Source organism: Chiloscyllium plagiosum, unplaced genomic scaffold (assembly GCF_037043375.1).
Source record: "Chiloscyllium plagiosum isolate Xiang-an unplaced genomic scaffold, Cpla_swu_hap1 HiC_scaffold_12, whole genome shotgun sequence".
Lineage (NCBI taxonomy): Eukaryota > Metazoa > Chordata > Chondrichthyes > Orectolobiformes > Hemiscylliidae > Chiloscyllium > Chiloscyllium plagiosum.
This window is the reverse complement of record NW_028270150.1, coordinates 82194249-82443784: the sequence shown is the minus strand read 5'-3', so window position 1 is coordinate 82443784 and position 249536 is coordinate 82194249. Positions and strand designations below refer to the sequence as shown.

The 249536-nt window shown below is 41.5% G+C and overlaps 2 protein-coding genes and 1 long non-coding RNA gene across 7 annotated transcripts; 1 reads left to right on the top strand and 2 right to left on the bottom strand.

Annotated features, from left to right (window-relative positions):
* Window positions 1-23580: 23580 nt before the first annotated feature.
* Window positions 23581-106642, bottom strand: rai2 (retinoic acid induced 2). 4 transcript variants are annotated; one of them, XM_043700491.2, is made up of 2 exons: window positions 106462-106642; window positions 23581-30734 (listed from the first exon to the last, which is right to left on the bottom strand). In XM_043700491.2, exons 1-2 carry the CDS (start codon window positions 106477-106479, stop codon window positions 28965-28967), a joined length of 1788 nt encoding a protein of 595 aa, XP_043556426.1. In that variant the 5' UTR covers window positions 106480-106642; the 3' UTR covers window positions 23581-28964. The 4 variants fall into 4 exon arrangements, with proteins under 4 accessions (XP_043556426.1, XP_043556428.1, XP_087849116.1 ...); XM_043700493.2 differs by lacking the exon at window positions 106462-106642 and adding an exon at window positions 105429-105759; XM_087992990.1 differs by lacking the exon at window positions 106462-106642 and adding an exon at window positions 102138-102176.
* Window positions 106643-114901: 8259 nt separating this feature from the next.
* Window positions 114902-230334, top strand: LOC122554988 (uncharacterized). Its single transcript, XR_006313127.2, has 3 exons — window positions 114902-114982; window positions 214747-214842; window positions 230102-230334. It is a non-coding gene; the product is annotated as an uncharacterized LOC122554988 (long non-coding RNA).
* LOC122554986 (uncharacterized) lies at window positions 136263-249078 on the bottom strand. Of its 2 annotated transcripts, XM_043700488.2 has the most exons (12): window positions 248951-249074; window positions 220345-220506; window positions 213483-213733; window positions 201997-202083; window positions 199357-199431; window positions 189300-189401; window positions 181600-182152; window positions 173612-173815; window positions 168788-168897; window positions 164252-164402; window positions 142029-142232; window positions 136263-136591 (listed from the first exon to the last, which is right to left on the bottom strand). In XM_043700488.2, exons 1-12 carry the CDS (start codon window positions 248985-248987, stop codon window positions 136407-136409), a joined length of 2121 nt encoding a protein of 706 aa, XP_043556423.2. In that variant the 5' UTR covers window positions 248988-249074; the 3' UTR covers window positions 136263-136406. The 2 variants fall into 2 exon arrangements, with proteins under 2 accessions (XP_043556423.2, XP_087848538.1); XM_087992412.1 differs by lacking the exon at window positions 173612-173815 and having other exon boundaries at window positions 248951-249078.
* Window positions 249079-249536: the final 458 nt, after the last annotated feature.

Below are 249536 nucleotides of genomic sequence, written 5' to 3'. Positions count from 1 at the left end.
TGATCTGAGGCAGGTCTGTGACATCTAGATTGGAGGACGAGAAGAAATAAAGAACGATAAAACAAAAAGCAACAGATAGAGCAGACAAGCTCCAACTGAATCATCTTACTCCACTGTTTAGTAATAGAACAATGTAACACATTATGATTGTACCGATGAAAAGAAAAATGTTGACTTGTCCCTAGCCAAATCATTCTTGTTCAACCTGGACAGTCCCAAAAAATAGACGTATAAGCTATACTCACTGCAAAGGGAAAATGCAACCAATTATGAACCTAAAAAAACTTTTGCTAATCAAACTAATAAAGCCAGCCAGTGGTGCTTACTTATCAATTGTTAGTTCGGTTTCCACCAGAGCTACTTGATTTCAGGTCTCATAACAGCCCTTATTAGCCAATGATGGAAAGGTGAGAAATATTGCCTTCCGCATTTATACATGTTAATTGAAGTAAGAAACTTAAAAGCCTTGGCAAAACATGGATCAAGGAGGTTACCTGCATCTCTGCCCAACCATACCTGGGTCCAAGTCATTGGCTGATCCACACATGTCAAATAGGAAATGGGTCATCACTGCTTCATGGCATTGATGCAGAGTTCTTCAATAAAGCAACCTTACCACATGCATCTTCAGCTGCTTCAACAATGACCATCCATTGTTTTAATTGCTGATCCTAGTATTTCAATTCTTCAAAACTTTTTTTTGAAAGTTGGATATGCTTGTCCATAGCAAGACATGCACTTGTCTGACAAGTGGCAAGTATAATTGTAACATAAGTTTTAGGCAATGCCATTTATAACAGGAGAAAAGCCAGATTCCTTCTCTGAGCTGTAGTGACCTGCAAAATCCCTCAATCCAGGTGATAGCACAAAAGTAAATAATTTGCCCACTAGTCTTTTAACAGTGTTCATATTCCTTATTAGGCTCATCATCTTATATTCACCTCTACCAAACCAACTCAGAACCTGAACTAAGTATCTCAACACTGGCTACAAAAGCAGAGGTTGAATACTGAGCTTCAATTTCTACCAATCCCTCCCCAAAAAGAAACTCTCTGCTATCTGCAAGGTACAAGTCAGTATTGTGGTAGGATATCTATCACTCATCTGGTTGTAACTGCAATAATAAACAAGAAGCTAGAAGACTCCGAGAAGCAACATGCTTAATCCCTTCCATCCAAGTTTTGTTTCTGCACTATGTAGAATTCACAAGCTGTGTAACAGCAACCTACCAACTTTTACATATATCCCATGCCTGCAACTTAATTGCAAAAACAGATTTTGAAATTGTCACTGCAAAGTTTCTTAAATCATCAGCTGAACAAGCCTATGATCTTTGTGTTCTTAGCTCAATTTCAATTGCAAATACTATTCCAATTCTGTGGCAATACTTTTCTCAGACCATTGTCACAGAATGACTTATTCCTGTCAATCTCCCTGTCTCTCAAAACGTGATTGCCTTTCCTAATCATGTGCTGGCTAGGCTGTTTTCTCTGCCCCCTATCCAAAAAGTGGTTTAGGATGTTTTTCTTTCACATTAGCAGTGCTAAATAAATGCAAGCAATAGTAGCTGTAATTTGCTATTTATTTGTTTTAAGGTTGCTAAATCTTTATTATGCCAAAGTTTTTGAATTGTATGGATGTTGGTTTTCACTTCAGCCACCCAGAATCTGGTAAATGGAAGTTTCTCAGGATGGCCGAAAGTGAGAAGTGGTGTCCCATAGGGACCACTCACGTACAAATCAAATTGGGGAGGTGGGTTGAATGTTACAGTCAAAGGAGAACAGCGTATGGTTAATAATGAAAAGGATTATACGAAAATATAGGAAGACATTCAGACTCGATAAGTGTGAAGTAATTTATTTCGTGGGTATTGAAGTAAGATTTACCCCAAGGAAAGTAAGAAACTAAGTTGGATAGATGAGCAAAGAAAACATACAAACATATATTGGAAGTAGTAATTGTGCCAACTGCTAAACTTATAAAGAATGTAAGAAAGTTCTGGTGCTTGTTTCTAAAGGAATAGATAAAAGCAGTAATTTTCAATCCATGGAGGAAATGCAGTTGAAATCATGTATGGAATTATGTTCTTGAGATAACAAAAGTATAAAGCAGTGGAGAAAGCGCAGAAAAGATTTACAAAGATATAGCTAAAATTGAGAATATGCAGCTAACAGGAGTGATTGGAAAGAAGAGTAGGCAAATGTGTCATTAAAAAAATCTTAAAGTAGGGCAGGGTGAGTGGAAAAAATGTGGAATCCTGTGCTACATAGTGATGCATTTATGGGTAAACTTGAAATTGAGGGAGAAACAAATTGTGTCACAAGGCAGGAAAGAAGAAACTTAAATAGCAAACATGATCAATTGGGCCAAAGGTTATTTTTCGGTGCTGTAAATTTTTATTTGTTCATAGTGGTAGATATTGCGTATTTGGAAGGTGCTCAACTCCTAAGTACCACTCCCACCGAATTGTTTAGTTTTTAAAATGTATCAGTCCTGACAAGTTTGCCTTCTGAGACCGTTAAGATTGTTTTATGATTTCTTTCTGGTTCTCCTTGGACTGTTGACCTAAGTCTCTTTTCAATTCTGACAACTTCCATACAAATTCTTTAAACTTGGAGACTTCACAAACTAAAACTTTTCTGCATTTGAACCGAAAACTGGATTCTCCTACGAAGTGGAAATGGTTCTTGCAAACTGATGATCTAATTCTTCTGAAGTTAAAAGATAAACTAATGGCAGCTGGTACATTTTCCAAGCAATATGAGCATTCCAGCAAATCACACTACAATTATCCTGCCAGGCAGTTGACATAATCACATGGCTTTTTGGAAACAATGGACTAATCTTCCCAGATAGCAGTTGTGTCAATTTCAGGATGTTTCACAAAGGATTTCTGACCATGACTTAGAGTCATAGAGATGTACAGCATGGAAATAGACCCTTCGGTTCAACTTGTCCATGCTGATCAGATATCCCAAGCTAATCTAGTGCCATTTGCCAGCACTTGGCCCATATCCCTCTAAACCCTTCCTATTCATATACCCATCTGGATGCCTTTTAAATAGTGTAGTTGTACCAGCCTCCACCACTTCCTTTGACAGGTCACTCCATACACCCACCAACCTCTGCATGTAAGGTTGTCCCTTAGGTTTCTTTTACATCTTTCACCTCTCACCTTAAACCTACGTTCTAGACTCCCCCATCCCAGGGAAAAGACCGTGTCTATTTATCCTATCCATGCCCCTCGTGATTTTATAATCCTCGATAAGGTCCCTCAGCCTCTGACGCTCCAGGGAAAACAGCCCTAGCCTATTCAACTCTTCCTATAGCTCATATCCTCCAACTCTGGCAACATCCTTGTAAATCTTTTCTGAACCCTTTCAGGTTTCATAACATCCTTCCAATAGCAAAGAGACCAGAATTGCATGCAATATTCCAAAAGCGGCCTAACCAACGTCCTGTACAGCAGCAACATGGCCTCTCAATTCCTACACTCTTATGGTGTGATCAATAAAGGAAAGCATACTAAATGCTGTCTTCACTATCCTATCTACCTGCGACTCTACTTTCAAGGAGTTATGAACCTGCAGTCCAAGCTCTCTTTGTTCAGCAACACTCCTTAGGACCTTACCATTAAGTGTATAAATCCTTTTGTGTATAAATGCTTTCCCAGAATGCTGCACCACACAGTTATATAAATTAAACTCCATTTGCCACTCCTCAGCCCATTGGCCCATCTAATCAAGATCCCGTTGTAATCTGAGGTAAACTTCTTGCTGTCCACCACATCTCCAATTTTGGTGTCATCTGCATACTGACTAACTATACCTGTGTTCACATCCAAATCATTTATATAAATGAAGAAAAGTAGTGGACCCTCAGCACTGAGCCTTGTGGCACTCCACTGGTCACAGGCCTCCAGTCTGAAAAACAACCTTTCACCATCACCCTCTGTCTTCTACATGCGAGCCAGTTCTATATCAAAATGGCTAGTTCTCCCTGTATTCCATGAGATCTAACCTTGCTAACAGGTCTCCCATGGGAACCTTGTTGAACGCCTTACCGAAGTCCATATAGATCACGTCCACCACTCTGACCTCATCAATCCTCTTTGTTACATCTTCAAAAAACTCAACCAAGTTTGTGAGACATAATTTCCCATGCACAAAGCCATGTTGACTATCCCTAATCAAGCCTTGCCTTTAAATATGTATAAATCCTGTCCCTCACGATTCCCTCCACCAACTTTCCCACCACCGACGTCAAGCTCACCGGTCTATAGTTCCCTGTCTTATCCTTACTACCTTTCTTAAATAGTGGTACCATGTTAACCAACCTCCAGTCTCCTGTACTATTGGTGATACAAATACCTCAGCAATCTCTTCCCTAGCTTCCCACAGAGTTCTAGGGTACACCTGACCAGGTCCTGGCAATTTATCCATCTTTGTGTTTCAAGACATCCAGCACCACCTCCTCTGTAATATGGACATATTTCAAGATGTCACCATCTATTTACCTACATTCTCTATATCTTCCATGTCCTTCTCCACAGTAAACACTGATACAAAATACTCTTACTTTTTCCCCATCTCCTGCAGCTCCACACAAAGGTTGCCTTGCTGATCTTTGAGGGGCCCTATTCTCTCCTTCATTACCCAGTATTCATTCAGTATTCCCTACACCCACCAGTCTTTCCTTTCACCCTAACAAGAATATACTGTCTCTGGACTCTTGTTAACTCATTTCTGAAGACTTTCCATTTACCTGCCATCCATTTACCTGTGAACATCAGCTCCCAATCAGCTTTTGAAAGTTCTTGCCTAATACTGTCGAAATTAATCTTCCTCCAATTTAGAACTTCAGCTTTTAGATCTGGTCTATCCTTTTCCATCACTATTTTAAAACTAATAGAATTATGGTCGCTGGCCCCCAAGTGCTCCCCCATTGAAACCTCCGTCACCTGCCCTGCCTTATTTCCTAAGAATAGGTCAAGTTTTGCATCTTCCCTAGTAGGTACATACACATACTGAATCAGAAAATTTTCTTGTACACACTTAACAAGTTCCTCTCCATCTAAACCCTTTACACATTGGCAGTCCCAGTCTATATTTGGAAAGTTAAAATCCCCTACCATATCCATCCTATTATTCTTACAGATATCTGAGATCTCCTTACAAATTTGTTTCTCAATTTCCCGCTGACTGTTAGAGGGTCTTTCATACAATCCCAACAAGGTGGTCATCTCTTTCTTATTTCTCATTTCCACCCAAATAACTTCCCCGGATGTATTTCCAGGAATATCCTCCCTAAGTACAGCTGTAATGCTATCCCTTATCAAAAATGCCACTTCCCCTCCTCTTTTGCCTCCTTTTCTATCCTTCCTGCAGCATTTGTATCCTGGAACATTAAGCTGCCAGTCCTGCCCATCCCTGAACCATGTTTCTGTAATTGCCATGATATCCCAGTCCCATGTCCCTAACCATGCCTCGAGTTCACCTGCCTTCCCTGCTAGGCCTCTTAAACTGTGTTTATTTCAATGTAATATATCAGTCCTACCTTGTTCTCTGCTTTGTCCCTGCCTGCCCTGACTGACTTTCCTTTGTTCTCAACTGTACCAGTCTCAGATTGATCTCTTCCTTCACTATCTCTTGGGTCCCACCCCCTCACCTTACTAATTTAAATCCTCCCAAGCAGCTCGAGCAAATCTCCCTGCCAGTATACTAGTCCCCTTCCAATTTAGTGCAATCGATCCTTCTTGTACAGGTCACTTCTACCCCAGAAGAGATTTCAATGATCCCAAAATGTGACTCCTTCTCCCATACACCAGCTCCTCAGCCATGCATTCATATTCTCTATCCTCCTATTCATACCCTCACTAGCTCATAGCACCAGGAGTAATCCAGATATTACTACTCTCAAGGATCTCCTTTTTAAATTCCTGCCTAACTTTCTATATTCTCCCTTCAGAATCTCATTCTTTTCCCTTCCTATGTTATTGGTTTCAATGTGTACAATGAACTCCTGCTCGTCCCTCTCCCCTTTGAGAACATTCTGCATCCTCTCTTGAGACATCCTTGATCCTGGCACCAGGGACGTAACACACCATTCTGATTTTTCACTGCTGGCTGCAGAAACGAGTTTCTGTGCCCCTGACTAGAGAGTCCCCTAACACAATCGATCACTTGGAACCTGACATACCCCTCATTACATTAGTGCCAGTCTCAATACCAGAAACTTGGCTGTCTGTGCTACATTCCCCTGAGAATCCATCACCCGCTACATTTTCCAAAGCAGCATATTTGTTTGAAATTGGGATAGCCACAGAAGACTCCTGCACTACCTGCCTACCTTTTTTGCAGTTGGCCTATATCCCTATTCATGTACTCATCCAGATGCCTTTTAAATGTTGTAATTGTACTATTCTCCAACACTTCCACTGGCAGCTCATTTCATACATGCACCAACATCTGCAAGAAGGTGTTGCCCCCAGGTCCATTTTATATCTTTCCCCTGTCATTTTAAACGTATGTCCTCTCATTTTGGACTTCCTTAAGCTAGGAAAAAGACCTTGGCTGTTGACCTTATTCATGCCCCTCGTGATTTTATAAACTTCTAAGGTCAACACTTTGCCTCCAACATTCCAGGGAAAATAGCTCCAGCCTCTCCCTATAACTCAAGCCCTACAAACCTGGCAACATTCTTCTAAATCTTTCCTGTACCATTTAAAATTTAACAACATTTTTCCTTTAGCAGAGAGACCAGAAATTAACGTAGTATTTCAAAAGTGGCCTCACCAAAGTCCTGCACAGTGACAACATGACACCCCAACTCCTATACTCAATGCACTGAACAATAAAGGCAAGTGTACCAAATACCTTCTTCATTACCCTGTTACTTGTGACTCCACCTTCAAGGAACTATAAGCCTGCACTCCATGGTCTCTTTGTATGGCAACACTCCCCAAGACCCTACCACTAAGTCCTGCCCTGATTTGCCTTACCAAAATGAAACATCTCATTTATCGAAATTAAACTCCATGTGCCACACCTCGGCCCATCTGATCAAGGGTCCCGTTATACTCTGAGATAAACTTCTTTACTGTCCACTATATCACCAATTTTGGTGTCAACTGCAAACTTACTAACTATTCCTCCTACATTGACATTCAAATCATGTATATAAATGACAAAAAGCAGTGGTCGTAGTCCTGGAGTCTGAACAACAATCCTTTACTACCAACTTCTGTCTTCTACCTTCAAGCCAATTTTGCATCCAAATGGTTAGCCCTCCCTGGACTCTACGCGATTGAACTCTGTTAACCAGTATACTATGTGGAACCTTATTGAACGCCTTGCTGAAGCTTGTATAGACAGCATCCACTACTCTGATTTCATCAACCTTGTCACTTCTTCAAAAAAACTCAATCAAGTTAGTGAGACACAATTTCTCACAGACAACATACAGAACTTATCCCTCAGAATCCCTTCCAACAATAACACTGACATCAGGCTCACCAATCTACACAGCACTGGCTTTTAGTGATCCAAAACACCAACTAAACAATCACAGTCCAAGGTTAAAACTCAATTTACAACTCAAGGGCACACTAAGGACTTAAAACTCAATATTAATTTCATGTTCCTCTAGTACTGCACACAATCCTTTTTTAACTTTGCACGTCTGTATTCCAATACTTAATATTGCATCTTTGTTTATTTTTCTTCGGGTTAGTTTATAACAAAATTGCTCTTTCATTCAGGAAAAATTTGCAATTGACTCTTCAGTGCTACAATAGAAATTAATCAATTACATTTTGTGCACAGTTAGTGACTAGATTAAATGTCACAACTGAAGATATGGATGTACAACTGGAGAAACTGCTCCTTTCCAGAGGCTGGCTGATGATGTGGTGTCATCAAATGCACAAGGAGTCAAATGAACATCAATCTCAGAAATCAACCATTCCCCAACGAATGCAATGGATCAGGAACAATTATTGCTGCAGTAATCCTGACTATGAGAGCAAGAACAAACAGAGTTGTTATCTCTGGTTTCTTACCCGTGCCACGTGATAGCGAGGCAAGGAATAGGGAGAGATATCAGCTGAACACGTGGCTGCAAGGATGGTGCAGGAGGGAGGATTTCAGGTACTTGGATAATTGGGGCTCATTCTGGGGAATGTGGGACTCGTACAAACAGGACGGTCTTCACTTGAACCAGAGGGGTACTAATATCCTGGGTGGGAAATTTGCTGGCGTTATTCAGGTGGGTTTAAACTAGCTCAGCAAGGGGATGGGAACCAGAGGTGTAGTTGCAGTGCACAGGAGGATGAGAGTAGGAAGGACAGGGACAGGATTTCAGGGTCACAGGAATGTGCTTGCAGACAGCAAACTGGCTTGAAGTGTATCTACTTCAATGCCGGAAGTATCCAAAATAAGGTAGGTGAGCTTGCAGCATGGATAGGTACCTGGGACTTCGATGTTGTGGCCATTTCGGAGACATGGATAGAGCAGGGTAAGGAATGGATGTTGCAGATTCCAGGGTTTAGATCTTTCATTAAGAACAGGCAAGGCAGTAAAAGAGGGGGAGGCTTGGCCTTGTTAGTCAAGGATAATATAACGGTGGCTGAGAGAACTTTTGACGAGGACTTGTCTACTGAGGTAGTGTGGGCTGAGGTTAGCAACAGGAGAGGAGAGGTCACATTACTTGGGGTTTTTCATAGGCCTCCGCAGAGTTCCAGGAGGAAAATTATTCTGGGTAAGAGTTAAAAGAACAGGGTGGTCATTATGAGGGACTTTAACTTCCCCAACATTGACTGGCAATGCTATAACTCTAGTACGTCGGATGGATCAGTTGTTGTCCAATGTGTACAGGAGGGTTTCCTGACACAGTATGTTGAAGGGCCAACAAGAGGGGAGGCCACACAGGATCTGGTGCTTGGTAATGAACCAGCCAGGTGTTTGATTTAGTTGTAGGTGAGCACTTTGGAGAGAGTGACCATAATTCAGTTACGTTTAGTTTAGCAATGGAAAAGGATAGGTACATGCCACAGGTCAAGAGTTATCGATGGGGTAAGGGCAATTATAATGCGATTAGGCAAGAATTTGGATGCATAGAACGGGGTAGCAAAATGCAGGGGATGAAGACAATGGAAATGTGGAGCTGATTTTAGATTTAGATTTAGATTAGATTTAGATTACTTACAGTGTGGAAACAGGCCCTTCAGCCCAACAAGTCCACACCGACCCGCCGAAGCGTAACCCACCCATACCCCTACATTTACCCCTTACCTAACACTGGGGGCAATTTAGCATGGCCAATTCACCTGACCTGCACATCTTTGGACTGTGGGAGGAAACCGGAGCACCCGGAGGAAACCCACACAGACACGGGGAGAACGTGCAAACTCCACACAGTCAGTCGCCTGAGGCGGGAATTGAACCCGGGTCTCTGGCGCTGCGAGGCAGCAGTGCTAACCACTGTACCACTGTGCCGCCCACTGTGCCGCCCACATTTAAGGAACAGATACTGCATGTCCTTGATAGGTATGTCCCTGTCAGGCAGGGAGGAAGTGATAAGGTGAGGGAACCATGGCATATTACAGAAATTGCATCTCTTGTTAAGGAGAAGAAGGAGGCTTATGTGCTGATGAGGTAAGATTGTTCAGATGAGGCGATGGAGAGTTACAGATCAGCTAGGAAGGATTAAAAGAGAGAGATAAGAAGAGCAAAGAGAGGACACAAGCAGTCTTTAGCAAATAGAATAAAAGAGAACCCTAAAGCTTTCTATAGGTATGTGAGGAATAAAAGGATGATTATGGTAGAAATAGGGCCAGTCAAAGACAGAAGTGGGAAGTTGAGTGTGGACCCTGTGGAGATCGGAGAGGTGCTAAATGAACATTTCTCATCGGCTGTTAGAGAAAATGCAGAGGCATGGAATTGAGGATGATTTAGCAGTTTGGACTAGAAACTGGCTTTCTGAAAGAAGGCAGTGAGTGGTGGTTGATAGAAAATATTCAGCCTGGGGTCCGGTTACTAGTGGTGTGCCATAAGGATCTGTTTTGGGACCACTGCTGTTTGTCATTTTTATAAATGACTTAGACGCAGACATGGGTAGATGGATTAGTACATTTGCAGACAACACTAAAGTCGGTGGCATAGTGGACAGTTTGGAAGAATGGGGGACTTGGATAAACTGTAGAATTGGGCTGAGAGGTGGCAAATGGAGTTCAATGCCTCTAAATGTGAGACGATGCACTTTGGTAAGAATAACAGGAAGGCAGAGTACTGGGTCAATGGAAAGATTCTTGGTAGTGTGGATGTGCAGAGAGATTTGGAGTCCATGTACATAGATCCCTGAAAGTTGCCACCCAGATGGATAGTGCTGTTAAGAAGGCAGACGGTGCGTTAGGTTTCATTCATAGAGGGATTGAGTTCCGGAGCTGCAATATCATGCTGCAACCATACAAAACGCTAATGCAGCCACACTTGGAATATTGTGTACAGTTCTGGTCCCCATATTTCGGGAAGGATGTGGAAGCATTGGAAAAGGTGCAGAGGAAATTTACCAGGATGGTGCCTGGTCTGGAGGGATGGTCTTATGAGGAAAGGCTGAGAGACTTGGGTCTGTTCTCATTGGAAAGAAGAAGGCTAAGAGGGGATTTGATAGAGACATACAAGATGATCAGAGAATTAGATAGAGTAGACATGAAAGTCTTTTTCCTAGGATGATGACATCAGCTTGTACGAGATGGCATAACTACAAATTGAGGGGTGATAGATTTAAGACAGATGTTAGAGGCAGGTTCTTTATGCAGAGAGTGGTAAGGGCGTGGAATGCCCTGCTCAGTGTAGTTAACTCAGCCACATTAGGGAGATTTAAACAATCCTTAGATAAGCACATGCATGATGATGGGATAGTGTAGGGGGACAAGCTGAGAATAGTTCACAGGTCGGTGCAACATTGAGGGCCGAAGGGCCTGTTCTGCGCTGTGTTGTTCTATGTTCTACAACATATTTGTTGGAGAATGGGGAAGGGACAGAGGATGAGGAACCAACAACTTTCACCATTATAACACATGAAGCCGTTGAAGATTGTATGCAGCGTGCATTTAGGAACAGAAGACAACAGGACAGATCACAGAATCACAGAGGGGTTACAAAACAGGAGGCCATTTGACCAATGGTTTCAATACTGGCTGTCAAATGACCATCACTACGTAATGCCAATCTCCTATTTTTCTCCCCCCATATGCTTGCATTTCATTTCTATCGATACAGACATCCAATATCCTCTTGAATATTTCAATTAAGCCTGCCTTCTAACAAGTTCTAACACTCTTCTCCACAGCTCAATAATAGCTGTGCACCACATCTCCGTGGTGACCCACTTGTGCTATTGTGCACCCGGCAGTGTCACAAGTATTCCTAGGATTTGCAGTACTGTCGCCATGCACCAGGTCTGGTGTTGTGAGATAGCTACTACCCTTCACAATGCAGTCAGTGGGAGGTGAACAAAAAAGCTTCTGAATGCACGTAGGGAACATGGGTGACATTTCATTGCAAGTACAAGTTTATATTAGTAAATATATTGCCATTTTTCATCATTGCCTGTCTGGTCCACTGACATTGTAACTGCAGTTCCAAAAATCAAGTGACCCAGGTTACCCATTTTTGGTGTCATCCCATTTTAGAAATTAAGAGAGTGCTACTTCTTTGTATAATGCCCAGCATAGCTTAAAGTCTACTCATTGTTCAATGTGAATTGAGAAAATACATAAAAGGACTAGACTGTACTTTTGCAATGAATAGTCTTTCAAGAACTATTATATGGTTTGTAGCAATTATATATTCTCCCAAGTTACAAAAACACTAACAAGGTCAGTCAGGCATGGCTGACAAAGGAAGTTCATGACTATACAAGATTAAAAAGATTATAAAGCAACTAGAAACTAATAAATCTAAGGGTTGGGAAATTTTGAGAATACAACAAAGTTCGATCAAGAAACTGATAAGGAAAGGAAATATTAAGTACAAATGCAATCTAGCAAAATATATTTTAGAAACTGTGAGATTCCAAAGGAAGCAAAGTTGAATGTTGGCTCAGTAAAGCAAAGTCGGGAGAAATTGTAATCATAGAGAAATGGACAAAAAAAAACCTAAATGATCACTTTGTGCCTGCTTTCATTGAGGAAGATACAATAAATCTCCCAGACTTAGAGATCCAAGTGACCAGGGAGAATGAGAAGTTGAAGTAATTTGGTAATCAGGAAGAAGGTTGTATGAAAAAATTACTAGGACTGAAAGATGATACACTCCTGAAATCTGCTCGTCTACCAGAGAGTTGAAAGAGCTGGCAATAGTGATAGTCATTGCATTGGTAATCATACAAAATTCCACAGAATCTGGAATGATTCCTCAGGATTGAAAAGTAGCAAATGTCACCCCACTGTTTAAGAAAGGAGCAAAAGGAAACAACAGGCCAATCAGCCTCATAAAAGTAGAAGGGAAATGCTAGAATCTAGTATAAAGTACATGATAAATGGACAGTTGGATAAACGTGATCAAATTGGACATATTCAGCATGGATTTGCAAATATAAAATTGTGTTTGACAAACAAAGTTTATTACTAACAAAGTTGGTAAATGGGAGTTGACGGATGTAGTATATTTGAATTTTCAGAAGGTCCCTCACAAGAGGTTGGTTAGTGAAATTAAACGAGGTAATGTACTGGCATGAATTAAATATTGGTTAACAGTAAACAGGAATACCTGGATCATTCTCACATTATTAGGCTGTGATTAGTGGGGTATGACAAGGATCAGTACTTCAGCCACAGCTGTTCACATGTATCAATAATTTTGATGTGGGGTTCAAATGTAATATTTCCAAGTTTCCAAGTGATACAAAACTAACAGGAATTGCATTGTGAGGAAGAGGTACAATATTTTCAGGAGAATATGGATAGGCTGAGAAGTTGGGCAAGAGCTGGAATATAATGTGGAAAATTGAGAGATTATCGACTTTGTTAGGAAGAACAGATATGCAGAATATTTCTTAAATGTGCAAGTTTGGAAAGTATAGATGCGCAGAGGGACACTTGGTGTCGGTGTTCGATATAGACATATTAATTGACAAAATTGAACTAAGCAGGTTATTCTTTTATTAGTGCTGCTTGATAAAACTGTCACCAATCTCTTCTGTCATTAGTAGACTAATAGGGCAGTAGCCTGAGGGATCTGGTCAACTTGTCCTGCATTTTGCAGACAGGATATAATTCAGCAATTTTCTACATTGTCAGGTAGATGTTAGTGTTGCAATTGAACTGTGTTAGCTTAACAAGAAGCACAAGTATTCAGTTCTATAGGCAGAATCAGGGTCAAGGTGCATTGTCTTTGCAATATCCAGTGTTATCAGTTGATTCTGGATGGCGAATGATTGAATCAAATCTGCTAAAATCTGATATGCTGTGGGTCTCAGGAGGAAGCAGGGATGGATCATTAACTTGGTTCTCTGACTGAAGATGGATACTTCAGCCTTATCTAATGCAATGGTCGCCCATTTGGGGGATATTTGTGCAGCATGTTAGATGTTTAATTGTCCACCACCATTCAATGTTGGATGAGAGTGAACTGCAGAGATTAGATCTGACTTATTGGTTGTCAGAATGCTAAGCTCTGCTTATTGCATGCTGCTTCTGCTGTTAGCTGCAGGGATCCTGTGTTGTAGCTTCACAGTTTGACACCTCATGTTTAGGTATGCCTGATGCTGTTCCTGGCATACCCTCCTGCACTCTTCATTGAACCAGGGTTGATTCCTTGCCTTCATCATGATGGTGGAGTGGGGGTATGCCAGGCCATGAGGTTACAAATTGTGGTTGATCATAACTCTGCGGCTGATAGCCCACAGCGTCATGGATGCCCGGTTTGGTCTTGCTAGATTTGTTCAAAGTCTAAAAGAGTGGCGCTAGAAAAGCACAGCAGGTCAGGCAGCATCCGAGGAGCAGGAGAACCGACATTTCGGGCATAAGCCCTTCATCAGGAATGTTCCAAGCCTATCTCATTTAGTACAGTCATACTGAACACAACATGTTGGAGCATATTCTCTACGTGAAGACAGATCCTGTTATCCACAAGGATTGCGATGGTCACTCCTACTGATACAGTCATGGAGATGTGGCAGGCAGATTGGTAAGGATGAGGTCAAGTATGTATTTTCCTCTTTCTGGTTCTCTCACGACCTGCCAGAGATCCAGTCTAGCAGCTAAGACCTGAACAGCTTGATCAGAAATGGATCTACTAAGCCATTCTTGGAGATGGACTTCCAAATTCCCCACCCAAAGTATATTTTGTGTCCTTGCCACCCTCATGAAGGATAATTAATTCACCAGTCAAGGGTGAGGAGAGTTGGAGTAGGTGGTAACTGGCAGGAAGTTTCCTTGCTTATGTTTGACCCAATGCCATGAGACTTCATGGGGTCCAGAGTCGATATTGAGGACTCTAAAGGCAACTTCCTCCAAAATGTGTCATTGTATTGTGCATCACCAGGGATGGTGATGGTGGCGCCTGTAAGGTATGATGTCATGGGAATGACTATGTCAGGCTATTGTTTGACTGGGTCTGTGGGACAGCTCTCACAATTTTGGCACAAAACCCCAGATGTTAGAAAGGAAAAGTTTGTGGAATCAACAGAGTTATGCTTGCCATTGTCATTTCTAGTGCCTATACCAATGCTAGGTGATCTGTCTGATTTCATTTCTTTCTTTAGAGTTTGTAGTGGTTTGATACAACTGAGTGGCTTGCTGGGCCATTTCAGAGGGCAGTTAAGAGTCAATCACACAAGTAGCAGCACAGGTAGACATGGTGGGAAGAAGGCTTATGGAATGTTTGCCTTCATTAACTAAGGCATAGAATATAGGAGCAAGGAAGTCTTCTTTCAACTTTATAAAGCATTGCTTAGACCACAGATGGAATACTATGTGCAGATCTGGTCACATTATCGGAAGGATGTGATTGCACTGGAGAGGGTGAGGAGATGACTCAATGGGATATTGCCTGAGATGAAAAATCTCAGTTATAAGGAGAGATTGGATAAGCTGAGTTTGTTTTCCTTGGACCAGAGGAGGCTTGTCATCTGAAAACTTACTTCAGACTGTTCTGATATATCGCGATAGTTCCGTTCCCATGCAATCTTGCATTATAAGAAAATCACGTAATAGCAGCAGCATTTAAACAACTGGAACCAGAATCACATTATAGCCAATAAGGAGAATTCACATTCTACAAATAATTGTGTCAATTCTTCAATTGCATTAAAGCCAATTCACATTGAAGAAATGTGTGTTATAGCAGAACAGTCTGTAATTATACTTAGAAGACTTAGAGGTGACTTGATTGAAACATGTGCAATGGCATAGCTGGGGAGAAGATACTTTCTCTTGAAGGAATACTTAAAACTGGGGGTGGGGTCACTGATTAAAAATCAGCAGTCACCCCTTAAAAGAGAGATCAGATGTTTTTTGCTGTCATATACTTAAGAGTCTTTGGAGCTCTCTTCTTTAAAAGGTGGTGGGAAGAGGATTTGAATACTTTTAAGGCAGAGGTGACTAGATGTGTGTTAAGCAAGAGGGTGAAAGGTTATCATGGGTAAATGGGATTTGAGGTGACAGTCAGGAATGCCATTGTCTTATTGAATGGCAGAAAAGGGAGTGAATGATTTACTCCTGCTCCTTGTTAAGATATTTGGCACAGATTTATTTTTGTCACCATTCTTTCATAGGCAATTGTGTACTTTTGAAATATACAAAATTATAGATAGAGTAGACAGTGAGAAATGTTTCCTCTTATATCTAAGACCAGAAGTACAAATTTAAGGTGAGGGGTAAGTGGTTCAGAGGAGATCTGTGAAAAACCAGAGGGTGGTAGAAATATGGAATGTGCTTCCTGAGAGGATGGTGGAGGCAGGAACAAACATTTAGGAAACATCTGGATAAGTACTTTAAATGCCAGGGCATAGTAGGCTATGGGCCATATGCAGGTAAATGGAATTAATGTAGTTTGGTGTTTGTTGGTCGCCATAGATATTGTAGGCTGAAGGGCCTTTTTTTTTAAATGCTGTATGACTCTGTAACATTACAGTGGGTCTGGAGTCATATGTAGGACAGACTGAGTAAGCAGATTTCATTCCCTAAAGGATGTCAGTGAACCAGAGAAACAAAGGATATGTGAAGTAGGTGGGAAAGTGTAGCTGAAGCTGAAGGTCAGGTATTAAGGTCCACTCCTGCTCGAATGTCTTGTTTTAATAATGGTTGATGTGGTGAAACTGATCAGAGTCATACACTAACGAGCACTGACAACTTATATTGATTTAAAAAACATTTTAAATGTGGCAAGATGCTCAAGGGGCTTCACAGGAGTGATTATTAAATGTAATTTGACACTGGGCCTTGTGAAATTTTGGGACCAGTGACCCAAAGAAAGATGCATTTTAGGGATTTTCAATGAAAGTCACAACAAGTATAAAACCTTTTTAATAATCACTTTAATAGAAGAAAATTCATAATATTTTCTTTAGCGAACAAAACCAATCCCTGATGACGCTGTATCCTCTGAGTAAAAATTCAGTTCTCTGATATTCTATTAAATACCCATGCCAAGCTTGTACTGCATCAATATACTGTACAGCATCATGAAAACAATCAGTATACAGAATGGTGTGCTTGCAATAAATTGAACACAAGCAGCATAGAACATGCTGTTCATAACATAAAACTGAAAGTGGCAATCTGTAATTATTAAACTGGCTCAGAATACAGTGTAAGGCATGACATTTATGCACGTGTTAATTGGCATTACAGAGCATTAAAATTTCTGTAATATCTGGTGTTTATATAGTTTTTGATGTATAAATAAAGTCTTTAAAAATATTCTTCAGCATAATTATATCCAGAAGTCTTGTCAGATTCAAAATGTTTCTTATAAAAGGTACAATTGCAGATTTGATAGAACACTGGATATTACAGTACAGTCCTGATATAACTGAACAATGTGATGAAAGGAACAATAATCCAGTTGACACAGTCACTTCTTATGACACCAGCACTCTATTCCTTGGTTTAATCTGAATTATTAAACTTGCCATGGTTCCATGGTCTAAAGCTGACTTCAACTATGAAATTTGTGTGTAAGATACCTTCAGCTATAAGTGCTTTGAACAGTGACACACATGATCCACTTACAGCAAGCTTTTTGTATGGGTTAAATATCTAAATTATTCAGAGCACACCCAATAGATTTACAAAATACATAAATCTATGGTACTATATAGTGCAAACAACATTTTTCCCTTTTTAACAAAACTTGTTACATTCTACTCAGATACAATATGAAAAGGAACATTGACAGTGAAATAAATACAGGGTTGAACACACAGTCACACTACACAACAACATGTAATCATCTGAAATCTTAATGATTGGTTTTTCAACAATCAAGAATTGATGACGCTTTGTTTTAATAAAAAGCACAAAAGAATTAATATGACTAAGTGGTTTATTTCACTGAATCTATAGATTTATGCTATAGTTTTATGCATTATTAAAATAAAAGATTTTCAATAATTGTATTTATCATTCACATTCTTCACCCATGTCATTAGTGCAGCATTCATAATACACAATTGGGTCATACAATGATATTCCTCTGTGTTGTTTCAATGCCTGTAAGGTTTTCTATACAGAAGGATGACGAAGAACATCTGCTGCTCTGAAAATCCCATCTGCAGCTTTGCTATAATATATATAAAATGGCAATTTCCACTTTAACAGAATGCATCTCCTTTTCTGTCTTATTGATTTTCTTCAACATATTATTGCCTTATCGCCTTGTCACAAAAATACAATACCTTCACAATGAAGTAAAATCACACAATTTAAAAACAATGAAATACATAAACTCACTGTCAGTTTCAGCATCGCACATATATTTCAATGCATTGGCAGGATCAATTATCTCCAATTTATTAATTAGTGTTAGTTAGCATTACTTAATACAGTTCCATAATCAACTGGAGGCTAAAACTTTAACCACATCCACTAGAGGAAGGAAACCAAGGAACAAACACTAGTGATAATAAACTGAAAAGAAAAATTTAATCCATTATTTGAAACTTATCTGTTGGCAAATATATATTTTTAAATAATACTGAAAATAAACTTGGTGAAGCGTCAATCCCTAAATTGTAACTTGAAAAGTCAATCGCGTCATTGAAACAAATAATAATTGAACTCTTTAAAAATTCTAGGAAGGTACCTGAATATAGGCACACAATTTCATTTCTAAAACATATCCCATCGCAATGAATTTGTCTGCTTTTCCTGCAATTATTTAATAATTCATACATTCATGGTGAAAGTACAGAACTTTTGAGACAACATATAATAAATGGAGTGTAATGAAGAGTGATTAGGATGAAAACTATGAAAGCATTGTGTCCATGATGTGTAAATAAAGCTTCATTAAAGTTTATCAACAAAGTAACTCACACCTTCATACTGTTTTGAATTTAACTGTAGTAATTAAAGATTAGATTTTAACTTTTTAGAAACTCTTGATATATCTGCATCGTATCCTTCAAGTAGCAAAAAAAGGATGTTTTAAACTGCAGGTTGCTGTCAAAGCTAATAGCTGTACGAAGTTTGTTCTTACTGCGGCTAATAAACCAGAGTGTTTATGAAAATTAAGCATCCTGTCTCTAAATTTAAGATATCCTATATTTTCAATCTGGAAAACCTATGCACCCCATATTACAAATTAAGCTTTGAGTCACAAGACCAGTCGTTCCGTAACACTATTGTAATATGCTCCTTCCATGGATCACTACTGTAACGTGAAGGGACAGCTTGTGTAATCCGATAATGTCATCTTTGGTCAGGGAAAGATCAGGGTGAGATGCCAGACAAAATGCAGCCTGAAGGACCTCAACAGCAGAACAAGTGAAGGAAGATTGTGAATCTACGGCTGTAGGATGTTCCAGCAGCAAGGTGGTCCCAGTCATCATGGTTTTCCAAGTCTCCAAAATCTGATAACTAACCTGTAAAGATCGTGGAGGCAGTGATGATGTTTGAAAATCCCCCATGTTAAATGAACTTGCAGATTTCTAACAGGGTTTATTTCCCACGTCCTGGTGGCAACAGAGAATTGATGGGGTCAGGTCTGTGAATCTGGGAGGGTCTAATCAGGAATCTGCACACAGACAACACACAGATGAAGGTTGTTGGACATCTGTTGTTGGGGTAGAAGTCTCTTCAAGGAGCAGAGTCTATGACTGGGCTGAACTCTTCAGGGTGACCTCTGCTTAGCCCAAGTGAGGAGAGGGTGAGAAAATGTTCCCTGAAAATAAGCGGTCTTACTTTCTGCTGTCTGGGGAGTCACACCCTGTGGGACCTGTACCTGAATGTCACTTTAATGCAATACTGGAAAAGAGTTGGTACGTATCAAAGCGCCAACAATTTTAGTGAATGCAAATGCTCATTTCAGTGACTTGCCTTTCATTTCAAAGCAACTACACCCAATTGAAATGGAAGTATAATTTAAAAATATACAGCAAATTCACCTCGATCATGGTTGAAGAAAGGAAACTCATCTTCGAAGGACAGCATTAACTAGAAAGGAAATGCTGATACTGACCCTCAATCCCATGGAGTTGATTTTGCCACATAGAAGGTGATGTTGAATGACTGCCAGAAATCTCCTATTTTATAAATGACAAACTCATGACACTTCACATGCAGTTGAGCTTTAACCAACATGCCACCCCTTCACTCCAATGAAGAAGTTAAAGGAAAGTTCAATTCTGATGTGGACCATTGTACTGACTGTCATGCAAGCAAAGCAGTTTTGAAACCTCAAGGGTCATATATAGACCAAGGTCAAAATCCCTTTCACTCACAGAATGGTGCTTCTCTTCTTAAGGATGACAATGACATCTGTAAAGGTTAGAAAAAATTGTTTCAACAGTTCCTCAACTATGATTCCACAATGGGAGCTGGTACAATCAAGGTTATTCATCATTATTCTACAGAATAGCCAGGACTATTAGTCAACATTAACACGATAGCTACAACAAATAATCAAACAGACAAAACACCACAAAGTCTGTGGCTAGCATTGCTATTCCACATGATATCTTCAAAGCTGATGGGCTTTTTGTTAAGAGCAAGCCTCCATGCACTCATCCTGTGGTTATGTTTCAGAAAAAGATTCCAAGCATCCACTTCAGACAGCAGCAAAAAAATGACTATTTAGTAATGAGAGAACAGAATAGGAAATGGAGAGGATCAAAGTTAACTTCATATGAATGGAATAAGTAGCAGAAGAGTGGAAGACTGACACTTCAGGAATAGATGCGGTGCAAAAATGATTACAGTCCAAGTTGACAGCCCAGAGCCAAAGTGGAGGTCTGCTAAAACCAAGGAGCCAACAGAGAATAGGGGAAGTCACTTCCAGATCCTAACATAGTATTAGAATTAGAGCATTTTAACAATCAGTGTTTTCAAAGGTGACTTGAAGATTTATGATGGAGAAGCATGTATTTTGTTTTGCACGTCACATCATGCAACCATTCATCTGGAATGTTTCACAGTTATAGGGAATTTAGTGACCAATTAAGTGTAGCAATACTAACAAAATAGAAAATGAAAAATCTGCTTGACAATTTCTCCAAGATAGGCAAAAGTGAGGACTGCAGGTGCTGGAAATCAGAGCCTAGATTAGAGTGGTGCTGGAAAAGCACAGCAGGTCTGGTAGCATCCGAGGATTGCTACTGGGAGGGTTTCTACGAAGGATCAATTTCTACTTTGGACAATTAAGTCATTAAAGACGGCAGGTTGGCATTGTTCATAAAGGATACAGTATTCTAATTTATTAATAAGCGCATGGAGTACAGGAGCAAAGAAGTTCGGCCGATCCTGTCTCAGACAGTAGTTATTGTGTACAGTTCTGGGGCACCTCACTTCAGGAAGGATAACAATGCATTAAGACAGTGCTGAAGAGATTTGCCAAAATGATTCCACGAATGAGGGATTTTAGTTATGAGATTAGATTGGTGAGGTCGGGCATGTTTTCCTTGGAGAGGAGTAAGCTAAGACGAGATTTGACTGAAGTTTTGAAAATCATGCAAGGCCCAGACGTTGTAGGTAGGGAGAAATTGTTCCCGTTGGTAAATACCAAGAATGGACTGGCACAGATTTGAAGTGATTTGACAAAGAAAGTATGATATAAGAAAAAAACTTTATTACACAGTGAATGGTTTGGGTCACTGTATGGTGGAAGTATGTTTAATCAAAGCATTTAATGGGGCTTTAGAAAATTAACAAAATAAAAAAAATGTGCAGAGTTATTGGGAAAGAATGGGAGAATGACAGAGCATTCTGTTCTTTCAGAGAGATGCTGCAGACACAATGGACTGAATTGTCTACTTATACATGGTAACAATTCTATGATTCTGTGATGAAACCAGTTTTGAAATATGTTTGTATAAAAGGATCGGGAAACCTCATTAACACAATCTAACAAATCACATTGTCACATTGAAAGGACAAGCTACACAGAGAACTGACCGAAACTCCAAAACTGAAGCCATGATTCCAATATGTGCAAATTTTAGGAGAGATATAACAAGTTTGAAATGGTTAATGCCTGCTCAATACTCATGCTGACTTCTTCTTTAAAGTTGGTGAGACTAGAATTTCAGCCTCTCCATTCCTGGACAGTGTAGACTATTTGCATTAACAAGTACAAAATGTGCAATAATCAGATATCTGTTTCTCAAGCTATGCTTCATCCTTGCCATGATAGTACAAAAAAAGACTCACTCATAAAGGATAATTTATTCATGGTTATTATTGTTGAGGAGAATGTTTGTATTGCATTTGTTGCACTTTAATACAATAGCATAAAACAGTTGGTACGTATCAAAGATCCAACAATTTTAATCAAGGAAAGTGGTCATTTCAGTAACACACTTTTCATTTAAAGACCAATACACCCAATGGAAATTGAACTATAACTTCAAAGTCTAGAGCAAATTCTAATTCTAATCTAATTCCATATGATTGATAAATAGTATATTTAGACTTTTGTAGGCCAGTGGAGGTGTAATAACTTTTTAAAGCTTGAGTTCTGAAGCTTAGCATAAGAGATTCTGGCCTAGATGGTAAATTATTAATAAGTTATTTTAACACTTTGATCTTATAAACTTTATATTTAACTGGGCTTCCTGTGGATCAGATTTCGATTTTGAAGGGGATACTGACAATAATAGTGAATGATTTGGAGATGCCGGTGTTGGACTGGGGTGTACAAAGTTAAAAATCACACAACACGAGGATATAGTCCAACAGGTTTATTTGGAAGCACTAGCTTTCGGAGCTCTGCTCCTTCATCAGTTGGTTGTAGACAATAAGATTGTAGGACACAGAATTTATAGCAAAAGTTTACAGTGTGATGTAACTGAAATTATATATTGAAAAAAACCTGGATTGTTTGTGAAGTCCCTCAAGTTTTAGAATGAGCATGTTGGTTTCAGTTCTTTCATATGTAAATTCCAGAACTTCCTTAAAGTTACATTCTCAAGTTAACTTTAACAATAGGTGCCATGTTGACCCAGATAACTCATTGAAGGTGTGAGGTGCCCTGTGTGAGGCTGTCTGTGCCCCAATGTTCAGACTGATTCTAATCTAAAAAAGGGATTTTATAGCATAGCAATGCTACACTTCTCCAGCTTCCACCTGAAACATATTTAACAGCCATCCCCTCTGGACAAGCCCTACGCATGCACAGGGTCTATTCAGATGAGGAGGAATGTGATGGGCACTTGGAAGTACTCAAGGATACCCTCATAAGAACAGGATCTGATGCTCCACTCATTGACCGCCAGTTCCGACGTGCCATAGCAAGAAACTGTAATGACCTCCTCAGGAGATAGTAGGAGCTGCAACCAGCCCCTTCGTTGTCCAGTATTTCCCAGGAGCCTAAAAACTATGCCATGTTCTTCGCAGCCTGCAATACATTATCAGTGAGGATGAGCACCTCACCAAGACCGCCTCCACTTCTAGCTTTTAAACAACCACCAAACCTCTAACAGATCATTGTTTGCAGCAAACTGCCCGGCTCTCAGGGCAACACCATACAACCTTCTCACAGTAAACGCTGCAAAATGTGTCAGAGTGTTGACACGGATACCACCATTACACGTGGGGACACCTCCCAACATGTACATGGTAGATACTCATGTGACTCAGCCAACGTTGTCTACCTCATATGCTGCAGGCAAGGATGCCCTGAGGCATGGTACATTAGTGAGACTGAGCAGAGGCTACGACAATGGATGAATGGACACCATTTCAAGTTTACTTGAGAATGTAACTTTAAGAAAATTCTGAGATTTACATATGAAAGAACTGAAACCAACATGCCCATTCTAAAAGATCAGAGACTTCACAAACAATCCAGGTATTTTCAATTCATAATTTTAGTTACATCACACTACACTTTTGCTATAAATTCTATGTCTTATGATATTATATTCCACAACCACCTGATGAAGGAGCGGCGCTCCGAAAGCTAGCGTGCTTCCAAATAAACCTGTTGGACTATAACCTGGTGGTGCTTGACAGTGAAAGTCCACTGATCTCATTAGCATGTGTGAAATTCAAATTTGAGGATGTGGACCGAATTCTCATTTTATGCAAATCAAAGCAAAATATTACAGATGCTAGATATCTGAAAGAAAAACAGAAATTGGTGGAGAACCTGAGCAGGTCTGGCAGCATCTGTGGACAGAAAGCAGAGTTAATGTTTCAAATCTGGTATGACCCTTCTTCGAAGCTCCTCAGACTTTTCCAAAGTACTCAAAATATTATCTCTTTCTCTCTGCCTAAGTGTTGCCAGATCTACAAAGTTCTCTACCACTGTTCTTATCTCATTTTATGCAAATTTTTTTTAATGCATTCTACTATCAAACCTTTAACTGAAATATCCTGAATCAGTAATAAAATCATGCCTTTAGATTACTTCCAATTTAAATTTAAATTTAAATGTAACTGCAACAAAGGCATTTAACCAGGCATAGCAGATTCATATTTGTGCTGCTTTGTTATGTTTGGTGACTAGAGAAAACTGAATATTCAGAAATTGTAATGTATTGTCGATTTAGTTGATGTTATAAAGTTCGGTAATGGTTTAAAACTGACATCACTGAGACATAACACTGTCACCTTGATAGAATTCTAGGAAATAAATACACAATGTATTTTTGTCCAGAGAAACAGTCTCACATTATCTCTCACACTCACATACAGTCTCTCACAAACATTTTCACTCTCTCATGCAGTCACATGCAGATATATTGGGCTGAATTTTCACAACTTTGTACCTCAGCCAAATTGGTGCCAGAACTTCAATGCTGGAAGTCCCATCCCTGTTCATGAGAGGAAAGGTCTAAAGTTCCCAGGGTCCATTGGAAGAGTCAGGTCCTCCTGTGAGATTGTTAGCAGTAGACTGAATGCGCATTAAAGGTGGATGAGGTTTCTGAGTTTGGAAACGTTTTAAATAATTTAAATCTCTTATCCTATAAATTTTAAAAATAAACAACTTACTGTAAGTCTCAGTTAAAAAAGTGCGGTTGGCAATTTCAATCGATGTTTGATATCATAAACTCAGGGTTAGTGATATGAGATTAGTACTTATTGGCTGCTTCTACAATTTATCCTTATCACAGTCAAAAGCTTGCATGTTGACAGTTTGATTGACTGTTCCAAGTAATTCTAAAGGTACTTGCTTTTTCCGATCTGGGGCCATGAATACAAATGTTTGTTTTTAAAAGGGATTATGTACCTGAAGGGATTTAAATGTATTGAATGGACTTTTGTTAATATGTGTGTTTTTTTCAATGTCGTGAAATCTATAAGCAATATTTAGGAACTTTAATCTATTTTAACTCAGCATGGCTCCAGAGGTCTGCCCACGGTGGATACTGGGTGAGTTGTTATGCAGATAAAAGAACAAAGGGTGGTGGTTGGGGCCATGTGTTGGCAGTAAGTTGGCATGAGGAATTGGTAGAGGGGCATGCTGGATACAACATGTGAAGTGTATGGAGGACTGTGTGATGAATGAGAGTTAGAAGCCCAATCCGGTTAACACTGACCTCCACCCTGAGTGAAAATCTGACCTCTCAGGGAAGCTTCTCCCGAGTCAGGTTTAGGGAGTTGGGATTCCCTCTGACTCTACGCACCAAATTTAGGAGAGAAAATTCAGCCTAATTCTCTCCCACTCAGAATCTCTCTCTCATATACACACACACACACTTTTATGGATCAAATGGAAAAGACTCATCTGTTCTCTGAAATAAGTCCGCATGGTGGACGGTAATGGTTATTGTGACTCAAATCCACATTTAAGACTTATTACCTATTGGATTAGTGCAATTTACACTGACAGTGAATAGTTAAAAGTTCCTTAGGATGCTTATTAGTTATTCAAATTATTAAACATTCAACCGAAGACCAAGCTCGTGTGAGTAGTGCAGAAGCTGGTGTATATGAATGCATTAGTGTGTGATTTTCATCCAACCCTGGTCTAACCTTGCCAAAATAAAGTGGTTCGCCTCAAGAGTGCGGCACCCCCACGAGATCTAGGATACACTTCTGACATTATACTGCCTCAATGTTAGATGGAATGAAAGAGGACTTTAATAGAATGTCACCGTTCTTGGTGGAATCTGCAAAACCTCAGGAAGGCTTCACAGGAAGCCATTCCAGTGATTAATGGCAGTGTCATCAGCTTGCAATTCACAGTTCCATTTTTGGAACTGATGGAAATCCGTCAACGCTGGACAGCGATCATATGAGAAATAAGGCCGATACCAGGCAGACATTATGACACTTAGAGAAGCATGCAAAATCATGGAGACAAGCGTGTGTTTACACTTGAGTAGCGTGGTATCTTCTTGTCTATTTTACTTCTGTGGCAGCTTTACATCCATCCTAAACTTATTATTCTCCAGCTTTACTTTAAACCATTATGGATTCAGATTTAAAAACAATCTAAAAGTTAGTAATATGTTAGAGTTTGGATTGTAAAAGCACAGTTAAAGACTCCGATAGCCAGGCTGTAGCCACAAGAATGTACAAATAATGAATTGCTTTTAAAACAATTTCGACAATAAATAATTGAAAACAAAGCATAATTGAAAATTTTTTCATATCAAATTGAATGTACATCGCTGTATTAATTGTAATGAGGGTCAGCCAAGTTGACCTCATAGAATATGAGTTCCCTGATTGGAGCTGTTAATCTGGTCCAATCAGGGAGCCCTGGCTGACAGATATAAACAGGAGATTCAGAGTCTCCTCAGTTTAGGGAACTGACTCTGTGTTGGTTGGTGTTACAGTCAGTATGTTACTGTTAGTTTCTGCTTCCCTTTTTTTGGTGAGGGAAAACCTGATTCCTGAACTGGCTGAATTATTTATCCAGTTTGTTAACTGGCATTCCTTTTAGTGAGGACTGATTGTTAAACTCCTGATGCACATAATGTCTTTCAGGTGTAACTCAGTTCTCATTAGGGGGTTGTTGTTTCACTGACTGGTTACAGCCTGTGTGTTACTCTTTTCTCTTTTTGCTTTTTGAGAAAAGGATAATGTTAATTTTGTGGTAGGGCTTAGCCCTTGGACTCTAGTTTCCTTTTTTTTGTATGTGTCTTCACTGTTTTTGGTGTTTGGACTGAGCCTTTGTGGAAGACATACATTTTACCAGAGGAGCTGTTCCTGTGGGGAGGCCTAGCCCTGGGACTGGGCCTCTGAAGATTGAACACCTGTGTGTGTGTTGGGAGGTGAGCACTTGCTGTATCCTGGAGTTTGGGTGTGGACCAAACCCCTGTGAGTTAACTGCACTTGTACAATGTACTGTTCCTGTGAGTGGGCCTGGTTTTCCAGGACTCCATGGAGACTGAACACCTGTGTGCTATTGCATTTGCTGCCTTTGGGAGTGGACTCTACAATTTAGAGTGGACTCCACTTCTGACGATGCATGCTGTAAACTGGAGTGGACTCTGTTCCTGAGAATGGACTATATTTTTGAAGACTCTATATCTGGACTCTGTGTGTACCAGAAAGGACTCTGTGTGTTTTTTGATAATTAACTGTATTATGACGTTTGTTGGGTTATCACCTGCACTGTCTTGCGTATCCCTGGGTCTGGCAGGCCTTGCTGTGAGCTGGGAGGCTCATGGGTCATCCTGAAAGCTGTCACCCCGAGAGCCGGAGGGTGGGTAGGCCATCCTGTGAACCTGAAGGTTGGTAGGCTGTCCCGAAAGCCAGAGGGTGGGTAGGCCATCCTGATGCCAGTCGCCCCGAAAGCCAGATGGTGGGTAGGCCGTTCTGAGCACTGTCGTCCTAAGAAGGGGTAATCGGGACGGGCTGTCCTAGAGATGGTCAAAAGGTGTCAGAGCAGCCAAGAGCCAGAAGGTGTTTAGGGGCAGGCTGAGATCCGGAAAGCTTGTGGGCTACCCTGCATGCTGTCGTCCCAGGGAAGGGGACGGGCTGTCCTAGACGTGGCCAGAAAGTGTGCCAGGATAGCCCACTGGCCGGACGGTGCATCTCGGTGGGTGAGAGCCCAATGGTACGTAGGGGCAGACCGAGAGCCAGAAGACGGGTAGCCGTCCTCAGCGCTGTCACCCCGGGCGGGCTGTCCCAGAGGTGGTCGAAAGGTGCTGAGGGTGGTTAGTGAAGCCGGAAGGTGGGTAGGCTGTCCTGACCGCTGTCACCCCGGGCAGGTACCGGGGTGGGCTGTCCTAGAGGTGGTCGAAAGGTGTGTCAGGGCGGACCGAGAACTGGAAGGGGCATGGGGTGGACCGAGAGGTGGGTAGGGGCGGGCTGCCTTAGAGTGGTCGGAAGGTGGGGCTTGCTGAGTCTATATTGTATGCACTGCTTTTTTTTATGTAACTAGATTGGCTTTTTATGTACAAATGTCATTGTCGCTGTCTTGTCATATGTGAAACTGGGATTTGAGGTTTGTCCTCATCTCCCTGTAAGCTGGTTGAACCATAGGGTTTGGGGCCTGGCTTTGCTGCTCCTCTCCCTTGTAAAATTGCTGCTGTAGACAGCTGTAAATGTTAACTGTTTTTTTTGTAAACTGTGTTTTGTAATTTGTTTAATAAAATTAAAAAAAACAGGAATGTCAGAGGACCTGGCTCTGAGGGAGCAGTGTCATGGATTCTCCATGTCTGTATAAAGGGTGACTTGGTGAAGAAATACTGACCTCTGTGGAGTTATTTCAGTAACATGGTGTCATATAACTAAATGCCATAGTTATAGTGGACTGAATGGATTCAGATAGGTAGTTGGACAGATATAAAGTGATTCCAAGAAATGCCATACCATAAAAAAAATTGACAAGTGAAAACCAAGGATACAACTGTTTACCGATTTCTGAGTGGCCTGAAATGGGCTTATTGCTAAACGTGTCAAGCACGTGGTCACAGGTTGTGATGTTAAATAGGTTTCCAATGAAGTGACCTAGATTGTTTCTCATAAGCATTTAAACCAAAGCAAGGGAGAGACTTAGCACCTGAAGAGTCAGGGATTCAACGCAAACCATTTCAGGACAAGAAGTGATACATCTTGTAACTTGTATTCATACTGTGTCAAAAAGGTACCTTGTCAATAAGGGTGTTTTATGAGTGCTTCTGCTCCCCTTGAGTTGGAAAGAAAGTATGCAGAGGGGTAACTAATTCAGAATTGTCCCAATGCAAACTATCAGCATGACTCCAAAAAACTCTGAAAATAAATATTCCATTAAGTGTCATTGCTGCAGGATTTAACTTTGTGACAGCAATCTTGTCTGTGTTTCAGTTTTTTCTATGGGTTTGCTTTCGCTGTACATCAGAAGTATTTAAAACAATTGAAAACATTATTTCCTTGCGAAAAAGGCAGCTAGGCGCTGTTTTTTTATTGGAAGGACATGGAAATCCTGTGAGCTCATTTTCTTTAATTTTATGCCTCTATTTTTATTACTTTTTTTGCTGTCTCTGAGCTCGAGTTGTGATTTGACATCATAACATTGTAAAACAGATTCCTGTGATAGATCTGTCTTGTAAGAAAAGTTTTTCGTGGACACCCCAACAACAGTTTTGATCTTGCCACAGAGAATGGCTGGCCCAGCGTCCTTTACAGACACAATTACTTTTGCAGTGTCTGTGCTGTTGAGGGTTTCAGGATTACTGGCAGCTCGTGTGTCATTCCTCAGTCTGCTGTAGTTTTGATCCATCACCCACTTCGGCTGGCCAGAAAACTCGCAGCTATTAGATGTGCCATGTAAAACCGTCTCTAATTTCTGTGTACCTAACAGTGGCACAGTGTTAGACCAGGCTTCACTAGAATGGGTCAGGGGCTCATTCAACAAATTAGCTGACAGATTAGAAGATGCATTACCTGGAAAGTTCTGACTTTCCTTCATTTTCTTGGGGGCTGCAACTGATAGATCCAGCACACCATCCTGTTCAATCTGTTGACAAAAGAACTCAGTTTTCTTTACAACAGATGTTCTCTTCATGGATAGATCCAGTGCCTCAGTTTCAGTGCTGAACTTACAGTTGACATGTTGATAGTCTTGAACTCCTTGGTGTTGGATGCATTCTGAGACTTTTTGTTCTTCTTTCCCATTTGAAGTCTGGGTACTCCTGCTTGTGGTGCCAGAGCTGGTGGCTTTTCTGGGCACGTCCGCGAATCTGGTAGGCTCTGGATCCTTGGCCACGGGAATGGGGATGGGAATAGGAATGGGGATTGGGACTGGAAGGGGAACTATCACTGGATAAGGGACGAGAAGAGTAGCAGGAGGAACTAACGGGGAGAAAAGCCCACCACAGTTCTGGTGCGGAGAAGAGGAGAAGCTAGAAGCCATGTTCTCAGGGCCTGGTGGGACATTTGGTACTGGGGGTACAGTGCTATGCGAAGGGAAAAAGTCCTGGAGGACAGTAGCAAATCCAGGGATCGGAAGAGGAGGGGGTATGTCATAATCTTGCGTTTGACTTAAAGGTTTCTGGCCCAGTGGTTGGGACTGAATGCAAGGCCCAGTCGTCCCCTGAATAATGTGGTTCTGCACAGAGTTCACAGGGCTTGCGGTAGGCGAAGCCAGCAGCAGTGGTGAATTTAAATGCTGAATCAAATGTTGCTCCAGCAACACAGACAATGGCACTGCACCTTGATTAGTCATTACCCATGGTGCATTACCACCAGGAGGTATCTGCGGTGCTGAGCTCCCAGCCACTTGTAAGTGGATGGGTAGGACCATTGGACTATCTCCTAAGCAAATTGGTTGCAGTACAGTAGCAGCTACTTTAAGCGATACTCCATTTGGTGGGTCAGTTTGTGGTGTCATAATAGAAGATGCTGGAACAGCTACTAAGGGGGAAAGTGCTTTTTTCATGAGTCCTGTTGGATTGATATTCCATGCTTCTGCAGTGATGAGCTGGGTCACTCCATTCTCCAGTTTATTGTTTGCAATTGTAGGGGAAGGAGAGTCTGTCACATCCATGGGCAGGTTAGACTGAGCCTCTTTATAAAATCGATCCATTTTATGCTGGTTCAGGCATTTCATACTGCAGAACTGAAGCTTGCTTTCATTGTCACTAGTGTCTACATAGTCTTTGGTGTGGTGGCTGTGTCTGCACCAATCACAGACCTGCAAATTAAGCAAAAAAAAAGTCTTTATTAGTGGCCAAACCTTTTAAAACTCCCTCACCCAATATGGCAAGCTATAGAAGTTGTGCAACTGTTTGATACAACACAATAAATCCTCAACAGCTTAGAATATTATAAACAAGCCATGTTGGAAGGTTTTTTTTTCCTGAACTGATTTCTTTTTTTCCTGTCTATTTTTGGTCTACCCAGAAAATGCATCAACCCAGACAAAAGACAGGGCAGAGTAACCACTTACATCTTCCCACCAATGTCTCATTGAACACGTTCAGTCTGATAATGAGACACATTTATTGCAAAATTCAGAAGAAATCAATTGAACGGAAGTGGTTAGATTGTGAAAGAGGTAATTACAGAAAATACCACACATCAGGGAGCAAGGAATTGAAAGTGATGTTGATATTGATGAAGTGAGGTAAACTGGAGTGGGAGGAAAATCATTCAGAATAGGATCTCCAGCTGTGGCCAAAAGAGAACATGCTGGAGAAACACAATAAGTCAGACAGCATCTACGGAGAGAGAAAAACAGAGTTAATGTTTCAAGTCTGACATGACTTCTTCAGAACGGAAGGGGGCTGGAATAACTCCTTTGTCAACTGGTAGGGTCAAGCACTGATTGGTATGCATCTGGCAGATGCAGAAAAGAAAGTTTCCATTCACCATATGCCCAGTTAATTCTGCTGGGTCAACAGCACAGGTTTTAGAATTAGCCTTGCTCGTCTTGGGTTATGAAAAGGAAGAACGGACTAGGGTTCTGTTCCCTACTTTCTGACATCTCCTGCATTGCAATGGCCCCAACTTCAATGTATGAATATATGAATGGGGCAGGAAAGTCAATAATCACAGTTTCCTATGTTTGTCCAACCTCTGAACACTCATTGCCTGCATGGACTATTTGATAAGGTGTTGATGGACTGCAAGTATCAGTGGACCTATAACCCAGTATCTCAACAAGAGCAGTACAGAAAACTTTAGTTCAAAACAAACTGAAGATTCGCTTTGGCAGGAACTGGATGATATAATAGCTTAATACTTAGCACACATTATCATAATGATTGACAGGTGAATGATATAATCAGCTAGATTTGCAGATGACAAAACACTTGCAGTTCAGAACAGAAGAACTAATAGACTGGTAACAGCAGACAGGAACCTTGGAATGAAAGTGAACAGCACAAAACCAAACTGACATATAACTCAAAAAAATTCATATATTCAAAGAAGGAAGAGAACTAGATTAAGTGCAAGAATTCAAGCATTTAGGAAACATGATATCAGCTGATGAAGGTGAAACAAAATCAATAACACGACCACATTTAGTAAAAACAGAGTCACGAACAGGAAGCTGAATAAGAAATTCACCAAGCGACTTGAATGGAGTTTGCTGTGGAATATGATTTTGTATGGATGGACCCTATGGTAGGGGAGACCAACTTGCTAAAAATGTGGGTTTGGAGGAGAATGGAAAGGCTCTGCTGTGCAGAACAAATAACAATTGATGAAATTCTGCAGAGAGTAAATGATCAAAGAAAGAACACAATTAGGAGAAGACAGACAAATGCACAGGACACAGTTTGAGAGGAAGCTGGCTTGTCAGAGGCAATATGGAAGAAAGACTACAAGGAGTAAGACAGCTTAAAAACCAAAGGAAGTTATCGGCAAAAGAAGGGAATGGCACAGCATTGAGAAACATCAATCGAGTTTGATCAGGCAAAAACCTGAGTTTGGGCAGGGCACACATGATGATGATGATGACCATGTTAAAGCCCAAATCATTTAATGTTTCAGCAAGTCCTTTCAAGTTAGGTTATACTCATCTTCTTTAATTTCCTTGTTGGATGGTTGGGCATTCCAAATGTCCCCATTCAGTTATACCTTCCCCCTGTCCTATTAAAATGCTTCAAATACTGTTCCAGAAAAACACATAATTAACTGACGGCAAATGGCTCCAGGGAAAAGCACTTGATGAATCAACTTGTGTTGGAAATAAGGAAGTGTCATACACTTTGCATCATCATGACTGCATGCATCAGTGATGTTATATTTTTCAAGAGGATTTACATTTACTAATACACAGAAAGGCATGACAAGCACTTTCTTTAAAAAAAAAGATGTGCTGTGTCAGTGGTGAGGTAGAACACTGCACAAATTTTATTTTTCTAGCTTAGTCTGTGGCATGTTCTCCAGAAGCTCTTCATTTCCAGCATTTTATTTGGTGTGTTGTGTAAAGTTTTGGAAAACATGTATATATAATGTCCACAAATATACACAGCACTCAGAGACACACAGCTGTGTAGACATAATTTTGACCATGGCCGTGCGCACTGTAAATTGATGATTTTTTTTAAAAAATGAACTTATTTTTTCTAATCAAACTATTCAAAGATGTTATTACACACTGGAGCAGATAGGACTTGAACACGTTTTGACAATAATACAATGGCAGCATTCAGGAGACACAACACCCGAACGTGTGCCACATTGCCATCCAGTGGTCACCTCAAACAGTACATGACGGACGGTACTGCAAAATTAAATCAGGAATGTTGATATAGCAAGGAATAAGGCCAATTCTGATCGAAAAACACAACTGAAAAATGATAATTTGCATGTAATGTTTGTGGATAATTTGTGTATACCCCTACATAAAACAGTTGTCACTAATTAGATATGTTTTCTGACTCAGATACAGTTGTAGAATGTGTATAGGGCAAAATACTAATAGAAATTGATGAAGTCTGTATTCACATATTCTTGATATTTCCCTCTTGCTATATCATCATATTTTCTTCTACCGATCATATAGATGGGCTTTATTACATTTAATGACTCAGTTAAAAATGAGAATATAGAAATATAATATGAGGCTTGAGATTTACGATCATCCTGGCCAATATTTAGGTATATTTTAATAGGATATTATTTTTAAAATGTTTCTCATTGCAATATATGTAACTTATGGAAACTATCGTCACCAGAGTTTGGCCTTAACTTTATGTGCTTTTGGAATTTAGATCTGGTCCCTCTCATTAATAAACATGGATGTATAACCCTGAGAAAAAATTAATAAATTTTAAAAACTGCATCTTCACCTTGTCAGATCTGACTTTAATGTCCTACTTCCTCCCTCTGCACTATTCACAGCTGCCATGACTTGGAACAGCGAGCAGTTAGAAAGAAACCATATGTCACTTTGCCCTGCAGCACAGGCAGTTTCTCAACAATGTGGATAATTGCTCAGGTATGTCCTCTCCACAAGGTTCGGGGCAAATCCAATTATCACCCAATCTGTCTATGTCCCATCATCATTAAAGTGATGCCTACAAGCAGCCAGTCATCATAAGTGGGAAGTAATATTCACGCCACTCTCCTGCGACTCGTGTCCCAGGGATATGCAGAGAGAACACTCACCAGGTCCTATTGTGAACTGAATTACAAATGCTTCTAAAATGTGTGCTGCTGCAAGCTTCCAGCTAGTTTCTCTTTCTCTAAACCCCACTCACGGGCTGACAGACAGCACACAGCACAGCCAGCAGTCAGTCAATATGACACACACAATCAGAAACCCAAACAGCTCAGCAATATGCCCACAAGTTCTGGGAAATGACCAGCTCCAACAAGAGTGAGAATGTAACTACCTCCAGTGCAATTTGAAGTTTGATTTCTCACTTAAAACTGGGCTCACCATTCACCAGAAATCTAATAGCCAGATACATAGTACACGTAGCTACAGCAGCAAGTCAGACACTGGGCACTGTACAGTGAATGAGTTGCTTCCTGACTCTCCTAAGCCTTTTCACCATTTGTGATTGGCAGGTCAGGAATGTGAGGGAATACTCTCCAATTGTTTGAATACGTTATGTGTTAATTTATGTTACAATATAACAATGATGTTAAGAAGCACTATCTCACCCAGGAAAAAGCTGTCCTCTACTCACCACCTTAAATATTCACACCTTCCACCAACACAGCTATAAGTGGAAGCCTATAGGAAGCGCTGCTGTATCTTATGGCATTTCAACAGTAATTTCCAAACCTGTGCCGGACAAGGGCAGCAGACACACTATTGATTGATTGATTAATTGATTGATTGATTCATTCATTTTTGTCACCTATACTGAGATTCAGTGACAAGTGTTGTTTTGCTTGCTATACAAGCAAATCATACCTTACAAAGAACATCAGGGTAGCAGAACAGAGTGCAGAATACAGTGTTATAATCACAGAGAAGGTGCAGAGAGAGAAATCAAAATTAACATTTGAGGGGTCTGTTCAAAAGTCTGATGACAGCATGGGCGAAGCTGTTCTTGAATCTGTATTCAAACTTTTGCCCGAGTGGAAGAGAGTATAACCGGGGTGGGAGGGGTCTTTGATCATGTTGGCTGCTTTCCCGAGGCAACAGGAAGTGTAGATGCCATCAATGGATGGAAGGCTGGCTTGCGTGACGGTCTGGGCTGTGTTCACGATTCTCTGTAATTTTTCTGTGGTTTTGGGAAGAGCAGTTGTCATCATTCACGTTCTTTCCCATGATATGCCATTCATTAACTGTCACTGGGTCAAAGTTATGGACTTCTCTCCTTAAGACATAGGGAAAAGGACTTGGTACAACTTAGGCTGCAGACAGCAAGCTTGGGTTTGTAGAAAGTCATTAATGGGAGACTGGCTGGGAAAGATTTGAAGGTAAAATCATCTGTTAACAACTGGCCAGCTGCAGCCATTGGTTATCAGATTGTCTTTGGCTTCTTGAAGTCTAACACTATCCTCCAATTACACTACACTTCCAAGTTGTCTGAAAATGCACCAATTCTGGGTCATTGATAGATACCAAAAAGGAGATTAGGAAAAATGAGAAGAAACTTGCTGAGAAAGGGTGGCTGGAAAGAGGGTTTTAAAAATGGTTTAGAGATAGTATTTCAAAGAGTGAGATCTACACCAAATTATTCATGGGACAGCAATCAGTGACAGAGCAAATCCACCAGAGAATTGTCAGTTCCCATCCACTCACAGCAACAGGTGACAGGTATGTGGTTCACTTCCAAAAGAAGCACAGTGAATGTGAACAGTTAAAAAGGCCGAAATTCCATCAATTTGTTGTGTGAAAAGGTGTTGATAAAATCAAAGTCCATTGTACAACTTTACTTTGAAATGAAATGGTTGGCAGTCAGTCAACAGTAATAAGAACACAGTAATAATGAAAACGAATGAATATTTATATTCCCCTAACCGTTTTGAGCCTGGCTAAACTACCTCAAAGTGCTAAAATTACTTATATTCATATTTTATTATATTTATAAAGCTGCTTTGTAGTCCAAGCATGAACATACATAATGACCCCTTTGAGCTACATTGTAATCATTAAATTGTTCTCTTGAATTCATGCACAATAGATTTTATTTTGCAAGAATGTCACGTTAGTTCAGTTGCTTCCAGACCTCCATTAATCTTATTTTTGTTCAGAGACCAATTTAAGGCCGGCTATACAATATTCCTCTCTCCCACCAACCTCCTGAACCCAGAGATACCCTTGGTAGCTACTGAAGTGGGAATCATTAACAAGAACCACTTTCCCATTCTCCAGCCACTGCACAATCTTTGTGGAGACAAAGCTCCACCTTCACATTAGAGGAACACCCTCCTTCCGATAGTCAGAAACAACACAAGTTATAATGGGGAAGACCAATTAAAAACATATTTTGGTTCTGCCTTCACAAAGGGGAACACAAATAACATCCCCAAAATGTTAGTGAATACAGCACCTAGTGAGAAGAAGGAACTGAAGGAAAGTATTAGTAGGGAAATGGGGTTGAGGAAATTGATGGGATTAAAGGCCAATAAATCCCCAAGGCTTGATAATTTATCTCCCAAAGGTACATAAGGAAGTGGGATATATTGGTGGCCACCTTGCTAATGTAGCCCCCTCCTATATCAAAAAGGAGATAGAGAGAAAATCAGGAGTCATAGACTGGTTAGCCTGGCATTGGTGGTAGGAAAAATGCTAGAGTCTATGAGAAAAAAAATTTAATAGTCAAGCACTTGAAAAACTGTAGAAGGCTTGGATGGAGTCAGTATGGATTTATGAAAGGGAAAACATGCTTGCCAGATCTACTGGGCATTTTGTGAGGCTGTAACTTGTAGAGTTGATGAGACGGAGCCAATGAATTTGGTTTACTTGGACTCTCGGAAGGCTTTTGGTAAGATCCCACAGAAGAGATGAGCATGTAAAATTAAAGCACATGGGATTGGGGGGTGGTATGCTGACATGGATAAATAATTGGTTGGACATCAGCAAGCAAAGAATGAAAGGGTCTTTTCTACGTGGAAGACAATGACAAATGGAGTACCAAAGTAATCAGGGCTTGGACCTTGGTATTTATAATCTTAATAGTATAGATGATAGAACTAAATGTAATATGTCCAAGTTTGTGGATGACCCAAAGCTGGATGGGAGAGTAAACTATAAAGGTAGTGCAGAGATGCTTCAGTGTGATTTGGACAAGGAGAGTGAGTGGGAAAATGCATAGTAGATCAAGTATACTGCCGATAAGTGTGAGGTTATCCACTTTGGCAGCAAAGGTCGGAAGGCAGATTGTTATCTGAATAGCGATAAATTGGGATAGAGGGATGTCCATGCCTCCTGGATGTCCTTGTACACCAGATGCTGACAGTGAGCATGCTGGAGCAGGAGGCGATGAAAAAGGAAAATGGTATGTTCGCCTTCATAATGAGAAGGTTAATGTACAGGAGCAGGGATTTCTTGCTGCAGTTGTACAAGGACTTGAGACTATAGCTGGAATATTGTGTGCAGCTTTGGTTTCCTTATCTGAAGTGGGATGTTCTGACTATGGAATGAGTGCAACAAAGATCTTCCAGTCTGATTCCTGGGATGGCAGAACTGATGTATAACGAGTGACTTGATCATTTAGGATGACATTCATTGGTGTTTAAAAGAATGAGAGGGGTGTCTCTTAGAAACCTATAAAATTCTAGTAGGATTACACAGGGTAAAAGAAGGATTTTCCCAATGACTGGGGAGTCCAGAATCAGGGGTCACAGTCTAAGAATATGGAATATGCCACTTAGGATTGAGATGAAGAGAAATGTCTTCATACAGAGCGGTGAGCCTGTGTAATTCTCTGCTACAGGAAGCAGTTGAAGTGAAAACATTTAATATTTTCAAGTAGGAGTTAAATATAGTTCTAATGGTTTAAGGGATCAAAGGGTATGGGGAAAAGGACGAACAGTGTACTGAATTAATGATCAGACATGGTCATATCGAATGGAGGAACAGGCTCGAAGGGCCAAATGGCCTACACCTGCTTTTATTTTCTATGTTTCAAATTATGTGGCATAACCACTGTATAAAATGGTGTCATTTCAGAGTGGAGCTAGCTGGTCAAAACCAGACATCCAGGAAGTGAGTGCTGTGTGCTATCAGCAGCAGCAGAATTGTACACCACCCACGGTCTGTAACCTGGCATTTCCGTCTCTCTACCCTTGCTCTACAGCCAGGGAAACAGCACTGCTTCAATGCGGACTGTGGATGAGCGTGCCAAGAGCACACTTGAGATCTCACTTTGGTGAAACAAGAACTCTGGACGGCATGAAGATTAAACAGCAAAAGGACCATTTAAATGGGCAAAGCCAAGAAGTTCCACAACCAAGAGATCAGATCAAAGCTCTGCAGTCCACTTCTGGACAATTAAACAATTTAATCCGAGGAAGAGGTTCTGTTAATAGCCGCATCCTTGAGGAAGTAAGGAACTTTAGAAATGAAGCATTTGGGTTTAGGATACTCCCTTGCGAATCTCCTGAAGCCATTCCCTGGGACTGAGATGATTGACAACCAACAAACACAACAATTCATACTTGGCATGACTCTAACTATTTTCACTCTTGAGCCCACCATTACAATTTTTGAAATATAGTCATTCCTTCATTGACTCTGGGTCAAAATCCTGGAACTCCCTCCCCCACAGCACTGTTGCTATTACTACAGCAGGTGGACTGCAATGTTCCAAGGGCACCTTTGCCACCAGCTCCTCCAGAGATATTAAGGATGGACGCTAAGTATTGATCTTAGCAGCAATGCCCATTTCCACTGAATAAATAGACCCCATTTGTATGGATAATGTTATGAAGTCAAGCAAAGATGATCTTGAATATTAACTACAAAAACAGAAATTACTGGAAAAGCTCAGCAGGTCTGGCAGTATTGTGGAGAGAAACCAGAGTTAATGTTTCCGGTCGAGTGACCCTTCCTCAGAACATTGAATACAAAGCACCTCTGCTTCAATCTTGCAATGAAGCAATTGAATGGAACAACAGGGTAGGGTATGGGCTTGAACAGTAGCAAAACATGATGGATTCGGGAAGGCTTAAGTCAAAGTAGAATATGCTGAAAATACTCAGCTGGTCAGACAGTATCTGCGGAAGAAGAATTAGAGTTAATGGGTAAGGATTCCAAACACCACCAAGCTGTGCAATGAAGATGGATGGGGCTTAGAGTCATTACAACCAACATTAGCCATTTTGACCAAGGTAACTTTAGGCCAATAGGGCCAGCTGCCTCCAGGAAATAGGCTGCCAGTTCAGCTCATTGAAGAATTTCCCAGTCAGACTTAAACTTCCAGAAGTAACAGGGTGGGGTGAAGCTGGGGGTGGGGGTGGAAGTGGGGTTTGGGGAGTTGGGGGCATTGGTTGAACTGATTGGAGATGGGGGAGCCAAGGTGCCAGGGTTTGGGCAGCAGAGGCTGACTGGAGAGAATCACTTGCCCTGACTCGCTGGCACTCCTGCCACCATAATGGCGCGTGGATGTCTTATCTGATTCCTACTTGGAATGTTTTTCTGAGACCATAGCAACAATCCAGCCCCCATTCCAGGTTGATGACCTCCGTTTCCATGGATACTGCCTGGCGGGTGGGGTTGGGAGCTGTAAGGCTGTGCGACGTACAATACCAGCTTTCAATACTAAGAATTCCATCTCGCCTAACTCACAACCGCAAGAGTAAAATCAGACAGAGGATGACTCTAATATTCTGACTTCAGGTGACTGTTGTCACTGGGTAAAGAGCCCTAATAGGGAACTCCTTCCCTAACGGAATTGATGGTCTACCTACATCAAATAAACTGCAGCTCACCACCACCCTCGTTACGGGAATTCAGAATGAGCATATATGCTGGCCCACCAGCAATGTCCATCTCCCCTGAATGAATAAGACAAGTATGTTTCCATGCAGTCAAGAGTGCAGTGCTGGAAACAAACAGCAGGTCAGGCAGCATTCGAGGAGCAGCAGAAACGTCGATTCCCCTGCTCCTCGGATGCTGCCTGACCTGTTGTGCTTTTCCAGCACCACAACACTCCACTCTGATCTCCAACATCTGCAGTCCTCACTTTCCCCAAATATGTTTACATGGCAGTTTTATTAAATGATGATGTATTTTGTGAGCCTCTTGAACAATGAGAATCTAATTAAGAGGCAGATATTACGCAAATAAGAGGGCTCCTTATAATGGAGCTGCAGCACTTGAGGGCTCCACTTCATATCTTTTACATCCTAGGCCTCCTTGGAGTAACTCCCTGCTTATTCAAGCCACACTTTGTTCTTTTCACCTGCCTTTGAGGGGCTAGTTCTTTAATAGTGACCTTGGGCAAGCTTGAGTGCCCAACAATGAGGCCCCCAATTTGCTGCAGGATTTCATTAACAAACCAAATCAAAAGATTGTGAAACTAGCAGTGAAAGGATTAAGAAGGAAATGTAAGTTCAATGGCCGAATTCAATGTCAGATCCGGTTCAGAAAGAGAAGTCCAGGTGGGAGAGAAAGGTTGGATTTGCAGAGAATAAACATCAAAATGAAAAAGTTAAGAAAAAAAAGACTTCACATTTCCAGCAACTAAAGCCAAGAGAAATGAAACTTGAAGTATTTATTTTTTACTGTCAGGGAGGTTGAGTGGCATGAATGAACACATTTTGTATTGCGAGAAACCACAAGTAGAGACAGTTCTTACTGTTCAGTACACTTTAATGATGGATGAACCAATGAAATGCTATTTCCTGAAGATGCTGTAACATATTACTGTAAACATTGGCTAAGGGAGATATTGTGGCACAGTGGTAGTATACCTATCTCTGGAACAGGAATTCTAGGTTCAACACCTATCTGAAGTATGTAATAACATCTCTGAACAGGTTGATTAGGGAAATGTCTAAATAGCGGTGAATGCCTTTTTTCATTATTTCAACAACTAATTACAGGCACTACTTTAAGGATAGCTCTTCATTAGTGTCTGACTCTATATTTCAACCTAGTCTTCCCCTGAACATACATTCATCCACTAAGCACTAGAGATACCACAACACAATACCAACGAGCTTATTTAGGTGCAGACACATGCAACAGTTGAGGAGTGGTGAAACAGGCACTGTGAATGCACAACCAGCCCCAGGCATCTCCACTGGACCTTATCCCATGGCTCTGTACTGCTAACTGAATAGCACTAACCATCATGGAACATGGCAAAAGGAGAATGCAGGAAGCAAAAAAAAAGGAGTGTTTCACATCATCATGAGAAATGTATACATTTGAGTTTAAAATACTTCTTTCTGCTTGGAGTTTAGCAACAGTTATATTTATACAGAAGAAAGTGCCACAGTAGCAAAAATACATACCACCCACTTTGTTCCATTATAAGTATATCTTGTGGCAGGTAGTACAGCACTTTTCAATACAGAAGGACTCAAATTTACAAAATTCAGGTTCAGCTACCAGGCATGGGGTACGTAGATGGACTTTCACTGACTCTGTCACTATACTAGATGCAGAAAAGGGCAAAACTCATCAATTAAAGGAGAGTTGTTGAAATTAAAATATTTGTACTTTTGCTCTATGTTTAAAAAAATGCCAATATTGAAAATTCTCAAAACGAAAAGCTCTAATAGTGCTCTGCTTCTTTTCAAATTCTTTTGGGAATAGGCCAAGAATCGTAAATGTTAATCGGATTTACTTGTCATGTGAATCATCCACAATTTATGTTGTGCAAGACAATTAAAATCTGGCCAGTCACAATTACTGGAGAATCGAACATTATCAACATACTTGTGAGTAAGACAAAATTGCTAGCAACAAAATTAAGTCAAAAATTAAATATGCTGTTGGGATTCTAAAAGTTACTTTGGTGAAACCATAATTACTGGAAATTAATCAGCATTTAGGAGAAACAATTGTGACCATTAACTTGAGTGCTAATTAAGAGAAATTTCAAATATTCTCTGCCTTTATATGAGAAATTAAAGTTATTTGTGTCTACCTGTGTTTATTTGGCACTATCTGATTACTGTCAATCTGCATAATCACACAATCTCCAATTGTCAGAGATTTCTTCCTCACTCCGTGTATATAACCATCATGTGAGATGCTGGTCTCAGCTGGTTGCTGTTCCTTCACAATGTAACAATATGATCAGTAAGGAGTTCATATGATCTGGGCTAGTTGAATATTTTTGATGCTGCAAAAGGGAACAGAGGTACTTTTCCTGCAAGAAGTAAGCTCGCCAGAATAAAAGACGTGGATTGAGACACCAACCCACAGTGACACCAGCAATGGAATAACATCGCGAATCACAGCACAATGTGAGTGTAGGGAAACAAGGTGATTGGTGAATAGGACTGGTGAATATTTCTAGTCTTACAGTCCACATTGTTGGTGGGCCTGGATAGAGGATTGGTTAACTGATAAAAAGGCAGAGGTTTGGGATAAGGGGAGCATTTTCAGTATAGCAATGTCGTAACCAATGGATTGCCACAGGGATCAGTGTGGAGGTTACAATCATTTACAATATATATGAATGACTTGGGTGAGGAAAGAGAATACACTATAGCCACATTTGCAGATAACAGAAAACGGCTGGGAAGGTAACTAGTGAGGATGACAAGAAGGAGTCTCTACAGGAGTACAAACAGATTAAGCGAGTGGGCAAAAACTTTGCAGAGAGCAAATAATGTGGGGAAATTTGAGGTTACAGCAGAAAAAGAGGAGCTGAACATTACTTAAATGGAGAATGACTGTAGATCCTCCTGCATGAATCACAAAAAGCTAGCAACCGGTTCATCAGGTAATAGGGAAGGCAGTTGTAATGTTGGCCTTTACTTCGAAGGGAATGCAGTATAAAAATGGGGAGATCTTACTAAAACTATACAGGGCATTAGTCAAACCCCAGTTGGAATTCTGTAAACAGAATTGGGCCCTGAATCTAAGGAAAGATATACTGGCATTGAAGGCAATCAGACTATATTCATGAGGCTATTACTAGTTATGGACGGGCTGTCTTATGAGGAGGGGTGAGTAGGTTGGGCTTGTGCTCATTAGAGTTTAGAAGAATGTTGACCTGCCTTTGGGCACATTCAATGTTCATGATTACAAAATCTTCTGATGGTCTTATATCATTGAGATGGTGCATGAGGTTGACAACATGAAAACTCTGGTCATTTTCCAAAGGCTGCTTTTCAGTTAGTTGGCTGTTCACTTTGTTGACATGTTTGTGTATATTTGAATGGTTTTCTGTGGTGTCAGGGTTGTGTTGTGCCACCTTATTGATCTCCTGGGTCTTGTTTCAGGGTTTGGTTTGATTTTTGAAGCCAACCATCTTGCACTTGCATTCCAATGTCCTCAGGTCCTATCTGCATTGCAGAAACAAGGAAATGGTAGACAACTTCAGGGGTGAGGTGACAAATCACATCTATGACACATCTTTTTGGTTTGCTGCATATCACTGACTGAGGCAATAGTGTTGACAGCACCTAAAACATATAATTGATGTTGGCCTGCTAATGCAGCCTTATCTTGATGTTTATCTTTAAACAAGGCATCAATGGCCTGGCCTTTTATCTTAACCAGATCATCCTGAGAGTTTTGGTTGCAGTAGAGGCGATTACTAACTCAGTTAGTCTCCCAGTGAGTTCCTCTTCAATGAAATCACACTCATCTGGTGGCAAGGTCATCAATGCACTCTTGATGTTTCTGTCTGTGTGACACAAGGCAAAGTCTATTAACCTGGAAGTTAATTTGTACCTTCAGCTGGTCCTCAAATGCTTTCCAGATCTTCTCTGGATCCTTTTTTACAATTCACGGAAAAGAGCAAATGTATTTATTTTGTGAAGCTCCTCCTTGCCAAAAGCAAGAAACATTTTCATTGATATCCCTTCAGGATTATTTATGGTTTGACTTGTGAAATAAAACTGCATATGTTGGTTAAACAGGCGTAATTCAGTGAAGATGTCACTTGCTGTCCAATCCACAATGAAATGCTGGCCTTCTGTTTTATTCATTCATGGGATGAGGGCATTTCTGGCTAGGCCAGCATTTATTGCCAATCCTTAATTGCCCAGAGGGCAGTTAAGAGTCAACCACATGGCTCTGGGTCTGGTGTCACATGTAAGGATAGCAGTTCCCTTCTCTCAAGGACATTAGTGAACCAGATGGGTTTTTCCAAAAATCGAAAATGGATTTGTAGTCATCATTAGACCCTTAATTCCAGATTTTTGTTGAATTCAAATTCCACCATCTACTGTGGTGGGAATCGAACCCAGGTCCCCAGCACTCTCCCTGGGTCTCTGGGTTAACAGTCCAATGATCCATAGCCTTTTTTTGATTGAAGTAAAGTGCAAGGCTTCTTTGTTCCTTTCTGTTATTTAGTTTGCCTGTATTACCTTCGATTTTTTTTCTTCTCTTGCTTCTATTTTGCTTTATTTTTCACAGTTATAGCTTCTTTAAGAAGTCTTCTCGGTCTTTAAGAAATAAAGGTCATTAGTAGCAGATTTCAGTCACTAGAGGGAGAAGTGATGGTATCATACAAGCTTTACCAACAAACCACAGCACAAAGGTAAGCTTTTCTGGGTTAGAAAGTCAATTTTTAGTCCTTAAACCTCATTTTATTTTCAAACAGAAAGGCACAGCAGTTAAACTGATAATATCGTTTGACGGTCAAGATTAGTTTTCAGCCTGTACGAAAGGTTTTAACTGCTGTCATTATTTTTAAAACTATAAGAAGCCTTTTGACTGCTCCATATTTATTTTGTTAAGAAATGGGATTAAAGGGCTCCTAGCTTAATAGGTCTTGAATATCAAGTAAAAATCTATCTCCTGGGTATTTAAGTTGGAGATCTTTATTCAAGTAAACATGTTGTGGTTGGTCCTCTGACTGCTCTAAAATCCAGGGCTGACTAATTTTCAGTAAGAATTTTTTAAATGCAGTTACTAGTGTGTATTACCGTGCTGCCACCGTGCAGTGATGTGGGTTGATATACTACTGATTTGCCACACTCACAGTGTGCTACTTTTGTTAGCTCTTGTAGCGTAAGGTCAAGATGTGGGTCGTGTAGTTCTGAAGAATTCAATGAACATTTATTACAGCTCTTCGTATTTACACATGTAAGCTACAATCACAGGTACATCAGTGTCTAGGTTCAAGCAAACCAATTCAGGTATAGTGTCGCACATTTACCTCAGTGTGTCAAGCTGCAAGAGGATAGAAGAAGATGGAAGCATGATGGTACAACATCACAATGGGATGGTGATGACATCATAAGCACTTCCCATAAAGGTATATCATATATCTGCAGTGAGACATGGTCCTACAATGGCTGCCTTGTATTAAAAGAACTCATTGACGGGTAGCTTCCAAACCACCAAAATGAATTTGAAACCTGTGACATCAGGCCTCTCATGGACAACCCCAACAGTGATAGACCTGAACGCTGTGCTGCTATCATGGCTCACAAACACTGGCACTAGGACATTGTCATTGCTGATCTGAGTGAGAGACACTGGGAAGGAGAAGACCAGTTAAAAGCACAAGGGCTGAGTAACCCAGAAGAGGAATGTCAACTCCATGTGTTTGTCTTGCCATAAAAACACAAACGTCGACTATCTCAGCTATGCCCTTGTTGGATAAATGGCACTTTGGCTCACCCTAAAAGTACATCGTACCCTCATGCACACCAATCCTAGAAGCACCCTTGAGGCCTAAAAGGAATTCTACTCCAACCTCAACCCAAAACTCAGAATAGGGAGGGTCAGAAATCTTTGAAAAGAGATAATTGACAGGAAAGGCAGAGGGAAAGCAAAGCCAAATGCCAAGACTGTGGCCTGGTCAGAACAAACATGCCATCTCTCAGTCCCCTTGGGCTATGCCCTCATTCTGATGAAGGGCTCATGCTTGAAATGACGATTCTCCTGCTCCTCGGATGCTGCCTGACCTGCTGTGCTTTTCCAGCACCATACTTTTTGACTCTGATCTGCAGCATCAGCAGTCCTCAATTTCTCCTCCATTCCATCAGAGAGGCAGATACAATACCTCATGGCAACAACCTCTCTCCAGGCATTAACACCAACTTGATCATATCATCCAAGCAAGGGATCACAAAGAGCTGAACCTGCTCACTGACCATCACTTAATCTGATCAACTATCTCTATCAACCTGTCCCAAAAAGTGGCAATGCCAGTAGAAGCACTGCCAGAGGAATTTCAATGTCAATGGACACAAATTGTGACAGTATAGAGGGAATTACCATGCTGATTTAAGATTCAAAAACCTGCAATATAAAGGGCTGGGTCTCAGCACAAAATTTGACGAGATTGTCGTTTCAGTGGAAGCAAAAATCCCAGGGGAACAGAAAACGAAAAGGCCCCCCCACCCCCAGATTCTTGGGCAGCTGTTGAAGTGTGGTTTGTGCTCAGAACCTCTGCTATAAACTGGACGCAGACTAATCCAAAATTCTGTCAAAATTGGTATTATTAAAGTTTTGAATCATGGCAAGAAAACTGTACTTAGAGGGAGATGTAAGGTGCATTGATCTCACCAACCACATCTGCCAACTCATATCCAAGTGCACAATTCCATTTACCAGCCTTGTGAATTCATGAAATCTATCCAGGGATGTTTGCTGTGGCAAAACAAATTAGTGTCGGTTGTCAAACTGTTGGCATTCCCACAGGAACTTGTACCTTGTCATGAGCTTTTCTCAAAATAAGCCTTTATAGTATTAAATATTTGATGTGGTGCAGAAATTATTAATTAAAATGAATGAACAATGTAGTAAGTGTATCATATGTTTGTGAATTTCAGTATGAACTGACTGGAAGGATTTCTTAGTGTCTGGGAACAATCGGCCAATGAGGTGGTCTGTTTTTCACTTATCTTTTCAATGACCTCCAACTTCCACTTGGCAGAAACCAATGTAACGCTAGATTTGATGTCACTGAGAACGTTGTATTTTCCCTCTTCCAGTCATGGGTGAAAATGGATAAATGATACTGCTGCACTCCACCTCTTCTCTCATCCAACAGGTCTTTGCCAAGATTACGGTGGGAAAAAAGTCTTATTTTCTGGCTGTAATATCTGCGCAGCCTGTATTTAAAATGGCTTTTTAGCCCTCAAGAATTGGATTCCTTTGTCATTCAATCAGGGAGGGGTTGTACACATTTTAGAAGAGGAAGAAGCTGAGATTATTGTGTTCATCTTGACTTGGATGTGCAAAATAGCCATATAAAATCAAAGTTTAAACATCATTTTTATGTTTACTTTTCTGTGTTGGGTTGCTGGCAAAAACTGCATCATAGCATAACTCCCACCTGTTAGTGTCATGGAAACTGTACTGGTGCCAATGAAAGCCAAAGCCCAAAGCCATTATGTGTATTCAGAATGCTAGTTCTACAGAAACATAGTGAGAAGAATAATGTTTAATATGCTACCCCTTGTTTATTAAGTTATTTATGGAAGAAGCATTGCTCCAAGGCTTGGTAAATTTAATATAGACAAATTAACTAGTCTCTTAACAATGCACAGAGTTCAAAATGAGTTCAAAATGCTTCTGTGTCTTATTTGATACATGGTATGACTACATTCTGTTCTGGATCAGTGGTGCTGGAAGAGCACAGCAATTCAGGCAGCATCCGACGAGCAGCAAAATTGACGTTTCGGGCAAAAGTCCTTCATTACATTCTGTTCAAAACAAAGTCCACATGTTTCTATCCTTCTAAAGGATCACATTTTTGGAAATCTAATTCATCTTGTTTTGATTTTAATTTTGTGTTTTTCTTCCTAGGTTAGTAGCTGATAAGGTCACTGCTGAGATCCCTGCACTTGAAAAATCTAATATGTTCTTTTTGGAATACAGCGATTTATTACCCCTAATATCTTATTACACCATTTCTATAGCTTACCTATGTTGTTAATGTTTGACTATGTCAGCCAGGTAAAAACTAACCAAAAAGAAAGACTAAATACTGTAAAACTTTTCATCTGCGTGACAGATGGGATGAGATGCACTCATGAAAGCAGTACAGACTGTAAAAGTGTATCCATTTAACCAAGTCATCCTCCTGACAGAGTGAGGATAACAAAATGTACTTATTGTTCTCCCATATGTGAGCCCCCGAGGAACTAAAATGACTGTTGAATCAATTCAGGACCAATTTATAGAACTACATTTAAGTATCTATTGTAGAAATATATAAGGGTTACATAATCGCTATTTACTTTTTGTGTATTTTCACAGAGACAGGATGACTGATGACATCAGAATGCATAGGTTAGAAGGAAGATGGACAGGTAGGGTCTGGTTAATGGGGTGGGGTGGGGTGGAGAGGGAAGGCTGGGCCTTGGATGAGGTGGGAGGGGTGGTGGGGAGATTTGGAAGCTGGTGATTTCTATGTTAAGGCCTGGTTGTAAGCTCCTGAGGTGGAAGATGAGGTGTTCACCCTCCAGTTTGCAGACAGCCTTGTGTTGACGGTGGAGGAGGCCCAGGATGGACATGTCATTGGGGGAGTGGGAGGGGAAGTTGAAATGGCTGCAAGTTGAAATGGAAGGTGGTGTGTGATTGGAGGGTAAATGTTCCCTGACCATAAGTGTTCCCCAAACCAGCTTTTGAGTTTGCCCTCAGTCTCTCTGATGTAGAGGAGACCACATCGGAAGCAACGAATGCAATAAACCAGGTTAGAGGAAATTCCCCTGAGTCTCTGCTGGACTTGGAATGCTTCTTTGGGGCCTTGGATGGAGATGAGGAGGGAGGTGAAGGCGCAGACTTTGCACCTCCTGTGGCTGCAGGGCAAGGCGCCAGGGGTGGAGGAGGAGTTGATGGGAAGTGTGAACCTAACATGGGAATCACGGAGGGAATGGTCCCTGTGAAAAGTGGATAAGAGTGGGGAGAGAAATATCATTTTGGTAGTGGGGTTAGACTGCAGTCCGGCAGCGATTCACGTGCATTTCATCCAACCTGAGTTATTGCATCCATTGCTCCCGATGTGGTCTCCTTTTCTTAATGATCTCTTTGGCGACACGGAGGGATATGGGCCGGGTGCTGGCAGGTGGGACTAGATTGGGTTGGGATATCTGGTCGGCATGGACAGGTTGGACCGAAGGGCCTGTTTCCATGCTGTACATCTCTATGACTCTATGACACTGCCACCTTCAGCCTTTTCACTTGTCTAGGGATAGCGTGGAAGTGATATATGGGATTGAATTTCCTAATCCTTTATAAAGGGACTGAATTCTTCATGAAGGAACTGAGGGTCATTGACATTAATCACAATATCTAGAATGTCATAACAATTAAAGAATGCTTTCAGGTGTTCCATAGCCTCACCAGTCATCACTGAGGTCAACTGACCTACATCCCAGTAGTCAGAGTAGCAATCTATGTGACAAGGTAATTAATTTCTGTCAGAGTGAAGCTTTGCCTATGGTCTGTCTGGAATATTGAGGGTTGTCAGTAGCACTCTATCTTGCTTAGCTTGGTACTCATTACAAGCACTGCACTGATGTGGTCCTTGATTTCATTACTCTTTTGTGGCCACAGGAGCACTTCTCCTCAGACTGCCTTGGTGGCTTGCATGGATGCATTTTGTATCTCACCCAGCAACCCTCTGTGGATAATGATTCAATTGCCTTTGTACAATACACTGTCTTGGGCTCGCAATATGATCCTATGATCACAGGAGCATCCTTGAACTTTCTACGCCATCTTTTCATTGCTGTTTCTTGCAACACTTAGAGAGATGTAGGAATTTATCTGGATTTGAGCATGTCTGTCAAGTTCAGTATCTTTGCTGGGTTGATGTTGAGCCTCATGTTGGATCTGGGACATTTCCCTCTCTGCTATAGACTCTCTCTACTTCTCTCAGAAAGTACTGGTCTCAACAGCATGTCAGTGATGTACAACTACTTTTCTTGCTTGGACATCAAATCTAGACAAAACTAGATAAATCTAGATTGGGGCGGCACAGTAGCTCAGTGGTTAGCACTGCTGCCTCACAGCACCAGGACCAGGGTTCAATCCCAGCCTCGGGCGACTGTCTGTGTGGAGTTTGCACATTCTCCCTGTGCCTGTGTGGGTTTGCTCCAGTTTCCTCCCACAGTCCAACGATGTGCAGGTCAGGTGAATTGACCATGCTAAATTGTCCATAGTGTTAGGTGCATTAGTCAGAGGGAAATGGGTTTGGGTGGGTTACTCTTCAGAGGGTTGGTGTGGACTGGTTGAGCCAAAAGGCCTGTTTCCACACTGTAGGGAACCTAATCAAAACCTTTGTGACCCAAGTAACTTTGTCCACAGATGCAGGAAGCAGATACTCGCTGCTTTAAGAAAATGCTTTGAAGTTCCTTAGGTTGGATACAACTGTCACTCTGTTTCTTTCAAGCAGATGTTAATGAAAGCCTTCACAATTAAAGACAATGGCCAGATGCTCTTTCTTGATCTGAAGAGTAGCGTCATTTTGTTTGTATTAGCACAATGGATGCAAATGCAACCGATTGTCCTTGCTGCATTGGGATTGCCCCAAGTTCTGTCTCAACAGCATCATATTGGTGAGGTGGCTTCATTTATATCATAGTATTTCAACACTAGCATTTTCATTACCCATTGCTTGAATTCCAGCATGGAATTATATTGGTTTTATATTGGCGGTCTAAAGATTCTAGTTCAACATTTGGGTGTATGCCTCAACAGGCCTTTCCAGCATCATATGCAAAAATGGGAGGATGGTTGGTGGGGAACGGACATAGGCACTCTGCCCTTTTGATGTTCCAGCTGGTTTTCTTTATCCACTAAATTCCGGGATGCTATTAGTGCACTAAGTGTCAGCAAATTGTCCGAAAAAATGTAGCATATCCGATTCAAAGGATGGAGAGGAAGACGATATATTATAGAAAGAGGATTCTGGAATCTACAGTCCCACCTCTGATCAAGAGTAGCGACCTTATGATGGTGTCAGTGCCTAGGTTATTCAGAATTAACATGATGAATTCTTTGCATGGATGCTAAAAACAATGAGCTTGATGGGTTCTAAAACTTTATGTACAAGATTACCATTACACTTTCTCAAAACAAACTGTGCTACAGCCATTGCGTATGAATTGCTGATAAATATTTGCCCAATTTAAATTGGTAATCATCCACAACGGTTAGCATGGTGGCTCAGTGGTTAGCACAGTTGCCTCACAGTGCCTGGGATCCAGGTTTAATTCCAGCCTTGGGCAACTGTCTGTGTGGAGTTTGCACATTCTCCTCATGTCTCTGCGGGTTTCCTGCCACAGTCCAAAGACATGCAGGTTAGGTGGATTGGCTGTGCTAAGTTGCCCAATGTATCCAGGAGTGTGCAGGCTAGGTAGATTAGCCATATAGAGTAGTGGAGCTTTATCTGGGTGGGAGGGCTGAATGGCCTTCTTCCACATTACAGAGATTTTATAATGACAGTTCACAGTTTATGCTGGGCGTAAAAGTCAAACTTTCTTTTTGGAATGATTTTGGACATATCAAATGTGTACACCAGGTAGGATCTTCCTCCTATTCTCATACCCATTCTTGCTGGTCTGCCACCTACTGTTTGGCACAACAGTAATGCCCTCATACCAGCTTCCTTCAAGGCGTATTGTATCCACACCTAGACTCTTAGCTGCTGTTAAAATGTTAGGCATGAAGTCATGCACAGGAATCTGCATCTTTGAAATAACATGAAGACATTAACATGCAAATTACAGTTTCTCGCAGGCTAAATAAAACTTAGCATTAATCATGAGGAATTATCCATGTGAAATTCCTGTTCACAATACCTAAACTGAACTCCTCCAGGCTCCCTCCTGGGACTTCGATCTGACCTTGTAGTTGCCTTCATCACACAAGCATTGCCTGGACTTCTTCAATGGGTGGTCTCACAGCCTATGTATAACACTGACGAAATAATGATCCAGTTATACTTTTCATCCTGAATTGGCCAATTTTCAGTAATGCATCCCAATGAATCCAATATTAGAGAAACTCAGTAATCTTAAACAAATATTAAATATTAGTCTTGGTGGAGTTCTGAATTTGGTCAGTATTAATAAAAGAAGTTGGACACTCTTTGATATTGTTTTATTCATCTTTTATTAAGCACTCCCTGGTCCTTACTATGAAGTGGTGTTATTTTGTTGTAGTTTGATCAAATTAATTTTTCTTTGTAAATATGCAACCCACTGCACAACAAAGGAATAAAAAAGCTGAAGAAAAATATCAAACTGATTTTTCAAAAATTTCCAAAACAGTGTAAAACTAAATGAAAGAATTTGCCACCTAAAAAGACAAATGTGAAGTTTGTTTAGGTATTGAGCTAACATCTTTAATTTTCTTCTTACATATGGCATTACCCCCGTAACAAGTTAGCAGCTAAAATAAGTGAACTATACACTCTCTGAACTACAATAAAATGGACATTTCCACTTATCAGCTAATTCAGTCTGAGTTCAAAAGAAACCCACTGGTTTCCAATATTATTTTTACAGCAAGTCCAAACAACCACATGTATACAAATCTCTGGGGGTAATTTTGATCTTGTGAAACAATATAAAGCAAGTGACAGTGATTAGTCTGTCCATTTTACATATTTCTCATTGTCTTCCATGGGAATAAAATTTGGAGAAATATTAAGCAGCAGTTGACTCACTGTCACCCCTTTTACGATATTTTGCAAAAACAAAATGAACCCTTTGTTACTTATTTGAGATTGTTATTATGGCAGATTTTCCCATTTGTATCTAACATATTGCTTTGCATGGGCACAGTGTGTATAAAAGTGGCAGATTCAATTCTATGCCATACTAGAGCCTCTAGGTTATTCCTGATGAAGGGCTAATGCCCAAAACGTTGACTCTCCTGCTCCTCAGATGCTGCCTAACCTACTTGACCATCTTCCATCTTGACCCTTTTCAACTCTGATTCTCCAACATCTGCAGTCCTCACTTTGTCCCACTTCGCCCTTGATTATCACTCTATTTAAATTACAGGCAAGTTAAATAGAACTATTTATTTCAACACATTAGCTTTTGTCCTATTTATTATGGAAAATGGTTCATGCCACCAGTACTTATTGAGTTAAAAGAGCCAAAATACTCAACCTCCATTATCAAATGCAGGCTATAACTCCAAAATTCAAGGAACTCCATGTGACATTATTTGACATTGACACGGTCACCAGTGGCACTTGTCATCTCTGACTTTCTTTATGATCCTTCAGTGTTGAAAGGATTGTCTCTATTACTAATAATACAATAAATTTCCTAAGAGGTATCATTCCTTTTAATCGTCTTTCAGGGTCAATGTCTTTTTGTTCAACAAACATTAATTAATTTTGCAAAACCAAACGTTAATATGATTACTTTCTTTCACACAGAGGAGCTCAGCACTGTCAATGATACACTGCATATATTCCTTATCAGGGTTTGAAAGGTAGGGAAGTTTAATTTGATTTTAGAATATTGAATGCTCTTTAAATGAGAGCTTTTATTTCACTTTTATGAAAACACATACGTAAGACCGCACAAATTTACAAATACTGCATTCTTGGAACTTGAACATGTTGCAACTAATGCACAATTAAGATGTCAATCAGAATAAAACCGACAATAATGATGCTATAACACAGATGGCCTTGTGACAGGCACACGAGAGCCGTAAGCAATGCTCTATAACCCAAGTCCGCTGTGCACTGTGTAAATTGGTGCCCTGATGGAGAGAGCATGTTGTAGAAAAACCCACTTTACTAATTATGGGTCCGTCACATTTTTTAGATTGCATAAGGGAACAGAGAAATGCTATTCATGAGTCATAAGGGAAATGTAGTCTAAATAGAGACTTCACTGAACGTGTGGTATACAGTAACATGAGAGGCTAACGTGGCTTCCAAAAGTTACCGCAATTGGAGGAATGTACAGAAGAAGTTGCTAATGTAAGCAAAGGGGATTATAATCAATGATGTCATGCTCCTCTATATATCTATATGACAGTCCATGATTTTAACTTTACTATATATGGAAGTGAGTGTCAGTTATTTCATATTGATAGAAACTATTCCTCCCCTTTATTTTGGGCAATTTATTCTGCACACAAAGAATATGCAAATGTACCAAGTACTTTACTCAGCAAAAGAGAGAGAGAGAGAGAGAGAGATGATGGGATAATTTTGGCCTTTACAACAAATTATAAAATGTACACCTACTAAAGCAGCTGAGAAACCCTGTGTATGTTACCGTTCAGATGCCCCAGCCAGTAGTAATGCCTTGAAAATGAGGTGGAAGTCTATAATCAGCACACGGGCCCGCATTCTACTGGACCCAGAGCATCAGAATCACATTCCGATGACTTTGGGGTCATAAATGCTGCAGTTGGAAAATCATCCTCGATTGCTTTTGCTGGAATTCTGCTGAAATGACTCTGTCTCCTAGGTGGACCCTCAGTGGAAATTGTTTCAGAAGCAGTTCCCATGGCACTATGAAGCTGACAAATTTTGCTGTCAATGGCATTAAGTTGTCTCGTATTCCAGCTCAAATTTGTGCTGTGTATTTTCTTTAAATCACAAGAAGTCATGAACAAACGACCAACATTTATTGGTCATCCATAATCGTCCTTCAGAAATGGAATAACTCCACAGAGGCCCGTACCCCATCAGCACTTCACCCTTTATACACACATGCCTAGTATTTGACGCTGGTCCAGCTTCCTCAGAGCAAGCTCTCAGAGTGAGCAGAACCTCTGACACTCCTGTTTATATCTGTCAGCCAGGGCTCCCTGATGGAACTAGACTAACAGCCCCAGTTAGGGGACTCATATTTTATGAGGTCTACCTGGCTAAGCTCAGTGTAATCACTACAAGAAGGTGTGTTGTCATCTTGAATACAACTGGGTGGCAGCTGAATGTGGGCCTCTGGTTTTAATCAGTTTAATCCATTGAATTTAAATTCCGCAGCTGCTGTGGTGGGATTTAAGTACAAGTCTCTGCATCATTACTGGCAGCACTACCAAGGTACTCATGTACCCCGTGTGCATTTTAATTGCGCACAAATGACTCAAATTGCATCAAACTGCAATCTGCAGCCTTGCAATACTGGACACCCAGAGTATCTCAGTACACCTGGAATCCTCAGTTGCTATAGGCTGAGCAGATGGTGTGCCCAGGATACAACACATCCACAAAATAATATCCGCTGTTTCGAGCAGCAGATGCTAAGCAGCAGCAGTTGTGTCAACTGCAGCCAAGACTCTGAGTGCCTCCAAAGCGGAGGCCACACTATGGAAGAATTTGGTCGATCTCAGGGAAAGTGGCTGGAAATCAGGGCGCATCCTTGTGCTGGGAACCTACCATCAGTGCCAAAGATGTATGAGGGATGAAATGTACCTCAGGCAGCCAGTTGGAGATCCCTACTGCTTTGGCCACGGAAGGCCAACTCAGCCACACTACTGGCAGATAATGTCGAAGCCACGATGTGAGCCTTCAGGGAGGGTTAAAGCCTCAGAGGCTGGACAGAGCTTCAGCTAGTCAGAGCTACTGCACTGAGTAGCACCAGGGAGGAAGCTGTGGGTGCTGCCGTGGGAGCAATTCTGGAGCCCCAGGCTCACAGAAGACACAGGACCAAATATCCGGGAGTGGGGATGCAGGGAGGTGTTCTTATTTGGGACTTTGCGGACAGAGGGAGGACGAGGGTAGGGTTTGGAAGCAGAAGCTGGAGGGGACTCCTGCCAAGCAACCCCGTGTGCCAAGTATGGTGCTTCGACTGGGCACTGACATCCTTTGAATGAGGTCTCCTACCCCACCACTCCAAAAAAAAAACAAGTGACCAGCTTTTTACAGGAGCAACTTGCAGTTGGGTTAGTGTCAGAGGCTGCGGCTGAGTCTGATGACTAGTCTTTCATCAGTCAATTACAGACCTCAGTCCGTAGAATCCCTACAGTATGGAAGCAGGCCATTCAGCCCATCGAGTCCACACAGGTCCTCTGATTAGCATTCCACCCCTACCCTATAACCCTGCGTTTCCCATAGCTCACCTACCTAGCCTGCATACCACTGGACACTATGGGCAATTTCCCATGTCCAACTCACTTAACCTGCATTTCTTTGGACTGTGGGAAGAAACCTGCACAGACACAGGGAGAATGCGCAATCTCCACACAGGCAGTCACTTGAGGCTGGAATCGAACCTGTGTCCCTGGCACTGTGAGGCAGTAGTGCTAACCATTGAGCCACCAGTTGGGTGTTTCCAGCTGGGACTGAATCCTCTGGCAGAGGTGAGAATATTGATGTGCCTGATGAAGTTCCCTTCCAGATTCCAATCTCGCCAGCTCCAGCAGCAAAGCATTTCACATGAACAGAAATTTGCACTGTTGTGTCTCAGTGCCTTAGAGGTATATAGTGGAAATTTATGAGCAGTAATGTGAGATCCAACTGGGATGTTCAAAGTGTTAAAGGAAAATATGTTCCCCATTGACCAGCGTGCCTCTAATTAAATACCACTTCCTGAATCAGAGGAGTTCTTACTTTCTTATCATTGCCAAAGTTTGAACAGTTCTCATAAAAAATGCATATTATTTATAACTAATGTTTAAATTCATCATCATTAAAAGCCACATATTGGGCACTGCATGTTACAGAAATAGACTGGCTACTTTCCTAATCATTCCATCCATGTCTGAAATACCATTCCACTTGAATATCATTCAGCAGAAAATAGCTAACGATAGCTGAAATCAAAATCACCGAATGTGTAAAAATACACATGCAGTAAACCAGGATGAAGCCAAGGGTTTTCCTCAGAGACTGTATTTTGTGGTGCTTGATAGCTAAATCTCAGGCTAAATAATTACTCATCAAAATATGGACAAATATATCAAACCCCTGGGATTAAAGAGGTGGTGATAGTTGAGTTGCAAAACTAGCAGAAAAAATAAAAAGCAAAGTATAGACACTGTTTGCTTATTGGGCTGGAGGCAGGTATATAGTGGTGAATGCCCAGTGTCAATATATTAATGACCTGGACCTAGATATATGGAGCATCATTTCAAACTTTGCAAATGGCTCAAAGTTTTAAAATATAGGAAACTGTGAGGAAATAGTAACAGTCTTCAGATTATAGAAGCTGATAAAATGAAGAGGCATGTGCCAGATGAAAATGCACAGACATGCCGTACTTTGGAAGGAAAAAAGGTAGTATGAAGTAAAAGATAAAATAGGGAGATCGTTGGGCTCCCATCAAAAATCTTTCAAGTCACCAGGGCCACCTGGTAAGGCACTTAAAAAAAGTAATGGAGCTCCTTTGCTTTCTGAAGAAAAGCCATAAAGCTGATACAAAGCCATCCACCCTCCACACTTCATTTCTCTGACGGAAACATGTTCAAGTCAAAGGGTTGATATTTCCCAGATACCAAACAGCATGGACACTAATGAGAACAGCAATAAGGAGATTTGCAACACCACGAGTAAAACATTCCAATTTCCAACCAAGTGTTGAACGGTGAGATGAGCCTATTTACATGAATTAGCGTGTATTAACATCTCATCATTAATGTCACCTCGTTGATATGCGGCTTCCTGTTCTCTCACTCAGCGGATTGAAACTGGATGGTGACAATTTCTGACATGAGAGTCAGAGCAGTTACCTGGTGACTCCGACTTCCCCCTCAATCCTGTAGACCTCCATCTTGGACAGCCAGCACCAGCATCTCAGGGCACACTCTTTGAACAGTGACCACAACCACTTCCATCCACCAGGGCCTCCAGGACCCTGTTGGCAAAGTGGATTGTCAATTTCTCTCTGTCTGGCATGTTTGTGGCAAATGACAAAAATCGTATGGTCTAGCTTCAGACGGCCAGCACTTGACTAGCTGCGCTTCTGGGCTTCAAAGATGGGGCTGGTGCTAGGAATTCTGGGAGATTTTGGCACTGGTGAGTACTTTCACCTGCCATGAGAGGATGAATATGACAAGTGGGGTGCCATAGGGACGGGTTGCACATAAAATGAGGCAATATAATGTGAGACATCTCACCAATGCTCATGGAGAAATCCTCCATGAAACTAATCAGATTGAGACCGTCAGTTTCTGGTACAATTTGGCCCTAAGTTTCTCTGCCTATGTAAAGTTCAACATCCTAAAATTGTCATTCTGTTTTGAACCCTTTCCAAAGCACCAACTTCATTTGGTATACCCAAATATATTTCAAGATGGCCTAATTGGTGATCCATGACCATGCCCAAATTCAACTTTCTTCATTGCAATTCCTGCTGATGCACTTCCACAATGGGCATGTTGAATGCTTCCTGTAACTGTAAGCATCAGTTACATTATTGTATCCATATCCATAAAACTGATTGTTATTCTTAGTGTCAGCTTTGTTGATCCAGATGATTAGGGTTTTGATTATTTCTGTATGCTATGTAGTCAGATATTTGGCACAGTCATCAGGTTTTGGAATACTTTATGCTGCGCTCTCTTCAGGATCTTTTATGAATATAGATGGCTTCGGCTGTGAGACTCCATTAGTCACCCCCTCCCATCCTTCATCACCCACTTGATGAAAATCAGATTGCCAAACATGAAGTCAACTTTGCAAAAATAAATATCGAAGCATTCTGAGTTGAGAGCTGTGTCCAGTTTCTTTTGGGAACTGTCCAACCACAAACAACAGAAAAAGTATATTGCAGGAACAAAACTAGGATAATTAGTGAAGAAGGTGAAAAAATTAAGGTTAGTTACTTAACTGGTATTTTCAAAAGCCATTAAAAGTTTAGAAGATGCTACTGTGAAAGTTTGCTTTCAATGTTTGGTGAATTATACACAAAGGGAGCATATACTTATTGTTATGAAATGAAAGAATAAAAGCAGAAGTTAGCAGAATTGTTTCCTCAAGGCTATGGCACAAGGAATATTTTCGCACAAAATAAGTATGCCCCTAGGAAAACTGTTCACAGTGACTATAACACTGCCATCTACCTGACAATGTGGCAAATTGCTCAGGTATGTGTTATCCATAACAACCAAGATAAATTGAAACCAGCCAATTACCACCCTATCAGTCCACCCTGTATCATCAGCAAAGCCATGGAATGAGTCACGGACAGTCCTATCAAGCATTACATGCTAAGCAGTAACCTTCTCACAGATGGACAGGTTGGGTTCTGCCAGGGCTACTCAACTCCTGAATTCATTATAGCCTTGATTCAAACGTGGACAAAAGAGCTGAGATCTAGAGGTGAAGTGAGATTGACAGCTCTTGACATTTAGGCTGTGTTTGACAGAGTGTGGCATCAAAGAGCCCTGGCAAAACTGGAATCAATAGGAATATGGGGTAAACTCTCCACTGGTTGGAGTCATACCTGATACATAGGAGAAGTCATCGCAGCTCTGTGACATCTCTGCAGGAGTTCCTCAGGGGAGTGTCTTAGACCCAACCTCCTTCAGCCACTTCATCAATGACCTTTCCTACATCATTAGGTCAAAAGTGGGGGTAACTGCCAACGATTGCATAATGTTCAGCACATTCACGACTCCTCAGATACTAAAGCTGTCCATATTCAAATGCAACAAGATCTGGACAATATCAAGGCTTGTGCCGATAAGTAGCAAGTAACATACATGCCACTCAAACACCAGGCAATGATCATCTTTAATTAGAGAATCTAATCATTGCCTCTTGAGGTTGAATAACATCATCATCACTGAATCTCCCACTATCAATATCTTGGGGTTTACTATTGATCAGAAACTGACCTGAACCAGCTACATAGTTACCAAAGCAGGTCAGAGGCTAGGAATTCTGAGGTGAGTAACTCACCTCCTGTCTCCACAAGACCTGTCCACCATCTACAAGACAAAAGTCAGCAGAATGCTGGAATAGTCCTCATTTGCCTGCATGAGTACAGCACTTAAAAATCTTGACCCAATCCAGGACAAAGCAGCCAGCCTCCCATTCAACACCCTCCACAATCTCTCTTTTCACCATTTAAGCACAGTGGCAGCAGTGTGCACCAACTTAAAAAGATGGATTGCAGTAACTCAGCAAGCCTTCTTTGACAGCATCTTCAAACCCACAACCTCGGTGAACCAGAGCAGCAGGTACAGGGATGCATCTCACCCTTAAGTTCCCCTCTGAGTCACACACTAGCCAGGTATGGAGACTTATGAACATTCCTTCATTGTCCCTGGGAAATAATGCTAGTAAAAGTTGACAAAGCATCAAAACCTGATGGTTTCTAGCTCAGCCTTTCAAAGGTAGGAGGTGAAGAGTTTTCAAATGCTCTAGCTAACTTTCCAACGCTCTTTTCATTCAGTTATTGTCCCTTTAGATTATGAAAATTAAAAATGGTGAAAAATAACAGGTAATTATACATTTGTTAGTCTAACATCTGTTGTGGGCAAGTGAGTTGAATCTATAATTAAGGATAGTGTGGAAATTGATTTGAGCTGATTAATGAGAGCAGCGTGAATTTGTAAAGGATTGACAAGTCCAATCCAAATTTCTGAAGAAGTAACTGGAGTCGACAAAGGAGTGCTTATATGTGGAGCTTATATGAAAGGCATTTAATAATGTTGTAGAAAAGCAACTGTTCACTAAAATTAAAACTCACTGCGTGGAAGTTGAATTAATGATCTGAACATGGACTGCTTCAGTATCTGAGGAGGCGTGAATGGTGCTGAACATATTGCAATCGTTGGCAATGATTTGATTAGAAGATTGGTTTGGCTGTAACATTCAGACTAGTGATATTGGGCGTGTACCTTCAAACAGATGCTGCTGCATTGTGCTGGGCTTCAACTTTTGGCCTCAGTTATTAGTGACTTAGATCCTAACACAATAAAGAGCTCCACATCTAAGTTCGTTGATGATACAAAGACATGTGGTACACCAGGTAGTGGTGTAGATGGTAGTGAGATAAATGCATGATTGATTGAAAGACCAGGAGAAACTGGGAGCAAGCTGATTTGTATTCACATCAAATGGGAGATTATTTATTTAGGATCAAGAATAGATAGCTCCAACTATATTTTTTAAATGGCTAAAAATGAGAAATAGTGTATGTGCAAAGAGATTTCGAGGTTTATGTACTTGTATTAAAATGCAGTCGTCAAATAAAGAAACATCAAGAAGACTATACGAATGTTCATTGTTATATTTAGAGGGGAAGAACATAAAGAAGAGGACATTTTGATGCAGCCATACAAAGCCCTGATTAGATTATGTTTGGAGAACCATGTCCAGTTGTGACACCCCACCTTACAAAGTATATTTTGGCTAAAGAAGGAATGTAGTGCAGGTTCACACAAATGTAACCAGTTCTCCAAGATTATAGATTATGAGGAGCAATTATATGAACTGGGCCTGCACTCTCAAAATATAGCAGGTCACGGGCTTATTTGGTTGAGGTTTAAAAACCTTTGAATGGACTCGAAAGGATAGACAGAGAGAAATTGCTGGTGGGGGAGTCTAGAACAAGAGAACACAGCTGACAACACTGGGCCATTCAGGACAGGAATTAGAAAACACATCCTCACACAAGCTGTGGTAGAAATGTGGAATTCTCCCCTGCAAAAGGCAGTGGTTATTAGCTCAATTAAATATTTTTACATTGAAGATCAATAGAGTTTTGGTAGACAATTTGTGTGAGGTGGGAAAAATAAATATTTGATTTTGATTTGATTTGATTTAATATTGTCATGAACTCAGATATAGTGAAAAGTATTGTTTTGTGTGCTCTACAGGCATTGTACCATACAAAGTACATCTAAGGCACTTTGTATATATATCACTTTATTTATTTAGGTTCTATTACTTATATTTTTATTATATTACTTTGTTAACATCATCTGTAATTAATTTTTATCCTTCTGTAAACGTCTTTCTCTCAGCAATTAAACAATGTGTCAAAAATATTATGGAGCTGGATTTGAAAAGCCACTACAGTGAACGTTAAGATACAGCTGAACTAATATATACACCTTTATTTATTGATGCTAATATATATCCTTGAATAACATCAAATGGCATATCTAGTCCAAAGCAATTTCTCTGATGGAGTTATATATAATCGGAGAAAGTAAGATGCTAAGAAACGGGGGGGTCAAGAATAGACTATTTGGCCCATTGCATCTGCTTTGTCATTCAACATGACCATGGCTGATCCAATTATCATAAGGGTGCCACTTTCCTCCTGTCAGCCAAATCCATGACTCCTTTCTAGATCAACAAACAATCTGTCTAACTCAGACTTGAACTTATTCATTGAGCCAACCTCTACTGCTCTCTGTGAAAGGCAATTCCTAAGACTAACGATCCTCTGACAGAAGAAATTCTAAGAGACCCTTATTTTAAAACTATGTCCCCAATTCTAGATTCCCCTATGACGGGATACATTAACTCCACATCTACTCTGTCAAATCCCCTCATTATCTTGTATGTCTAATTGAGATAATATTTGATTCTTCTCAACCCCAATGAATATGGGCCCAACTGCTCAAGCTTTCCTCATAAATCAACTCCTTCATCCCACAAATCTTCTCTGAATTGCTTCCTGGGGAACTATTCCTTCCTTAAGGAAAAAAACCAAAACTGAACAACGTACTCCTGGTGCACTCTCACCAATGCCCTGTATGGCAGTCACATCACTTCCCTACTTTATTCTCCATCCTCCTTGTAATAAGGGTCAACATTCTTTGTCCTATCCTAATGACTGACCAGACCCAAATACTAACTTGCTTTAATTCATGTACTTGGACATCTGGACGCCTCAGCATTCTATAATCGCCCTCCATTTAAATAGCACATTTCATTATAATCTTCCTGCCAAAGTGGACAACCTCACATTTTCCCATATCATTTTCCATCTGCTAATTTTTTTTGCCTACTCACTGAATACATCTTCATCCCTTTGCAGATGCTGTATCCTTCTCACAACTTGTTGCCTAACTTATCTTCATGCCATGCATAAATCTGACTACAATTCAGTCAGTCCCTCAATCCAAGTTACTAATATCATTCGTAAATAGTTGAGCACTCAAGCACTTACAGTTATCCAACTGGAAGCTGAACCATTTCGCCTGGTCCTTTGTTTCCAATTAGCTAATCCTCTGTCTAAGAAGGTCTGTTACCCTCAATGCCATGATTTCTTAACTTGTACAGTAACCTTTCACGTGACATCTTAGTGAATATCTTTTGCAAATTTAACTATTTTATGTCTCATGGTATCCCTTATTCCACTGTGACTGAAAGCACTCCAATAGATTTGTGAAATATGATTTCCTTTTCACAAAGTCATGTTGACTCTACCCGATTATATTACGTTTTTCGAAATCACTTGCTAAAAGATGCCAATTTTTCCCAATGCCAGATGTTAAATTAACTGGACAATGCTTTTCTGTTCTCTAACTCCCTTGTTTTGTGCAGAATGCTGTAACATTTATGATTTTTCAATCCACAGGGGCCTTTTAAGAAATTTAGGGTATTGTGTAAAGTTACAATCAATATACCCATCATCTCTGCAGTCATTCTCTTGCTTTTGCCTCTTCATTTCTACTAACATCCTCTCTAAAGATAAGATACAAAATACTTGTTCAAAATCTCTGCCATTCCTTTGTTTCCCATTATTAATTTCCCAGTCTTGACTCCTAAGGGACTAATACTCACTTTAGCTATTATATTCCTATTTTAATACAGACAGGTGCTTTTACTGTCAGTTTCTGTGTTTTTTGCTTGAGTTCTCTCGTGCACTAAATTCTTCCTGTGTGTTAGTTTTAGTCACCCTTTGATGATTTCTAAACTTTTCTGAATATCAGTGTTACCACTAATCTTTGCAATATTATACAACTTTTCTTTTGATTTGATACCATCCTACAGCCATGGATGGAAGGATGAGGCATTTTTCTTGTAGAATCTTTTATTTATTATGGAATATATCCTTGAAATATTGTTTTATTGGGAGTGGTCAGCATCAGGTGACTTACTGTAAATGGCCAAGATAGCTAAGTGGCTACTCTTTCCTACAACTGGCTTCATTTGGGACAGGGTAAAAACAATGACTGCAGATGCTGGAAACCAGATTCTGGATTAGTGGTGCTGGAAGAGCACAGCAGTTCAGGCAGCATCCGAGGAGCAGTAAAATCGACATTTCGGGCAAAAGCCCTTCATCAGGAATAAAGGCAGAGAGCCTGAAGTGTGGAGAGATAAGCTAGAGGAGGGTGGGGGTGGGGAGAAAGTAGCATAGAGTACAAAAGGTGAGTGGGGGAGGGGATGAAGGTGATAGGTCAGGGAGGAGGGTGGAGTGGATAGGTGGAAAAGAAGATAGGCAGGTAGGACAAGTCATGGGGACAGTACTGAGCTGGAAGTTTGGAACTAGGGTGAGGCGGGGGAAGGGGAAATGAGGAAACATTGATGCCCTGGGGTTGAAGTGTTCTGAGGCGGAAGGTGAGGCGTTCTTCCTCCAGGCATCTAGTGGTGAGGGAGCGGCAATGAAGGAGGCTCAAGACCTCCATGTGCTCGGCAGACTGGGAGGGGGAGTTGAAATGTTCGGCCACGGTGCGGTGTGGTTGATTGGTGCGGGTGTCCCGGAGATGTTCCCTAAAGCGCTCTGCTAGGAGGTGTCCAGTCTCCCCAATGTAGAGGAGACCGCATCGGGAGCAACGGATACAATAAATGATATTAGTGGATGTACAGGTAAAACTTTGATGGATGTGGAAGGCTCCTTTAGAGCCTTGGATGGAGGTGAGGGAGGAAGTGTGGGCGCAGGTTTTGCAGTTCCTGCGGTGGCAGGGGAAGGTGCCAGGATGGGAGGGTGGGTTGTAGGGGGGCGTGGACCTGACCAGGTAGTCACGGAGGGAACGGTCTTTGTGGAAGGCGGAAAGGGGTGGGGAGGGAAATATATCCCTGGTGGTGGGGTCTTTTTGGAGGTGGCGGAAATGTCGGCGGATGATTTGGTTTATGCGAAGGTTGGTAGGGTGGAAGGTGAGCACCAGGGGCATTCTGTCCTTGTTACAGTTGGAGGGGTGGGGTCTGAGGGTGGAGGTGCGGGATGTGGACGAGATACGTTGGAGGGCATCTTTAACCAAGTGGAAAGAGAAGTTGCAGTCTCTAAAGAAGGAGGCCATCTGGTGTGCTCTATGGTGGAACTGGCGGAGGTGGAGGAATTGGGAATATGGGATGGCATTTTTGCAAGAGATAGGGTGGGAAGAGGTGTAATCCAGGTTGCTGTGGGAGTCGGTGGGTTTGTAAAAAATGTCAGTGTCAAGTCGGTCGTCATTAATGAAGATGGAGAGGTCCAGGAAGGGGAGGGAGGTGTCAGAGATGGTCCAGGTAAATTTAAAGTCAGGGTGGAATGTGTTGGTGAAGTTGATGAATTGCTCAACCTCCTCGCGGGAGCACGAGGTGGCACCAATGCAGTCATCAATGTAACGGAGGAAGAGGTGGGGCGTGGTGCCGGTGTAATTACGAAAGATCGACGTAGTCAATAAAGAGACAGGCATTGCTGGGGCCCATATGTGTGCCCATGGCTACCCCTTTGGTCTGGAGGAAGTGGGAGGATTCGAAGGAGAAATTGTTCAGGGTGAGGACCAGTTCGGCCAAACGAATGAGACTGTCGGTGGAAGGGTATTGTTGTGGACGTAATCTCTAATGCCAATCACTAAATTCTGGGTCCATATTTCTCACCCCAAAACAAAATGTAAAATTCTCTGATGTTTTTATCAATCTTATCATATATTATGAGGCCATTAATTAATCCTATTTCATTACAATTAATAGATCTAAAATAGTCTGTATTCTATCCTATAGGGTAGCTATTGTCAAGAAGCGTCTACAATACTCACACCAGTGACTTCTTTCCTTTGCTATTCCTTATCTCCATCCGCCCAATTCCACAATTCACAATTAACCCAAAACCAAAATCATTCCCGAGACCATACAGATACATCCTCTATTCACAGAGCGACGCCACCTTCTTTCCCTTTTATCCTGCCTTTTGAAACTATCAAATACCCTTGAATATTCGGTTGCCACTCATGGGCACTTTGCAATTATGTCTCTGTAATGGCTATCATTTCATAATCATTTATTTTTGTTTGTGCCATTAATTCATCTATCTTATTATCAATGCCGTGTAGATAAAGAATCTTTAATTTTATGTTTTACTATGATCTTATATTCTGGGTGCATGCTTTGGTGTGGCATGGTGGCTTAGTGGTTAGCACTACTGCCTCACAGTGCCAGGGACTGGGGTTCAATTCCAGTCCTTGGGCCACTGTCTACATGGAGTTTGCACATTCTCCCTGTGTCTGCGTGGGGTTCCTCCCACAGTCCAAAGATGTGTAGGTGAGGTCAATTGGCCATGCTAAATTGCCCATAGGGATGTGTAGGATAGGGGAATGGGTCTGGGTGGGTTACTCTTCAGAGGGCCAGTGTGGATTTGTTGGGCCAAAAGGCCTGTTTCCACACTGTAGGGATTCTAATTCTTATGGTTGCATGATATGTTTATCCCTTCCTGTGACACTCTGGTTATAATTACCCATATCAATAGCCACACAATTGCCATTTTCTTTAACTTTCAAATTAGATAAATGTGGTGCTGCATTTTGGAAAGGCAAATCAAGGCAGGACTTATACACTTAATGGGAAGGTTCTGACGAGTATTGCCGAACTCAGACCTTGGAATGCAGGTTCATAGTTTTTTTGAAAGTGGAGTCACAGGTAGACAGAGCAGTGAAGAACACATTTGGTATGCTTGCCTTTATTGGTCAGTGTAGGAGCTGGGACATTTGTGTTGCAGCTGTACAGGACATTGGTTATGCCACTTTTGGAATATTGCATTCAATTCTGGTCTCCCTACTAAAAGAAGGATTTTGTGAAACTTGAAAGGATTCAGAAAAGATTTACAAGGAATTTGCCAGGGTTGGAGGATTTGAGCTAGAGGGAGAGGCTGTATAGGCTGGGACTGTTTTCCCTGGCGCGTCAGAGGCTGAGGGGTGACCTCATAGAGGTTTATAAAATCATGAGGGGCATGGATAGGGTAAATAGACAAGATCTTTTCTCTGGGGTGGGGAGTCCAGAACTAGAGGGCATATGTTTATGGTGAGAGGGGAAAGATTTAAATTATATAATTTAAATTAAACTTTTCATGATGAGAGCGGTGTGTGTATGGAATGAGCTGCGAGAGGAAGTGGCGGAGGCTAGTACAATTACTACATTTAAAAGGCATCTGGATGGGTATATGAATAGAAAGGGTTTAGAAGGATATGAGTCAAATGCTGGCAAATGAGAATAGATTAATTGAGGATATCTGATTGGCATGGCCAAATTGGACCAAAGGGTCTGTTTCCATGCTGTACATCTCTACGATTCTATCTCCTATCCATTCCACTTTCCAGCCCACAATTTAGTTTAAAGCCTTTTTTAACCACCCTAGCTATATTGTAAGATCCAATGGGACACTGGGAGTCCAGGAGAAGGCTATGCTAGTAGTCCAGCTCCTTCTTTTCCCACTCAAAGTACCAATGCCACATGAATTGAAACCCTCACCAAGTCAACATATTCAACTCTTTGATCTGAAACCCTCTATGCTGATTTGCTTATGTTTCAGGTGCTAACCCACAGATTAGTACAATTGCTGTCGGTTTTAATTTATCCACTAATTGCTTATACTCCCTCATCAGAACTTCCTTCTTCGTCAAACCTAGGTTATTGGTATCCACGTGGACCACAATGAATGGATGCGTCCTACAGCCCTGAGAGAATGCCTTTGATCCCCGTGCACGTAGTAGTAATAATAATAAAATAGTGATTATTCATCTTATTTTTGCAAGGCTCCTAAAAGTGCTGTTATTGTCAGATTAAGTTCCATTGAGCTGTAGTTCACATCTGCAGAATTTTCCACAAGCCATAGTAATTTCATGATATCATATCTCTTTATATTCTTTTGTTTTCAAGTGATCTTTTAAACAAGAGACACAATGAACCAGATAGTATAGCTGTGTTGCTCCTGTGTTTGGTTACACCAGCACAATACTGAGTGTAATATGGACTGACACCAAACTGAATTCTCTGTCTTAATAAAGGATAAGCAGAATCTACACATTGGCTAAGTAAAGGCACAGGATGTTGATTCATAGAATCCTAATATTAGTGAAGAGCTTTTGTGTTATTACCATTAATACTTTAAAGGCAGTTTAGTGGATTATCTGGGTGCATTTTTTAACATTAATATTAAAATATTGTTCTGTCGAGATTTTTACATCGCTTTGTAGTGATTCGAAATATGAGTATAACCCTTATATGAAATCATCAGGGCAGCAAATTTTTTGACAGCCAGTCAAGAGAGTCAACAAGCAGAGGTCAAGCCAGGATGAGATGAAGCACAAACTGGAGAAAGGAAATTATCTTATCAACATTATTGAGACAAAAATCAGATGCAAGTAGAACATACAGAAGGATCACACTTATACAGGTCTGTCATTGTTAGTTCTCTTCTCTGAATGTACAGTGTTTAAGTGGAAAGCTGAATATGTAGATAATATTGTGCATAATTACCTGCTTCAACTTCGAGATTAAACCCATCTCAATCAAAATGTATAATTACTGCTTGGAAGTATATATTACACAGCATAAAATCATAAATGGCACCATTGTTAATGTCTTTTAAATATAAAGCTGGGATTAATCTAGGAATTTGTATGGTCTTCTACATCTCACTCAATTTCTTTTTTTTAAATAATTGAAACTAAGGTGTTAGGTACTAGCAGTTTCCTTAGGTAGTCACCAATATTCCACAAGCTAATCATGAATCACTGCATTTATCAAATCATAGCATCCTTAAGGCAACTATTCATAATAAGATATGTGCAGTGATGACAAAAATACAAATAAATGGGGATGAAAACATATTGGTTGCGAGGTGACCAAGGTTGGAAACTCAAGGGCACTTGACAATCAAAAAAGGTAAGAGAGAAGGAAAATGAGGTAGAGTAGCTGAACTAGTAAAGATGAGGTCATGGTGGTAGTGAGAAGTAATCCCGTCTTAGAACAGTATGGATGAAAGTAAAAAATAGCAAGGTAAAGGTGTCACTTGGGTGTAGATTATAGGCCCTCTAATTGTAGCTACACAATAACACAGAGTATAAATAAAGAATTAATGAGGGTCTAGTTAAAAAAAAGTTTGCCAATTATCGCAGGTAACTTCAACGTTTATTTAAATTGAACAAATCAAATTGATAAAAGTAGCCTTGAAAATGAATTCATAGAAAGTATTCAGCACTGTAAATGATATATTGTCAAAACAACCAGGAATGAAGATGTTTTACACCTGTTAATGTGAAATAAGACACGATTAATTCATAATTTTATAGTAAAGATTCCTCAAGGGAAGAGCAGTCATAAAATTGTAGAATCTCGTATTCAGCGTGAGAGTGATAAACAGTCTTCTTAAGCTTATATTCGAGCTATATCTAATATTTACTCAGAAACAGTGTCCTTTGTTGAGCACTCTTAAACTGTGTGCTATTGCATTATGGAAATAGCCAGTTCATAATGCTGCATTTTGCATCAAATAGCAGTGGAACCTTATCTCTTCCTCCATGCCTCCTCATTTTTATGATAATTCTAAGTATAAGAGAGTCCCATTTTAGTTCAATTGTCCAAAGCACTGGGTTTCCAACTATTGTCGCTGTTATTTGGAATAATACTGCCAACAATGTCCCCTGAATTATGCATTCATTCAGACTCATAGGGATGCACAGCTTGCGATTGGAACGCTCAGATCAGCATTTAGATTTTGTTCTCATTCAGAAGGTTATTTTTATTCTCTAAAAAAAAAGCACCTTTATTCTACACCAATCCCAAAAGCTATCCTATTACTAGTGTGAGTGTTCCATTTTTACACTAAATTGGTGAGTAGAATGCTAAACTATTGTGAAATAGTGAACATTTTTTTTGCTGCAGTCATGATGGTCATGCACTGTATTGTTTTTTTTTCATTTGTTCACAGGATGTGAACATCTCTAGGCCAACATTTATTACCCATCACCTGATTGCCCAGAGGGCATTAAGGAGGCAATCCCATTGTTCTCTGGGCCAAACCAGATACTGGTGACAGATTTGCTTCTCTCCATGTTAAATATGACACCAGAAAATCCCAACCATAACAAGTGCTTCCACCTGCAGTGGGTGGGGTGCCATAGGGATGCAGTGCATTATGGTAATGAGTTGAGAGTGAGGAGATAGTGTGAGAAATCTCGCTGGGCCACATGGAGCAAAACCATCCATGGAAACTTCACAAAACTGACATAGCCAAATTGTGGTCAAATTCAGCTTAAGGTCTAATTGGTAGGTTATGTGATATAAGAAGCTGCATTCACTGATGTTGACCACAAAGAATAAGCCATTGCATTTATGGCCTTGGGTTAATTCCTATCATTGACTGTCATCAGCTATCCAGTCACAATATCTTCTGAGTGCTTCTCCTGCCAAGATTGTAAAATCTTTGAGCTGACACACGTCCTAGATCATAGAATCCCTACAGTGTGGAAACAGCCATTTGGCCCAACAAGTCCACATAGACCCTCTGAAGAGTAACCCATCCAGACCCATCCCCCTACCGTATTACTCTACATTTACCCCTGACTAATGTACCCAAACTACACACCCCTGAACACTCAGAGCAATTTAGCATGGCCAATTCACCTAACCTGCACATCTTTGGATTGTGGGAGGAAATCGGAGGACCCGGAGGAAACCCACACAGACACAGGGAGAATGTGGAAACTCCACATAGACAGTCGTTCGCGGCTGGAATCAAACCAGGGTCCCTGGCGCTGTAGGGCAGCAGTGCTAACCACTGAGCCACCATGCTCATGCAAAACATAACATGTCGTTGTTAATATGCCATTTATGAGTGTGTCCCGGATCACAGTCAATTCTTGGATGGCCTCTATCATTCACTACTGTCCTTTAGGGAAGGAAACTGCCATTCTTACCTGGTCTGCCCTACATGTGCCTTCCAGACCCACAGCAATGTGGTTGATACTTAACTGCCGTCTGGGCAATTAGAGATGGGCAATAAATGCTGCCTGAGTGTGGTGCTGGAAAAGCACAGCAGGTCAGGCAGCATCTGAGGAGCAGGAGAATTGATGTTTCAGGCATAAGCCCTTCATCAGGAAGCTCCTCAGATACTGCCTAACCTGTTGTGCTTTTCCAGCACCACACTCTAATCTCCAGCATATGCAGTCCTCACTTTTGCCTAATAAACACTGCTTGGCCAGTGATGCCCTCATCCTGTGAATGGATACGTAAATCATCTGCACTGGTTAAAATGAAGCAACCCTTCTGGAATGGCAGCCTTGCTGTAAGTAGTGCAGGCTAGCTTTATCTAGTGTCAGCCTCAGTAATTTGGGGCCCTGCTGAGGTGAGCAGCCAATCAGCAATGTAGCTCATGCTGACTGAACGCTGCAATCATGTTAATTACCTGGCAGTACAAAATTGGTGTCAGCGACAATTAGCACCGGTTAATCATTCTCTGCAATCCCATGTTTGAGGGTTATTGAGTATTACCCCATTGAATTATAAACTGACACAATATAGAACACATTCTGCACTGTCTCTTCTAAGAAGCAACCTAACTGGTCCCATGCCCCTGTTCTTTTTCCACAGTCATGCAAATTATTCCACTTCCAAGTATTTATCTAATTTGCTTTTGAACGTTACTAATAGATCTGCTTCCACCACACGTTCCAGCACCGCATTTCCGATCATAACACTTTACCTGATCTTTCAATGAAAAGATTCACAGAAAATTTCTACAAGTCATGATTAATAGAACCTTGATTTCTTTTCTTCCCTGAAAGGAAAACATTTATTCATAAAATGTTTGTAACAGCAGCAATGTTCAAGCACTGTGTTCAAATCCCACTCCTTAGCCTGCTGTTAGCTAGTATGTAATTAACTGATTTAGATGCGTTTCAGCATACCAACAGCTAAAAGGGGCTAAGAATTATATAAAAAACAAGACATGGGCATAGTGAAATTGTGTGTGCAAAACTCTTTATCCAGTGGGTCCATCTCTGTCTCAACATCACAAACCATAGCTGCATGAGTAAATATTACCTTCTAAATTTGACCAGATGCAAATTATGCCATAGATCTTTTCATGTGTCAATAATTAACAGATTGTGAATAACAAAACTTTGAATGAAAAAGAATCTCAGAATGGAGAAAATGGAAAGCTGAACTACACAATCTGTTTATCAATTCCTGTCCCATTTCCTCTAGCTTTTCTTCTTCCTTACTGTTTCCCCTGCCAGTGTGCCACTCTGCAGGTTAAACAGGCAGGCTGGCCCACACACGGAGTTTTCAAAAAGCAACAATTTTCCAAAAAAGAAAGGTATCACCTTTCCTCAGTGGCACCTTCTGACTGCTGGCGAAGAACAGGAGGCCAATTATATCTTGTACACCACTTATATCATCTAGGCACAGCAATAACCACATCATAAAATAACATATTTTAACAGAATTCACAAGTCTGCTATGTAGCATTTTTAACCTATCAATATTATATCAAAAAAGCCAGTTATGGCTAGGAAAATGTAAGTGTGGGAACTATAATACCAAGCCAGCAACTAGTCCAGGTTGAGAAGCATGTTGTGAAACTGAATTCAATACATCTGGTAATTTGGCTTCAGAAAACAATGACTATAAAAGCTTCCAGATTGTTGTAAAACTTCAACTGTTCACTAATGTCTCTCAGGGAAGAGAACCAACCACCTGCACTCAGTCTGACTTGCGTGTGAATCCAATCCTACATTATGGATTTTTAATTCCCTCAAAGTAACCAGGGGATAGGTAATAAATGCTGCCTGACAGGGAGAGCCCACATCTCAACATTAAATAACTGAAATCATCAACAAAATGGCTCTGAAACTGTGCAAGTACAGTACTAGAAAATTATTTCATTTCTGACACATTACCTAAACATATTGAAGCACGTATTTTTATGCTGTGATAAGTTTTAATACTGTATTACATTTTAAATTGCATTGGGGCTATTAAATCTTTACAAGCACCATATGGAGCAGCAACATTTTATGTACGACATTAGACATCTGTAAAGAATGTAATTATCAGTGAACACATCATTACATATTCCAGAAACCGATCTACCACTTTAACGTGTTCAAGTTGCGTGTATTTAAAAATACCATAGTCAAATTGTGTTCTCTTCAATAGAAAAAAATATTATTCATAATTAACACTTTCATTTAATAGACTCAATGTAAAACATATTAAGTCAGAAACAGTAGTATACCAGTAGTGATGATGTTAAAAATATAACAGGAATTCATTTAGGCAAGCCTTTATAAACAGAATTGACCGGGTTTTCAAGGCACTTTCTGAATACCTACATGAAAACATATTTAATCTTACATGTTCTATCCATTTACCAGATAACATGCATGCCCCTCAAGTACAAATCAGCTAAACTCTGCTAACTTCAACCTAACCCATAACTAAATCCTACATTGTAAATCTGAAGTGCAATTAAATCAGTGAACCTTAGTTTTTAATCACCTAAATATAATCATTGCTTATTTTAAACTATGTAAAAACACAGGAGAAAGTGAGGACTGCAGATGCTGGAGATCAGAGCTGAAAATGTGTTGCTGGAAAAGCGCAGCAGGTCAGGCAGCATCCAAGGAGCAGGAAAATCGACGTTTCGGGCATGAGCCCTTCTTCAGGAATGAGCCCTTCTTTCCTCATTCCTGAAGAAGGGCTCATGCCCGAAACGTCGATTCTCCTGCTCCTTGGATGCTGCCTGACCTGCTGCGCTTTTCCAGCAACACGTTTTCAGCTATGTAAAAACACAAACAAGTTAATAACCTGTCAATCCATTTAATTCAATAAAGGTTAACATTATTACAATAACATAGGGTTTCTTACAAATGATTGACAAAATCGGATAATTCCCATGAAATCAAATCTGACACAATAATAATTTAACAGGTAACATATAGGGTGGAATTGCAAGATGCATTTATTTGTAATGTAAAATCTGTATAATGTTGGTGTTCAACCATTTTGCATTTAAATATTTTATCTTATTCATGGACTGTTGAGCAAATTTCAGAAAGATGAAGCATTAGAAATTTAATTAAAATAGCAAAAACTGTACATTTTTAAGAACAAGCTTTAAATGAGAAGACTCACTTCTGAGTTTACTTTCTCATCTCTAGTTTGAACACCGAGCTAGTGTATGTTTAACACTGGTCTGCATCGAGATAAAAGCTAATTGTAGTGGCCCACAAGCCGTATGTTGTAAACACTGCTCTACAACACAATCAGGAAGGTACTCATTATTACTTTGTTAAATAATTTAATAGGTTCCTTAAGTGAGTTGCTGAAATTGGTTGATGCCATTTTGTCATAGATATCCACTTTAAATAAAAATAGAAAGTGCTGGAGAGATTCAACAGGTTCCAAATAATTCCTACAGAAATCATATCATTGGGCTGTATCTTATGTTTTTGAGCTGTGTCAGTTTCACAGAGGGATTCTCTCCACGAGGTATCGTGAGATCTTCCACTGCATCTTATCAAACCCATCTCATTAACCACCTACCCTGTCCCTCTCACCCGATTCTAAATCCATTCACCATATCAGAAACAACTCACTATCCCCATTATTTACCCTCCCACCTTAACTGATTACTGGTGACTACGGGACAAGGTTTTGTATCTGAGCTGAAAGTCAAGGCGAGACAGCATACTGTTAACCTGTCAGCTGTGGCTGAGATGGTAAAGCACAAATAGGCAAGGCAAGGAGATGCAAAACAGAGATACTGTGAGCATAGAAGTTGGCACAAAGTGAGTGAGTGCTATGAAAGCAAATGAGCAGACCTGAGGTGCTCACTGGGCTAATCCATGAGTTTGATGCCTGTTATTGAGCACCAAGTGTCCTTACATTAGCATTCCAATGGAAAGTGCTCCAAAGTGCTGCATTGGATGTCCAGAGGATCATGCAGAGAGAGATGGACTCACCAGGTACCCTCTCCGACTTTCATGTCAGGAATTCTCGTTGTGTAATTTTTATCCAGCGGTTGGGAGAATGGGAAACTATATGTTCGTGAGGTGAGATTAACTCATACTGAAGATGATAATGAGTGAGAATGCATGCAAAAAGGCCTCTTGCCTCTCACTAGCAATAATCCTGTCTCACTGTCTGACACTTGGTTGGAAATGGGACTTTTTGGTCTTGATGTTGAGTAGGTCCTCCCTGGATAACTCATTCAATTTTCTCACCCCGCTGTTCAGGAGCTGGGAAGACCCCACCCATCCTTTTGACATGAGCTTGGTGAGTATTTGAGGAGGAAGCATACAGAAGGATATGGGGATGAGCAGGGAAATGGGATTGGCATAATCAAAGAGTTCAATTAGCTCAGGCAGCAGGGGTGAACTGGCTCCCTCCTGCTGTAAGTTCCAAGATATCAATGGTTTAGGTAATGGGTTTGACTTCCAAACAGCTTTCACTAATGCTCAGACAGTGTGTACATTCTTTACAGATAAATCAAAACAGTGGGCACTTGGAGCAATTGAATGGCATGCTGACAGTCCATGTTTATCTTAGTGTGCAGTATTTCACAAACCTTTCTGTTTGAAAGTTCCCTTTTCCCTAATCCTAAGTCTAACCTTTTCAAAAGGCGTATAGGCATCATGGACTCCGATTCAAGTTATAATCTCCAACTACATACTTATAATACAAAATTGTTGTGTGCAATGTGTATTTAAATAACAATTTTAAGACGATGTAATCATTTTAAGAGTTGTAAGTCAAGGGCAATTTCATTGTTGTTGACTGTGTTGAGAAAGACGATACAGGTCAGAGATAAAAGGCGAGTGTGACTCCACGAACATTCTCATGCTTCGCAAAGATACTGCTATTAATGTGGTTAAAGATTGCCTGTTATTGGGTCCATACCCAGTCAGTTCACAGGTCAAATCCATACCAAGAATGTATTGGCCAAATCAGCATTTAATGCAGCTTCATCTTATTTAGATGTATAAAAAGTTTCAAAGCTGGTAATTATAGTTTTCTTAAAAAAAACTTCTATAAACAAACGTGTTTCCTTCCATCCAAATGCTCACACGAATATTACAATCTTGGAAGTGTTTCGCAGACCCGTTTAACCATTCATGGAATTCACACTATTGTAACATGGTGCAAGATTTAAGTAAGTCAAATTGGCAGTTTTTCCAAGATTAAAACTGTCAAATCAACAAATGCTAAAAACATGTGGCAGGAAGGCAACATGAGCCCAAATTAAATATCACAGCAACAAGTGGTCTCGCACACAACACCCACGCACTAAAATTAAATGTTGTAGTCATAGGATTATAAAGCTCCCATCCATTCAATGCATTAGCTGAACCAATGGAGAGGGAGGCAACAAAGAATGGAAGATACCTAAACTGAATTCTTATACATTGAGGATCTTGTGGATATATTGCATCTAATATATTTATTGCAGCCATTGTCCTCGAATATTGTGTTCTTCATTTACTGAAATTCATCAGCTATATTTGTCAGGTGGCTAACGAACAGCTTGACATTATTAATAATAATAATTTGGCTTGGTCTGTTATGTAGCAATGACTTGACAGAAAAAGCAGATATCTTAAAAACAATTGTGATAAATGACTTCACATATAGACCCTATGACAGTTACTCTGCAGACTTCTGATGCTTGAATCGTAACAACTGGTGACAAAGATGGGGAAAAGTTTTAACTTACGAGCTCCAGCATCTTTTCTTTCCTCATCAGGAGATCCACACATCCTATGGATTTCAGAGTTCAAGGTCAACTTGGTCATGATGGGTCTGGATACCCGCAGATGAAGCAAAACCACAGAAGGGCAATATCCATCAGTTGCTTCAGGTTCAGCAGGCCAACAAATATTTAAGCTAGAAACAGAAGAATTTAGAAGCAAGTGGGCAAACTGAGGGACATGAGACCAGCAGTCAGTGTCACTGAGAGTAGTGGGTGAGATGACGACCATGAGGCAGGGAGTCAGTGTCACTGTGTGGAGAGGATGAGATGAGGACATGAGACAGGGAGTCAGTGTCACTGTGAGGAGAGGGTGAGACGAGGACATGAGACAGGGAGTCAGTGTCACTGTGAGGAGAGGGTGAGATGAAGACCATAAGACAGGGAGTCAGTGTCACTGTGTGGAGAGGGTGAGATGAGGACATGAGACAGGGAGTCAGTGTCACTGTGAGGAGAGGGTGAGAAGAAGACCATGAGACAGGCAGTCAGTGAGGAGTGGGTAGGATGAAGACAATGAGACAGGCAGTCAGTGTCACTGTGAGGAGTGAGAGAGATGAGGACCATGTGACAGGGAGGCAGTGTCACTGTGAGGAGTGGGAAAGATGAGGACCATGAGACAGGGAGTCAGTGTCACTGTGAGGAGTGGGTAGGATGAAGACAATGAGACAGGCAGTCAGTGTCACTGTGAGGAGTGGGTGAGATGAGGACCATGTGACAGGGAAGCAGTGTCACTGTGAGGAGTGGGAAAGATGAGGACCATGAGACAGGCAGTCAGTGTCAATATGAGGTGTGGGTGAAATTAAGACCATGAGACAGGCAGTCAGTCTCACTGTGAGGAGAGGGTGAGATGAGGACCATGAGACGGAGTCAGTGTCACTGTGAGGAGTGGGTCAGATGAGGACCATGAGACTGGGAGTCAGTGTCACTGTGCGGAGAGGGTAAGATGAAGACCATGAGACAGGCAGTCAGTGTCACTTTGAGGAGAGGGTGAGATGAGGACCATGAGACAGGGAGTCAGTGTCACTGTGAGGAGAGGGTAAGATGAAACCATGAGACAGGCAGTCAGTGTCACTGTGAGGAGAGGTGAGATGAGGACCATGAGACAGGGAGGCAGTGTCACTGTGAGGCGAGGGTGAGATGAGGACCATGAGACAGGGAGTCAGTGTCACTGTGAGGAGTGGGTAAGATGAAGACCATGAGACAAGCAGTCGGTGTCACTGTGAGGAGTGGGAAAGATGAGGTCATGAGACATGGAGTCAGTGTCACTGTGAGGAGAGGGTGAGATGAGGACCATGAGACAGGCAGTCAGTGTCACTGTGAGGAGTGGGAAAGATGAGGACATGAGACAGGGAGTCAGTGTCACTGTGAGGAGAGAGTGAGATGAGGACCATGAGACAGGCAGTCAGTGTCACTGTGCGGAGAGGGTGAGATGAAGACCATGAGACAGGGAGTCAGTGTCACTGTGAGGAGTGGATAAGATGAGGACCATGAGACAGGCAGTCAGTGTCACTGTGCGGAGAGGGTAAGATGAGGACCATGAGACAGGCAGTCAGTGTCACTGTGAGGAGAGGGTGAGATGAGGACCATGAGACAGGCGGTCAGTGTCACTGTGAGGAGAGGGTAAGATGAGGACCATGAGACAGGGAGTCAGTGTCACTGTGAGGAGAGGGTAAGATGAGGACCATGAGACAGGCAGTCAGTGTCACTGTGAGGAGAGGGTGAGATGAGGACCATGAGACAGGCAGTCAGTGTCACTGTGAGGAGAGGGTGAGATGAGGACCATGAGACAGGCAGTCAGTGTCACTGTGAGGAGTGGGTAAGATGAGAACATGAGACAGGCAGTCGGTGTCACTGTGAGGAGAGGGTGAGATGAGGACCATGAGACAGGCAGTCAGTGTCACTGTGAGGAGTGAGTGAGATGAAGACCATGAGACAGGGAGGCAGAGTTACTGTGAAAAGAGGGTGAGCTGAGGACCATGAGACAGGCAGTCAGTGTCACTGTGAGGAGAGGGTGAGATGAGGACCATGAGACTGGGAGTCAGTGTCACTGTGAGGAGAGGGTGAGATGAGGACCATGAGACTGGGAGTCAGTGTCACTGTGAGGAGGGTGAGATGAGGACCATGAGACAGGGAGTCAGTGTCACTGTGAGGAGAGGGTGAGATGAGGACCATGAGACTGGGAGTCAGTGTCACTGTGAGGAGAGGGTGAGATGAGGACCATGAGACAGGGAGTCAGTATCATTGTAAGGAGAGGGTGAGATGAGGACCATGAGACAGGGAGTCAGTGTCACAGTGAGGAGAGGGTGAGATGAGGACCATGAGACAGGCAGTCAGTGTCCCTGTGATTTGAGGGTGAGATGAGGACCATGAGACAGGGAGTCAATGTCACTGTGAAAAGAGAGTGAGATGTGGACCATGAGACAGGCAGTCAATGTCACTGTGAGGAGTGGGTGAGATGAAGACCATGAGACAGGCTGTCAGTGTCACTGTGAGGAGAGAGTAAGATGAGGTCCATGAGACAGGGAGTCAGTGTCACTGTGAGGAGAGGGTGAGATGAGGACCATGAGACAGGCAGCCATTGTCATTGAGAGGAGTGGGTGAGATGAAGACCATGAGACACGCAGCCAGTGTCACTGTGAGAAGCAGTTGTGATGACGACCCTGAGGCTGGCAGTCAGCATCACTGGGAGAAATGGGTCAGATGGCAGGCCCTGTGACATATGGTGAGGATCTCACTCAGTTACAGACTTTTGGTGTTGAAAAAGGGTAAGGATGGTGGTTCCTCTGAGGAGTGTAGCTAAGGCCCAGCTGCACAAGGGGGAAAGAGAGGAGGAGCAATAGTGGGTGGTGAAAAGATACAGACAGAGATGACTGAGGCTGTAGACGTTGCTCCAGACTGCTGTGTTACTTCCCTAGGGCCAGGGTCAAGGATGCCACTGAATGGCTGCAGGGCATTCTGAAGGGTGAGGGCAACCAACCAGAGATCATGGTTCACATTCAGACAAATGATAAACGGAAGAAAGAGTGGTGAGGTTCAAGTACAAGAATTTAAGGAGTTCGGTAGCAGATTGAAAAAAACAGGACTCCAAAGTTTGTAATCTCTGGATTAATCCTGGGCTCACGTGCTATTGAAGAAAGGAATAATCGGATAGACCAGATTACTGTGTATCTGAAGAGTTGATTTTGGACTGTAAACTAATTTGGCAGGTGGGACATGGGGTGGAGTGGAGGAACATATTGGAGGGGCATACGGAGAGGTGTAGAGAAAAAGCCATGTCCGCAAGGAATGCAGAGCATATGCATCCAAGTTAGAGCAGGTGGTAAGGCTGGGAGGCATTAATTTTAATGCAAGGAGTCTTGTGAGTAAGGCAGATGAGTTGAGGGAGTTCACATATGGGAATATGATATCATTCCCATCATAGAGACATAGTTGAGGGAGGGACAGGACTGGCAACTCAATATACTGGGGCATAGAGTCTTCAGGCACAATGTAAGGGGAGGAGTAAATCATGGTCAAGGCATCAATTAATGTAACAAGGTGGATTAATATTATTTTTTATTTATTCTTTCACAGGATGTGGACATCACCGGCTGGGCCTGCATTCATTGTCCATTCCTAATTACCCAGAGGGCAGTTGAAAGTCAACCACATTGCTTTGGAGTCACATGTAGGCCAGATCGCATAGTCCCCTTCCCTGAAGGATATTAGTGAATCAGATGGGTTTTTCCTGACAAATGGTTTCATGGTCATCAGTCGACTTTTAAATAAAATTTTTTTGAAAATTGAATTCAAATTCCACCATCTTGGGAAGTTCCTCAAATGAGGCTATATTGGTAAAACTTATAAACAAATAAAGAAGATAATCACTTTGCTGGAAACGTGGCATAGAGGACAGTGCTAGACCTAATTTTAGGAACAATGTCAGAGAAAGGTCACTGAGGGAACATTTTAGTGATAGTGGCCACAACTCCACAAGATTAAAGATAGTTGTGGAAAAGGGCAAAGACGGACTGAAAGTAAAGATTCTGAATTGGGCAAAGTACGTTTTCATATCCAAGACAGGATCTGACTGAAATGCATTGGGTCAGCTACTTGTAGGAGAATCTATATCAGAGCACTGGAAGTCATTTAAAAAAGACGTGGTGAGAGTACAGGGCAACCACATTCCCATAAAGGTGATGGGTGGAAATGATAAGTGTAGTGAACCCTGGATGTCAAGATGTGTACAGGATTAGATAAGAAAAATAAATGGGATAGATGCAAAGAGCTCCAGATAGTAGAAGCCTCAGTGATACATAGAAAGTGCAAGGGGTAAGTCAGAAAAAGAATTAGAAGAGCTAAGAGAGAGCATGTAAAACACAACTGAATAAAATAAAGGAAAATCTAAAGTCACTTTATGAATATTTATGAGGGGCACGAGGATAACCAAGGAAACAATCACCTTGTGTCTCTCACTGTGTCTCACACCTGCACACACACACCATGGGTGCTGGGGAAAAATAAGCACTACCGCAGTTAGATGGTAGTGTGGGGGTTAAAAAAAAGACCAAGGAAACAATAGGGACCAAAGTGGCAATCTATGTGTGGAGATGAAAGATGTAGTTGAGTACTTTACATGAGTATAGTGTGTATTCAGTATAGAGACGACAATGTAGGTCCAGAAATCAAGAAGGGGGACCGTCATATATTTGAATGAATTAGCATTGAGTGGGAGGAGGTAGTAGTGGTTTTATTGGGCCTGCAATCGGATAGGTCCACGGTCTCAGGTGAGACGTGTCCAACGTTTGCTTGGGAGGCAAGGGAGGAGATTGCAGGGGCTCTGACATTAATTTTCAAAATCGCCTCTGGCCATAAGGGAGCTCCCAGCTAGTGTAGAACCTTTATTCAAGAAAGGTGCTCAGGGTAAACCTGGAAACTATAGGCTAATGTGTCTAATGTCTGTGGCATAGAAACTATTGGAAAAGTTCGGAGGGACGGAATTAATCTCCACTCAGAAAGGCAAGGATTGATCAGGGTAAATCAACATGGTTTTTTCAGGAGGAGACCATGCCTGGCAAGTTTGATTACATTTTTAAAGGAGGTAACTAGTATATAGATCAGACTATTGCAGTTGACATAGTCTATATAGACTTCAGTAAGACTTCTTACATAGGAAACTGGTCAAAAAATTAAGAATCTGTGAGAATGAGAATTTATTGCAAAATTGGCTTAGTGACAGGAAGCAGAGTATGATGGTTGAAGGATATTTTTATGACTGGAGGTCTGTGCCCAGTGGTCTACTACAGGGTTAGTGTTAGGTCTCTTGCTTCTTTTTGTGTGTGTGTGTGTTAATGATCTAGACTTAACAGAGTAGGGCATGAAAATTGATGGTGTGGGAAATAGTAAGGAGGAAGACCTTAGATTACAGGACCATTTAGATGGGCTGGTCAGAGGGGCTGGTCAGAGGGACTGAACAGTGGCAAATGGACCTTAATCCTGAAAAGCATGAAGTGATGCATTGTGGGAGGAACTAACAAGGCAAAGGAATACATAATGAATGGTATGATGTTAGGCCGTCCAGAGACCAGAGGGACCTTGGTGTGCATGTGCATACATCCCTGATGGCAGCAGGACAGATAGGTAAGGGGGTTAAAAAGGCATATGGGATACCTATTTGTATTAGTTAAGTCACTGAAGACAAGAGCAGGGAGATTATGTTGGAGCTGTACATAATGTTAATTTGGAGGAGTTTGTGCAGTTCTGTTTGCCACACTGATATAATTGCACTAGAAACAGTGCAGAAGAAATTCACCAGAATGTTGCATGGGCTGGAGTGATGAGAAAGACAGATGAGTGAGACTTTTCTTATAGCAGAGAATGCTGAGAGGGGGCCTGATTGAGGTGTTCAACATTATGAGTGGCATAGATAGGAAGAAATGTTTACCCCGGTACTGGGGCCGGTGGGGGTAGGAGGTGTCAGTAACCAGGCGCATGGAGTGAAATTGAGGGGCAGAAATTTCAAAGGGGTTTCAATGAAACCTTTTTTTGATTCAGAGGGTACTACTAGCTGGAACTCACTGCCTGAAAAGATGGTAAAGGAGGAACCCTAGCAAGATGGAGGAAATATTTACACGTAAACGTGAAACTCCAGAGCATTCAAGGCTTGAAAACAGAATTAGAATAGATAGGTGTTTGATGACCAGAATGGATGTGATGGATCGAAGGCCCCCCTTTTTCCATGTTGTAAAAGCTCTCTGACTCTAAAACATGTCTACAATGGATACAGTAGTCAGTGTTTTTGAACGGTACTTTCAGGCCAAGGAAGAGTGTATGATTAAAAGATAGACATAGAGCCGGGGTCATGGTGAAACCGTTAAAAAATATGTGGCAACACGTGCAAATTTGACATAACAATCAAAACACTACTTGAAAAACCTCAGTTCCAAACTTTTTCAGGAATGGTTCTCATGGAGAGTGATGATTTAATCTTGGAAGGATCCACAGCTTTGACAGTCCAAAATCAAGAGGGTGCACTGAAATGCATCTTCAGACTCAGGGTGCACAAACCAGCTCAAGTACAAGGGTCACATGCAAAGAGATCTCAGCAAGTTCATCAACACTTGTCTCATCATGGCCAAACTACCTGCAATAATGTGCCCTCAAATGTTTGAGGTACTCTTTGTTTCATAATGCCGCATCTAATTTGGGTAAATCACTTTGTACAAATTTGCTGATTGTTGAATACTTCACCAGGGAAGTATCCATTCCTGAGGATTAAACATAGTATTGCACAGCATCATGGACAGTAAAGCACCAGGTTGTTTTGAGGATTGCTCATGAAAGGTCTTGGATGTCTCAGTGTCATTCCTCCTTGGTTTTAGTGCAGAAATATCTGTATTCAGCAACAAACTCTCCCAGTGTTATGTTTCACAACACCTTTTCACTTCTGAAACAGGAATGCTTCAAGCTCAAGAACACTTATTTCAGTTTTAGGAACAATCATGGTTCCAGAGCTGTGAAACCATCAACCTAGACAAGCTCCTGTTCTACACGAGCCACCGGCCTTATGGAAGTAAATCTATTCAACAGTGTTGGCTTCAAACTGCAAAACTCCACAGGAGCGCACATTGATTGACTGATAATACTGACTATCCATGACATATACATCCTCTTTTACTAGATTTGAGGAGATTAAGGGTTACCGTCATGGTCCTCTCATCAACATATCAATTTTGCCTGCTTAGCAACATTTTGAGGTGGTTGCCATTTGTAATCTGCATCAGTGTCACAGGAGCTGAAGCAATTTGAAGCAGACAGTATCACTGAGTGAATCAATTCATCCCCGTGGATGTTGTTGTGCAACGCAAAAATGGTAAACTTAGAGCTCATGTCAACCTCATGGCAGTCAATAAAACAATCATTCCGGACAGATACCTTCTCCATATGATTCAAGAACTTACAGAATCATGTGATTACTCCACGTTCTTCACAAAGCCTGACATGTGACGGAACTATTCTCAGGTAGTTTTAACAATGTAAAGCCAATGTTTTACAGTTTTTGTTCGCAGCAGTACTACTGAATTCCCTAAGGATTGAGTTCAACACTGAGCACACAGAATCATAGAATCCCCATAGTGTGTAAACAGGCCATTTGGCCTAACAAGTCCATACCGAACCTCCAAAGAGTATCCCACCCAGACATATTCCCCTACCCTATTACTCTGCATTTCCCCTGACTAATGCACCTAACGTAACATTCCAGAAGAATGTCGCAGGAGCTGAAGCAACTTGAAGCATGATTTGGAGATGCCGGTGTTGGACTTGGGTGTACAAAGTTAAAAATCACACAACACCAGGTTGTAGTCCAACAATCACCTGATGAAGGAGCGTCAATCCGAAAGCTAGTGTGCTTCCAATTAAACCTGTTGGACTATAACCTGGTGTTGTGCGATTTTCAACTTGAAGCAGACAGTGTCACTGAGCAAATCAACTCATCCACTAAATAACAAACCTCTTGCCAGACATTCGGCAGAAAACCTATTCAAAACAACATTGTTTCCAACTAAAGAGACAAAGCAGAGCATAATCAGCAGTGCTTATTCAACTCACACTGTACAATGTGACACTCAACAAGGACAAATGTACACTTGTGGCACCAAGTTTGACTTTGTCGAGTACAGAGAGACAGCAGCTGCAGTAAAGCTTAGAAACAACAATGTCACCGCTATTCAAGCGCTTCCGATCCCAACGAACATGAAAGAGTTGGCATCAGCCCTCTGTACTACCAGCTTCTGTCAGAAATTCATTCCAAAGTATGCAGAGATTACAATGCCTCTTTGGAAACTATTGTGCAAAGGTGTACAATGGGAATGGACGACTGTATACCAAATATCATTTGACACATTAAAGGAAAATGTAACATCTTAGTCATTCCTCTAGCAATTCAATCCACAGACAGAAAGCACATAATTACTGTTGCATCAGAAAATGTGATATTTGAGGAAATGAATGACCAGTTGCTTATGTATCCTGCCTGTTATTGGAAGCTGAATACAAATACTATACAGGAAACACTAACCTGCATGTACACTTGTGGACATTATTGAGTGTATTCCTGTGACACAACGTTCACTCTCTAAACTGATCACCAAACACAAACTATGTTAAATATTTATACAAACATATGAATTACGAAATAGATAGTAGGTCACTCAGCTACTGCGCCAGTCAATAATATTATAGTCTTACAGTCATAGAGATCTACAGCTCAGAAAAAAAGGCCCAACTGTCCCTTGAATCTGCTCTGGTCAAAAACAATCACCTAACCATTCTAATGCCATTTTCAAGCTCTTATCTCATAACCAGCTCATGTGCTGGTACTGCAATATGCACTTAAATACTTCTTAAATCTTATGAACGCTTCTGCCTCCATCACCCTTAAAGGTAATAAGTTCCAGATTGCCCCCCCCACCTTCTGGATGAAAAACATTTTCCTCCCAACCCGTCTAAACCACCTGCCCTTTACTTTAAATCCATGTACCTTGGTCAATGACAACTCTATCAAGGGGAAACATTTATTCCTGTAAACCCTATCTATGCCCCTCATAATTTTATACATCACAATCATGCCCCCCTCAGTCTCCTCTGCTCTAAGGAAAACAATCCCAGTCTGTCCAATCTCTCTTTTATAACTGAAACTTTCAGGCCAGGCAACATTCTGGTAAATCTCCTCTGCATCGTCTCTCGTGCAATCACATCCCTCTTATATTGTCAATTCTAGAACTGCACACAATACCCTAGTAGTGGCCTAACCAAAATTTCAGACAGTTCCAATATAACGTTCTTGTTCTTAAATTCCTCGACTAATAAAAGCAAATATCCCAAATGCCTTCTAGCTACTTTATTCAGCTGTACTGGCAACTTAAAGGGCTAGTGGACATGTTCAAGGTCCCTCTGATCCTCAGTGCTCTCCAGGGGCCTACTGTTCATCATATTTTCCCTTGCCTTGTTCCTCCTGCCCAAGTGCATCACTTCATCTGGATTGAGTTCCATTTGCCATTGATCAGCCTCTCTGACCTGCCTGTATATATCCTCCTGTAATTTAAGGCTTTCTTCCCCACTTTTTATCAACTCACTAACTTTTGTATTATCTGCAAACTTACTGCTCAACCCTCTTACATTCAAGGCTAAATAATTTATCACAAACTGCAAGGGTTTCAACACTGACCTTAGACTTCCAGTTAGAAAAACACCCCTCAACCACCACCCTCTACTTCCTGCCACTCTACCAATTCTGGAACCAATTCACCAAATTTCCTTAGATCCCATGGACTCCCACCTTCGCTACCAGTCTCATATTTGGGATCTTATCAGAAGTCTTGCTGACATTCAAGTAAACTGTATCCATATCATGGTTCATGTGATTACTTCACACTCCCATCCAATCACCTCTGTCTTAAAAATATTCAAAGACTCTGCATTCACCACCTTTTGAGGAAGAGAGCTCCAAAGACTCGCAACCCTCTGTGAGACAAAAAAAATCTGCTCATCTGTTTTAAACGTCATATTTTTAAACGGTGACCTGTCAGTTCTACATTTCTCCACAAACTGTCAAGATCCCTTGGGATTGTACATTTTTCCATCAAGTCATCTCTTACTCTTCTAAACTCCAAGAGATACAAGCCCGTGAAACTGCTCCAATGCATTTACTTTGTTCCTTAAACAATGAGAGCAATACAGTACACAGTACTCCAGAAATGGTCTCAGTAATGTCCTACATATTTGAAGTAAAGCCTCCTTCCTTTTATATTCAATTTCCCTTATAATAAAATATAAGACTCAGTTATCATTCCTAATTACTTGCTGTACCTGCATGCCAACCTTTTGTGATTCACGAGAACACTCAGATCTCTCTGCATCTCAGAGTTCTGCAACGTCTGCAGCAATCTCGCACTATTTAGAAAATAGGCTTCACTTTATGCTTCTGGCCAAAATGGATAATTTCACTTTTTCACACATTATACTCCATTTACTAGAGCTTCGCCCACTCACTAACTCACTTATTTGCCCTTTGGAATCTCCTTATGCCTACTGACAATTTACTTTTCCATCTATCTTTGCGTTGTCAGACAATTTTGCAGCCATTCCTTTGATTCTCTTCATGCAATTCATTTATATAAAGTATGAAAAACATTGAGGCCCCAGTGTGTTCCCTGTGCCACACCATGTGACATTTGTTACATCCTACTAAAGCCAAAATTTTCTATTTATGCCTAATCTCTGCTTCCTGTTAGCGAGCCAACCTTCCATCTGTAAATATGTTACTCTTTACCCCATAAGCTTTTATTTTCCGCAGTAAACTTTGATGTGGCAGCTTATCAAATGCCCTCTGCAAATCGTAGTACAATGCATCTACCAGTTCCCCTTTACCCACCATGCATGTCACATCCCTGAAGAAATCCAATAAATTGGTTAAGAATGATTTCCTTGTCACAAAAGCATGTTAGCTCTGTCTGTAGCTGACATGTTTGGTCCTGCCACCATGATAGCATTAGTGTTGTGATGACTGACATTGTAGACTACGTGATTGCTGTCATATAATGTGTGTCACCATGAATCTTATTACAAAAGAGGAAATTAAGGCAGAATTGGCAACAGACAGCACACTGCAGAAACTAGGCCATTACCTAAAGACTGAGTGGCCTAGTGAAATAGAGGATAAACTGGTTCTGCATTGCAGAGTACAAAATGGGTTTGCATTGTTTGATGACAATTATTTCATATTTGGAACTCAAGGAATCATCTGAAAAGAAGAACAGCACCTTGTCCATGAAGGGCATCTGAAAATTATTAAGGTGGAACAGTCATTCCATGAAGAGTCAAGATTAGAGTGGTGCTGGAAAAGCACAGCAGGTCAACAGCATCCGAGGAGCAGGAAAATTGATGTTTCGGGCAAAAGCCCTTCAACAGGAATTCCTGATGAAGGGCTTTTGCCCGAAACATCGATTTTCCAATCCTTGGATGCTGCCTGACCTGCTGTGCTTTTCCAGTACCACTCTAATCTTGACTCTGATCTCCAGCATCTGCAGTACTCACTTTCGCCTAGTGATTCCATGAAGCCATCTGAGGGGCAAAAATGGATCAGCACAAACTGTGTAGTTTATACCCACAGTGAAAATATTTTTAACTATTTGCCTCAGTCCTACAACGAGTCCCATGACCAACAAAACCATGGTAACCAGTCCAAGTCGAGATTTTTGGAGGACTGCAAGCAGGCTATAGCAATCTATACTTTTTGCTTGTTGTTTATGATCTATATAGCAAATGGCTGGAAATCACGAGAATAAATTCCATTAACACCATCTCAGTTGTTGACATATTAAACAAGTTATAAAAAGATCTAACAGAGACTTTCATTACAATAGACCACAGTTTGTTTCTAGTCAATTCACAGAGTTCATGTAAGCAACAAATTCTGCATCATTTGATATTGTGATACAAGCTGCCAGAGGAAGTAGTGGAGGCTAGTACACTTGTAACATTTAAAAGGCATCTGGATGGGTACATGAATAGGATGAGTTTGAAGGGATATGGGCCAGGTGCTGGCAGGTGGGACTAGATTGGTTTGGGATATCTGATCGGCATGGACAAGTTGAACCGAAGGGTCTGTTTCCGTACTGTACATCTCTATGTCTCTTTGACTCTGACCCACAATTAAATGGTGGGGTTGAACAACTCAGCAGGGTGATCAAGGGCAGTCTGAGCATCAGCAGTTCGGAGGAGAAAATGTTTGAACAATCTATTCATTCCATACTTTGCACATTCCGCAGTCTCTGACCAGAAAGGAATGGCTGACCTCATGACTGGTCGTAACTTTCACATATGCTGGCCATTCTCACTCCATCACTTCTATCCAAAAAAGAATTTCTGAGGGAAAGCAGAAAAAATTGCAAAGCGATAATGTAAGATAAAAATGTATGTTGACAAGAGACAATATGATTGGGTTTGTATAAAAAGGACAAAGCATCTCCACCAGCTCACATTGTCTCTATCAAGTACAGTGCAGATCCAGCAGGAGTTCAGAACCAATGTTTATCTGTTGGATGACTATACCAAATGAAATGAAATATGCTTGGTCATGAGCAGACAGGATATTTCAAGGACAGTGATCATGCAGATACATTTCCTTTTCAAAAGAGCAACTCAACATTGACTGCCCTCCTCACTGTGAAATTACAACCTTAAATTTGTTGAATTTAGTGCTGCCATCAGTGAATCCTACACCGAAGATTATTTTTGTACTTAGATAAAACACCAGGAAATGACTCAATGTACATTTTTTTGTTGTTTAGGGATGACTTAATTTAAAATAAGGTCCTTTAGTTTTACCAAATGTTCAATTTTTAACTGTGTGTGTTTGATAACTGTTCACTTTGCTGTGGGCTGTGAGTCAAGGCTCTGGGTATGATACCCTGGAAAAAGCAGTGAGCCTGAGAAAGCAGCAAATTTCAAAATATTCCTGTTTACACATAGAACCTCATGTGTAATCTCTACCTTTACTAATTATTGTTAAATTCTAGCATAATACTATTCTTTTTCAGAAGCTATAAAAATATAGATGCAAAATGCACTGTGTGCTGAGTGAGATATTGATGTTTGTGTCCATCTGCTGTACATAGATTTCCAATGGATTCTGCTGCTGTCAGCATAGCAAAGCTAAAGTACCAACAAAACCACAAAATATTCTACCTCTAATCCCATAAAAATCTGTTTAACCTGAAGCTGATTGTTAATCCTACTTTAAATGCTGTATGTTTAGTTGGGATATTATCTCTTCACTGTTCCAAAAGCAACTATGGTACATCCAAGTGGCTATTGCATTTGATTATTCATCAGAAGTTAAGACTGTATTCAATACAATATTTCCCTCTGCAGTTTACAGTCCTTAGCCAATGCAAAGAATCACTCCATCATTTTCCTTGTGTTTGATTTAAAGTTTCTATTTTTGACATTTTAACAATTTATTTTTCAATGAACATTGTTCAAGGTTAGTAACCTTTATGGAGTATTACCAGACATTTTTGGTATGAGGTTTTACACACACACTCACAATATATATCAATACAAAATGTAAACACACCTGAGAAGAAAAATCCAACCAACTGAAATATTATTATCAAATATCCATTTGTAATTCTGTATGGCACATAACCGATTATCAAAGTTAAAAATATGGAATTGCACATTCTTGAGAAACCATGTGCTCAAAATAAAACAACCATTTCAACCTGCTAAGTAACTCGATCATCTTTATTTAATGCATGTATGTGGAGCACTGAGGTGATTATGCTGCAACTCATTTTGGAAAAGAACAATTCAAAGTTGCTAGCATGCTACTTCTTTCTGAAGATTATCAGATCCTTAATTAAGTAAGGATATATTGCTTTGCAGATTGAAATGATTTGTACAAGTAATCCGATGACATTAAATTAACCTTTAGCACAGCAAACAAACAGGAATTCAACAGATTCTTGTAAAAATGTAATTAACTGAAACATTCCTTTTACAGTTTCCACTCTCAGCTCTATTTTTTAAATAGGACTCACACCAAATTGCAGCTGAACTCATTATAATTACATTGTATTCTGTATAGGATCAGGGTCACATTATATTTTGGCAGAAGAACAGACACATGACAGGGATACATTCTACTATTTTAATCAATATTTCACTGGGTTTAAATAATTGCCTTCTTGCCCACAGAAAGGCGCAGTGTTCAGAATTGGATGCCAACATAAAGTTTATTGTTTTCCTGCTATCATTGTTGGGAAACTACAGTCATCCCACAACTGTCAGAAAATCATTCAATACAATTTGGAAGAATATAATTGATATTCTTATTTGTCCTTCACATCACCTTGTAGCATTGTTGTGGAATTTAAATGTCAAGTTCCATATCAGCAAAACATGAGCACAAGGCACTAAAACCAGAAATCCATGCCAGGGGGTGATCAACACCAAAATGTGTAGCCATGATGTCAATCTTCAACGATTGTTCCCTAGGCATTAAGGCATTAAGTTATACAGAGGACAGATGGGTGTAGCTGGGTGCTGCTCCCTTTAATTTCAGATCTGAGCTGGGATGAACAAAAGGAAACAAAGAGGTGAATATATAGCAATTCCGCATGGTGAGGGGAAGTCACGTCTGAACAGTATGGGATTTGTCTTGATGACCAGATATGAGGGGCATTTGCAATACTGTGAGAACAAGCTGTTGGCCCACTTAATTGTAAATGTTGGTTCAGATCGATGATGAACAGGGGTGAAAATGAATAGCTTCCCAAGGACTGCAGTAAAAGTACTGAAGCCTACACATTCAAATGTGTCAACTGTATACCACACTTGCCTGCACACTTTATGCCAATAGTTGTTCTTGAAATGGCAAAATCCACTAGTATATCTTTCTGTTTAATTTATTAATTGACAAAATTTCTATTGACGAATGTTTGTAAAAATCTAATTAATTTGAAGTATAAAGCCTTGAAAAATTCACAAGGTTATGCTGCTTACATGAACATAAATGTGCATGTGAAAACAGAAAATTGTGTTAAAACTGAATGGGTAGCATCAGTGGAAAGACAAACAGATTATAGAGTAAAGTCATTGACTTGAAATGTTAACTCTGTTTCTAGTTCCACAGATGCTGCAAGAGCTGCTGAGAGTTTCTAATTCTATTACAGATTTTCAGCATCTGCAGCATTTTATTTCTGAAGGAACATACTTGTTTATCTGTGATTCAAAAAAGCCCCATTCAAGTCCCCTGTAATTTTTAGTGCACAAATCATGTTCTTTTAATTTTGTTTCTATCACTTTGGATGCTTATTACATCATGCAATCAATATTTGCCATGGTCTGGTTTGTGCTTTCACCTTACCCTAAGAGGAAACCAGACATTTTTTAAACAGTAAATGAAGCAAATCAAAAAGTATTAAATAAATGGATGACACGAGGAGGAATTACAATTTCTCAAAATAGACATGATAAATGGTTGAAGGAAAGGTGAATAAAGAGTGTGGGAACTGACAGAAACATGTGATTAGGATTAATGCTCACACAGAGGACTAACATCAACATACAGTAGGTGTAGCAGATTACCTGTGACAAAGTAACGACTAGGTTACTCCATGTACATAGAATTTCTTTGTGGATTGTCTGTATATGAAAGTCAACCAAATCTATGAAAATCACCAGTGATCATTTACAATTCTATACATCATTTTATTTTCATTTCAAAATAGTACACAGTTAGATTTTAAAAATATATAATTAGTTTAGTGTCCAGTCATATGGTAATAATAAAGAATATGACTCAATTCACTAATTCAGATCATGCTTTATGCATGAGTTGAACTGCAATAACGAAAATACAGTTATGTATTTTGTGTCCAAAATCTACGAAGAATATTAATGTATGCACCTTGGATATAAAATTCATGTAAGGAAATGCTCACTCAGCTGATCTGTATGTGCAGTACAGTATCTTATCCTTCCTAACATTAATTTAGATATTATGCTTGATTATAACTTGTTTATAAATCTGACTTCTTTTCATTAAAAATATTGTTATCACTGCATGACTCCATGTATATATATTTTTAGTACATATTTTTGCAGCTAATCTCAATATTCTAAAGTCGTCACAGTGTGCCAATAATTACCAACGGATTAAAATGTTTACTTGCATCAGTTCAAGTCAGTTTACAGGTTTATTAAAACATGGATATTTGCTATCAAACAATAAATGTCTCAGATAGAAAATGTAATTTATTTTTTCCAAAGCTCTCACATAATTGCTTTCTGACTAACTGGGCCCAGTTTCCCTGATGTCACATGCAACAAACGCCAACTCTGTGCACTCACTTAACCTTGTTAATAAAAATACTGAATCGGTCAGAGAGTTCTTTGAAAAACTCAAAAGATGAGAATATGATCTGTATCAAGCACTGCAATGTGAAGTAACTAAGCCAATTTCACAATGGGATTCATACAATGATTATAAAATTGCTAATCTGAACCACTGAAGTTCCAGCATGGAGTTTACCCAAAATACAACATTAATGTGAATCTATTTCATTAGAAAATAACTGCAGGGTGATAAATTACAGAACAAAGTCACAAGGTCATGCCTAATCATCACGTATTTATGCATCAGCTTCCTGACATTTGATAGAATAGTGGAAATCAAGGGCAGTTATTGACTTATTTTTCTTTCTCAGAAGTTTCATTGGTTGATTAATATCAGGAAACTGAGATGCAGTTAGGGAGGAATTTATCTCAATCCCCTACAAAATGCACACTTGCAATATTGTTTGACATTCAGGAATGCACTCCAATGTTTTTCCATTTCCATTTTTTGTGTTGTTGCCGTGGCATAATGATCCCTGAAGTTACTGCAAGAATGTTTAGAGTCACACATAATTGGTAATGGCTACAATTGTTTTATTTCTATTGCCATAAAGTTCTGCATCAGTTTCCAATGAATTAAATATATAAGCAGGTCAATTTAACTGGTCAACTATTGGTCTGAGCAATCATTCACCAAGGAGACATTCTTCATTAACTTTACGCAACTGGGGACATTCAGTATTTAAATAGCAGAAATGGGCAAAGGTACAAGGCTTTGGATATTTTTAAATTATTTTTGGATTAGTGGTGCTGGAAGAGCAGAGCAGTTCAGGCAGCATCCGAGGAGTTCAAACATGTTCTGGCACATGTCTAGTGCAGGTGCAACTTGAATTTGGGTCTTTTAGCCCGAGGTAGGGAACACTGCCACTGTACCACAAGGCTACAAACTTTTATTTTTGCATACATAGAAATTTACATTACAGCAGGAGGTCATTAGGCCCAGTGAATCCGTACCAGTTCCCAAAAGGGCTACCCACCTATCTCCATAACCAACTGAATTCATCACTTTCAAATATATATCCGGCTCTCTTTTGAAACCTCCTATGGAATTTCCTTCCACCACCCTCCCAGGGAGTGCATTCCAAATGCTACCAATGCTCTGAGTAAATAAGTTGCTCCTCATTTCACTCCTAGCTCTGACAATGTTGAAATTGTGGCCCCGAGTTACTAACATATCAACCAGTGGAAACAGAATATCTTTCATTACCTTCTCAAAATTATCTTTAACTCTGAACACCTCAATAAGGTAACATCTTAATCTTCTCTATTCCAAGAAAAATAAGCCCAATTTCTCTAATCTTCCCTCATATCTAAAATCCCTCATTCCTGATATCATTCTCTGAAATCTCATTTGCACACGCTCCAGAGTTTTCAATTCCTTCCTTAAATAAGGTGCCAAGACTTGAAGGCAATACTCCAAATGCGGTCTGACCAATAATTTATAGCTGTGTAGCATCACTTCCTTGCTTTTATACTCTATGCCTCTATTTATCAAAGGATCCTATCCTTTCCTAACTCTTTCAACGTGTCTGGCCACCTTCAGAGAATTACGCATTTGCTCCTGTACTCCTCTCAAATTTGTATCATTGAGCCAATATTGTCTCTCCACGTTTCTTCTACCAAACTGCATTACCTCACATTTCTCCGCATTGAAATTCATCTGCCAGCTATTTGGTCAACTTGTCAATGTCTCCTTGAAAATCCAGAAGTATTATCGCAAACAACGGTTTATTTCTCGCCACCAAACCACCCTTGGTGCTTGTCATCTACTATCACTAAAGTCACCCATATTTCCAATTACTCAAATGATGTCAAAGTGTGGTAAGCACAATGCAGAGCACCAAAGGATAGACTTAGTCAGCTTGAGAAACCTGAGCACCAATGGCAACAAAATATTATGATGGACCATGAAAACTTAAAGAGTATACCAGTGCTAAAAAATGCTGTTTTAGGCTAAGGTTTTAAAATTTCAGGGCCTGTGCTTCCCAATTGAAATTGATGCTGATGAACCAAATTTTAATGGTTAGGTATGTTTAATTGTACAGCTACATTTTTAGTATCACAGCAAAACAAATTCAACCCAAAATTACAACAAATCTATTGAACGAAACTTTCCCAAACTAACGTGAACATTTCAAGTAAAGTCATATTTAGGATATCTGTTGCTTTGTGAGGCCCTGTGCTCTGAGTTCTGAATTTTGGACAGAAGTTTTCTCTAAAATATTATGCCACTGCTGCCACCCAGCATAAGGTTTAGATTAGATTCCCTACAGTGTGGAAACAGGCCCTTCGGCCCAACAAGTCCACACCAACCCTCCGAAGAGTAACCCACCCAGTCCCATTTCCCTCTGACTAACACTACGGGCAATTTAGCATGGCCAATTCACCTGACCTGCATATATTTGGACTGTGGGAGGAAACCCATGCAGACACGGGGAGAATGTGCAAACTCCACAAAGACAGTCGCGCAAGGCCAGAATCAAACCTGGGACCCTGGTGCTGAGAGGCAGCAATGCTAACCACTGAGCCACCATTACTTAGGCTTAATGCTATGACTTAGGAAAAGTTTCTTACAGCTTTGACATAAAATAGACACGTAACTTTCTGAACTGGCCTGCCTCTTGAAGCTTATTCCTTAAAAGGTGCATCGCATTTTTTAGCACTGGTGTACTCTTTAAGTTTTCATGGTCCATCATAATGCTTTCTTGCCACTGGTGCTCAGATTTCTCAAGCTGACAAAGTCTATCCTCCAGAATGCAAGTGGAGTGTATTATTGCTCGCAAAGTTTGAAGGAGGGTCATAGCACAAGAGCAGTGGAGGGTTCCTAAAGGCCTGTATCAGTGATCATAATATGATTTACCTGTATATTCAGTTTGAGGGAATAATTCAGTTTGTGGATTGAATACTAATGTTTTAAAATTAAAAGGGCAACTACGAGATCATGAAGACAGAGTTGGCTAAAGCATACTGGGAAACTAGGTTAAGGTTTAGGATAGTTGAGAAACAGTTGCAGATATTTAAGGGAAGATTTCAGAGCACTCAGAAAGTATACATTTCATTGAGAACAAAAGATTCTACTGTCTCTGTGGAGTTTGCAAGTTCTCCCAATGTCTGTGTGCATTTCCTCTAGGTTTCCTCCCCCAATCCAAAGATGTGCTGGTTAGGTGGATTAGCCAGGCTAAATTGCCATTGGTGTCCAAGGATATGCAGGCTAGGTGGATTACCTATGGGAAATGCAGGGGGATGGGCCTCTTTGGAGAGTCGATGAAGACTCAAAGGGCCGAAAAGCCTGCTTCCACACTGTAGGAATTCTCTGATTCTAGGGAAAGGGCATATCTTTCAATAGCGAACTAAGCAAGTTAAATATAGTATGAAACTGAAAGAAAATGTGCACAATTCTGCAAAGATGATTGATAAGTCAGAAGATTGGCCAGTAGATAATGGACAGTAAAGAATGACTAAAAGATGAATAACGGGAATGAAAGCTAGCTACAAATTTCCAACAGAGAGAAGGTAAATATTGCCCCTTGACATTCAATGGGATTATCATCACTGAATCCTTTACTATCAACATCCTGGGGCTACTATCAACCAGAAATGGGAACAGACCAGCTGTACAAATACAAGAGTAGGCCAGAGGCTAGAAATTCTGAAGCTAGTAAATAAGCTGACTTCCCAAAGCCTGTCCACCAGTTACAAGGCTGAAGTCAGGAATGTGATGGAATAGTCCCCACCTGCCTGGATGAGTGCAGCTCCAACAACATTCAAAACGTTTGACACCATCAGGGTAAAGCAGCCCACTTGATTGGTTTCTCATTTACCACCTTCATTATTCATTCCCTTCATAACCTGAATGCACAGTGTCAGCAATGCGTACCACCTACAAGATTCACTGCCATAACTCAGCAAGACTCCTCAAACACCACCATCAAAATCCAACAACTCTACTAACTAGAATGTCAAGGTCAATGGATTCATGGGAACACCACCACTTGAGAGTTCCCCTCCAAGCCATTCACCACCCTGAATTGGTACCATTACACCAATCATTCACCTTCGTTGGGTCAAACTCCTAAAATGCCCTTCCTAACAGCATTGAGGGTGTACCTATACTACATGGACTGCAGCAGTTCAGGATGACCCTGTGGCACCAACACCTCCTACAGAGCATTTAGGAATGGTCCATTAATGCTTGCCTAGCCAATGATCCCCACATTCTCTTGAGCTAATGTTAAAAAAAAAATCAAGGGTTGGCTACAGGTACTTAAAAAGGAACAGTAAAGAAAGTCATTGGTCCTCTTGATTGAGAAGCTTAGAAACTAATAATGGAAAATAAATTGATGGACATTTTGCACCTGCTTTCACCTTAGAAAACACAAATAACAGCACAGAAATAATTGTGAATTAGAATGTGAACAGGAGCAAGGAACTTAAAGCAATTGCAATTCCCAGGGAAAGAGTACAGAGAAAATGATTGACTAAAATCTGACAAATTCCCTGGCACTGATGGACTTTATCCTCAGATGTTAAGAAAAACTGGCTGCTGAGAAAGTAGATGCATTGTTTTTAATTTTCCAACATTCTCTCAATTCTGGAAATGTCCCTACAGTTTGGAAGATAGAGAATGTAACCCCTCTATTCAAGAAGTAGAGAAGCAGAAAGCAGGAAGCTATAGGCCTTTTAGCACAGGGAAAGTTCTGGAATCTATTTTAAAGGAAGTTCTCGTAGGACACTTAGAAAATCATAATGTGATCAGACTGAGTTGACATGCTTTTCTAAAAGGGAAATCATATTTGCCAATTCTATAGAACTCTTTGCAGAAGTAACAGATAATTTAGATAAAGTGGAACTGGTGGATATAACATACTTAGATTTCCAGCAGGGATTTGACAAGATGCCACATCAAAGTCAGAGTGTAAGGGTGTAACATATTAATGACGAATCCTCTTTCCATGCTAATTGGAAGCCATAGGTAGGCGAAGTAGGTTTTTTCCAGGTTGACAGGCTATGACACGTGGTGTTGTCATTATTTATAATGCACAGAAATGACTTGGATGAAGGGACTGAATGTATGGTAGCTAAGTTTGATGATAGGTAGGAATGTAGGTTGTGACATAATTCTGCAAAGGGATATAGATGAGTTGCATGAGAGGTCAAAAGATTGACAGATGGAGTATAAGGTGGGAAAATATGAATTTATTCACTTTGGCAGGAAGAATAGAAAATCTGTATACGATTTTAATGGAGAGAGACAGCAAACCTCTGTGATGCAGAGGGATTGAGATATCCTGGTATGTGAACCATAAAAACCAATGCAGCAAATGATTAGGAAGACAAATGGAACATTGTTACTTATTTCAAGGTGAATAAGACCATAAGAAATAGGAATAGGAGTAGACTATTTGGCCTCTCAAGCCTACCTCACCATTTAGTCAGGTCATGGCTGATCCTCACATCCACTGTCCTGCCCTTCCCCCTTAACCCTTAACCCTTGATTCCCCAACTGATCAAGAATCTATCTATCTCAACCTTAAATATACACAAGGACTCTGCCCACAGCTCTTTGGGGCAAGGAGTTCCAAATAATCACAACTTTCTGAGAGAAGAAATTCCTCCTCATCTCAGTCTTAAATTGGAGACCCTTAATCTGAGAGTACACCTCTGGTCTTAGACTCTCCCATGAGGTGAAATATTCTCTCAGCATTTACCCTGTCAAGCCCCTTAAGAACCATATGTTTCAATGAGATCACCTCTCATTCTTCTAAACTCCAGTGAGTAGAGTCCCAACGAGTTTAATCCTTGCTCATAACAGTCCCTCTATTCCAGGGATCATCCTAGCGAACCTGCTCTGGTCTGCCTCCAATGAAATAATAGATTTCATTAAAACAGAGGAAGAAACCTGCTAGCAGTACTCCAGATGTGGTCTCACCATCACCAAAAATGGTTTGTAGAAGTCTGTGTGTTGTGCAGCAGGTGGACACAGCATTGGTGAGGCCACTTTTGATTCTGTCTATTGTTTTGGTCTAATATTTAAGAAAGGATGTCAGAAGCTGTCTGAAAAAGTTCCAATTTGCCTGATTCCTGGGATGTCTTATAAGGATAGGCTGGACAAGTCGGGTCTGTATATTAAAGTTTAGAAGGCTAAGAGGTGATCTTACTAAAACATACAAGATCCTGAGAGGACGTCACAGAGTGGAATGCTGAAAGGATGTTTCCCTCGGTGGGAGAGACCAGAACCAGTAGACTCCATTTAAAATTAAAGGTTTGTCCCTTTAAGGTAGTAGTGAGGAGAAATCCTTTTCCCTCACAGAATCATGTGTTTTCGATACTCTCTTCCCCAGAAAGCAGTAGAAGCAGTAGAGACAGGATCATTGAAAACCATTACAGCAGAGGCTACTATTTTCTTTACTAACAAGAGAGTCTACGATTCTTCAGGGTAGAATAGAGTGTGGAGTTGAGGCCATAATCAAATCAACCATAATCATACTGAATGGTGCAGCACCACGTGGTCTACTCCAGTTCTTAATTCATATCTGTGCATTTCATAGAATGCTATGTGTACTGCCTTGCTCAGCCAACTTACAATGAAGGGGCAAAAGTCAAAAATGCTGGCACAACTTCACGCAGATCTTGCTTTGCAATTTATTGGCATGCTTGTGTGTATGAATGTGTGAGAAAAAGGACAAGAAATAAGAGGAGGATCATAAACCTGACGAAGTTTTCTGTACTCTCCAGATTCTAAGATGTAAGAATGGGAGTGAAGTGTCAGTGGTCTTTGAGTATGTAGTTAAGAATTTTGTTCCTTTTATTCTAGCTTTTCTTGCAAGTAGAAAACGTATGCTGAATTATAATTTGAAGAAGCATCAATTTCTATTGAGGCAGACATCTGTGTGCCTGCAGGTCAATATGTGACACAATTTGGTTTTGTAACAATTATTTCTCTAGAGAGCTTATAGAAGATACAGTGCAGCAAGCTCTTCAATTGTGAGTTGCATTTTAACTGTGCCTGATTGAAATATAGATATCCATGGGGTGCAATGACTGATTTGGCATGAATTACAGTTGCGAGTTGAAGGGATGCATAAAATACAATGAACAAGCCTCATGTATTGCTTACATGAGATCTAAATACCAAACCTGTTGCAGTGGTGCCTTGGAATGTTATGGGTGCACACAAGATGCAATGTAACAGCTGCATGACTAGTCATGTGTAAGCAGTAAATATGGAACAAGCTGACAAGCAACACTTTGTACGCATTCTTGGGCCCTTGACCTAGTAAAATATGCTGTTTAATGGCCTTACTGTGCCTCATTCCTTTCACTGTACCATGTTGTCTCATTTCTGTTCACAGATCCTGCAGATACACAAACCATTAAACCTGGCTGCTGTTTTCCAATATTGTCCCTGCAGATGGTGGCATGGAGTGCTGAACAAGGGCAATCTTTTTCATCTGTATCTCACACAACAGCAGGTCTGTTTTGCCTGTCATTCAACTTTGGAGTGGAAGGAGGGGCGAGGGGAGGGTGGGAGAGATGTGGTAGTGAGGGCTATATCATTTCACCACAGACCCAGTGATTCTCTTTCATATCTCACAATTAATTTCCTCTCACTTTTTTTTCTGGATTTATCTCCTGTTCACCTTTCACTTACAGCCATCGCAAAGCTTGAACTTTACCTGCCAAATGTTTCAGCTCCAATGTAAGCCTCAAAAATGGCTGAAAAATCATTGCTTTCATACAGAGCTTCTCATCTTTAAATATAACATCGCTTTAAATTTGAGCTATGGATGAGATCTTTAATGGTCAAGCTCTTCTCCCACAACACCAGCTAACCCAGCTGCCTTCCTTGTGCACTCCCAAACCCACACCCATCTCATTAAAAAGGTTCCTTTTCACCATAAGACCAATGCTACGTTAGGACCTCATGCTAACTACTCAAAGGAACACTTTTTCTTATTCACTCACAGGACATGGGTGTCACTGGCTCGGCTAGCATTCATTGCTCATACCAAATTAGCCAGAGAGCAGTTGAGAGCCGACCACATTGTTGTGGGTCTGGAGTCACATGTAGGCCAGACTGGATAAGGATGGCAGTTTCTTTAGGTTTTTCCCAATAATAAACAATACTTTCTCAGCCATCGTTAGTTTACTAATTCCAGATTTTTATTGAATTCACATTCCACCATCTGCCATGTAGGGATTCAAGTCCAGGGTCCCTAAATATTACCTAGGTCTCCAGATTATTAATCAAGCAATAATGCTACTAGGCCATCACCTAGAGTACATGCAATCAAAACATGGTTCAGGGCAGTCTTCTGTTGGAAAACCAATACATGCATACATCATATCTGAGCAAAGTCAACAGAAAGCAGAGAAGGCAGTCTGCTGCAACTGATAGGTTTACGGCACACATTACACCTAATAAGTCTTCAGTTTACTCTCTGGAACAACTTTTTGTTTTCAACTGTCATTATGTTTCAGCAAGAAAGTAAAGGTGGGAAAAAATTCTGATCACAGTTTCTCATTGTTACTTACATTATAACCCATTGATGCTATTATGCTCTCCACTAAAGTTGATCACAACCAAGAATAAGATAATTGAAAACATGGCATTTAATAATCTATAATCTTGCATCGAGTATTACTCTGGCATTTTCCCGTCAATGGAATCAGTTACACTTAATAAATGTAAATCAAATCTCTCACACTTTTCAATTACATTATTATTTATTGTCAATGTTATGGACCAGACCAGACCCTCTGAAAATATTTTAAGAAGGTAGTCAAGACCCTAACATTTTCTTACTTTAAAGGAAAATGTGAAGTGCCTGCTCCAGATGCAATGCGACTGGTCAAACTACTTGATGCTTAAAAACACAAGTTATTTAAACACTATAATTAAAATACAACCAAAGAAAAAGGAATTTAGAATAATAACTCTATTGGAAACTTAACAGAATAACAGATACAGCAACTATTATTAATTAACTGTTCCAATATATAGTAACATCCTGTAAACACATCCTTTGGCAAAAAAGGAAATTTCAGACACAGATTCTCACATGCAGTTCTCCAATCCAGGAGGAAAAAGATTAAGAGAAAATTCAAAGAGAGTAGCAGACAGGAAACCGTCACTGAAGCTTCCAGCTCTGTTAAGAATCCAATAGCTTCTGATGCTACTGAAAAAAACTGAAACCTGGAAATCCTAATCTGAGAGCTGGCCACACCCATTCAGGCTGTTAAAAATAACCAAGGCCTCCCATACTGTTTCCTCGCATAGTCTTGACAAGCACCTCTCCTTCATCTCTCTCTTAAAAGAAACCAGGATAAAATAACTTCTTAAAGTTAAAGCATCAGCAGTCAATTATTTTATTCTGTGGTGATCTGATGATATTTAAAATGCATACTTTATAATTCAGACAATGCGCAATCAAGTTCGACCGTTGCCAGCTGACCAAAGGAATCAACTGCAAATATGACAAACTTCATCATTCTTGCTGATCCAGCGAGGTGAGTAGCTTAATCGCAGCAGTTTCCTTCACTTTTGGGAAAGGAAATCCCAGCAAGTGTCTCTCATTCTGCTGTATGCGATTTTGATTTGCAAGATTATAACGGAGCTGCACTGGCAGCTGGCATGCCGAAGGCTGCAGTATGTATTAACCTGGGTCCTGGCTAAAAAACAAAAAGCGATAAAAGGAAGACAGCAACATGCACAAAACAAAAACAAAATACACCCCAATGCAATTATGGACTTAAGTCAATTATTTATGGTAGAATATTTTATCATAATTATTCAAAAATAATTAATTAAATGTCACTCTCTGTGATTAACTGCTGCGTAAATAACACAAAAGGGATTTATAATTAGACAATCATAAAAGGAGCAAAAACATTTAAATCCATGCACACATCAGGACTTGGGTGTTTAAATCACCCTCTGCCATCAATGCTGACTAATTTTTAATTACTGTAAATGTTAATGTATTTTAATTAAAGATACTTTTTGAAAATTTTCACAAGTAATGAAATTCTAACTGAATAATTTGCGTCTGAAATACATGACTGCAAGCAGGTACCTTTAATTATTTCTGTGTGGATATTAGGTTCATTGACCTTCCCACATAGCTGTATTGTTCCTGCTTTCTTAAAATTAAGAAAAGGGCAATGTTTTAGATCTTTCCAAGCTGCCTCAACATGAAGTGAATGTATTTACCATATGACTTTGGTGCACGGATAAAAACACACTGGATATCTTCTGTAATAGTGTATGTTTCAACAAATTACAACGGCAACTGTTTATGTTGCTGTTCACTTGGAGGTCATCATTAAAATCATCTCACAAATTAAAAAAAAAGGAATTCTTAACACATACATGTACATGTACTTTCTTGTGTTCTGGCGGTCAGCTTTGCTGTTGAATGTGGTGGAGGGCAGCCTATTGTTTATCAATATAATTCATTAGATGGGCATTTTGTTAAACTTGCCCCTCTGCTGCGCTGGAGATAGCCAGTCAGAAAAAGCAGACATATTTTGCTAGAAGTAAGAAGGAAAAGGAAATTTCTATCAAATTATGATATGTTTTTAATGATAAACTCATGACATGCAAATTGCTCCGGTAATGTCAATTCTATATTTGACTTGTGATTACAGTAGAAACAAGATATAACCCAACCCACCATTTCATGTTGATGTTGGGTTAGTCATATTGTATTCTGGAAACTGATATACATTTTCCAGCTAACATTTTAATGTGTCAGGGTTTTTTTCTTTCATTTAGGAGGGAGTGTAATATATCACTGTAGTTTAGCGTCTTGTTATACCGCCCTCTTTTATAGACAAGGGCAGGAAGAGGCATGGGGAACAGTGTGGCCTGCAAGTTTTTCTCCAAGCCACTCACCATCCTGACTTGGAAATGTACTGCATCCTTTACTGTCAGTGGGCCCATCTCCTACCTCCCCCCACCCCACCCACCTCAGCAGCAGTGTGAGTGAACCTGCACTAATCCGACAGCAGTTCGAGCTTGGAATATCGTCTAAATTAATTTTTAAACAAAATCGGTGTAGATAACGTTATTCAATAATGGCTGCCTGCAGTTGAGAATATATTAGTCTTACTGCAATGTCAGCATGGTCAAGATGAAATCCCTTACCCGCTTTCGAATATTGTCAGTGATGTTTCTTTTCGACTTCAAAGGCTGACTGAGAAAACACAGCGATCGCCACCAGGACACCCAGACACTAGCTATCATACTCGGATGCAATGCACGCTTCATTTCAAACAACTCAGCTAGAAATCTTCACGTTGACAGTCAGCGGGCGACTGTCCTTAGCCGGGCTAAATGAAATGCGGTCCGCCCAAGCCAATAACATCTCTGCAGAATGATCACATTAGGCATTCCCAAGTTTCTATCCTTGCTAAGCGTGTTATCAAAACACGGAATTTGGCGGCGCCGATTCGCGAGGCGTGCAAAACAGGTTTCCTTACTAACTGATCAGCCAGCCAACGTTACCCAATTCAACTTCTAAACTGCTGCCAATTTACAGAATGCCGTAAAATTAATACTTGACTTCAGCCCTTTGCTCCGACTGGCCAGTTTACCAGCAAAAACAATTCAGGAAATGAAGTGCAGGTACATTTCCATCGGAACTGAAGCCATTCGGCCCCTCGGTTAGCCCTATCCCCACAAAAGGTCCCCGTCCTTCTGAAGCTGAGTCTGGCTTTGTTCAGCGCTGCATTTTGATAACGTGCGTTTTAATAATAAACCTCTGAATATTCCTACGCTTTTATAAAACGACACTGCGGTTTCCTCGCTCGGCTCAAAACACAACATTGTCGCCACATTTCAATAAACAGTGCGTTGCGTCCAGGGCAAAGCAGAGCGCCGGCTTTACAAACAGCAGTTATAGTCAAAGGTTCCACTTTATACAATCAGACCTTTTTATACAATTTGCTTTACATAAATTAAAACAGTAAAAGGAACTCGCTATATTTAAAAATTAAATAAACACTGCCTGTCATGTCCATTCATCATCAGAAGGAACAAAAGCATAATAATTTTCATCTCTTTTTGGTGGGAGACAGGCAATATCTCACTCACCTGGAACGCGGCACTTTACATGGGAGACGTGTCAATCCAAACTAAAAATGGGGGAACAAGTAAAAATGAACCAAAAAGCAACGTGCCTGATCTGCTTTCAGAGCGATAGCAAATTAAGGCTTCGGCAAATTTTTTTGAAAAATTGGCGTCTTTTTTTTCCCCCTCTCTGGCTGTGTAAATCCATCTGAACAGCACCTTCCGCCGCCAGCAATGATGGAAGATAATGTTTGTTTTTGCAGGTGTTTGGAAATTCGCTGATTTCAGAGGGTGATACAGTTACAGTGAATACAAATGTATCCCCTTGTTTGTCAACACCAGTGTAACAGCAGTAGCCAGGCACTGTCAGGGTCTTCCCCGTCTTCAATCTAACAGGAAACAGCTCTAACCGCCTGTACGTGAGGCATTTACAGTCGGTATTAATCTTGTTTCATATAAAGCTGTGACTGGGGTGGGAAGCGTTCGATAAATCCCCCTTTATTGTCACGATCGGGGTTTCAAATTATCTTTTGCTCTCTTCCCTCCCACACCCCCATGCCTAACTCACTTCCCTCGATTCATTTTGCACGGGGAGCAAGGTGAATGGTGGGGGGGGGGGGGGGCAACTGGATGGCCAGTGTTAAAGAAAATGCATGTTGGTATCCAGTCAAGGCCCGATCATGGGGATCATCAGGACACGTCGATTCACGCAAAACGGCAGAGCTGGATCTCCACAAGGGTCCGAGGTACCCCTCCCCTCCACCCCCCCACAACCCCCAATAAAAAGACAGCAAGACTGAAAATGATAACAGCAGGAGGAAAAATAAACCGAGGAATAGAGAGAGAAAGGCAGAGTATCGGCAGCATTAGCTGGGAACATGGGTCTTTGAAATAAATACAATGCGTTCACGGACACAGGGATGAGGAGTTCAATTCCTTATTCGCAGACTGGGTTACAATGGGTCTCTGCTTGCTACACTGTGGATATTTGTTAATAAATGACTCTTTTGTTTCAACAAATGAAGGATTCTCGCCCATGTTTTGTCCTGACACTTACCTTTCTGTCTTCATTCATTCCCGTATTTTTTCCCCAAGCAGAGAGAGAGAGAGAGAGAGAATTCAGACAGCAGCAGCCTCGGCTCGTACAGTACACAGCAGCTTCCTCTGGTTACATCCCCTTCTCTCTGCCTGGCTTGGCGATCGTTGTTGTTAACTGCTGGTGTTGTGGGTGGGTGAGAGTGTTGGGGGGGGGGGGGGGGGGGGGGTGGGGGAGCGGGGAGGAGGGGGTTATTTCAGAGATAATCCGTATTGTTTGGAAGCGCTCCTGTCAGGATGTGGACTCTGATCCCAGGGACTCCTTCCCTGCTGGAGAGGTGACAGGCTGCGCACGCAGTGCCATCAATATCCCAGCCACTGGGATTCAGTGCCTCCTGTGCCTTCAGACTCATTTTCACGAGTCGGGGCTCACCTTATCCAGCTGTGTAATGCTGCAAATACAACAGCTCTCCCTCCCCCCCCCCCCCCTCCCCTTCCCCCTATCCCTTTCGGCTGGGGTCATCATAGATTTGTAAATTTAGACGGAGTTCTCTCATTTTCAAATCAACTTAATGTGGGGGGGGGGGGTCATGAAAATATTTTATTTTGAAACACCAGTCATCTTGCCTTCCTCCCCCATTCGCACGCACGCCCACTACAGTTAATAATCTGCACATTCTACCTCATTATAGTATCAAAGAGGTATTGAGTCTCAAAACAGGTTACAGGCCTCAGGGCCTTATCATGGTGCTGGGGAATATTGGCGTGAAATAGGGACGTTTGATGAAAACTTTCAATAACCATTGTAGTTTCCTAAGTCTACACCCCTAAACTTGGCAATGATTTCGTATGTGCGATCTCCTTCTTTAAGAAATACTTTTCTGACATAATCGTGTATTCCGCCCTCATAATGCCAACTCGCTTTTACCTTATTTGCTGAAGCAATTGTTCAGCCACTGAGTTCGAGCAAAATGTCTCTGCCAGATTAATAATTTCTCCAGCTGCCAACTGACCTTTTATTTATTTCACTGTCACGATGTTATGGCCCAGGAGGAGGCCACTCAGCCCTATTGTGCCTGGTTCTGCCTCTTCAAACGAGCATTACAACTCACTGCCAATCTCTTACCTTTTTCTTATACCTTTGCACATTTTTAAAAATCCAAATAATTGCCCAATGCCCTCTTTCATGCTTCTATTCCCAGAATTTGCTTTTTAACCTCATTTCATAGCATCATAGGGCACAGAAGAGGCTCTGCAGCCCATCCATTCCCTGGCCCAGAGCCTTGAATATTATGACATTGCAAGGGTTCATCAAAATACATTTTAAAGGTTATGAAGTTTCCTATCTCTACTACCCCACTAGGCAGTGGGTTGCAGATTCCACTGGATGATTTTTTTCCCCCTCAAATCCCCTTTTGCCCTTCGCCTTTAGATTATGCCCCTGTGTTTTGATCCTTTAACACATGGGAACAACTATTTCCTATCGATTCTGTCCATGTCCCTCAATCTTATACACCTTAATCAGGTCCCTCTCAACTGTCTCTGCTCTAAGCCTTTCCAGCCTCTCTTCATAGCCAAACTGCTCCAAACCAGGCAGCATCCTGCTTAATCTCCTCTGCACCCACTCAGTGTAAGCTGTAACCAGTGCCAACATAACCTCCTTGCTCATATAATCTGTGCCAAATAAATATATAACCTGATAATGACAAGTATCCCATATACCACCTTAAGCACCCTATTAACCTCGCAGGAAGTGAGGACTGCAGATGCTGGAGATCAGAGTCAAAAAGTATGGTGCTGGAAAAGCACAGCTGGTCAGGCAGCATCTAAGGAGCAGGAGAGTCGACGTTTTGAGCATAAGCTCTCCACTCTATTAATCTCTCCTGCGGCCTTCTGTGGACAAGCACTCCAAGATCCCTTTGTTCCTCTGATCTTCCTAGTGTCTTGAATACTCCGTTATCTTGTTACCTCTTCCAAGTACATCACCTCACACTTTTCATGTATTCCTCATTAAATTATTCCAGAAAATTAGTTAACTTTTTTTTGCTTTGTTGGAGCATTGTGAATTAAACTGTCCCTATTGCTGACTGAGTAGGAAGGAGCACCATATCCCAATGCCAACAATACCTAATGTTGTGAGCAATAAATTTGTTTCTATCACCAGATACAAGCAATATGGATTCTTTCCACTATAAAGGTGGTATTACAATATATTTCACTGACTATGTACAAATCCTTTGAGCAGAACCCTCTTCAGTTGCCTTTCATCAGCAAATACATTCCTGTTAGACACAGTGACTTGGCTCAGTGGTGATATTCTTATGTCCAAGACATTTGAATTGCATGTGAAGTGCTGTGGGATGCCCTAACGTCATGGAAGGCAATAAGCAAATTGCAGTGCTTTTATTCTCATCTGGTTAATGTAGCAGCACCCAGTGCTGTATCATGCCATGCATATACTGAACTGTATTTCCTTATGTGTAAGGAAGAACCTTAAGAATGCAGACTACAGATATTCCATGGCTCATTGTCTTCATCGCTACTTGCCAATCACATTGCAATGTGAGCTGCAATTTAGTATCTCTTTGGCTCAGTGAAACTACTTGATTTTGAAGTTGTACCTTTCTCTGACCTCTCCTCTATCTATTGTCATACTCTGATTGAGTCCTCTATGTTCATAAGACCTGCCTCTTCATCACATTACCATTTGCCACCAAACCACTGATCACATAATTTCAATTCCCAGCCCAATTAGCTAGCTGCAACCCTCATATATTCTTTTGTTACCTCCAAATTCAACTATTTCCATGCTCCCTACTTCAACTCTGTAAACTTCACCTAATAAAAAAATTGTACTGCCTGAGTCCTAATTTGCAACATGCCATTCACCCACTCAAGGTATGCTTTCTGAACTGCATTGGCCATTAGTTTCACAATGTTTCAAATTTAAAATTCCCAGCCTTGAGTGCAAATCCTTACATAAACACACTCCTCCCAATGTCTGTTACTCCTACAAATCTCCATACTTCTCCAGTTCTGCATCCTGTGCATTCACAATCTCCTTTGCTTTATCATAAGTGCTGTACTTTCAATTGCACTGGCTCAAAGTTCTGTAATTTACCTCCCAATCTTTTTTAGCTGTTCAATGCCCTGTCCTCTTTTAAGTTATTCCTCAAAATGTATTTCTTTGATGGTGCTTATTATTCTTTTTGTGGTCATGCTACCTGGGATGTTTGACTATAATAAGTGCTTAATGTAAATGCAAGTTGTTGCTATTGAATTTTTGGGGGGATAATTTGCTAAAGTTTTCACTCACCAGACATAACAGATACTACTAGACATCTTGGAATAACAGCCTGGAAACAATTATGTTACAGCATTGTCATGTGATGTTATTTTACAAGACAGATGATTTAAACGTTTATGATTTATAAACTCAGAAATGAATAATGATAGCTTTTAACACAGACTAATGTTTTTCATTATTTTGCTTTTGCATCAACATTAAAATTAAAAACATCAACAAAGTGTTTTCTTACAGTTTGCTACCAAAATGTCCCATCTTTGACCAATCGCAAAATGATGATATTCTAGTGCCAACACTGTCATGCTAAGTTCAAAGTTGTTTTCTATGATAGCTAGATCCCTTCACTAAATGTACATGTGTGTGCACACTAACAACAAAATGCAAGATGCAGCTGGTAAATTAGGAAAATCTAAACCAAGTGAGCTAGGCATGCAATATTCATGCTCTTTGATCTCATAGCTTAAGCATTTGACAGATTTTTTTGGTTTATTACCAAGTGTAATTGTGCATCCTCTTCTTCGGATCAATTATCTACAGCTGTTCAATTCTTAACCCTACATTACATGAACATAGCAGTTATCTTTTCAATTTTTCAGTTCCGATTTCCTGAAGTGGCAGCCAACATGACTCCATTCTCCCTAAGAAGTTTGTGCGTGACAACATTGTCAGTTATAATTATGCATATTAAGAGATGTTGGGAATTGAGACATCTATTTATTCATAAACGTCGTTGTTTGTGTGATGGTCAACAAATTGCTCAGTTTCCATTCCTGTAGATTAACTTAGCTGTTAACCCAAAGATGGAAGTACTGCTCTCATACTCACTCTGTTCTACATGAGGAGAGGTAGAACTTCCCTGTAATTGCCTCTAGATATTACAGGTTGTTCTACTATAACATGCGTTTCATCGACATGAATTTGCTATAACGTAATTGACGAATCGTGGGCACTGTTTGGATACTGTGAACTTTTTGCTGAGCGGATGTAGTGACATTCTATCAACAGTCTTCTACAGTACGATTTTTTTATAGCACAGATTGCAAAGGAACATGTGTTATAGCAGAATGACCTGTATTTTGGTAGGTTTAAGTCAAAAGATGAACATTGCTTCAAATTGAATACTGCCCACACCCACAGAAATGAAATAGTGCGTGTATTCAATTCAATGGATAATAAGGACTGCATTCAAATGTGCAATCGGATCTTTGGGCTCAGATACTAGTGTAGCTGCAAAGTACTTGAAGTTCACTCCTCCACTTTACAATATTATGTAAATCCTTTGATTAGATTACACAATTACACAATTCACTCTATTTTTTTGGTTATTTTGTATCTATTTAATGAAGTGTTTTGTTAGCATATAATAAAGTGAAAACAATTCACAACAAATATCTTTGAGACTGGTTTTACACAATAGAGTCTTCAAATGGTAGTTGAAATATAATCTTTCATTAACTGGTCAGACTAATAAAGTTACTGTGTACATTTTAATCACCATGAAGGACCCATTGTATAACTTCAAGGTACACGTTGTTCCAGATTGGCAAAAGGAAAGAAGCTCATGCTTTAACTCTAGAGTAGCAGAGTAGTTTGCAAACTGACTTCTTGCCAAACCCCCCAAACAAATTGATAATTTTTAGACTGGACCAAAAGAGACAGTATGTCAACTGACCAATTTGTAGGGTGGAACTTTACATGGGCAGATTGGTTAGGGGAGCTGGAACATATCATGTGCTTATCTCTTCTCCTATCCACTAGCCCATGACCCCATTACAATTTTATGAGTGGGGAGGAATTGGGCAGCCCATTCACTCTTGTGCTATTCTACTTGGTCCTTAAGTGGCCAATTAGTAGATTTTTCTGCAAATTCATAGGAGATAGACGAAAGAGAGTCAGACTCTAGTTGAGACAGCTGTCTTGATGCTTATGCGAGATCTTATGACACAGTGGTAGTGTCCCTGTCTCCTGGGCCAGAGGCCTTGGGCTCAAGTCTCACTCACTGCAGAGGTATATCACAACACATTTGAATAGGTCGATTAAGCATAGCTAAGAGGCAGGGTAAGGTCAAAAAGGCTGCAGATGCCTGTATATAATACAGCTTTGGCATGTGGTGGGAAAGGTTAGATGCTTTCTTCACAGCCCAGTTTCCAGTTACAGGCTCCCACTGCCTTGATCACTAGCATGTTTCACCCACCACCTTCCCAGTTCAGTTTAGCCCAGAGAAAACACCCACCTCCCTATGTTATCATGGAATATGCAAAATGCAGTTGGGGACAGTTATAATCCCAACAGTGGCTACTGATGTCACTGAGGATGTTAGGACCAGAAAGCTGCCAGTCATTTAATTCATCTGAAGCATTTGGAATTGGACAATAGGAGAGGAGAGCTGAGTGCACCCCTTTCCCTTACATCCATACCGTCTGCTCACTCCCCATAAAATGGTGCCAGGCTGGTTGAACCAAAAGTAAAAATGCAGCAAAAATTAATTGGTGCCATTTTCCATTTATTTTCCTAGGCCAAAAGTGAATTGGAAAACTAAATAAGAAAGCTGCTTCCAACTAACCAAGAAAGTTGGAAACAATAATTGAAATTAAGAAGAAAATTCTAATTGTCAAAATTAAACTATCTGAGACACAGTGGGGTATTTTAAGAGAGTTTGTAATATTCTGGGCTATAAACTTGAATTAGTTCCATGTGCACAAGTTTGAAAATAATCCACTTTTTTTGCAAAATGAATGGCAATAAAAGGGAACTTTTATTAAAACAATTCATTTCTCTAACGTTGATCTTGTGCATTTTGTAATGCTTTTAGCTCACATAAAACACTGCCCACAGGGAAGGCAGATGGTGAGAGACCAGCTGAGTGATTTCTGGTGGGCTTAATGGTAATAAGCCGTTGTTAATGGGATTTAATTAGGCTAATTCAAGCAGATTTTGGTTGAGCCAGCAGGCATGGTTATATTCAAATATTTTGTGTAAAGGAAGAAACTGACATTTTTGAAGCAATTTGAAATGACAAATGCAGAATTATTATGCATTACATATTGGGGGGCATTATACTATTAAAGGGATTTTTTTGTATCGAATTTTTGTATCGAACCAAATATAAGCTCTTAGTACTAACTGTTAAGAGATAAATAGTCAAGATCCCCCTAAAGTGTAAGGCTTTCAACTGTACACCATTCAATGTTTGCTGCACTTGTTGCAAAACCAATAAATTCTCCCCTCTCCAGGCTTTTGAAGCTCGGGCTCTGGTATACATATGCAATTACTCGCTGAGAGAAAAAAAGGCTGTCAGAAGTGTAATTTACGCAAATACAAAAGTTGTGAAGTCTTTTCGCAATTCATTTCAGTCAGTTTGTTGCAAAAGAACCGAGACCTTTACCCAATACCAATTTAATCATATTAAACTAAAATATATTTACTTGCACTTTTTGGGAATGATTGTATGTTTATTGCTGCCCGTCACATTCTGCATGTTTATTTAGGGAAGTGGGCTAATAAAAATTAACGCAAACATTCATGTATTGTACGAGAAATAATGCAAAACGCACAATTTATGATAATCCTCGCGTGCTGGTCAGTCACTCGATTTTCTTTTTCATAACAAGCATGCTAAAATACAGTAGAAATGGAAAATCTTGTAGAATATAGAGTTTGGCAAATTCAACCTGCGGTGTAAAGTGGCGGCCTTCAGTTTGGACAATGGTGTGCAGTTGTGTTAGAGAGGGTTACATTCACCCACAGCTCTCTGGGCTCCAGGCCCCTGCCGACACCTGGATGCTTTGTGCAGAATTTTGATCGTTATCTGCCACTGTCAGTCCACAGGAAACAGCAGCCCGGCGTTTTTTTTTATTTGTTCTGCACGTACACAGCCAACTTGCAAAATGGGTTCGCTATCAAGTCGCTCCCATTGATGGCAGCGCGCCGTTCTCGGGGCGGGGTGGGGGATCAGGCAGCAATGCAGTTTGATGAATGAGCCGCTTCTCTGGATGGCCGCGGTCTGATCAGCAGCGCCGTGCGATGCCTCCCGGAGCTTGCTGTCAGTCGCCGGGGGACTCCCTGCAATCGCTCAGCCCGAGGGTCGGCGCTCAGCCACCAATATCGCCAATACTGACAGGCTGCAGATCTATGCGCAGGATAGGGCCACTTAAAGATAGGTCGAGTATTTCAGCCATGCGAATCTCAGTTATTTTTAATAACAAGCTCTGTTTATCCATGGCAGATTGTAACTTGTGGGTGAGAGAACAGGGCTCTAAAATGCTTTAGTCCCAGATTCTGCGTTGTTTATTAAAAGCTCAGACACTCCGGATCTGTTATTTATTAAATAAATTTGCCGTCACTGCTTTTGGATAACAAATTTCTGAATCTGAAAAGGCATTCTGTTCACGTCCGTATCACCAAGGGCTCTACGAGCGTACTTTCTCTGCCTTTTATTTCTTCCTTGCTCAGTTTCAATGGATTTTGAGAGCAGCAAATGATGGGCAGTGGGAACTGCAGCTTAGTTTAGGTCATCCCTTCGGCCTCTTAGGGAGAAATACCAACAAAAACAGAGATTTCTGATCATTGCATTCAGAAATGGGACCGTACAGTGGAGCTGGCTCGGCCTCAAGGAAAGGTGAATTGTGAGAAATGTTTGCACCAACAAGCTGCAGGCAGCTGTGATAACTAACTCAATACCGCCTGAACTGTTTTCCAATGTCACCCCACTTCAACACTTAAAAATGAAGGTGACCTCAGCAAAAGCAAAACTGCAATAAATTGGCAAAGTAGCGTTCAGTATTCAATAAAGTTCGCATATTATATAATAATCACTTAAATATGAAAGCCTGTGTCGTAAAGTACTCCACAAAAATGTTATTTTATGTACTCCTGCAGATGTCGGCCAAGCTGCCCATATTTCCGGGTAACTAAAGTGTTGATGAAACCTCTCCACATACAAACACACAGTCTCTAATTAGCCTCTCCACCACCCTACTATATACACACTCAAACAATAATCACCACTCCGCCCCCAAACGCCCATACACAATAATCAACCACTCCCTTCCTTCTATCCATTCTGTCACACCCTCCCCAGAGGCACACAACATTCAGGTTAGTCAGGGCTTCTTGTGGTGCAGTGGTAATATCCCTACCTCTGAGACAGGCGGCCCAAGTCCAAGTTAAACCTGCTCCAGGGGTGTGCAATAGAATCTCTGAACAAGTTGGCTCGAAAATGTCTGGACCACTTGAGGTAAGACCGGATGCAGATTAGCCAGTGGCGACCAGTGAGGAGGTGCAGCTCCACTGATAGCTTGAACATTAGTCAGAGTCCTCGTTGGCATGGGTGCAGATTCACCAACACAATATTGAAGACTTGGGTCGACTAATACAGGTTTCATCTTTAATTCAAACTTCAAAATTCACCTTTAATTAATGCTGTTTTCGCAAAGTTCTCTCCCCTACACCCACTCATGTTAGAAGGAAGGAAGTCCACTTTCAGAATGGATCATCTAATAATCACGGCCATACCTACACCTTCTGACATCACCCACTGATTCCTTCTCAGGCTTTCAATTACTTTTCTTTCCCCAAGCAATCATTCTGTTAATCCATGTCCCTAACACATCATGTGCTTTCGGTTTCCAATATAGAACAAAGAACAGGAGCTCCTCAGTTGTAAATGATACTTTTGTATCAAAGAAACACCCCCACCACCAGAGACCATTGTCCAGATTGGATCCCATATTCAAATTCAATAGGCATGGAATGAAATGTGGGAGGAGAACATAATCATTCACAGTGTTGTCCCCAGTGGGACTCTCCTCACTGACACAGAGGAGGAGAGAGATGGACAGGCTGGACCTTACACTGCCAAGACCTTTGGTGTGGGCCTCACTCTCAGAGATGTGATGCTGTGAGGCATTAAAAAAAATAGAAAAGGAACTTAAATGGCTGAAAATAGAGGTACGAAAGGATCTAATGGAAATAGATGAATAATTATAAATTGGTGAACAGGGCAGTAAAGGCATTAAATGGTATTATAGGAATTATATTGAGAGCTTAAATACAAAGTGCATGAGGACTCTGTACCGAACAATGGCTGGGGCTCATCAGGAATACAGTGCACAATTTTGGATTCCATTTTGTAAGGGCCTGAGGAAAGTACAACACAACTTCTTTGGATGATATTTGTATGGAGATTTTTGGACCACAGTAGCAAGGATTGTAATCAGACAAAATGAGACACTCGTGCGGGATTTGACAGAGACATTATAAATATTTGTTAAAAAGTAAAGACAAGGGGGTAAGCTCCATTAAAAAAAATTGAAGAGATACTATTTTAAGATAAGCACATGATGGATGACAGTCGAGAATAGAAACTTTTATGCAAATGTTTGTTGAATGTTAAGTGCTTTGTTATGAGGAGAATATTTACTGTCTTTTGGTGACTTAGATACAAAGTTTTATGATGACATTACAAAAATAATTATTTATGTTCTGGGGCATGATATTAGTATGTCGCCAACCTCAACATCATTTATTTGGGTATTTTATCAAGCAGGTGATGCACAGAAAATGAAACATAATTTTAATGGAAAATGCACAGAGCATAACACATCAGAGTGAGAGATGAAGGTGACTTCATGTTTTGAATGGGACCCTCAATCGAAGCTGGCCCATGACCAATGGTCTCTCATCAGAAATAATGACCACTTCTGCTGAAGTGATCTGTCAGAGGACAGTTGGATGCAAAGGTCAATGTGGTGGGAGGGGGATGGGTGGAAATGGGCAGCCGGGTAAAAGTGGTCATAGAAGTTCTGTGGGGTACCTGGCGAGTGGGCGAATCCCTGTGCTTACTACAAGCTGCGTTTCCTGCCATCGCTTCTCATTCCTTCGATACTAAATGGAACTGGAAAATAACAAGGCCAGCACCTAAATGGGCAGAGTCTGTGTTAGTTTGATGGGTGATTGCGTGGGATCCATGTCTGCTGGATGCTAGGACTTTGAAGGGGTAAATACATGAAACAGGCATTTGTGAACTGCAGCTAATTTGCAATCAATTCATTCTCCACTTGAAATGAATGCAGAGTGAATATGCTATTATTCAAATTCCGGTCAAAGGTAGTTTGCACTATATCATTGCACCTTGTTATTAACATATCAAAAATGCAGAAGTTAATGACAATGACTTAAAAAGAGATGAATGCTTGCCAAGAGCAACTCATAATATGAAACAAAGGATGCAGTGGGAGGCAGAGACAATTGCTTCATCAACTATCTTGTAAGTATTAAGACATTTTGTACTAAATACAAAGGAAAGTTGAATGATTGAAGGTGGTCCAGGATGGAAAGGGCGGTCAGAGCACAGCAGACACCCCTTTTCCGATGTAATGTACAGGTCCTTCAGCCATTGTAGCACCTTTCCCAGGTTACTGCACACACTGAGGCTGTACCTGAACGAAGGATGGAGACATGTCTCTCATTATTGGAGTGCTGCATGTCTCACTGTGTGCAAGAATATGTGTAGCTCCAGTCTGCAGGGTATGACACTAGTGACTGTTCAAGGAACTAAGAACCTGTCTTACTCCCTGATAACATTGCACAATCCCCTGACTGATGTGGAATGCAGTTAGAATGCTGAAGATGTGTCGCTGGGTCAGGCAGCATCCAAGGAGCAAGAGAATCGACGTTTCGGGCACGAGCCCTTCTTCAGGAATCCTGCTCCTTGGATGCTGCCTGACCTGCTGCACTTTTCCAGCAACACATTTTCAGGTCTGATCTCCAGCATCTGCAGTCCTCACTTTCTCCTTGCAGTTAGAATGCTGCCCATGCTTCATCCAGAGCCATGATGGAGTGGTCAGTGCAGTTGCTAATGTTGCACATCAACTGCTGGACTGGTCTGGGGATGCTCTATCATCCTGACATTCTGGATTTTGCACAATTGAAGCAGGTAATGAGGTGGTGTGATAGATGGTGAGGAATTGGGGATGGAAGCAGTGTTCTGAGGAGGAGGATGAGGACATTGGGGAGGCGGAAGCTCTTCCTGTTGCTGACAGGGCTCCATCACCTCAGATGCTATAAATCTGATAGGACCTGATCAACACTTTGTTCCACTAGATGGGACTTGGGTGCAGCAGCTCAACATGCAACATAAAATAGTCATTGGTCAAGATGCCGGCATTTTATTTGCATTGTGGGGGCAAACTGCAGCCTCCAATCATTTTGTTTTTGTTCACTTTTTCTGGCTTATTATTAACATTGTCTAATTGCTTAACTGCCTGTGATGTTACCCTACTGGATAATGAAAAGATATGGGTCTACAGTGGGTACTGGGAACAAACTAGCAGTGACTTAGAGAGTGTTTAGATTGCATTTAGCCAAGGACAGGTAAAGAGTGTGCCTGATGGTTAAGCAGTGAGCAAGGTGAGAGAGTAGTTGATTGTGTCTGAGAGGGAGTGTTGGCAGTGCTACCTATGTGGAGTGAGCAGTGTGGCTTTGCGGCTTCTGTGGCATTACTTTGTGGTGGCAGAGACAACATCAGATTACCAATGTTTGGGTGCAGAGAAAATGGCATGGGCACCAAGGATGCTAGTTCTTTGATGGATATCCACTGAGTGGCAAGTACTTCTGAGAACAGTGGGTGAATGAGGCTGGAAGTAATGAGGGATGCACCCTCGGGGAAGGGCAGGTGGTTAGGGAGGTGATATTTGGTATGGTAGGTGAGAGATTTTGTTAGGCTTTGCAACAAAAAGCTCAGTGTGAAACTCAGTGAAACTGAAGCCCAGACATAAAAAGTAAGTTTCAGCCCATTGTATCTATTTTATCCAATGAGGTAGCCTCTTAACCCCAAGAATGATGCTAATTTACTGCTACCCTTGCCCACCTTGTATTGTCTTCCAACCAGAATGACATTCCCACAGCTGATCAAAATGGTCTCTTTTATGAGGCAAAAAAAAGTTGAAAATCCATCAGGTTTGCTGTCTAGCACCCTTATAATTGTATGATTCAACAATACTCAGAACTGTTGGCTAATCATTGCAATCTAATTCTATCAGTTAATGTGTAACAGATAGACCTGAGGTGAGGAAAACATGTACCTGTTGAAAGCTTCATGAACCAGAGGTCCAAATTTGCCTAAATCGACCAAATGTGATACAATTATTGTATATCATGCCTCATATTACTAAAATACTGTGCTTTAACCCCTAACACAATCACATCCAAGCATTTTCTTTGTCAGTTACAGAGGTGTGGAAACTTGGAAAATGCAAATTCATAACAGCAACTGTCTTTTCTTCACTATCAGTTCTAAGTGAAATAAATCCATTCAATTTATTCAATACCTGTCTAGTCAAGAAGTAGCTGAAATCTCTAATAGTTTTAATGGAATCTCCAGCTTATGAAGGCTGTACCAGGTTTAGATTGCAGTGTGTGATCCACCTGTCACCTCTCGAGTTAATAGTAAGTGTTTCAAGCAGCATTTTGTTCAGAATTAAATTACCATTTGATAGTTTCAATTCTTTCTTTGCATCTTCCATCCTGTAAAAGCTCAGTGCTGATCAATTCATGTTTTACAGACTTATGTTAATGACAAAGAGGCATGAGAGTTAGGCCTTCTATAGGTTCTGCCTCATGTACCTATCCAGTCTCCCCAAGTGCATCTATGATATTCACCTCAACTACTCAGCTAGTTCCACATTCTTACAACTCTCAAGGTAAAGAAGGTTGACCTGAGTTTCTTCTTGGATTTATTACTAACTATCACATCTTTATGACCTCTAGTTTTGGATTCTGCCACACATGGAAACTTTTTCTCTTGATCTAGCATTTATTGCAAAGAGAAAGAGCTTTCCAGTCTTTCCTAATAACCAGTGTACCTTGAAGTAATTACCTTCTGGTCCTCTCTGAAAATTTTCGAGGATCACCAATATCCCTGACTGTGTCAGGGGACCAAAAGACATTTCTGTTCTTTTATGGGTTAGGCATTGCTAGCATTTGCCTCCCAATCCGTAGTGCCCTTGAGAAGGCAATGATAAGGTACAACCACAATGTTGGTAAGGAGTTCCAGGTATCAGGGGAGGGACTGGCTACGAGTGGGAGAGGGGGAACAAGGATGGGAACAATCTGAATGTTGATAGTTTCCTCTATGATTATCCTGAAAGGCAGTCAAAATTGGTGGCCAATTGTTTGAGCAATGCCTTTTGGTGCAGTGGATCTGACATCAGATATCTCACTAGCACAGTATTCATTATAGTAAAAACAAATTAAGCTTATAAATAAATCCGTTCATTTGAAGCTTGTTCATCAATTGCACATTTTCAGTGCTTTTCACTAGGAATGAGATATATCTCCAATGCCGTTTCTTTCCAAAATTTGCTCAGTAGCCCCATGAGTGATGAAAGAATTGAAATGCAGCCCCTCGGACAAAAATGTTGGACACCCCTCTCTTAAATTCACCACAAGATATGAGTGTCTGTCCACTTAGATATAAGTTCTTTTATTAATAGCATGCTAGGTCTTAGTTACCGCCAAAGAATACTTGTATTAAGTCTAATTTCTTTAAGAATTTCAATACAAAATTAGTATTAAATAATAAACAGATTTTTTTGTCTCCTTTTATTTCTCATTCACTTAGAGTCAGTTTTCTTTCCCTTTATTTCATATTTTGCTTTGACATTGAATTCTAATTGTCACCACCCACTTTACATCCTGTGCTGCTTATTAGTAATTCTTTGATGTGACTGGTTCTGGAGATCAACAGTTGCCAGCCCTATTCACCAAGTCACAGATACTTAATCAAGAGTATTTTGCCTCTCTGATTTACAGTATATTACAATGCTGAAGTCCCATAGAAAGTCACAGGTAAGACTGGATTTATTGCTATTAAGAGTAATAGCTTACTGCCCCTGTTGAGATGCATGTAGCATTTATTTTCTTTTTTTAGATTAGATTACTTTACAGTGTGGAAACAGGCCCTTCGGCCCAACAAGTCCACACCGACCCGCCGAAGTGCAACCCACCCATACCCCTACATTTACCCCTTACCTAACACTACGGACAATTTAGCATGGCCAATTCACCTGACCTGCACATCTTTGGACTGTGGGAGGAGACCGGAGCACCCGGAGGAAACCCACGCAGACACGGGGAGAATGTGCAAACTCCACACAGTCAGTCGCCTGAGGCGGGAATTGAACCCAGGTCTCTGGCGCTGTGAGGCAGCAGTGCTAACCACTATTTGTCTTCTATTTGTCACCAAAACCTAAAAGTTGTGGCATGGCCCTTTCAGTGATAAAATAAATTTGCATTGCTTACTATTTTGAAAGCGTAGGGTTGAAAACATTGGATCATCAGTGGGCAGAACTGTGTGTGTTATCGTTCAGTCTCCATATTACCAGCGAGTGAGTGAATGTGTGTGTGTGTTCATCCCTCAGAATCAGATGACACTTGCTTATGGAAGGAACCTGTGTATGCAATCTTTTAATGTGAGGAGGCTATTGCACTGCTGCTGGCATGTAGTTCTGGAAGACTAGCAAGTTCTCCCACTTTTACCACCTGACATAGGCACACTGGAAGGACTTAGCAATTACTAATCAACTTGGTTGACCACAGCTTCTATGGCCATCAAGTCCTGAGGACTGGAACCTGCAACCTCTGGCCCAGAGTTAGGGACACTAGCGATTGTGCCACAAAGCCTCCTCCTATTTGTGAAATATTGCATACTTATGACTGTTTCTAAGTTGTAATTTATAATGTAATTTTCCAAGATCTGGATTTTTTTTGATGATGCAGGATGGTCCAGTAGAAAAGGCACTGTATCACTACAGAATGGGACAGGTCACCGGGGTGATGTGGCAACACAGATAGTTAAAATGAGAAGTTGGGCTTAGCTGGTGATGGAGGAAGCACAGGGCATGGCTTGGAGCAAAGCATGGTGGGTAATGGGTGAAAGTCTGAATAGAATTTGGGTTTCAGTGAGAGGTGCATCTAAGGTGTTGGAGCACAAAGGGGTTTGGTTTTGGGTATGAAGTGTTGGTAATCTCGTCCTGGAATTGCTAAAAAATATGGATCCTAGCAACCTTGGAAGCTTGGAGACTGGGAATGCTTGGAGAAAAGAGTAAGAACTTCAGAAGATTGATTTTGGGAAAATTTAAGTGGAGCAAAAGCTGAAAGGATGCTTTGGAGGGCTGGAGTTGGTCAGGTGGGTTGCAGTGGAGAGGATAGACAGTTTAACAGGGGAGTTATGAGGCATTGAGGCTGTTAAACCAGCAGAAAAAAGAGCTACAAATCTATCAGAAACAGCTTTCATGTCTCTTCAAAGCTTTAATGTTGCAAGGAGCTGAGATTGTATCATAAACTATGAGAACAAAGTTCAAGCAGTTTATCAATGTCATCTAAGTCCAAAAATGAGTATTGCCTTCAAACCCAGTCCAAAGTGTTATATGGATATCTGCCTTAAGAGAAAATAAGTAAGATGGTGAGTGGTTACTGAGTCACCCAAGTAGGTGACAGCAATGGGACTGACAAATGCATAAAAAGCCATTTTGTGAATTGAAGAGAAAGACCAACATGTTTATTAGTAATCATAAAATAAAAATTCACATTGGAGAACTAAAAAAATTGCATTTATATAGTGCCTTTTCTTAATCCCCCAGCACTTTCAAACATGCTTCGACAGCAATATCCTATTTTCCAACAGCAGTCAGGACTTATGGGTAATGACAGGAAGTTATAGATGTATGCAGGGTGTCCCAAACAGCAATAAATAAAAAAAATGTAGATTATGTTGTTTTGACCAGGAGACCAAGTCTTGTTTCAGTAAAACTGTCATAGCATCTTCCGCATTCGGCTGAACATGCAAACAAGAGCTGAGATTATCTAAAACATAGTACTCCATCAACACAGCATTTAAGCATTAGCTAAGACTATATATTCAAGTCCTGGAGTGGAACCTCTGGGCTCTGTGAGAACAGTGCTAGTTTTGAAGCACTTATCTAGTTAGCACCGAGCTTTAAGGCACAGAATCGAACAAAGTTTCATGTGAGCAGAAAACTGAGGATAATCAAGTAATTGAGATAAATGAGGTCCATAATACAGGCCATTCTACCCATCGAATCCACACCAACCCTCTGAAGAGGATCCCAACCAGACCCACTCCCCTGCCCTATTCTTGTACTCTGCAATTCCCATGGCTAATTCACCTCGTCTGCACATCTGTGGACACTATGGGCGATTTATCTAACTAATTCACCTAGCCTGCGTATCTCTGGACACTATGGGCAATTTATCTAACTAATTCACCTAGCCTGCGTATCTCTGGACACTATGGGCAATTTATCTAACTAATTCACCTAGCCTGCGTATCTCTGGACACTATGGGCAATTTATCTAACTAATTCACCTAGCCTGCATATCTTTGAACACTATGGGCGATTTATCATAGCCAATTCACCTAGCCCGCACATCTTTGAACACTATGGGCAATTTATCATAACTAATTCACCTAGCCTGCACATCTCTGGACACAATGGGCGATTTATCATAACTAATTCACCTAGCCTGCACACCTATGGACTGTGGGAGGAAACCAGAACTCCCGGAGTAAAGCCACACAGACACTGGGAGAATGTGCAAACTCCATATAGACAGTTGCTCAGAAGGAAAATCTTGAGTGGGATTATGTCTGTGAGAGCAAACGTTTTTGTAGTGGCTAGAAAACAGAACAGTTTATTGACTAATTTGTGATCATTTTGCTTGTTGAAATTGTTTTGTGTTTACATTGTTACAAAATGTCAACTGGAAGTACAGAACTTGAGTTTAGCTTAACAATTGAGCATTGTGTTGAAGCTTTTCATCTTGCACATTCCTTCGGACAAATTGTAAGAAATAGCATAATAAAGGAAAACAGGATGTATTATATATATATGAATGAGAAGAGTGTACTGATTGGTTGGCCTCCATTGGTAGAGACATTGCCATAGAGAATGCACTAGTCAATGATGACTGGCAGTTAGCTACCAAGCTAAATTTGAAATTCAAACCAGCTGAGTTGACTCTAATTAGTCAAGACTGACAAAATATGTCTTTTTTTAGCTATAGCCAAATAATGAAATGTCATTTTCATATCTTGGCATGGATTTCAAGGCAAAATGGGCAATGAAAGCACTTGAACTTTTTTCAGGATGTGATTGGCTCTGATTTTTGTGAATTGTGACATTTTTATGATTAACTATTGTTATAAGACAGTAACACAAAGGATTGAGATAATGTCATAATTGAAGTGACCATAGCTTGAGTACTCAATCCACCTTAACCCAATCCCAATTTATATTGATGCTTTGCACAAATCAGGAAATATAATGATATTTCTTTCCTCTTTGGGTTTCTATTTTCTGTGGTGATCTTTCACAGAATCACATAGATAGCCCTAGCTGCAGTAACATTTGATTGAAATATAAGAGGGATTTACAGTATAGATGTTAAATGGGTAATCTCAGTGCCTGGGTTAGTCTTGAAATAGAAGGCTTGGTCTGTTTAACACATGGCCATTTCAAACACAAGCGAGGAGGAACTTCTTCATTGAGATGGGTGTGGGTGTTCAGTCATTGAATATATATAAGCCTGAGATGGATAGATTTTTGGCAAGCAAGGGATAGTGGGAATTAGACTGGAGTTGACATTAAAGATCAGTTGTGATCTTATTATACAAAGCTTAAAAGGTTCTATGGGTTACTCCTGCTCCCATTTCTTATGTACTGATGATCTGATTAGAAGTAATATTGAGATTAACAGTTGATGTTGGGTTATTTCACAGTTTTTCCCAAATAAATTTGTGAATAATGGAAGAAATTGTTGTAAAAAAATCTCAACTTGGTGCAATAGCTTTCAATTTTATAGAATCACTATTTTGAACAGTCCACGTTATGGACATGAGATGAGGAACAGGCAATTAATATGAAACATGAGATCATCGGCTATCTTCCAAATCCAAACATTGTTTAAAATGACTGCAATTTCAGTTGCTAAGAATAATATTAGAGGTCAAAATGACTTATATTTCTAATTGTAATCCAAAAGCATGTCTAATCTCTGGTTGAAACAAATTGAAAAAACATTCTGTGCTGTTAAACGCTCAGCTTTCATTTTATGTGTCACTAGTTGAACTTTTGTGGTAACCTTACATTCTCCACTGAACCAGCCTTGATATAAAAAAAACACATTGTTAATGACACCCTGAAAATGAAGGCAATATACAAAACAGCCCTTTTATAACATGCACCATATGGTTTTTTTGGATGGCTCCCAAAGGGAGCCTCGCAGAAAGGAATATTGTATCTAAAAAAAATACCCACTTCACCTCTCATACAAAAAAAAATAAAGATTGAATACATGACCAACATGGACATTTTGAATACGTTTTGCATATTTTCTCATAGACACAGAGCAAACAATTATATTAATGTCGTTGTGAAATTTGTGTACTTGTAGTCAACATTTTGCAATCTCAGCACTTTTTTATGCAAATACTGCAAATATTTAATATGGACAGCATTTCAGCATCAGTAATCTGTAGTTCTGAGACATTCTCTGTAAGTGATCATATTAAAATTTATATGTCAGAATTGTTCAAAATTCTCCTTCTTCTAAAATAAGCAAATTGAAAATCAGCAAGTACAATATCATGATTCAAGAAAGGAGAGAGAAAGAAAACCAGGAATGAAACATCAGTTTGGTGGCAACAGTTGTCAGGAGATTGCTGGAATCTATTATTACGAATTTTCTTCATGATGCACTTAGAATATCATATTTTGATCAGATAAAACCAATATGATTTTACACAGAGAATTGTGTTTGATGCATTTATTGCAGATTTTGAGGAGGTAAGTGGTAGTGTCTACAAAAGGGAACCGGTGGATCTTGTACACTTAAATTTCCAAAGTAATTCCATCAGATGCCACACAAAAGGTTATAAGGTCAAGACTGGATAGGCTGGAATGTTTTTCACTGAAGCGTAGGAAGTTGAGGGGTGACCTTATAGAGCTCTATAAAATCATGAGGGGTCGATATAGATGTCTTTTTCTGACAGTGGGGGATTTCAAGACTAGGGATTTTTTCTCAGGTGAGCAGAGAAAGAGTTAACAAAAACATGAGGGGCATCTTTGTTACACCAGCATGGTTCGTGTGTGGAATGAACTTCTAGAGGAAGTGGTGGGTGCAGGTACAGTTATAATGTTTAAAAGACATTTGGATAAGGACATGAATAAGAAATGTTTGGAGGGATGTGGACCATGTACGGGCAGTGGCGTGTTACTAGTGGGACTAGTTTGGGATTATGGTTGGTTTGGACTGGTTGGACCAAAGGGTCTGTTTACATGCTGTATGATGCTATGCAAGAGAAAACCTATGGATTTGGTACTAATATATTGGAATAGATAGAACATTTTTAACAGACAGGTGGCAAATAGAGAGGATAAAAAAGTCATTTACAAGTTGGCAGGATGCAGCAGGCAGTGGTGTGCTACAAGGATCAATGCTTGGGCTCCAGCTGAAGAAATGAGGAATGTATCTAACTTTCTGCATTTAACAAGTCTAGGTGGAAATGCAAGATGTGAGAAGATGCTACACTGATCTGGATAGGTTGTGAGTGGACAATAAAGTGCCACATACCATTAGAATTATTTTTAAAATTATTTTTAAAAGGCGTGAGACTTATTAGTTTTAGTTGGTGTTCAGAATGATTTGTAATGGCACAAGGAACACAGAAAGTTAGCATGCAGTTAAAATAAGCAACCAGGAAGGCAGAATTTGGCTTTTATTGCAAAGGGATTGGGACACAAGTCTTACTCGAGTTGTACCCCATTTAGAATACTGTGCCTTAGATTTTGCTTCCATATTTGGGAAAGGACACATGTGCCCATTAGAATCAATTAATCCCTGAAGAAAAGAGTTATTTCATGATGAGTAGGCTGGCCTTTACTCTCTGGAGTTCAGAAGAATGACAGGTGATAGGTATGGCAGCACAGTGGCTCAGATTTCCAGCATCTGCAGTTCTTTGGTTATTTATATGAATAATCTGTGTAAGAATTTTCACTGGCCTGCACTCAACATTTTTATGTTTCATCTATTATTATTCTGTTATGATTTGATGTTTATCACCATACAAATTTCTGTTATCTTCTACATAACCAACACCCATGTTTTCAGTGAGAATGATGTGAATATATCCATTTATTTAGTACACAGTGGTACAGTGGTTAGCACTGCTGCCTCACAGTGCCAGAGACCTGGGTTCAATTCCCGCCTCAGGCGATTCTCTGTGTGGAGTTTGCACATTCTCCCCGTGTGTGCGTGGGCTTCCTCCGGGTGCTCCGGTTTCCTCCCACAATCCAAAGATGTGCAGGTTAGGTGAATTGGCCATGCTAAATTGCCCGTAGTGTTAGGTGTAGGGGCTTGGGTCTGGGTGGGTTGCGCTTCGGCGGGTCGGTGTGGACTTGTTGGGCCGAAGGGCCTGTTTCCACACTGTAAGTAATCTAATCTACATGTCAGAGATCCTATAATGGCAATGTCAGAACTAAAAGGCTTAATCTGACATTGTCCACGTAGGTGTTTAAGTAGGTTTTCATAATTCTGTCACATTCTGTGTCAAGAATTCACTTTGGTTAGCCTTGTTAAAGGAATTGGAACATTACTGTAAATAAATCTTGCTTGCGATTATGTAAGGATCTGGTGATGCCACACATGGTATGCTATGTGTACCTAAGGATAGATAAATTTGCCCGATGAGGTTGAGACAAAGATTCACTGGGATGTCAGACTGAATCGAATTGAATTTATTGTCACGTGTACCGAGGTACAGTGAAAAGCTTTGTCTTGCGAGCAATACAGACAGATCACATAGTTATGTAGCATAGATAGCAAATAATAGGTAAACAGTGGCAAAAACAAAAACACAGGTACAGATGAATATTAAGAGTTTGTGAGTCCATTCAGTATTCTAATGACAGGGAGCAGAAACTGTTACGAAAGCAGCTGGTGCGTGTTCAGGCTTCTGTACCTTCTCCCCGATGGTAGAGGTTGTAGAAAAACATTGCCAGAGTGGGATGGATCTTTGAGAATGCTGGCAGCCTTTCCTCCACAGCAGGCTTGGCAGATGGATTCTATCAATGGGAGGTTGGCCTTTGTGATTGTCCAGGCTGAGTTCACCACTCTCTGTAACCGTGAATGGAACAGTTGCCATACCAGGTAGTGATATATCCAGACAGAATGCTCTTGATAGCACACCTATAAAAGTTGGCAAGAGTATTCACCGTCATGCCAAATTTCCTCAGCTGCCTGATGAAGAAGAGACGTTGTTGGGCCTTTGTAACCAGTGTGTCCACATGAAGAGTCCAAGAAAGCTTGTTGTGGATGATGACTCCCAGGAGCTTGACACTCTGCACTCATTCCACCTCTGTGCTGTTAATGTGTAGGGGGGTGTGAGTAACATCCTGCCAAAAGTGAGTTGTCCTATGAGGAGAGATTGAATTGAATGACGTACATTTTCTGGAGTTTGGGAGAATGAGAGGTGATTTACTAAAAAGTATATAATTTTCTTGAAGAGCTCAGCACTGTAAATGTTGAGAGGCTGTTTCTTTTGTTTGAAGAGTCCAGATTTGGGCCTCATATTTTCATGATAAGGATGACAATATGGAGAAATCTTGCTCTGAGGGTTATGAATCTTTAGAACTCTGTACCTCATAGTGCTGTGGATGCTCAGGTTTCAGTACATGAAAGAATGGAATCAACATATTTTTGACATGGAGGTGCTGGTGTTGGACTGGAGTGGACTAAGTTAAAAATCACACAACACCAGATTATAGTCCAACAGGTTTATTTGGAAGCATGAGCTTTTGGAGCGCTGCTCCTTTGTCAGGTGGTTGTGATATTTTGGGCACTAAAGGAATCATGGGATAAGGGGATAGGAAAGGTTAAGGGGAATTAGGACATATCGACCATAATCGATCTGTAACATCCTCCTGGGGCAAAATGGCCACCTTTCTCCAGGTGCTTATGTTTGCTGATTCTGGTGACTAATTTACTAGCAATGACTTGCTTGTATGTTTCTTTGAAGTTGACAAAAATAAACAATATGTTTTATTGCTGAAGAAAATCGACACACTGTCAAAGTTTTTCATCTTGCATTCATCAGGACTGGTGCAAGAATACCAAATTTCAAAGGGAACAACAATTTATACAGCAGACTGATGGAAAAATAGACTTTGGTCGAGGCGTTGCCAGAGATTGCACATGTGAGTAGTTATTCCTTAAGATAAAACAAAGAATGGTGGATGCTGAAGACGTCAAACAAAAACAGAAAGTGCTGAAGAAGCTCAGCAGACCTGGCAGCATCCAGTTCTGATAAAGGGTCACTGGACTTCAAACGTCAATTCTGTTTTTCTCTCCACAGATGCTGCCAGACCTGCTGAGTTGCTCCAACAATTTCTGTTTGCGTTTCAGTTAATCATAGAATCCCTACAGTGTGGAAACAGGTAATTTGGCCCACCAGGTCCACAATGACCCTCTGAAAAGTATCCCACCCACACCCATTCCCCTACCCTATTACATTTCCCCTAGCCTACACATCTCTGAACACTATGGGCAATTTAGCATTGCCAATTCATCAAAACTGCACATCGCTGGACAAAACCCATACATACACAGGAAGAACATGCAAACTCCACACAGATGGTCACCTGAAGCTGGAATTGAACCCAGGTCACTGACACTGGGAGGCAGCAGTGCTAACCACTGAGCCAACCTGCTTTTGTTTAAATTCAGAGGAGACAAGTCAATTCTGATTGATTGAGATGTTGCCATGGGGAATGCATCAGGTATTTGGTATTCTATGGTCTGTCTTGATGAGAGGAAAGCAGTGGTTGGTTAAAATTTGGAAGATATTGCCTGAGAATGTGATGAAGGCAGCTTCAATCAAGGAATTTAAAGAGGGTCCTGGACTGTATTTTTTGTAAAAGAACAACGTGCAGGGTTAAACAGAAGAAGGTAACATGACCAGGACAGACACAAATAGGGAAATAGAAGAACACATACATAGACAAATTTCTTCCTGTAAAAATACGAGGGCAATAATACTAGGAGACTTTAACTATCCCATATCAAATGGATTTCAAGCAATATAAGGGGCATTAAGAGAGTACTGTGTCCAGGAATTTTTAAAAAATAAAACACAAGGCGCCAAGCCCCAAGAGCAGACACACGTCTGGATTCAGTTTGGAGAAATGAGGATGGGCGGGAGCATGAAGTGACAGTGGGCGACCATATTGGGGATACTGACCACAATTCGGTTAGATTTAGTATTATTATGGAAAAGAATGAGAGATAAGTCAGGAGTAAAAGCATTGAACTGGGGGAAGGCAAGTTTTATAAAACTGGGCAGTAATTCGGCTGAGGTGGACTAGACAGGACTGATAAAGGATAAGTCTGTGGTAAACCAGTGAGTGGTGCTAAGAAATGAGTTCCATAGGGCACAAAGTAGACAAGTTCCCTCCAAAAACAAGAATGGTACTGACCAGTCTGGACCCCCCCCCCCCAACTCCATGGTGATCTAGAAAAATACAGGGGAGAATTATAAACAAAAAAAAGCTTTTAGTTGTCGCAAAAAACTCCATACAATAGATAGCCGAGAAGAATATAGAAAGTGCAGGCATCAAGTCAAAACCAATCAAAGAGAAGGTGTGAAAAAATTCTACCAAACAAGATAAAGGAAAACTCAAAGTTGTTGTACCTGAATATAAACAGCAAAAGAATAGTTAAGGAGATTTCTCAGAGATGAAGAAGGGAACTTGTGTGAAGATGCAGACGATATGGGAAGTAATTTGAATTTCTTTTTGTCTCTGGACTCACAAAGGAAAGGGATGATGTGGATATAGAATTCCAAGAGGAGCAATGTGAAATATTGGGCAAAGTAATCATCACAAGAGAGGAAACATTAGAAATGTTGGAATTCTTGCAAGTGGATAGGTTGCCAGGTCTAGATGGATTGCACCCTAGAATGTTGAAGGTGGTCAGGGAGGAAATAACAGATGCTCTAAGGATTATTTTTCAATCTTCACTAGACACAGGTGAGGTGCCAGAGGACTGGAGGAATGCAAATGTGGCTCTGTTGTTTCAAAAGGGTACAAAGGAAATGCCAAACCACTATAGACCAGTTAGTCTTACTTCAGTGAAGGGCAAATTGTTCGAATCAATCCTGAGAGATCGGATAAACTGTCACTTAGAAAGACGTGGGCTAGTCAGGGATAGTCAGCATGGCTTTGTTAGGGAAGGGCATGCCTTACAAATTTGATTGAATTCTTTGAGGAAGTGACAAGGAGGATGGATGAGGATAGTGCAGTGGATGGATTTTAGTAAGGCATTTGGCAAAGTCCCACATGGCAAACTGGTCAAAAAAGGAACAGCCCATGGGATGTAGGGTAATGTGATGAATTGTCTACAAAGTTGGCTCAGTAACAAGAAACAAAAGGTAATGGTCAATGGCTGCTCTTGCGAATATAAAATTGTTTCAAATTGTGTTCCATAGAGTTCAGTGTGGGACCCCTGCAGTTTGTTTTGTACATTAGCAATTTAGACTTGAACTTAGGAGATCTGCAGATGGCTCAAAACTTGGCCATGTAGAGGATAGCTGTAAACTCCAAAATGATATAGATTGCTTGGTGGAGCGGGCAGGAAAGTGGCAGATGGAGTTCAACTCTAATTTGTGAGAGGTAATGCATTTAGGGAGGTCAAAAAGTAAAAGGGAATGCACAATAAACAGAAATATATTGAGAGAGGATGATGGTGAGAGATCTTGGCATGTAAGTACATACTTCCCTAAATGTAGCAGCACAGGCAGAGAAGGTTGTAAAGAAAGCATATGGAACGCTGCCATTCATTTTGGCAGAGGTACAGAATACAAAGGTATTCTGTATTATAATGATGAAACTGGATGGGACACTGGTGAGGCCACACCTGGAGTATGCTGTGAGGAAAGTACAGAGAGGATCTACTAGAATGTTGCCAGAACTGGAGAATTGTATCTGTGAGGAGACATTGGAGAGGTTGGGATTGTTTTCCTTGGAACAGAGAAGGCTGAGAGGTGATGGGATTGAGGTACACAAAGTTGTGAGGGGTAGAGATAGAGGAGACAGGAGGAACCTGTTTCCCTTGGCAGAGAGTTCAAAAACTAAAGATTATAGATTTGAGCTAAGTGACAGAAGACTTAGGGGGGACATGAGGACAAACCTTTATATGCAGAGGGTGGTGGGTATCCAGAATTCGCTGCCTGAGTTAGTGGTGGAGGCGAGGATCCTAAAGCCTTTCAAGAAGTACCTGGATCTGCGCCTTAAGTGCTGTACGCTGCAGAACTATGAGTCATATGCAGGAAGGTGGGATTAGAAAGGGCATCTGGGTGTCTATGGGTTGATGTGGACAAGATGGGCTGAATGAGCATCTTCTGCCCTGTATCATTTCCATGGTACAGTAGGAGTAAAATACTGTTTCAAAGAGCTCCTCCAAAGTCACTTGCAACCTATCATGGGGACGGGGCCAATCATGAAAGTCCCCCTACTACCTTTTCTTCCTGATGCCCCTCCCTACATTGCAGCCAGCCATCATGAGTCTCAGGTTCCTAAACCCCGGGGTATGTCCACCTCTGTCCTTATGGGCAGTTAATGAAGCAGCCCTTTGTCAACAGAGGTGATATGGAGTTCTCAAGACTCTCTATAGACACTGAGGAGAAAGTGAGGGCTGCAGATGCTGAAGATCAGAGCTGAAAATGTGTTGCTGGAAAAGCGCAGCAGGTCAGGCAGCATCCAAGGAGCAGGAGAATCGACATTTCGGGCATGAGTTCTTCTTCAGGAATGAGGACACACTTTCCTCATTCCTGAAGAAGGGCTCATGCCCGAAACGCCGATTCTCCTGCTCTCTATAGACACTATCTGGTCTGAGTGTTTCCGGCACTTTCTGTTCTTTTATTTCAGATTTCCAGCATCTGCAATATTTTACAGAAGGATGATAGGCTAAAGTTGGCACTCGATTCAGTTCTCTCAACATTACAGAAAAGGAAAATGATTTTCTGTTTATTATTACATTGTTCTTTGTGGGAGTTTGCAAATTTGTGTGCAAATTGGCTGCCTTGTTTCTGAAATTACAACAGTGATTATAATTCAACAGTCCTTCATTAGTGGAAAGCATTGAAGACATCAGGCGGATGTAAAACCTGCTAGATAAATGCAAATCTTTCCTCTTCCTTTCTTACGTCAATGGAGAATTAACTTGTATTTTAGCTCTAACACACAAAATTAAACCAAACCATTTACAATGTTAGTGAATAGAATGGAAATTTGCACTATAACAGAATCCACCAGCACCAGTTATTTAGTAGACCAGGAACAGACTGCTTACAGAATTTTTAATCAATACCACACTGATCAGATTCTGATTTTAGATTTAACTTTAGGCACTGTTTGTTTCTTTCTTTCCCTGAAGTCATTTTCCAACGATCCATCCAACAGCTTTTCCTTTGTGGCTGTGTCACGTTTCTGAGAGAATCAATTTGTTCAACTTGTTGTAACACCTAGTTTATCAGCTGTGCCTTTCTCTTCAGCTGCCTTCTGTTAAAAGTTACCTTACTCTGTAAATGTTTATCCAACTCTACCTTCTTTGTCTGCTTGCAATTCAATGTCTGGCTGACACTTCAAGTGAAAGTTAATCAGTCAACTCCCAGGAAACTGAAGCACTTGGTATTGTTGTATTTTGACAATATAAGACTTAATTATAAAAAAAGCCTGACTAGAAGCTTTGTTGTTTGTCTGCAACCTCAGTATACAGGCCTATAAACAACAAATGACCTTGTACCTTTAATAATCCATCTTTGACCATCTGCAAATTCCATACAACACATACATGATTTTCTTTTCAACCTCATTCATTTCTTTAAAGAAAAGCAAACTGCGTCTTGGCTCAAATCTGAGCATGTGGACTTACACAGGTGAGTAGTCAAGTATGTAATGCAACAAATGGACGTGCCTTAAAACAGTAATGTATGTTTAAAAAGAATTATCAACACACTGTAACATTGAAAGGCAAATGTGAAACAAATCTTCTGGGTAATTCCATCTTTGAAAATGATAAGTGATGTGGCCACATGACCAAACACTGAATTGGAGGCAAAACAAAGGCCTACTATCCTGACAGCATGGAAAATTTACATGTATTTATACTTGTGATCTGGAATATATTTTCTGAAAGGGTGATACCAACAGATTAAAGAGGATAGTTGATAAATACTTAAAGTCATAAAGCATGGAAACAGACCCTTCAGTCCAACTAAATCTCGCCTCCACACCACTCTGGGATGGAGAATTTCAGATTTTCACAACCCCCGAAAGAAGAAATTCTTGAGCAGCTCAGTTTTAAGTAAGTGACTCCTTCTTATGTAACAGTGTCCCTCAGTTTGAGACTCCTTCACTAATGGAAACATTGTTTCAACATCTACCCAGAATCTTGTATGTTTTGATAAGCACACCCTTATTCCGCTACACTGAGTAAAGGCCTTAACTTGTTTAACCATTCTTGATAAGTCAACCCCTTCATCCCAGGAATCAGTTCTCTTTTGAATTGTCCCTAATGTCAGTATGTCCTTTATTAAAGTGGGGACCAAACTGTACAGAGTACTCCAAATGTGGCCTCACCAACACCCTCTACAGTTATAACAAGACTCCCCTACTTTTAAACTCCAACCGCCAAGCAATAAAGGTCAAACATTCCATTTGCCTTCTTAATGACTTCCTGCACCTGACTGCTCACATTTTGTATTTCATGCTGCACTGCAATTTTTTTGGAGTCTTTCTCAATTTAAATACTAGTCTGCCTTTCCATTCTTCCAAAGAAAGCACAGGACCTTACACATTCCTACACTAAAGTGCATCTCCTTGGGTTTTGCCCATTCACTCAACCTGTCTATATCCCCTTGCAAATCCCTGACGTCCTCATCACAATATCCCCTTGCAAATCCCTTACGTCCTCATCACAACATACCCTCTCACCTACTTTTGTATCATCGGCAAATTTGGATAAATTATACTCTGTCCTTTTCTCCAAGTCATGCGTATAGATAGCAAATAATTAAGACTCTATAACTGATCTAGGCACTCCACTAGTTGTGCCTATCCAACCTGGAAAAGATTCATGATGCTGGACCCAAGCCTGTGTGTTAACAATTCCACAATCCATACTAAACCTTTACCCTCAATACTGTTAGCTCCTATCTTAGGAAATAATGTTTCATGTGGCACCTTCTGGAGAACTCAAATAAATTTGCGAAACATGACTTTCCTTTGAACAAGCCATGTTGACTGTTTTGATTGTGTTGCGCTTTTCCAAATGTCTATTTCTTCCCTAATAATGGGCTCCAGCATCTTTGCACACAGATGTTAGGCTAACTGGCCTATAGTTTTCTGCTTTCTTTCTCTTTCCCTTGTTGAACACAGGTATCACATTTATGGTTTTCCAATCTGCTGGAACGTTCCCAGAATGCAGAGAATTTGAGAATGTTTTGACCAATACCTCCACAATCTCTGTAGCCACTTCTTAGGATAGATACAATTCAATTCCCTTATCACACACATTCTAGTGTGCCTGGGTACAAACTATGAACCATTTGTGAATTCTTAGACATCCTCTTCTAGTGTCTTTAATGTTCTCTTATTGAATTATTGAGTTGAGCATTTGCCTGCATATGGGTGTTGGTCAGATGAGCTTCAAACTCAACTGCTGCTGCTAGTTGAGACTTAACCCACTGAATTGCTACCCACATAGGTGATGGGCACTTTGGAAGAGTCTCATGCTTGGCAAGTGTAGGATGTTGGTGGCTGGGCAAATCTAAGCCTCCCTTGAGAAAAACTAAACCTTATTTTCACGACCCTCTTCTAAGCCTGATCCTCTCCCACCTTGCCCCAGCCCAGCAAGATAAACACAATGTTTCCTCTGTACAGACCAGAGTTTAAAACGTGGCTAAGCTATCAGCGATATCAATGGAAACCATCACGTAGTTGGAAAGTTGGACCTGTCAGCCAGTTGTTTCCTGGTCAGGAAACTCCAAATTCCAAGAACTATAGCAGTCATGGGAACATTGTGACAAACCTGTGACCCCATTAATGATACTATGAGTTTAAAGATAGCACAGTTAAGCAATGTTTCATGGCATTATTGATACAGAAGTTTACATGGGTATTGGACTCCATCAAACCACATAAAGCAACTCCTAGCATTATGCGCTAAGAGGCAAGTGACAACTTGACACAATGCATCCACTATCTCAATGTTGATTTTAAACAAGGTCTGTTATTATGCAGATGAGTGTTTTTCACAGTTGGAGGAAACACGATATGAATATTTCACTGTTGCATCATCCATCAACGTTGTTTACTAAAACTGAAGTGAAAATATAGTTAAATCCTATATCTATCACAACTGGTAAACAGAAAACAATACCATTTTTTAGATAATAATGCCCACTTTAATAGTCTTCACATTAAACTCTTCCACATTTTCATTCCACCACAAAATGGCATAAGATTTATTTATGATATGCATCTAAGACCACATAATCAGAGCCAGTGGTATTTTGGTCTTACATATCATTCCAAATCTGTTTGGGTCTTAAGTGGCGATGAATAATGTTTAAGGAATGACCTCCCTTGGGGTGTCTTCTTAAGTTCATATCGGAGACAACGAATGACACCGTTAATTGCATCAACGCACACTTTCCAGTCTTTACCATCCTCAGTCAAGTCGAAACCTGGGAAGCAATCCGTTAGGAATTCTGAGGAAAGATGGAAACCAGTCAGAATTACATTTCAAAACGATGAGCGACAGCTTAACAATTTCTGAGCGGTGCTGTGTTTTTCTTAAAGTGATTAAAGAAATATAAAAGTGTATCTAAAGGGGTTCAGTTGTTTCTTTGGGATGTGGACATTGCTAGGGAGGCCAGCAATTGTAGCTGGTCCGTTATTGCCCTTTGATAAGAGAGTGGTCAGCTGTCTTCTTGAACCATTGCAGTGGAGTAGGTATATTCACAGTGCTGTTAGGAATGCAGTTCCAAGATTCCGATGCTGATGGACCAATGAGGTCATAATGCAATGGGAATGAGGCTTTGAGGGGGATTTTGTAGGTGCTGGAGTTCCCATGCACTTGTTGCCCTCATCTTCTAGGTGGTAGAGCTGGTAGCTCAGAAGGTGTTGTCTAAGTAGCCTTGGCATGTTTCTACAGTGCATATTGTGGATGTCACACACTGCAGCATGAAATAGGACTGGATGCTTTAAGTGGTGCATGGGATGCCAATCAAGCAGGCTGCTTTGCCCTGGAAAGTGCTGGGCTTCTTCAGTGTTATTGGAGCTGCACTCATTCTGGGCTGTTGAGGAGTATTCCATCACACTCCTGACTTGTGCCTTGTAGATGGTGGACAGGCATCTGAATCACTGCCATAATATAGCCAGTGGGGTATTTCAAAGGGCAAGACTTAGGGACCTCAGGTATGTGCGGGGAGTTAAAGCCCCGATAAGAGATATCCAGTTACCATTCCAGCAGCCACCCATTCACATCCTGGTTTCAGGATGGGTGTACAGATGAGCAGATATTTTCCTGGAGCAATGAGTTAAGCAATCACAATATTCATGTGGATTTTTTTAACCAAGCAGACTTATATCCTGCTCTGTCCACAACTCAACAGGGTTATTAAGGTGAGTGCATAACAGGGAGTGTTTCTAAGTAAAGCTGGGGAACTGTTGTCATGGCCAGTTAAGCCACTGCTACTCAGAGCACTTCTTCTCAGACAGTGCCTTCAGTGCTAGACAAGAGATTGCCATCATTTCAGCCCTCTTGCACTTTGCTCACCTTCAGCTTACTTCCCTATTGCTAGTCTTCACTATGGCAGAACAGCAGCTGATACAACTCCACCTTTACCTCTGATGCAAATGGACTGCTCTAACTGCAATGACACCAGCTGCCTCCTCCTCAGCCACATACCTCTCCACAGGGCACACAGGTCCATGGGTGTGGAGATCCACAATACCGAGTTTACTGAGAGAGGATCAAAATGTCTGCACTCCAGTGCCTCAGAAAGATTGGGCTCTTCTGGCAGGTCTTGCCCTCCTTGAAAAAAACCATCCTGCCCATTCGAGCAGGTGGGCATGCAATGCCAGTGCTGGAGCGGTACCAACCTGAATTCTCCCTGATCCAACCCCAGGACCTCTTTCCACCTATGGGTTTGTGTGCTCCTTCTACCCACAAGGAGAGAAAGTATAGATGTCTGAGTGTTAGAAATAGAATGTGTGAGGAGGCGATGGAACACCGCTTGTGCACAATGTTTGTGAGATAATGTACTAGAGGCCTAAAGGATGAGCACAAGGATTAGCGGTTGGCATGCACTGATTGAGAAGTGAGGTGTTGGCACCCAGGAGGACCTGGTTGATGCTGTGCAGGAAAATGTTGGGCAGGCTTGGGCTTAGCACTGAACAGTTTATTGCCATCCACTTGTCATGTTGACCTGAGATACAGAATCCTCTTGGTGCACTATCTCCAGGTTAGAGGGACCCTTTCTCTTTCTGCTGACTTGCTCGGTTGAAGAGGTTGGTCTCTTGCCTTGGGAAAGATAAACTCACTGCTGCCCCCTGGATCCCACAGCAGGACCTCTAGCTAAGAGTGAGACAGACCCCAACAGCAGACCTCTTTTGGCTGTTGTGACCTCAGAAATCCAAAGGCAGTTCAGCCATTCTGAGAAGCCCTATTTTTTGACTGAGTTGAAGTGCCATCCCAACCTTTGATTGGTTGTATAACTGTACGGGCAGGATTCTAATGCCCAAGAAAAGGGCTCACCGCAAAGCAACCTTCCCTCTCCCACCCTCAAATGCCGAAAGATGTCAACAGCTTCCAAAGTTGGTCCTGAGCCTGTATTTTCAAAAGGGACCATCAATTGCAATTTTACCCCCTTAGCCCTGGACTTACTCCTATTGTCTTTAGATGGCTGGTCCAGGTCAGTTTCTGGTTAATGGTAACTCCCACAATGTTGGTAGTGGAGGATTCAGTGATGGCAATGCCACTGAAGTCAAGAGGGCTGATAGTTAGATTCTCTCTAACTAGGAGATGGTCATTGCCTGGCATTTGTACGGCATATTATTTGCCAATTGTCAACCCAAAGTTGAATATTGTCTGCATTTTGCTGATGCTGGCATTGATTGCTTCATTATCTGAGCATCGTGCAGTTATCAGTTATAGGACTTCTGGTCTTATAATGGAAGCAGGGAGGTCATTGATGAGGCAGCCAAATGTAGCTGGGTCCAGGGTGTTATGCTGAGGAAACCCTGCAGCCCCATTCCCAGGCCTCCAACAACCACAACCATCTTCCACTGTGCGAGGACAGACCCAAACCAGTTGCAGAGTCAGTCAGTCACATGTTGATGGAGAAGGTTGTGAGTAAACCCTTGCAAACTGCCAGAAGATCATCTGGTGAAGGTGTTGTGGGGAGAGAGAAGAAAAAGCACAAATGCAGGAAACTGTAAGTAAATAAAAATTCTAGTCAATGCATAGCAGCTTGATAACAATAGGTTAATAGTTCATCTTTGCATATTCATCAGATCTAGGATAGTTGAGTTCAAAGTCACTTTGTGCAGAACTGATGGGGGCAACAAAGTTACCTGTCACACAAACCCAAATGATCTGTCATTTGCCCTGGGAAAGAAAACCTCTCATCCTTCCCTGGTCTCGCTTATGAGTGCTTCCAGTTCCACATTAATTTGGATGACCAGCCAATCAGGTTAATCAATCATGTACTGTTACACAAGGAAGGTCACAGCACCCTACTGTTTTTTAAGACTCTCCTCTGGTCAGTCACAACAGTTTTATTTTTTCCTATTTAGCATGCCAATTAAACTTATAGTTCATCAGATTTAAAAAAAAACAAATTCCATTCTTTTCTTGGATGATAGAATGCAGTATCATTAGCTACTCCCTCTAAAAGAAATGAATGCAACAGTAATAATGAATAAATACAGATTATGATTTTGCAAATAGGGGGATTGGGAACTGTCCACACAGAGAGGGAGATAAAGGCTAAGGACCTTCAGAGTCACTTTGGCTGTTAGGATGAAAAGACCTGGGCTCACTTGTTTAGCTGTTGTGTTGTTTCCTCTGTAATGATGAAGCTGCAAATCCCCTCGAGATTTCAATGAATCGTTGTTTTAATTCGCTTTTCCTCAGCTAGTTTCTGAGTTTGACAGAAATTGAGGAAGAGGGAGAGAGAGCATGAAGAGCTGCCTGTATCCTTCTTCTTCAGCTTTGTTGCTCAAGCCAAGTATTGAACTATGGTTCATTTGTAGACTCCAACAAACAGTAAACTGTTCTCGCAGAAAGTACTGAGGACAACAAGGACATGGAATACATTCTGGGGCTTCAAATTCCAGATTCAAGAAAGCCTTAGCGCTGTTGAGCCTGGGCAAAGTCCTGAAAAATATAGCAGCTAGACTGGGTTTACTGCAAGCAGCATAAGAAAAACTCACTTGATCTTGTTCTCACCAAGATGTACACTGCATAGAAGATAATGGTGTGGCTGCTGGAGCCTAATCATCTCAACGTCAAGCCGTCACTGCACAAGTTCCCCAGAGCATTATCCTCAACCCAATCATCATTCAGTGAGACATGGGCTGGCTGAGCCAGTTCGTGCTCACTGAAGACCATGACCACAAGACTGACAAGGTTGAGAAAGAGAAAAGCTGTTCCTATTTACTATTTTCATATAAAGATAAGTTGCATAATCATTTGGCTCTGAAAGATTATTGTCGAAACTGTATTAAACTCCATCCAGTTGATGTCACCCAGTCTTTGGATGGAGATGAAGCAATCTAGCACAAAGTCTTGATGGAGACAGACATATCATTTCTGGCCCATCTTGGACTTTGTAATTATGCCTAAATAGTTAATGTTACTTGTTACTGTTGTGCAATAAAAATGTCTTGTGGTGAAGACAACTGCCTCTTCTCATTAACACTCAAAATGGTTTATCCTCTACTGCTGCTAAATAGATAGGCCCTTAGACTCAGCATAAAGAAGAGGATTACCCCACCAGAGGCTGTCTAACCCATTGCTTTTAAGAGTAGAAAGGGGCACAAGCCACCAGCAGGGGGTGTGAGGATGCCCATTTTATGCATCAAGTGATTATGATCTGGGACTCATTGCCCACAAGAGGGTGGAAGCAGAGGCAATCGATGATTTCAAAAGGAAATTGGAAAGGCATTTGAGGAAAGCAAAGTCGCAGGGCTATTTGGCTAGAGTGAGTGAATGGGACTGACTAGACTACTACAGAAGGCTAACATTGACTTGATGAGCTGAATGGCTTTCTTCTACACCATTCTACGATAGGCTTGGAATGATAAGTGACAGGTAACCTACCTATACAAGTTGTCAGGCAATGACAATTTCCAACAAAACTAAGCCCAACAAATTCTAACTCCTTAATGTTCAATGACAATATAACATTGGTGAATCACCCTATCACAGTTGCAAAAGTGAGGACTGCAGATGCTGGAGATTGGAGTTGAGAGTGTGGTGCTGGAAAAGCACAGCCAGTCAGGCAGCATCCAAGGAGCAGGAAAATCAACATTTTGGGCAAAAGCCCTTCAAAGGATGTGCTTTTCCAGCACCACACTTGACTCCCCATCACAGTTCCAACATTCCCTGGTGAGTGTCTCATGTTCTGACTCGCCAATGGTCCTTCAATAACTGCTCAGCACAAGTCAGGAATGCGATGAGGCCTTCACCACTAGCTTGGATGGGTGGGGTTGCAACAATCATCAAGAAGCTCCACACTCACTGAACTTGCCATTTGCCATCTGAAACATCCACTGCATTGGAAATACACACCTAAGCATTAGAATTAGCCTTGCATTTAGCCAACTGGTCTTGTGGGGAACTTGTTAGTACTTGCAAGCTTTTCACTATTCATGGCAAAGTACATGCCAAAATGAGGAAGCTACACTTTGGAACTCACTACCACCTTCTCAGGAGGCATTGCACACATCCAATGAGTGAATATTAGAACAATACATTAATCATGAAGAAATATAGATCATGAGTTTACAATTAAGTGGAGTAGAGATTGTCTTGTATAGAGAGGGAGATGTTAATTCCATAAACAAAGATGTAAATTAAGTCTTCTGCTTGAAAGCTAGATTGAGCACTGGACTAAAGGTACATCGATTATAGCTCACCTCGAATAGCATTTATCTTATTACAGTCAAGAGGAGCTTTTCCTTTCCGAATTGCTCCATACACGTTACTCCTGAGAAGAATGCTGTCTGGGAAGAGGTGTCTGATGAGGAAACGGGCTGCTAATTCAGGCCGTGCTCTCTGCTTGGCAAGATGGATCACAGATGCCGGTAACTCCACTTTTCGGTCAGCTCTACCGAGGCACTCTTGTAACAAAAAGATAGGTTATATTGAGTCAAATCATGAGTGCAAAGGACCCCTTTCCAATCTGTGAAAGAGACTTCGGTAAAATACTCCACACCCATAATGGGGAAAGATGTGAATCAGCCAACAGCATTTTACAAAGGCTATTCAAGCCTTTTACCATAGCCAATGTATTAAAATGGAAAGGACAATCATTGCTCTACAATCCATTCAATTAAACTAGATGTTTCAAATAAAAGCTTATAGGTTTGTTGCAACTCAGATTACTCCTGATAAGCATTTCAATGAAAAAGCATGGATGATAAAAGCATTGGCTGGGAGGTTAGTTTTACACCTGCTCATAAATGGCAGCCGCATTATGACATGTTTGGAACTATCTCACAATATATCATGCAATCTATTATCAAGTCTTTATTAAACTTCACATTGTTGTTGGTCTTTCTTTAAAGCAGCCATAGAAAATGCAATTACTGAAGTGATTGCCTAGGCAACTGTTGGGATGGTGAGGAGGGCCCTACAATTATTTACAGTCAGTCCAAATGAGTCCAACATCGATTTCTCGGGATTTTTTTCTGGCGCACCCTTTCAGTGGCTCATAAAATGTTGACTGTCCACAGACACTGCATCTGACTGATCTGTCCAAAATAAGATCAAGGTGGAAGATGTTTGTTGATTAATATTTTTCACAGGATGTGGGTATCACTGGCTAGGCAAATATTTATTGCCCATACCTAATTGCCCCGCAGGTAGTTAAGGTCAACCACATTGTCACACGTAGACCAGACCAGGTAAGGTTGGCAGTGCCCTTCCCTAAAGGATATTATTGAACCAGATGGGGTTTTCCTGCTAATGGTTTCATGGTCATCATGTAGCTCTTAAATCCAGATTCTTTTGAATTCAAAATCTATCATCTGGGAATCAAACTCAGGTCCTAAGAACAGTACTGAGGTTTCTGGATTAATAGTCTAACAATAATGCCACGAGGCCATCACCTCCCCATCATCAAGGACATGTATGGAATGGCCTTGGAGATAGTGACACATGCTTCCTCACACCTGGTTTAACATTACAGCTCTCCAAGTCTCATGCCATTGCAGCTATCACCGCTCCTCCAGACTTCCCAGTCTTCCTCTGAAAACCAGACTCTCATGACCCCTCTCCCCACCAACCAGGGAATGCCTAACTCTTAACTGCACTCATCAAGGACCTTCCCACCAGTGGACCACACCACTGTTGACCCTTTCCCTACTGCACCACCAGTGGCCTCTGACTCTCACCAGCTCTCCCACACCTGGCAACTGGCATCCTCACTTTTCCTGACTCTCATTTCCCTAACCCGCCTTCCACAAACCACTGTCTCCCTGAAAGCCATTTATTTCTGTTTCTGCAGACTCACCGCTGTGACACCAGACCTTGAGCTGATTTAAACCACCCCCCATCTCACTGTTCTCCGATCACAGATTGTTTGTGGCGGTAGCAGGCCTCTGATTGGATGAGCAGTTCCTCCAAACCTCTTCCAGTCACACTTTCCTATATTTTAAACATGATTTGGAGATGCCGGTGTTGGACTGGGGTGTACAAAGTTAAAAATCACACAACACCAGGTTATAGTCCAACAGGTTTAATTGGAAGCACACTAGCTTTCGGAGCGTCGCTCCGAAAGCTAGTGTGCTTCCAATTAAACCTGTTGGACTATAACCTGGTGTTGTGCGATTTTTAACTCTATATTTTAAACAATGACTTGGCTACCACACAGCGGGTGGACTGTGGTCTGCAAGCTGCCTGTTGGATAAATCTCCAGTGCAATCAGACTGTAACCTCATTGCAATGGTGAAACTGAACTTATTCCTTTATTCTTTCATCGAATGCGCCAATTCCTAATTGTTCTTGAGATGTATGGCTCGCTCGGCTATTACAGAGGACAACCAAGAGACAATCACATTGCTTTTGGGTCTGCAGTCATATGTGGAGCGGATTAGGTTGAGATCGTGTATTTCCCTCTTTCAAGGACATTAGAGAACCAGACGAGATTTTATGACTATCAATTTCGTGTGAACATATTAATGAGGAGCAAAAGTTGGCTACTTGATCCCATGCTTCTCTGTTTAGTAAGATTGTGAGTTTGTGGCTGAACAAATTAGTCCACATTCCTGCCTAACCCCCGATAACTTTTCACCCTCTTGCTTATCAAGAACCTACATAACTCTGCCTTAAAAAATATTCAAATATTTTGCCGTCTTTTGAGGAAAAGAGTTCTAAAGATTCAGGGCAACTGATGCTTGAACTGCCATTATCCTCATGCACATTAATCACTAATAACAGAGCAGACTTTGGTTTCCCAATATTGTTATGTGGTTTGCCTTTTTGACACACTAACGTCTGATTAGCTGATTTCTTTTCAAGGCATTTGGCTTTGACTTAAAGGAGTATTTTCAGCTTTAACACCATTTTCTGATCAGTGTTCGTGTACACTCTTATAAATGCTAAATTTGCCCAGAACTGAACTTGACCCATTCTGCAGCATATCTCCAGCAATGTACTCACCACAGAATTCCGACAGTGTGACCGCAGGCCATTTGGCCCATTGAATGCATACTGACCCTTTGAAGGGCATCCCATCCTGAGCTACCCCCCCTACCTTGTCCCTGTGCCTCCATGGCTAATCCACTTAGCCTGCAAATCTCTGTGACACTACAGGCAATGTAGCATGGCCAATCCACCTAACCTGCATGTCTTCAGACTGCAGGATTAAACCGGAGCACCCGGAGGAAATTCACGCAGACACAGAGGGAACATACAAACGCCACACAGACAATTGCCTGAAGCTGGGATTGAAGCCAGGTCCCTGACGCTGTGAGGCAGCAGCGGTGCTAGCCACTGAGCCGTCCTGTTGATAACTGTTGTCCCAGTTTTCTTTCACGTTTATATGCTCCAGGTAAGAGTTGTCAGTGTAAGGATTTAGAGAACCATATTACAGGCGCAAACATCAAGAACTCTTAGATCAACTGTAAAACAATGAAATCAAAGGTAGATTCTCATCAGCTTTAAATGCTGAAAGACTTCTACTGCATCAGTAAAACATTTGAGAAATTTTCTACATCAGTCATTTTTCAAACTTGCTGAATGAAATAGTCTATGAAAAGCATTTTTATGTTGTGGCTTGGGCATGAACTGTGTAGAGATTGCCCAAACATGTTGCTAAACTGTCTGGATTATAATATTCCATTTCCCAGGATACTCTTTGTCAGCTGTCTCCTGTTGGCTGATGTTATTGTGAGCAAGTATTTCAGTAAAATAATGTACAATCGGGACATGCTGAAGATGGAATTACATGTTTGCTCAGTTTAGGTCTTTATTGTCATGTATGATGCATTAAATCTTACATTGATGTTTTTGCTAAAAAGTGACACTTTTGCTGAAGCTTATGTCATCAGGACAATTCACAAGATTACCAGTTCAAAGAGTAAGCCACTTTCTGTCTGCAAAGAACAAGGCCCTTTGCATTAATATATGTGACTTCCCAGTACTCATAAGTGCCTGGCACTGCAAGCCTGCCTGACAGTGCCAGTATGATGCTAGTTATGTCAAACTTACATTCCAAAGTCTGATGAATCATGTCAAACAGTGTATCCCTTTGGCTGTCACAACAAGCAAGGTATTGACTGTATCCAACCAGGTGCACTTGTAAAACGCCCAACAAAGTCCAACATGAAACCAAAAGAGAAAATGCTGGAAAATCTCAGCAGGTCTGGCAGTATCTGTAAGGAGAGAAAAGAGCTGACATTTGAGTCTAACTGACCCTTTGTCAAAGCTTTGACAAAGGGTCAGTTAGACTCAAAACATCAGCTCTTTTCTCTCCTTACAGATGCTGCCAGACCTGCTGAGATTTTCCAGTATTTTCTCTTTTGGTTTCAGATTCCAGCATCCGCAGTAATTTGCTTTTATTAAAGTCCAACATGAGGTGTGATTTTACAGTGGGACAGCATTTGCTTGATAATCCAGATTGTGTGAAGAGATATGCCAACAACCAATTTGTGATTGTGAGATACGATACACTTATGTGTGCTACAAAATACAGCTATATAGATCACATCGGATCTAGTTTACTTTGCACACAGAAAAAATATGTACATACAATGCTGTTTCAATTCAGTAAAATAGGTGCCAGCCATTCATTGGTTCATCTTTCAGGGCAATGCCTTAATCATTTACACTCAAGTGCCTGGTTTAAAATTTAATCATCACTAACTGTTGCATTTTCCAAGGCAATGCCTCTACCAGAGTCCACTTGGCAATCAATCATTCTTCTCTCATGCTACATAAATATTGGTTTACCCCCTGAATTATTCTTATAGTGATTTGAGTACAAGGCAAAAAGGTTCAAACAAATGAGTCTTGTTCCAGCAAAACTCAGGTTCCTTATTATTGAACAACTATTCAAATTAATGTTCATTACCTAGCTTTGACCCAATCACAGCAGTTCATTGCTGATCATAATTTGCACCTTAAAAAGCAGGGAAGTCTCTGAATTTGAAAAACTCCCATCAGCACAGACTGAACAGAAAACATGAAAAAAAATCAATCAGGATGGAACTGTTCAACAATACACTAGTCAATTTAATTCTTCAAAAGAATTAACCAAAAAGTACCACAATATATTCCTTTTGCAAATACATTTATATGCTACTCAGACATTTTAGGAATGGAAGCTTTCTGGATCAATCATGTGTCCACCTTTTGTAGACGAAAACAGTAAGTCAGGTAGAGATTCCAGGATATTAAAAAAACCCTGTTCATATTTTTCACAGACTCATCTCCAGCAAAAACTAAGCTATATTTAAAACAATGTTTGTAAATCAAGGTTGTAGGCAATGTATTCCATTAGGGAAATTACAATAACACTCAAATTGCAATACCATCAAGGACAAAGCAGCCCATGTGATTAGTACCCATCTACTACCTTCAACAATCACTCCCTCCACCATTGACAGCAGCAAATTACACCATCCACAGGATGCACTATGGCTTCCTTTGACAGCACCTTCCAATCCAATCCTCCACCAACTGGAGGGACAAGGGTTGCAGGTGCAGGGGAAGGCCACCACCTGCAAGTTTCCCTCTCAGTATTACATCATGCTGGCTTGGAACCATATAGCCACTTGTTCTGTGTCGCTGGATCAAAATCCTGGAACTTTGTACCTAATAACTTAATGAGTTTAACTACCATGTGCACTGCAGCACTTTGAGAAGGTCAATTCAGTATTTTCAGAACACCACTAAATGCTTGACTTTCTAGCAATACCCACATTCTATAAATTAATAAATATATGTTTTTAAAAAGCATACATCCAAATGACATGCAATGAATAGTACTTGGACCTGATGACTTGCTTGATACCTCTGCAATACACAAGCTGCAGCATGATCTCCGTAAGAAAGCATGTTATTCAGTACTTTATTTGTAAGCATCGGGAACATTACTCAGAGATTCTCAATTTCTTAATAAAGTGACTTTTAAAGCACTTCTACAATGTTTAATATTACTGTGTGCTGAATGCATGCGTGTGTGTCCAACAGGTCAATGTGATGCTTCTAGTGTGTGGGTGAAGTGAGTCTGTGTGCTTTCTATTTGAGTTTGTTAGTTCATTTCTCATTTTAAACCTATACCACTGGCTAGCAGCAACACAAAAATGGGAGACAAACGGAGAAACCTTTGTATGTCCGTCAACAGCCTCTTCATTGGCAAGTCCTTAGCTGTAAATATAAGATGTTGCTCTGTAATTTGACCTACCAAACTATGGAGGCATTGCAATGTAAATGAAAGGATAGTCAGAAAATTAATATGCTGGGAATATATTGTGACGTGTTATTAACAATGTGTGCTCCATTTTCTTTGAGGTCTTGTATTAAATTGCAGCATTTAGTAACATAGTTCAAAATGTCAAGAGGGAACCAAACAAACTTGGTGGCTGGGATGCCCACAAAGGAGAAATCAAAAGAACTGCAGATGGTTATAAATCAGAAACAAATACTGAAATTGCAGGAAAAGCTCAGTAGGTCTGGCAGCATCTGTGAAGAGAAATCAGAGATAATGTTTCAGGTCCGGTGACCCTTCCTCAGAACTGTCCGAAACATTAACTCTGATTTCTCTTCACAGTTGCTGCCAGACCTGCTGAGCTTTTCCAGCAACTTCTGTTCTTGCCCCCAAAGTTGGCTTCACCAGCCACTGGTTCCTATTGCAAATTTTTGAACTGAAGCCAAAGGAAACCAATGATTTTTTTCAGTGGAAGCAGAGCAACAATGCTGGAAAAAAGCAACAGATTTACTTTGTAAAATGTAGCAAGCAAAACGATGTCACAAACAACTGCATTAATGGAACCAAAAATCAAAAATCTAACACTGCTTGACATAAATTCCTGAACAAAATCCATCAAGAAATAGAGTTTATTTTTATTAAATTCACAGCTGGAATGAATTTAGCTACATTACAAGCAGCAATACTTGCAAAGCAACAGAGATACAAGAACAATAACAAAGAACAATAAGCATAGGTACAGGCCATTCAGCCTGTGCCAGTACATATCACCCTTCCACACTAAAACAGTCTTCACTTAAAGGATCCATATCCCTCTATTCCCGTCCTATTCATGTATTGATCTTGAACGGTGCTATTGTGTCTGCTTCCACCACCTTTTCTGGCAGCATGTTCCAGGGACTCACAACCCTTTGTGTGAAAAACGTGCCTCACACATCTCTTTTAAACTCCCACCCTGTGTACCTTGAACCCTATCCCCTCGTAATTGATCTCTCCACCCTGGGAAAAAGCCTCACACTTTCCACTCTATCAATGCCATTCACAATCTTATAAACTTCTATTAGGTTGCCCCTCAACCTCCTGCGTTCCAGTGAAAACAAACCCAGTTTATCCAATTTTTCTCCATAGCTAAATTCCCCCAAACCAGTCAACATCCTGGTAAACCTTTTCTGTAGCCTCTCCAAAGCATCCCCATCCTTCTGGCAGTGTGATGACCAGAAATGTACATAATATTCCAAGTGTGGCCTAACTAAAGATCAATGAAGCTGAAACATACCTTGTCTATTGTTACAATCAATGCTCTTTCCAATGAAGGCAAGCTTGCCATAGGCCTTATATACTATCTTATCTACCTGCACTTCCACCTTCAGTGATCTGTGGACCTGCACACCCAGATCCCTCTGCATATCAATACTCCTAAGGGTTCTGCAATTCACTGTATAATTTACACCTGCACTTGACCTTCCAAAATGCATCACGTTACATTCGTCTGGATTAATCTCCATCTGCGTGGGTGGCACGGTGGCACAGTGGTTAGCACTGCTGCCTCACAGGGCCAGAGACCTGGGTTCAATTCCCACCTCAGGCAACTGACAATGTGGAGTTTGCACATTCTCCCTGTGTCTGCGTGGGTTTTCTCCGGGTGCTCCGGTTTCCTCCCACAGTCCAAAAATGTGCAGGTTAGGTGAATTGGCCATGCTAAATTGCTCATAGTGTTAGGTGCAGGGGTAAATGTAGGGGAATGGGTGTGGGTTGGTTGCGCTTCAGCAGTTTGGTGTGGACTTGTTGGGCCGAAGGGCCTGTTTCCACAGTGTAAGCAATTTAATCTAAACCCCAAGGAGCATTCTGCCCATTCCTCCAACTGATCTATATCCTGCTGTATTGTCTGACAATCCTCCCCACTATCCACAGCTCCACCAATCTTTGTATCATCCGCAAACTTACTAATTAGACCAGTCATGTTTTCCTCCAAATCATTTGTGTAGACCACGAATAGCAGAGGTCCCAGCACTGTGGAACACCAGTACCTTCCAATCCGAAAAGAACCTGCACTGCTACCCTCTATGACTAAGCCAGTTCTGTATCCATCGTGCCAGCTCACCCCTGATACCATGTGACTTCACCTTTTGTACCAGTCTGCCATGAGGGACCTTGTCAAAGGCTTTACTGAAGTCCATGTAGACAACATCAACCGCTTTTCCCTCATCAATCATCTTTGTCACCTCCTCAAAAACTCAATCAAGTTAGTGAGGCACAACTTCCCCTACACAAAGCCAGGTTGTCTGTCGCTAATAAGTCCATTTGCTTCTAAATGCATATCAGATCTTGTCCCTGAGAATCTATCCATATTGCCTTGCTGCACGAGTTCTCTGATGGATCCTCCCTCAGTACAGCTGTGAAGTACTCCTATTTTGCCTCCCTATCTATCACACCTGAAAGATCTAAATCCTGGGACATTCAGATGCCAGTCCTGTCTCTCTTTCAACCAAGTCTCTGTAATTGCAGTAATGTCATAATTCCAAGTACTAATCAAAGCTCTGAGTTCATCTACCTTGCCTCCTATACTTCTCACATTGAAACACATGCATTGGAGAGACCACCTCCCCTGCTCTTTTCAGTAGCGTTTTCCTGCCTGGTCTTCTTGTTGTTAGTCATGTTTGCTTTGGTTTCTACCTCTCCCTCAATTTCTGTATGTATTATCCTACTCCCCTGATTCCTGTTCCTCTGCCAAACCCTCTCCAACCACTCGACCAAATACACCCCCTCTCCCAACCAGGACATCAGTCTCTGTCCTGCCCAGGTGTAACCTGTCCACTTTGTACAGGTCCCTGCTTCAGAACTGATCCCAATGCCCCATGAATCTGAAACGCTCCCCACCCCGCCACCATCTTTTCAGCCACATGTTCATCCTCTATATCCTGTTATTTTTACTCTGTCCAGCTCGTGGACAGGCAGTAATCTTGAGATAACTACCTTTGAGGTGCTACATTTCAACTTTCTTCCCATTTCTCTATATTCCACTAATAGCATTTCATCCCTTTTCTTACCTATGTCATTCGTGCCATCATGTACCGCGCCCACGCCCACACCCTTCCCCTTCAGAATAACCTGCAACTGCTCCGAAACATCCAGGACCCTAGCACCAGGGAGGCAATACACCATCCTGGACTCTTGTTTATGGCCACAGAAACACCTATCTATTCCCTTTACAATTGAATCCCCTGTAACTATAGTATTTCTAAGCCTATCTCTTCCTCCCTCTGCATCAGAGCCAATCATGGTGCCATGAATTTAGATGCAGCTGTTATCCCCTGAGAGGCCATTCCCCTCAACAGTATCCAAAACCGTATCTTTGTTTTCCAGGGGGATAGCCACAGGAGATTCCTGCTCTGCCTGGTGCTCACCCATTCCCTACCTGCCTGTAAGGGGGAGTCTGAGTCCATGGTGTGACCACCTCTCTATACATACTGTCCATGATACTCTTCACCTCATGAATGCTCTACAGTGTCTCCAGATGGAGCCTCCAACTCCGAAACTCAGGCTTCCAGGTACTGCGGCTGGAGACACTTCTTGCACACATGCAGATCCTGGGCACTGGAAATGTGCCCAACTTTCCACATTGAGCAAGAGGAGGGGTGGTGCAGGCAGTGAAAAATCTGATGAAGAAGACAGATGATCTCAATGTGACTGTGACAGCATAGAAAACGATGTGTTGTTGATTGGTTGAGGTCAGTATTTTTGGTCATCGAGGTAGTGCAGAAGACAATGCTTTAGACCATCTGGCAATTAGGAACCTAGCTGAATGTATCCTGCAGTCATCTTTCAGACTGCAACGCTGTTTCAACATGATATTTTATGCATCATTGTATGTTTTGACTGTAAACGAACCTTCCCATCTATCAGACTTAGGCGGATATTTTTTATTGCAAGAATACGCGGAATAACTCAGTCAGCAATTATCCTGGCAGACAGTGGCAAAATAGTGTAAGATGCCCTGAATTGTTCGGTTATCTGAAGCCTTGCTTAAAAGAGATGCGTAGTAATTCTATCATCATGTCCATAGTTATGAGCTTCCTTGTTTCTGCAATTTACTTCTGTCTGTAGCTCACATTATTAGAGAATACCCTTGGTGTTGAAAAGCCATCCTTGTGGTTTAGCTTTGTCTTACAAACTGGCATTGAGGATTGTCTTAAATTATGTTATCTGCTGTTTGGAACTTGGATATTATTATGCATGATCCAGTCATCTTGTTTACTGCTCGGGTGTGCACTGATGAAGCAGAACTGAAGTCTTGGCATAAACCGCGGCATTGTTCTGAGTATCTATTTGGTGCCAACAGTGAACTGCTATACTTTGGGAATTCAGGAATATATTGCAAATGCAATGTCCTGCCATGCTGTGATTGCTTTCCAGCAGAAAAAAAGTGATGAAGTGTTTGCCCTGCCGAGCAATTCATTAGTCACCTGCTCAAGGCATCTGTTTGCTACAAATTGGTTTACATTCAAGTCATCCCTATGGTACCCTGCAAGGGATTGAAATGGACTTTGGGCTCCTACTAGCAGTGTTGTCTGCAGGTCTCCTTACAGTAGACAGCATAGCTCAGTAACTGACTGCTTTCTGAAACACAGCTATACCTGTGGTTGTTCTTGTGGCTATAGCCGATATGAGCAGTCTACGTCATGTAATCAGATGTCATTGGAATCCGACATTTGTAAGTCCAATTCAGTTTGATTGACAATTTAGGCTGTTTTCAGTTTTGTTTAGAGGAAAATAAAATAAGTTTTGATGTCGAATAATACATGAATACATGAGTATGTTCCAACATAATTTTCCAAAATCACAAAATGCTGTCAACACCATTCAATGTTAAAATACCTTGATATTCATTGTGGATGGTCTGTGTGCTCTAAAGCATATTTTTACATTAGTCTGTCTCCCCATGACATTGTTCACTACATTTGTTGTAGAGAAATGGAATAGTTGATGCCAAAATGTTACTTTGCAGTATGTGATTAAGAACATATTGCAACAATTGTGTATAGTACATTCATTTTGTTAACATAGCTGACATCATTATCAAGGCTCTACTGATGTAATTCATTTTACATTTTTAATGTTCTGGGGACCTTGGGTCGAATTCTACCACTACAGTAGGTGAAGTTTGAGTTCAATAAAAATGTGTAATAAAAAGCAACCTAATGGCAACCATCTAACTGCTGTCAATTATCGTAAAAACTCATCTGGTCCTTAACTGGTCTGGCCTCAATGTGACTCCAGATCCCTAGCAATGTGGTTAATTCTTAACTGGCCTCTTGGCAATTAGGGCAGGGTAATAAATACTGGCCTAGCCAGTGATACCGACATCCTTTTCTAGTCTTTTTAAAATCACTTTTTAAGCAACAAGTAATAAAGACCCTGAACTTACTGCCTACAGAGATGGTAGCCATGATGTCGAAGTGCTGATGTTGGACTGGGGTGTACGAAGTTAAAAATCACACAACACCAGGTTATAGTCCAGAGTTTATTTATTAATACGAGCATTCAGAGCGCTGCTCCTTCATCAGGTAACTAGTCAGGAACAGAGATGGTGGAATTGGAGACAACTAAAACAGAACTGGATGGACACTTGAGAGAAATACAGTAGGCATAGAGCAGAAGGAATAACTAATTGGATTGGTCCAACACAGAGAGCCAGTATGGACTCGATATATTGAATGGTCTTCTTCTGTGCCATAAAGACATGACTCAGTTTAAGGATACAGGCATCATTTCTTGGCCATCAATAATTGCAGTTAATGGGTTTGCTAGGTCACTTTAGAAAGAAGTTTTGAGTCAACCACATTGATGTGGATCTGTAGTCACATGTAGGCCAGATTGAGTCAGGATGGCAGATTGCCTTCCCTAAGTGACATCAGTGAAACAGTGAATTGATTTATTACAATACAGTAGTTACATGGCCACCATTGCTGTATGTAACTGTTACTGATACCACATTATATCAGTAACAGTTAATGGACCAAAAAAATTGAATTAATTGTTGCAGGATTTGTAATCATATCATTAGTTCAGACCTCTGAGTCACTGGAGCAGAAACATTACTATTACGCTACTCTTATCAACTTTGCTTCATATAGTCTCTTCTACAAAGTCAGTGGTGTAATTCACTTGTACAGAGTCATAGAGATGTACAACATAGAAACAGACCCTTCGATCTGACTCATCCAAGCCGACCAGATATCCCAACCTAATCTAGTCCAATTTGCCAGTACTTGGCCCATATCCCTCTAAACTCTTCCTATTCATATACCATCCAGGTGCCTTTTAAACACTGTAACTGTACCAGCTTCCACCACTTTCTCTGGCAGCTCATTCCATTCACACCCTCTCTTTGAAAAAGTTGCTCCTTAGGTCCCTTTTAAATATTTCCCCTCTCATCCTAAAACCAATGCCCTCTAGTTCTGGACTTCCCCACCCCAGAGAAAAGACTTTGTCTATTTACCCTATCCACACCCTTCATGATTTTATAAACCTCTATAAGGTCACCCCTCAGCTTCCAACGCAAATCAGCCTCAGCCTATTGAGCCTCTCCCTCTCACTCAAGTCCTCCAACCCTGGCAACATCCTTACTAAAGCTTTTCAAATTTCACTACATCTTTCCAAAAGGAAGGAGACCAGAATTGCACGCAATGTTCCAACAGTGGCCTAACCAACTTCCTGTACAGCCGCAACATGACCTCCCAACTCCTGTACTCAGTACTCTGACCAATAAAGGAAAGCATACCAAACGCCTTCTTCACTATCCTATCTACCCGCAACTCTACTTTCAAGGAGCTAGGTACTATGGAAGTCCATTAAACTTTGTCACAATGCTGTTTCAAATGCAATGTTCATTTTCTTGCTAGCCAGGCATGCCAGGTGTAACATACACATGTACATATTATCATTGATGTCTGCCACTACAACCTATGCCCAATTGGTGGGAAAAAACATTTGGAAAATTGACATTAAACATCAAGGACCACAAAATCAAAATTTCTACTTCAAACACAAATACTCACATAATAGAACCAATAGTTTTATCTGAAGATTAGCTTCCAGTGCTTTTTCTTAAGAAATTAGAGAGAGAGAGAGTGTCATAGAATCATAAAGCAATGCCATATGGAAACAGGCCCTTTGGTCCAAATCATCCATGCAGACTAGATATGATGAAAGGCTGAGGATCATGGGATTGTATTCATTAGAATTTAGAAGGTTGAGGGGAGATCTAATAGAAACTTACAAGATAATGCATGGCTTAAACTGGTGGACGCTGGGAATTTTTTTCCATTAGGTGGGGAGACTAGGACCCATGGGCACAGCCTTAGAAGTAGAGGGGCTCAATTTATAATGGAAATGAGGAGACATTTCTTCAGCCAGAGAGCGATGGCCCTGTGGAATTCATTGCCACAGAGCGCAGTAGAGGCCGGGATGTTTAATATCTTCAAGGCAGAGATTGATAAACTCTTGATCTTACAAGGAGTTAAGAGCTACGGAGAGCGAGTGGGTAAGTGGAGTTAAGAGGCCCATTAGTCATGATTAAATGGCAAAGTGGACTTGATGGGCCGAATGGCCTTACTTCCACTCCTCTTTCTTATGGTCTTATATCCTAAATGAATCGAGTCCCATTTGACAGCATTTGGCGCATCTCCCACTAAACCTTTCCTATTCATATGCTCACTCATATGCTTTTAAATGCTGTATTTAATCCATAAATATGATGCACTTTCCTAGAGAAAATAAAAATTGAAGTCACAAAGAGTGACTGTCATTAATGGTGGCCAATGAAAATGAGAAATGAGCAGCATTAATCCAGAAATGTAATCATTCACATTAGTGAAAGAGGGTTTAATGACTGTCTCCCTGTCCCTATCCCCTTAAATTCTACCTGTCAGGAATCTGCTTTACTTATGCAGAAAAAAATGATGAAAGGGTGCTAATGCACTATCAATTAAAAAAAATTGCAAGAATTTATAATAAATTCACTTCACATTCCAGCTATAAAAGTACACATTAGCATAAAAAGAATCTGTGCTCCTGATTGCTTGATTTTACCACTGACGGTATTGCTTCACCATTTTGAACTGTCTTACTGACCTGTGAAAACGTAATAAAACCCTCAGGGCTGGGAATAATTATAGTGTCCATAAGAAATCAATCCATTAGCAGTTTATTAATTGTAGCTCTCCGGTTGTAATTTTTTGTCCTTTGTGTTATGTGTTGAATAGACGATTTGATTTTTCACTTTTCTCAGCTGTGATGGTACTCTTTCAACATAGTGTTGCCAAGTGCTATTATGGACAATTGGCCTTAAGCTGCTGGCTAAATTTATACGGGTGGATTACTTAATATCAATCATGTTGTGTAAGAGTGGAACTATGATTAAATAATGGCTTGCTTCCATTTAGTTTCCTTGTTCTTCAACTCTCTCCATCTCTTGGGGGTTCCACGCAGGCCAGCTACCCTCTGTCTTTTCTCCATCCAGGTAATTCCTCATTGCTGGAACTGGATCGCGAATATTAACTAACCATGCCCTTCATTTCAATTTACCTGACCGCCCATTGCTGGAGTCTGTGAGAAATTGGAGGGGGAGATGCTCAGTCCCCAACTGGAAGTTTGGGGTTTCCTTGCGCACTGTGAGAGGTAGGAGATTGATGCCTCATTGGTGGGGGAGATCAGAGATCTAGCAATAAGATTGTTCAGTCCCACACTGAGCAGAGTGCTTTATGAGATTGGTCCGTTATAGGGGAGTGAGATTGAATAAAATTTGGTTAGTGAACAAGGACTGCCAAGTTCAATAATCCATTGCATGCTTTTGCTTCAAACAGTCTAAAATGCTGTGCTCATACCACCAGTGTAATGTGTTATCTCTTTTATTGCTTTGATTGGTTTCTGTCACAAGGCCTTTGCTGACAGTGGTGAAGAATGGCATGGCAACAGAGGTAACAGTTGATGGTAACCATGTAATTTTTCACTGGCATTCTTACTACAGTGCGAGGGTCAGAGCTGGGGGAAAAAAGAATCTGAATAGTTGTTTGTTCATTGCTAAGTGAGTTAATCCTTGGAATAGTGCCTCACAGTCTCATCAAATCTTCAAAACATATAACAATACCGATTTCCTTACTGGAGTTTAACCATGCTAAACATTCGACAGCCATATTACTTAAAGGAATTTAATGGATAAATAGCTGGACGTTATTCTTTTTTTTCTGAGATGCCTCCTGGGAAAATAGGGGGAGGGTAAACAGCACTCTAAGTCTGTGACATTGCTTACGCAAGTACTGTATATGGAACCAGTACTTCAGACAGACGAAAGGTCTTGTTGAACTAGAATGAGAAAACATAACCAAAGCAAATAAAGATAAAGATGGTTATTATCTCTGAGTTATGCTGACCTGTTTTTTTTTTAATCTACAACAAGAGACTGCTTTGTTTCAAGGTTCCAAACAGAAGTGTTCTTCAGTTGGCCTTGTCTGTCTGTTCTGGCTGAGGTTTAATTTTAGCAAAAGAAGAGTCTGGCCTTGCTTTAGTGGATAATACTTTATGCACTGATCAGAGCCCTGGTTTCGGCTGAAGCTGACCAATTTATGTTTAGAGGGAGACAGAAGTATCCATCTGGATTTCTGCATCAGGATGCTGACAATGACTCCTGGTGCGAGCACACAACTTTGGAGTTTAACATCCTCTGGACATGCGGTGCTTAGTGTATTCCCATGGACTCTATGTTCATACAGTTGCTCATTTATCATAGAATCTCTACAGTATGGAAGCAGACCATTCAGCACACTGACCCTCCAAACAGCATCTCAATCAGACCCCACCCTCACAATCCTATCCCTGTAACCCTACATTTCCCATGGCTCATCCACCTAACCTGCACATCTTTGGACTGTGGGAGGGAACTGGAGCACCCGGTGGAAACCCACACAGTCACGAGGAGAATGTGCAAACGCCACAGAAACAGTCTTCCGAGTGTGGAATCGAATCCGGTTCCCTGGTGCTGTGAGGCAGTAGTGCTAACCACTGAGGCACCAATATTTGCTGATGGATTAACAGTTGCTAAAATGTCACATTTATGGATTAGTCAGTGCTGGGAGAAATTTAACCATAAAATGAATGAACTCTATTGCAATGCATCCATAGTATATAGAAAACCACTGTTCCAACAACAATTTATATTTATATAGTGCCTTCCATATAATGTAACATTCTGAGGTGCTTCACAGAACCATTATAAATCACAGTGTGTTGGTGAACCACAATAATGATATTAAGGATGTAGGTTTGCTCACTGAACTGGAAGATTCATTTTCAGATGTTTCGTCACCATACTAGGTAACATCTTCAGTCAGCTTCTGGATGAGCACTGGTGGTATGGCTTTCTACTTTTAGGGGTGGCACGGTGGCTCAGTGGTTAGCACTGCTGCCTCACAGCACCAGGGACCTGGGTTCGAGTTAGTCAGAGGGAAATGGGTCTGAGTGGGATTACTCTTCTGAGGGTCGGTGTGGACTTGTTGGGCTGAAGGGCCTGTTTCCACACTGTAGGGAAGCTAACCTTTATGTGTTTTGGTTTCCTTGGGTTGATGATGTCATTTCCTGTGGTGATGTCTTTTCCTTTGGTGGTGTAATTTCCTGTTCTTTTTCTCGGGAGTAGTAAATGGGATCCAAGCCGGAACCTCAGCCTGAGTTACAAATCTTCTCAAAACTAGGTGATACTAAGTCAGATGATCAAAAGCTTATCAACAAGGTAGTTTTGAGAAGTGTATTCAAGCAGGAAGGGAAGGCAAAAAGATGTAGAGAGGGAATCCTAAGGCTTGGAAGTTTGGCAACTGAGGGGATGACCATAATGGGAGTGGAATTAGCATTGGGAATGCTCATGAGGCCTGAATTAGACGAATACCGATATTTTGGAAGGTTATGGGGCTGGAGGTGATTCTAGAGATAGGGAGAGGCAAGGCCGTGGAAAAATTGGGAAACAAAGATGAGTGCTTTAAAATCAAGACTTTGATCCATTGAGCGTCAACAACATCAACACTGAGGTTATAGATCTATTCGCCGAGTTGGTGTGGTTTTCTGCAGGCGTTTCATTGCCTTACTATGTGGCATCGAGGCAACAAAACATGCAGAAAACTGCACCAGCTCGGCGAACAAACCTACAACCTCATCCACAACCCGAGCTACAGAGCTTTGCAAAGACTCTAAACATCAACATCGTTCAGCAGTTTCTGGGGAATCGGACGTACTGTGATTTAAGACGTGAGCAGCAGAGATTTGGGTGGCTTTGGGGTTATGTTGGGTAGAATGTGGGAGAACAGCCAGGAATGGTCAAGCATAGAGACAACAATGACAAAGATGAGGGTTTCAGCAGCAGATAAAGAGAGGGAAAGGCCAGTGAGGAGGAATAATAGCACAGACTGCCACCTGAACAATGACCATTTAGATGAGGTACTGCAGAGCTAATAGAGGCAGTGGAGTGATGTCTGACTGAGAATGAGGACCTCCAGAAGAGGAGGTGATAGCATTGGGGAAATGAGTGAGAGTAACCTGACACCACCACTGGAGAATCAAATCCTGTTTGCTGATGAATCAGCCTTTTCCTGCTGTCTCAAGAGCACAGTGCTGGGTGAACACAAATATTCCTCCTCACAAATAGGCAGATCCACACTGCGTTTTATGGACACATGTAATAAGAAAGTGTCCTTTTTATTCAATAGCATGCACTTTCCGAAAATAATGCAATTGTCATCATTGTACAAAAAATGCTGATGATCAATGATCTACCAATGAGAAAGCAAATATACAAAGCCAGCATCCCTATATATTTCATGTACAAGGCAGACATTTCGATGCAGAATTCAGATGAATAATTGCTTACCTGTGATTAATGACACTGTCTGAACTGCTCAGTGACATTGCCGCCTTGAAGTCACTCCTTACTAGTCACTGCGACATATAGTGTGGCAGTATTCTTATTTCTGAAGATGTCATTTTGGAAGGGATTTGCCTTTCTGTTTGGTTTCTCTGTCTATGTAGCTCTTTGTCCTCAGATTAAAAGAAATCTTGCTCTTACCTCCCTGTCAAATGGTGATGAGGAACAGTATAGGAATTGACCTCAACCCAACCCTTCATAAATTACCTCTCAAATGGTGCCTGCCTGAAAGTACTTGGGCTGAGATCAGGAGCTCAGCAGAGGGTATTAAACCAACAGCCCTCCCCCCCAACCCAATCCTTGTTTCTTCATCTTAACCAATAATTCCCCTCCAATTGCTGTAATGACAGGTAAAGTAGTACAGCTTGTCACAGTTCCCAGTGGCATAGCCGACACACTCACTGGTACTCCTGCCATCGTAACTCATTGGTGAGATCTGCCAGACTTTACAATAACAATAGTAAAAATGGTGTGTGTGTGTGTATGTGTGTGTGTGTATGTGTGTGCGTGTATGTGTGTGTCTGTCTGTGGGTGGTGTGGATGTAGATGTTGATGTGGGTGTGTATGTCTGTGTGTGTTGGGAGGTGTGTGTGTCTGTGTGAGTTGGGAGGTGTGTGTGTGTGGGGAGGTGTGTGTGTATCTGGGTGGGGGTTGTGGGGGGGGTGTGATTGTGGGGATGTGTATGTCTCTGTATGTGTGTCTGTGTGTGTATCCATGTGTGGGTGTGTGTGTGTCTGTGTGTGTGGGTGTATCTGTGTGTCTCTATCTGTGTCTCTGCATGTGTGTGTATGTGTCTGTCTTTGTGTGTGTGTGTGCTTGTGTGTGTGTCTGTGTGTCTGTATGTGTGTGGGTGTGTCTGTGTATGTCTGTGTCTGTGTGCGTGCCTGTACATGTCTGTGTGTGTATCCATGTGTGGGTGGGTGTGTCTGTGGGTGTGTGTGTGTGTGTGTCTCTCTCTCTCTCTCTCTCTCTGCATGTATGTGTGTCTGTCTTTGTGCATGGGTGTTTGCTTGTGTGGGTGTGTGTGTGTATGTGGGTGGGTGGGTGGGTGTGTCTGTATGTGTTTCTGTGTCTGTGTGTGTGGGTGTGTGTGTGTGTGTGTGTGCGTCTCTGCATGTGTGTGTGTCTGTGTGTGTGGGTGTGCATGTATTTGTGTGTGTATCTGTGTCTGTGTCTCTGCATTTGTGTGTGTGCCTGTGTTTGTGCGTGTGTGTGTATACATGTGTATACATGTCCGTGTGTGTGTGTGTCTGTGGGTGTGTCTGTATGTGTGTGCCTGTCTGTCTGCGTGAGTGTGAGTGTGTGGGTGTGTGTGTGTGTATTAACGTATTGGAGAAAAGAATATAAAAGGTTTTGAGAAAGCAAGTTCAATTTTTGGTCTACAATATTATCAACTGTGATTTCAGTCCCATCAGTAGACCTCTATTTTCATTAGTATAGAGAGCTGCAGCAAAAATACCAGAAGGAATCAGGAATCCCATGCCCTCCTCCTTCCTAAGTCTCAACCCAGTGTCTGTCATTTACACAAAGGTGGGCCGGAGCATGTACTCTATAGTTCCCAGAAGCAGCTGGTCTTTTAAATAACCACTGAAATCCGAATGTGGGATTTGGAGCTCCGACTAGGAATGCGGAGATAAGACCAAGGAACATCAAATATTTTCTTACTGTGTTTGTTTTTAATAGCAGGATGGTCCTTTGGAGAGCTGAGGTACCCTTTCTCAGAACAGCTTCGGGATAGAGGTCAGGGATCCTCTATATAGTTGAGGAGGGGCAGTCAGGTAGCCTTTAGTGGGGATTATGGATCTTGTGGGTAGGAGAGGCTCAGATGCCATTTAGAAGTGTTAACTGTGGAGTGATACAGCATAAAAGGTGCACAGGATCCTTGGAACTGCCAGCTTGTCAAGACCATTCAAATAAGTGCCCAGATGTGTCAGCAAGTGTCAATCGGTCAAGAAGTGTGAAATGTTTTTGATAAAAAAAAGAGTGCTTTTTTGATACAGTGTAATCTGCAATAGAGAGTCATGTGTCATATACAGCTAAATGTTTTCCCCTTCGTGCATAAGTACTTGTGAATATGTAACAAACTGTCATGATACGGCTTTTTTTAGAAGTCACCACAGGATGTGGGCTTCACTGATGGGCTAGCATTTGTTTCTCATCCCTAATTGCCCTTGAGAAGGTGGTGGTGTCCTCCCTTCATGAACCATTGCAGTCCACCTGCTGTGAGTTGACCCACAATGTCCTTAGGGAGCGAATTCCAGGATTTTAATCCAGTGACAGTAAAATAATGGTGATATATTTTCAAGTCATCATGGTGAGTGACTTGGAAGGGAATTTGCAGATTACAGTGTTCCCATCTATCTGCTACTCCCATCCTTCAAGATCGTAATGGTCTGAGATTTGGAAGGAGCTGTCTGAGGCTCAGTAGATTGGCAAGGTGAACGGGAATGGGTGATGGGCATAAGTAACCATTAAACTGGCATAGGTGTACGAGCAAAGGGTATTAGATTGCATAGGTTGATAATATGTAAGGGCATGGGGAATATGTTGGGGTGAGAGGAGAGGGCTGGAAAATGTTTCACATTTCTCCCCTTTTGGAGACATAAGCTTTGAATCTTTCCCCTGGGCAACTTTGGTGGAGGCAAGGAAATTTTTCGGATTGTGAAAAAGCTGCTTGTACATAAAATGTACACAAACATTTGGAGACTGTCAAAGATGTCAAGGAAGTATCTGAGCAGTGTGTGGAGGTAGGATATTCGGGAGTGCCATTGACATAAAACCATTCTAGGATTGTGCTGTACAAGTGATTTCAAAACCATCATTTTCACAACGTGCTGCCTGTTTAGTGAACACTGTGATGCTCCAACTGAACAGAAATGTTTGTTTTCATATGGGATTAATTAAAGATATTCCAATTTATTAGATAGCAATAGGCTTTTTTCCAATAATGACATGTTCAATAGATATTGCCAACATGCATTTTGAGGTTTAACCTTGGTGGATATTAGGTACGTTGTGTCCACTGCAACACCTCTCTGCACCCATCCACCCACCATAATGAAAATTAGAACAGCACACAGTCATTTTTAAAGGAGAAAGTGAGGACTGCAGATGCTGGAGATCCGAGTCAAAAGTGTGGTGTTGGAAAAGCACATCCGGTCAGGCAGCATCCGAGGAGAGCCGATGTCTCAAGCATAAGCTCTTCATCAGGAATGTGGGGGCGCCCAAAGGGGCTGAGATATAATTGGGAGGGGGGGGCGGATAGCTGGGAATACGATAGGTAGATAAACGTGGGAGAGGTGGTGATGGTGATAGGTCAGAGACGAGGGTGGAGCGGATAGGTGGGAAGGAAGATGGACAGGTAGGACAGAGCATGAGGGTGGTGTCGAGTTGGGGAGTTGGATCTGGGATGAGGTGGGGGAGGGGAGATGAGGAAACTGGTGAAATCGACATTGATGCCGTGTGCTTGGAGGGTCCCAAGACAGAAGATGAGGCATTCTTCCTTCAGGTGTCAGGCGGTTGGATTTGGCAGTGGAGGAGGCCCAGGACTTGCATGTCCTTGGCAGAGTGAGAGGGGAAGCTGAAATGGTCGGTCACAGGGTAGTGGGATTGTTGTGTGCATGTGTCCCAGAGAGCCAGGGTTTGTCCGACCTCTGTGCAGCTGACCTGAGAACAAAATATCAGGGCCATGGTCTTTACATTCTGTTTTTAAGGTTTGACTGAATACTCCCTTTGCAGCAGCTACAACCACAACTCTGACTAAGAGTCTGAAGCTGGCCACAGTCATTACTAAGCAAACCAGATTCAATTGTGAATTGGACACACAAAGCAAGCATTAATCAGGCTAACTTGTGAATTCTTCAGTAATTATCATTACAATTATGTCACATTGTTTTGATTCTTTTTCTCTCGTGCTGAGACTGATGACCACAACACATCCTTTTTCAGTTGGTTAGGAAGTCAGCCTTGACCTCAAACATGTATCTGACCACCATGTGTGCAACTTTCTAAAGAGCTACTGGGAAGGAAAGGTGCAAGTTAATTCAAGCAATGAAGCATATTCAGATGCATGATGCTCATTTCACTGTTGAGAATAGTCAAAGCATGATCAGATTGAGACAAGCAATTGTGGTTGACAATATGACTCAAGATTTAATTTGCGAATGAATCAACGGTTACTCGTGAGGCTAATTATGCACCCGCCTCCTTTGCAATGCAAAAGTCATGAATGTTATTCCTACCTAATTTCTCATAAGGTTTTTGATGCAGTGTCGAAGGTAACGGTGCTGAGTTTTGATAAAGCCACCAGAGCTGACCATTTACAGCAGAATCAGAGGTGGACGGAGAGATGGTTGCCGTTGATGCTTTTTCACTTGATAAGTATTCTCTTCCCTGGTAACAAAAGACAACAAAATTACTGATAGTTCAGATAAGCGTATAGCTTAAAAGCCACAGAATGATGACAAAAAGGGTGTGTGAGGTGCTTTTGACATGGCCGAATAGCTATTGGCAACATTCCTCTTACTCGGTAAGAATAAAATACTGCAGATGTTGGAAATCTGAAAGAAGTAGCGAATGCTGGATAAACTTAGCAGGTTTGGCAGCATCTGCAGAGAGAGAAACGGAGTTAACATTTCAAGCCCTATATGACTCTTCCCCACAACCGAAAAGTTTTGGAAAATGTTTCTTTTTGTTCTTTGACAGGGGAAGCCCGGGCCATTGATTCATTGACAAGGTCAGCATTTCTTTCCAATCCCTAAATGCCCTTTAAGTGAGTGGCTTGCCAAGGCCATTTCAGAGGGTGGTTAAGACTCAAACACATTGCTAGTGTGGTTTGGAATCACAAGTAGGCCAGAGCAGGTAAAAACAGCAGATTTTCCTTTCTGAATGGATATTAGCAAACCTGATTGGTTTTTAACTATGGTTGATAACAGTTTCACAGTCAATGTTACACAGACACTCTTTCAGTTTCAACTTAATTAATTGAACTTAAATTTCACCAGCTGTTGTGAACTCATGTCCCCAGAATATTAGCCTGAGGGTCTAGATTACTAGTCTGGTGATTTTATGACAATACTGCCATGACTCCTTAACTATTGCTACCTTATTATTTCTTAATAATCAAATCTCTCCCTGCATTTTTTAATCAGAGCAATGAACCTCATCATTGATATCTGAGAATCTAGGCAGGATTTCCATTCCTAAAATGATCTCCAAAGTCAGTGGCTTATTCTGTAACATAATTCCACAGTTGCCAATAATTTTCTCACTAAGACATTAGTTCTTCACACCTAGGACAAGAGACTAAGTGCTGGATGATATTTGTGGAAGATTTAGCTTCCAAGTCTGGTTATACTATTGCCTGATGTCTGCATATTTTTACCTTTTAACTGAGGTTACAAACGGAGATCAGGATTGGAAACCATTTTAAAGGAAGCCGTTCAGGTGAGGTTAACAAGAAGGAATGTCATACGAGAAGAAGAGATGACATTGTAGGAGATTGATAGCAGCCTCTGCAGCAAAGAGCAAGAGTCCAAATGGATGTGTTGCCTACCTGGAGCTAGGGGTCAGGATATCTGCTTAGAGTTGGAGAGGAACTTGTAGTGCGAGGAGGAGGATCCAGTGGACGTGGTCCATATAGGATCCAATAACATAGGGTAGAATAAGGAAACTGGTTCTGGACAGAGTGTATGAGGAGTTAGTTACTAAATTAACAAGAAGAACCTCAAAGATTATAATCACTACTTAAGTCGTAAGCAAATTAGTACAGGGTAGGTACAATTAGAGAGATGAAGACTGGTGTGGAAGAACTGGGTTCTGATTCATGGGCCACTGGCACCAGTAATGGGGTAAGTGGGAGCTGTAACATTGAGATTGTCTACATCTGAACTGAGTTGGGAGCAGTGTTCTTATAAACCACATAACTAGGACGGTAGAAAGGGTTTTGAACTAAATAGTGGGGGCAAGGGAACCAAAATGGAAAGGTATAGTATAACAAAGAGTAGAGACAAAGTAAAAGGGATCATGACAGAGGAATAAAAACTAGGAGTTCACCAACCAATCAAGACTAAATGGTACAAAGACGACAAAAGATCAAAACTAAAGGCTTTTACCTGAATGCATTGAAAAATTCTCTCCAGAGGCAGTGACTGATTCTATATCATTATTCCACTGGTGCCAGTAATCAAAGCATTATTTTTTCACCCTTAAGCTTGTCAGTGATGTGGACGGTTCAGAAAATATTCACCAGGATGTTGCCAGAAATGGAGGGTTTGACATGTAAAATCGGCTGGCACTTCTTCTTTTGCTGGAGCGTGGGAGGTTTTTAAATCATGAGGGGTATGGAAAAGGGGAATAGCAAGGGTCATTTCCCTAAGGTGGGAAAGTTCAAAAGTAGGTGGCATATTTTCTAAGGTGAGAGGAGAAAGTTTTAAAAAGGACATGAAGGGCAATGTTATTGCACAGAGTGATTCATGTGTGGAATGAACTGCCAGAGGAGGTGGTGGATGCAGGTACAGTTACAACATTTAAAATACATTTGGATAAGTACATTGATAGGAAAGATTTAGAGAGATATGGGCCAAATGCAGATAAGTGAGACTGGTTTTGTTTGGGAACAAGGTTGGCATGGACAAGTTGCACCAAAGAGTCTGTTTCTCTGCTGTATGACTCTATGACTCTATGTGGGGACCAAATGTATGGTCACTAAATCTGCCAATGACACCAAGATAGGTAAGAAATGAAGTTGCCAGGAGGAGTGGGAAAGTCCTAGAGATGGTTTCAGTAGGTAAGCAAAAAATTGGCAAATAATGTGGGAAAATGTGAACTTGCCCACTTTGGCAAGAAGAAAAGCAGGAGAAAGTGAGGGCTGCAGATGCTGGAGATCAGAGCTGAAAATGTGTTGCTGGAAAAGCGCAGCAGGTCAGGCAGCATCCAAGGAACAGGAGAATCGACGTTTCGGGCATAAGCCCTTCTTCAGGAATGAGGAAAGTGTGTCCAGCAGGCTAAGATAAAAGGTAGGGAGGAGGGAATTGCGATAGGTGGAGGGAGGTCAAGGTGAGGGTGATAGGCCGGAGTGGGGTGGGGGCGGAGAGGTCAGGAAGAAGATTGCAGGTTAGGAAGGCGGTGCTGAGTTCGAGGGATTTGACTGAGACAAGGTGGGGGGAGGGGAAATGAGGATACTGGAGAAATCTGAGTTCATCCCTTGTGGTTGGAGGGTTCCCAGGCAGAAGATGAGGTGCTCTTCCTCCAACCGTCGTGTTGCCATGGTCTGGCGATGGAGGAGTCCAAGGACCTGCATGTCCTTGGTGGAGTGGGAGGGGGAGTTAAAGTGTTGGGCTACAGGGTGGTTGGGTTGGTTGGTCCGGGTGTCCCAGAGGTGTTCTCTGAAACGTTCCGCAAGTAGGTGCCTGTCTCCCCAATATAGAGGAGGCCACATCGGGTGCAGCGGATGCAATAGATGATGTGTGTGGAGGTGTAGGTGAATTTGTGGTGGATATGGAAGTGTCCCTTGGGGCCTTGGAAGGAAGTAAGGGGGGAGGTGTGGGCGCAAGTTTTGCATTTCTTGCGGTTGCAGGGGAAGGTGCCGGGAGTGGAGGTTGGGTTGGTGGGGGGTGTGGACTGACGAGGGAGTCACAGAGGGAGTGGTCTTTTCGGAACGCTGATAGGGGAGGGGAGGGAAATATATCACTGGTGGTGGGGTCCGTTTGGAGGTGGCGGAAATGACGGCGGATGATACGTTGTACATGGAGGTTGGTGGGGTGGTAGGTGAGGACCAGTGGGGTTCTGTCCTGGTGGCGGTTGGAGGGGCGGGGTTCAAGGGCGGAGGAGCGGGAAGTGGAAGAGATGCGGTGGAGGGCGTTTTGTTCTTCTATCGGTTCCTTTGAAATTCATTTTTAATGTGAGTGGCCATCAATGGGTCACAGCAGGGTCTACACTGTCAGCATGCTATGTTTCGATGTGTTCAGACTTGATCAGAATCAGGAACCATGACATGTTTCACATTACCTAACGTGGGACACCAAATATAAAGACAGCAGAGTGACAGAGGCCTGGGATTGAATCTGTCCTGTAAGCAGTGGGCACCACTTCAAATCAATCTCAATAGATCAGTAATAAATCCCTCCTCTTGTGTTTCTGAAATGTTACCATGTTATTTACATTTATAGACAGCAGTAACAGTTGACTTTGATAAAGCAGTCTGAATAATAGAGCATAGAGCATCAATAACGAGAGGTCATCCTTTCAAAGTGACAAGTGGAAAGTTTAAGGGGGATACACGTGGTAAGTACTTCACACAGAGGGTGATGGGCATTTGGAAAGCGTTGCCAGCAGAGGTGGTAGAGGCAGACACGGTAGATTAATTTAAGATGCATCTGGACAGATGCATGAGTAGGTGGGGAGAAGAGGGATACAGATGCTTAGGAATTGACCGACAGGTTTAGACAGTACATTTGGATCGGCTCACGCTTGGAAGGCCGAAGGGCCTGTTCCTGAGCTGTAAATTTTCATTGTTCTTTGTTCTTAATCAAGTTACTGTAGATGCTGGAATCTGTACTAAAAACAAAATATGCTGGAGATCACAGCAGGTCAGAACACAAGCTAATGTTTTGAGTCTAAATAACTCTTCATCAGAACTGCATTCACGTTAGCTTGCTTTGTCTCCATGAATGCTGAATAACAGAGGAAATAGCCAGTTGAGCAATTTGGCTTTGAGTCATTCTGCATTCTCTTACTGAATGTGGATACTGCACGAGTTAAATTAAAAAAAAACTTACAGCTCTTCTCCTTGTAACACTGATCATGCTGTTGATCGCTGAGATGCAGGCCTTCCAATCTTTACCAACCTCAGTAAGGTCATGGTGAGGGAACTGTTTGCTTAGGAACTCTGCAAGAACAATGTGTGAATTATGAATGTACATACTGGGTTCAGGCACACAATCAGATTGTGGAAAGTAAGGTCAAAATCATGATGTGACTTGAAAATTATTTTTAAGTTGAACTAATTCAAATCAGAAATGGACAGCACTTCAGCCACGTTTTAGGTCAGCTCAGATTCCTTCATACAAACTACCGTGAAACTTCAGAGAGTCAGCTCAACATTACAGCCTACTGTTGAGCAATATTACATTAATGTTAGTAAAGATTGCAAGAATTTGGTCCTGTAAGTTATTTGCACTGTACACATCTGTGTTTCCCATATAATTCTAAAACACTGGACGACGTAGAAACAGACTATTGATGTATCCAAACTATGCTGATGTTTATGCTATATCCTCCTACCTTACTTCATCTTCCATTAACAATATGCACCTTTCCATTCAGTGCATCTATACAAACTATCTTAATCACTAGTGATGACTTCATACTTTGTTGGTCATCCTGGAATATTTGCTTTATTCAGTCACTAGCTTATGTACTGAGAGTTTGTAGTAACACCATTCACCAAATAAGGGGCTAACTATATGTCCCCTCCTGGCACCCTCCCCTGCCACCGCAGGAATTGCAAAACCTGCCCCCACACTCCCCCCTCACCTCCATCCAAGGCCCAAAGGAGCCTTCCACATTCATCAAAGTTTTACCTGCACATCCACCAATGTCATTTATTGTATCCGTTGCTCCTGATGCGGTCTCCTCTACATTGGGGAGACTGGATGCTTTCTCGCAGAGCTCTTTAGGGAACATCTCCAGGACACCCGCACCAATCAACCACACCGCCCCGTGGCCGAACATTTCAACTCCCCCTCCCACTCTGCCGAGGACATGCAGATCCTGGGCCTCCCTCACCGCCCGACGCCTGGAGAAAGAACGCCTCATCTTCCGCCTCGGATCACCTCAACCCCAGGGCATCAATGTGGACTTCCCCCCACCTTACCCTAGTTCCAACCTTCCATCCTCATGACCTGTCCTAGCTGCCAATCTCCCTTCCCACCTATCCGCTCCACCCTCCTCTCTGACCTATCACCTCCATCCCCACCTCCATCCACCCATTGTACTCTTTGCTACCTTCTCCCCAGCTCCACCCCCCTCCTATTTATCTCTCCACCCTAGAGGTTCCCTGCCTTCATTCCTGATGAAGGGCTTTTGCCTGAAACATTGACTTTCCTGCTCCTCGGATGCTGCCTGACTTGCTGTGCTTTCCCAGCACCACTCTAATCCAGACTCTGATTTCCAGCATCTGCAGCCCTCACTTTTGCCTATATGTCTTCTAACCACCAGCTAATTTTTTTAGAACAAAAGACTGCCGCTAAGTTTTATCATTTGATCTCAGGGCTCCAGGAAATGGCATTGCACAGTAGAGATGCATTCTCTATTGTAGGGAATGGGTGTACCTCACTTATAGAGTACCACTGCTCGCTTAAAGTCACTAGCTTATGTACTGAGAGTTTGTAGTAACACCATTCACCAAATAAGGGGCTAACTATATGTCCCCTCCTGGCACCCTCCCCTGCCTGAATTCTAGCTGAATCTAGATAACTGATCACATCGAATGTATTCTGGTCTTTAATGGAGCATGGATCATTTTTGTCCTTTGACTCCCTGGCTTCTCTGAATACAATGGTGTCAGCTGTCCTTAGTGATTTTCCTTCATTCCTTTATGAGTTTGGACAGTAAGCGAGGATCTTTGCATTATGGGACTTACTGAGAGCCAACCTTGTGCCCTTCATGGCAATCACCTCTCTCCCCTCATGAAGAAACCAGCCCACAATGCTCCTTTCAAAACCATTGGTCCACTGGTGATCCTGAACCAAAGATTGGTGTAGTACTGAGAACAGCCACTGCTCCCTACTGTTGGCACTGCTGAGCAATGAAGAGTTGCTGGCCTCAGATTGGCTGACAGTTCCTGACGTGGGACCTTTGCCCCAGGAGTCCACGATTCTGGGGATGGTTTGCAACTGCCTAATTCGCACTTGGTTAAAAAGGCATTCCCAAAAAAAGGTGCGAGTCAAATCTCTGCTGTCTCCACTGAATACTGCCCTAAATCTTGACAGGTTGCAACACTGCAGGGCACATCACAGTCAGCTTTTCACACTTACAACAATGATTTTCCATCTGGAAGAGAAACAGTCTCTGTTTGATTCTCTTCCTTAACACAATGTTGCTTTGCTCATTTTTAATACCACAAAAGCCTCAGCTTCAAAGAAACACTGAAGATAGGACCAGTAGTTAGCCATTTGGCCCTTTCAGTCTGCTCTGCCATTCCAAGGTGATTGTGGCTGATTCTCTACCTCAACACTATACAGTTGCTTGCTCCCCATAGCTCCAGACATCTTCAGCCTCTCTAAATCTACCAACTTCTTCTATTAATGCACTTCAGTTGCACACTTCTTCCTCATTACAGCAGGAATGATGATTTCAATGCCACTCGTACACTCTGAACAGTTTGGGATCTTCTGGCCTTCTCTGTGGATTACCTGGAGTTTAATAGTCTGTACGACCCTCTCAACTAATGATAATTGAGGCCTTCTTTGCTTTACTTCCCAATAAACACTGAATTCTCAAATCTTTACTTCAGGAAGGTCTGGCATTTATTTAAATTTATTAGTCAACACTGTTTTCTATTACGAACTGTTCGAAACATAGCACTTGGTTGCACATTCCTTTTTGGCAGGCAGTGAAGAAACAGAGTAATTACCGAGGAAGCATTTGTTTTAGTCACTTGCCTGCTCATTGTTGCTGAAAATTCATTTAGACGGTCTGTCCTGAAACATTTAACTGCCTCAAGTATCCCTCTACATTTGGAAATTATGCAAATGGTGAACTTCTGAGCATTTTATCGGATCATTTTTCTTTATGGAAAATTCTGTCTATTTAAGGCAATAAGTTGGCATGAAATTCACTTGTAGGAAACTGCAGTGTGCAGACCAACTCATGACTTTTCTTCTATTAATTTTCAGAGGCGGAAAATTCACATTTAACAGCTTTAAGACAGCAATGTAAACACAGGAATCAGCTGACCATGAAGGGCGTCCTGAAAAGTGCCTGAAAGAGGCTCCAATTGGATGTGCTGAGGAGCCTGTTGTCAGGAACACGGAAAAGGCCTGAGGCCTCATTGCACAAATGGAGCTGCCAGCAGTACATCCCAGCATGCTTTTCACTCCCCTCACAAAGCACTTAGTCACCCTCCTCTCCCGAACTGCCAGTGCTGTTAGCCTCAACCATCTCAGATCCAACTCTTCAGAATTGTCAGCCCTTCCCCCTGTCCCCAGGTCATGGTTTCTCTGCTTGGTTGTCACAATATTTTCATTACCGTGGTGATTTCATCAAACATCACTACCATTTCCTCAGGACAATGAACAAATCCCAAACTTTAAACCATGGCAGTGGTGTGACAGTTAAACTGCCTCCTGCTGTCAGAGATGAAAATTTCCTTCCCGAGATCCTAGAACCTACCCCATTCTTTCTATGACCTCACTCTTTGGTAGCCCTGAATTCTGAAATCTGTTCCAACATTCCCAAAGTCTCCCACAAAATATTATTGGACTGTGTGACTCCAGTTCTGTAATGCTAAATTTTGGCTCATTTCGGAGTCCTCCTAGATCCCAGGGAACCTCATTGCACATATTGAAGTTACTAAGTGATGTGGCAATAGTGCAATGTTCCTGAGCTTAAAATGCCCTTGAGTCAAAGTTTTTTTTAAATTCACTCCCAGGATTTGGGCGTTACTAGCTGGGTCAGCTTTTCTTGCTTATCTCTAGTTGCCCTTGAACAGGTGCTTTCTTGAACTGCTGCAGTACATGCAGTGTACGTACACACACACTGCTGTCGGGAAGAAAGTTTCAGGGTTTTGACCCAACGGCACTGAACAAATGGTGATATATTTCCAAATCAGGATGGTGAGTGGCTTGGAGAGGAACTTACAGGTCATGGTGTTCCCATGTATCTGCTGCCCTTGTCCTTCGAGATAGTCATGGGCGTGGGTTTTGAAAGTGCTGTCTTAGGAGCCTTGATGAATTTCTGCAGTGTATGTTGTAGATAGTACACACAGCTGCTACTGAGTGTTAGTGGTGAAGAGACTGGATGTTTGTGGATGTGGTGCCAATTAAGTGGGCTACTTTGTTCTGAATGGTGTTAATTTTCTTAAGTGGTGTTGGAGCTGCACTCATCCATATGCATGGTAATACATAATACATCATCATTCATCAGTCAGCAACATTACGGGACATCTGTTTGCACATGAGTGAATAAGAAAATGCACAGACAGCGAAAAGAAGGCAAGTAGATTCTGAAACCTCCAAAGACACACGAGCAAACGATACAAATGCACTGGGTAAATAAGCGTACCCAACTCAGAGGAACTCAATAGCAGCAGCTTCCTTTCCCTTCCAGAAGACCTGCACTAATGGAACAAAGACAGTAGGTTAAATGATGGTATTCATTCATACTAACAAGTGTCACATACAGGAGACCATCAATAGAAGCATCACCCAAACTCTCCTTACTAGAGGCTGGGCATGATACTGCTGAATAATTAGCTGCAATATGACACTGGTTACCTGTAATTGAAAGCTTAAAATCAGCATACTCTCTTTTAAACAAAGAACTAATCTGAGATGTGATCTGGCTAGTCCAGTGGCAACACTGAAGTGCAGTAAACTCACCTCTCACAGCTGCCAGTTTATTCGGATCCAGTAATTTCATCCCGTGCTGCTTGCTTCCATCAATGCTGCTTGTAACCAGGACCTCGTCAGTGAACAGATTCCTGGCCAGATAACGTGCTGCCAGCTTTGGCTGGGTCTTCTGACTGGCTTTTAATATGAATGCACCAGGTATTTTAACGTTGCGTTCGGGATTCCCCAAAAACCCTTCAGAAAAGCAATAGAAAACAAACCTCTGAAAGGATGCAATTTGACTCAGGATCAACTCTCTTTCACAAACAAAATTATTCCTAGTCACTGTGACATGTATAATACATCAGTTATATATTAAGCTAAATTCAAACCAATGGTACAAGCTAATTCGTTCAGGATGTTCCCTGGAAACCTCACAAATTGATATCCTACTTCATCCTCATCATCCTTGTCTCAGTCTTCTCCATATCTCCCCACAGAGTCTTCTCATTCACCAATAATTGCCTTCAATTTTCAAGCTATCCATCAATGATATTCTCTTCCTTCTCTTCTCCCTTTTCTTGTAGCAATCTTCCCTCCATTATGTATCTTACTCATCCATTTCCTCTTAAGATGTCCAGTCCGTCTGATTGTTCCTAATTATATTCAGTAAATATGTTAGTCCACTCTCCACAGCATCTTATCATTCACTCCTTTTTTAGAGTCATAGAGTCATAGAGATATGCAGCTTGGAAGCAAACCTTTCAGTCCAATTCATCCCATGCCAACCAGATATCCCAAACTAATCTAGTCCCATTTGCCAGCACTTGACCCATATCACTTTAAATCCTTCTTATTCAGATACCTATTCAGATGCCTTTTAAATGTTGCAATTGTACCAGCCTCCACCCCTTCCTTTGGCAGCTCATTCCATACACGCACCACCCTCTGTGTGAAAAGGTTGCCCCTTAGGTTCCTTATAAATTTTCCCCTCTCACCTTAAATCTCTGCCCTCTAGTTTTGGACCACCCACCCCAGGGAAAAGACCTGTCTATTTACCCTATCAATGTCCCTTGTGATTTTGTAAACCTCTATAAGATCACCCCTCAGCCTCCAACGCTCCACGGAAAACATCCCCAGCCTATTCAGCCTCTCCCTATAGCTCAAATCCTCTAACCCCAGCAACATCCTTGTAAATCGTTTCTGAACCCTTTCAAGTTTCACAACATCCTTCCACAGCAGGGAGACCAGAATTACATACAATATTCCAAAAGTGGCCCAACCAATGTCCTGTACATCTACAACATGACCTCCTAACTCATACTCTGTGTGGCTAATCCTTTCCAAACATACCTTTCAAAGCTATTTAAGAAGTTCGTCTTAACTTTGGTTCTAGGCTCACATTCACACAAAAATAACACTCCACATCAAGCTCTTTACAAGTCACCTCTTGAGTTGTTTATTCAGCTTTCCAGTTAGTAATTATTCTTTTCCAGCTAGCTCACACATACCATCAAAAGTCTGTGCTGAATGGATCTGGAAAGAAGCTGAAAAGATGCCATCCTGGGTTACCACCCCTTCCTCCACAGCAGGAAGCTGTGAAATACTCCACGATGGACATCCCCCAGTTTTATTCAGCATGCACATTCCACATCCAAAGGTGATGGTTTAGACGATATCACAGAATACAGTCTGAGTTAAGGCTGTTTATTGTCCACGAGTGTCATTTGGAATTGAAAATACTCTATGTACCAAAGCTTCATTCTGTGCCTCGAATGATTGTAGGTGAATTGTATACAAGTTTCATCACTGGGTTCTGTTTACCTATGCTATGACAAACCTTCTAAATATATCATATTAAATGAACTCTCAAGTAATACTGCATCAGAATTACAGATATACTTTACTCCGGGGTCTAGCTTCACAGGAATGAATTGGAATATGCCGCACCTATTATCTAAATATTTCTTCAGCCAAAGATAACGTCGTTGTATAATCAAATTGCATCTACGTGCTCAATTAAATCTTACTTTCTTCAGACATTGAAAGTTCTGGTTTTGCTTCATTTCCCCATAAAGTGTGTTAAATATTTCCCAAGTTGCATTTAACATCTGAGTAAGATGGCTGAGGGATATAACTTTGTTCCAGACATTGAATCAATAACCTAGGCTAACACTCCAGTACAGTGCTTCAGGGAGTGCTGCACTGTAAACAATTACCCAGCCTTCACATCAAATGTTAATCTGGAGACCTAGCTGTCAGTAGCAAATTAGTTGCTGGTTAAAAATGCAAACTGATCGTTCTTTGCAGTGAGGTCAGTGAAGAGAAATATCGGGTGGGATTAGCACTTGGCACAGCTCACTGCCAAGCTGAATTTTATCCAACTGACCATATACGTTGAGAGTTTCACTCCCTGTCTTTACCTATGAATTTTATTTGTGCCATCAATTGTATTCTGCTGTGTGTTTCTGATGCATTGCATATGATGCACTGGGGGTGTTATAGGGTCAGAATGTTGGGGCATGAAAAATATTAAAAAGGCCCCTGGTGGCTCATGAAGAGACTTAATGGCAGATTTGGAAAGAAGCTGTGGGCCTTTAAAGGTGGCAGGTGTTTCACCCCATCTTGACAGGTCCAAGTGTTACTGGTGGGTGAAAGAGGCAGTGTGAGATTCACACACTCAGTAGTGTTGAGTCTAATACAGTGTCAGTATGACTGCTGCAAAATCCTTAACCTGATGAATGAAGTTTTTTAAAAATATTCATTCAGGGATGAGAGTGTTGCTGACTAGGCCAGCATTTCTTGTCCATCCTTAATTGAGGTTAAGAGTCAACTACATTGCTGTGGGTCTGGAGTCATACACAGGCTGGACCAGGTAAGGGTAGCAGATACTTTCTCTAAAGGACATTAGTGAATCAGATGGGATTTTTCGACAATGGATTCATGGTTATCATTAGACTCTTAATTCCAGATTTCAATTGAATTCAAATTGCACCATTTGCCGTGCTGGGATTTGAACCCCAATCTGCAGAACATAAACTGAGTCTCTAGATTAACAGTCCAGCGATAATATCACTAGGCCATAGTAACAGTAAGCATCCTGTAGGATGGATAAGGGTCTGTGTAACTGTCGTGATCTGACGTTTTTTAAAAATATCCTGTTCTGCAAATCTTGAAAAAAGGCTGCATCTGCATCTGAGTATTTTTTATAATTTCTGCTAAACTGCCTTAATTGACAGGTATAGGTTAAAAATAAAATCATCTGATCATGCAGTTTGAACAGAGTTTTTATTTACATTTCATCAAAGGCTACTTTGTCATTATGGATGTTTCGTTAACTTTCAAAAGCTTGAATTATTTCCTTGAGGAAGTGACCAAGTTGATAGATGAAGTAAGGGCTGCAGATGTCATATACATGCACTTTAGTAAGGCATTTGATAAGGTTCCCCATAATAAACTAATAGAGAAAGTGAAGTCACATGGTGTGTATGGTGTTCTAGCTAGATGGATAAAGAACTGGTTGAGCAACAAGAGACAGAGAGTGGTAGTTGAAGGGAGTTTCTCAAAATGGAGAAAGGTGACCAATGGTGTTCCACAGGGATCAGTGCTGGGGCTACTCTTGTTTGTAATATACATAAATGATCTGGAAGACGGCACTGTTGGTATGATCAGCAAGTTTGCAGATGACACAAAGATTGGTGGAGTAGCAGAAAGCATAAGGGACTGTCAAAGAATACAGGAGAATACAGATAGACTGGAGAGTTGGGCAGAGAAGTGGCAGATGGAGTTCAATCCAGGCAAATGTGAAGTGATGCATTTTGGGAAGGCTAATTCTAGAGCGAATTATACGGTAAATGAAAGAGCCTTGGGAAAAGTTGATGAGCAGAGAGATCTGGGAGTTCAGGTCCATTGTACCCTGAAGGTTGCTGCACAGGTGGATAGTGTGGTCAAGAAGACATATAGTATGCTTGCCTTCATCGGTCGGGCTGTTGAGTATAAGAACTGGCAGGTCATGTTAAAATTGTACACAACATTGGTTCGGCTGCATTTAAAATACTGTGTACAGTTCTGGTTGCCACATTACCAAAAGGATGTGGATGCTTTGGAGAGGATGCAGAGAAGGTTTACGAGGATGTTGCTTGTTATGGAAGGTATTAGCTATGAAGAGAGGTTGAGTAGTTTAGGTTTGTTTTCATTAGAAAAAAGGAGATTGAGGGGGGACCTGATTGAGGTTTACAAAATCATGAAGAATATAGACAGGGTAGATAGAGATATGCTTTTTCCTAGGGTGAAGGATTCAATAACAAGAGGTCACACTTTCAAGGTGAGAGGTGAAAAGTTTAAGGGGGATACATGCGGCACTACTTTACATAGAGGGTGGTAGGTGCCTGGAACACGTTGCCAGCAGAGCTAGTAGAAGCAAGCACAGTAGATTAATTTAAGATGTGTCTGGACAGATGCATGAGTAGGTGGAGAGGGATACAGATGCTTAGGAATTGGGTGACAGGTTTAGACAATGGATTTGGATTGGCTCAGGCTTGGAGGGCCGAAGGGCCTGTTCCTGGGCTGTAAACTTTCTTTGTTCTCTTTGTTCTCTTTATTTCAACAGGAGTTCCGAGGTCACAGTTGAGTTGACAGTTTAAAGAGTATATTAAAGGATTACATGTCTTTGATGTGGAGTGGGAATAGAAGTTTATGCAAAAGAGTGACCACTTGAGAAAATGTAAAAGCTTCAAATTAGTTCTATGAATGTGAGTTCTTTTTCGTACCAAGTGAAAGATCATAAACTGTCAGAGCTGAAGTGGGCTATTCAGCCCATCAAATCTGCTCTGTGTGCATTGAGATGATGGCTAATCTGATAAACCTTAACTCCACTTTCTTGCCTTTTCCTGAAAGCCCTTGATTCCTTCAATGATTAAAATTCTGTTGATCTCAGCCTTCAATATTGTTATTGACTCAGCCTTGACCACCCTCTGTGGTAAAGAATTCCACAGGAAAGACTATCCTCTGACAGATGAAAATCCTCCTAATCTCTGCCTTAACTATGTGACACCTTATTCTGATATTGTGTCCTCTCTCCTAGTTTTACCCACAAGCAGAAACAATCTCTCCGATCTCTAGCCTGTCGATCCTACTAAGAAACGTTACGTGTCACCTCTCATCCTTCTGAACTTCATTGAATGCAAGCTTAATCTACTTAACCTTTCCTCTTAGGACAGTCCCTCCACATCCGAGACCAATCACGTGAACCTTCTCTAGACTGCATCTCAGCCAAAGTGTTTTGAATCATAGAAACCCTACAGTGCAGATAAAGGCCATTCTATTCATCGAGTTTGTACTGACCTTCCAAACAGCATCCCACCCTTTCCCCTGTAATCCTGCATTTCCCATGGTTAACCCACCTAGCTTGCCCATCCCTGAACATTATGGGCAATTTAGCATGGCCAGTCCACCCAATCTGCACATCTTTAGACAATGGGAGGAAACTGGAGCACCTGGCAGATTTGGGGAGGATGAGGACATTCCTCACAGGCAGGTGCCCGAGGGTGGGTTCGAACCCAGGTCCCTGGGGCTATGAGGCAGCAGTGCTAACCACTGAGCCACCATGCCACCCAATTGTATTATCATATTGTATTATTCAAAGTTTACTTATTTCATCACCACACAGCTGCTGAGGACTGTGCATATGGCTATGTGGTGGCATGGAGTATGTGGGTTCATGGAGGTGGGGAGGTGGGTAGGGAGGGGTTATGAGGCCTTGGGGTTAGAAGGCTTAGCAACTCCTACAATCACCCCTGGGACCACGTTCCAGAAAATTGAGTCGGGCCTCGAACTAGTTTTGTTTGGTATTTGCCTGCTCCTGTGACTGCTATTCTTTGCTTCCAAGTCATTACACTTGACTTATCCAACACCCACACTCTCATAAACACAGTGACTAAAAGAGCAGGTCAGGTGCTAGGAATCCTGTAGTAAATAACTCACCTCCTGACCCTCCAAAGTCTATCCACCATCGACAAGGCATAAGTCAGGAGTGTGATGGAATACTTCCCACTTATCTGGATGGGTGGAACTTCAGCAACATTCAAGAAGCTTGACACCATCCAGGACAAAGTGCCTGCTTGATTGGCACCACATCCGCAAACATTCACTTCCTCTACCACCAATGCTCAGTAGCAGTGGTGTGTACCACTTAGGAGATGCAGAAATTCACCAGGGCTCCTCAGACAGCATTTTCCAAACCGATGACCACTACCACTTGGAAGGGCAAGGGCAGCAGATACAAGGGAACACCATCACCTCCATTTCCCACGGCTAACCTACCTTTCCAAGCCACTCACATCCTGACATGGAAATATATCGTCGTTCTTGAGTCACTGGATCAAAATCACAGCATTCCCTCGCTGAAGGCGTTGTGGGGATACCTACAGCACACAGACTGCAGTAGCTTAAGAGGCAACTCACCAGCCCCTTCTCAAGGGGCATTGCTGCTAAGTTTTGCAATTGACACAAAGAGAGGTGGACAGATAGCTAGTGTCGAGGAACCAGGAAGGCTGCAGAAGGATTTGGAGAGGCTAGGAGAGTGGGCAAAAAAGTGGCAATGGAATACGATGTGGGAGGAAGAATAGAGGGATAGACTATTTTCAAAATAAGAAAAAGCTTCAGAAATCTAAAGCATGAAGGGAATTAGGAGTCTTAGTTCAGGAGTCTCTTAAAGTTAACATGCAGTTTATTTGGCAGTTAGTAAGGCCAAAACAATATTAGCATTCATTTTGAGAAGACTAGAATTTATGAGCAGAGATGTGCTGCGTACGCTGTATAAGCCTCTGGTCAGACTGCATTTAGACTAATGTGAGTAGTTCTGAGCCATGTATCTAAGGAACCCTGTGATGACATTGGAGGGAGTCCAGGGCACATTTACAGGAATGATCCCGGAAATAAAGGGCTTGTCAAATGAGGAGTAGCGGGATGAGGGGGATCTGACTGAAACTTACAGAATACTGAGAGGCCTGGATAGAGTGGATGTGGAGAAGATGTTTCCACTTGCGGGAGAGACTAGGAGCCAAGGGCACAGCCTCAGAGTGAAGAAACAACACTTTAAAACTGAGATGAGGGAGAATTTCTTGCACCAAAGGACAGTTAATCTGTGGAACTCTGAAGGGTGTAGAGGCCACATCATTGAGTTTATTTAAGACCGAGATAGATAGGTTCTTGATTAGGAAAGGGATCAAGGGTTATGGGGAGAAGGCAGGAGGGTTGACAGGGGTTGAGAAACATATCAGCCATGATCAAATGGTGGAGTAGACTTGATGGGCTGAATGGCTTAATTTTGCTACTTTTTCTTAAAGTCTTATGGTTTAACTAGGCACGGGCAATGGTCCAGCCAGCGAAGACCACATTACCAGAATGATTAACAGAAAAAAAACGACGTAGTGCTTCCAGACTCATGACCTCTACCATCTAGATGGACAGGGTAGGAGATACATGGAACAGCACCAGGTGAAAGTTTCCCTGAAGCCACATACAATCCAGATGCTGAACTAGATTGCCATTCCTTCAGTATCACTGGGTCAAAATGCTGGAACTTCTTTTCTATCAGCACCACGGATATACTAATGGACTACAGCAGCACAAGAAGACAGCTCACCACCACTTTCTCCACAGTAATTAGGAATGGGCTAGACTAACCAGCAACCTTAACATCCCGTGAATGAATGCGGAAAACAATAATTTGGTCTGGCCTGACATGATTTGTGCAAAATAAAACTGTTCTTCCCTGTTGCATTGTGCACTGAGCACTAAGCCATTTATCAACTAACTGCCACAGTACACCAGGGCAATAGATTTCCTCACTGACCACGGCTGAGAAACATAATGGGTCCCCCTGGACAATGTCAGTAGAAATCCATATCTGTGCTGCACCAAATGAGTAATCTCACCACGAAAATGTCTTTTCATTCTTGGCGAAGAAGGAATCAGTGTCAAAAAAAAAAGAAATCCAGCCACTTGCCACAGAAGGAGAAAAGGCTGTTTCTGCTTACCAAAACTATTCTTTGAAAGATCAAAAGATGAATGCTGTGGTGTTGGATCCTCCTTTGAAATCTCCTTGCTGGTGATACAGTCCGGCACTAATTCAATGCTCTGGGAGGTATTTCCTTCTGTTTGAGGGGCTTTTTTTATTTCCAGCTGCTGCAGCACCGATCTCTGACTGTGGCTGGCTTGTGGCTTGCTCATTTTATAAGCAGCTGGCACACTCTCCAACCTCTGACAAGGAGGCTTAAGCTCAGAGATCAGGGCAGATGAGGATGGCACCAGAACGGGCACAGAAGAGTTCATTGCTGGTGTCAGGGTTTCAAGGATGTGTCCCGCGGAATGGAAGGATGCTGAAACGTTCGGTTTCTCATCAATTACTGCATCTGCAACATCATCTTCAACCTGAATCATCACTGGCTCATTCCAGTCACTGGACTCAGTCGGATCAGCTGGTCTGGAACATCGGACTCTCTTCCTCTGCTCATTCACGGCGGATTTCAGACCCGGTTTCCTTTTGGGTTTCTGGATGTAACTATTGGAAAGTGATGCCAAGACTTGCCTCTGCAGCAAAAAAAGCAAATAGATTAAATCACTTTAATCACAGTTATCTTATCAAAGACTTCTGAAAACAACGAATGCTGGAGATCACAGCGGGTCAGGCAGCTTCCATGAAGAGAAGGCAAGCTAACATTGCGAAAATAGATGCTCGACATCAGAGTCTGATGAAGAGTCATCTAGGCTCGAAACATTAGCTTGCTCCCTCCCCATGGATGCTGCCTGACCCACTGTGATCTCCAGCATTTGCTGTCTTCAGTACAGATTTCCCCATCTGCAGTAATTTGCTCCAATTCAGACTTCTGTTCCTTTCCCCAGAAACAGCTAAGATAGAGATCTTTAAAATTATAAAGGATACCCAAGAAATAAAAGCAGGAGTAGATCAAATAGCCCACCAACAGGCCTCTGACACTCAATCTCCCCCTTTTATCCCTCCATTCTCTGAGGGGCCAAATATTTATTCATCGTGGTCTTGAATGTATTCAGTGATGAAGCATCCATAGTGCTCCAGGGTAGAGGATTCCGAAGATTCACAGCTTTTTGAATGAGGTAATTGTTTCTCATCTCAGTACTAAATGACCTGTCCATTTCCCTGAGATTGTGTCCCTGTGTTTGGATTCCGTGACCAGCCCAGCAAATCACTCAGCATCTACCCTGTCAAAATCCTTCAGAATCTTGTCACAAAATTACCTCTTACTCTCCTAAACCACAGAGGTTATCAGCCCAATTTATGATCCATCCCTTCACTATGGGTCAGCCCTCTCATACTGGGAACCTATTTTGTGAACCTTCACTGGACCTCCTCCAACCGGAGTACATTCCTTCTTAAACGTGGAGGCTAAAACTGCACACAGGATTTCAGGTGTGGTCTCATCAAAACTATATGTTAACCTTTTGAAGTAGCAAACCCAAATCTCTTTGAACATTAACACACCAGAGTTTGGCACATAACATTACAGTGCAGTACAGGCCCTTTGGCCCTTGCTGTTGCGCTGACCTGTGAAACCAATCTGAAGCCCATCTAACTTACACTATTCCATTTTCATCCGTATGTCTATCCAACGGCCATGTAAATTCCCTGAATGTTGGTGAATCTACTACTGTTGCAGGCAGGCTGTTCCATGGCCCTACTACTCTCTGAGTAAAGGAGATGTCCCCACTTGGAGAATCTAAACATAAATATGTGACAGTCACTAATAAGTCCAGTGAGGAATTCAAGACCAGCATCTTTACTTCAAGAGTGGTTAGAAGATGGAATTTTAATAGCATGGACACATTGAAAGGGGATGCAAGGCAGTTTGTGAGGGCGAAAGGAATAGAAGGTAGAAGACAGAAGGTGGTGGTGGAGGGTTGTTTTTCAGACTGGACGCCTGTGACCAGTGGAGTGCCACAAGGATCGGTGCTGGGTCCTCTACTTTTCATTATTTATGTAAGTGATTTGGATGTGAGCATAAGGGGGACAGTTAGTAAGTTTGCAGATGACACCAAAATTGGAGGTGCAGTGGACAGCGAAGAGGGTTACCTCAGATTACAACAGGATCTGGACTAGATGGGCCAATGGGCTGAGAAGTGGCAGATGGAGTTTAATTCAGATAAATGCGAGGTGCTGCATTTTGAGAAAGCAAATCTTAGCAGGACTTATACACTTAATGGTAAGGTCCTAGGGAGTGTTGCTAAACAAAGAGACCTTGGAGTGCAGGTTCATAGCTCCTTGAAAGTGGAGTCGCAGGTAGATAGGATAGTAAAGAAGGCATTTGGTGTGCTTTCCTTTATTGGTCAGAGTTGCGAGGTCATGTTGCGGCTGTACAGGACATTGGTTAGGCCACTGTTGGAATATTGCGTGCAATTCTGGTCTCCTCCCTATCAGAAAGATGTTGTGAAACCTGAAAGAATTCAGAAAAGATTTAGAAGGATGTTGCCAGGGTTGGAGGATTTGAGCTATAGGGAGAGGCTGAACAGGCTGGGGCTGTTTTCTCTGGAGGGTCAGAGGCTGAGGGGTAACCTTATAGAGGTTTACAAAATTATGAGGGGCATGGATAGGATAAACAGAGAAAGTATTTTCCCTGGGGTCAGGCAGTCCAGAACTAGATGGCATAGGTTTAAGGTGAGAGGAGAAAGATATAAAAGAGACCTACCAGGCAACTTTTTCACGCAGAGGGTGGTACGTGTATGGAATGAGCTGACAGAGGAAGTGGTGGGGGCTGGTACAATTGCAACATTTAAGAGACATTTGGATGGGTATATGAACAGGAAGGGTTTGGATGGATATGGGCCGGGTGCTGGCAGGTGGGACTAGATTGGGTTGGGGTATATGGTCGGCATGGATGGGTTGGATCGAAGGGTCTGTTTCCATGCTGTACATCTCTATGACTCTATCACTCTATGAGAAGGTTACAGTGATCAGTTGAGATGAAGTTAGGTGGGAGATTGCCTGTGTGGTTTATAAACAGCGCAGTCAAGCTGGGGCTGAGAAGCCTGTTTCTATGCTGTAAATTCTGTGTAATTCTGAATTTACTTTCTGAATTTGCTACTTTAAAAAAAGACCCTTGGCATCAAAATGAATAAAGCATGCAGATCCATTCAGGACGGGCAGATCGATTTGATAAAGGAAAATCATAACCCTGCATACTAGTGCGACAATTGCACGACCTTTGTTTTTGTCTCTCTTGTAGTTTTCTCTTCGGATAGTGAAAAAAAAATTCAAGTAAAAACATGTCAAAGAACAATAGGAATATCTCCCACTTCAAACCAAACCGAGCCTTTTCATGAGCTGGCACTTTCACTTATCTTGAAGGGTTGGGATAAAGCTCAAGCTGGGTTCTGAAACTACCACAGGTCAGGAACATCCTCCCACCATTTAAACAGTCAATCAGCTCCGTGGGTGTGCACCTTTGGACATGCACCTAGGCTGCGGGAATTTCCCTTAGAGCAGAGGAGATGGAGAGGGGGCACATATAAAATGATGATGGGCATAGATAAGATGGACAGGAAGAGACACTTCCCTTTGGTTCAGGGATTAATGACCAGGAGACACAGATTTATGGTGAGGGGCAGATGTTTTAGAGGAGATGTGAGGAAAAACATTTTCCACACTAGAGGGTATTAGGAATCTGGAACTCACTGCCTGTGAAGGTGGTAGAGGCTGAAACCCTCAAAATATCTAAGAAATATTTAAATGTGCACTTGCAATACCATGGCTGTGGCCAAGTGCTGTCAAATGGGATTCAAATAATTAAGTAATTGTTTTTGACTGGCACAGACTCAATGGGCTTTTCTCTTGCTGTAAATCTGTATGATTATATGACATCAGATCAGGAATATTGCTCAATGATGATCTGCAGCTAAATAGGATTTCCAGAGGGAAGTGCCATTAATATACTTAGGGACACATGTCACCTCAACCTCAGCTCTCCCCCCTCTTCTGCAGGATAGTGTGAGTGCTATAGTAACTATTCAGTCAGGCAGATGGAAAGATACAAAACAAGCATGGCTGTATTGTTAACACCACAAATACTAGAAATCCTGCCTCTTGTGCCTGCATCCTTGGTCTCTAGAACTAAGGGTCACAGTATCAGGATGCCTGGTTGGCCCATTTAGGATTGAAGAGAGGAAACAATCCTTTACTCCAAACGATGGAATTCTCTGAGGGCAATGGGGGCCAGGTCACTGAAGACATTTAAGAAAGAGTTTGACATATTATTAAAGGCATCAAGGATTAGGGAGAGAAAGTGGGAACATGGCGTTGAGGATCGGCCATGATCACATCGAATGGTGGAGCAGGCTTAAAGGGCTGAATGGCTTAATCCTGCTCCTCTAGTTTAGAAGAAAGACAATGAACTTCATAGCAAGTGGGATAGGAGAGAGCAATGATTTTAAATAAGGTGGTGGCAGGGTGGGTAGATATTATAATCAACCTGTTCAAACTTGTAATGAGAAGTGGGACTTGAACCTGGGATATCTAGCACAGAGGAAAGGACACTACCACGAGAACACAAGCATCATTTTTAAAAGGGCACATGTTGGAGTAAAGGAAATGATTGAGCTGATCAGTAGGCGCAGAAATGTCATTGGTGAACAGATACCCAAAAACTGAATAGCTGGAAATTTTCTTTCCCCGAGGCCACACATGGAAGAAGCGGGTTTGGGAGAGAGTGCAGGGAGATTCAAATGAAGAATTTTACACTCTACAGGGAAAAGGCAAACTGCTCTTACCCATGGTTGACACAATGAGAACAAATAGGCTACACAAGGTGGCAAATGATAAAGGTGAGTATGAAAATAGGAAGGGGTAATTCAAATGGAAGAAAAGTCTAATGGAGCAACGGTGGGTTGTGAAGTTAGAAGACAGAAGGCAAACTGAACTGACACAAAGGTTCAAATCATTGAAAGAGAAGGTGTACAGCATTAGGGAGAAAATAGGAGAGCTCTTTCAGTTAGTGTTGGGTTTGGTCGGGAGGATGACTTTAATGGACAGGTAAGAGTGCTGGAACATGGTGAAATGCTCACAACAGGACAGGGTGCCAGAGGAATGGGCAAATGGATTATGGTGGATTGGCCAGGCTGGGAGCCTTCAATAAGAGAGAGGATGTCCACACCTATCAGCCAAGTTTCCTTCAAGATCATGAAACTAATGTAAACATCCACACTGAGCCAAGGGCCATGTCCCCATGGACAGTCCAGAGGGAGATGCAGACAGAGGTAATGGCAATCGCACAGTCTACAGGGTTAGCACCAGGAGGATTAATTCTCCGGGGAGAGTCTAGCATGGGCAACTGAGGTTACTTCTAACATGGAAGCAATGGATTAGATTAAATTCCCTATAGTATTGAAAACAGGCCCTTTGGCCCAACAAGTCCTGAGCGACTCTCCGAAGAGTAACCCACCCTGACCCATTCACCTACTCTATATTTATCCCTGACTAACGCACCTAACAATTTAGCATGGCCAATTCACCTGGCCTGCACATCTTTGGACTGTGGGAGGAAACCCACACAGACACAGGGAGAATGTGCAAACTCCATACAGACAAGTACCCGAGAGGGAAATCGAACTTGGGTCCCTGGCACTGTGAGGCAGCAGTACTAACCACTGAGCCACTGTGCCTTGGTGAGTTTTTCAGGGGATTCAGGAGTAACACGGTGGAAATCTATGCTTTCCACATACATACACTGTTGCACTATATCCTACTGCAACACAAGCTTCTGACAATTTGGTCCATTCTGATATATTTTCAGTTCAGGTGGGTTCCAAACAGGAGGTTGAATTTCTCAATGTCAATCTTTTACTCAGCCCCTTGCATAATCATTCTTACATTGACAAACACCAACACAAAATAATGTAGCAATCCACTTTGGACTGGCGTTGGGATCTGGTGTGGTGATGGTGGATGCCGGTTGTGAGGGGAAGGAAAGGAATGGGATTAGTTGGTCAGTTGACTGAGGCAGCATCCGTAAAGCACAGCATTAGTGAGGTGAGTAAATGCAAATGAAACTAAAAGAGCCACATGCTGCAACAGAGTGGACTAGCTGGAGGGTTCCTTCAGCTACCAAGCTCAAGGGTTAATACAGGGTTTCCCAAACTGTAGGTCAGAACCACACAGTGGGGTCCCTAGCCGAAACTTTAGCTTTGTTCTGAGGTGATAATTTCTGCCATGGAGTTCTGCCCCAGCATGAATAGTCATGTGGCTCCTTTACATCGCACTGTTTCAAGGCCATGGCGTATCTGCCAACTTTTAAGGCCCCTATCCTAACCTGAAAAAAAACTTAAAGGAACATATTTTTAAAAAAAACTGTGTGCTAAATAGTTCCCCCTACCCCTCCCTCGCTCTCCCAGGTTTCTCAAGTCATGCCGTATACCCTACATGCCCCCGTCCTGCTCCCACTGCCACAGGCTCTTCATATCCCCTCTGACTCACAACAAGAATCTGCCATCAGCCTGACAGCACTGGGAGCAGTGTTTTGAGGCAAGTCCACCGTCCCTTTCTTAGAAAGAGAGACAGACCATAAAGGACTGCCAGTCCATTGCACGTCTGGCATCTCTGCAGTCCCAGCAGCGCCACCCACGAGCTGAGGCCACATGAGGAGCCCAGGCAACAACAAAGTCAGGAGACTCAGCAAGTGGTGGGGGAGGGAGGTGGCCAGACCGGGCTCAAGAGGCCAGAAGGGAAAAGGATGGGCCCAGGGGTCTCTGGTGTGCCTGGAGCCTGCAAAGGAAATTCCCTTCCCTACATTTCACAGGCTTCCCACACGGATGGGCCTCCCCTCCCTTCCATCAGTGAAATCCCAATGGGCAGAACAAAGCCTGCTTAGGGCTGCTTATCAATCGGGTAAGAGACTCAAAAGGTCCACGGGCAGGAGGTCTGACCGATACCATTCCCCCCCTCCCCAATCCCACGCTGTCCCAGCCCCTGTAAAATTTCACATAGGTCAGGAGTATGCAGAAACACCACCTGCTGAATGCCATGTTCTCCTCCCACCTTCATACCACTGGTGGTGTGAGGGTCAAATATACCATTTCACTAACCCTGAGGCAGTATGACAGGGTCCAAGGGTCAAATATACCATTTTATTAACCCTGAGGCAGTATGACAGGGTCCAAGGGTCAAATATACCATTTAATTAACCCTGAGGCAGTATGACGAGCAAAGCACGCATCACAAACATTTGGCATGTTAACGAAACCTGAAGTTCAGGTGACATGCTTAAGGTCCTTTTACACTGTTGGTGTGCAAGCAACAACAAAAACCCTCAACTTTCCTTCCATCATCTATACTCCACAATTTCCAAGAAGCAACAGCACCAGTGACACCTGTAATGTGTATGCGATACTTCCATTTGACCAGATCCAGCAGGATTGGTAAACCCAACAGGGGTTCCTGTTGGACTCTGCATTCCACAACAGTCTAACCTGGCTACATAGATTGATTTCAAGGGCAGAATTTCCAGGCTCTAGAGGGGCTGCATGTCTAAAATTCATGCCACTGGCTAAACCAGTTAAGTTAATGGTCAATGAAGATCAATTGCTAATGGCTGACTGTGCAGTGGTGGCAGTGAATGGAGAACTGGATATAACTGAAAGCATAAATGGCATCTATTTCAGAACAACACAGCACTTAAAACTGGATGCGCGCAATAAAAATACAAGACGTGCTTACTTGCTTAGCAAAATATTTTGTTTTTCCTTGACGTAGGTCAGACACTTGTCTCTGAATCACTTCCACTTTTTTGTCCAGTCTTCGGATGGAAGAATAAATAACCTACATATAAAAAAAGGTTCAAAAACAGTAATTGTGACAACAAGAGCTATAGCTATAATTATAGTAAAGGACATGTCTTTTTGGAAAAAAAATCTATTAGTCTGGGTTAAAGTTGGCTTTTAGTTTTGACTGCATGTTCAGCTGTTGATAAAATGGCTGCTGCATATCTATCAAGAGCTCTCCCTCCCAAATGCAACAGTTTTTAAAAAAATGCAGATTGTATTTTTTTTGCCAGATATAATCCATGGAGAAACGACGCAAGGCTGACACAATACAACCAGGATCAAATTGTTACTGGTCTCAGCTGTCATTTAAAGTCAGATCCCCAATCTTTAAATAAAATCAGAACTGGCAGCATGAAAAGATGAAAAGCCAAATTATGAATGTTGGAAATATACAAGGAAAGCAGAAACGAAACAGGTGGTCGGTCTTCACCTGAAATAGGATCATTGTTTAGATGCATTAGAAATCAGATAATAGGTCATGTCTGAAATGTTAATCCAGTTGCAAGTTTTGCTTTAACTTTCCAAAACCATCACAGCTCTCTAGTAGCTCTACAGCATTGGCTGGCCCTCACTCTGACACACTGGATGTTACTCTTGACTGGGAATGTAACTAGTTAGGCAGCAATAACCTGCATTTAAAATGCACATGAACGTAGCAAAATTAACCCAACTGCTCTAAAAAGGCACAGGAGAAAATGAAACCCAGAGCAGAGGATAAGGAGTTAGAATTTTGGGAAGAAAAGGCAGGATGTGGGCAGAAGTGTTGTAGAATGAGTCCACATTCAGAGGACTCATCAGTTTCTGGGTTATGAGTGGGAAGGATGCTACAGAGAAAGGAAGGGGATTAACCATGAAAGGATATAACACAAAACATGCTGGACTGAGAACCAATATGGGTAAGTGAGAACAGGCATGAACAGGAGCTGAAAACTAGATAGAATAATAAAACCAAACTTTCCTGAAGAAGGGCCTGTGCCCGAAACGTCGAATCTCCTGTTCCCTGGATGCTGCCTGACCTGCTGTGCTGTTCCAGCAATAAAGTTTCAACAAACTAAACTATACTCAATGTAAAACAATTTGAAAACATCTTATGGTAGAAGTCAAAATGAAACAGTCAACTCTTTTAGTCCTTTACAAACACTCAACACCGGTGAAGTATCACTCCTTTATTCACTTTAAAATTTCTTAACAAACTGATAAGGTTACAAGCATTTCTCCTCAGCAACTTTCTGGATATTTACCAGACATCTATCTCTCTGTCTCTCCCCAAGACACAATGGAGATGCTGGAGAATCAGAATTGAAAGAGGTGGTGCTGGAAAAGCACAGCAGGCCAGGCAGCATCCGAGGCGCAGGAGAGTCAACGTTTTGGGTATAAGCCCTTCACACACAGACAGGCTAACTCACTGAATTTCTCTGCCTTTGCATTTCTTTGAGACAGCTAAACCAGCTTAGGGCTTCTTTCCAGCTCTGTTAGCCAGGAGGCTCCTCAAATCTCAACTTTCTTTCTGATGGTTCAGGATCCTTTCCTCTGAACTTGTGGCTAATGGCCTTACACTTCTCTCATCGTAAAAAATCATGTCAGCAATAAGCAGCAATGATCTCAGCTTTCTGAGGCGTTTAACTGGGGTGGCACGGTAGCTCAGTGATTAGCACTGCTGCCTCACAGCGCCAGGGACCCAGGTTTGATTCCAGCCTCGGGCGACTGTCTGTGTGGAGTTTGCACATTCTCCCTGTGTCTGCGTGGGTTTCCTCTGGGTGCTCCGATTTCCTCCCACAATCCAAAGATGTGCAGGTCAGGTGAACTGGCCATGCTAAATTGCCCATAGTGTCAGGTGCATTAGTCAGAGGGAAATGGATCTGGGTGGGTTACTCTTTAGAGGGTCGGTGTGGACTTGTTGGGCTGAAGGTCCTGTTTCCACACTGTAGGGAATCTAATCTATAAACTAAAGTCACATGATCCTTCAAAGGGTTATATTTAGCTCACTGTTCCAAATGACTTTCTGACTCTTCCATTGAAATAAGAATCAGACCTTCACTGCATTGAAAACTGAAACCTCGTTTATCTCTGCTTTGGAACCGAGTTCCCAAATAATAATATGATAAATATTCAACACAACCCCCACAAGAATAGTGGCTATACTGGCAAGATATTGGACATTACATAATGGCTTTAAATTAAATATATCAGCAGAACACACTGATGAGATAATTTACAAGGTAAAGATAGATCTTCTTTGACTCTGACTGATGATGTGCTGTACTCCAGCTACCAATTTAACAATCTGAATCTGAAGCTTTTAGTGATAAGGAGTGGGAACAGGGCTGAAGCAATCCAAACTAATTTTCCTATTATTATTAAATTACTATTTTTGTTTGTTCAAAGATTTAGTAAATGCTTCACTAACTGGGTGCCCAGCATTAATATCATGACAGCTGGTGTTTATCAAGAATTTATCAATCTACCCCTGAACAATATGATGTAGCAATAAACATATTACTGGCTGTTTTATTACAAGATTTCCTGTGCTCAATCATGACTCTACAAATTACAGCAACACGACGCAGGAAAGACCATTTTATCCCATTACATATCTCTCCTGATCATCGAATCAGGCAGGATGTACAAGCCTGAGACAAAAAAAAACCAGGAATTGCTGGGAAAACTCAGCAGGTCTGGTAGCATCTGTGAACTGACGAAGAGTCACTAAACCTGTTAACTCTGCTTTCTTCCCACAGATGCTGCCAGACCTGCTGAACTTCTCCAACGATTTCTCTTTTTGTTTCAGACCTCCAGTATCCACAATTATTTGTTATTTATATATGTGTGTGTATAAGCCTGAGGGTGTGTTATCGACATCTAGTAAACCAGATTACAATATTTGTTGAAAAGTCTTGTGCATATTACTGAAAAGTTGTTAAATCTTGTGACCAAAATAAAATGTTGACAGTTACAGCACTGCCGAGAGACACAAATTAGTCAGTAAACTAACAGATTTACTTTCTGGCAGGTATTAATTGTTAGGCTGTCTGGTTTCATCCACAGAACAGATGTTAGGTGATTGGTCTTGACATATCCTGTCAGAAAAACAGTACAAACACTTCTCTGACATTCCTCTCTCAGCTATTTCAGCAGAGATTTTGACTTATTTATTTCAAATATTACTCTTTATCCCTCTGGGGTTATAATTTCAACACAATTTTCTGGATGGGTCTGCCACAGAATCCCATGATACTGCCCTCTGGGGATCACCTAGGCACAGGCAATAGAGAAATATTGGACAGGGTAGGCCACACAACAATCATAAGGCTACAGAAGAAAACGGAATTGCTCTGCTATGAGATCTAAACATTTTGCCGCCCAGCTTTTCTCTTCTGCATCAACATTGCCAAAGAAAAGAGAATATATTTCTGGAAAGCATTGCCTGGAAGTTGAGGGCTGTGGGGGGGGGGGGGGGGGGGGGGTTGATTGTTAAAGGGGAAATGGATAAGCACTTAAAAGAGGGAATACTTGCAGAGCTATAGCAAGGTATTTGAAAGCTTCCAAATGGTCTGAAGAGACAGCACAGGTATGATGGCTCAAATGGCCTCCTTCTGAGCTGTACCATGCTATGATTCTGGTATTAATTTTGTGCAAATTGGATCAAAAGTACTTTAGGGCCCTTCCATAGCTACAGTCACTGTGCCTCAGAAGATTGGCTGAGAGGTTAATAGTGAGGAATGAGGCCTTAAGTTGCAGGATGATAATAACGCGTGGGTCAGATGGGTAGATCAGTGGCAGGTGGAAGTTAACCCTGTTAGGTGTGAGGTGATCCATTTTGGAATAAGTAACAAAACAAAGGTGTGTTTATTATTCAAATGTGAATAACAAGCCACTAGGAAGCTCAGAGAGACAGTTACTTGTCCACAGATCCCTGAAGGCAGCAGAAAAGAAGGCATATGGGACACTCGCCTTCATCAATCGCGACCTAGTTTATAAGAGCAGGGAGGTTATGTTGGAGCTGTGCAAAAACATTGGCCAAGCGCCGACACAGCATCGAGGCCTGACGGGCCTGCACTGTGCTGTAGTGTTCTATGTTCTATATAAAACTGCAGCTAGAATGCAGTTTTGGTCACCATACCATAGAAAGAATGCAATTCTACTTCAGGAGGTGCAGAGGAGGTTCAGGTTGCTGGGGTTGGAGCAGTTTAGCTATCAAGAGAGACTGGATAAGGTTCAAGTTATTTACTTTAGAGCAGGGAAGGCTGACAGTGGACCTGATTGAAATGTATAAGATTAAGGGACATGGACAGGGTGGATAGGAAGCAGGCTATTCCCCTTAGCTGAAGGGTCAATAACAAAGGGGGCACAATTTTGAGGTAAAATGCAGGAGGTTTGGAGGTAATTTGAGGAAAAACCTTTTCACCCAGAGGGTGGTATGTCATAAGGTTATGGGCCCAGTGCTGGAAATTGGGACTAGTATAGATTTAGAGTTGTTTTTGTTGGTATAGACTGGATGGGCTGAAGAACCTCTTCTGTATTGTATAATTTCTAAGAGTGGAGAATGTGTAAGTTGTAGACAACTTCGGATTGTATTCCAGCCTCAGGCTGTCCATGAAACCTTTGAGTTTTACTGTGCAGTTCCACAGTTTGTGTTTATTCTATCCACAATGGTGATCGTTAAAATTAATGGCTGGAAAATTCTGAATGGCGCACGCTCAGATTCTTGATTAAGTGTTTACACAGAACCTCATATAGAAATTTGACGCTCTCAAACTCACCCTTGCACAATACAGAAATATTCCTTTATTACCCAGTGCATTCTCAAGATCAAATACTTGCATGGCAAAATATTCACATAAACAACGAGACCCAAGTTGAAAAGGTGAACTTGTCTATATTATGTAAACAGTGCTCAATTAGGATGGAATTTTAGACAGATTCAGACTTTGGCTCTCAGCTTCTTCCCTGGTTTGCCTCATAGTATCTGCCTTTCCAGTCTCTTCTCTCCAGATTAAGGCTGAATCCCAAGACTCTCAAACCTCTTTTAATCCCACAGGCCTACTGAGGCCTGTACCTTCACACTCCCTCACAGACCCAATTGCAAAACCCTTGCTTCCCTGTCAAAGCCTTTGACCTGATCCAAACACCAACCTTCTGGATTCTGAATTTGTCCAAATTTCAAGACCCAGGCACCCACAGACCTCTGGTCTCTCCACATTATCACAGACCCAGAGAGCAATCCTTGGCTTTCACGTTTATTTGAAGTCTCACTCTCAGACCCAAGGGAGAGGAACCATTCCTACAGTCTGTCCTCCCGTAGCAGGTCGTGGATGCAGCAAAGCACCCAGTTTAGCAGGAATCCCGACCAGTCCACTCCTCATATTGGTTTTGCAACCCACTGCTTCCTTCGGGCCTTCCTTTCCACTCTGTCTAGACCTCACATAATTAACCAATCCATCCCAGCTCCATATTCTCTACTAATTCGCTGACCAAACGTGTACCAGGTTTGTCCTGGTCTGCCCTCTTTCTTACCCAGCTACGGAACCTTTGCAACTGTTAGAGAGTCTCTCTGGGAGGTGAGAGAAAAAGGAGGGTGAGGTATGCGTAAAATAACAAGAGCCATGACAAGAGAACACAGAACAAAAGAGAAGTACAGCACAGGAACAGGCCCTTCGGCCTGCCAAGCCTGTGCCAATCATCATGCCCTAGCTAAACTGAAAAACAAATCTGCCCTTATTTGGTTTGTGTTCCTCTATTCCCTCCCTAATCATGTCCAGGTGCCTCTTAAATGTCGCCAATGTTCTTGCTTCCACCACCTCATCTGGCAATGCGTTCCTGGCTCCTCCCATTCTCCGTGTGAGAAGCTTCCCTCGTACATCTCCCTTAACCGCTTCCCCTCTGACCTTGAACCTGTGCCACCTTGTAATTGAACCTCTAACTCTGGGAAAGAGCCTCTGAGTATCCACTCTACATAAGCCTCTCATAATTCTGTAGACTTCTATCAGGTCTCCTCTCAGCTGCTGTCTTTCCAGTGAAAGCAATGTTAGTTTTTTTAATCTTTCTTCATAACCAATGCCCTTGAGACCAGGCAACATCCTAGAAAACCTTCCCTGCGCTCTCTGCAAAGCTTCCACATCCTTCTGGTAGTGTGGTGACCAAAACTGCACATAATACTCCAAAGAGAATTGGAGAAGGGAGGAGACCGAGTGCAACCAACAAGCAAGCATGTCAGAGGCAGAGGACAAAAGAGTGAAGCAGGCGGGTGAGATGTGAGGACAGACCAGCTCCAGATGGATCCAATGGACAGTGATTTGCTCAGCAGATTGCCCTCCCAGTTACTGACCCATTGCAGAAACCTCTCTGCTTTTTATTCTGCTGGCTCGAACAGGAGAACCTGAGTGTGTTCTAGTAGCTGAACCACGTCTTTAGTCCTGCCCCCAACTGAGAGCCTTAAGTGGCCAATTCAGGACAATTTAAGGGCTTTGTGCCACTAAGATTAATGCAATGCGGGTGGAGGTGGTGAAGCGAGGCATTGAGATGGGGATTGGCACTCAGTACCCGATTGAGAGATCAGCTGCTGGGAAGCGATAACCTTCTCCCAGGATGTGAAAATGCTCCTCCCCACCTCACCTCCCTCGTTTGGTCTGGGTTCATCCTGAGACTCCAGAGAGAAGTGCCCCTCCAGCAGCAGCCACGGCCTCCTCTGTGGTGCCACAGAACGCCCAAGCTGCCAGGTGCTGGACACCATTCTGCCATCAGGTCTCGATTCCAGGCGACGAGCTGCCAGCGGCTGCACAACTGCCTCAGGTTTCTCCAATCACCAGGCAAAGGTCCCCAGTACCTCTCTTGAGGTCGGTATTCTGACTGCTGCAGCAGACCCCACCCACAGTTACAGAAAGGCAGAATAATTTACTTTTCATTTCTTCCTGTATGCAACATCCCTGCAGTTCTCCTTCATTCACTGGAACCCTTAAAGGGGGCGTAACGTTACAGGTTGAGCTTAATATTCACCCTCTGAGATACTCAAGCTACTTAAACTGATACTTGGCTTAAAAACATAGCAAAATAATTACCATACAATATGTACTGAGAGAGAGAGAGAGACAGACAGACAATGCTTAAAAAAGGGGGAATATTTCCAAAGCAGCCAAAAACATTTGTTTATTTGAAATATCAAAAAAAAGGAAAAAGCTAAAATGTCCAGTCTATCATCAGGGAGAACTTCCTAATTAAGAGGAGTATTGATTACGGATTACCCATTTGAATTGAAGACCAAAATCAAATTTTCTTCAGTACATACAGTCATAGAGTCATAGAGATGTACAGCATGGAAACAGACCCTTCGGTCCAACCTGTCCATGCCGACCAGATATCCCAACCCAATCTCGTCCCACCTACCAGCACCCGGCCCATATCCCTCCAAACCCTTCCTATCCATATACCCATCCAAATGCCTCTTAAATGTTGCAATTGTACCAGCCTTCACCACATCCTCTGGCAGCTCATTCCATTCACGTACAACCCTCTGTGTGAAAAAGTTGCCTCTTAGGTCTCTTTTATATCTTACCCCTCTCACCCTAAACTTATGCCTTCTAGTTCTGGACTCCTCAACCCCAGGGAAAAGACTTTGCCTATTTACCCTATCCATGCCCCTCATAATTTTGTAAACTTCTATAAGGTCACCCCTCAGCCTCCAATGCTCTAGGGAAAACACCCCTAGCCTGTTCAGCCTCTCCCTATAGCTCAAATCCTCCAACCCTGGCAACATCCTTCTAAATCTTTTCTGAATCCTTTCAAGTTTCACAACATCTTTCTGATAGGGAGGATTCCAGAATTGCACGCAATATTCCAACAGTGGCCTAATCAATGTCCTGTATAGCCGCAACATGACCTCCCCACTCCTGTACTCAATACTCTGACCAATAAAGAAAAGCATACCAAACGTCTTCTTCACTATCCTATTTACCTGCAACTCCACTTTCAAGTAGCTATGAACCTGCACTCCAAGGTCTCTTTGTTTAGCAACACTCCCTAGGACCTTACCATTAAGTGTATAAGTCCTGCTAAGATTTGCTTTCTCAAAATGCAGCACCTCGCATTTATCTGAATTAAACTCCAACTGCCACTTCTCAGCCCATTGGCCCATCTGGTCAAGATCCCGTTGTAATTTGAGGTAATATTTTTCGCTGTCCACTACACCTCCAGTTTTGGTGTCATCTGCAAACTTACTAACTATACCTCTTATACTCACATCCAAATCATTTATATAAATGACGAAAAGTAGAGGACCCACCATCGATCCTTGTGGCACTCCACTGGTCACAGGCGTCCAGTCTGAAAAACAACCCTCCACCACCACCTTCTGTCTTCTACCTTTGAATCAGTTCTGTATCCAAATGGCTAGTTTTCCCTGTATTCTGAGAGATCTAACCTTGCTCACCAGTCTCCCATGGGGCACCTTGTCGAACGCCTTACTGAAGTCCATATAGGTCATATCTATCGCTCTGCCCTCATCAATCCTTTTTGTTACTTCTTCAAAAACCTCAATCAAGTTTGTGAGACATGATTTCCCATGCACAAAGCCATGTGGACTATCCCTAATCAGTCCTTGCCTTTCCAAATACATGCTGAAAATAGATGTACATCCTGTCCCTCAGGATTCCCTCCAACAACTTGCCCACCACCGATGTCAGGCTTACTGGTCTTATAGTTCCCTGGCTTGTCCTTACCATTCTTCTTAAACAGTGGCACCATGTTAGCCAACCTCCAGTCTTCCGGCACCTCACCTGTGACTATCGATGATACATATATCTCAGCAAGAGGCCCAGCAATCACTTCCATAGCTTCTCACAGAGTTCTAGGGTACACTTGATCAGGTCCTGGGGATTTATCCACCTTTATGCGTTTCAAGACATTCAGCATTTCATCCTCCATAATATGGACATTTTTCAAGATGTCACCATCTATTTCCCTCCATTCTATATCTTCCATATCCTATTCCACAGTAAATACTGTTACAAAATGCTCGTTTAGTATCTCACCCATTTTCTGCAGCCTTGCTGATCTTTGAGGGGCCCTATTCTCTCCCTAGTTACCCTTTTGTCGTTAATATATTTGTAAAAACCCTTTGGATTCTCCTGAATTCTATTGGCCAAAGCTATCTCATGTCCCCTTTTTGCCCCCCTGATTTCCCTCTTATGTATACTCCTACTGCCTTTATACTTTTCTAAAGATTCACTCGATCTATCTTAATTATAGCTGACATATGCTTCCTTCTTTTTCTTAACCAAACCCTCAATTTCTTTAGTCATCCAGCATTACCTATACCTACCAGCCTTTCCTTTCACCCTAACAGGAATATACTTTCTCTGGATTCTTGTTATCTCATTTCTGAAAGCTTCCCATTTTCCAGCCATCCCTTTACCTGTGAATATCTGCCTCCAATCAGCTTTTGAAAGTTCTTGCCTAATACCGTCAAAATTGGCCTTTCTCCAATTTAAAACTTCAACTTTTAGATCTGGTCTATCCTTTTCCATCACTTTTTAAAATCTAATAGAATTATGGTCACTGGCCCCAAAGTGCTCCCCGACTGACACCTCAGTCACCTGCCCTGCCTTATTTCCCAAAAGTAGGTCAAGTTTTGCACCTTCTCTCTTAGGTACATCCACATACTGAATCAGCATGAAGGTTTAGATGGTGAAGACGGTGTGAGAGGGACTAACTGGAAACCTATGCCTCAAAGCATTGAAAACTCAGATTCCTGTTGCATGTCAGCTGCTGTAGTGAAGGCAAGCAAGCAATCAATCTCAGCTAGCGGTGTTCTTCCACTGGCACACTGTCCAGTTTACACAGTGTTAAGGGTTCCAGGTTGTAAACACCAATCACCTCAAAAGCCTTACTTTAGATATGCAATTAGTCACGTGCCTCCATCTTGCACAGGGAGCCAGCAATGGCAGGAGATGATTTACCTGACAGTAATTGAGAATTTCAATCAGTGAGGACTGCTGACCTCCATTTGCAGAGCTGTCTGATGTGCCACTAACCTGAATAATTGAAGAACAAATATGTTAGCTGTCTTTGAACATCACGTGCTGTGTTAGATATATGGACTGAAGACTTTGTACATTATAAAGAAAAGAAAGTTCTACAGAAGGTGCTTTTAGCTTGCTTTCACTTAAATGGTAAACTCATCAATATTGTGGGGAACTGAGTATGAAGGGAACAGGTTTAAAAGATGATTAAAACAGTTAGTGCCTGTTCTTGAACATGGGCTTGCTTCTGGAATGCAGGTTCCCATTAAATATGCAATATTTATTCAAATATCATCATTGCGTCTCGATTAAAACTGCAGCTTTTAATAGGAAAATAGTTTAAATAGTTGGAACTGCTGTTGTGTGACACAACAGGATGGTGATATTGTGAACAGCCCCAAAATATACCACATAGACACAATGTCGCCTTGTTAGGGGAAAAGCTTGCTCACGTTTGCAAAACCGGGAGCACGGGGTCAATCTTCATGCCTGAATGAATAGGTCTAACATTAGGCCCTCAGGCCTCAGTATCACTGAAGCAGACAACTACAGACAGGTAATCGCGACTGGCACAGGTAGCTCTCTGGACAAGAGGTCTCAAAGATCAGTCAGATTGCTATGTTGCCAAAAGATGGGAAGGTGGCAGAAAAGAGGGTCACGTTCTGCAGTGGTGGCTGACAGCAATTTACATGTAATGATAATTTAGGGTGAGAATGAATATTCCTACTCCTGGTTCCATGGTTTAAAAGTGGATTGATTAGAGCATCGTGTTTCACTTAAGAATTAAACCACATGTAGCTGTTTTTCCAAAGTGCGGCTTGTGCAGGCTCTGAAAAGGACACAGCAATTTTCAGAAGGGCACTCAAACAAGGTTATAACCCATTATCCTCACATGGAAAGGGTCTAATGTCTGTTCCACATGTAGCCCTGGATGCCTAAACGTTTTCTCAATACCAATATGGCAGACTGTACATTACTTGGCTCGAAATGAATGTGCTTACTGCCTGCCATGTTGGAGGATTAGGCCAACAGAAAATGTATGGGACGTTAAATATCCAGGGCCAACTATTCCAACACTCATCGAGCTTTCATCTCTCCTTCTATTGAATTAGAGAAGTATATTATTGTTGGTTCACAAGATGGGGTTTCACTGACATTTACAATTGCTTTGATCCCAGTTGAGAGTAATACTGGACAGGTCAGATTCCAGAATGAAACCTGGCCGGATAGATCATAGTTCTAATCTTTGCAGTTGGTTAATGTGATACTTAATCAACTGAACCATATTCAGACATTGTTGAAAGTGTTCTTTAACAACAGAATATAAGTTTATTAACAAAAGATAGAATAAACAAAGCTATGAAAGCAGCTAGGACGATCTAATGTAAATTCAAAGCAAAGTTTCAACATGTTCCCAATACTATCCATTACAGAAACTCAATCCCAGAAAAATATCACGACTACCTTTGTGCCTGTGCCTCAAAAATTGGTGGGGTGGCAGGGTGGCAGGGTGGCTCAGTGGTGAGCACTGCTGCTGCAAAGCACCAGGGACCCGGGTTCGATTTCACCCTTGGGTGATTGTCTGTATGGAGTTTGCATATTCTCCCTGTATCTACATGGATGCTCTGGTTTCCTTTGCCCAGTCTAAAAGATGTCCAGGTGAGGTGGATTGGCTAAATTGCTCCACAGTCTCTAAGGAGATGCAGGCTAAGTAGATTAGCCATAGGATATGCAGGGTTACAAGGATGGCGTGGGTCTGAGTGGGATGCTGTTTGGAGGATCGGTGTGGACTTGATAGGCTGAATTGTTTGCTTCCACACTGTAGGAATTCTATACCTCTACTTTCTTAGTTCTAACAGCTTGAAGAGTTTTACCTAAACTCTCCTAGTTTGGAAGCTCCGCAGACTAGAAACCACTTCTGCTGAAGTGACTGGTTCCCCTAAACTGACTGAAGAATCGAGTTCTCGTGCAGGGGAAAAAAACCTAAAATTTGCTTCTGAATTTGACTCCTGATTCTTCGTTTATCTGAAGTCAAAATAAAACTAATTTTCTTAATATATTTGTTCTGCCTGCCATACACCGAACATTATAAACATGTTATCCATTAACACTGCAGAGATTCTCCCAGGCATTGTATTGCAATCACTAGCTTTCTTGGAATTGCTGTATTTATGTCACTATGACAAACTAACATTCTGACTTTACAAACATCCTGCACAGAATTGACTCACATTCACCTGCCTCCAGTTTAAAATCCAAATCCCCAATGTAATACGCCTTTTATCATCCATGTCAGTCCTAGTTGGCTTTGAAAAAAGTATCTGAGCCTTCCAGTTCCATGTGGAAAGAACAAGAAGTTGCATTTATACAAAATGGCATCTTCAATTTAGAAAATGTGTCCATAATTTTTACAGAGGGGGGAGAAAATAGTGATCATTTAGGTCAGCACAACTTCGAGGACCAAGGGTCTGTACTGTTCTATGTTCTATGTGTTAAATCATTGGAAGGAGAGCTCGGAGAAGTGACTGAAAGAATAGCTGTAAAATAGCATAGTTTCATGCAAGATGATATACTTACATAGTCTGGCACTGCATCAGATTCCTCATCATAATATTCTTCATAATCTTCATTCTCCAGTAGTCTCCTTACTATAGCAGGTCGCACCTTAAAGAAACAGAAACAAGAGAAGTCCACTGAAAAAGCACTTAAATGGGTGACCGGACGTGCATTATTCTGCATTGAAAAGCTTTGAACTTTGAACCATTACATCGCTGCAAATCTAAATTCATTACCTAAACCTTATATGGTTATGACTTTGGTGATGTTCTCTGAATATTTATAGAAGGTTCCAAATGTGTTGTATTGCTTTACACAGAGTTGTGCATGTGAATGGAAAAGATAATTAATTTCATGTTATAAGCCAAAATAAAGTGGCAAACTCCACACCACAGCATAACCTGCAATATGATAATAACAAGGAAATGTCTGTTGGTTGAAAGCTAAACATTAATCAGGACACAGTGAAAGCTCCCCTCCTAATAGTACTTTCTCCTTCCAGCTGAATGGCTTGGCTTATATTTATGCCCTTCAGAAAGTCATCAGGTCCAAAAAACTGAAAACTTTCAGGTCTCCTGAAGCTGACTCTGGTCAGTTGGCAGGGCTACATCTTTAACTCCATATCTAATTGAGCATTTGTTCTTTTGGATTGTAGATCATTTAGATATTCCAAAGCCCATGTTCTTACTTCGCAACAAGAAGTCTACAAAGAAACTGGAGATTTCAAGATTGAAACATTTTCTTAGTAAGATGCATTAATGCCTTTTAAGTTCGATTCAATCTTTATTGCTTTCTCAGTGATTTTACATTAGTAACATGTGCATTTCTTAATCCATGTAATTATCTCAATAAATAAATCCATTACTTCTAACCTGAACATCATAATCTGACAGTGTGCCAATTACTGCCTTCTGAAGTAGGCAGCAAAATGTGATACACATCCCAGGAGGTTGTTGCTGCAAATTTCTTTGGCTAATGGATGATTATTACTGATGTTCCATACTCATTCCACACATAAAAGGTGTAAACTTCAAATCATTGGGGAATCACTCTGCTTATAGAAACTGCTTTTCTGTCTTGACAACAAAGTGAAATATTCAAAGTCTTTCTATGTCAAAATTCTAATCAAAGACTAATTTCTTTTCAGTCTCTGCTCTGTAAACCAAAAATAAAGAAATTGCTGGAGAACCTCAGCAAGTCTTTTTTGCTCTTGTATCTTGACAAAATATCACTGAAGCAAATTAAAGACAAAAGGAAACATCCTACTGATTAAAAGCAACATGGAGGGTTCACATTGACAGCAAATACAATTTTTTTAATGCCATTAACAAAACTAGACAATGCTTCAGACTTATAGTAAAGATGTGTGGTAATAAACTGGAGATTTGCCTTCCCCTTTATAAAGAGGTTGCAACTTAGAGTCATAGAGATGTACAGTACAGAAACAGACCCTTCGGTCCGACCGTCCATGCTGACCAGATATCCCAACCCAATCAAGTTCCACCTGCCAGCACCCGGCCCATATCCCTCCAAATCCTTCCTATTCATATACCCATCCAAATGCCTCTTAAATGTTGCAATTGTACCAGCCTCCACCACATCCTCTGGCAGCTCATTCCATACACGTACCACCTTCTGCGTGAAAAAGTTGCCCCTTAGGTCTCTTTTATATCTTTCCCCTCTCACCCTAAACCTATGCCCTGTAGTTCTGGACTCCCCAACCCCAGGGAAGAGACTTTGTCTATTTATCCTATCCATGCCCCTCATGATTTTATAAACTAATTCAGGATAAATTAAACTTGATACATATATGGGAACTTTGTTTTATATCCAACAACAACTGTTTTCCTGCAGCTTTACAGAAGCTGACTTTTGAAAAGTTACTCTTCTGCTTCACTGTAATACTAGAATTATCAATACCCATGGTTATGGTAATACTGCAAACATGCAATATAATAGCTTTATTAATAACTGCATGGATAAAAAATATTAAAAATTGAAGTCCCAAAGACTCTGAAGGCCAAATAGCACATGCTCATTGAGTACACAGCAGAAGAGTATGAAGCAGAATGAACACAGACCAAGTCCGGGTTTAAGAGCCTGGTTTCTGCCATAAATGCAGTTCCCTACATCTGCGATGTAACTGGGACTGGGAAAATCCAACTTCATCTGGGTACTCCCGAAATAAGGAAATTATGTTCTGACCTCAAACTTAGTCATTCATGGGATATGGGTGTCACTGGCTGGGCCAGCATTTATTGCCCATCCCTACTTGCCCTTGACAAGGTGGTGATGTTAAACTGTTGCAGTCCATGTGCTGTAAGTAGACTCTGAGGCAAGTACTGAGGGAATCATGATTTTGGCTCAGTGAAGGAATATATTTGCAATGCTGGCAATACATTTCCAAGTCAGGGTGATGAGGACTTGGAAGGGAACTTGTAGGTGATGGTGTTTCCATGTATCAGCTGATAGATCCTTCTAGACGGTAGCGGTCATGAACTTGCTGTCGAACGATATTTGTTTAATGTCTGCAATGCATCTTATTGATGGCACACACTGACTGCTGCTGCTGAGCGCCGGTGGTAGAGGCAGTGTGCTTTTGTGGTTGGGATGTTTATCAAGCAGGCTACTTTGTCCTGGATGGTGTCAAGTTTATTGAGTGTTGTTAAAAGTACTGACTTTTGTCTGTGGATGGTGAACAGATTTTGGGGAGTGAGGAGGTGAGTTACTTGATTCGGGATTCCTAGTCTCTGACCTGCTCTTGTAGCCACAAAATTCATGGGGATAGACCTGGATCTGGAATAATCTTTCTACACCAGTGTGTCTGATAAACCCATGTTCTTCTATTCTTAAAATTTGCCTTTTTGATCAAGCTTTTGGTCTCCTGACCTAATTTCTCTTCATGCGGCTGAGTGTCATCATTTGATTTATAATGTTTCTGTGATGCACCTTGGATCATTTCATTATGTTAAGCGAGTCACATAAAAACAAGGCTTTCTTTTACTTTTTTAACACAAGTTGCCATTGACTGCTGTAACTTGTACAAGCCATGAAACCACAACCTGTGTCCCTGAGAGACATGTAAAGCTTCATCTGGAGCATGGAAGGTTATAACTCCTTTCACTGCACTGGTTTATTTAGACAGATGGATCTAGAATTATACTTATTGCTTAACTCATTCCCCAGGCTCTGTCTCTAAACTAATTTTGGACAATATGTCCGAATCGCAGGTTGTAATGAGGGACCTGAGAATTCAAAGCTGTGGTCTCTGTCTGCAAAGATAAGTTGATATTTAACGATTTGTTTCCAACAATAAAAGAGAACATTCTTGTTATATGAGAAACCAGACCAAAGAATTTTGATTCTGAAATTCTTACAACAAATGCATAAATAACAAGCAAATGAATTAACCTTGCTTCACATTCTCCCCTTTGCTCTACTAGCTAATCTTATCAAATAGCTCTGGGAGTTTAGCCAGTCTTGACTGGTGAGGGCATTGTGTGGGAGTACTAACTGCATCTGATGCCATGGTGAAACCTGGGCATAGGAGCACTGATTCCCCACCAACACTGATCCATCGTGGGGAGTCACAAGCTTCAGGACAGTAATTGAGAGGGAAGATAAACAAGTATGCTCCTCTGTTTACTTTCCAATAGTATCATGATACCAGAGAGAGTAAGACCCTTATCTAAATTTAATGCCTCCACAGAAAGGGTGAGGCAGTGCAGCACTCCAAGGGCTATACACCATTGTGTCAGCCTGGCGATGAGATTAACAAGAGTTTAAAAAGTCACAATTGAAAGAGACCGATGCCTTTAAAAAAGATGCTTGCATTTCCAGTGACTGACTTGGAGAAATTGTACAACCAAATTTCGTGTTTTAAAACCTTAATTTGAATAAAAAATGAAAGCAACATTAAATAAGCACTACTTACTAAGCAAAAAGCATTCCAAACTACAGAGACGTTATTCCTTATGGCTACCTATAACCCCATGATCTCCACAGGATGACTGTATTTAAAGATTACCACCACAGTCACTCCCAGTTTCCAATGGGTTAATATCTCCTCAGGTATAATGCTGAGTATTACAGAAAGATGTCTTCCCTAATAGTCAGAGAATTCCTAAACGACCAGCAGCAGGAAGGCCCAGTCCAGCAATGTTTCCACCCAGTCTTTCCAGAAGACAACATCCAGGTCTTTAGAGACCATCCTCCCTTGTACCTTCTGCTGGTTCACAGAAAGGCAGTTCATTCTATTCTGCTGACCATACTATGATCATATTTAATGTAGCCTTTTGTCTCTGTAAGATCTCTCTTTCTCTCCAAACCTCTGAGACATATTGACTGCCCACATTTAGCCCAGTTGCTCTTGCCTTTCTTCTCATATGTGACCATTTTCACCTAACTTTCATTAAGTCTCAATCTCAGTTCCCTGTTCCCATGGTAACCAGGCTATCCAGGCCTGTTGTGGACAGAATACTTAGCAGATCACATTTCCCTTTCACTATTCCATCTTACCTTACATTAACGAGATAGCACCTAAATAAAATATTATAAAAGGGTCTGGTAACATTCATCTAACCTGTAACATACTGCATGAAGGAGATGAGAAATATTAACATAAGTTTGCCTCAGGAATAGGACTCAATGTCTCAAACATGTGACCAGTTTCAGTTAAGTTAAGCGTGGACCTTATTACATTTACCCATTTCTTGAAATCAGATTTTTACTTTGGGTATGCAATTGAATAAAATACACTGCATCGAAGTTTCATTCTTATTTAAGTATGCAATTAAACTAATATTGTTTGTCTTACAATTGGGGATAAATTTTAAAATATAATATCTTTATGACTGAAAACAAGAGAAGTTAAGCATGTTCAGCAAATTGATCAGCATGAACAAGGTCAAAGTTTGTTTACATTTTGTAACACACTACTTTAAAATATTTGTCCCTCTTTCTAATTTGTTCTTTCAAATACCAATCATTCTTATTTTATTTCTGATATCCATAATTCACATTTTAAACTACAGCCAAACATGTGATTTAAACAATGCAGGTCATAGATTTATTTTGCTAATGTACCCAATTGGTTCAATAAGTTCAGCTCCAGTAACACTCATGAATATTGTCACCATTCAAGGGTAACAGTCAACAGATTGGATTGGTGGCCAAACTAACAGCTTCAATATTTATTCCTTCCATCAACAAACATACTGTAGCAGTTGTGTGAACCATCTACAAGATGCAACTCAGCAAGGCTCCTTCCACAGCACTGTCCAAACCCAAGGGAGATACATAGTAACACTACCATCTGAAAGTTCCTCCCCCAGCCACTCACCATTCTGACTTGAAAATATATCACCAATCTTTCAAAGTTGCTGGTTCAAAATCCTGGAATTCCCTCCCTAACAGTGATACACCATCTGACGGCAACTCAACACCACCTTCTAAAGAGCATTCAGGAATGGGTAACAAATACTGGCTCAGCCAGCGTCATCCAGGTCCTGTGAATGAATAAAAACATTTCCTTTCCATGGTCTTTAAACTGGCCACGGTCTCATGCAACATCCCGTATTCAGAATGTCTGAATGTCATCATCTGCAATTGGTGCAACTCCGTGAGATGGGTCAGATATCTAGGCAGCTTCTGGGGTCACTTTCCCAACGGGGTCAATAGCCTGGATTCCAAAACGAAATAAAGTATGACTGATTACTTGGCAGTTTTGGTGAATTATGAGCCTGAAGAAACGTAGGGATGAGGATTGAATTGGCTGCAGTGGACTGGGAAAGGAGTCTGTGGAAAAGACAGCTGAAGAAAAATTACAGACATTTAAGAAAACAGTTCATGACTCACAGCACTGAGAGGAAGAATGGGATCTAGGAATGGATAAACCCACCGTGGAATCCAAGGAAGTTAATGATAGTATTAAATTAAAAGAAAAAAACAAATGATGTGGCAAAGATTAGTGCTAAACCAGAGGATTGGGAAAATTTAAAAGATGACCAAAGAAAAATAAAGATAGAAAATGATAAACATGAGGGCACATTAGCAAGTAATATAGGATAAGAAATAGCTGCTTTGAATATATAAAAAGGAAGAGAGTCGCCAAAGTGAACACAGGCCCCTTTCAGAAAGAGGTGGGGAAATGATAATGGGTAATGAGGGAAGACCATAGGGTTGAATACACTGTTTGCATTTGTGTTCACTCTAGAGGATCCCAATAGCAGATTAAAAATATTAAACAATCAATGGTCTAAAGAGCAGGGAGGAAATAAACACAATAATGATCACCAGACCTGATGGGTTACATCTTAGGAAATTAATGGAAGTAGCCGTGGAGATAGTGGATGCACTGGTAATAATCTTCCAAGAATCCTTAGATTCTGGAAACATCCCAGAGAATGTCATTGTCTATTATACGAGATGTAGTAGTTGAGTATTTAATAAAGTGTGACATGATCTATGATACAGCTAAAATCATGCGCTACAAATGTATTGCAAATGTTTGACAAAGTATCAAGCAAGATACTTGTATATTGTAGACACAATATATTTGGAGTTCCAAAAAAGCACTCAATAAGGTAGCCCAGAAAATAATAATAAATAAGATATGGGCTCATGGCGTTGCAGGTAATATATCAGTAAGGATAGAGGTTTGGCTAATGGAAGACAGAGAGTTGGGATAAAGGGAGCATGTTCAGGATGGCAACCTATAACTAGTGGAGTGCTACTGAAATCAACACTGGAACCACAATTATTTACAATGACTTAGCTAATGGAAGTAAAGATACTATCACCAAGCTTGCAGATGACACAAAAATAAGTGTGGAGGCAAGTGCTGAGGATGACGCAGAATTTGGGCAAATGCTTGGCAAATGGAATACATTGTAGGAATATGTGAGGTAATGTACTTTGGCAAGAAGAACAGAACAACAGAAAAGCTGAATATCATTTAAATGGGGAAAGGGTATGGACAGCTGCAGTACAGAAGAATTTAGGAATCTTCAAGCATGAGTCACAAAAAACTAACATCCAAGTCCGGGGGGTAATAGTGAAGGCAACAGTCGGTTGGCCTCAATTGCAAAAGGAATGGAGTATAAAAATAGGAAAGTCTTACTGAAACTATATAGACTACAGGCGTAATACTGTTGACAGTTTTGATCCCCTGATCTAAGCAAAGATATACTGATGTTGGAGGCAGTCTAGAGAAGGTTCACCACAGTGATCCTGGGCATAGAGATATTTTCTTATGAGGAGAGGTTGAGTTATTTGGGCTTGTGCTCATTGGAGTTTAGACAAATTTATTGAAATATATAAGACTTTTTGGGAGCTTGATAGGTTGATGCGGAGTGGTTGTTTCCTCTTTTAGCAGAGTCGAGGACCAGATAGCATAATTTCAGAACAAAAGGGTCGCACATTTAAGACTGAGATGAGGAAGCATTTCTTCTGTGAGTGGCAAGCAAGTGAAATTCTTCACTGCAGAGGGCTGTTGAGGCGGGGCAGTTTAGAATATTTGCTTTTGATTGATGCCAACCCTTGAAATTAGCAAAGAAAACCAAAAGATTTAGGAAAGCTAACACAGCCAGCAAGAAGCTTATAATATGGTAAATGACCTGAACATAAGCTAGGACATATGGAAACAGATATAGTGCACTGTAAGTGTTGTGAAACACGCGCTGGTAACTAAAGTTACTTCTACTGACCGAGAAAAGATATGGAGAAGCATAAAAAAGATTGATGACCACTCCCCCCCCTCCCCCCTCCATCAAGGTTTGAAAGCACAGGGCTTATTTGATTGTGAAGGGTGTATGGGGAGAATAACCCAATTGTAGGGAGGTATGATGACAAAATGCAATGTTAGCTCCAATACAGTGAATATCCAGTACTTATAAATATTTCCACTGCCTAATATGGCCCTTTTGTTAAATCCATATATTGTGACCGCTCCAGATTCAACTACTCCAATACTCTGCTGGTTGGCCTCACATCCTCCTCTCTTCATTAATTCTAAATTGTCTGAAACAGTTCCACACACATTCCGTCCTCTTTAAGGCCCGCTTACCTATCACTCCCGACCTACCTTGGAGTCTCTGAAAGCATTCAGTTTAACATCTGCCTCTTTAGTCTGTCCCTGCACACTTGGTCTCACCTTAATCCATCTCACAATCCCTCCTTATCCTATCAAACTCCCATCCCCAAACACTGAAACCCTGGCCTTTAATCAAATCCCTTCTTTAGTTGACATTGACTTGCAGATCCTAGAGCTTACTGAGTCATATTATTAGGAATTCCTTTCCGAAACCACACCAATTGCCTCACTACCACTAAAGAACCTCCTCAAAAACTGTGACTTTGACTCCTCTTTATCTACACTTTATTTATAATATTTTCAATTTGCCGATTGGGAATTATGTACTTTTCATTACAGGTTAAAGCTTTTCCTGGCAACAGATAATTGACTATTGGGAGAACAAAATTCTAATTAATTGCCTTTTCAAATTGTTTAATTAGGGGGATGTTCCTCTGGTCTTAGTAACCAAAGCAGTGTCAGTACTAAAGGCAGCACTATTAGAACCGTACGCACTCCTTCCACAGCTCCCGCTCCACACACCTGCTGGGAGCTGCAGAGAATACACGTGACATGAGCATTTTCAAAATATCATCACATCCCTGAAGGCTGCACAATGAGGGGAACATTATGTTCACGCTTTAATGGAGGCATATTCTCCCTTGTGAACCACCTCGACATTTTTACAAATTTCAATTCCTTCCTACCAAATCAAAACTGCTCCTGATTGATCTGACAACTTTCAGCCTGGCATGCTTTACCATCTTCCTGTTAGTTCAAGCTGCCACTTTTCCTCACATTCAGTTCACACTGGTATTATTTAACTCCCTTCATTTTTCACCTCTGAATTAACTCACACTGGCACTCAATTGTCCCTCTTATACTGTCCGAGTTGATTTCTCTTTCTTCTTCACACTGGCACCATCATTCCCTTTGCATACTGCTGCCCTTCATCCCTTCTTCACTATTCATGCTCTCGTCCTTCACCCTCTCTTCATATTAGAACCCTACAACCCCTCGGCATGTTGGCACCGGACAGCCTCTCTGCATGTTGGCACACTACAGCCCCTCTGCATGTTGACACCCTACAACCCTCTGCATGTTGACACTCTACAACCCTCTGCATGTTGACACCCTACAACCCCTCTGCATGTTAGCACACTACAGTCCCTCTGCATGTTGACACCCTACAACCCTCTGCATGTTGACACTCTACAACCCTCTGCATGTTGACACCCTACAACCCTCTGCATGTTGACACCCTACAACCCTCTGCATGTTAGCACACTACAGTCCCTCTGCATGTTGACACCCTACAACCCTCTGCATGTTGACACCCTACAACCCCTCTGCATGTTAGCACACTACAGTCCCTCTGCATGTTGACACCCTACAACCCTCTGCATGTTGACACTCTACAACCCTCTGCATGTTGACACCCTACAACCCTCTGCATGTTAGCACACTACAGTCCCTCTGCATGTTGACACCCTACAACCCTCTGCATGTTGACACCCTACAACCCTCTGCATGTTAGCACACTACAGTCCCTCTGCATGTTGACACCCTACAACCCCTCTGCATGTTAGCACACTACAGTCCCTCTGCATGTTGACACCCTACAACCCCTCTGCATGTTAGCACACTACAGTCCCTCTGCATGTTGACACCCTACAACCCTCTGCATGTTGACACCCTACAACCCCTCTGCATGTTAGCACACTACAGTCCCTCTGCATGTTGACACCCTACAACCCCTCTGCATGTTAGCACACTACAGTCCCTCTGCATGTTGACACCCTACAACCCCTCTGCATGTTAGCACACTACAGTCCCTCTGCATGTTGACACCCTACAACCCTCTGCACGTTGGCACCATACAACCCCTCTACATATTGGCACCCTTCAACCCCTCTTGCATGTTGGCACAGTGCAACCCCTCTGCATGTTGGCACCCTTCAACCTTCTGCATGTTGGCACCCTACAACCCCTCTGCAGGTTGGCACTCTACCACCATCTGCATGTTGGCACTCTACAAACTCTCTGCATGTTGGCACCATACAATCTTCTGCTTGTTGGCACCCTACAACCTTCTGCATGTTGACACCCTACCCCGCTCTGCAGGTTGGCACTCTACAACCATCTGCATGTTGGCACTCTACAAACTCACTGCATGTTGGCACCATACAATCTTCTGCATGTTGGCACCCTACAACACCCCTGCATGTTGGCACCCTACAACTTTCTGCATGCTGACACCCTAAAACCCCTCTGCATGTTGGCACCGTACAACCTTCCACATGCTGATACCCTACACCCAACTGCATGTTGACACCCTAAAACCTCTCTGCATGTTGGCACCGTACAACCTTCCACATGCTGATACCCTACACCCAACTGCATGTTGACACCCTAAAACCTCTCTGCATGTTGGCACCGTACAACCTTCCACATGCTGATACCCTACATCCCACTGCATGTTGACACCCTGAAACACCTCTGCATGTCGGTGCCCTACAACGCCTGTGCATGTTGGTACCCTACAACCCCTCTGCATGTTGGCACCGTACAACCCCTCTGCATGTTGGCACTCTATAACCTTCTGCATGTTGGCACCCTACAACACTTCTGCATATTGGCACCGTACAACCCCTCTGCATGTTGGCACCCCACAACCTCTCTGCATGTTGGCACCCCACAACCCCTCTGCATGTTGGCACCCCACAGCCCCTCTGCATGTTGGCACTCCACAGCCCATCTGCACGTTGGCACTCTATGGGTGTTCTGCATGAAGCATCTTTCATCCGTTCCACGTGCTTTTGCCCTTCATCCCCACCATACGCTGGCACTCTTTGTTCCCTCCATATGTTGGCATCCTTCATCTTCTCATCTTTGCACCCTTCATTCCCTCCTCATAATAGCACCATTCAACCCCTCTTTGTTGTTCATGTGGCCACCCTTCATCACTGTTCACACCTCCCTTACTGCGCTCAACCTGTCAAAGAGAAATGGATGACCATGTTGGTCATATTTGATTGGCTGATTGTTATTCCAATTTGTATTCTGTGCTTCATGATCATGTAATTTGGCAGGTCTGATCGCAAATTTACCTGGCTCTGAGAATATTGGTCTCAGGCAAGACCCAAACAAAAACATGGCATATGGTCAAAAGTCACAATCTGCTCCACTTATTTTCTTAATGGAATCAGTTGGAGTGAATGATCAAACTATGCACATCACCTATCAGGAAATCACTCACAGTCCAAAATCAGTCACACTTCAGTAAGTTAATCAGCATCCACAATGTCTAACACATTAAAAAGACATTAACAGTGACCTTCAAACAAGCCAGACAAATAGGAGGTTGGAATTATGTACTAAGACTGGGGCATCCTTTTGCATATTTAGCTTTATACAATTCTCCATGATGATTTACCATAGTGTGCAGTCTCCTCTTTTTTAATCTCACTTCCTTGTAGTTGACTGGTCTGTCCATCTGGCTGCTTGATGGAACAAATGTTTTCCTTTTGCCTGATTGGAGCCCACAAGGCTGATGAGTAATGATCCCAGCATGCCTATTGTCAGTGAGACGTTGCTCTTGGTAACCAGTGCTTTCAGGTTCCGCATCAGATAGATTGATTTCTCCAGTGCCGTGTTCCCTAGGGTTATTGCTTCTGGTACTTTTCACTGCAATAACAACAGCCTTTGTTAATGTTTTCATTATAAAAATCTGCAACACTTTATATTGCACAAATGCAGCATTCAGTTTCATTGATGTGCATAGTATCATTTGACCAAACTGGGCAAGTATTAAGATGCATGCTTGTAGACTGGCACAAACCAGCTTGGGATTTACATCAAGGGTAATTATGGCAGGGGGCAACTAGAAATATTTTTGTGCATACAAAATGACAGGTGTAGAAATTCCCATCAAAGTTATTGCAGTTTTAAATCACCATGTTTAATGTGGCATGTAGACTCTTCATGTAGAAGGCAACTCTGGTAGTTGCTGTTCTATGTATTTGGAAATTTCATTATGAATACTTGGAATGCACAATGTTTTGGATGCTTTCTGTTACTTACAGAAATTATCATGTAAAGATTTGCTCCATGGATCTTCAGCAGACTGGACATTTGCTAGCTGACACTGATGTCAATATAGTTACTAGAGGGCCAGATGCCCGGTTTTGTGCTGCACAGTCCAGTTTCAGCTAGTCGGCTCACTGTCCGTACCAGATGGCTTGACATCCAGCAATTTGACCCTTATCTTAGCAAAGTACTAGCAAAAGCCTGAACATTTTCCTTTCCATTTCCAAGTGCCCATGCCAGCTTCAGTGTGATGCTCTTTTGCCTCAAACAGGATATTTTACCTCATGCAGTGAAGTTAATGTTATCGTCCATAGCACACAGAATTTGGTGTGGTTACTGTGCTAGACATGTATTACTGCCAATTATTATGCACAATCGTTAAATTCATCAGCACACAAGTGCCTGGGCTTATATTAAGGTAATAGATTACATTAGATTTTCATTGATAGATTTTCATTAACCAATGGCATTAATGGATACGGTGTAAACATGGGCCTATGGGTTGTTCCAGAGATCAGCCACGGTCTCACCGAATAGCAGAATAGGTTTGTGCAGCTAAATGTCTATTTCTGACCCTCTGCTCTTGTGTTCTAACCCTTCTTCCAAATCAGGTCCTCTCCATTCTACAGTTTCTCCGCAATCTCTACCTAGCCTTTGTCCTGGAGAGGATGATCACAACAAGCCAAATGGGCAGGAAGCAAATCAAGGTTGGTGACTGTAGTATAAATGTTAAACATTACTGTAAGCTAATAGGAGGCAGTATAGATCATCACTGTAAGTGATGTAATGTCACATGATCATGCTTTCTCTCTTGCAGCATCAAAGCAGGATGGAGTCCAGTCATAGGAAGAGATCTCTTCTCAATAAAGTTAATGTTTTCCTTACCTCAGCACATTCGGTAAATATTCTTTAGCAGCACAGTGAGATGAAGAATATTATATGAGCAACTTATCTGCAGTTTGCCACGTGGCAAGGCATAGACTCCTTGCTATGTCAGGAGTCAGGTGGAGTCCAGACAGCAACACAAAAGGGATCTCTCCCCAAGTTGAAGGTGAGCCCTTGTGGTCACTTCATGCAGACCAATGTTTTCACTACCGCTTCCCTTGTTTCAGTGGCAGTGCTTTCACACACTGTGCTGAGTTGTAAAGTTGGAATCTACTGACTGTCCCTAAATAGATGGGGCTCTCGGAGCTAGCTTTGTAACTGGCTTCCTCAGATGTTCAGCTCCTTGCCTTTTTGGGATCCTGACATTAGGATTAGCAATTCCAGTGTCAAAATGATGCTACCAGGAACTACTTCTAGCAGAAACCAACCCATGCAATGAAAGCAACTTCTCTCCCAATGTCAGCAAAACTAAAGAACTGATCATTGACTTCAGAAAGAAAGGAGAATACGCCCTCATCTACATCAACGGAACTGAGGTTGAGGGTGGAGAGGGTCAAGTTCCTCCGAGTGATGATAACTTGCAACCTGTCCTGGACTTCCCACGTAGGTGCGATGGTCAAGAAGGCACCGCAACACTGCCTCTTCCTCAGGCAGTTCTGGAAATGTGGCCTGTCCATAAGGACCCTCACCACTTCGACAGGTGCAACATAGAAAGCATACTGTCCGGATACATAACAGCCTGGTATGGTAACTGCTCTGCCCAGGACCACGAGAAACTACAGAAGGTCGTGTGTACAGCCCAGACCATTGCTGAAGCTAACCTCCCATGCATGGACTCCATTTACACAGCTTGGTGCCACAGAAAGGCTGCCAACATCATCAAAGAACCATCACACCCCGGTATCTATCTCCTACAACCTTTTCTGTCAGGCAGAAGATACAGAAGCTTGAACACATGCACCAGCAAGTTCAGGAACAGCTTCTTCCCTGCAGTTATTAGACTGATGAATGGATTCTCTGGTCTCAGATAATGCTGATTTTGCTAATGTTGATCTTGCCCAGTGCATGCCCTGTGCAATGTAACCTTTCTGCCTCTGTCTAAGTTTTTTTTAACAACCTCTGGTCTGTATATGCTTGCTTACTGTGATCTGCCTATGCTGCTCAAAAACAAGAGCCTTTCACTGTACTCCGGTGCATGTGACAATCAATCAATCGTCTCTTTCGTGATGCAAATTGGTGAACTGCTGACATCTAGAGGCCCAAACCAGTACTGCATTTGGCTCCTTCCACGCCTCCTCCAGTTGGCAGTGTCTGAATAAGTGAGAGTTCTATTTTCATGAAATGAGGATGGTTTTGAACACTGAATTCTATAATTCTGTTGACATTTCAACTGAAAATCTGCAACTCTGATACTCACCATGGCCTGACCCTGGAAAGCAAAGAGGTTATTTTGGAAAATCACCAACTAGATGCTGGTTAATTCACCTTTACAGACTCTTACATTGTTGTAATTTAGCCATTATAAATCACCCATTAGGGATGAAGAACTTCAGTGATGCAGACGTTCTTCTTGCAGAAGACAACATTGAGAGGAGATGTTTCACCATATCCTAAAATCCACAAGGGATCGGCATGCAGCACACATGGAGACTATGTTCCTAATGACAGATAAATTAAGATCGAGATGGCACAAGATGATTGACACAGAAGCAATGTCGACATGAGATATGAACCTTCCACACAGCGGCTCATTAGGAATTGGAATGCACTGTGTGGTGGTGTTCAATTGAAACATTCAAGAGGGGACTGGATTATTACCTGAAAAGATAGAATGTATATGACTTAGGGAGTGGCACCAGACAGCCAGCTCAGACACAGTAAGCTGAATGGCTTCCATCTGTGGTGTAACCATTCTATGCTTTTTGTCACTGATCTGTATATTTTTGACAGGTCTTTTTATAGGAAATGTACTTTCCTATTTAATTGAACATAGGAGTGTGCACTGCACAACATTTGCAGCCCTGCATTTCACAGTAAATGTAAAATGGGTGTGCTGGGATTCCAGCAACGCTAGAACTGGAGCTGATGGTCTACATTTTTCAAAACTAGAGTCTGGACTCCATGGTGCTATATATAATACATAGCTGATAAGTGTGCATCTCCTCTAGAGATCTACGACTTTTCCACCCTCTCCCCTCACCTGAGGCATGCTGACCCTCAGGTTAAACCAGTTCTCTCTCTCTCCCTCTCTCTAATAAGAGAGCAGCCCTATGGTCCAGTAGAATTATGGTAACTTCAGCTTTCACTGCAACAAACAATCAGTCTGCAACAAAATGCAATGGAATACAAGTGACGCAAGCTAATAGGGAGCTGCTGGGTAGGCCTAGCTTTTGACCAACTGTAATTTCTCTCAAAGATAGTGACCACTGTTGCTGAGGAAGTGAATGAGTTGTTACACCTGAGTCAAGGAATATACAGGAAGAAAAAGTGAGCACATCAGTCTGATGTACTGAGCAGTAAAGTGAGCAGTAAAGCCACAAAGAAAACTCCAAGATAAAGTCCAAAAATTGCTTCATAAGGCTATTGTTTGGGCTGAGAATATAACAGTTCATCTCAACTTGGAATAAAATATAAATAAATCACCACTTTTTCAGCGTCTGGGTGTATTCAAGGCCCATTAATGTGGCTAGGAAGTACATGAGAATATATTCCACATCTTCTTTAAGATTTGAAAGAGGCCTACTGTACTAAACTGTTAATCAAAAGTTATTATGTGATAAATAAAAAAACAGCTAAAGCAACCAATCTTAGAGATGCCATCTTCCAAGGCTAATATAAGCTTCTTGATGTACAAAGCCAAAGACTAAACAGAATAATGCAGATGATAATGATAGAACTAAAGTATCGCTTCTTCCTCCTTATATCCCTGATCTATTTAAGATATAAGCCAACCTTTTATTAGCCGTTTTGGCTAGCATTTGTACTTGTGATGAACAGAGTGATTGATGTATAATAACACTCAAAACCTTTTATCCTTCCACATTTCCTAATCTTTCTCAATTAAAAATAAAACTGTTGTTCTTGGAATTAAATGAATGATCTTATTCTTCCCCACATTGAATTCTGTCTGTCGTAGTTTTACCAATTCATTTTATCTGTCAGCATTTTTTTGCAGCTTCCTGCTTCCATCTACACTCTCAATATATCTGCAAGCACGTACATACAACTCTATTTCTTTATTCAAATCATTGATATGTTTGGAGAAAAGCTGAGGTTCCAATACTGATCCTTGGAAAACATCATTTCTCATCCAACAATCAGAGAACGTTCCATTTATCCCAATCTCTGAATCTTACTTCCAAGGACATTATTAATCCCACATTACAAGTGAACCATAAATTCCATGTACTTTTACATTGCCTGATAATTTGTTTAAAGTTAAAATTCACACAACACCAGGTTATATTCCAACAGGTTTAATTGGAAGCACTAGCTTTCGGAGCGCCGCTCCTTCATCAGGTGGTTGTTAAGTACACAATTGTAAGGCACAGAATTTATAGCAAAAATTTACAGTGTGAAGTAACTGAAATTATACATTGAAAAATACCTTGGTTGTCTGTTGAGTCTTACATCTGTTTGAATACCATGATAGTTTCACTTCTTACATGTGTAATTGTCTCGCTAACACCAATTGTTACAGTTAACCTGAGAATGCAACTTTAAAAAAAGGTTTTGTGATTTACACATAACTGATACTTGTTCCACTGCTTTGTGCCAGCATAGATGTCAGTAACTTCCCTATAAACAAAACTTAGTTTATTTGTTTTTCCCTTCTTCTCATCTTAGAGAATGGAATAGCATTTGTAACTTAACAATCCAAAAGTCACAATTTCCAATCTCAAGAGCTTTGGAAATGATGATGCATTTCTGAAATTTGGTCACTTCTTTCATGTGTAAATCACAAAACCTTTTTTTAAAGTTGCATTCTTTCAAAACCAAGGATGTGGAGATTTGTACGTACCATCCTTGTTATTTACTCATACTAAATTGACTAAAGGACACTCTCCCTGACTTAATATTTTTCCATTGTACCACCATTTTAGCTCTTTTCTTTTACATCCTGAAAACAGTTACAGTTGCAGATTTACCCGCGCTCTCTCAATAATATGCCTGTTTACCCACACCCTCTCTCAGTGAGGACCAAATCCATGAGTTTTGGCTGTGTTTAATTTCAGTTCTATTTTTTTACCCAGCCCCTTATGTGGTTCCCTATCCCTTTGCCGTGCTGTTTGCTGTCTATGCTCTTAGCCACGTAGACCCCCATGCTCAGCAATCCCTGCCTAAGCTCCTCTGCTTCTACCTCACCCCTCTTCCTGTCAAACTCTACTCTAAAACCAGGCCCTGAACCTCTTATCACCCATCTGATATCTTCTCTGACTCAGACATCCATAAATCTCTGTGGAGAGTCTTAGAATAGTTTTCTGTATTAAAAGAGCAAGTTGTTATTATTGCTTCCCAGTTAGCTCCAGCCTTAAATTTATTCCTCTGCAGATTGAAGCCTCCTTCAATTATCCATCGGATGTACAATTCCCCACATCCTTGGTTTTAAAAGAAATAGAGTGACCAAATTACAGAAACGCATCATCATTTCCAAAGCTTTAGACTGTTCTATCGTATGGCTGTTGGAAACGGATAATGGACACTCCCTGCTCTGCCCCACTGCAGGTGCACCTCTTGCTGATGACAGTTCTGTTAAAGAAAGAACTCAAACCCATCTCGTCCTCCCAGTTGGAGGGCATGCAAATGCAGGATTCTTAAACCAGAAATAAGTAAATTTGGAATAAAATATGAAGCTGGCAGGTAACACTGTTTCCCTGCAAATGTTGTGAATTGGAGTTAATCTTACAATTACTTCAGTTCCCAACATACTGAGAACCAGGGTATACCATGATTACACCATGATACTGCCTATGGGTGAAACAAAGGATGAAATTTGCAGAAGGCTCCCCAAAGTCTGGCAAATCACTAAATGGTGAGGAAAGAAAAGGGTTAAAGCTGGTGGAGTTAAAAACGCTTTATCTATTTTCATTATTCATGTATTAACATTTATAAATACTAAATGTCTGGGAAAACATTGGGCGAGAAAGTGTAAGAGGGAATTTATTGTTGACAGTGTTAATTTGGAGTTAAAGTCAGTCATAAGAGAGCCATTTTAAGCATCTGGATGATATACCTACCAGCAATTTCTATCATTTCTTGCACATTGAAACCTGTGATTTGGATTCAGGATTCAAAGTAGAAAAGGAGTTTGTGAGGTGACTTACAGTATACTAGAGTTGCCAAGCATCTCCTGTGTTCATCGTGTACTTGTGAAGTTGAGGGAACGTCAGTAAGTGAAAGTGGTTGCTGAGGAATTCCCACACTATGAATGTCAACTACTTCTGCTCCATCAAAAATCAGTGCTTCAACCTCTTCTTCTGTTTTCACTGGAAGGAAAAGGTTTGGAAACAGTCACTTCAAGTATTTTTTTAACTAGAACAAGTTCAATGCTGTCAATCAGGGTTCGCAATATATGAAGCATTACAGCATTTATCATAAAACACAACAGTGTCCTTGCACTAAATGCTGGGCTTTTCTAACTAAAAATAATTATCCCATTGGATGCTGTGAATCAGTATTAGGTTTTGACCCTTAAAGAACATATGCCATGAATAAAGGCACAAGCAATGATGGGTGTTACACCAGGTCTTTGTCACCAATGTGGCAAACAGGGAGTTAAAAACCCTCAAGTTGGACAAATCATGTTCATGAAAATAGTAAACCAAAATCACACCTGGCTCATCTGAGAAATATTTATGGGCCAGAATAAAGTCATCTTTACTGCACACCTGCCTGTTTCACAGTTGAAGCAAGTCAGACCCTGCTGTATCTCACTTTTAGTTGCCAAACAAAAGAGCACACCTACCATCCCTCCTCACCAACAGAAGAGACAGATTTCTTTCACTTGAGTGCTTGAGGCCATTTTGTGAAAGAATCACATTTCTCAATCCGGAAAAATCACCTCTCACGTAAATTTGATTGAACTACTGTGAGCAGCAGGAATTTCTCGAAGTTAACACAGCTGACAGCAACCATTTTTGCATATATTTTGTGTGGGTTCTTGTATTAGTGCTTTAAGATCAATGTCATTTTAAGAGCTTGATATGCTAATAAGCCAAGCACCAGGATGTAAACCACATTTTGAAATGCCATGAGCAGTCCAGCAGGAAGCAATCTAGTAGGAGATCGCATACATAATCATCCATAACTATAGGTTGTAGCTTAAGCCGTTAATAAACTTCTCTGAGCTTTTCAACTAATCTGAATTCATGCTACTCAACATGTGTGACTTACCGTTAGCGCACAGAAACACAACATGGTGTGCAGCCCTGGTGATTTTTCTTTCCCGAAACAAGGCAATGGCAAAAACTTGAAGATGTTACAAAAGACCTCAGACCAAACAATGCAGTTGAAATTAAATCTGCACTGGGACCACAAGAAAAGAAAACCACAAAAAGGAAGTGAGTCCTTGATTTATAATGAGGGGAAAATAACCCTGTACTGCGACCAAAAACAGCATGGCGGAGAGTAGAAAGGAAACAAACCTTAGATGGGGGTGCATCAGAAAGATGACTTGGAAGGCCAAATAACTGGATTTACACTTTTTAAACAAAGGATGGAGCTATGTATTTCAGATTGAACTCTGGCAGAACTAGATAATCAGTGAAAATAAAGATAGCCATTGAAAGTGAAAATTGCACAGTCAACAATTCAGAATCAACATGTGGACCAGAGAGATCCTGCTAATCTATGGGAAACGCTGGGAAAGAAGCTTTGTATAAATGTAAACTTTAGAATTCAGAATCGAGAGCTAATGTCTTACAGACAACAGCCTTCAAGAATCAGTTGGCCGGTTTCTCAGTAGGTCCTATGACAAGTCTGTGACTTTTCAGAGGTTGTGCTGTCTGAGTGGAGAATGAAGCTGATTATAACTTCAGCGCCCAGTGATCCTGTCCCAAAAGAAGCCTCGGGAGAAAGAAAGGTCATGACCTTCACACTTTACTTACAGATAACACAAAAATGAAGCCATTATAACAACACATGCGGGCTTAAGATGGTAGTGGTGCAATAGCCAGTATGCAGAATGTTGTGCTGTCTACAAAGCTGTCCTGCATTCCAAGTCATTCAGTGCAAAAGGATGATGGGCCCAGTTATACAAGGAATGTAATCTCAAAGATGTACTGAGAGACTGTAATAGGATACAATACAACAAAAAGCATGTCCAGCTTGCCAGAAGAAACACCAAGCAGTTCTCCCAAAACCTATAGAAATGCATGCTGGGGTATATAAGGTAAGGAACCGGACTGACCAAGGTGAAAGTTCAGCATGGAAGAACCTTCGTCCAAAAGGTAAGCTGGCTTTTCAAATTCAGAATGTGACATATCTGTGTGGACAAAGAAGCTTTGCCACTATGAATATCAGGTGCCTGAAAAATTTGACCATACTTGACCAAAGTTTACAGGTTAGAGAGTGCAAACATCCTGTTAATCCAAATCCTGAAGGATATTAAGTTGGATCACTGGATGTCAATGAAACAAAATGCAAAAGCAAAATTAACTGTATATAATTGACAGCCTTTGTGTTGGGGTATAAATTTCAGCTAAGGCAATTCTGCACGGAAACCACAAGTGGACTTGACTAGTACAACAATGGCAGGATCAGCAGCAGTGCATATATCTCAATATTGTGATCAATCACAAGATCACCAAAATACCAACTGCAACAGAAAAGACCAAAAATATTCACGTTGAGTCAGTCGTGGGCTTACAACATTTGTCCTCAGGCATATTCAACGGGGCATAGGAAAGTTGAAGCATGACACGATATTAAACCTCAGAGAAGATGCAATTCTACCTGTTGTTCCTCCCAGAAAACGCAGCACCCACACAAGAGAAGCTTAAAAGTGTGCTGGACGATCTGGAACATGACGGTATTATCTGGTGTACACCAGATGCAGCTGCATTTCATATGTGCTGAAGAAACACAATCAGGGTATTTTTAGATCCAGGACATCTGAACATTTCTCAAAAGAGATGCCTACACAGAATTCCAAGGGTAGAGAAATGAGTCCCAAGTTTACAGGAGCTAAAATCTGCTTCAAGCTGGATGCCGGTTGCAGTTCACTCGGCAAAGAAAATTCAAGAAGTCATTGCATTTATAACATCATGGAATATATTGCTTCCAGTGGCCATCTTTCGATCAATGTCAGAGATGATCTGTTCCAGCTACATAGGTGGAGAATTAAAAATAAATTCCTGGAAGTGTCGTATTACTGATAATAGGTAAACCCAATTAAGATCCCGGCTGGAATCACCACTCCCTGATGACATCTCATCCCAAAACATTCAAATATATGCAAACCGCTGACAAGTGCACCACCTGGAGTACAATAACCTCTGGGTAAACTACAGGGATATGACTTCGATGTCTGCTACAAGCCTGGTACCAAAGTATCTATATGGGCGAATCTGATAGCAGCGGGGATTATGTTTCAAAGAAAAATTAGGCCAACCCTAATAAGCCAAACATGATCACCAATGTCAACATTGATGTGAACTATAGCAGTGGGTAAGGAGTCAGTGACTCTGTCTTGAGTCCAGGTTCTCCAAGAAATAGGACAAACATCTTGAAAAAACAAGGCAGAATGAAGATGATACATGACCAATTGACTATGAAGACACAATGCTGAGTGGAACAACATTCAGGAGAAACAGAAATTGAAACCAACTTGGGGAACTGTTCAAAACTCCAAATGCACACAAACACATAAAAATTAGCTTGAATAATGAAGGCGTGGAAGACCAGTAGGATACAGTCATCATGCTAACAACAAGATTCCACTACAACTAGAAATCAAGAAACACCCAAGTGTGGAGTCTAAATTTCTGGAAGATTACATCATTACAAGATCCAGAAGGATTGTCAAACCACTTATATGTTATACAGACTCTTAAATCTTCCAATTCTTGCTTGTGCACAAATAGTTTTGCAGTTACCCTAAAGCATATGTATTTTTACTCTTTGCTTGGAGAAAGAAACACTAACAACTTCTTGAGTTGAGGCTCTTTGATGGCAGGTGACAACAGGCCAAACAAATCAGAGGCAGGGTCAAGGCACAAAACATAATCACCGGTGCCAACATTGATGTGAGCTATAGCAGTGGGTAAGGAGTCAGTGAGTCTCTCTTGAGTAGCAGAGTCCAAATGACCAAAATTAAACTAAACCTTGTAAGCATCTGTTTGATAAAGTGCAGCATTTTTACCTTGAATTATAAGTGCTCCAGTAGAACTAAACCCTGATAATTATAACCGGTTTACTAAAGAATGCTTCCATTGGTTGTTTTATTTGGAAAAACTGCTGATAAAACTAGTAGTCTGACAACTCACTGAAGCCCACTTATTCACTCATGATTTGAATCAAATCTGAACATAGGGCAAGAGAATGCACAAATCTTTATTTCCAAGTGCCACCTTCCCCCTCCCCAAAACATGCTGTTGCCTCTGGTTAGAATTTGGTTAGAGACTGCCCACATTTAGTGTATTATCAGATAAATGAGGCAAGTTTTACACTGAATCATTTTGTCACCTTAATGTAAACATTTCTCCTGGTAAGCCTCCCATTCTCTATGCTCTTTTGTCACTACAGCATACAATTGTAATTGTTTTACAATAAAGGAAACTGTAAAGATAAAGTATAATGTTATAAAATATCACTCAAAAAGAATTGCAGTAGCTCATAAAATTTCTAAAGCAAACCTCATGCATTGGCCTACTTAATTAACTCAAGTCAAAATGATAGTGGAAAATAAGAAACTATTTTCATCTATACTAGCCTCAATCAGTCAGGGGTTGTAGGCATCTCTCTATTCACTGAAATGCTTTATGCCACTGCCTTCCATTTTCCAATTGTTCCATTCTTCTGAGCTGGCCTGTTCTTCTCTGATTTCACCTCCTCTTCTCACCAGCAGCAGGATCCTTGCATTGCCTCTTCTCCAGTGATCACATTTCACAAATTTCTACTTCTTCAGCTGAAAGCTTGTGAGATACTGAGCCTCCGATATTCCTGTGGCTCATTTCACTGGGTCTTCCCATAGTTTAGCAAATTCTCAGCTGGTTCACTAGAGATATGTTTCAAAAGCTCTTTTTCCATCAAACCTTCTGTCTCCCACACCGATTCAGTGCAGTGCTTCATATCGGAGATTTAACAAATTGCTTTTTCAAGCAGTGACCAATATTGGATTTCATTCAGCTATACAGCAGCCAATTGCTCGCCCTGTTTTGATATCAGTGATGCTATCCTGAAATCTATGGTTGCACTAACTGGGGAAGGTGGTTAGGCCAAGTCGTTAATCACAGAGGACCAACTGTTATGACTTTATTTTCTTTGAAAGTCTTTTGCTTCTGTATTTGTCCTAGCAAATATATCCATGTTTCTAGGCTCAAACACGAGAGGTATCTTTTATCCTCCTAGAGGCAAATTTCCCTATTCCTTGGCATAACAGAACCTCTTTGAATCCAATGAGCAGGAATTACACTGCAAAGTCTCTACTTGGCGGCAAGGTGCCTTCCTGAGGTAGCAAAGATATGATGGTCCGGATTTGTGGTTATATAGTCAGACAGCACGGAAACAGACCCTAGTCCAATTTGCTCATGTCAATCAGGTGTTCCAAACTAAACTATTCCCATTTGCCTGTATTTAATTCATATTCCCCTAAACCTTTCCTGTCCATGTACCTGTCTAAATATCTTTTAAATGTTGTAACTGTACCCACCTCTACCATTTCTTCTGGCAGCTCATTCCATACATGCACCACCCTCTGTGTGAACAAATTGTCCCTCAGGACCCTTTGAAGTCTTCCCCTCTCACATTTGACTGTTAACCATATTTATGCTCCTCATAATTTTATAAACCTCTATAAGGTCACCCCTCAGTCTCCAACATTCCAGGGAAAAATGTCTCAGCATATCCAGCCTCTCCCGATCACTCAAACCCTCCAGTCCTGGCAACTTCCTTGTAAACATTTTCTGCACTCTTTCTTGTTTAACAACATCCTTCCTATAGCAGAATGACCAGAATTGATTGCAGGATTCCAAAACAAGCCTCACCAATGTCTTGTACAGCCGCAACACGATGTCCCTACTCTTATACTCAATGCTCTGACCAATGAAGGCAAGTATGCTAAATGTTTTCTTCACTACCCTGATGACCTGTGATGCCATGTTTAAGGAACTATGTACCTGCACACCTAGGACTCTGATCGACAACACTCCCCAGATCCCTTACACACCAGTAAGTGTGTAAGTCCTGCCTTGGTTTGCCTTTGCAAAATACAACACCTCACATTTATCTAAATTAAACTCCATCTGCAACTTCTCAGCCCATTGGACCATCTGATCAAAATCTCTTTGTATCTTAGATAAGTATCTTCACTTTTCACTGTACCATCAATTTCAGTGTCATCCCCAAAGTTACTAACCATTCCTCCTGTATTCACATCCAAATCATTGATATAAAGGATAACCAACTGTGGACTTGGAACTGATCCTTGCGGCACACCACTGGTCATAAGTTTCCACTCTGAAAAGCAACCTCTACCACCACCTCTGTCTTCTCCCATCAAGCCAGTTTTGTATCTAACAGGCTATCTCTCCCTGGATCTCCTGTGATTTAACCTTACTAACCAGCCTAGCATGAAGAACCTTGTTGAAGGCCTTGCTGAAGTCCACACAGCCAACATCTACTGATTTGCCTTCATCAATCTTCTTGGTAACTTCTTAAAAAAACTAAAATTTGTGAGACACAATTTCTCATGCACAAAGCCACGCTGACCATCCCAAATCAGTCTTTGGCTTACCAAATGCATGTAAATCTTATCTCTCCAATGACTGATGTTAGACTCACAGCTCTATAGTTCCCTAATTTCTCCTTGCAGCCTTTCTTAAACATTGGGACAACATTAGTCAACCTCCAATCTTCTGTCACTTCACCCATGGCTGTCGATGATGAAAGTATTTCTGCCAGGGGCCCTTCAATTTCTTCCTTAGCTTTGCACCATGTTCTGGGATACATCTGATCAGGTCCCAGTGATTTATCTACGTTTATGTATTTTAAGACCTTCAGCATTTCCTCTTTTGTAATGTGGACACTTTTCAAGACATCAATATTTATTTCCCCAATTTCCCTAACTTTCATGTCCTTTTCCACAGCAAATATTGAGACAAAATATTTGTTTAGTATCTCACCCAACTCTTGTGGTTCCACAGAAAGACAGTCTCATTGATCTTTATGGGGTCCTATTCTTGCCCAGGTAACTCTTTTGCCCTTAATGTATTTATAGAATCTCTTAGGATTCTCCCAAACCTTATTTTTTAAAGCTATCTCACGTCCCCTTTGTACCCTCCTGGTTTCCCTCTTAAGTGTAAGCCTGCTCTTCCTATAATCCTCCAGGGATTCACTTGAACCTAGCTGTCTATACCTGACATATATCTCCTCCTTTTTCTTGACCAGAGCTTCAATATCTCTAGTCATCCAGCATTCAGTACACCTTCCAGCTTACACCTTCACATACAGAACCCTCCTTCATTACATTTGTCCGCTAAATTTTCATGGACTTCTTTGGAGCTACTTAAGGTCATTAGGATTCTGATACAGTAGGGAATATTCTACAGGAGATCTGGGACACTTTGAATAGAACAAACAACGGTGTTCAAAAGTGTGGCGCTGGAAAAGCACAGCCAGTCAGGCAGCATCCGAGGAGCAGGAGAGTTGACATTTCAAGCATAAGCTCTTCATCAGGAAGAGCTTATGTTTGAAACATCATCTCTCCTGCTCCTCGGATGTTGCCCGACCTGCTGTGCTTTTCAAGCACCACACTTTTTGACTGATCACCAGCATCTGCAGTGCTCATTTTCTCTTACAAAACACTGGTGAAAGACCTGTTCTGTTTCAAGCAGACTTGAAGCTGGAACACGCAAGTCAGAACAGTTATTTCAATTTCAATTCATGCGCAGAACATGAAATAATGAGTTGAAAAGAAAGATGATATCAAGAGCAAAAGTGACAAAACAGAAATAAAATTTTAGCTTTTATAAAAATCTTAATCCCAAATCATTCTTTCCTGCCACCTTTCTGACTGTCACTGATCAGATGGGATGTGGAATTAAATCCCTATGCTACCAATAATGGTGTTGCTTCAAAACCCCCAGGTCTCATGTGAAGATGAAGTGACGGAAACTTACACCCAATATTTATCTCACAATAAATGCTTTCAGAAATGGTGGTTGTGGGACCTCACTGTATGACAACACACCACTGTGTTTGACTGATTCACTGTATGTGCTTGACTACAAAACAATGATGACTACACTTCAAAGGTAACTCCTTGGCTCTAAAGCATTTTGGGAAATCAGGAGGACATGAAATAGAAGTTACGAGAATACAAGTTTGTTTTTTCTTTGCACATGTAAAAGTACATATTGCACAACATCTAGTTAACAATGAATTAGCTTGAAGTTATAGTATTGCTCCTGATCCAATCGATCCACGTTTGGTACTAAATGAATCATGATTCATAAAAAAAATTACAATGATTTATTAGCAAATGATTCAGCTAATTTAGTAGTTAATTAATTTTGTTTATTGCAGAGTAATGCAGAACCATAGTTTTTGGGGGAAAAATATTTGTTTTCGGTTTGGTATTCACACATTGATACAGGTTGCATTTTTGTTAAAACTAATACCACTGACATATGGCAGAAACACAACGAAGTTTCCTTTTCAAAACAATATCACTATCTAAACAGAATAAGCGTTGTCAGGTAGAATTTCCCATTAGAAATGTGTTTGAAAAGTTACGCCCAAAATTCCACTTTTACAAGTTCCCACTGCATCATGCTTATTTACTGACAAAACTCCCACCGATTTTATTATCATACACTGAAACAAAAATATTAAAATAAACATCTTGGAGGTCGCCACTGATGATGTTACCTAGCCAGGTAATGAAACATCTGGATATCAAACCTACAACTCTGCGAGCAAACCTACACCCTAAACATCTTGAATTCAGCAGAAACAGTCAAAAGGCAAAGAAACCTTCAAATTCACACAATCAATTTCTTCTTCTCAGCAAGAATCTTAAGATATCAAGCTCATTTATAATCATTACCACTGCATGTTAGATACTGCAAGTTCCTGAACATGTTACGGATGGAAACTTCTTTTCCAATGGAAAATCATTTTGATGCTATAAAAATATGTTCAAAGAATCTGATCATTTGGTGTTTGTATCATCAAGAATGTAAGTTTAAAAAGCCTGGGTTTAATCTCATTTTAAGACATGCACATTTGCAGGAATTTGCAGATTGATGACATTGGGTATTTGCTTTAAAACACAGTTGAACTGTTTCTGGCTACGAAACAGGCAGGAAATTTCACTGTGAGGCGTACTTACCCAGCTTTGCTTCCTACTACTATTTTACTATCATACAGAATAAAGGTCCACAGCTTTATTGCTATTTGAAAATGAACTATTCTACCTTTGTGATCAGTCTGTCTAAGGCGATGTTCCACTTCTGCAGAATTCGAGCATAATTTGGCTATCTTTAAACAATGATTGCAGTTAAGCAGAATATTCACAAAAGAAAATATTTGGAACCCGTTTTACAATTCAGAATTTCTGCTTTGATCATTGATTCCTAACACAGACCAAGACTCGATGTTCACCTGAACAGTAACTAATCATTGTATGACCATATCTCAATATAAAACCTATTGAAACAAGATAGAGGCATTCAAAACACAATTTTGATCACCTTGGTTGTGTTCTTCTAAAATAAATCAATACTTTTCCTTGTGTGTCAGTTTTAATGAATCATAAATGTTTTGCATGTAAATGTATTCACAGACTTGTGAAACTATTACACAAATAAAAGGATCTGAGTTTATTTCTCTATTTTCATCCATTTTTGTTCCTTCCTCTAGGTCTTCACTAAGAAAAGCTGGGAGAATGCTCCTCGAGTCAGTGCCTGTGGTCACCCAGCAGGGAAAATAATTTAAGTGGCAGATGGTCGTGACCTATTTATTCCATCCTGCAAAAGGAAATGCTTCGGTTATAGACAGTGATTAATTTACCCTCCTGGGCGAGAATCTGCTAATTTTGCCCGAGAGAAATAAATGTAAACAGCCTCAAATGGTGGTAATGTAGCAACTATGAAACCCAGCTCACAGACTGATTTGTTAAGATGGAAACACTTCCTTTCGCTGCCCAGATTGTCACTTTTCCACAGCCCACTGCAATGCCACCATCACTGCTGCTCCACAGGGTGAAGCCAGTGTCCACAATATTCTGGAAGCAAGTCTAAAGAAATAAAGAAGTCTGGAGCTTATCTCAGGCAGGTTGCCATGGTAACGACTGCTCTCCCCTTGCTTCCTTTGAAAATGCATCCCTTACAACACATCTGAAGGAGTCTTCAATGTAAGTTTGCTTTACTGCAGAGGTAGACTTTTGGGACCTGTCTCCTTGCCCCCGCTCCCAACTGGGCAAGGGGATGGCAAATCCCCACAGAGAAAATCTGCCAAACAAATGACTCAAGGTAGAGTACATCCCATGTCTCCTTGCTTGTTTATTGTTATAAAGAGAGGTGGCATTTTTAATGCAAATGCTAAAACCAGCAGCGACCCTTCGTGATTGTGTGAACATGCAAGGGTTTTGTGTGGATAACATGCTCGCTGTTTGTTGTTGAGCTCAGTTAATGGCCTACAGATAAATATCTTCAAACACAACACAGTGGTTTGAAATACCTGTATGCTTAGGAGATATGTTCCAATATAACCCGACAGTTCCGTTCTGATGCAATCTCGCATTATCAAAAAATCACGCAATAGCCGCGCTATTTAAATTGATGGATATGGAATAGCGTTATAGCCAATGCAGGTAAGGAGGGTTTGCATTCTACAAATAATGGTCTAAATTCTTTAATTGCATTGAAGCCAATTAGCGTTGAAGAAACGTGCACTATAGCAGAACCGACTGTATCAGCAAAGGACAAGCCAAAGATCTGCCTTTACGCAGAGCGCAAGTGGAATGGAATCAATATCACTCTGCTAACTGCTCACATATCTCCCAAACATACAGGCATTTCAAACCACTCTGTTGTGTTTGAAGATATTTATATGTAGGCCATTAACTGAGCTCAACAACAAACAGCAGGCATGTTACCCGCACAAAAGCCCTACATGTTCACACAATCACGAAGGGTCACCGCTGGTTTGAGCACTTGTATTAAAAATGCCACCGCTCTTTATAACAATCAACAAGCAAAGAGACATGGGATGTACTCTTGTGGAGGTAACTCTCAGCCACCAGCTGAAATGCCAGTGAGAACCGCTTGCTGCCTCGTTTCCTGAACGCCCATCATGTTTTGCTCTATTCGGGCACTGGACAGGCCAGTAACATATGTTCCTCAGGAACAAGGACCCAAGGAGGGCCATTCCCGCCTGCTACAAGTTGACAGCAATTCAGAGGCCAGCAGCTCCAAAAGATGGCAATACTCATCAACTACTACATCCCCTGGAGGCCTGAGTCACCACTGGATCTCAGGCCAGAGCTAAGTGATGGTGGTGGGGGGTGGGGGATCTTGGAGAAGTAAAGATTGACAGCAGAGACAGCATGTTGGTTAACAGTACAACCCTGTCAATTCCAAAACCAGACCCTCAACTAAGAAAGTGGCTTTGCAGAAAGGATTCACCCCCACCATTGGGTGCCCACGCTCAAGCTTGCATGGGTTTGATTGTCGTGCTCCCTGAAAGACCACCCCCACTCCCGGATCAATACCAGATGAAGCCATGAAGTAAGGGCATTAATTACCCTATTAAGCATCTCAATTGGTGGCAGGGCAAGAAGGCTGTTCATGGATCGTTCCACCACAGAATCAAAATAGAGGCAGGAAGGTGGTGGTTTTCCCATCATTCACCCTCCTGCTTGATTAAATGCCTCCATCAACCCATTCCAGGGAGGATGCAACATTCCACCAAGTGTTCTGGACAGCTGCAAAGATGCTACTGTTAACTCCTTGTGAAGGAAGATTCTCTGCACAGTGATAACAGAGGGAGTGGAGGAGTGTGAAGCAGAATATAGGCCCAGTGCTGATACAATTTATTGCATGTTTAGAGTTAGTGGGTATTTCTCTCCAGCAGGGAGCAGAAGGACCAATGGTAAAATTTCACATCAGAAATTTGGGTTTCTCATCGTGTAACTAATTATTCATCAGGTTTACTTGATACTGTTACAACACTGCAGCTATTGGTGCAGTTTAGTATTTTCCACAGGAAGAATCAAATAAAAACCTTGGAGACAGACTAGAATACTCATCCAGAAAGGCAGATATTGGTGTAACTGTGCCAAATAATTGTGCAAGACACAAGGGTGGTGCCACTCAAACCACGCATAACCAATTGTCCTATGTGTGCAAATAAAAGCCCACCTGGTATATTACCTTTTCAAGTCAACACGACAACTAATTTTTGCATGTTACAAGTTATTTTATTAAGGTGGGCATACACTGATAGATAATGGCCCAATAATTATTTACAAATTCTTTTAAGGGATATGGGCAAAACTGGTAAGGCCAGCATTTGATGTCTGTCACGAGGGGCGGCACAGTGGCTCAGTGGTTAGCACTGCTGCCTCACAGCACCAGTGGCATGGATCTGATTCCAGCCTCAGGCGACTGTCTGTGTGGAGTTTGCACGCTCTCCCCGTCTCTGTGTGGGTTTCCTCTGGGTGCTCCGGTTTCCTCCCAGAGTCCAAAGATGCCCGGGTTAGGTCAATTGGCCATGCTAAATTGCCCATAGAGATGTGTAGGTTAAGTGCATTAGTCAGGGGCAAATATAGGATAGGGGAATGGGTCTGGGTGATTACTCTTTGGAGGATTGGTGTGGACTTGTTGGGGCCAAAGGGCCTATTTCCACACCGTAGGGATTCCAATTGTAATTTGCTTTGCTCGGCTACTTCAAAGGACAGTGAAGAGCCAATTGCTGGCTTGGAGTTACATGCAGCCAACACCAGACAAGGATGGCTAATTACACTTCCAAAAGGGAAGCAATGAACCAGATGGGCTTCGACACCAACCAACGATAGCTTCATGGTTACTGTTATTAAGACTAGCTTTATATTCCACAATAATTGATTGAATTTCAATTCCACCAATTGCTCTGGTGGCATTTGAACGGATGTCTCCTGAATATTAGACTGAGCCTCTGGATTACCAGTCCAGAAACTCACTATGTCACCCCCCCTCCCCATGGAGAAATTGAGAAACACCTAGACCTCCCATGTCCAGGCAACTCTGTTTCAGAAAATTGCCAACAGATTCCCAGCTGCAACACACACAAAGCAGGCAACAGTAACTACGGTTAGGTTTCACTGAAAGATTGTTCCGAGGAATGATGAGGTAATAGTAGATGTTGAAGAGCAGAAAAGGTCAGCTTTATGTTTTATAAAATTACAGAACATGTCATATGTGGACATGAGATAAAGTAGATATTCTAAAATATATTTAAAATGCTTTTCTGGCACAACGTTTACAAAAATTATATAGGAGTCCATCTTGCATGAGCAATGTTCAAGGGTGCAGAAACGATTTACAAGGATGTTGCCAGGACTGCAGGGTTTGAGTTATAGGGACAGGCTGGATAGGCTGGGACTTTTTTTCCCCTGGAACTTTGGAGGCTGATGGTGACCTTATGGAGGTTTATAAAATCATGAGGGGCATGGATAGGGTGACTTGGCAAAGTCTTTTTCTGAGCACGGGGGAATCCAAATATAGAGAGCATAGGTCTAAGATGAGAGTGAAATGATTTAAAAAGGACCTGAGGGGTAATTTTTTTTCATGCAGAGGGTAGTGCGTGTTTGGAACAAGCTGCCAGAGGAAGTGGTGAAGGCAGTACAATTACAACATTTAAAAGGCATCTGAATGGGTTTATGAATAGGGAGGGTTTGGAGGGCAATGGGCCAAATGCTGGCAAATGGGACTCGATCAGATTTGGATGTTTGGTCAGCGCAGACGAGTCGGACAAAAGAGTCTGTTTCTGTGCTATATGATGTGATTCTATGACACATCGCAGGGACCCGCTATTTCAAAACGTGATATTTTCCAGCCAACATCTTCAGAGAATGTATTACACACATTTGGAGCAGGTGATGTTTGAACCTGGGCCTCTTATTCAGAGGCAAGGACATCATTACTATGTTACCAGACCTCCCCCTATTCCAAAGCTCTCCTGGGTGATGAAATAGATGATACCTGTAACCCCTTATAAATTTCAAGTACCTTAAAAGATTGGCATTTTTTTAACCTCCTAATTTAAAAGTTATTTTAAGTAAAGTGGACCTACACTTTGGAGCACTATGCCTAGAGTACTCAATTCCAGAAAGCCAATTGGTATATGATCAAACTGGAACCAATCTTCACAAACTTCTAGTTTTATGTCGAGCGTTACATCCAGAATTTTCACCTGCTTATAACTGAACAAAATTAATATAGAGTGTTGGAGATGCAAGCCTTATTTACATAAAATAAAAAGTAAACAGTCTACTACAGAGCACTGCAGAGTAAAACATTCTGCCTCATTTCTCATAGCTGTCCGGCTCACTCTCAACAGGAGGGCACAGACTGTACTAATGGTTGATAACTATGACATGAAGCAACTCCATACACAATAATCACTGAAGAGTTTGAAAAATCGGGGACTGAAAAAATTGAATGGGTGCCTATTAACTGCAATGTAATATATTTTCCATTCAATTTATGATTTATGTGCATTACAGGAATTTTTCATGCATAAGGGCAACATAGTCACAACAATATCTGATTCACATTGGAAACAGTCACTCCCGTGAATGCTACAGCTACACTTTTGTAGACTTCAGGAGTTCAAACTGCAAGGAACATTCCTGGCCATCTTCAATCACATCATAAATGGTTCCAGGCAACCAGGAGAGAAGGATTTTGAAGCATTATTCTACAGTCATACAAGAAAACCCAGAGGACTCCTCATACTGAGCCAGGCACCTACAGAACAGTCACAGATACTGTTAATTGATCTGTTGTACTGCACTCAGTTCATCAATTACCTATACAGTTACCACAGCGTTACTCCCACAAGTAGGAGAATACCTCATCCACCAAGATGATGTTGACAGTATGCCAGTAGCCAAGACAGGAGCAAAAAACATTAACATGTATGCTGTCAGCTGAAAAAGATAAAAATAACATCAATATATTTCGCATTTTTGTTCACTGATTATTTTGGAAGCAAAGTGGCATGTGCCCAACAGTCAAAAAAACTTAATTTTTATTTATTCCAATCTAAAATATTTCTTTCGTCCTACAATTTACATAGTTGAAAGGTATTTTACATGCCAGTGATTATAGACAAAAACAGAAATTGTTGGAAAAGTTCAGCAGGTCTGGCAGCCTCTGTGGAGAGAAGTCAGACTTAACGTTTCGGGTCGAGTGACCCTCCCTCTGAGTGACCTTGATCACTCGACCTGAAACGTTAGCTCTGATTTCACTCCACAGATGCTCCAAGACCTGCTGAACTTTTCCAGTATTTTCTGTTTTTGTTTCTAATTGACAGCATCCACGGTTCTTTCAGATTTTATTTTGTCAGAGATTATACTTCACATAAACCTTCTCTTGACCGTCATCATCTAAAACATCAACATATCCCTCTCTTAGTTTGTGATGTCTGTGTTTATCTAAGTTGCCCCCTCAGTACATCTATGTTGTTTGTTTCATGTTGAGTGGGTGAGAGTGGTTAGCTCAGTTGCCTGATGGCTGGTTTGCAATGCAGAATAACAGCAACAGCATGGGTTTAATCCCTTCACTAGCTGAGATTGCCATGAAGGTTTTGCCTTCTCAACCTCCCCCTTCACCTTAGGTACAATGATCTTTAGGTTAAACTCACCATTCGTCATCTCTCTCTGAGAGAGCAGCCTTATGGCAACTTCACCTTTTGCTGGTCTCAACTATACGTTGCAATAATGAGTTAGACATTCTAATCACCGTGTAAAGATGAATCTCCTGAATTTCTTATTTGATGCCATTGTAACTTTCCTATACTTATGACCCCCAGTTCTGGTCTCAACACCAAATGAAATCATTCTCTATGTTTGCCCTGTCAAACCTATTGTTTAAAGTAATAGTTCTGAAAAGGATAATGTTTGAGACTGTATTGAGTTCCATCCAATCCATTGTGTCTTAATGACTGGAGTAGGGAAAGGTAGAACACCTTAGGATCTTGTAGAATAGACATCTACGTTTCTTTCAATAATCTTCATAATAATATCAGTTACTAAGGTGACTTGAACCTGATTGTTATCATGCATGAAACTATATTTTGCTTAAGAATCTGTTCTTGGTAAGACTCCAGTTGTTTTCTTCTACCACTGTTGACCTAATGGGCCCTCAGACCAAGTCAACAAAAGAGATGACAGCAGCAAACTACCTAATATAAGCTAGTAGGAATTAGGATTGCTGCACATACAACACCTTTTTTGTAATCTTAAAGATTTAGATCAAATCATGTCTAAGATTTCTGTTAATCTGGTGAAAAAAGCCCTGGGCTATACAACGTTCGCTGATAGGTTTAAGGTCTCAGTTTAGGTATCATCCTGAAAAGTCTTCTTTCCCACCTTTGCTGTTGCTGTGTCCCTTTTTCAGAGCATGATGACCAGAACTGCTCACTATCCCCCATGTGCTCAGTGCCCACGTTTTCACTGAAACCGAATGTGGGACAATTTACCTCAATGTCCTCAAATCCTGTGATGGAAGGAATGTAACGAAAATCTTGTAAGAATTGAAAGAAGTTGTGGTGCCACACGTGTATGACTTGTCTTTGTGGTCCAAAATACATAGGCTCAAAGGTACCTTGGTGAATGAAGCCTTCCCAATAACTATTCTTCCACCTTAGCTCTCTAGCCAGCTATTGGTCACCCATTGCCAGGGTGGTTAATGGTTGTACCAAGACATGATTCCAATGTTATCATTGTTCTTACATTGTCTTCTTTTGCTTTGTCTGTTCCATTGGTACATATTGATTAGTCACCACAACCATGCTTCATACAGAAAATCCTGTGCACTATTCTCTTTGCTAAAAATACAATTTGTTGGAAGCTTTTAGTCTTGCTTTCATAAGGACAATTCACAAAAATATCGAAATAAAGCAGAACAACATGTTTATACTGTTTAACATGTGTGCTGATGGAGTTGGCAAGTGGACTCTTGAGAGGTATTGCTCATTTAGATGAAGATTGACACTTACCTGCCACAGTTTGTTTAATTTTAAACCAGACAGGTTAGCTCTGATTAATCAAGTCATTGCCCTGAGGAATGAACCAGAGACTGGCTGAACAAATTTTGTTCATTTGAAACTGGCACAGTGTTCTACCTGTAAGAAAAAAGGAGTGTGCCACACCTTGAGCTGCACTGAAAATTTTAAACTAGTAGCCACCATATTGCATGATTAATTAGTAAACGTAGTCCAATGCAGTAAGCTGTCAGAGGGAAATTGAGAAACAAACTTGGAAGGAGATCTCAGTTATCTGTAAGAATAATATGGTAGTTATGGTAGAGGATTTTAACTTTCCAAACATTGACTGGGACTGCCATAGTGTTAAAGGTTTAGATGGAGAGGAATTTCTTAAGTGCGTACAACACAATTTTCTGATTCAGTATGTGGATGTACCTACTAGAGAAGGTTCAAAATTTGACCTACTCTTGGGAAATAAGGCCGGGCAGGTGACTGAGGTGTCAGTGGGGGAGCACTTTGGGGCCAGCGACCATAATTCTATTCGTTTTAAAATAGTGATGGAAAAGGATAGACCAGATCTAAAAGTTGAAGTTCTAAATTGGAGAAAAGCCAATTTTGATGGTATTAGGTAAGAACTTTCAAAAGCTGATTGGAGGCAGATGTTCACAGGTAAAGGGACGGCTGGAAAATGGGAAGCCTTCAGAAATGAGATAACAAGAATCCAGAGAAAGTTTATTCCTGTTAGGGTGAAAGGGAAGGCTGGTAGGTATAGGGAATGCTGGATGACTAAAGAAATTGAGGGTTTGGTTAAGAAAAAGAAGGAAGCATATGTCAGGTACAGACAGGATAGATCGAGTGAATCCTTCGAAGAGTATAAAGGAAGTAGGAGTATATTTAAGAGGAAAATCAGGAGGGCAAAAAGGGGACATGAGATAGCTTTGGCAAATAGAATTCAGGAGAATCCAAAGGGTTTTTACAAATATATTAACAACAAAAGGGTAACTACAGAGAGAATAGGGTCCCTCAAAGATCAGCAAGGCGGCCTTTGTGTGGAGCCACAGAAAATGGGGGAGATACTAAATTAATATTTTGCATCAGTATTTACTGTGGAAAAGGATATGGAAGATATAGAATGTAGGGAAATAGATGGTGACATCTTGCAAAATGTCCAGATTACAGAGGAAGAAGTGCTGGATGTCTTGAAATGGATAAAGGTGGATAAATCCCCAGGACCTGATCAGGTGTACCCGAGAACTGTGTGGGAAGCTAGAGAAGTGATTGTTGGGCCTCTTGCTGAGATAGTTGTATCATCGATAGTCACATGTGAGGTGCCGGAACACTGGAGATTGGCAAACGTGGTGCCACTGTTTAAGAAGGGCAGTCAAGACAAGCCAGGGAACGATAGACCGTTGAGCCAGACCTCAGTGGTGGGCAAGTTGTTGGAGGGAATCCTGAGGGACAGGATGTACATGTATTTGGAAAGGCAAGGACTGATTAGGGGTAGTCACCATGGCTTTGTACGTGGGAAATCATGTCTCACAAACTTGATTGAGTTTTTTTGAAGAAGTAACAAAGAAGATTGATGAGGGCAGAGCAGTAGATGTGATCTATATGGACTCCAGTAAGGCGTTTGACAAGGTTCCCCATGGGAGACTGATTAGCAAGGTTAGATCTCTCAGAATACAGGGAGAACTAGCCATTTGGATACAGAACTGGCTCAAAGGTAGAAGACAGAGGGTGGTGGTGGAGGGTTGTTTTTCAGACTGGACGCCTGTGACCAGTGGAGTGCCACAAGGATCGGTGCAGGATCCTCTACTTTTCATTATTTATATAAGTGATTTGGATGTGAGCATAAGAGGTACAGTTAGTAAGTTTGCAGATGACACCAAGATTGGAGGTGCAGTGGACAGCGAAGAGGGTTACCTCAGATTACGACAGGATCTGGACCAGATGGGCCAATGGGCTGAGAAGTGGCAGATGGAGTTTAATTCAGATATATGCGAGGTGCTGCATTTTCAGAAAGCAAATCTTAGCAGGATTTATACACTTAATGGTAAGGTCCTAGGGAGTGTTGCTGAACAAAGAGACCTTGGAGTTCAGGTTCATAGCTCCTTGAAAGTGGAGTCACCGGTAGATAGGATAGTGAAGAAGGCGTTTGGTATCCTTTCCTTTATTGGTCAGAGTATTGAGTACATGGGTTGGGAGGTCATGTTGCGGCTGTACAGCACATTGGTTAGGCCACTGTTGGAACATTGCGTGCAATTCTAGCCGCCTTCCTATCGGAAAGATGTTGTGAAACTTGAAAGGGTTCAGAAAAGATTTACAAGGATGATGCCAGGGTTGGAGGGTTTGAGCTATAGAGAGAGGCTGAACAGGGTGGGGCTGTTTTCCCTGGAGGGTCGGAGGCTGAGGGGTGACCTTATAGAGATTTACAAAATTATGAGAGGCATGGATAGGATAAATAGACAAATTCTTTTCCCTGGGGTCGGGGAGTGCAGAACTAGAGGTCATAGGTTTAGGGTGAGAGGGGAAAGATATAAAAGAGACCTAACGGGCAACTTTTTCACGCAGAGGGTGGTACGTGTATGGAATGAGCTGCTAGAGGATGTGGTGGAGGCTGGTACAATTGCAACATTTAAGAGGCATTTGGCTGGGTATATGAAAAGGAAGGGTTTGGAGGTATATGGGCCGGGTGCTGGCAGGTGGGACTAGATTGGGTTGGGATATCTGGTCGCTAATGGACAGGTTGGACGGAAGGGTCTGTTTCCATGCTGTACATCAATGACTCTATGACATCGCTATGCTACAGTAGCAACACGATGGTATTGGCCATTAACATAGTGCCCCATACAAACCAGAACATTTCTTAATATTCCACATGAATAATGATATATATCCATTTCAGTGCCAACTTTGTGCTAAGCATACAGGCAGTATTTCCCAAAGACTAGCAGATTGTATCAAACAATGCACTTCTTCAGCTGTTCACAACATGCAGAATACAGACCAGCTTGTGCTTGCAAAACTGTAAACAAAACATTAGATATGATTCGGTTCTTGGACAACATTTGCCAAATAATCCTGAGTTTGTTAGGAATTATACTGACAACCAGATTGTCAGCCAGGCCTTTGGTATGGGGCACTTTGGACCTATTTCAATGACATAGATGACAAACATGGTCTAGTTCATTCCAAATGGCAATGTATTGACCAATCAAAGTCAACTTGCCTGGCTTAAATTTCAATAATCTTGGCCAATAACTGTCAGTCATCATTCTTAACAGCAACACCTGTCCAAGTAACAGTCCATTTTCTATCCAATCAGCATTCTCTGTTCAGGCAGCATAAAAATGCTTTATTCTTTTATATTGGTGTTCTTGCAAATGGTCCTGATGACTGAAAGTTGTAAAGCTTCAACAAAACATAACTTTTAACAGCAATAGATTAGATTAGATTAGATTCCCTACAGTGTGGAAACAGGCCCTTTGGCCCAACAAGTCCACACAGACCCTCCGAAGAGTAACCCACCCAGACCCATTTCCCTCTGACTGATGCACCTAACGCTATGGGCACTTTAGCATGGCCAATTCACCTGACCTGCACATCTTTGGATTGTGGAAGGAAACCAGAGCACCCAGAGAAAACCAACGCAGACACGGGGAGAATGTGCAAACTCCACATAGACAGCAGCCTGAAGCTAGAATTGAACCTGGGACCCAGGTGCTGTACTCCAGTTGTGTATTGCCAAATACTTATTTACTATTCTCTCTGTTCATTGCAGTTAGAAATATGTTCATAACGTCCTTTTGATAAATTCACTAACTCCAAGTTTGCTAAGAAATGTAACATTCACTCTTTGATTTCATTTGCAACTCTGGAATGCAAGATATCATTGGCTAAGTATCAATAGTTAAAATGGAGTTTAGGAAGGTTAATTAGCCCCAACACCATGAATGTGTGATCCTGCTCCATACCTTTGTAATTTCTTTCTTTCTTAAGGATGCATCCATGTAATAGTTTCACCTCTCGTGATTCTAAAGTCTTTTCTCACACCCTCCTCAACGACAAGTTGAGTTTACATGACACCTTGAACATAGCCTTCACAAAGTCCTTCACAACAGTGCTAGCAAACAAAATGTATCATCCAATCACAGAAAGCGATATTAGGACAGGTCACCAAAATCTTGCTCAAACAGGCATGTTTTAAGAGGAGCACAGCACAGCAGCAGAGAAATTGTGTGCTGGGAAGAATGGGGGTAGATAGTGTGGTGATGGAGCTGAGTTTCACAGTCTTGGGCCGAGGTAACCAAAGAGAATGGCAATTGGCCAGAACTGGAGGTATACAGAGATGTCAGAGAGTTGTAGGCCGAAAGAAGATTACAGAAACAGCAGCTCCAAGACCCTGGAGAGATTTGAAAACAAGAATGACAGCATTAAAACGGAGACATTGTTGGACCAGGAGTAAGTACTGGTCATTAGCACAAAGGTGACAGTGAATTTGTGTGAGTTAGGATATGGGCAGCAGAATTTGGGATTAGATCACATTTAAGAGACTCTTCTGCATCCAAAGTCAGGTATTATCAGCTGTGACTGACTGAAAGTTTGTCCAGAACATTTAAAACTATTATGGACTCAGTGCCGGTACCACCGTTGGTATATTTGCCAGCAGGAGGCAGCTCAGTGCATCCATATGCGCTACATGCCCTCCTGGATGGTGTTCCAATTTGTAATTATACATATTTACTATTAGAGCCCACCACTAAATTTGGCCTGAAGCAAGGGTAGCATTGCCTTCTCCTCTTTAGTTAAAAAATCGCACATCAGGTTATAGTCCAACAGGTTTATTTGGAAGCACTAGCTTTCAGAATGCTGCTCTGTTACCTGATGAAGAAGCAGTGCTCTGAAAGCTAGTACTTCCAAATAAGACTGTTAAACTATTACCAGGCGTTGTGTGATCTTTAACTTTGTCCACCCCATCCAACACTGGCACCTGCACATCTTGGTTCTTCTCTTTAAGTAGACCTAGCAGGAGTTTGCGGTCTGTTATTATTATAAATTTAAGTCTATAAAGGTATTGGTGGAACTTCCTAACTCCAAATAAATATACCAAACCTTCCTTCTCTAGCTGGGCATATTTACATTCTGCATTAGCCAGAGTCTTGGATGCAAACGCTATTGCGTGTTCCTCTCCACTGGGCCACCTATGAGCTAATACTACGCTGATGCCATCCAGGGAGGCATTGCATGTCAATACCAGATCTTGTTTGGGATCATAGCGCCAACACTTTATGGAATGATAGCTGTTTCTTCACTTCCCTGAAGGCTACGGCTTGACTATGGAGCCATTTCCAAGACTGATCCTTTTTTCAGAGTTGATGCAAAGGTTTAGATTATATTAGATTAGATTAGATTAGATTACAGTGTGGAAACAGGCCCTTCGGCCCAACAAGTCCACACCGACCCGCCGAAGCGAAACCCACCCATACCCCTACATTTACCCCTTACCTAACACTACGGGCAATTTAGTATGGCCAATTCACCTGACCCTGCATATCTTTGGACTGTGGGAGGAAACCGGAGCACCCGGAGGAAACCCACGCAGACACGGGGAGAACGTGCAAACTCCACACAGTCAGTCGCCTGAGGCGGGAATTGAACCCGGGTCTCTGGCGCTGTGAGGCAGCAGTGCTAACCACTGTGCCACCGTGCCACCCATAAAGGTGTCAGAATGGAGACCAGGTGATGTGTGAACTTTCCGTGATAGTTCACCAGCCCAAGGAAAGAGCTGAGCTTTGGTACGGGTATGGAGTCGGGGCACCTTTGATTGCCCTCACTTTTTCCTCCAATCGGCATAGCCCAGTCTTGTTGACTCTGCAGCCCAACTTGATCACCTGGGGTGGCTGGAAGACACATTTCTCCCTTCTAAGATGTATGCCTGCCTGGGAGAGACATCTATGGACTATGTCCAAGTTCTCCAAGTGCTCCTTATTGGTCTTCCTTATTATTAACACATCATCTCGATAAATAGTGAACTGAGGTAGACCTTGTAAAATGTTCTCCATCTTCCACGGAATATTTGCACAGGCTGACGGTACCCCAAAAGGCAGTCTCATATATTGGTACAAGCTCTTATGGGTATTAATGGTAGTATACTTCTGGGAATCCTCATCTAACCACAACCGCAAGTACGCATGGCTTATGTCCAGCTTTTTGAAGGATAACCTCCTTGCCTGCTTTGTGTATAAATCTGCTTTGTGAGGGATTTGGTATTTATCCACCCATGAAAAGTAGTTTACCATTTGTTTAAAACCCCCACAAAGGTGAACTAACCCTTCGGGTTTCACAATCAGTACGACCGGTGCTGCCCATTCCACAAACCAGACTGGTTCGATGATTCCTTCGCTTTCCAGCCTTCTGATTTCTGCCTCTACTTTTGCCCGTAACGTAAATGGCACTGGGCAGGTTTTGCAGAATCTTGGAATTGTTTCCTGATCAACACGCAAGGTGACCTTGGCTCCTTTGATAGACCCCAGAACTTCCTGAAAAACCTCCAGGTATTTAATTCTGACTTCACTCAGGCAGCCACATTCTTATCAAAAGATGTTGAGCCAATTGAGGTGAATCTTTCTCAACCAATTTCGCCCCATCAGGCTTGGGGCTGAGCCTTTTACTCCAATCAATGGGAACTGAACCAGCTGCTTCTCATAAGAGACCGGAACTGAAGTTGTACCGTTCATCTGTAAAGGTTCCCTGTACACGTTCGTAGTCTAGCTGAGGTCTTGCACACACTTAACTGTTGATTGTTAAAAGCTGGTTCTGTGATCACTGAAATGGCTGAACAGTTATCAACCTCCATTAGAACTGAGTGACCATTTAACCAGATGTTTGTTTTGATTGGTTATGATTTGGATTTGCTAAGAAATCTAACTGTTATAAAACAGAAGTAGGTGGACTTTCCAGGTCCACACTCTCCTTGATATTAGCCTATGAGTTCTCTTACTCAGTTTAGGTGTAGTGGGATTCATTTGCTGTCTCGAGTCCACATTCCGGCAATGGCCCAGATCCTGAAGAAAACTTTAACAATTTGGTTGAGGTTTGGTTTTGTTTTGGGGGTTTTGCTGTGGGCTGACCTAGAGTCCCTCTGGTCAGGATATGTCCTGTGTGAGGCTATGCAATTGCTTTCACTCAAGTAGTGTTCCCCTCAGGTGGACTGGTGAAGGTGTCCACTTCCATCGGAATCCATATGCTACATTCTCCGATGACAAAGCCACTTGTAGTACCTGTCTGACATCCAGTTGGGCTTCAGCTAGAAGGAACTTTTGCATGGTTACGTCATTAATCCCATACCAGATGGTCTCTCAGCATCTCATTAAGGGTTAAACCAAAGTCACATGCCTCTGGCAGTTATCTTAACCTAGTCAAATGTCCTGATACAGATGCTCCTGGTTATTGAAAGGCCGAATAAAACTGATAGCATCCCAGAATTAAAGGAGGTTTGGGATCATAATATTCTTTAAGTTAATCTGTCAACTGTTGTCTCAGGGAAAGTCAGGCTCCCAATAACTGAAAAAGCTGCAGGTCCACAAGCTGTCAGGAGAATTACTCGTTGCTTTTCATCTGCTCCAATGTAATTTGTCCAGAAAAAAGAACGCATTCTTCCAACATATTGAGCCCAGTCTTTGACGGCAGGGCAGAACAAGTCAAGCTTCACATATAACAGCACGGTGCCAGAAATGTTTGCCCCAATTCAGAGCAAGTGTTGTGAGCAAATTTCTTCAGCAACATGCTTTTCTCTCGTTGCCACTGAAATAACTGCTCAGAGGCCGGCATCCAGTCACCAAATCACCCTTTATTAAGACATGGAAAGACCTTGACATTGATCCAGCTCCCTCAGAGCCAGCTCTCAGAATGAACAGGATGTCTGGCACTCCTGTTTATATATATGCTTTTAATTTTATTAACCAGTACAAATTACAAACAGTTAACAATGAATGGCAGTTTATAAGAAACAGCAATCTACAGGGGAAAGGGGCAAACCCACCACACAACCAGTTCACAGGGAAAAGAGGACAAACCTCAAATCTTACCTTATTATGTCTAAAAGGAAACAGTAAATGCAATCACGTTCAGACAGTCTGATAAACCGAACAATAAAACAGTGCGGATATCACAGATACTCCTAGTAACCCAGCAAACCACCCATCCCTCCCACCTATCAGGATGACGTTTAAGCCTCCCAGCTACTCCTGTTTATATCCATCAGTCAGGACTCCCTGACTGGCCCAGATTAACAGCTGTAATCAGCGAACTCATGCTCTATAAGGTCCCCCGGCTGACCTCATTATAATCACTACACTAACTACATCTAGTGCTTGCAAGTGATTTTGTCGGGCCACAATGGCTTCATATTTTCTGCTATCCTTAGGCAGTCGGTCAATACTTTAACATCACACCTTCTTGAAGAGGGCCTTTTGGAAAACTTTGTTGGACATTGAAGCTACAACTGGGTTCATTATTCATTCAGACAGCTCAGTCTCTGAAAGAATTAGAGCCCTTACCCTTGTTATTGCACCTACTGACTGGTTTGTTCCAGTCTCCTGTAGTTACCAAGCTTGCATTACTGCCTTATTTTTCTTAACCAAGCCAGTGCAGCACCCATGTCGTATTTTCATGAATTATTGATAATACCAGAGCTGGGTGGTCAGGATTCAGTTTATAGAAAAGTTCAAATATCTTCAATTTCGAGCTACAGATACTACACAAGCAATCCCCTGCCAGTACGTGTCTTGTTGGACTGCATATAATCAAGTCTTTCCATTCTAATTCTTGGTTTATTAGCATCTTAAAGCAATGCCACGCTTAAAAGAATGATACAGCAGCTAGGGAATAGAGTTCACATGAAAATATCATTAAAAGGAGTTCAAACATGGAAAGGTTGGCATAAGCCTGACAGGCAACAAAGCAATCAAATTTTTTTGTAGTATTGGCAACTGGGTGACAATTTACAGGGGCAGGGGGCTCAAATGCGTGGTTTCAATCAGGAAGATGTTGACAGCAGTTTTGACAGGGAGTTGGCCAATGAGGAGTGGGGACTATTAACAATATCAGCTACTATGGTGACTAGGAAGGACACTGAGTGGAAACGGGAGAGAAATAGCGAACGGTGGAACTTCAGAGAAACTTGGGGAAAGTTTTATTTGGTAGGCTCGGGAGGAAGAGATTGAGGTATCTTAAGGGATGGATTGCAAGCTTAGTGACAAGGAGGGCAGTGAGCTCTTTGTCCACTTTGCAGGTGAGCTTTCGGCAGTCATTGAAAGACTCTTTAGAAGATAGTTTGCATGGTGTAGAGAAGCTCTGGGCTACCTTTCCATTCCACAATGATCTTGGAATAGGTAGCTAAAAATCACACAACACCAGGTTATAATCCAACAGGTTTATTTGGAAGCGCTAGCTTTCGAAACACTGTTCCTTCATTGTGGAGTATAAGATCGTAGGACACAGAATTTATAGTAAAAGTTTACAGTGTGATGTAACTGAAATTATATATTGAAAAAGACCTAGACTGTTTGTTAAGTCTCCCATGTTTTTAAACGGGCATGTTGGTTTCAGTTCTTTCATATTCCAGAAATTCCAGAACTTTCTTAAAGTTACATTTTCAACTGGTCTTTAATAATAGGTGCCATGTTGGCCCAGATAATACATTGAAGGTGTGAGGTGCCCTGTGTGAGGCTGTCTGTGCCCCAATGTTCAGACTGATTCTAATCTAAGAAAGGGATTTACAGAATCTTACATAGATTCACACATGTTTTTGAGGAAAATAAAATGTAATTCTGCAAGTACAAGTTCACCCCACAAACCTATATATGTGTGTGTGTGCCCATGTGGGTGTGTGTGCAGGGGGGTATGAATGTCTGTGAGAGTATATGTGTATGTGTGTGAGTGTAAAGGGGTTTAAGTCTGTGAGAGGGTGTGTGTGTGTGGGAATGTATATGTGAATTTATGGGAGAGAGCTTGTGTATGTCAGAGGGTCTGCTTGAGTGTACGGGTCTGTAGCAGTGTGTGTGTGTGTGTCTCTAGGCTTGTCTGTGTATCTGTGTTTGTTTGTGTGTGCAGTGCAGTGGGGTCACCTGTAGTGTGACATGAACCCAAGGTCCCGGTTGAGGCTGTCCCCATGGGCACTGAACTTCGTGATCAGCCTCAGCTTGTCCACTTTGCAGCCTGCTCCGAAGTCCACCTTGGAAATTTGGAATATATAGTAACTTTGACAGACCAGAGAAGGATCTAACTGTGCTTTCTCTGATTCAGCAGATCTAAAACATTTGTCTGCCATAAATATTCAAATCTATGCCTCTCAAAGTATATTTCTCTCTCAAGCACACTTTGCCACTTATGCCTTCGTATCCAAACAAACCTTGTTTGTATAAGCTTTCAGTACCTTGGCATCATAACGAATTACTTTGACTGTTTGTTTTCCCATAATAAAAGCATTTGGGGCTGCACTGAAAAAAGGAGACCATTCCATAAAGGGATTGTGTATTTTTTTCTTGATATCTGAGGACGAATGCAAATTGCCAATATATAAAATCAAGTCTTTACTGGGTTAAACTCTGGGAACTGGGGATGCTGCACTTGGCAATTCTAAGTTAACTGCTACAAAATAATATTTCAACTTCCTACTGAAGGCTTTCTATTTTCCAACCATTCCTACTTTTCCAGGAAATTCCATCCCTGCATTCTTCAATTATTCAAAATATTTTTTTTTAAATTGTCATGTTTAAATTGTACTCGAGGTGTTTGACCCTACACCCATTAGGAAGAAACCTAAATTTCACTTTCAAAACGTCCCCAGATATCTGCAGGAGCTTACAAACCGCAGTTTTAGTGTCGAAGCGAGCACGGAGGATTACTGTATACTTTTGTGAGTTGGCTGAAGGGGACAGACAGTGTATGACCAGCCGGCTGATGAAGGGTCAAAGTAGGAAATGCGGTTGGCTGATACTCAGGGAGCAGGAAGCCAAGGGACTGCAGTAGGTACCGGGAGAGAGAGGTGCACAGTCCTGCTGCGAGTAAACGTTAAATGCCGAGGGGGAAGAGTGTAGCCGGAAGGTCACCTTGCAAACAAACAAAAGGCAAAACTATGCCCCCAAAAGGACCGCAAAGCCCCCCCCCCCCCCCCCCACACACACGATTCATAAATAAATATGAAGTTCCTTTTTGCTCGTTTGTAAGTCAGCTAGCTCTCCTCCAACGGTGGGGTTGGGTGGGTGGTGGTGTGGGAGAGATAGAAGGGGAAGGAGAGGGGAAAGGTATGTTTGTAAATTTCCACTTTTGCTTTACTCCTGCTCCCCGCACTTTCATGTTTCATTTTGCAAACTCGAAACACGCTGCATCGGCGACGGTCTGGGGCGCTCCAGTTCGTAAGCTTTTCGACAAATGGCCCAAACCATCAGCATTTCTGACGGTCTGCCCTCCCTGAGAGACACATTTGCTGTCCAAATGCCGCTGAGAAACACTCACCCGCAACCCGTGGTAAACTCACTCGCTCCTCCTCCATCGCTCGGCAGCTCAGGGCACACAGTCAATAAGGAGCGGCACAACACTCTGTCCCCCTCTCCCTCTCCCTCTGTGTGTGTGCTCCTGATGGCGCTGGCTTTCTCAGCCCCTCGATCCCTCTTCAAGAACATGAGCAGATCCATCAGCTTTCTCGCGAGGAGACATTGCCGTCTGCAATCATCAGAGGCGGAACGAAACGCGCAAGAGAGCAGCCAATTTACGAGCCAAAAGCACATCTTATTCCACCCCATAGACGCTATCTGAAAATACATAATTACCACTTCAGTGTACAACTCCCACCCCAATACTTATTTACTCCAATACAGCTGTACTCATAAATATACCCCCCCAAACACAGATATATCTTTCAAAGACAGTTACCTCCAAATATCCAACCACCACTTCAATGTACAACTACCATTCCAATACTCATTTACTCCATTACACATCTACGCCCCACATATATCCACAGACATATATCCAGCCTGAAATATAGAGATACCGTCAAATACATAACTAGCACCTCAATATACAGCAATTGCAGATTTAC

Coding starts and splice junctions, on each gene's coding strand:
- rai2 (XM_043700490.2), bottom strand. CDS start 76,882: ATGAGGAAAGAAAAGATGCTGGAGCTC. Junction 30,735..76,855: donor AAGAAAAGATGCTGGAGCTC/GTAAGTTAAAAC, acceptor CTTAATTTGCAG/GTCTGTGATTGGTGCAGACA.
- LOC122554986 (XM_043700488.2), bottom strand. CDS start 248,987: ATGGAGGAGGAGCGAGTGAGTTTACCACGGGTTGCGG. Junction 202,084..213,482: donor AGAGGAGACTGCACACTATG/GTAAATCATCAT, acceptor TGTTTCTTTAAG/GTGCGACCTGCTATAGTAAG. Junction 136,592..142,028: donor TAAGATAAATGCTATTCGAG/GTGAGCTATAAT, acceptor ATCTTTCCTCAG/AATTCCTAACGGATTGCTTC.